This window comes from Antechinus flavipes, chromosome X (assembly GCF_016432865.1).
Source record: "Antechinus flavipes isolate AdamAnt ecotype Samford, QLD, Australia chromosome X, AdamAnt_v2, whole genome shotgun sequence".
In the NCBI taxonomy this organism is placed as follows: domain Eukaryota; kingdom Metazoa; phylum Chordata; class Mammalia; order Dasyuromorphia; family Dasyuridae; genus Antechinus; species Antechinus flavipes.
This window is the reverse complement of record NC_067404.1, coordinates 80,652,957-80,900,611: the sequence shown is the minus strand read 5'-3', so window position 1 is coordinate 80,900,611 and position 247,655 is coordinate 80,652,957. Positions and strand designations below refer to the sequence as shown.

The 247,655-nt window shown below is 42.3% G+C and overlaps 1 protein-coding gene and 5 long non-coding RNA genes across 108 annotated transcripts; 3 read left to right on the top strand and 3 right to left on the bottom strand.

Annotated features, from left to right (window-relative positions):
* Nucleotides 1-19,960: 19,960 nt before the first annotated feature.
* LOC127542875 (uncharacterized) lies at nt 19,961-28,573 on the bottom strand. The gene is made up of 3 exons (XR_007948907.1): nt 25,575-28,573; nt 24,231-24,371; nt 19,961-23,382 (listed from the first exon to the last, which is right to left on the bottom strand). It is a non-coding gene; the product is annotated as an uncharacterized LOC127542875 (long non-coding RNA).
* Nucleotides 28,574-29,050: 477 nt separating this feature from the next.
* Nucleotides 29,051-40,913, top strand: LOC127542865 (uncharacterized). 31 transcript variants are annotated; one of them, XM_051968746.1, is made up of 3 exons: nt 29,051-33,118; nt 35,364-35,674; nt 37,609-37,690. In XM_051968746.1, exon 1 carries the CDS (start codon nt 29,579-29,581, stop codon nt 30,683-30,685), a length of 1,107 nt encoding a protein of 368 aa, XP_051824706.1. In that variant the 5' UTR covers nt 29,051-29,578; the 3' UTR covers nt 30,686-33,118; nt 35,364-35,674; nt 37,609-37,690. The 31 variants fall into 31 exon arrangements, with proteins under 31 accessions (XP_051824706.1, XP_051824712.1, XP_051824710.1 ...); XM_051968752.1 differs by lacking the exons at nt 35,364-35,674; nt 37,609-37,690 and adding exons at nt 35,675-36,017; nt 36,348-37,434 and having other exon boundaries at nt 29,051-31,836; XM_051968750.1 differs by lacking the exon at nt 37,609-37,690 and adding an exon at nt 36,348-37,434 and having other exon boundaries at nt 29,051-31,836; nt 35,364-36,017.
* Nucleotides 40,914-49,286: 8,373 nt separating this feature from the next.
* LOC127542871 (uncharacterized) lies at nt 49,287-72,301 on the bottom strand. Of its 3 annotated transcripts, XR_007948882.1 has the most exons (4): nt 69,290-72,301; nt 63,742-67,437; nt 59,128-60,050; nt 54,748-55,423 (listed from the first exon to the last, which is right to left on the bottom strand). It is a non-coding gene; the product is annotated as an uncharacterized LOC127542871 (long non-coding RNA). The 3 variants fall into 3 exon arrangements; XR_007948881.1 differs by lacking the exons at nt 54,748-55,423; nt 59,128-60,050 and adding an exon at nt 49,287-54,624 and having other exon boundaries at nt 62,018-67,437; XR_007948880.1 differs by lacking the exon at nt 59,128-60,050 and having other exon boundaries at nt 54,748-56,291; nt 61,837-67,437.
* On the top strand, nt 59,285-98,529 carry LOC127542872 (uncharacterized). The gene is made up of 3 exons (XR_007948883.1): nt 59,285-59,385; nt 61,230-66,762; nt 75,992-98,529. It is a non-coding gene; the product is annotated as an uncharacterized LOC127542872 (long non-coding RNA).
* A 1,436-nt stretch (nt 98,530-99,965) lies between these two features.
* Nucleotides 99,966-167,310, bottom strand: LOC127542868 (uncharacterized). 50 transcript variants are annotated; one of them, XR_007948836.1, is made up of 22 exons: nt 165,507-165,604; nt 161,471-161,604; nt 158,684-158,963; nt 155,730-155,897; nt 153,613-153,836; nt 152,329-152,496; nt 148,427-149,707; nt 146,458-146,921; nt 144,416-144,840; nt 143,188-144,079; nt 136,050-136,329; nt 134,292-134,769; nt 131,090-133,399; nt 130,515-130,809; nt 126,068-129,286; nt 123,214-125,007; nt 111,355-112,408; nt 109,459-109,576; nt 107,078-107,174; nt 106,483-106,728; nt 104,913-105,682; nt 99,966-104,618 (listed from the first exon to the last, which is right to left on the bottom strand). It is a non-coding gene; the product is annotated as an uncharacterized LOC127542868 (long non-coding RNA). The 50 variants fall into 50 exon arrangements; XR_007948840.1 differs by lacking the exons at nt 161,471-161,604; nt 165,507-165,604 and adding an exon at nt 162,251-162,342; XR_007948855.1 differs by lacking the exons at nt 136,050-136,329; nt 155,730-155,897; nt 158,684-158,963; nt 161,471-161,604; nt 165,507-165,604 and adding exons at nt 138,671-138,782; nt 140,179-140,234; nt 141,180-141,291; nt 159,098-159,195 and having other exon boundaries at nt 153,613-154,079.
* Nucleotides 136,393-168,846, top strand: LOC127542873 (uncharacterized). Of its 22 annotated transcripts, XR_007948890.1 has the most exons (7): nt 136,393-136,484; nt 148,194-149,843; nt 158,652-158,739; nt 162,195-163,502; nt 165,061-165,148; nt 166,545-166,792; nt 167,409-168,846. It is a non-coding gene; the product is annotated as an uncharacterized LOC127542873 (long non-coding RNA). The 22 variants fall into 22 exon arrangements; XR_007948894.1 differs by lacking the exon at nt 165,061-165,148 and having other exon boundaries at nt 162,195-163,558; nt 166,513-166,792; XR_007948891.1 differs by lacking the exons at nt 166,545-166,792; nt 167,409-168,846 and adding an exon at nt 167,105-167,218.
* The last annotated feature ends 78,809 nt before the right edge of the window (nt 168,847-247,655 follow it).

The following is a 247,655-nucleotide window of genomic DNA, read 5'->3' as shown; positions in this document are numbered from 1 at the left end:
TTGGGGCCAGGGTAAGAAGGGCCTGAAAAGCCAAACTGAGGAGTTCATATTATGCCTGGAGGCAATAGAAATCCTCTATTAGTTGGTGAGTTATCTTTCTAGGCAAGGCCTGTCTTTTACCTATTTTTTTTAATGTTCAGCACGATGGCTGGCAAATAGGAGGTGTTTATTGACTGATCTAGAATTGATGGATTAGGGGATCACAAGATTATATCTGCCTGTGGATAATCAAGCGGTAAATTAGTTTTTAAAAAATCAGAACAAATGAACTCTAATCTTAATAATGCAATAGACCTGATACCATAAATTACTTGGGGGCAAGATACCCCTATTTTCTTCTGAAAACAGTTTTATCAAAATTAATTTTCAAATACCTTAGACCACATATCATAATAAGCTCAAAATAAATATATAGATCTGGATATTAAAAGTCACAATTTTTTTTAAAGGAGAGAACCACATCAGGTATCTATTTTTCACAGCAAGGTGGAAAATTCTTAAGTAAGAAAGGAGGAAGGGAAGCCCCAAAGATGCAGTACATCATTTTGATCACATCACATTGAAAAACTTTCATGATCACACTGTAGCAAGATTAATAATGGAAACATTAGGGGAAATTTTTTTGCATCAAATCTCTTAGTTGGTACTTATGGTAACTAAGAACCATCCCATAATGATTAAGTATTGTCAAGAGATCTAAACATTAAGTTCTCAGGAGAATTGTAAACTATTAACTACATTAAAGACTATTTCAAATTACTAGTAATATGAGAACTACAAACCAAAGCAACTTTCAGGTTTTCCTTCCACCCCCACCCCCCTCCCCTACTGTTACAGGAACTGCTGAAGCAAGCATACTGGGTTACTGTTGGCAGGGCTCTGGAATGGTCTGACTTTTCTGTAAAACAAGAAAAAAATTTTCCTTTAAGAAAAGTGACTGAAGTTTTTGTCTCCTTTGACTCAAGGATTTCATTACTGGGCATGTACCCTAAGGTGGTCAGTGACAGGTCTTTAAAGGAAGATATAACCTTGCTCAGGGATCTGTGATATGTTTCTTTTTTTCCCCTTTTTTTAATTAAAGCTTTTTATTTACAAAGCATATGCATGGGTAGTTTTTCCAACATTGACCCTTGCAAAACCTTTTGTTCCAAATTTTTCCCTCTTTCTCCCCACCCCCTCCCCTAGCTGGCAGGTAGTCCAATACAGATTAAATATGTTGAAATACATGTTAGATCCAATATGTGTATACATATTTATACAGTTAGCTTGTTGCATAAGAAAAATCAGATCAAAAAGGAAGAAAAAAAACTGAGAAAAAATGCAAGCAAATAACAGAGAGAGTGAGAATGCTATGTTGTGGTTCCCACTCAGTCTGTGATATGTTTATGAAAGGTAGCAGGAAGGATCTTCACAGCTTGTCCAGATTACATTACATAGTATCCATAGAAACGTTTTCCCCCCACAAAGAACAGAGAACAAAGTGTGCACCCTTGGACTAAAGAAAATCTAAACAAATCAAGATTTGTGAATGCCAGAACAACAGATATTTCCTTATTTGCTTCTCAATTTGTCTATGTGAGGGATGTAGAAGACTCTTACCCAAAATGGCTACTCAGAGATCACTCAGTAGAAAGCAGAAAAGTTATTTATTAATAAATTCTCATGAGAATGAGCAATTCCACTGCGAGGAGGGAAAAAGAGAAAGCTCACAGTAGAAGGGCTAAAGATTTAGGAAAGATGTACAGTTTTTATAGGTTTGGTTACAAAGGATTACATCATAGGTTGGGGAGCATTGAGAAATAGATGCCTTCTCCCCTAATTGAACGTTAAACATTGGTGCCAAAGGCAGATTATAACGGAATGGTTTGTTTTCCTGATTCTGAGAGGAATCATCAGTCAGACCTTCAAACTTGAGATTACTGAGCTGACGGCATTTAATAATCTAAATAATGATAACATTGAACAAGGATAAATGTCATCATTTCTGGTTAAGTAAATTTATCTAGTTTTAAGTAAATATCATCTTGCATACAACGTACTTATGCAGGTCACAGAGTCATAGAAATAATAAAAAATACAGAAAAAGAATTTAAACACTCCTGTAAGTTCTTCACTTTATCTCTCCATTCCACACAACTATGATATAATCTTTTATACCTAACTGATGTATTTATTTGGAATTTATCTTCATCTGTGGGATGAAATAATGATTTAAACTTAATTTTTGCCAGACTGATATCTAGTTTTCCAAACAGTTAAATTTTTTTTTTCAAATGAAGTTGTACCTTCTCTTTCTCACTGCCTCCACCCACTTTGAGGAATCAAGAAAAACAAAATTCCCAGTTAAAAATAGTCAAGCAAAACAAATTCTTACATTGGGCATGTCCAAAAAAAAATATGGCTCAATCTTTACTTTTAAGTCCATTACCTTTCTTTCAAGAGATTGATAGCCTGTTTCATCATGAGTCCCCTGAAATCATGGTTGGTCATTGTATTGATTTGAGTTTCTAAATCTTTTAACATTCATTTTAAAATTTATTGTAAGTTTTTTGAAGTTTTTCTTTACAATATTATTATTATTTTAGAAATTGTTCTCATTCTGCTTCCTTCTGCTCCCTAATCATGTTATACAAGTCTCCCTAGGTTCATTCTTTCTTTTTCTTTTTCCTTGGTTTTTTTTTTTTTTTTTTTTTTTTGCTGAGGCATTTGGGGTTAAGTGACTTGCCCAGGGTCACACACAGCTAGGAAGTGTTAAGTGTCTGAGGCCAGATTGGAACTCAGGTCCTCCTGATTTCAGGGCTGGTGCTTTATACACTGTACCACCTAGCTTCCCCAAAGTTCATTTTTTCTTCTAGCAATAGCCACATATATATACCATAATTTGTTTAACCATTCCCCAATTGATGGCCCTGCCTCAGTTTCCAATTCTTCAATACGACAATCAAAGCTACCATACTATTTTTGTACATATTGATCCTTTTCCTCTTTCTCTGATCTCTTTGGGATCTAGACGTAGTAGTGGTATCAATGGGGTCAAAGGGATGCACAGTTTAATAGTTGTTTGGACACAGTTTCAAATTGCTTTCCAGAATGGTTGGACCACTTCACAGCTCTACGATACACTTTTTTTCTCATAGCCCCTCCAATATTTGTTAGTTCACCCCCTTTTTTGAGATACAATCTTATGGTTATTTTAATTTGCATTTCCCTATTAGTTATTTAGAAAATTTTTTCAATATAATAATCATTTTTCAGTATAATCAATAAGTGACTTTTTAAATTGTTTTATTTAATTTCCAGTTCCACATTCTTTCTCTTCCTCTTTCCATTCTCCTATTCATCAATGAGGCAAAAAAGAAAACCCAAACAAAATCTTTTTAAAATATGTAGTTATGTAAAACAAATCCCTGTATTAGCGATGTATAGAAAGGAAGAAAACAAAATATACTTGAATATGCATTCTGAATCCATCCAGATGAATTTTGTCATTTTTTTCTAGCCCTATAAAATAATGTTTTGGCAGTTTGATTGGTATGGCACTGAACAAGTAGACCAATTTAGGCAGAATTGTCATTTTTATTATATCAGCCCAGCTTAGCCATGAACAATTTATATTTTTCCAATTGTTTAGATCTGATTTTATTTATGCGGGAAGTATTTTATAATTGTGTTCATATGGTTCTTGGGTTTTTCTTGGCAGGTAGACCTCCAAGTATTTTATTTTGTCTTAATTTTAAATGGAATTTCCCTTTCTATCTCTCGCTGATGGGCTATGTCAGTAATATATAGAAATGCTGATGATTTGTGTGGGTTTGTTTTATATCCTGCAACTTTGCTAAAGCTGAGAATTGTTTTCAGTAGATTTTTGGATGATTTTCTAGGGTACTCTTAAGTATATCATCATATCATCCGCAAAGAGTGGTAGTTTTATTTCCTCATTGCCTATTATAATTCCTTGAATTTCTTTTTCTTTTCTTATTACTAAAGCCAGAATTTTTAGTACAATGTTGAATAAAAGTGGTGATAATGGGCATCCTTGTTTCACCCCTGATCATACTGAGAATGCATCCAGCTACTCTACATTACAAATAATGCTTGCTGTAGGTTTTAGATAGATATTGCTTATTATTTTAAGGGAAGCTTCCTTTATTCCTATGTAGTGTTTTTAATAGGAATGGGTGCTGTATTTTATCAAAAGCTTTTTCTGCATCTATTGAGATTATCATAAGATTTCTGTTGGTTTTGTTATTGATATGGTCAAGTATGGTAATAGTTTTCCTGATATTGAACCAGCCCTGCGTTCCTGGTATAAATCCCTCTTGGTCATAGTGTATTATCCTGATAAGCTGCTGTAATCTCTTTGCTAATATTTTATTTAAAATTTAGTTAAAATTTTTGCATCATCCATTACGTGTCTAAAAGGAGTTGGATAGCATGTTTCATCACAAATCCTTTAGAGTCATATTTGATAATTATGTTGATCAGGGTTCCTTTTCCCAAGTCTTTCAAAGTTATTTGTTTTCACAATATTGTAGTTACTTCATAAATTATTCTCCTTATTCTGCTCACTTCACTTTGTATCAGTTAATATAATCCTTCCCAGATTTCTCTGAAACCATCCTCTTCATCATTTCTAAGAGTACAACAATGTTTCATTACATTCATATACCATAATTTGTTCAGCCATTCCCCAGTTGTTGGGTACCCACTTCATTTCCAGTTCTTTCTACAAAAAAAGCTGCTATGCATATTTTTGTACATATAGGTCTTTTTTCTCTTTCTTTGATCTCTTGGGGTTATGAGCCCAACAGTACAATTGCTGGATATACAGAGGATATGCACAATGTAATAGCTTTTAGGGTATATTTTCAAATTGTTTTCTAGAACATTGGGATCACTTCACAGCTCTATGAACAGTATATTAATTTACCTGTTTCCTCACGGTCCCTTCAGTACTTATCATTTTCCCCTTTTTTGGGGTCAGTATTGCTAATCTGTTGGGTGAGAGGTAGAACCTCAAATAATAGAACCTTAACTGTTTATTAGTGATTAAAAGGATTTTTATGTGGTGGTTTATAGCTTAGATTTTTTTCCTTTGAAAACTGGCTATTCATATCCTTTGACTAACACCCAACTGAAAGATTACTCTTATTCTTATAAATTTGAATCAATTCTCTACATATCTTAAAACATAAGGTTTTTATCAGACAAACTTTCTGCAAAGATTTTTTTCCCACATGCTTGCTTCTTTTCCAATTTTAGCTGCATTGCTTTTGTTTTGCAAACCCTTTTTCATTTTATGTAATTAAAATTGTCCATTTTTACCTTTTGTGATTCTCATTCTGTCTCTCTGTCTGTCTGTCTCTCTTTCTTTCTTTCATAATTTTTGCCCTGCTTCTGAAATTTTTTGTATCACCCTTTGTGTCTAAGTTATGAACACACTTGGAGTTTATCTAAATATGTGACATAAAATATTGGTCTATACTTAGTTTCTACCAGACTGCTTTCCAGTTCCCAACAATTTATGTCAAATAGTTCTTGCACTAATAGCTGAGATCATTGAGTTCATCAAAATCTAGACTATTGTACTCATTTGCTTCTGTATGTTGTGTATCTAACCTGTTCCATTGATCATCACCTCTATTTCTTAACTGTCACCACGTTGTTTTCAATGATTACTGTTTTGTAGTATAGTGTAAGGTCTGGTACTGCTAGACTCCCTTTTATCCAACTCCATTAATACCCTTGAGATTCTTTACCTTTTGTTCCTTCAGATGAATTTTATTATATTTTCCAGATCTATAAAGAAATTCTTTGGTAGTTTCATTGGTATGAAACCGAATATAGAAATTAATTCAGTTAGTATTTTCATATTTTTTAGATTGGTTCAGCCTACCCAACAGCCATTAGTATTTCTCCAATTATTTAGATGTCTTTATTTGTACAAGGAACATTTTGTAAGTGTCTTCATGAGGTTGTAGTATCTGTTTTGGAAGGTAGAATCCCATTTATGTTTTCTGTAGTTATTTTCAACTGAATTTCTTATTCTATCTCTTGCTGCTGGATTTTGTTGGTAATAACTATAAATGTTGATGATATACGTAGGTTTATTTTATATCATGCAACTTGGCTGAAGTTGTTAATTGTTTTAGTTTTCTTAATTCTCTAGAATTTTCTAAGTAAACCATTATATCATCTGCAAAAGTTATCATTTTGTTTAGTATTTTGCCTGTTTATTTCTCCAATTTTTTCTTGTGTTATTATTATAGCTAGCATTTCTGGCCTTATATAAAATAGATAATAGGTAATATACATCTATGCTTTGTTCCTGATTTTATTGGATAGACTCCTAGTTTATATCCATTACATATAATGTTGGCTTTTGAGTTTATATAGATACTACTAATTTTAAAGAAAGGTCCATTTATTCCTATGCTTTTTAGTGTTTTTAACAGAAGTGAGTGTTCTTAGTAATTCTTGAAGAGAGTAGGGAAGGAACCAGTAGATAGGGATTTGAAGATTAGAGAGGGAGCAGACTATTGAGGAAACAGTCTTTTGGAGAAGAAATGAGGGATGTGATCAAAGGTATACGTAGAGGAGTTGACATTTTGCAGAGTGCATCATGCAAAGTAGATTTGTGAATCATTAGCATAGAGATATGATCATTGAATCTATGGGAGGTGATGAGATCAACAATGAAATATAGAGGGAGAGAAGAGGTCACAGGACAGAGGCCTAGAAGCTTACCTGCAGTTGGCAGGTGTGACCTGGATGAAGATCCAGCAAGGAAAATAAGTTGACAGGTAGAAGAAGAACCAGGTAAGAGTCATGTTGCAAAAATTAGGTAATATTCTCTCATTTTTAATAGCTAACATTTACATATTGCTTATTGTATGCCAGGCACTATTTATAATTTTTATATCCTTTGATTCCCATGACAACTCGGGAAAGTAGGTGCTATTATGCTTCCCATTTTATAGAGGAGGAAATTGAAATGAGAAAGAGATCCAGTGACTTGTTCAGGATCACACAGGTAATAAGTATCTGTGGGCTGGATTTGAAATCAAGTCTTCCTGATTCTAGGCCCAGTGCTCCAAGCCCTACATCATTTAGCTGCATCTAGAGAATAAGCTATTAAGAAGAGTGTGATTGGCAGTGTCATAGAATGAAGAGAAGCCAGTAACGATGAGAACTGAGAAAAGGCCAGCTGAAGTCTACACTGTCACTGATCATACCTTGCTAAACTTAACCTCATTACTATTGTCATGTTTCTTCATCAAATCTTGTTGGGTCCACAAGAAATTTATTCTAGCCGAGTTCAACTGGGCCCTACTATTGGTCCTTATCCTACTCACTACAGCAATTGTTCCAAAACTTTTCTTTTTAACCTTTCCATACTACTAGCTTACCCCACCCTCTCTGGTGAGGACCTTGTCTAACATTCAGGCTCCCCTTCTCCTTTCCTCATTTACATCTGACATTTTGGTGTGCCCCCCCCCACTCCACTCCATCTCTCATTTACAGTCTCTTATGATGAACTTTCCCTTCTTCAGGTGCCATGATTCTAGCTCTTCCTATCTATTCCAACAGAGTGCTCCCTCTAGCATACCTACTACTCTCTTTCCTAATCTTCAGTGTCTTCTCACTTACTAGCTGCTTCCCTGTCGCCTACAAACTCATTCATGTCGTCCGAATTCTTAAAATAAAACCTCTCTAGATCCTACTATCCCTGCTAGGTAATTTCCCGGGTCATTCCTCCCTTTCTCAGCTGAACTCCTTGAGAACTTTGTAGTCAGTGCCTCCCCTTCCTTTCCCTAATCCTTTCTGCCATCTGGCTTCTAATTTTATCATTCAACGGACACTAGTTATCAGTGATCTCTAGAGGGTTTTATTTTGTATTTTGCTGAAACTCTAGTCTTAACTAGTCTTTGTTGATTCTCTAGGATTCTCTTATGCAAACCATCAAGTCATAAGCAAAGAAGGGATGGTTTTCTCTCTTCCCTCAAACGAGTCTAGTGAAATACTTCCTTTCTCAGAATACCTTTTGTGGTAGATCTTTCTTCAGTACTTTCCTAGATTTACTTCTGGCTTTGCAGATTTTGACCCTATGCTCCCCTGGGACACTTCCCCCTCTCCTATTTTCAGCTTCTTAATTTGAGTGGAAGCTCTTAGAGGACTGAAAAATTTCCTTTTGCTTATATTTGTATCCTCAGTGCTCACATAGTAAACGTTTGATCAATGTTTGTTGCTTTGCCTGTATTGGTAGTCATTGCTCTTTAACAGTTTTTATAGAATTCTCTTTTTCTTTCAAGGGAAAGAACACTACAAAAGTTGTTCCTTTATAGCTAGTTTTTTTTCTGAGATTGAATTTTTAAGCTTGCTCTTTGGTCTTCTGTGATTTCAGGCATTTTGTATTTTTGAAGGCATTTCTCTCTTTGGTCTTCTCAGTTTTGTTAACATGTACACAAAGTTCTCACTTAAAAATTGTGCTTTTGGTTTTGTTATGATTTCACCTTGTTTATTTGCTATTTTGTAGATTTGACTTTGTGTTCTATTATTATTTTGGTGAGGCAATTGGGGTTAAGTGAATTGTCCGGGGTGACATGGCGAGTTTCAAATGTCTGAGGCCAGTTTTGAACTGATTGTTTTTGAATAGATTCTCCTGACTCTAGGGCCACTGTTCTATCCATTGCACCACCCAGCTATCCCCTCTGTCCTCTCATTTTTAAATGGATTGGCTAAAGTTTATTAATTGTATTAGTCTTTTCAAAGAACTGGATTTTATTTTTATCATTTTTCCCCTGGATTTCAGTTAATCTGTTTCTCTTCTCATTTTTAATATCCCCTCTTTTGTATTTATCTTAGTGGACTTTACATTTAAAAAATGCATATCCAGTTCATTAACCCTCTCATTCTCTGTTTTGTTAATGTATGGTGCCAACCTGTGAATGGAGAGAAGGGATAGCTATACTAGTGTAGGTGTAATCAATAAGACTTTCCATCTGGTTGGTTATTGTGGTGGAGAGAGAAGAGGATTCCAAAGTTGTCAACCTGGATGATTAAAAGATAGGTAATACTTTCAAAATAAATGGGAAGTTTGGAAGAGGGGTGGAGTTAGATCAGGGGAAGATAGTTGAGTTTTGTTTTAAACATGTTAAATTTGAGATGCCAGTGGGACATCCAGGTAGTGATACACAAGTGAATGGTGATAGGGGACTGGATATGTAGATGTAGATCTAAGATAATTCAGATATCTCCATATGTGAACAGAGATAGTAATTTGAGCCATTAAAAGAGACTGCAGGAAGAGAACCAAGATACGGCAGTGTCATAAAAGACTCAGGGAGAAGAGAGAATTTAGAGGGAGGGATTCACTAGCAGTTTCAGAATACTATAGAGTGAGCCAGTGGTTGAGAATAAACTGTCAGATTTAATAATTAAGAGATCATTAGTTCAAAAAATAGAAAGATCCCATACACATTAAAATATTTTTAACAGCTTTTTAACATTAACAGTGGTAAAGACCTGGATATTATATAGATACTCATCAGTTGAGAAACAGCTAATTAATTGTGGTATATGAATGTAATAAGATGTTATTTCACTATAAGAAATGATAAAAATGAAGAATACAGAAGGATGGGGTGACTTACATGATCGATACAAAGTGAGATAAGCCAAATCAGGAATACAGTATATAAAATGAGTACCCAATTTAAGTGGGAATAACAGCAACAAAAAACCTGAAACAGAACACATAAAATGATCAAGCTGAGAAAGGAAAAATCTTCCTTCTCCTTTTATATTATTTATTATTATATATTATATATTTATTCTATTAAAAGGAAATGAGGAACCATCATAGAAATTAGCTTATCAAAAATTGCTCATAGGTAACCTTGGATAGAGCAGTTCAGTTACGTAGTGAAATCCGAAACTAGGCTGCAAGGGTTGAGAGGTGAGAAGGAAATAGTGTGCAGGAAAACAACATTGAAAAACTTCAGCACTGTGATAAATCTGCTGTTCATTTGTAACTTTGAAGGGTTAATCATGAAGCACACTGTCTCTCAAGAGAGGTGTTAGACTAGTGGTATGAAGAGAAGTATACATTTTCAGACAGTTTCGGAGTGTTGATTTGTTTTATTTGATTGTCTTTATTTGTTTGAGAGTTGTATTGGAAAGTAACAGTGATGTGGAAAAAAGGGAAAAGATTGTCAACAAACTGTTAAAAAAGAAAAAAAAATGATTTGGAAGAGAAAAAGGGAAAACAATGAATATAATTTCTTTTGTTTCTTCATTTTTTGCTAATTTACCTTTTTCATTATTGATACCAGTATTTTTTTTTCTTTTTTTTTAATCAAATTATTTAAGGGTTTGTATATTTTAGATTCTTTCCTTCCCTTCATTTAACTGGAGCTCTGATAGTCATATCCCGGAGTACTAGAGTGACATTAGTTCTCTGTCCAGCAGCTCTGGACCACTCTCCTGGTAGAGTATTTTCCACTGACTTTTAAAAATATATTTTTCATTTATTTCATTAAATATTACTGAGTTACATACAAACAATTTTTAAACACTCATTTAAATTTTTTTGAGTTCCAAACATTTAAGAACAACTGTTAAAAATTTTAACACTTTTTTTTTTAACATTTTAACAATTTTAACATTAAAAAATATAACTGGAACAAGTAAAATATTAAATTTTAAATAAGTAAATAAATATGCCTTTTTGAAACTTTACCTGTTTAAAACTGAAATTGAAAGTACTACCTATTTGTGAATTTTGTGAACATTGAATAGTTATTGACAAAATAATTAATATTATTGGTTGGACACCAAAATATCATTTTCTTCCAATGTTTCAATTTCTAATGAAAATACTATAAAATAATCATAAGGTATTATTTGAAAATAAATGCAGAAAAAATTTGAGTTCCAAATTTTCTCCCTTCCTCTACCTTTTGCAAGCATTATGATATTATTATACATGTGAAGTCATGCAAAACATCTTTTCTTTTCTTTTTTTTTCTTTCTTTTTTTTTTTGCTGAGGCAATTGGGGTTAAGTGACTTCCTCAGGGTCACACAGCTAGAAGTGTTAAGTGTCTGAGGTCAAATTTGAACTCCGGTCCTCCTGATTTCAGGGCTAGTGCTCTATCCGTTGCGTCACCTAGCTGCCCCAATATATTTTCATATTATCTATGTTGCAAAAGAAAACACACACACAAAAAAAACAAAACAAAAAGGAAGTAAAAAATTATGCTTCAATATGCACTCAGGATTCAACAGTTTTTCTTTGGAGATGGATAGTAATTTTCATCCTGAGTCATTTAGAATTTTGATTGACTCTTTTTAAAAAAAGTAATATTTTCTTTTTCTTTTTTTTGGTTAACAAACATTGTTTCTCCTGCCATTTAAATAAGATAAAAAGAAAATCATTGTAACAAGCATATACAATCAAGCAAAACAAATTCCTACATTAGCCATAGGCATGTTTTATTGTATATTCTGAGTCCATTGTCTCTCTGTCAGGAGGGTGATAGCACGCTCCATCTTTGATTCTCAAAATTGTTTGCCTTTGCAGCATGGGTCTAATTGTAAAAATTGTACTCTTTCTGCATATTTTCACTTTATATCAGTCCAAACAGGTCTTAGTGGGTTTCTCTGAAATTGTCCCTTTAGTCATTTCTTATGGCACCCCAGTATTCTATTACATTCACACATCATGATGTGTTCTGTTACTCAGGTCAGGTCTTACCAAGTTACTCCCCCTATTCACTAAAATCCGGTGACTCCTTATTGACTCCGGAGTCAAATCCTCTATTTGGTTTTTAAAATTCTTCACAGCCTGGCTCGGTCCTACCTTTCCAATCTCTTTACACTTTGTCTCTCCCACATGCTGTATATTTATACAGTGACACTGCCTACTGGCTATTCCTTGAATAAAACTCTCCAGTTCTTAACTCCATAGCTTTTTTTGCTGAGTGTCTCCTATGTCTGGGATTCTTTCCATCCTCATCTCAGCCGCCTGGCTTCCTTCAAATCTCAGCTAAAATCTCACCTTGTACAAGTAATCTTTCCAGATCCTCCTTTATGTTAGGGCTTTCCTTTTGAGTTTACCTCCAGTTTACTCTGGATATTGTTTGTGCTTAGTTTTTGGCATGTTATCTCCCTCATTAAAGTGTTAGCTCCTTGGGGGCAGGGACTTCTTTTGCCTTTCTTGGAATCCCCAATACTTGGCACATAGTAGGCGCTTAATAAATTCTTGTTGACTTGACTTGATGGGCAGCCCTTTAGTTTCTAATTCTTTGCCACCACAGATAATTGTTAGCCATATTTTTGTACATATGCATTTTACTTGGTCTTTTGGGGGTATAGACTCAATAGTGTTATCACTGGGTCAAAGGTTATATCTAAACAATATCGTGACTTTTCATTCCCCCCCCCCTTTCCAGGGCATGGCCCATCATGAAGACTGTTAGATGGTTGATTTGGAGTACAGGTGGTTGTTTAAGGTCCAGCTGTGCCATAGTTGTGAGCCCCACAGATCTAGGATCCCAGGTAGGCTGAATCCATGTTAGGGGAAATCACTTGAGACATTTTCCTCCAGCATGAGAGAGTGCCTTCTGGGAATAGGAAACTGGAACAAAGTGCTGAGAAAGAGACTGTGGTGCTGCTCTGTCTTGGTTTACATTCCTGGGGCTTTAAATGTAGTTGCTCCAGAGCCTGGAGTAACATCCACCTTCAAGAGTCTGATCATGCACAAAGAGCAGCAAAAGAGAGAGAATCAATCCTTCCTTATGTATTGGCCCCTTCCCTTTCCCTGTAAATACATTCATCTCTCTCTAATCCTTAAAAACCTTCACTTGGTCCAGCCATCTCTACTAGTTACCATTCCATCTCTTTCCTCTCCTTTGGATGTAAACTACTTGAGAAAGCAGTCTCTGTGCTTCTACTTGCTCTTTCCTCAGTCTTTTCTAAATCCTCTGCAATCTGCCATCCATTTTTAATTCAAATGAAACTGTTCTTTCCAGAGTTGCCAATGATCTCTTAATGGCCAGATGAAATGGCCTTTTCTTTATCCTTCTGGACCTCTCCACTTTTTTTTAAATGTAATTTTTATTAACAATTATCTATTATGTCTCCCTTCCACTCCTCTCCCTGCCACTTAACACAACAACAACAAAAAGAAAGAATAAGAAAGTTCTCATTACAGATAGGTATAGTTAAGCAAAGCCAATTCCTGCATTGGCCATTGTTAGAGTCCAGCTCCAGTAGTGAAATAAGGGTGTGTAGCCGGGAGCCAGGCAGAGAGAAGTTCGATATGAACTGCTCAAATTTTATCAATCAGAAAGACAAATATATATGCCTCCAATGCTTATAGACTTGATACAAAATACACTCTTTGATATTCCTATATATTTTCTAACAAGCACAATCTACTGAGATGCAGATGAGTAAGTCTGAATCTTGGCTGCTTCAACAGAGATGTAAATAGTTGAGATACACATAAGAGCAAAATTATAATACCAATGTTCTCAAGTACCTTTCTCCCAAATGCCTTTAGTCTCCATTGTGGGATGCTTTTCCTGTCCTAAATTCAAAGTTATGTCTTTGATCCATTATTTAGCCGAGTTTGCATTTTGCTTCAGTCGCCATGTTTCTTATCAATATATTAATAAGCATGTTTCTGCTATTGTATATAGAAAAGGGAAGTTGGTGAGCCAAGGTATTGTAAGTATCAGAACCTGAAGTGGATTCTTAACCTCCTGGCCCTCTACAAGCCATGTCCCAAATGCTCTCTCATTCTGCATCTGGGGATGCATGAGGTTTACTCTAATTTGTCATATTTGATGATGTTGGATTCATTATGATTTCTCATTACATTGCTGTAGACCCAGGGAAGACAAGAGAAGGTGGAAGGGGCAACAGGGTGTGTGGAGATGTGGGGCAAAGATGTTCAGGGCAATGTGGGGGGAAAGATCAGGAGATCACAAGAAAGGGAAGAGAAATGTGAAAGGAAGAAAAGTTGGCAAGACCCTTCCATGGTGATGTGGGCCCTATGAAAATCTGGGGGTTACCCCCCTGGAGACCATAGACAGACCCTTCATACATCAAAGGAGGTGGACACTAGCACTTGAATTCGTATATTATGGGGGTGGGGAAGCCATTGAGCCATCTAATCTAAAAGGTTACTTTTTTTCCCATCAAATTATAAGTACTAATTACATGAAAAAGCAAATAAGAAATTTGACATCCCTTCATGGAGATAAGCGTCAGAGACCCCCATGAAAATCAGGGAAAGGCCCTCAGTGGAGATCAGAGACAGAACCCCCCATAGAGATCATGGTCAGAGAAGTCCCATGGAGATCTGGGACAAAGATCTCTGGTGGTAGAGACCCCTCCCCCCCCCAATGGAGATCAAAGGGACACCATGTAGATCAGAGTCCTTGAGACCTACCAAGGAGATCAAGGCACCCCTTGATCTTCTATGGAGATCAGGGTCAGAAATCCCCAATGGAGATCATGGGAAGACCTGACATGGAGACCAGAGGTAGTGACCCCCAGTTGAGATTATAAGCAGAGACACCCCATGACATCAGGGTCAAAGATCCATAAGGGTAGGGACCCCCCTCCCATGGAGTTCAGGGTCAAAGCCCATCAAAGAGGTCCAGATCAGAGATCTTCCATAGACATCAGGGGCAAAGACCTTCCCTGGAGATCAGAGATAGACACCCCCCCTTGAAGATAACAGGCAGACCCCCTATGGAGATCAGAGTCAGAGATCCTCTATGTAGATCAGGAAGAGACCCATCGTGAAGTGCAGTGTCAGAGATGCCCTATTGAGATCAGGGGCAGAGACTCCCCATAAATATCAGGGGGAGATGCCCCCTAGAAATCAAAGTTAGAGACCCCTCATGGAGAACAGAGTTAGACACCCCCCCCCTCTGTGGAGATCCAGGTCAATGACTTCCCCATGAAAATTAGAGAAGACCCCGCAATGGGGATCAGGGTCAGAGGCTACCAAGGAGATCAGAAGCAGACCCCCCCATAGAGACCAGAGTCAGAGACATTCCCTGGATATTAGAGGCAGACCCCCCCATGGAAATGATGGGATGAGATTGGGGAACAATGAGGCATAGAAAGTGGTAGACCCAAGACAAGAAAAGATGGAAGGGGGCAGCAGGATATGTGGAGATGTGAGGCAAAGATGTTCAGGGAAATGTGGGGGGAGATATCAGGAGGTCTGAGGAAGGGAAGAGAAATGTGAAAGGAAGAAAAGCTGGCAAAGGTATTTGGGCAGAGATCCCTCCATGGAGATGAGGGGCATAGACCCCCATGGAGATCAGTTATCTCCATGGGGGTCTGTCCCTGGAAATCAGAATTGGAGACCCCTCATAGAAATTAGTGAGAGTTCCTGCATGGAGATCAGGAAGACCCTTATGGAGATCAGTGGGAGACCTCCCCATGGAAATCAGTGATAGGCCCTCCCATGGAGATCACTGGAAGTCCATCCATGAAGATTGAGGTGAAAGACTCCTCCATGGAGATCAGAGACAGAGACTCCCCATGGATATCAGGAGCACAGACTCCCCATGGAGATCTGGGTTAAAGACCCCCCCAGGGACATCAGAGGAAACCCCCATGGAGTTTCCCCTCCAGGGGGGAGGCAGACCCCAACTCTGGAAATCAAGTTTAGAGACCTATAGAGATCCAGATTAGAAACCCCACAGGGAGATCAGGGGGAGACCCTCCATGGAGATCAGGGTCAGAGCTACCTGAAGGAGATAAGAGGCAGACAGTCCCATGGAAATCAGGGGAAGACCTTCTAGAAATCAGGGTCAGAGACTTCTCATGGAGATCACTAGCAGTCCCCCCCCATGGAGACAGGGATGAGAAACCCCCCATTAAGATTCAGGTCAAAGACCCTGCCATGGACATCAGGATCAGCACAGGCAGACACCCCATGAAGATCAATGTTAGGGACCCTCTGTAGAGATCAGGGACAGACCCCCATGGAGATAAGAGAAAGACCCCCCATAGAGAACAGAAGTAGGCCACCCATCGAGATCCCAGTCAAAGATCCCTCATGGACATCAGGGTCAGAAGTACCCCCCCATGGAGATCAAAGACAGTCTCCCCCCCTCACTCCATCGAGATCACAGGCAGACACCACCCCCATGGACATAAGAGCAACCCCCGCTCAAAGTGAACACATACAGAATCTTCTTTGGATATCAGAGTCAGAGATAAGCCATGAAGATCAGGGCAGCCCCCTCCCATGGAGATCAAAGATAGATTCCACCATGGAAATCAAGTTTAGAGAACTCCATTTAAAACAGGGTCAGAAACTCCCCCATGGAATCAGGGGAAGACCCCCATGGAGGTAAGAGTCAGACCCCACATGGAGATCATGGGATGAGATCAGGGAACATATGAGGAATAGAGAGCTGTAGACCCAGGGAAGACAAGAGAAGGTAGAAGAGGGCAGCAGTGTGAGTGGAGATGTGGAGCAAAGATGTTCAGGGAAATGTGAGGGGAAAAATCAGAAGGTCACCAGGAAGGGAAGAGAAATGTGAAAGGAAGAAGTTGGCAAGGTTATTTGAAGAGAGGCACTTCCATGGAAATGAGGGGCAAAGACCCCCCCCCCCAGGGAGATGGGTGGTAGAGACCCCCCATGGACATGAGGGGTAGAGACTCCCCATGGAGATTGAGGTTAGAGATCCCCCCATGGACATCAGAGGTAGACTCCCATGGAGATTGGGGGCAGACTCCCCCATGAAGATCAGGGTCAAAGAAATGACACGCATAAGAGGCAGATCTCTACATGGAGATCAGGATCAGAGACCCCTCATGGAAATTAGTGGGAGTTTCTCCATGGAAATTAGGAAGACCCCTATGGAGATCAGTGGAAGATGCCCCATGGAGATCACTGGCAGTCCACCCATGAAATTTAGGGTGAGAGACCCCTCCACAGAGATCAGGGGCAGAGACACTCCATGGAGATCCTGGTCAAAGACCTTCCATGGACATCAAGGGAAACCCCCTTGGGGATCACAGGCAGTTCCCCACCTCGGCAAGTCAAGTTTGGAGATCTCCTATAGAGATCTGGGACAGAAACTCCACAGGGAGATCAGGAGGATACTCTCCATGAACATAAGAGGTAGATCTCTCCATGGAGTTCAGGGTCAGAGACCGCTCATGGAGATCACTGGTAGTGCCCCCATGGAGATAGGGATGAGAGACCCCCATTGAGATCAGGGAAGAATCCCATGAAGATCAGCGACAGGTGTCACATAAAGATGAGAGGTAGACATCCCCCATTGAGATCTAGGGCAAAGACCCTTCATGGAGATTAGGGGAGAAACCTCCAATGAAGATCAGAGACAGACCCCTGTGAAGATCAAAGCAGAACTCCCATGGAGACCTGGTCAAATGTCCCAAGGGCTAGAGTCTCTCAGTAATGGTGACGAAGATCCCCTAAGTACATCAGGGTCCAAGTCAACCCAAGAAAAGGCACTCTTTATGTAGATTGCAGAGATTCCCCCCATGTATCCCACTCCCATGCTGGGGATCCATGGGGATCAGGGACAGAGACCCCACTGTGGAGATTTGAATCAAATATCCCTAGGTTGAGGAAGAGACTCCCCATGGAGATCAGTCAGAGAAGTCCATGGAGATAGGCAAATACCCCACCCCATGCAAATCAAAGGGGGATCTCCCATGGAGGTCAGAGGTTGACCCATGGAAATCAAGTTTAGAGACCCCTTATGGAGATCAGGGGGAGCCCCTCCATGGACATCATAGGTAGACCCCTCTTTGGAGATTGAGGGAGACCAGCATGGGGATTAGGGTCAGAGAAACCCAATGGAGATAAGAGGCAGACACTCCCGTGGAGATCAGGGAAGAACCCCATGGATATCAGAGACAAATACCTCATGGATATGAGAGGGAGACCCCCCACATAGAGATCCAGGTCAAAGACCCCCCATGGAGATTAGGGTCAAAGATCCATAGGAATGGGACCCCCCCCCACCATGGAAGTCAGGGTCAAAGACCATCATGGAGGTTAAGATAAGAGATTCCCTCATAGAAATCAGGGGAAAGACCTTTCTTGGAGATCACAAGCAGAAAAGAAGCAGACCCCTTCCATGGAGGTCAGAGGGAGACCCCCCTTGGAAATTGGGGTTAGAGACCCCTCATGGAGAACAGAATTAGACCCCCTACCATGGAGATGATGGGATGAGATTGAGGAACACATGAGGGATAGAGTAGTGTAGAACCAGGGAAGACAACAGATGGTGAAATGGGGCAGCAGCGTGTGTGGAGATATGGGGAAAAGATATTCAGGGAAATATGGGGGAAAGATCAGGAAGTGTGAGAAAGGGAAGAGAAATGTGTAAGAAAGAAAAGTTGGCAAGGATATTTAGGCAGAGACCCTACATCAGTCCCCCCATGGAGATCAGGGGCAGAGATGCCCAGTGGAGAGCCAGGTAAAGAATGTCCATTGAGATCACAAGAAAGACCCCCATGGAGATCACAGGCTGACCCACCTCCATGGAAATCAAGTTTGGAGATCAGGGTGAGACCCTTCATGGATATCATAGCTAAACCCCTCCATGGTGATCGAGGGAGGCCCCTATGGAGATGAGGGTCAGAGACCCCTCATGGAGATCATTGGGAGACCATTGAAATCAGGGAAAAACCCCATGGATATCAGAGACAGCTACCCCATGGAGATGAGAGGGAGACCTCCCATAGAGATCTGGGTCAAATATGCCAAGGGGAGAGTTCCTCAATGAAGATTGGGGCAGAGAATCCCCATGGAGATAAAGGTCAGAGACCCCTCACGGAGATAAGAGTCCAAGACACCACAGAGACAGAGACTTTATGTAGACTGGAGAAGAGATCCCCTATGTAGAACAGTGTGGGAGATACCCCATGGAGATCAGGGGCAAATGGACCAAATGTCCCTAAGGTTAGAGACCCTCAATGAAGGTTGGGGAAGAGACTTCCTGTGGAGATCAAGGTCAAAGAATTCCATAGAGATCAGAGACACATACCTCATGGAGATGGGAGGTAGACCCTCCATAGAGATCTGGTCCAAAGACCCCCTGGAGATCAAGGGCAGAGACCCTACCATGGAGATCCGGGTCAAATTTCCATAGAAGTAGAGACACTCAATGAAGGTTGAAGAAGAGACTCCCGATGGAGATCAGGGGCAGAGACCTCCATGGAGATAAGGGGCAAATACCCCATCATGCAAATCAAAGGTGGACCCCCATGGAGACCAGGGTCACAGAGCCCCCCCCCCAGTGAACATCAGGGCAAAGACCCCCCCCCCCCATGGAGATCAGGAGCAGACCCTTCCTGTGGAGATCATGGGATGAGTGATAGACAGTAGAGCCAGGGAAGAGAAGGTGCTAACTCGGTCATCACAGGCAGGGATCATGTTTGTACCTTTTCTGTACTCCTGACATTTAAATCATTGTGTGGGAACATAGGATGCACCTAAATGCTTGTTACTGTGGGAAGCAACAGTTAGGAAGAACTATAAATCCTAGGGTTTTTGGCTAACCTATGCATTTCCAGAGCAGGTTCAGGGTTCTGAGAGCTTTTGTTTGTTCGTTTATCCATTCCTTCATTCATTTGCTTATTCATTTGTTTATTATCATTTATAGTCTATTAAAAATGATGTTTTCACATCTAGTATTCACCCCCAGAGGGTCCCTGGAGTAGCTGCTGAGCTCTTTGAGACTTTCAGAACAACTGGCTGTATTCACCCTTTCAGTGCCACTTCTTTGTTGGGAGTGTTGATGTCCTTTTTTTGACTCTAGAGAGAATCTGCAGCATCTAATCGAGTCTCTTGGCTTGATGGGATCCCCCCCTGTTCATGTCCCACCCTCCCCTACCCCTAATGCCCCTTACCCGCTGTTTTTCATTTAACACAGTACACAGACATACTTGATAAAAGTTTTAATCAGAAGAATGGAAATCGACCACAGGCTGTTGGGGTGCTTTAGGTATTTCCAAGAAACAAGCTCCTCCTTCCCAGACACAGTCATTTATTTTCTTAGTCCCACTAGGAGTAGAGAATTCAACATGGGGAATGAGCTTGGAGTTGTATTTCAATGCAGGATATCTCTGGAAAAGGAGCAGAAGCAGGGGTTGGGCTTCCAGAGCACCCCGCTCCCCATTTCCTATTTTCTTTATGTCAGATAGCCACTCTCCCTGCCTGAGCAACACCTTGTGCTTAAACTCCCTTGCTTCAAATGCTTGTATTTAATTTTGTTTCATTTCATTCCATTTCTATCTTTTTAATACTATGCAAGTCTGAGAGAGTGTCCCTTCCACAAGGGACATAAATCACCTGACCATCACAGGCCTGTAAAAAGGCAACACATGAACACATGATCTTTTCTGAGCGGGGTGCCATTTTAGTTAGCTCTCTGCTTGGGGTCAAACTTGGGCCCCTCTTTAGTTCCCATTCTTTAGGTGTCTACATTGGGTGGGGATATGTCTACTGCCAGAGCTCTCTGAGAGGAGCATTAAAGTTGAGACCCACAGGGTTATAGACGGTGAGAGCTGACAGGAACCTCAGCTTTCATGTGATTCAAGCTATACATGCAAGGAATCATCCTGGTAATGCCCTTTACTGATCCTGAGCACTGGGCTGCGGGAGCTGGATTCCATTTAGCACTAATCTTTTTCTTGCACAAGCTTTTTTTGTTCCAAACTGTTCTCTTTTTACAAAATGGGAAAGTTTTAAAGTAAATTAAGCTAAATTATAACTTCATACAAAGATTACTTGTTCTGCTTGGAGGAAAAAAGAGACATAGTCATTCTCTCCTTTTTGCTGGCTGATGGTAACTAAGTAGAGGGAAAGGCACAGAGCCTGGCAACACAGGGTACAATGCTGGGAGGGATGAAAGAATGGGGGGCATATACACGTGGATTGGGAGCATAGTTCTCCCTCCCTTCCCTATTTGCGGGACTGTGAGAAGGCACCCAAAGCTTACTTGCTGATCCCTCCCACTATCCCCTTATCCTTCAGACAGTCCTCACTAACCATCCCAATACTTTCCACTTCCTCGAGGAATCCATAGACATGTCTCATGTCATAGGGCACAGATGCTACCTCTCATTATTCCTTAGTTCCAATCAACAGCAACAACGGGATTTGATGAAGGATTTATTTCATTTGTGTCTAATTTGTGGTGGAAGAGCTATATCTCCACTCCAAACCCATAGCAAGACACCTGGAATTATTGTCCCCCCAAAATTTCCCAGTGTCAGCTCTGATGACTGGGTGTTCATTCTTTGCAGTTGATGAGAATGAGAAGAGGGAAGGGAGCTGACAGTTGTGGGTTGGTGCTCTCTCCTTTATAGCAGTGGAGGGAGTGTCTTGAGGACTGCGGCTTGCTCCCTTTTTCCTGCTGGTAGGGGAAGGATGGGGTGGGATTCACTATCATCCTGGATGTACATATAGTGAAGATACTTCCTGGGTTCAGGAAAAGGATCCAACATGAATATACACTTGTGATGAGGTTCTACCCCACCAGTGGGAGCTGTTTTGTCCCATCCTTATCCTCTCCCATCTTCCTCAACCCCTGAGGCACACTGATGAAATGGACAACAGTCTTAGTTTCTGTGCTTCCAATTCTAAAGCTGCTTGACACTCTCAATTTGATTCTTTCAGGATGTGAAGAATTTTCTTTTACATTTTGTAAGCAAATCCTAGAGTTCCAGGATTAGATTACTCAGTTAATAAAATTCTTTCTCCACTGTGTTAATGTTTTCAGAGAGAAAATATGATTTTGGGGACTGCTTTTACCGACTCCTCTAAATTTTGGTAAGTTTCTCCTAATCATCCTAGCATTCTAGGATTAGATTACTCAGTCAGTACTATTCTTTTTCCATCATGTTAATGTTTTCAGAGAGAAAATATGATTTTGGGGACTGCTTTTACCGACTCCTCTAAATTTTGGTAAGTTTCTCCTAATCATCCTAGCATTCTAGGATTAGATTACTTAGTACTATTCTTTTTCCATCATGTTAATGTTTTCAGAGAGAAAATATGATTTGGGGGACTGTTTTCACCAACTACCCTAAATTTTTGGAAAATTGTCTTGTGATCATCATCATTTCTCTGTGACAATGGCAAAGGCTGCATGAAATACTTGGAATTGAACTTGGTCCACACAGTTCCTGTGCCACTATGCTGAAGCCCCACTAGGTAGGTATGATAGTAATCATCCAAAGAGAGAGGGAAGCATATGAATTGTTGACTACGTGACATTATTGCAGCCATTACCCTAGAGGCACCATTAGACTTGCCCTGGTACCTCCGCCAAATAGCCTTTCTCAAATGTTTTAGCATCTCCATTGGCTACAAGAGGGGACTCAGTCTGAACAAACTCAGACTAGTTCCCTTCCCATGGAGGCTTGTGGTCCTGGCCTGCTCCTTAATTTAAGTTAAAGGTGCAATACATATATCTCAGTAATAAGAAAAATAAAATCTACGGCCATACTCTGCCCCAATTCTGGAATTTCCTTATTCTGGATAACTCATTCATAAAATGCAATCAATATAAAGTGGTCATGTTTAAAAAAAAAACAACAGCACAAACACAAGGTGAAAAATTTCAGAGCTCCTAGATGTGATACTTGGCCCTTAATCATATTTAGACTACTCCTCCTGCTTTTCCTCCCAGGCTTCCTTTCTGGGGTGCTGGAGGGACAGTCCTCAAGCATTTCATGTCTTTCCCTCCCTTTCCTCCCCAAAAATCCTAAGAAACAGTAAGGAGAGAAACTGAATATGCAGGCCATGCTCTGCAGCTTTGAGTTTCTGGGGTCAGCTCCTTCATCTCACCTCAGGGTTCTCAGACTGTCTCTGAAAGATTGGAAATATTTTGTTCTAATGCTTTTGGCCTGAGCCTTTAACAATGTTTTTTATTCAGTATCAGTTGCCAGTGCTTGTGGGTAGATTATTGCCTCCTTTTAACCAATTGACATCAATTTCCTGATACAAAGATCTATTCACTGGGAAGACACAGTAACAACAGAAGGATATTCTCCCCCCAAAGTCCAGGGCATATATTCCCCCAAACCACTTTAGTTCTTGAGGAAAGTGAGATCAAACTTAAAGCTTTTCCTCCAATGCATTTGTGTGCCATGTTAAATTCTGAACGTGGTACAATCAATGGACAGAGTTGCTTTCTTGCTTGTAGGACCTGGTGTCTTGGCTGTCCCTTGGGGCCGTGCTGGCAGACTAGGCTTGGCAGATTACCAAGTTTGTCTTGGACTCAAGCTCGCGAACCTCCAGTAGCTTTTCTGAACTTTCCAATGTCACAAGGTCCATTCCAGTCCCGATATAAGTTCATCTAATGGAGGTAAGAAACAACAAACCATTAGTGGGATAAGTAGGCTATTGGTACTAGTGCTCTCTCCCTATGTGGAAACTTAAGAGTACTCCTCAGCTAAACACAGCCAGGCAGGACTGAAGAAGAAAGAGCTTCCCTTTTACTTGTATTATATTTTGAATGTACACCTAGTTGTGCTCAGCAGCCAAACGTCTTACTTCACTGGGTGGCAAGTTGAAAAGTTATAGGATACCTGCACATGTTTCAAAGGCAGGGAACAAGATCTGCCCAGAAGCAGATTTACTCTGTCTCCACATAGAGCAGCCAGAACAAGGTACATGATTGAAATGGGGAAATCCCAAAGGTTCCCCCATCTAGATTCTTTCTTACCTTTCTCCCAGTTATTCCTCCTTCCCTGTCCTTTCTATTAATTATCCCACCCTCCTTTCTTCTCTCTCTCCTTTTTTGGTCTACCTCCCTCCCTTTCACATCTTGCCTCCCTTCTATTCTGCTTTTTCCCTCCTCTCTTCATCTTTCCAGTCTTACTTCCCTCTTGGCTTCCCAGTCTACCTCCTTTTCTCCCTTGTGTTCTTTATTTTCTTCCCTCTATTTTTCTCTTTTGCTTCCTTTTATAACTCTTTTTTCCTTCCCCCCTCTGTCTCTCCTTTTTATCATTTTCTCAAATTGTAAATTTTTCTTGGTATCATTTGTCTTTATATTATCAATGCCCCTCTTAAAAAGAAAGGTTAGACACTCTAAAATTCTCTAAGGAGAGCTCTGTAGAATACTGGATTTCCCCTGGATTTCTCAAGCTCTTTCTTTCCATCCCCCTCCCGAGCTGCTCATCTGCCTGCCAGTAATCAACTTACTCCTCCAAAAAAAGGTCCAGTTGCAAGAAAACAGTTCCTTCTCGCCGGACAACTCTTATTCGAAGTCTCTGGATCTCCTGGATTCGTGAGGTAGCCACCAAAGCTGTAAATGTTCACCTCTCAGGATTGCTGTTTGCTGACCTGTGGCCAGGGAAATAGATACAAACCCAGAGGTTTGTGTCAGGCTTACTGGGCAGGCCCATACTTTTGTAGATACCACAGATGCTGATGGAAAAATAGAAGACAGGGCATTCCCCTCCCAACTCTCTTCTCTCCCTCAGGGCTAAGTCTGATGGAGAACTGGGAAAATCAAAGTAAGGGCCTTTCCCTCCCCAACTATGTTTCTGTAGCTTTCACTAGTATCATTTCCTTTCTTCCTTCCTTCATCCCTCCCTTCTTCCTTCCTATCTCTCTTTCTCTCTGTCTTTCTATTTGTCTCTGCCTGTCTCTATCTCCCTTCAATTCATTCTCACTGTCTTCTTCCCATAGTCTTACTGTCTCTGTCTCTATTTTATAGTCTTTCGAGCTCCATGTCCCTTCATCCTTCAATGGTTTTGTCTCCTCTACTAGGTGTCTTTTCCCTTCATTTTTACACACCATCATCTTGTCTCTAAATTCATGTTCTCTAATTTTCTCTTGTTATGTTTCCTTTACCTAGTTCACTTTTCTCGCTGGCTTCATATCTGGTTCTTTTCTTGCTTTGACTCGTTACCTCAATACCTAGCTCTCCCATTACTGTCTTTTTGTTTTTGTAGCACTTCACTAAGGGAGGACTTTTTGTCCCCTTTACCTTTCTATTCTTTCTCATGTTATCTTCTTCTCTGTGTGGTGGTGAACATTACTAGGATCATGAATGAGGATGAGCCTGAGTCCTTTTAGTGGACCCCATTGCCCTGACTCCTTGCTAAAGAACACACACACACACAATCAGTGGCTCCTCATATGTCCCCCTTGATTGGGATCAATACCAAAAAAGGACTGGTCACTGATCCAAGGAAAGCTGTTCACTAAAAGGCAAAGAAAGGCCAAACCTTCATCCTCTCTTTCTCTTATTCTCTTTGAGGAGGCCTGGGACTTTCCCTTTGATTTCCCAAAATCAGGAAGAAAAGAATTTGGATTTTTTTTCCTTCTCCTTTTTCCAGCTTCAATTTCTTATTCTCTTGGAAATGTCTACCATCTCCCAGAAGGGTGTGGTTAGAAAAAAAAATCTCCTTTTGGACAACTAGTGCCTGATTCAAAGCCACTGGACCTTGGCTCCCCTCCTGCAGGTTCATCTTCCCCCTCTGTCACTGCATCTATTCCTTGATCCCTCAGTCCCTCCCTCTGGACCACCATGATTATTACCTGTATTCCTTCATCATAGATCCAATTCAGCTGTTCCTTGATCCGTTGCATCTTCTCCATGGAATCCAGCGCTGTGATCCGTCCGTCGTGTAGCTCCATTTGGGTCTCTCGTGGTCACTCCTAACCCTCCTTCTGTTCTTTTATCTTTCTTTCCCTCCTAGAATTCTTTATTATTCCCACCCTCATTCTACCCTATCCCTTGCATCTGTATTGCTGGTATAAACACCTAACTCCCCCCTCTTTCCACTCTGTCTCTCCCTTTCTGTTTGTCTATCTCTCTCCCCACTCCTGTCTCTGTCTCTTCCCTCCTGCCTGTCTGTCTCTCTGAGTACCTCCCTGCTGGTATACACACCTAACTCCCACCTGTCCCTGCAAATAATGCATTCGTCCCTGTCTAAGCCTCTCCATTAATCCATATCTCCCCAGCCAATTCCAGTATGTTTTTCTAAGCAGGTAATTCTGACTTGGGACTTGACTTTACACTTCCATTTCTCACTTGGGTTGTTTTTCCAAGTATCTAAACCTTACTTTTTAGATTTGCACTTTCACCTGAATCTCAATGTCAGGATCTCAGCAAATATTCCATATCTAATTCTCAATATAGTCGTTTGCTTTTCATTTTCCAGCTCTTTGTAATCACAATATTCTTGCTACTTTTGCCTCAATATTCATTCATCTGTTACTATCTAGGCCTTGCCATCCATTCACGTCTCCTTTCTTCAGCTAATCTAAAGATCCTTTCATCCATGGCTCTGTCTAACCATTTCATTTCAGTCTTGCCAATTGTTCTCACTTCATCTTGCATTGTAGAACTCTTGTCATTCCTTCCTTCCTTCTAATTTTGATTTTGACTATTAATCGCCTTTCATATTCCAAAGCTCACTTTGTGGATTTCTCCATTAGCCTGTCTTTCACTAGCCTGTCACAATCACTGTCTGGATTGCTATAAACATCCCTATATTCTTCCCTAGACCTCTCCTTGCACACTTTCCTCTCTATTCGTGTTTTCACTGATTTCAATGCTTCATGGTTAAGGCTTCTCCTTTCACTCATACATGCATCTTCAGCCAAGAATCTCTCATTTAGTGTAACTCTTTCCATGTATTTTTATCTCTCTTACCATTTTTTCTTTGTGATTCCAATTTCTCCACAAATTCATTTCTTGATGTCTTACACTCTCTTCCATTTTTCTTGGGTTTTTAATATTAGCATTCACTATAACATGTTTCTCTTGGGCTATTCAGCCATGGGTTTTGCAATGCTGAATTCTCTCTAACTTTTTATTACTTTATCTCTAAGTGTTTAGCCTAAGAGATCCGTTTCTGTCTCATTCTCTATAACAAGATTCATTTTGTTCATTTATCTCTTCCCTGCTTTGTCAGTCATCTTACATTTCATACTGTTCATCCACTTTCTGCTAGTTAGATCTCTCTGTCACCTTACCTACAGCCCGAATTTCTCCATTCACACGTTCAGTGCCTGTGTATCAATCATTGTCACCCTCTCTATCTATCTTTCTCCATCAGTTTTTCTCTCCCTGTATCTTTGTTTTTGACCATTCACCTACCATTTCCTGGTTAATTTTCTCTAATTATGTAATGTTCCCTTGCTATTTCAGTATACCCATCCATCTCTCACTCAAGTGGTCACTCTGTTGATTTGTCTTTTCCTCCATCCTCCTCCTTCCCCCCTCTTCCTCTCTTCCCTCTCTCCCTCGGGTATCTCTCTCTCTCCCCTCACTATTTCTTTCTCTCCCCCCTCTATCTCTCTTACTCTGTTTCTGTCTCTTCCTTTCTGTCTGTCTGTCTGCCTCTTTCCCCCTCTTGTCTTTTGTCTCTCTCTCCCCTTTCTATCTATGTCTCTGTCTTTCCCCTCCTCTTATCTCGTTCACTGTCTCTCCCTTTCTGTCTCTCTCCCCACCTCCTTTGTCTATCTCTCTCTCACCTTCTCTTTCACTCTCTCTCACTTTCCCCCTCCAGTCTGTCTTTCTGTCTCAGTCTCTCTCCCCCCTCCTCTCTTTCCCCACTCCTATCTTTCTCTCTCTTCCCCTCCTATCTCTATCTCTCTCCCCTTCTCTATCTCTGTCACTGTCTCTCTCCCCCCTCCTATCAATGACTCTTCTCCCCTATATCTCTTTCACTCTGTCTCTCCCTTTCTGTTTGTCTGTCTCTCCCCACTCCTGTCTCTGTCTCTTTCCTCCTGTCTGTCTGTCTCTCTCCCCCTCCTGTCTCTGTCTCTCTCTCACCTTCTCTTTTGATCTCTCTCGACCTCCCCTTCCTGTCTCTATCTCTCACCTCCTGTCTTTCTGTCTGTGTGTCTCCCTCTGTCTCTTCCCCCCTCCTGTCTTTCTTTCTGCCTCTCCCCCCTCCTCTCTCTGTCTCTCTCCCCTCCTTGATCTCTGTCACTCTGTCTCTCTCTCCTCACTCTCTCTGTCTCTCCCCTCCTGTTTATCTTTCTCTGTCCCCCTCCTGTCTCTGTCTCTCTCTCACCTTCTCTTTCACTCTCTCTCTGCCTTCTGTCTCTGTCTCTCCCTTCCTGTTTGTCTTTCTGTTTGTCTGTCTCTCTTCCCCCCTTTTGTCTATCTGTCTCTTTCTCCCTCCTATCTGTCTCTCTCTCTCCCCACCCCTATCTGTCACTCTCTGTCTCTCCCTTTCTCTCTCTCTCTCCCCTCCTTTCTATTTTTCTGATTATCTCTCTCCCCCCTCCTATCTATGTCTCTGTCTTTCCCCTCCTCTTATCTCTTTCACTGTCTTTCCCTTTCTGTTTCTCTCCCCTCCTCCTTTCTCTATCTCTCTCTCACCCTCTCTTTCACTCTCTCTTGCTCTCCCTCCTCCTGTCTATCTTTCTTTCTGTCTCAGTCTCTCTCCCCCTCCTGTCTCTCTTTCCCCACCTATATTTCTGTCTCTCTCCCCTCCTCGATCTCTGTCACTCTGTATCTCCCTTTGTCTGTGTCTGTGTCTGTCTCTGTCTCTGTCTCTGTCTCTCTCTCTCTCTCTCTCTCTCTCTCTCTCTCTCTCCCCTCACTCCTATCTGTCTCTCCCCTCCTGTTTATCTTTCTCTGTCCCCCTCCTGTCTCTGTCTCTCTCTCACCTTCTCTTTCACTCTCTCTCTGCCTTCTGTCTCTGTCTCTCCCTTCCTGTTTGTCTTTCTGTTTGTCTGTCTCTCTTCCCCCTTTTGTCTATCTGTCTCTTTCTCCCTCCTATCTGTCTCTCTCTCTCCCCACCCCTATCTGTCACTCTCTGTCTCTCCCCTTTCTCTCTCTCTCTCCCCTCCTTTCTATTTTTCTGATTATCTCTCTCCCCTCCTATCTATGTCTCTGTCTTTCCCCTCCTCTTATCTCTTTCACTGTCTTTCCCTTTCTGTTTCTCTCCCCTCCTCCTTTCTCTATCTCTCTCTCACCCTCTCTTTCACTCTCTCTTGCTCTCCCCTCCTCCTGTCTATCTTTCTTTCTGTCTCAGTCTCTCTCCCCCTCCTGTCTCTCTTCCCCACCTATATTTCTGTCTCTCTCCCCTCCTCGATCTCTGTCACTCTGTATCTCCCTTTGTCTGTGTCTGTGTCTGTCTCTGTCTCTGTCTCTGTCTCTCTCTCTCTCTCTCTCTCTCTCTCTCTCTCTCTCTCCCCTCACTCCTATCTGTCTCTCCTCTCCTGTTTATCTTTCTCTGTCCCCCTCCTGTCTCTATCTCTCTCTCACCTTCTCTTTCACTCTCTCTCCCCCCTCTTGTCTATCTGTCTCCCTCTGTCTTTCTCTCCCTGCTCCTGTCGATCTGTCTCTTTCTCCCTCCTAGCTCTGTCTCTCTCTCCCCTCCTCTATCTCTCCCTTTTTCTCTCTCCCCTCCTTTCTATTTTTCTGATTATCTCTCTCCCGCCTCCTGTCTGTTGCTCTCTTGCCCTTTCTATCACTCTCACTTGCTCTCTCCCCCTCCTGTTTCTTTCTCCCTTCCTGTCTGTTTCTCCCTGTCTCCCCTCCTGTGTCTCTCTTCCTGTCTCCCCCCACTTTCTTCCCCATGTCTGTCGCTCTCTCTCTCTTCCCTTTCCTTTCTGTCTGTCCCTTTTCCTGTCTCTGTCTCTCTCCCTCTCTCCCCTCCTCTGTTTCTCTCCCCCTATCTCTCTCCCTCCCCCTTCTGCCTTTCTTGCTATCTCTCTTTCCCTCTGTCTCTCTGTCCCACTCCCCCATCTCTTGTCTCCCCTCTCCTGTCTCTGTTTGTCTCCCTCTGTCTCTGCCCCCCTCCTGTCTCTGTCTCTCATCCTCTTTTATTCTCTTGCTTTCTCCCCTTCTGTCTGTCTCTCCGTTTCCCCTCCTGTGTCTGTCTCTTTCCCTCCTCTCTGTTTCTCTCCCCCCCACTTCTGCTTGTCTTTCTTCCTATCTCTCTTTCCCTCTGTCTCTGTCTCTCTCCCACTCCCCTATCTTTCTTGTCTCTCTCCCCCTCCTGTCCCTGTATCCCTCTGTCTCTCACCCCTCTCCTATCTCGTTCTCTGTCCCCCCTCTTGTCTGTCTCTCTCATCCTCTTTTCTTCTCTTGCTCTCCCCTTTCTGTCTGTCTCTCCCTTCCTGTTTGTCTTTCTATGTCCCTTCTCTATCTCTGTCACTCTCTGTCTCTCTCTCTCTCCAGACTACTGTCTGTCTCTCTCCCATCTGTCTTTCTCTTTCCCCTCCTATCTCTGTCTCTCCCCTCCTCTATCTCTGTAACTGTCTCTTCCTTTCTCTCTCTTCTCCTTTCTGATTATCTCTCTCAACCTTTATTTCACTCTCTCTTGCTCTCTCCCTCCATCATGTTTGTTTCTCGCTGTCTCTCCCCTTTCTTGCCTCTTTCTTCTTTCTTGTCCGTTTTTCTCTCTCTCCCCTCCTGTGTTTTTCTTCTCTCTCCCTCTCCTGTGTCTCTTTCTTCCCTCTGTCTCTGTCTATCTCTCTCCCCTCCTATCTCTTCCCCCTGTCTTTCTCTCTCCCTTCCTGTCTGTTCCTCCTCCTGTCTCTCTCTCTCCCTCTCTTCCCCCTCTCTTTGTTTCTCTCCCCCATTGTCTCTCTTTCTCCCTCCTCTTGTCTCTCCCCCTTTTGTCTCTGTCTCTCCCCTCCTCTCTGTCTCTGTCTCTTTCCCTTCCTTTCTATCTTTCTGATTATCTCTCTCCCCCATCCTGTCTCTGTCACTCTTTCCCTCTTTTACTCTCTCTCACTCTCTCCCCCTTCCTGTTTGTTTTCTCTGTCTCTCTCCTCCCTTTCTGTCTCTTTCCCTCCCTCTCTGTCTGTCTCTCTCTTTCTCCCTTCCTGTTTGTCCCTCCTCTGATCTCTGTCTCTCTCTTCCCCCTTTTTCCCCTCCTCTCTCTGTTTCTCTCCCCCATTGTCTCTCTCCTTGTCTGTCTCTCTCTCCCCCCTCCTATCTCTCCCTCTTTTGTCTCTCTCTTTCCCCTCCTGTCTGTCTCTGTCCCTCTCTCTGTGTCTCTTTCTCCCCTCCTGTCTCTGTCTTGATCTCCCCCTCCTCTGTCTCTTTCTCCTTTCCTATCTGTCTCTCCCTCTCTCCTCCTGAGCCTCTCTGTCTGTCTCTCTTCCCCATTTCTGTCTCTTTCTCTCTCTTCCTGTCTCTCTCTCTCTTTTCCTCCCTCCCCACCTTTTTTATGAAATTGTTCTATAATCCCTCTGCTCCTTTATCTTAGTAGCTGCTAAATCTTATGGGATCTTGACTATGGCTGCAAAGTATTGAAATTTTTTTCTTTCTGGATGCTTTAAATAGTTTCTCCTCAAGTAAAAAGCTCTATAATTTGCCTCTTATTCCTGGGAGTTTTCATTTTGGTTTTGCTTTCAGGATGTGACTATAAATTCTTTCATTTTCTATTTCACTTTCTGGTTCTAAAAAGCACGGGCAGTTTTCATTTATAATATAATATTTTGAAATATGATGTCTAGGCTTTCTTAATATTTCTTAATTGATCATTTCTTGATCTCTTTACCAGGTAACTTGTTTTTCTGAAAAGATATTTCACATTTTTTCTATTTTTCATTATTTTGACATGTTTTCTTGTTTCTTGATCACTCATAGTTGTCATTAGCTTTCTACTTGACCAATTCTAAGTTTTCAAGAATTATTTTCTTTAGTGATACTCTGTACTTATTTTTCCCCTTGGCCAATTCTGCTTTACATGTAGTTATTTTTTCAGTATTTTTGTATCTCTTTTTCTAAGCCATCAATTCTCTTTGCATATTTTTTTTTTGCATTGCTCTCACTTTTTCCATGTTTCCTCTAGTGTTCTTCTTTGAGTTTAAGAAATTCCAGGTAACTTGTTTTTCTGAAAAGATATTTCACATTTTTTTTATTTTTTCATTATTTTGATATGTTTTCTTGTTTCTTGATCACTCATAGTTGTCATTAGCTTTCTATTTGACCAATTCTAACTTTTCAAGAATTATTTTCTTTAGTGATACTCTTTACTTCTTTTCCCCCCTTGGCCAATTCTGCTTTATATGTGATTATTTTTTCAGTATTTTTGTATCTCTTTTTCTAAGCCATCAATTCTCTTTGTATATTTTTTTTTGCATTGCTCTCACTTTTTCCACATGTTTCCTCTAGTGTTCTTCTTTGAGTTTAAGAAATTCCAGGTAACTTGTTTTTTTCTGAAAAGATATTTCATATTTTTTCTATTTTTTCATTATTTTGACATGTTTTCTTGATCACTCATAGTTGTCATTAGCTTTCTACTTGACCAATTCCAACTATTCAAGAATTATTTTCTTTAGTGATACTTTGTACCTCTTTTTCCCCTTGGCCAATTCTGCTTTATATGTAGTTATTTTTTCAGTATTTTTGTATCTCTTTTTCTAAGCCATCAATTCTCTTTGCATATTTTTCTTGCATTGCTCTCATTTTTTCCACATATTTCCTCTAGTGTTCTTCTTTGAGTTTAAGAAATTCCAGGTAACTTGTTTTTCTGAAAAGATATCTCACATTTTTTCTATTTTTTTCATTATTTTGATGTTTTCTTGTTTTTTGATCACTCATAGTTGTCATTAGCTTTCTACTTGACCAACTCTAACTTTTCAAGAATTATTTTCTTTAGTGATATTCTGTACCTCTTTTTTTCCCTTGGCCAATTCTGCTTTTTATGTTGTTATTTTTTCAGTATTTTTTGTATCTCTTTTTCTAAGCCATCAATTCTCTTTGCATATTTTTTGTGCATTGCTCTCACTTTTTCCACATGTTTCCTCTAGTGATCTTCTTTGAGTTTAAGAAATTCCAGGTAACTTGTTTTTTCTGAAAAGATATTTCACATTTTTTCTATTTTTTCATTATTTTGACATGTTTTCTCAATCACTCATAGTTGTCATTAGCTTTCTACTTGACCAATTCTAACTTTTCAAGAATTATTTTTTTTAGTGATATTCTGTACCTCTTTTTTTCCCTTGGCCAATTCTGCTTTTTATGTTGTTATTTTTTCAGTATTTTTTTGTATCTTTTTTTCCAAGCCATCAATTCTCTTTGCATATTTTTTTTTTTGCATTGCTCTCACTTTTTCCACATGTTTCCTCTAGTGATCTTCTTTGAGTTTAAGAAATTCCAGGTAACTTGGTTTTTTCTGAAAAGATATTTCACATTTTTTCTATTTTTTCATTATTTTGACTTGTTTTCTCAATCACTCATAGTTGTCATTAGCTTTCTACTTGACCAATTCTAACTTTTCAAGAATTATTTTTTTTAGTAATATTCTGTACCTCTTTTTTCCTCTTGGCCAAATCTGCTTTTTATGTTGTTATTTTTTCAGTATTTTTTGTATCTCTTTTTCTAAGCCATCAATTCTCTTTGCATATATATATTTTTTTGCATTGCTCTCACTTTTTCCACATGTTTCCTCCAGTGATTTTTGAGTTTAAGAAATTCCAGGTAACTTGTTTTTTCTGAAAAGATATTTCACATTTTTTCTATTTTTTCATTATTTTGACATGTTTTCTTGATCACTCATAGTTGTCATTATTAGCTTTCTACTTGACCAATTCTAACTTTAAAAGAATTATTTTTTTTAGTGATATTCTGTACCTCTTTTTTTCCCTTGGCCAATTCTGCTTTTTATGTTGTTATTTTTTCAGTATTTTTTGTATCTCTTTTTCTAAGCCATCAATTCTCTTTGCATATTTTTTGTGCATTGCTCTCACTTTTTCCACATGTTTCCTCTAGTGTTCTTCTTTAAGAAATTCCAGGTAACTTGTTTTTTCTGAAAAGATATTTCACATTTTTTTCTATTTTTTCATTATTTTGACATGTTTTCTTGATCACTCATAGTTGTCATTAGCTTTCTACTTGACCAATTCTAACTTTTCAAGAATTATTTTCTTTAGTGATACTCTGTACATCTTTTTCCCCTTGGCCAATTCTGCTTTTTATGTTATTATTTTTTCAGTATTTTTTGTATCTCTTTTTCTAAGCCATCAATTCTCTTTGCATATTTTTTTTTGCATTGCTCTCACTTTTTCCACATATTTCCTCTAGTGTTCTTCTTTGAATTTAAGAAATTCCAGGTAACTTGTTTTTTTTTTTTTTTCTGAAAAGGTATTTCACATTTTTTTCTATTTTTTCATTATTTTGATGTTTTCTTGTTTTTTGATCACTCATAGTTGTCATTAGCTTTCTACTTGACCAATTCTAACTTTTCAAGAATTATTTTTTTTAGTGATACTCTGTACCTCTTTTTCCCCTTGGCCAATTCTGCTTTTTATGTTGTTATTTTTTCAGTATTTTTTGTATCTCTTTTTCTAAGCCATCAATTCTTTTTGCATATTTTTTTTCCATTGCTCTCACTTTTTCTACATGTTTCCTCTAGTGATCTTCTTTGAGTTTAAGAAATTCCAGGTAACTTGTTTTTTCTGAAAAGATATTTCACATTTTTCTATTTTTTCATTATTTTGACATGTTTTCTCGATCACTCATAGTTGTCATTAGCTTTCTACTTGACCAATTCTATCTTTTCAAGAATTATTTTTTTTTAGAGATATTCTGTACCTCTTTTTTCCTTGGCCAATTCTGCTTTTTATGTTGTTATTTTTTCAGTATTTTTTGTATCTCTTTTTCTAAGCCATCAATTCTCTTTGCATATTTTTTGTGCATTGCTCTCACTTTTTCCACATGTTTCCTCTAGTGTTCTTCTTTGAGTTTAAGAAATTCCAGGTAACTTGTTTTTTCTGAAAAGATATTTCACATTTTTTCTATTTTTTCATTATTTTGACATGTTTTCTTGATCACTCATAGTTGTCATTAGCTTTCTACTTGACCAATTCTAACTTTTCAAGAATTATTTTCTTTAGTGATACTCTGTACCTCTTTTTCCCGTTGGCCAATTCTGCTTTTTATGTTATTATTTTTTCAGTATTTTTTGTATCTCTTTTTCTAAGCCATCAATTCTCTTTGCATATTTTTTTTTGCATTGCTCTCACTTTTTCCACATTATTTCCTCTAGTGTTCTTCTTTGAATTTAAGAAATTCCAGGTAACTTGTTTTTTTTTTTTTCTGAAAAGGTATTTCACATTTTTTCTATTTTTTCATTATTTTGATGTTTTCTTGTTTTTTGATCACTCATAGTTGTCATTAGCTTTCTACTTGACCAATTCTAACTTTTCAAGAATTATTTTTTTTAGTGATACTCTGTACCTCTTTTTCCCCTTGGCCAATTCTGCTTTTTATGTTGTTATTTTTTCAGTATTTTTTGTATCTCTTTTTCTAAGCCATCAATTCTTTTTGCATATTTTTTTTTGCATTGCTCTCACTTTTTCTACATGTTTCCTCTAGTGATCTTCTTTGAGTTTAAGAAATTCCAGGTAACTTGTTTTTTCTGAAAAGATATTTCACATTTTTTCTATTTTTTCATTATTTTGACATGTTTTCTCGATCACTCATAGTTGTCATTAGCTTTCTACTTGACCAATTCTATCTTTTCAAGAATTATTTTTTTTAGAGATATTCTGTACCTCTTTTTTTCCCTTGGCCAATTCTGCTTTATATGTTGTTATTTTTTCAGTATTTTTTGTATCTCTTTTTCTAAGCCATCAATTCTCTTTGCATATTTTTTGTGCATTGCTCTCACTTTTTCCACATGTTTCCTCTAGTGTTCTTCTTTAAGAAATTCCAGGTAACTTGTTTTTTCTGAAAAGATATTTCACATTTTTTCTATTTTTTCATTATTTTGACATGTTTTCTTGATCACTCATAGTTGTCATTAGCTTTCTACTTGACCAATTCTAACTTTTCAAGAATTATTTTCTTTAGTGATACTCTGTACCTCTTTTTCCCCTTGGCCAATTCTGCTTTTTATGTTATTATTTTTTCAGTATTTTTTGTATCTCTTTTTCTAAGCCATCAATTCTCTTTGCATATTTTTTTTTGCATTGCTCTCACTTTTTCCACATATTTCCTCTAGTGTTCTTCTTTGAATTTAAGAAATTCCAGGTAACTTGTTTTTTTTTTCTGAAAAGGTATTTCACATTTTTTCTATTTTTTCATTATTTTGATGTTTTCTTGTTTTTTGATCACTCATAGTTGTCATTAGCTTTCTACTTGACCAATTCTAACTTTTCAAGAATTATTTTCTTTAGTGATACTCTGTACCTCTTTTTCCCGTTGGCCAATTCTGCTTTTTATGTTATTATTTTTTCAGTATTTTTTGTATCTCTTTTTCTAAGCCATCAATTCTCTTTGCATATTTTTTTTGCATTGCTCTCACTTTTTTCCACATTATTTCCTCTAGTGTTCTTCTTTGAATTTAAGAAATTCCAGGTAACTTGTTTTTTTTTTTTTCTGAAAAGGTATTTCACATTTTTTTCTATTTTTTCATTATTTTGATGTTTTCTTGTTTTTTGATCACTCATAGTTGTCATTAGCTTTCTACTTGACCAATTCTAACTTTTCAAGAATTATTTTTTTTAGTGATACTCTGTACCTCTTTTTCCCCTTGGCCAATTCTGCTTTTTATGTTGTTATTTTTTCAGTATTTTTTGTATCTCTTTTTTCTAAGCCATCAATTCTTTTTGCATATTTTTTTTGCATTGCTCTCACTTTTTCTACATGTTTCCTCTAGTGATCTTCTTTGAGTTTAAGAAATTCCAGGTAACTTGTTTTTTCTGAAAAGATATTTCACATTTTTCTATTTTTTCATTATTTTGACATGTTTTCTCGATCACTCATAGTTGTCATTAGCTTTCTACTTGACCAATTCTATCTTTTCAAGAATTATTTTTTTTAGAGATATTCTGTACCTCTTTTTTTCCCCTTGGCCAATTCTGCTTTATATGTTGTTATTTTTTCAGTATTTTTTGTATCTCTTTTTCTAAGCCATCAATTCTCTTTGCATATTTTTTGTGCATTGCTCTCACTTTTTCCACATGTTTCCTCTAGTGTTCTTCTTTAAGAAATTCCAGGTAACTTGTTTTTTCTGAAAAGATATTTCACATTTTTTCTATTTTTTCATTATTTTGACATGTTTTCTTGATCACTCATAGTTGTCATTAGCTTTCTACTTGACCAATTCTAACTTTTCAAGAATTATTTTCTTTAGTGATACTCTGTACCTCTTTTTCCCCTTGGCCAATTCTGCTTTTTATGTTATTATTTTTTCAGTATTTTTTGTATCTCTTTTTCTAAGCCATCAATTCTCTTTGCATATTTTTTTTTGCATTGCTCTCACTTTTTTCCACATATTTCCTCTAGTGTTCTTCTTTGAATTTAAGAAATTCCAGGTAACTTGTTTTTTTTTTCTGAAAAGGTATTTCACATTTTTTTCTATTTTTTCATTATTTTGATGTTTTCTTGTTTTTTGATCACTCATAGTTGTCATTAGCTTTCTACTTGACCAATTCTAACTTTTCAAGAATTATTTTTTTTAGTGATACTCTGTACCTCTTTTTCCCCTTGGCCAATTCTGCTTTTTATGTTGTTATTTTTTCAGTATTTTTTTGTATCTCTTTTTCTAAGCCATCAATTCTCTTTGCATATTTTTTTTTTTGCATTATTCTCACTTTTTTCCACATGTTTCCTCTAGTGTTCTTCTTTGAGTTTAAGAAATTCCAGGTAACTTGTTTTTTTCTGAAAAGCTATTTCACATTTTTTCTATTTTTTCATTATTTTGACATGTTTTCTTGATCACTCATAGTTGTCATTAGCTTTCTACTTGACCAATTCTAACTTTTCAAGAATTATTTTAGTTAGTGATACTCTGTATCTTTTTCCCGTTGACCAATTCTGCTTTATATGTAGTTATTTTTTCAGTATTTTTGTATCTCTTTTTCTAAGCCATCAATTCTCTTTGCATATTTTTCTTGCATTGCTCTCATTTTTTCCACATGTTTCCTCTAGTGTTCTTTGAGTTTAAGAAATTATTTTTGCCTCATTTTTCATCTTTCTCTTTTGTTCTACTTTAGCTCCACTTTGCATTTTTCTTTTCAAATTTTGCTTGTACATGGTTTTCAGATTATTGTGGTCATCTGAGTTTGTGTCTTGAGGTTCCTTGTCAATAGGCACCTTTTAATGGTTTGCCCATTTGCCAAGTCAACATCTTGATTTTTTACCTTTATGTTAGACTTGGGCTCTGCTAAGCTCTTAGAATAAGGTGGGGGAAATGTGTGTCATTGTCCCAAATTTCAGAATTATTCTCCCTGCTGTTTTCATAGCTAGTTCTGGGGGGGGGTCTGTAACTTCTCAATGTTTTAAAGGTGGTGAGATGTGGGGAGAGATGTGGTTACTGTTCTCTCATTTCCCACTTTCTCTTTTCAGTCTTCTCTCACTATCTGGGTCTCAACATTGATTCCTTCTTCCCTCCCTCAAGCACCCAAGCTAACTTTTCTTCATTGCTATGGCTCCACATCCTTTCTTCTCTTCCTTTTATTCATCATTTCAGCTGTCTCACATCCTGACTTCATCCTGTAATGTCACTCATTTCTCAGTTTGGGTCTGTCCTTTCATTCTGTGGGTTCTACATTGCTATCACGCATCTTTACTTTTTCACTCTCTCATTTTCCCTCTCCACTCCCTATTTCTCTTTCTCCATTCAACTGTGACACCTCAAAAGATCCACTCACCACTTGTTCCCTTTCATCTGTCTGGGCCTTCTGTCTCCCTCACGGACTTTTCCTATGGCACAGTCAATTCTCATACTGCTCTTGATTCAGCTTCCTCTCCCTGAGGATATCCCTCACACTATTGCCTATTTAAACCTCGGCATCTTGATCTTCTTACAGCCTCAACTATCTCTATTTTCTCCTATATCCTTCCTTTACTTGTTGGGCTTCCCACCTACCCTACTGTCTCAATGTCTACAGCCATAAATCGTTCACTGAGCACAGCTCCCTTTCCATACACCTCTTCCTCTCTCTTTGCCTCTTTTTACATCCATTGCTAATATTCCTCTTTCTCCGTTCATGCATCTCCTTTCTGTCTTCAGTCCTTACCACTAATTCCTACTCTTTTCATTCCTGGATATCAGCAGGATCTCCCTCCTTTAATTGAAGTATTCACTGGACTCTCCTACTGAAATCACCTTTTGTACACCTTTGACTTGTGTTCATATTCATTTCCCTTTCTATTAGTGTCCTCCAAATGCTTCTCTTTTCAGTCTCACCACTCATTCTTCCTTTTCTTGCTCCTCCCCAATTCAATGTTCTTACATTGCATGTCTCCTACCACTCATCCTTTTACCTCTTTGTCTCTATACACCACACTCATTCCGTGCATCAGTTCTCTCATCCTTCACTCCTTCAGGTAGATTTTCTAAACAGCCAATCATTACTTTCACTCTTCTCCATTTTCATGCATGTCCCACAATGGCTCTTTAGCAGTGTAGAATACTTGGCTCTCACCCTCTCGCTTTTCCTCCTTTCAAAGTTTTGATTTTTTTTTCAGGAATTCATCCTTCAGGGCTAAGGCTTCTGCTTTTACACACATTCTGCAAAGTACAATAATGTACAACCAAGCACTTCTTACTTATGCCCAGCTCTCTTTTCTTACATCACTCATTCTCTTAATCTCTATTTCTGTTTCTCATTTCTCACTGTCTCCATTTGGATCCCTCTCACAATCTAGGTCTCTCTTCACTTTGTTCTCTCTGAGTTCTAGACATTCATGGTACTCATTATATACATACATATACATATACATATATACTTCATCATCCATGCCTCTCACAACACTCATTCTACATTCATGCATTTGCTACAGTCTAGTTCTCCACATCAGGCACTCTGGCTAACTCTTTCTCTTTGGATTTAGCTCCTCAGTTTTACTTCTCCCAGTGTTCCTCAATTCAGCCATCTCACATCACATACACTATGCCATTCATGCATTCCTTCTCATCAAGATTTCACAGTCATTCAGATATCAGAGTTTGGGTCTGTCCATCCATTCTTTTGGTTCTGCCATTCGATCGATCATCCTCATCCTCTTACTCTCTTATTTACTCACTCCGTTCTCCTCTCCCTACTACTCTTCATCCATTCAACTTTGAAACCTTATGATATCTATTCCTCCCTTTCTTTCTCTATGCTTACATGTTCCACTTGTTCCCTTCCATCACTCTGAGACTTCTTGCCCCTCAGAGACTTTTCCTAGAACACAGTTATCTCTCATACTTCTCTTAATTCAGCTGATTCTGCCTAAGTTTCTCTCCCCTATTGCTTATTAAATGCTCAACATCTTGACATTGTTATAGCCTTGGCTATCTCTGTTTTCTCAACTATCCTTCCTTTACTTGTTAGGCTTTCCAACTTACCTTACTGTGTCTCATGATCTCCATTCACAAATCGTTAACCCTGTAACCTCCATTTCCATATACCTCTCACTTGCTCTCAATCTTGTTCCCCCCATTATTCATTTTTTCTCCATTCATCCATCTCTTTCAATCTCAAGAACTCTTCCACTGGATCTTGGCCTTTGCCAAGCAGGCGTTATATCAATTATTCTTTGCATCCATTGGGGCTCCCCCAGTGAAATGTATCTTTTCGTAGACTTTTTCCTCTGTAGTCCTCAGTTGGCATTCATTTCTTCTTTTCTCATCCAAATGTTTCTCTTTCATTCATTCTCACTTCCTTTCTCTCATGCAACCCAATTCAGTCATCTCACAATGCATTCCTCACTCCATTCATACTTATTTATTATTGGAATTTGACTGTTCCCTTAGATATCAGAGGTTGGGTCTCTCCTTTCACTCCTCTCTTTGCGGTCTCTATGTCTCACATTCTTAGCTTCGCCCTCTCAGCATTTCTCACTCCACTCTCCTCTCTCTTTCTCTTCAGCCACTCATCTCTCATATTCTGCATATGTCCCATTATCCATCACTCAAAATTGTCCTTGCTCCACACATCCAAGTCCCATTCAACATCTTATTTCAAACAAATGTCTGACATTCAAGTAGTATTTTTAGCAGCAAGATTTCACAAGGCCCTATCAACATGTACCTGTCTCTACCTCAGTAGTTCCTTAGAGCCACTCTATCTCTCCTTGTCCTCTGAGATCATGGCTTTCTTCCTTTGATCTGCTGCTCATCCTTTATTACTTCCCATTTTGCTTTCTCACTTGGTTAAATTAACAGAAATCTCTGCCCAGGCATCTCTCACTCCAGAACATTTCCATCCTCACATTTCTCACTCTCTTGACCTTTCGTACCAGCACTCTCACATTTTCTCACTTATTTTGTTTTTTTTCACAGTGTCCCGGCCTCTTCTGTATTCATTCATGCTCTATTAATACTAGACCTCAACTCTTATCTCCTCCCCTCCCTCCCCCCCGAAGCTCCATGACCCACTGACCACACAAACATGGAGTTTCTCCTTTCATACATTGGTCACACTCGAGCTCACAAGATTTAGCCGCATAGCCCGCAGGGAGCAGCATTGTTTCTCCACATCATGCCCATTCAGTCCATCACTTCTCTCATTCTTCACTCCTTCACTTCCTAGAAAATCTGGGTAGATTTTGCAAACAGCCAATCATCACTTTCACTCTACACCATTTTGTTGCATGTTCTCCAATGGCTCTTTAGCAGCATAGTATACTTCATTCTCACACTCCCACCCCTCATCCTTTCATGATTTTGATGTTTTTCATCTATTCATCCTTCAAGGCTGTGGTTTCTGTTTTCACATTCACACTGCAAAGTACAGTTATTTCCAGCCAAATGTCTCTTAATTGCATACAGGTCTCTTTCAATGCATTATGTACACACTCTCTCTCTCTTCTTCCATACATTATTCAATGTCTTGCTCACTCTTTCCACATACTGCTCACTCTTTTGGGGTCTCTCTCCATCCATCTCTTATTTCTCACTCTCTCCAGTTAGATCTCTCGCACTGTCTAGGTCTCTCTTGTCTTTGTTTTCTGTCTCTGAGTTCTGGACATTCAGGTTCCTCAGCTCCTTATACCACTTAACCCATTCCTTTCACATCACTCAAGTGTCTATTTCATCCATTTCCCCCAACCAAGTCTCAACACATATTCTTTTCTCCATCAGGCATGCTAGTAATTATTTCTCTTTGGATATAGCTCCATAGTTTTGCTTCTTCTCCTTGTGCATATCAGTTCATCCATCTCACACCACATACTCCTTGCAGTTCATGTGTTCCTTCTCATTGAGACTTGACAGTCATTCATGTATCAGAGTTTGGGTCTCTCCATTCATTCTTTTGTGTGCCATTCGGTCACCCATCCTCAATCGTTCTTTTCTCAATCGTTCCTTATTTTTTTCACAGTGGCCCGGCCTCTTCTGTAATCATTCATACTCTATTAATACTAGACCTAAACTCTTGTCTACCCCCCTAAAGCTCGATGATCCCTTGACCACACAAACCTGGAGTTTCTCCTTTCATACTTCAGTCACAATCTAGCTCGCTAGATTTAGCCGCATTGACCCCAGGGATAAGCTTTTTCTCTCCACACTAAACCCATTCAGCACATCACTTCTCCCATCCTTCACTCAATCATCACTTCACCATTTACTTGCATGTTTTCCAGTGGCTCTTCAGCAGCATAGCATATTTCACTCTCACCTTGCATCCTTTCACGGTTTTGCTGTTTTTCAGCTATTCATCCTTCATGGCTATGGCTTCTGCTTACACACACACACACACACATACACACACACACACACATGCATATATACACACCCATACACACGCACATACACACATGTGTGCGCACACATACACAGGCACACGCACACATGCACATACACACGTGCGCACACATGCACATACACGTGCGCGCACACACACGTGCGTACATGCGCGCGCGCGCACACACACACACACACACACACACACACTGCAAAACACACTTATTTCCAGCCAAATATCTTTTCTGTGCGTGACAGGGCTATTTCCATACATCACACACACTCTTTTGCTCTCTTGTTCCATACATTACTCACTCTTTTGGTGTCTCACTATCTCTTATTTCTCACTCTCTCCAGTTGGATCTCTCTCACTGTCTAGGTCTCTCTTGCCTTTATTTTCTCTCTGAGTTCTAAACATTCTGATTTCTCAGCTCCTTAAACCCTTTATTAATTCCTTTCACATCACTCGAGAGTCTATTTCATTCATTTCCCACATTCTGTGTCTCAACATAGATTCCTTTCTGCCTCTCTCACTCACTGTGGCTAACTCTTTCTCTTTGCATGTGGCTGCTCAGTTTTGCTTCTCCTCCTTGTGCTGTTCAATTCAGCCATCTCACACTGCATCCTTCCTGCCATTCATGCATTTCTTCTCACTGAGATTTGACAGTCATCCATCTATCAGAGTTTGGGTCTCTCCATTCATTCTTTGGTCCTACCATTTGGTCACCCATCCTCATCATCTCACTCTTTTATTTTCTCACTCGTTCTTTTTTCACAGTGGCCCGGCCTCTTCTGTATGCATTCATGCTCTATTAGTACTAGACCTAAATCACTGTCTGCCCTTCTGCAGCTCGATGATCCCTTGACCACACAAACCTGGAGTTTCTCCTTTCATACATCAGTCACAATCTAGCTAGCTAGATTTAGCTGCCTTGGCCCCAGGGATAAACTTTATTACTCCATACTGCTCCCATTCAGTCCATCACTTCTCTCATCCCACTCCTTCATGCAGATTTTCTGAACAGCCAATCATCACTTTCATTCTTCACCCTTTTCTTGCGTGTTCTCCAATGGCTCTTTAACATTGTAGCATTCACCCCTCATCCTTTCATGTTTTGACATTTTTCAGCTATTCATCCTGCATGGCTTAGGTTTCTGCTTTCTCACACACACACACACACACACACACACACACACACACTCACACACACACTGCAAAGCACAGTTATTTCCATCCAAGAATCTCTTACTTGTGCACAAGTCTCTTTCAATCCATTACGTACTCTCTTGCTCTTTCCTTCCATATATCATTCAATCTTTTGCTCTCTCTTTCCATACATTACTCACACTCTTGCCATCTCTTTCCATACAATGCTCACACTTTTTGTGCCTCACTCCATCCATCTCTCATTTTTCACTCTCTCCAGTGAAATCCCTCTCACTGTCTAAGTCTCTCTTGCTTTTGTTTTCTTTCTCTTACTTTTAGACATTCAGGTTTCTCAGCTCCTTATACCTCTTTCCCCATTACGTTCACATCACTCAAGTGTCTAAATTCATCAGTTCCCCACAGTTTAGGCCTCAGCATGGATTCCTTTCTCCTCTCTGTCCACTGTAGCTATTTCTCTTTGCATGTGTCTCCTCAGTTTTGCTTCTCTTCCTTGTGTATCTCAGTTCATCCATCTCACACTGCATCCTTCCTGCCATTCATGCATTCCCTCTCATTGAGATTTGACAGTCATTCATGTATCAGAGTTTGGGTCTCTCCATTCATTCTTTTACTCTGCCATTCGGTCACCCATCCTCATCTTCTCACTCTCTTATTTTCTCAATCGTTTTTTTTTTCACAGTGGCCCGGTCTCTTCTGTATTCATTCATTCTCTATTACTACTAGACCTAAACTTTTCTCTGCCCCCCTATAGCTCAATGATCCCTTGACCACACAAACCTGAAGTTTTTGCTTTCATACATTGGTCACAATCGAGCTCATTAGATTTAGCCTCACAGCCCCCAAAGGAAAGCTTTGTCTCTCCACACCATGCTCATTCAGTCCATCACTTCTCTCATCCTTCACTCCTTCAGGTAGATTTTCTAAACAGCCAATCATCACTTTCATCTTCACTGTTTTCTTGCAAGTTTTCCAATGGCTCTTTAGCAGTGTAATAAACTTGACTCTCACCCTCTCACCTTTCATCCTTTTCCTGTTTTTCAACTGTTAATCCTTCATGGCTATGGCTTCTGCTTCCACACACACACACACACACACACACACACACACACACTGCAAAGCACACGTATTTCCAGCCAAATATCTTTTCTGTGCGTGACAGGGCTATTTCCATAAATCACAGACTCTCTTGCTCTCTTTTTCCATACATTGCTCACTCTTTTGGTGTCTCTCTCCATCCATCTCTTATTTCTCATTCTCTCCAGTCAGATCTCTCTCACTATCTAGATCTCTTTTCCCTTTGTTTTGTGTCTCTGACTTTTAGACATTCAGGTTTCTCAGCTCCTTATATCTCTTTACCCATTTCTTTAAAATCCCTCAAGTGTCTATTTCATCCATTTCCCCCAGTCCAGGTCTCCACATATACTTCTTTCTCCCTCTCTCAGGCATCCTAGTAATTCTTTCTCTTTGGATGTGGCTGCTCAGTTTTGCTTCTCCTCCCTGTGCTCCTCAGTTCATCCATCTCACACTGCATCCTTCCTGCCATTCATGCATTTCTTCTCATTGAGATTTAACAGTTATTCATGTATCAGAGTTTGGGTCTCTCCATTCATTTTTTTTCTGCCCTTCAGTCACCCATCCTCATCCTCTCACTCTCTCATGTTCTCACTCCACTCTCCTCTCCCAACTTCTCTTCACCCATTCAATGTCGACACCCCAGGATATCCATTTATCTCTCAATATCTGTACACATACATTTCCCACTTGTCTGGGCCTTCTCTCTCCCTCAGGGATTTTTCCTAGGACACAATCTCTCCTACTGCTTTTGGCTCAGCTTCCTTGTCCAAAGCCTTCTGCTCCTAGTATTGTCTGTTGAATCTTCAGCATCTAGAACTTCTCAGAGCCTCTGTTATCTCTATTTTCTCCACCTTCCCCACTTTATTTTTTGGGCTTTCCAACTCACCTCACTGTCTCATGATCTGGAGCTACAAATCTTACATTCAATACATCTCCATTTCTCACTTACTTTCCATTCATTGTTAACTTCCCCTCTTTCCCCGTTCATCCAACTCTTTCAGTCTTGGGTTCTCTTCTATTAATATTTTGACTTTTATTACCTGAACATCACCACAATCTACCTCCTTTATTCTGTGTATCCATTGAACTCTTATATATATTAGATATATCTCCTTTTCTACACCTTTTACTCTGTTGACTTGTGTTCCAATTCATTTCCCCTTCTCTAAATATTGTTCTCCAAATATTTCTCTTTCATTCAATCTCACCAGTCACTCTTCCTTTCTTTGGTGCTCTCAAATTCAGTCATTTCGCCTTACATGCCTCTTACCATTCACTCTTTTTTCTTATTTAAATTTGACTATTCCTTCAAGTATCAGAGGTTGGGTCTCTCCTTTCACACCTGTCTTTTGTGGCCTCTCTAGCTCACATTCTCACCTTCACCCCATCTGGATTTCTCACTCATTCTTCACTGTCTTTCTCTTTAGCTACTCAGTTCTCATTATCCATCACTCAGAGTCGTCCTTGCTGTACACATCCAAATCCCATTCAACATCTTATTTCACACAAATGTCTGACACTCAGGTGGTATTTGTAGCAATGAGATTTTACTAGGCCCTATAAACATGTACCTTTTCTCTACCTCAATGATTCCCCAGAGCCACTCTTATTTCCTTGTCCTCTGTAATCTTGGCTTTCTCCCTTTGCTCAGCAGCCCATCTTTTATTGTTTCCCAATCTGCTTTCTCACTTTGTTGAATTGACAGATATCGTCACACAGGCACCTCTCACTCCAGAGCATTCCCATCCTTACATGTCTCATGCTCTTAAACTTTCATACCAGCAATCTCACATTTTCTCACTCTCTTTTTTTTTTCACAGTGGCCCGGCCTCTTCTGTATTCATTCATGCTCTATTAGTACTAGACCTAAACTCTTCTCTGCCCCCCTGTAGCTCCATTCATGACCCAATGACCACACAAATCTGGAGTTTCTCCTTTCACACATCCGTCACAATCCAGCTCACTAGATTTAGCCACACAGCCCCCAGGGGTAAGCTTTGTTTGTCCACACCACATTCATTCAATACCTCACTTCTCTCATCCTTTACTCCTTCAGGTAGGTTTTCTAAACATCCAGTCATCACTTTCACTATCATTTTCTTGCATTTTCTCCAATGGCTCTTTTGCAGCATGCCAGATTGGACTCTCACCCTCTCACCTTTCATCTTTTCATGGTTTTGATATTTTTCAACTATTCATTTTTATGCTTTCATACACACACTGCAAATACAAATATTTCCAGCCAAGTATGTCTAATGTACTTCCTCTCTTTCCTTACATTGCTCACTCTTTTGGTGTCTCTCTCCATCCATCTCTTATGTATTACTGTCTTCATTCAAATGCCACTCACTGTCTAGGCTCATCTGCCCTTTTGTTTCTGTCTCTGAGTTTTAGAAATGCATGGTTCTCTGCGCTTTCTATCTCTTTACCCATTCCTTTCATGCCCCTCAAATGTCTAATGTCATCCATTTCCCACAGCTTAGGCCTCAACATATATTCCTTTCTCCCTCTCTCAGGTACCCTAGTAACTCTTTCTCTTTTTGGATATGGCTCCTCGGTTTTGCTTCTCCTCCTTGTGTATCTCAGTTCATCCATCTCACGTTGCATCCTTCCTGCCATTCATGCATTCCTTCTCATTGAGGTTTGACAGTCATTCATGTATCAGAGTTTGGGTCTCTCCATTCATTCTTTTATTCTGCCATTCAGTCACCCATCCTCATCCTCTCACTCTCATTTTCTCACTCCACTCTCCTCTCCCAACTTTTCTTTATTCAATTTTCTCCTAGCACAATATTCATTTATGCCTCAATTCCTGCATGCATACATGTCCCACTTGTTCCCTTCATCTGTCTGGGCCTTCTCTCTCCCTCAGGGACTTTTCCTAGGACACAGTCATCTCTCATACTACTCTTGATTCAGCTTCCTCTCCCTGTGCCATTGCTCCTAGTAATGTTTATTGAATCTTCAACATGTTGACCTTCTCACAGCCTCACTTATCTCTATTTTCTCCACCTTCTCCACTTTACTTCTTGAGCTTTCCAATTCACTTCACTTTCTCATGATCTACACCTACAAATCTTACATTTAATAAATCTCCATTTCTTTATATCTCTTATTAACTTTCCATTCATTGTTAACTTTCCCTCTTTCTCCATTCTTCCAACTCTTTCAGTCTTGAATCCTCTTCTAATATCTTGAAATTTACTTCCTGAATATCACCAAAATCTACCTCCTTTATTCTAAGTATCCATTGGGTTTCCCTGCAGAAATATCTCCTTTTCAACACTTTTCACTCGGTTGACTTTTGTTCCCATTCATTTCCCATTCTGTCAGTGTTCTCTTTCATTCAATTTCACTATTCATTCTTCCTTTTATTGCTGCTCCCCAATTCAGTCATCTCTTACCATTCACCCTTTTTTCCTTATTGAAATTTGACTATTCCTTCAAGTATCAGAGCTTGGGTCTCAACTTTTACTCCTGTCTTTATGGTCTCTATCACATCCTTACCTCCATGCCATCTCAATTTCTCAGTCCATTCTTCTCTCTCTTTCTCTTTAGCCATTCGTCTCTCATTATCCATCACTCAGAGATGCCCTTGCTCTACACAAACAAGTCCCATTCAAGATCTCATTTCACACAAATGTCTTGACACACAGGTGGTATTTCTAGCAGCCAGATCTCACTAGTCCCTATCCACATGTACCTGTGTCTATCTCAGTGGTTCCCTGAAGCCACTCTATCTCCTTGTCCTCTGAAATCTTGGCTTTCTCCCTTTGCTCAGCAGCCCATCCTTGATTGCTTCCCATTCTGTTTTCTCACTTTTCTGTTTTGGCAGGAAGTTTTGCACAGCTAGATCTCACTCCAGAGCATTTCCATCTTCACATGTCTCACACTCGTGATCTTTCATACCAGCAATCTGACATTTTTTCATTTTTTTTTCACAGTGTCCCGGCCTCTTCTTTATTCATTCATGCTCTATTAGTACTAGACCTAAAGCCTTTTCTACTCCCCTATAGCTTGATGATCCCTTGACCACACAAACCTGGAGTTTCTCCTTTCATACATCAGTCACACTCTAGCTCACTAGATTTAGCCGCATAGCCCACAGGGAGCAGTGTTGTTTCTCCACATCACGCCCATTCAGTCCATGATTTCTCTCATCCTTCACTCCTTCAGGTAGATTTTGCAAACAGGCAATCATCACTTTTGTTCTTCACCATTTACTTTCATGTTCTCCAATGGCTCTTTTGCAGCGTAGCATACTTGACTCTCACCATCTTACCATTCAGCCTTTCATGCTTTTGATATTTTTCAGCAATTCATCCTTCATAGCTAAGGCTCCTGCTTATAAACACACACACTGCCAATTATACTTATTTCCAGTCAAGTATCTCATCTTGCATACAGGTCTCTTTCAATACATTACACGCTCTCTTGTTATTTCTTTCCATACATTATGTACTCTATTCTCTCTTTGCACACATTGCTCATTCTTTTTTGTGTCTCTTTCCATCCGCGTCTTATTTCTCACTTTCTCCAGTCAGATCCCTCTCATTGTCTAGGTCTCTCGAGCCTTTGTTTTCTGTCTCTGACTTTTAGACCTTCAGGGTTCTCAACTCCTTCTACCTCTTTCCCCATTCCTTTCCCATCCCTCATGTATCTAAATTCATCTATTTCCCACGGTCTAGGTTTCAACATGGATTCCTTTCTCTCTCTGTCAGTCACTGTGGCTAACTCTCTTTGGATGTGATGCCTCAGTTTTGCATCTCTCCTTGTGTTCCTCAACTCAGCCATCTCACACCACATACTCCTTGCCATTCATACATTTCTTCTCATTGAGATTTGACAGTCACTCATGTATCAGAGTTTGGGTCTCTACATTCTTTCATTAATTCTGCCATTCAGTCACCCATCCTCATCTTCTCACTCTCTTATTTTCTCACTCCACTCTCCTCTCCCAACTGTTCTTCATTCAATTTTGACTCAGCTGATTATCCATTTATGCCTCAATATCTGTTTGCATACATGCCCCACTTATTCCCTTCTGTCTCCCTCAAGGATTATTCCTAGGACATAATCATCTCTCATAGAGTTTTGATTCAGCTTCCTCTCCTTGAGTTTATCCCTCTCAATATTATTAATTCTTCAGCAGTTTGACCTTGTAACAGTCTCAGCTATCTCTGTTTCTCCACTTTTCCCACATTACTTTTTGGGGTTTCCAACTCACCTCACTGTCTCATGATCTGCAGCTACAAATCTCCCATTCAATACATCTCCATTTCTAGATATCTCTTACTCACTTTCCATCCAGTGTTAACTTTGCTTCTTTCCCAGTTCATCTAACTCTTTTATTCTGAGGTTCTCTTCTAATTGTATCTTGGCTTTTACTACCTGTATATCACTGTGATCTACCTTCTTTATTTAAGTATCCATTGGGTTCCCTGGCAAGTATATCTCCTTTTCTACACATTTCACTCTGTTGCCTTTTATTCCCATTAATTTCTCCTTCTCTCACTGTTCTTCTCTCAATGTTTTTCTTTCATTCAATCTCACAGATCATTCTTTCTTTCATGCTCCCCCATTCAGTCATCTCACATTGCATTCCTCGTTCCATTCATCCTTCTTTCTTATTGGAACTTGACTGTCCCCTCAAGTATCAGAGATTGGGTCTCTCATTTCACTCTTGTCTTTTGGCCTCCGAGTCTCACATTCTCACCTTCAGTCCATTTGGATTTCTCAGTCCACTCTCCTCTCTCTTTCTCTTTAGCCACTCATCTCTCATCTTCTGCATATGGCCAACTGTCCATCACTCAGAGTCGCCCTTGCTGTACACATCCAAGTCCCATTCAACATCTTACTTCACACAAATGTCTGACACTCAGGTGGTATTTGTAGCAGCTACATCCCACTAGGCCCTATCAACATGTACCTGTGTCTACCTCAATGTTTCCCTAGAGCCACTCGGTCTCCTTGTCCTCTCAAATCTTTTCTTTTTCCTTTTCATCTGCAACCCATCCTGTATTGCTTCCCATTCTGCTTTCACACTTCATTGACTTGGCAGGACTCTTGACACAGGCACCTCTCACTCCAGAACATTTCCATCCTCTCACATCTCACACTCTTGACCTTTCATACCAGCAGTCTCACATTTTCTCACTCTCTATTTTCACAGTGGCCCGGCCTCTTCGGTATTCATTCATACTCTATTAGTACTAGACATAAACTCTTCTTTGCCCCTCTACAGCTCAATCATCCCTTGACCACACACACACAAGAAGTTTCTCCTTTGATACATCGGACACAATCGAGCTTACTGGATTTTGCCGCACAGACCCCAGGGGCAAGCTTTGTCTTTCCACACCACACTTATTCAATACCTCACTTCTCTCATCTTGCACTCCTTCAGGTAGATTTTCTAAATGGCCAATCAGTACTTTCACTCTTCATTATATTCTTGCATGTTCTCCAAGCATACTTGATTCTCACTCTCTCACCTTTCATGGTTTTGCTGTTTTTCAGCTGTTCATCCTTTAGGGTTTAGGCTTCTGCTTTCACACGCACAGCAAAGTACAGTTTTTTCCAGCCAAGTATCTTTTTCTTGCATATGATTCTCTTTCAGTACATGACACACTCTCTTGGTCTCTCTTCCCATACATTGCTCACACTTCTGGTGTCTCTCTCCATCCATCTCTTATTTCTTACTGTCTCCATTCAGACCTTTCTCACTGTCTAGGTTCATCTTTCCTTTATTTCCTGTCTCTGGGTTCTCAGCTCCTTATACTTCTTTCCCCATTCCTTTCCCATCCCTTAAGTGTCTAAATTCATCTATTCCCCACAGTCTAGTTCTCAACATGGATCATTCCTTTCTCCCTCTCTCTGTCACTGTGGCTAACTATTTCTCTTTGGATTTGTCTCCTCAGTTTTGCTTTTCCTCCTTGTACTCCTCAGTTCAGTCATCCCACACCACAAACTTCTTGACATTCATGCGTTCCTTCTCAACGAGATTTGACAGTCATTCATGTATCAGAGTTTGGGTCTCTCCATTCATTCTTTGCTTCTGCCATTCAGTCACTCATCCTCATCTTCTTGCTCTCTCATTTTCTCACTCCACTCTCCTCTCCCAATTTTTCTGCATCTACTTACTTTTGCCACTCCAGGATGTCCATTCATCCCTCAATATCTGTATGCCTACATGTCCCATTTGTTCCCTTCCATGAGTCTGGGCCTTCTCTCTCTCTCTCTCTCTCTCTCTCTCTCTCTCTCTCTCTCTCTCTCTCTCGGATTTTTTCTATGACATCATCTCTCATACTGCTTATTAAATCTTCAGCCTCTTGACCTTCTCATAGCTTTGGCTATCGCTCTTTTCTCCACCTTTCCTATTTAATTCTTTTAAACTCCTATTTAATTCTTATTAAATCCTATTTAATTCCAGCCCACCTTCCTGTCCCATGAGCTTCAGGAACAACTCTTTCATTCAATACATCTCCATATCTACAAAGGTCTCTCACTTTCCCCCTCTCTCCATCCATTGTTTTCCCTTTTCCCATTCTTCTAACTATTTCAGTCTTGGGTCAACTTCAGATAGTATCTTGCCTTTTCCTACCTTAATATCAGCACAATCTACCTTCTTTAGCCTATGTATACATTTGGGCTCCCCTGCAGGTGTATCTCCTTTGCTATACCTTTCACTCTTTTGCCTTTTATTCACATTAATTTCCCCTTCTCTTACTGTTCTTCTCCCAATGTTTTTCTTTCATTTAATCTCACCAACCATTCTTCTTTTTCTGTTGCTCCCCATTCAGTCATCTCACATTGCCTTCTCTTTTCATTCATGCTTTTTTCTTATTAAAATTTGACTGTCCCTTCAAGTATCAGAGGTTGGGTCTCTCCTTTCACTCCTTTCTTTGTGGGCTCTGCGTCTCACATTCTCACATTCATGCCATGTGGATTTATCAGTCCACTCTCCTCTCTTTCTCATTAGCCACCCATCTTTCATCTTGTCCGTATGACCAATTATTCATCACACACAGTTGCCCTTGCTCCATACATACAAGTCCCATTCAACATATTATTTTCCAGAAATGTGTGACTCCCTAATGATATGTGTAGCAGTCACACCTCACTAGTCCCTATCAACATACACCTGTCTTTACCTCAGTGGTCCCCTAGAGCTACTCTATTTCCTTGTCCTCTCAAATCTTGGCTTTCTTCCTTTGCTCAGCAGCCCATCCTTGAGTGCTCCCCATTCTGCTTTCTTGTTTTTGTGTAGTGATACATATCTTTACACAGGCATTCTCACTCCAGAGCATTTCCACTTTCACACGTCTCACACTCTTGATCTTTTGTAACAGGAATCTTACATTTTCTCACTCATTCTTTTTTCACAGTGGCCCGGCCTCTTCTGTATTCATTCATGCTGTATTAGTACTAGATCTAAACACTTCTCTGCCCCCCAATAACTCAATGATACTTTAACCACACAAGCCTGGAGTTTCTCCTTTCATACATCGGACACAATCGAGCTTATTAGATTTAGCCACACAGTCTCCAGGGGACAGCTTTGTCTCTCCGCAACACGCTCATTCAGTACATCGCTTCTCTCATCCTTCACTCAATCATCACTTCACCATTTACTTGCATGTTCTCCAATGGCTCTTAAACAGCATAACATATTTCACTTTCATCTTTCATCCTTTTATGGTTTTGATACTTCGCAGTTAATCATCCTTAATGGCTTTGGTTCCTACTTTCACATACACACTGGCACTTATTTTCAACCAAGTATCTCTTGTGTACAGATTTCTTTCAATTATTACACACTCACTTGCTCTCTCTTTCCATACATTTCTCATTCTTTTTCTGTCTCTCTCCATCCATGTCTTATTTCTCACTGTCTCCATTCAGACCTCTCTAAATTTCTAGGATCATCTTCCTTTTCCTCTCTGAGTTTTAGACATGCATGGTTCACTGCTCTTTATATCTCTTTCCCCATTTCTTTCCCATCCTTCAAGTGTCTAAGTTCATCTATTTCCCCCAGTCTAGGCGTTAACATGGATTCCTTTCTCCCTCTCTCACACACTCTGGCTAACTCTCTTTGCATGTGGCTCCTCAGTTTTGCTTCTCTTCCATGTGCTCCTCCATTCAGCCATCTCACACCACATACTTCTTGCCATTCATTGTTCCTTCTTATTGAGACTTGACAGTCACTCATGTATCAGAGTTTGGGTCTCTCCATTCATTCCTTTCTGTCTGCCATTTGGTCACTCATCATCATCCTCTCATTTTCCTACTCCATGCTCCTCTCTGTACTTCTTTTCATCCATTCAATTCTGATCCCCCACTATATACCCACCAGCATATACAATTTCTCTATATATACTTGTTGCACTTGTTCCCTTCCATCTCTCTGGGATTTCTCTCATACTCAGGGTTCCTAGGATACAATCATGTCTCATACTTCTCTTGATTTAGCCTCTGCTTCCTGAGCTTATCCCTCCTAGTATTGTTTATTAAATCATCAGCATCTTCATCTTCTCACAGGCTCAGCTATCTCTATGTTTCCACCTTCTCTACTTTACTTTTTGGGCTTTCCAACTCACTTCATTGTATCCTGATCTGCAGCTATAAACCTTTCATTCAGTACATCTCCATTTCCATATAACTTTCATTCCCTTTGCCTCTTTCCCCATTTATCCAACCCTTTCAGCCTTGGGTCCTCTTCTACCAGTAGCTTGGTTTTTCCTACCTGAGTATCAAAGCAGTCTATCTCGTTCAGTCTTCAGATCCATTATGTTCCCCTGCTGATCTCGTTTTCTAAAACTTAGATCACTCTGTTGACTTTTCCTCTCATTCATTTCTCCTTCCCTCACTGTCCCTCTCCAAATATTTCTCTTTCATTCAATCTCACCAGTCATTCTTCTGTTCTTTTGTGCTCTCAAATTCAGTCATTTCTCCTTACACACCTCTTACCATTCACGCCTTTTTCTTATTGAATTTGACTATTCCTTCAAGTATCAGAGGTTGGGTCTCTTCTTTCACTCCTGTCTTTCTGGTCTCTGTGTGTCACATTCTCACATTCACCCCATCAGGATTTCTCATTCCACTCTTTTCTCTTTAGTCACTCAACTCTCATTATCTTAAACTTTCAAACAAGCAATCTCCCATTTTCTCACACATTTTCTTTTTTCACAGTGGCCCGGCCTCTTCTGTATTCATTCATGCTCTATTAGTACTAGACCTAAACTCTTCTCTGCCCCTCTACAACTCGATGATCCCTTGACCACACAAACGTGTAATTTCTCCTTTCATACACTGGTCACACTCTAGCTCACTAGATTTAGCCGCATAGCCCACAGGGAGCAGCCTTGCTTCTCCACATCATGCACATTCAGTCCATCACTTCTCTCATCCTTCACTCCTTCAGGTAGATTTTGCAAACAGGCAATCATCACTTTCACTCTTCCCCATTTTCTTGCATGTCCCACAATGGCTCTTTTGCAGCATAGCATATTTGACTCTCACCATCTCACCATTCAGCCGTTCATCTACATATCCTTCATAGCTAAGGCTCGTGCTTTTAAACCCACACACTGCACACTTGTTTCCAGCCAAATATCTCTGTTGTGCGTACAGGGCTATTTCCACACATCACCCACTCTCTTGCTCTCTCTTTCCATACCCTGCTCACTCTTTTTGTGTCTCTCTCCATCCATGTCTTATTTCTCACTTTCTCCTGTCAGATCCCTCTCATTGTCTAGGTCTCTTGTGCCTTTGTTTTCTGTCTCTGACTTTTAGACCTTCAGGTTTCTCAGTGAATTTTATATCTCCTTACCCATTCCTTTCCCATCCTTCAAGTATCTAAATTCATCCATTTTCCCCAGTCAAGTCTCAACACATATACTTATCTCCCTCTCTCACTCACTGTGGCTAACTCTTTCTCTTTGCATGTGGCTCCTCACTTTTGCTTCTCCTCCCTGTGCTCCTCCCTTCAGCCATCTCACACCACATACTTCTTGCCATTCATGTGTTCCTTCTCAATGATATTTGACAGTCACTCAATGTATCAGAGTTTGGGTCTCTCCATTCATTCCTTTCTGTCTGCCATTTGGTCACTCATCATCATCCTCTCATTTTCCTACTCCATGCTCCTCTCTGTACTTCTTTTCATCCATTCAATTCTGATCCCCCACTATATACCCACCAGCATATACAATTTCTCTATATATACTTGTTGCACTTGTTCCCTTCCATCTCTCTGGGATTTCTCTCATACTCAGGGTTCCTAGGATACAATCATGTCTCATACTTCTCTTGATTTAGCCTCTGCTTCCTGAGCTTATCCCTCCTAGTATTGTTTATTAAATCTTCAGCATCTTCATCTTCTCACAGGCTCAGCTACCTCTATGTTTCCACCTTCTCTACTTTACTTTTTGGGCTTTCCAACTCACTTCATTGTATCCTGATCTGCAGCTATAAATCTTTCATTCAGTACATCTCCATTTCCATATAACTCTCATTCCCTTTGCCTCTTTCCCCATTTATCCAACCCTTTCAGCCTTGGGTCCTCTTCTACCAGTAGCTTGGTTTTTCCTACCTGAGTATCAATGCAGTCTATCTCGTTCAGTCTTCAGATCCATTATGTTCCCCTGCTGATCTCGTTTTCTAAAACTTAGATCACTCTGTTGACTTTTCCTCTCATTCATTTCTCCTTCCCTCACTGTCCCTCTCCAAATATTTCTCTTTCATTCAATCTCACCAGTCATTCTTCCATTCTTTTGTGCTCAAATTCAGTCATTTCTCCTTACACACCTCTTACCATTCACTCCTTTTTCTTATTGAATTTGACTATTCCTTCAAGTATCAGAGGTTGGGTCTCTTCTTTCACTCCTGTCTTTCTGGTCTCTGTGTGTCACATTCTCACATTCACCCCATCAGGATTTCTCACTCCACTGTTTTCTCTTTCTCTTTAGTCACTCAACTCTCATTGTCTTAAACTTTCATACAAGCAATCTCCCATTTTCTCACACATTTTCTTTTTTCACAGTGGCCCGGCCTCTTCTGTATTCATTCATGCTCTATTAGTACTAGACCTAAACTCTTCTCTGCCCCTCTACAACTCGATGATCCCTTGACCACACAAACGTGTAATTTCTCCTTTCATACACTGGTCACACTCTAGCTCACTAGATTTAGCCGCATAGCCCACAGGGAGCAGCCTTGCTTCTCCACATCATGCACATTCAGTCCATCACTTCTCTCATCCTTCACTCCTTCAGGTAGATTTTGTAAACAGGCAATCATCACTTTCACTCTTCCCCATTTTCTTGCATGTCCCACAATGGCTCTTTTGCAGCATAGCATATTTGACTCTCACCATCTCACCATTCAGCCGTTCACCTACATATCCTTCATAGCTAAGGCTCGTGCTTTTAAACACACACACTGCACACTTGTTTCCAGCCAAATATCTCTGTTGTACGTACAGGGCTATTTCCACACATCACCCACTCTCTTGCTCTCTCTTTCCATACCCTGCTCACTCTTTTTGTGTCTCTCTCCATCCATGTCTTATTTCTCACTTTCTCCTGTCAGATCCCTCTCATTGTCTAGGTCTCTTGTGCCTTTGTTTTCTGTCTCTGACTTTTAGACCTTCAGGTTTCTCAGTGAATTTTATATCTCCTTACCCATTCCTTTCCCATCCTTCAAGTATCTAAATTCATCCATTTTCCCCAGTCAAGTCTCAACACATATACTTATCTCCCTCTCTCACTCACTGTGGCTAACTCTTTCTCTTTGCATGTGGCTCCTCACTTTTGCTTCTCCTCCCTGTGCTCCTCCCTTCAGCCATCTCACACCACATACTTCTTGCCATTCATGTGTTCCTTCTCAATGATATTTGACAGTCACTCAATGTATCAGAGTTTGGGTCTCTCCATTCATTCCTTTCTGTCTGCCATTTGGTCACTCATCATCATCCTCTCATTTTCCTACTCCATGCTCCTCTCTGTACTTCTTTTCATCCATTCAATTCTGATCCCCCACTATATACCCACCAGCATATACAATTTCTCTATATATACTTGTTGCACTTGTTCCCTTCCATCTCTCTGGGATTTCTCTCATACTCAGGGTTCCTAGGATACAATCATGTCTCATACTTCTCTTGATTTAGCCTCTGCTTCCTGAGCTTATCCCTCCTAGTATTGTTTATTAAATCTTCAGCATCTTCATCTTCTCACAGGCTCAGCTACCTCTATGTTTCCACCTTCTCTACTTTACTTTTTGGGCTTTCCAACTCACTTCATTGTATCCTGATCTGCAGCTATAAACCTTTCATTCAGTACATCTCCATTTCCATATAACTCTCATTCCCTTTGCCTCTTTCCCCATTTATCCAACCCTTTCAGCCTTGGGTCCTCTTCTACCAGTAGCTTGGTTTTTCCTACCTGAGTATCAATGCAGTCTATCTCGTTCAGTCTTCAGATCCATTATGTTCCCCTGCTGATCTCGTTTTCTAAAACTTAGATCACTCTGTTGACTTTTCCTCTCATTCATTTCTCCTTCCCTCACTGTCCCTCTCCAAATATTTCTCTTTCATTCAATCTCACCAGTCATTCTTCCATTCTTTTGTGCTCAAATTCAGTCATTTCTCCTTACACACCTCTTACCATTCACTCCTTTTTCTTATTGAATTTGACTATTCCTTCAAGTATCAGAGGTTGGGTCTCTTCTTTCACTCCTGTCTTTCTGGTCTCTGTGTGTCACATTCTCACATTCACCCCATCAGGATTTCTCACTCCACTGTTTTCTCTTTCTCTTTAGTCACTCAACTCTCATTGTCTTAAACGTTCATACAAGCAATCTCCCATTTTCTCACACATTTTCTTTTTTCACAGTGGCCCGGCCTCTTCTGTATTCATTCATGCTCTATTAGTACTAGACCTAAACTCTTCTCTGCCCCTCTACAACTCGATGATCCCTTGACCACACAAACGTGTAATTTCTCCTTTCATACACTGGTCACACTCTAGCTCACTAGATTTAGCCGCATAGCCCACAGGGAGCAGCCTTGCTTCTCCACATCATGCACATTCAGTCCATCACTTCTCTCATCCTTCACTCCTTCAGGTAGATTTTGCAAATAGGCAATCATCACTTTCACTCTTCCCCATTTTCTTGCATGTCCCACAATGGCTCTTTTGCAGCATAGCATATTTGACTCTCACCATCTCACCATTCAGCCGTTCACCTACATATCCTTCATAGCTAAGGCTCGTGCTTTTAAACACACACACTGCACACTTATTTCCAGCCAAATATCTCTGTTGTACGTACAGGGCTATTTCCACACATCACCCACTCTCTTGCTCTCTCTTTCCATACCCTGCTCACTCTTTTTGTGTCTCTCTCCATCCATGTCTTATTTCTCACTTTCTCCTGTCAGATCCCTCTCATTGTCTAGGTCTCTTGTGCCTTTGTTTTCTGTCTCTGACTTTTAGACCTTCAGGTTTCTCAGTGAATTTTATATCTCCTTACCCATTCCTTTCCCATCCTTCAAGTATCTAAATTCATCCATTTTCCCCAGTCAAGTCTCAACACATATACTTATCTCCCTCTCTCACTCACTGTGGCTAACTCTTTCTCTTTGCATGTGGCTCCTCACTTTTGCTTCTCCTCCCTGTGCTCCTCCCTTCAGCCATCTCACACCACATACTTCTTGCCATTCATGTGTTCCTTCTCAATGACATTTGACAGTCACTCATGTATCAGAGTTTGGGTCTCTCCATTCATTCCTTTCTGTCTGCCATTTGGTCACTCATCATCATCCTCTCATTTTCCTACTCCACGCTCCTCTTTGTATTTCTTTTCATCCATTCAATTCTGATCCCCCACTATATACCCACCAGCATATACAATTTCTCTATATGCACTTGTTCCCTTCCATCTCTCTGGGATTTCTCTCATACTCAGGGTTCCTAGGATACAATCATGTCTCATACTTCTCTTGATTTAGCCTCTGCTTCCTGAGCTTATCCCTCCTAGTATTGTTTATTAAATCTTCAGCATCTTCATCTTCTCACAGGCTCAGCTATCTCTATGTTTCCACCTTCTCTACTTTACTTTTTGGGCTTTCCAACTCACTTCATTGTATCCTGATCTGCAGCTATAAACCTTTCATTCAGTACATCTCCATTTCCATATAACTCTTCACTCCCTTTGCCTCTTTCCTCATTTATCCAACCCTTTCAGCCTTGGGTCCTCTTCTACCAGTAGCTTGGTTTTTCCTACCTGAGTATCAATGCAGTCTATCTCGTTCAGTCTTCAGATCCATTATGTTCCCCTGCTGATCTCGTTTTCTAAAACTTAGATCACTCTGTTGACTTTTCCTCTCATTCATTTCTCCTTCCCTCACTGTCCCTCTCCAAATATTTCTCTTTCATTCAATCTCACCAGTCATTCTTCTGTTCTTCTGTGCTCAAATTCAGTCATTTCTCCTTACACACCTCTTACCATTCACTCCTTTTTCTTATTGAAATTTGACTATTCCTTCAAGTATCAGAGGTTGGGTCTCTTCTTTCACTCCTGTCTTTCTGGTCTCTTTGTGTCACATTCTCACATTCACCCCATCAGGATTTCTCACTCCACTCTTTTCTCTTTCTCTTTAGTCACTCAACTCTCATTGTCTTAAACTTTCATACAAGCAATCTCCCATTTTCTCACACATTTTCTTTTTTCACAGTGGCCCGGCCTCTTCTGTATTCATTCATGCTCTATTAGTACTAGACCTAAACTCTTCTCTGCCCCTCTACAACTCGATGATCCCTTGACCACACAAACGTGTAATTTCTCCTTTCATACACTGGTCACACTCTAGCTCACTAGATTAAGCCGCATAGCCCACAGGGAGCAGCCTTGCTTCTCCACATCATGCACATTCAGTCCATCACTTCTCTCATCCTACACTCCTTCAGGTAGATTTTGCAAACAGGCAATCATCACTTTCACTCTTCCCCATTTTCTTGCATGTCCCACAATGGCTCTTTTGCAGCATAGCATATTTGACTCTCACCATCTCACCATTCAGCCGTTCATCTACATATCCTTCATAGCTAAGGCTCGTGCTTTTAAACACACACACTGCACACTTGTTTCCAGCCAAATATCTCTGTTGTGCGTACAGGGCTATTTCCACACATCACCCACTCTCTTGCTCTCTCTTTCCATACCCTGCTCACTCTTTTTGTGTCTCTATCCATCCATGTCTTATTTCTCACTTTCTCCAGTCAGATTCCTCTCATTGTCTAGGTCTCTTGTGCCTTTGTTTTCTGGCTCTGACTTTTAGACCTTCAGGTTTCTCAGTGAGTTTTAGATCTCTTTACCCATTCCTTTCCCATCCTTCAAGTATCTAAATTCATCCATTTTCCCCAGTCAAGTCTGAACACATATACTTATCTCCCTCTCTCACTCACTGTGGCTAACTCTTTCTCTTTGCATGTGGCTCCTCACTTTTGCTTCTCCTCCCTGTGCTCCTCCCTTCAGCCATCTCACACCACATACTTCTTGCCATTCATGTGTTCCTTCTCAATGACATTTGACAGTCACTCAATGTATCAGAGTTTGGGTCTCTCCATTCATTCCTTTCTGTCTGCCATTTCACTCATCATCATCCTCTCATTTTCCTACTCCACGCTCCTCTCTGTACTTCTTTTCATCCATTCAATTCTGATCCCCCACTATATACCCACCAGCATATACAATTTCTCTATATATACTTGTTGCACTTGTTCCCTTCCATCTCTCTGGGATTTCTCTCATACTCAGGGTTCCTAGGATACAATCATGTCTCATACTTCTCTTGATTTAGCCTCTGCTTCCTGAGCTTATCCCTCCTAGTATTGTTTATTAAATCTTCAGCATCTTCATCTTCTCACAGGCTCAGCTATCTCTATGTTTCCACCTTCTCTACTTTACTTTTTGGGCTTTCCAACTCACTTCATTGTATCCTGATCTGCAGCTATAAACCTTTCATTCAGTACATCTCCATTTCCATATAACTCTCATTCCCTTTGCCTCTTTCCTCATTTATCCAACTCTTTCAGCCTTGGGTCCTCTTCTACCAGTAGCTTGGTTTTTCCTACCTGAGTATCAATGCAGTCTATCTCGTTCAGTCTTCAGATCCATTATGTTCCCCTGCTGATCTCGTTTTCTAAAACTTAGATCACTCTGTTGAATTTTCCTCTCATTCATTTCTCCTTCCCTCACTGTCCCTCTCCAAATATTTCTCTTTCATTCAATCTCACCAGTCATTCTTCCATTCTTTTGTGCTCAAATTCAGTCATTTCTCCTTACACACCTCTTACCATTCACTCCTTTTTCTTATTGAATTTGACTATTCCTTCAAGTATCAGAGGTTGGGTCTCTTCTTTCACTCCTGTCTTTCTGGTCTCTGTGTGTCACATTCTCACATTCACCCCATCAGGATTTCTCATTCCACTCTTTTTCTCTTTAGTCTCTCAACTCTCATTGTCTTAAACGTTCATACAAGCAATCTCCCATTTTCTCACACATTTTCTTTTTTCACAGTGGCCGGCCTCTTCTGTATTCATTCATGCTCTATTAGTACTAGACCTAAACTCTTCTCTGCCCCTCTACAACTCGATGATCCCTTGACCACACAAACGTGTAATTTCTCCTTTCATACACTGGTCACACTCTAGCTCACTAGATTTAGCCGCATAGCCCACAGGGAGCAGCCTTGCTTCTCCACATCATGCACATTCAGTCCATCACTTCTCTCATCCTTCACTCCTTCAGGTAGATTTTGCAAACAGGCAATCATCACTTTCACTCTTCCCCATTTTCTTGCATGTCCCACAATGGCTCTTTTGCAGCATAGCATATTTGACTCTCACCATCTCACCATTCAGCCGTTCATCTACATATCCTTCATAGCTAAGGCTCGTGCTTTTAAACCCACACACTGCACACTTGTTTCCAGCCAAATATCTCTGTTGTGCGTACAGGGCTATTTCCACACATCACCCACTCTCTTGCTCTCTCTTTCCATACCCTGCTCACTCTTTTTGTGTCTCTCTCCATCCATGTCTTATTTCTCACTTTCTCCTGTCAGATCCCTCTCATTGTCTAGGTCTCTTGTGCCTTTGTTTTCTGTCTCTGACTTTTAGACCTTCAGGTTTCTCAGTGAGTTTTAGATCTATTTACCCATTCCTTTCTCATCCTTCAAGTATCTAAATTCATCCATTTCCCCCAGTCCAGGTCTCAACATGTATACCTATCTCCCTCTCTGAGGTACCCTCATAACTATTTCTTTTTTGATGTGTCTCCTCAGTATTACTTCTCCCTGTGCTCCTCCATTCAGTCATCTTACACCACATACTTCTTGCCATTCATGTGTTCCTTCTCAATGACATTTGACAGTCACTCAATGTATCAGAGTTTGGGTCTCTCCATTCATTCCTTTCTGTCTGCCATTTCACTCATCATCATCCTCTCATTTTCCTACTCCACGCTCCTCTCTGTACTTCTTTTCATCCATTCAATTCTGATCCCCCACTATATACCCACCAGCATATACAATTTCTCTATATATACTTGTTGCACTTGTTCCCTTCCATCTCTCTGGGATTTCTCTCATACTCAGGGTTCCTAGGATACAATCATGACTCATACTTCTCTTGATTTAGCCTCTGCTTCCTGAGCTTATCCCTCCTAGTATTGTTTATTAAATCTTCAGCATCTTCATCTTCTCACAGGCTCAGCTATCTCTATGTTTCCACCTTCTCTACTTTACTTTTTGGGCTTTCCAACTCACTTCATTGTATCCTGATTTGCAGCTATAAACCTTTCATTCAGTACATCTCCATTTCCATATAACTCTCATTCCCTTTGCTTCTTTCCTCATTTATCCAACTCTTTTAGCCTTGGGTCCTCTTCTACCAGTAGCTTGGTTTTTCCTACCTGAGTATCAATGCAGTCTATCTCGTTCAGTCTTCAGATCCATTGTGTTCCCCTGCTGATCTCGTTTTCTAAAACTTAGATCACTCTGTTGACTTTTCCTCTCATTCATTTCTCCTTCCCTCACTGTCCCTCTCCAAATATTTCTCTTTCATTCAATCTCACCAGTCATTCTTCCATTCTTTTGTGCTCAAATTCAGTCATTTCTCCTTACACACCTCTTACCATTCACTCCTTTTTCTTATTGAATTTGACTATTCCTTCAAGTATCAGAGGTTGGGTCTCTTCTTTCACTCCTGTCTTTCTGGTCTCTGTGTGTCACATTCTCACATTCACCCCATCAGGATTTCTCATTCCACTCTTTTTCTCTTTAGTCTCTCAACTCTCATTGTCTTAAACGTTCATACAAGCAATCTCCCATTTTCTCACACATTTTCTTTTTTCACAGTGGCCCGGCCTCTTCTGTATTCATTCATGCTCTATTAGTACTAGACCTAAACTCTTCTCTGCCCCTCTACAACTCGATGATCCCTTGACCACACAAACGTGTAATTTCTCCTTTCATACACTGGTCACACTCTAGCTCACTAGATTTAGCCGCATAGCCCACAGGGAGCAGCCTTGCTTCTCCACATCATGCACATTCAGTCCATCACTTCTCTCATCCTTCACTCCTTCAGGTAGATTTTGCAAACAGGCAATCATCACTTTCACTCTTCCCCATTTTCTTGCATGTCCCACAATGGCTCTTTTGCAGCATAGCATATTTGACTCTCACCATCTCACCATTCAGCCGTTCATCTACATATCCTTCATAGCTAAGGCTCGTGCTTTTAAACACACACACTGCACACTTGTTTCCAGCCAAATATCTCTGTTGTGCGTACAGGGCTATTTCCACACCATCACCCACTCTCTTGCTCTCTCTTTCCATACCCTGCTCACTCTTTTTGTGTCTCTCTCCATCCATGTCTTATTTCTCACTTTCTCCTGTCAGATCCCTCTCATTGTCTAGGTCTCTTGTGCCTTTGTTTTCTGTCTCTGACTTTTAGACCTTCAGGTTTCTCAGTGAATTTTATATCTCCTTACCCATTCCTTTCCCATCCTTCAAGTATCTAAATTCATCCATTTTCCCCAGTCAAGTCTCAACACATATACTTATCTCCCTCTCTCACTCACTGTGGCTAACTCTTTCTCTTTGCATGTGGCTCCTCACTTTTGCTTCTCCTCCCTGTGCTCCTCCCTTCAGCCATCTCACACCACATACTTCTTGCCATTCATGTGTTCCTTCTCAATGATATTTGACAGTCACTAAATGTATCAGAGTTTGGGTCTCTCCATTCATTCCTTTCTGTCTGCCATTTGGTCACTCATCATCATCCTCTCATTTTCCTACTCCATGCTCCTCTCTGTACTTCTTTTCATCCATTCAATTCTGATCCCCCACTATATACCCACCAGCATATACAATTTCTCTATATATACTTGTTGCACTTGTTCCCTTCCATCTCTCTGGGATTTCTCTCATACTCAGGGTTCCTAGGATACAATCATGTCTCATACTTCTCTTGATTTAGCCTCTGCTTCCTGAGCTTATCCCTCCTAGTATTGTTTATTAAATCTTCAGCATCTTCATCTTCTCACAGGCTCAGCTATCTCTATGTTTCCACCTTCTCTACTTTACTTTTTGGGCTTTCCAACTCACTTCATTGTATCCTGATTTGCAGCTATAAACCTTTCATTCAGTACATCTCCATTTCCATATAACTCTCATTCCCTTTGCCTCTTTCCTCATTTATCCAACTCTTTCAGCCTTGGGTCCTCTTCTACCAGTAGCTTGGTTTTTCCTACCTGAGTATCAATGCAGTCTATCTCGTTCAGTCTTCAGATCCATAATGTTCCCCTGCTGATCTCGTTTTCTAAAACTTAGATCACTCTGTTGACTTTTCCTCTCATTCATTTCTCCTTCCCTCACTGTCCCTCTCCAAATATTTCTCTTTCATTCAATCTCACCAGTCATTCTTCCATTCTTTTGTGCTCAAATTCAGTCATTTCTCCTTACACACCTCTTACCATTCACGCCTTTTTCTTATTGAATTTGACTATTCCTTCAAGTATCAGAGGTTGGGTCTCTTCTTTCACTCCTGTCTTTCTGGTCTCTGTGTGTCACATTCTCACATTCACCCCATCAGGATTTCTCATTCCACTCTTTTTCTCTTTAGTCACTCAACTCTCATTGTCTTAAACGTTCATACAAGCAATCTCCCATTTTCTCACACATTTTCTTTTTTCACAGTGGCCCGGCCTCTTCTGTATTCATTCATGCTCTATTAGTACTAGACCTAAACTCTTCTCTGCCCCTCTACAACTCGATGATCCCTTGACCACACAAACGTGTAATTTCTCCTTTCATACACTGGTCACACTCTAGCTCACTAGATTTAGCCGCATAGCCCACAGGGAGCAGCCTTGCTTCTCCACATCATGCACATTCAGTCCATCACTTCTCTCATCCTTCACTCCTTCAGGTAGATTTTGCAAACAGGCAATCATCACTTTCACTCTTCCCCATTTTCTTGCATGTCCCACAATGGCTCTTTTGCAGCATAGCATATTTGACTCTCACCATCTCACCATTCAGCCGTTCACCTACATATCCTTCATAGCTAAGGCTCGTGCTTTTAAACACACACACTGCACACTTGTTTCCAGCCAAATATCTCTGTTGTGCGTACAGGGCTATTTCCACACCATCACCCACTCTCTTGCTCTCTCTTTCCATACCCTGCTCACTCTTTTTGTGTCTCTCTCCATCCATGTCTTATTTCTCACTTTCTCCTGTCAGATCCCTCTCATTGTCTAGGTCTCTTGTGCCTTTGTTTTCTGTCTCTGACTTTTAGACCTTCAGGTTTCTCAGTGAATTTTATATCTCCTTACCCATTCCTTTCCCATCCTTCAAGTATCTAAATTCATCCATTTTCCCCAGTCAAGTCTCAACACATATACTTATCTCCCTCTCTCACTCACTGTGGCTAACTCTTTCTCTTTCCATGTGGCTCCTTACTTTTGCTTCTCCTCCCTGTGCTCCTCCCTTCAGCCATCTCACACCACATACTTCTTGCCATTCATGTGTTCCTTCTCAATGACATTTGACAGTCACTCAATGTATCAGAGTTTGGGTCTCTCCATTCATTCCTTTCTGTCTGCCATTTGGTCACTCATCATCATCCTCTCATTTTCCTACTCCACGCTCCTCTCTGTACTTCTTTTCATCCATTCAATTCTGATCCCCCACTATATACCCACCAGCATATACAATTTCTCTATATATACTTGTTGCACTTGTTCCCTTCCATCTCTCTGGGATTTCTCTCATACTCAGGGTTCCTAGGATACAATCATGTCTCATACTTCTCTTGATTTAGCCTCTGCTTCCTGAGCTTATCCCTCCTAGTATTGTTTATTAAATCTTCAGCATCTTCATCTTCTCACAGGCTCAGCTATCTCTATGTTTCCACCTTCTCTACTTTACTTTTTGGGCTTTCCAACTCACTTCATTGTATCCTGATCTGCAGCTATAAACCTTTCATTCAGTACATCTCCATTTCCATATAACTCTTCACTTCCTTTGCCTCTTTCCTCATTTATCCAACTCTTTCAGCCTTGGGTCCTCTTCTACCAGTAGCTTGGTTTTTCCTACCTGAGTATCAATGCAGTCTATCTCGTTCAGTCTTCAGATCCATTATGTTCCCCTGCTGATCTCGTTTTCTAAAACTTAGATCACTCTGTTGACTTTTCCTCTCATTCATTTCTCCTTCCCTCACTGTCCCTCTCCAAATATTTCTCTTTCATTCAATCTCACCAGTCATTCTTCCGTTCTTTTGTGCTCTCAAATTCAGTCATTTCTCCTTACACACCTCTTACCATTCACTCCTTTTTCTTATTGAAATTTGACTATTCCTTCAAGTATCAGAGGTTGGGTCTCTTCTTTCACTCCTGTCTTTCTGGTCTCTGTGTGTCACATTCTCACATTCACCCCATCAGGATTTCTCACTCCACTCTTTTCTCTTTCTCTTTAGTCACTCAACTCTCATTGTCTTAAACTTTCATACAAGCAATCTCCCATTTTCTCACACATTTTCTTTTTTCACAGTGGCCCGGCCTCTTCTGTATTCATTCATGCTCTATTAGTACTAGACCTAAACTCTTCTCTGCCCCTCTACAACTCGATGATCCCTTGACCACACAAACGTGTAATTTCTCCTTTCATACACTGGTCACACTCTAGCTCACTAGATTTAGCCGCATAGCCCACAGGGAGCAGCCTTGCTTCTCCACATCATGCACATTCAGTCCATCACTTCTCTCATCCTTCACTCCTTCAGGTAGATTTTGCAAACAGGCAATCATCACTTTCACTCTTCCCCATTTTCTTGCATGTCCCACAATGGCTCTTTTGCCGCATAGCATATTTGACTCTCACCATCTCATCATTCAGCCGTTCACCTACGTATCCTTCATAGCTAAGGCTCATGCTTTTAAACACACACACTGCACACTTGTTTCCAGCCAAATATCTCTGTTGTGCGTACAGGGCTATTTCCACACATCACCCACTCTCTTGCTCTCTCTTTCCATACCCTGCTCACTCTTTTTGTGTCTCTCTCCATCCATGTCTTATTTCTCACTTTCTCCTGTCAGATCCCTCTCATTGTCTAGGTCTCTTGTGCCTTTGTTTTCTGTCTCTGACTTTTAGACCTTCAGGTTTCTCAGTGAGTTTTAGATCTCTTTACCCATTCCTTTCTCATCCTTCAAGTATCTAAATTCATCCATTTCCCCCAGTCCAGGTCTCAACATGTATACCTATCTCCCTCTCTGAGGTACCCTCATAACTATTTCTTTTTTAATGTGTCTCCTCAGTATTACTTCTCCCTGTGCTCCTCCATTCAGTCATCTTACACCACATACTTCTTGCCATTCATGTGTTCCTTCTCAATGACATTTGACAGTCACTCATGTATCAGAGTTTGGGTCTCTCCATTCATTCCTTTCTGTCTGCCATTTGGTCACTCATCATCATCCTCTCATTTTCCTACTCCATGCTCCTCTCTGTACTTCTTTTCATCCATTCAATTCTGATCCCCCACTATATACCCACCAGCATATACAATTTCTCTATATATACTTGTTGCACTTGTTCCCTTCCATCTCTCTGGGATTTCTCTCATACTCAGTGTTCCTAGGATACAATCATGTCTCATACTTCTCTTGATTTAGCCTCTGCTTCCTGAGCTTATCCCTCCTAGTATTGTTTATTAAATCTTCAGCATCTTCATCTTCTCACAGGCTCAGCTATCTCTATATTTCCACCTTCTCTACTTTACTTTTTGGGCTTTCCAACTCACTTCATTGTATCCTGATTTGCAGCTATAAACCTTTCATTCAGTACATCTCCATTTCCATATAACTCTCATTCCCTTTGCTTCTTTCCTCATTTATCCAACTCTTTCAGCCTTGGGTCCTCTTCTACCAGTAGCTTGGTTTTTCCTACCTGAGTATCAATGCAGTCTATCTCGTTCAGTCTTCAGATCCATTATGTTCTCGTTTTCTAAAACTTAGATCACTCTGTTGACTTTTCCTCTCATTCATTTCTCCTTCCCTCACTGTCCCTCTCCAAATATTTCTCTTTCATTCAATCTCACCAGTCATTCTTCCGTTCTTTTGTGCTCTCAAATTCAGTCATTTCTCCTTACACACCTCTTACCATTCACTCCTTTTTCTTATTGAATTTGACTATTCCTTCAAGTATCAGAGGTTGGGTCTCTTCTTTCACTCCTGTCTTTCTGGTCTCTGTGTGTCACATTCTCACATTCACCCCATCAGGATTTCTCATTCCACTCTTTTTCTCTTTAGTCTCTCAACTCTCATTGTCTTAAACGTTCATACAAGCAATCTCCCATTTTCTCACACATTTTCTTTTTTCACAGTGGCCCGGCCTCTTCTGTATTCATTCATGCTCTATTAGTACTAGACCTAAACTCTTCTCTGCCCCTCTACAACTCGATGATCCCTTGACCACACAAACGTGTAATTTCTCCTTTCATACACTGGTCACACTCTAGCTCACTAGATTTAGCCGCATAGCCCACAGGGAGCAGCCTTGCTTCTCCACATCATGCACATTCAGTCCATCACTTCTCTCATCCTTCACTCCTTCAGGTAGATTTTGCAAACAGGCAATCATCACTTTCACTCTTCCCCATTTTCTTGCATGTCCCACAATGGCTCTTTTGCAGCATAGCATATTTGACTCTCACCATCTCACCATTCAGCCGTTCATCTACATATCCTTCATAGCTAAGGCTCGTGCTTTTAAACACACACACTGCACACTTGTTTCCAGCCAAATATCTCTGTTGTGCGTACAGGGCTATTTCCACACCATCACCCACTCTCTTGCTCTCTCTTTCCATACCCTGCTCACTCTTTTTGTGTCTCTCTCCATCCATGTCTTATTTCTCACTTTCTCCTGTCAGATCCCTCTCATTGTCTAGGTCTCTTGTGCCTTTGTTTTCTGTCTCTGACTTTTAGACCTTCAGGTTTCTCAGTGAATTTTATATCTCCTTACCCATTCCTTTCCCATCCTTCAAGTATCTAAATTCATCCATTTTCCCCAGTCAAGTCTCAACACATATACTTATCTCCCTCTCTCACTCACTGTGGCTAACTCTTTCTCTTTGCATGTGGCTCCTCACTTTTGCTTCTCCTCCCTGTGCTCCTCCCTTCAGCCATCTCACACCACATACTTCTTGCCATTCATGTGTTCCTTCTCAATGATATTTGACAGTCACTAAATGTATCAGAGTTTGGGTCTCTCCATTCATTCCTTTCTGTCTGCCATTTGGTCACTCATCATCATCCTCTCATTTTCCTACTCCATGCTCCTCTCTGTACTTCTTTTCATCCATTCAATTCTGATCCCCCACTATATACCCACCAGCATATACAATTTCTCTATATATACTTGTTGCACTTGTTCCCTTCCATCTCTCTGGGATTTCTCTCATACTCAGGGTTCCTAGGATACAATCATGTCTCATACTTCTCTTGATTTAGCCTCTGCTTCCTGAGCTTATCCCTCCTAGTATTGTTTATTAAATCTTCAGCATCTTCATCTTCTCACAGGCTCAGCTATCTCTATGTTTCCACCTTCTCTACTTTACTTTTTGGGCTTTCCAACTCACTTCATTGTATCCTGATTTGCAGCTATAAACCTTTCATTCAGTACATCTCCATTTCCATATAACTCTCATTCCCTTTGCCTCTTTCCTCATTTATCCAACTCTTTCAGCCTTGGGTCCTCTTCTACCAGTAGCTTGGTTTTTCCTACCTGAGTATCAATGCAGTCTATCTCGTTCAGTCTTCAGATCCATAATGTTCCCCTGCTGATCTCGTTTTCTAAAACTTAGATCACTCTGTTGACTTTTCCTCTCATTCATTTCTCCTTCCCTCACTGTCCCTCTCCAAATATTTCTCTTTCATTCAATCTCACCAGTCATTCTTCCATTCTTTTGTGCTCAAATTCAGTCATTTCTCCTTACACACCTCTTACCATTCACGCCTTTTTCTTATTGAATTTGACTATTCCTTCAAGTATCAGAGGTTGGGTCTCTTCTTTCACTCCTGTCTTTCTGGTCTCTGTGTGTCACATTCTCACATTCACCCCATCAGGATTTCTCATTCCACTCTTTTTCTCTTTAGTCACTCAACTCTCATTGTCTTAAACGTTCATACAAGCAATCTCCCATTTTCTCACACATTTTCTTTTTTCACAGTGGCCCGGCCTCTTCTGTATTCATTCATGCTCTATTAGTACTAGACCTAAACTCTTCTCTGCCCCTCTACAACTCGATGATCCCTTGACCACACAAACGTGTAATTTCTCCTTTCATACACTGGTCACACTCTAGCTCACTAGATTTAGCCGCATAGCCCACAGGGAGCAGCCTTGCTTCTCCACATCATGCACATTCAGTCCATCACTTCTCTCATCCTTCACTCCTTCAGGTAGATTTTGCAAACAGGCAATCATCACTTTCACTCTTCCCCATTTTCTTGCATGTCCCACAATGGCTCTTTTGCAGCATAGCATATTTGACTCTCACCATCTCACCATTCAGCCGTTCACCTACATATCCTTCATAGCTAAGGCTCGTGCTTTTAAACACACACACTGCACACTTGTTTCCAGCCAAATATCTCTGTTGTGCGTACAGGGCTATTTCCACACCATCACCCACTCTCTTGCTCTCTCTTTCCATACCCTGCTCACTCTTTTTGTGTCTCTCTCCATCCATGTCTTATTTCTCACTTTCTCCTGTCAGATCCCTCTCATTGTCTAGGTCTCTTGTGCCTTTGTTTTCTGTCTCTGACTTTTAGACCTTCAGGTTTCTCAGTGGATTTTATATCTCCTTACCCATTCCTTTCCCATCCTTCAAGTATCTAAATTCATCCATTTTCCCCAGTCAAGTCTCAACACATATACTTATCTCCCTCTCTCACTCACTGTGGCTAACTCTTTCTCTTTCCATGTGGCTCCTTACTTTTGCTTCTCCTCCCTGTGCTCCTCCCTTCAGCCATCTCACACCACATACTTCTTGCCATTCATGTGTTCCTTCTCAATGACATTTGACAGTCACTCAATGTATCAGAGTTTGGGTCTCTCCATTCATTCCTTTCTGTCTGCCATTTGGTCACTCATCATCATCCTCTCATTTTCCTACTCCACGCTCCTCTCTGTACTTCTTTTCATCCATTCAATTCTGATCCCCCACTATATACCCACCAGCATATACAATTTCTCTATATATACTTGTTGCACTTGTTCCCTTCCATCTCTCTGGGATTTCTCTCATACTCAGGGTTCCTAGGATACAATCATGTCTCATACTTCTCTTGATTTAGCCTCTGCTTCCTGAGCTTATCCCTCCTAGTATTGTTTATTAAATCTTCAGCATCTTCATCTTCTCACAGGCTCAGCTATCTCTATGTTTCCACCTTCTCTACTTTACTTTTTGGGCTTTCCAACTCACTTCATTGTATCCTGATCTGCAGCTATAAACCTTTCATTCAGTACATCTCCATTTCCATATAACTCTTCACTTCCTTTGCCTCTTTCCTCATTTATCCAACTCTTTCAGCCTTGGGTCCTCTTCTACCAGTAGCTTGGTTTTTCCTACCTGAGTATCAATGCAGTCTATCTCGTTCAGTCTTCAGATCCATTATGTTCCCCTGCTGATCTCGTTTTCTAAAACTTAGATCACTCTGTTGACTTTTCCTCTCATTCATTTCTCCTTCCCTCACTGTCCCTCTCCAAATATTTCTCTTTCATTCAATCTCACCAGTCATTCTTCCGTTCTTTTGTGCTCTCAAATTCAGTCATTTCTCCTTACACACCTCTTACCATTCACTCCTTTTTCTTATTGAAATTTGACTATTCCTTCAAGTATCAGAGGTTGGGTCTCTTCTTTCACTCCTGTCTTTCTGGTCTCTGTGTGTCACATTCTCACATTCACCCCATCAGGATTTCTCACTCCACTCTTTTCTCTTTCTCTTTAGTCACTCAACTCTCATTGTCTTAAACTTTCATACAAGCAATCTCCCATTTTCTCACACATTTTCTTTTTTCACAGTGGCCCGGCCTCTTCTGTATTCATTCATGCTCTATTAGTACTAGACCTAAACTCTTCTCTGCCCCTCTACAACTCGATGATCCCTTGACCACACAAACGTGTAATTTCTCCTTTCATACACTGGTCACACTCTAGCTCACTAGATTTAGCCGCATAGCCCACAGGGAGCAGCCTTGCTTCTCCACATCATGCACATTCAGTCCATCACTTCTCTCATCCTTCACTCCTTCAGGTAGATTTTGCAAACAGGCAATCATCACTTTCACTCTTCCCCATTTTCTTGCATGTCCCACAATGGCTCTTTTGCCGCATAGCATATTTGACTCTCACCATCTCATCATTCAGCCGTTCACCTACGTATCCTTCATAGCTAAGGCTCATGCTTTTAAACACACACACTGCACACTTGTTTCCAGCCAAATATCTCTGTTGTGCGTACAGGGCTATTTCCACACATCACCCACTCTCTTGCTCTCTCTTTCCATACCCTGCTCACTCTTTTTGTGTCTCTCTCCATCCATGTCTTATTTCTCACTTTCTCCTGTCAGATCCCTCTCATTGTCTAGGTCTCTTGTGCCTTTGTTTTCTGTCTCTGACTTTTAGACCTTCAGGTTTCTCAGTGAGTTTTAGATCTCTTTACCCATTCCTTTCTCATCCTTCAAGTATCTAAATTCATCCATTTCCCCCAGTCCAGGTCTCAACATGTATACCTATCTCCCTCTCTGAGGTACCCTCATAACTATTTCTTTTTTAATGTGTCTCCTCAGTATTACTTCTCCCTGTGCTCCTCCATTCAGTCATCTTACACCACATACTTCTTGCCATTCATGTGTTCCTTCTCAATGACATTTGACAGTCACTCATGTATCAGAGTTTGGGTCTCTCCATTCATTCCTTTCTGTCTGCCATTTGGTCACTCATCATCATCCTCTCATTTTCCTACTCCATGCTCCTCTCTGTACTTCTTTTCATCCATTCAATTCTGATCCCCCACTATATACCCACCAGCATATACAATTTCTCTATATATACTTGTTGCACTTGTTCCCTTCCATCTCTCTGGGATTTCTCTCATACTCAGTGTTCCTAGGATACAATCATGTCTCATACTTCTCTTGATTTAGCCTCTGCTTCCTGAGCTTATCCCTCCTAGTATTGTTTATTAAATCTTCAGCATCTTCATCTTCTCACAGGCTCAGCTATCTCTATATTTCCACCTTCTCTACTTTACTTTTTGGGCTTTCCAACTCACTTCATTGTATCCTGATCTGCAGCTATAAACCTTTCATTCAGTACATCTCCATTTCCATATAACTCTCATTCCCTTTGCTTCTTTCCTCATTTATCCAACTCTTTCAGCCTTGGGTCCTCTTCTACCAGTAGCTTGGTTTTTCCTACCTGAGTATCAATGCAGTCTATCTCGTTCAGTCTTCAGATCCATTATGTTCTCGTTTTCTAAAACTTAGATCACTCTGTTGACTTTTCCTCTCATTCATTTCTCCTTCCCTCACTGTCCCTCTCCAAATATTTCTCTTTCATTCAATCTCACCAGTCATTCTTCCGTTCTTTTGTGCTCTCAAATTCAGTCATTTCTCCTTACACACCTCTTACCATTCACTCCTTTTTCTTATTGAATTTGACTATTCCTTCAAGTATCAGAGGTTGGGTCTCTTCTTTCACTCCTGTCTTTCTGGTCTCTGTGTGTCACATTCTCACATTCACCCCATCAGGATTTCTCATTCCACTCTTTTTCTCTTTAGTCACTCAACTCTCATTGTCTTAAACGTTCATACAAGCAATCTCCCATTTTCTCACACATTTTCTTTTTTCACAGTGGCCCGGCCTCTTCTGTATTCATTCATGCTCTATTAGTACTAGACCTAAACTCTTCTCTGCCCCTCTACAACTCGATGATCCCTTGACCACACAAACGTGTAATTTCTCCTTTCATGCACTGGTCACACTCTAGCTCACTAGATTTAGCCGCATAGCCCACAGGGAGCAGCCTTGCTTCTCCACATCATGCACATTCAGTCCATCACTTCTCTCATCCTTCACTCCTTCAGGTAGATTTTGCAAACAGGCAATCATCACTTTCACTCTTCCCCATTTTCTTGCATGTCCCACAATGGCTCTTTTGCAGCATAGCATATTTGACTCTCACCATCTCACCATTCAGCCGTTCACCTACGTATCCTTCATAGCTAAGGCTTGTGCTTTTAAACACACACACTGCACACTTATTTCCAGCCAAATATCTCTCTTGTGCGTACAGGGCTATTTCCACACATCACCCACTCTCTTGCTCTCTCTTTCCATACACTGCTCACTCTTTTTGTGTCTCTCTCCATCCATGTCTTATTTCTCACTTTCTCCTGTCAGATCCCTCTCGTTGTCTAGGTCTCTTGTGCCTTTGTTTTCTGTCTCAGACTTTTAGACCTTCAGGTTTCTCAGTGAGTTTTAGATCTCTTTACCCATTCCTTTCTCATCCTTCAAGTATCTAAATTCATCCATTTCCCCCAGTCCAGGTCTCAACATGTATACCTATCTCCCTCTCTGAGGTACCCTCATAACTATTTCTTTTTTAATTTGTCTCCTCAGTATTACTTCTCCCTGTGCTCCTCCATTCAGTCATCTTACACCACATACTTCTTGCCATTCATGCATTCCTTCTCAAAAAGATTTGACAGTCACTCATGTATCAGAGTTTGGGTCTCTCCATTCATTCCTTTCTGTCTGCCATTTGGTCACCCATCATCTTCCTCTCATTTTTCTATTCCACGCTCCTCTCCGTACTTCTTTTCATCCATTCAATTCTGACCTCAATTATTATACCTGCCCAATATATACAATTTCTGCATGTATACTTATCCTACTTGTTCCCTTCTATCTCTCTTGGCTTTCTCTTATACTCATTGATTTTTCCTAGGACACAATCATGTCTTATACTGCTCTACATTCACCTTCCTCTCCTTGAGGTTATCCCTCCTAATTCTGTTTGTTTAATCTTCAGCAGCAGCATCTTCTCACTGGCTTAGCTATCTCTATGTCTCCATCTTCTCTACTTTCCTTTTTGGGCTTTCCAACCTACTTCATTGTGTCATGATCTGCAGCTACAAATCTTCCATTCAATACATCTCTATTTTCATATATCTCTCACTTTTCTGCTCTTTCTATGCATTGTTAAATTTCCCTCTTTCCCCTTCATCGTATTATTTCAGTTCTGGCTATTCTCCTAACATCTTGCCTTTTCCTACTTGAATATCCTTTATTCTAAGTATTCATTGGCCTCCCCTGCAGGTATATCTCATTTTCTACACCTTTGACTCTGTTAACTTGTCTTCCCACTTATTTCCCCTTCTCTCTGTTGTTCTCCCAGTGTTTCTCTTTCATTCAATCTGACCAGTCATTCTTCCTTTCTTTCATGCTCCCCCATTCAGTCATCTCACATTGCATTCCTTACTCCATTCATCCTTGTGTCTTATTGGAACTTGACTGTCCCCTCAAGTATCAGAGGTTGGGTCTCTCCTTTCACTCCTCTCTTTGTGGTCTCTGGGTCTCACATTCTCACCTTCGCCCCATCTGGATTTCTCAATCCATTCTCCTCTCTCTTTCTCTTTAGCCACTCATCTCTCATCTTCTGTATATAGCCAGTTATCCATCACAAACAGTTAACCTTCCTCCACACATAAAAGTCCCATTCATCATCTTATTTCACATAAGTTTGTCACTCTCTAGTTTTATTTCTAGCAGCCAGATCTCACTAGTCCCTATCCACATGCACCTGTCTCTACCTCAGTGCTTCCCTAGAGCCACTCTATGTCCTTGTCCTCTGAAATCTTGGCTTTAGCCCTTTGGTTAGCAGCTCATCCTTTATTACTTCCCATTTTGCTTTCTCCCTTTGTTAAATTGACAGAAATCTCTGCCCAGGCATCTCTCACTCCAGAGCATTTCCATCCTCACATTTCTCACTTGCTTGACCTTTCATACCAACAATCTCACATTTTCTCACACATTTAATTTTTTTCACAGTGGCCCGGCCTCTTCTGTATTCATTCATGCTCTATTAGTACTAGACCTAAATCACTGTCTGCCCTTTTGCAGCTCGATGATCCCTTGATCACACAAACCTGGAGTTTCTCCTTTCATACATCGGTCACACGCTAGCTCACTAGATGTAGCCACATAGCCCACAGGGAGCAGTGTTGTTTCTCCACATCATGCCCATTCAGTCCATCACTTCTCTCATCCTTCACTTCTTCAGGTAGATTTTGCAAACAGCCAATCATCACTTTCACTCTGTACTATTTTCTTGCATGTTCTCCAGTGGTTCTTTAGCAGCATAGAATACTTGACTCTTGCTACCTTTCTTTTCCTCCTTTCAAGGTTTTGATATTTTTTCAGGAATTCATCCTTCATGGCTATGGCTTTTGCTTTCACACAAAGTTAATGCAAAATAGATATTTCCAAACAAGTGTCTCTTATATATGTCTCTCAGTACATCACTCACTCTGTGCTCTCTCTTTTGATACAGTGCTCATTCGTTTTGTGTCTCCATCCATCCATCTAATTTTTCACTGTCTCCATTCAGAACCTTCTCCCTCACTGTCTTGATCTCTTTCATTTGTGTTCTGTCTCAAGTGTCTAAATTCATTCATTTCCCACAGCCTAGTTCTCAGCATGGACTCCTTTTTCCCTCTCTCAGGCACCCTAGTAACTATTTCTCTTTTTGGATGTGGCTGCTCAGTTTTGCTTCTCATCCTTGTGCTCCACAGTTCAGCCATCTCACACTGCATCCTTCTTGCCATTCATGCATTCCTTCTCATTGACATTTAACAGTCATTCATATCAGAGTTTGGGTCTCTCCATTCATTCTTTTATTCTGCCATTCAGTCACCCATCCTCATCCTCTCACTCTCTCATGTTCTCACTCCACTCTCCTCTCCCAGCTTCTCTTCATCCATTCAGTGTTGACATCCCAAAGTGTCCATTCATCTCTCAATATCTGTATGCATTCATATCCCACTTGTTCCCTTCCATCATTCTGGGCCTTCTCTTTTGCTCTCTCTCAAGAGTTTTTCCTAGGATACAATCATTTCTCATATGACTCTTTATTCAGACTCTTCTCTCTGAGCTTTCCCTCCTTTTTTTAAAATTGGATCTTGACTTCTCGTAGCCTTGGCTATCTATTTTATCCACTTTCCATATTTTAGTTCTTCGGCTTTCTGGCCCACCTTCCTGTCTCACAATCTTCAGGTACAAATCTTTCATTCAGTACATCTCCATTTCCATATAACTATTCTCACTCCCTTTGCTCTTTCCCCATTTATCCAACTCTTTCAGTCTTGGGTCCTCTTCTACTAGTAGCTTGCGTTTCCCTACCTGAATAACAACAAAATCTACCTGATTCAGTCTTCAGATCCATTATGTTCCCCTGCTGATGTATCTTTTTCTAAACCTTTCACTCTGCTGCCTTGTCATCCCATTCATTTCTCCTTCCCTCACTGTCCCTTTCCAAATCTTTTTCATTCAATCTCACCAGTCATTCTTCCTTTCTTTGGTGCTTTCAAATTCAATCATTTCTCCTTGCACGCCTCTTATCATTCATTCCTTTTTCTTATTGAATTTGACTATTCCTTCAAGTATCAGAGGTTGGGTCTCTCCTTTCATTCCTGTCTTTCTAGTCTCTGTGTGTCACATTCTCACATTCACTGCATCTGGATTTCTCACTCTACTTTTCTCTCTCTTTCTCTTTAGTCACTCAACTCTCATTGTCTTAAACTTTCATACCAACAATCTCACATTTTCTCACTCATTTTCTTGTTTTCACAGTGTAAAAAAACGTTCATCCATCTCACACCACATACTCCTTGCCATTCATCCATTCCTTCTAATTGAGATTTGACAGTCACTCATGATCAGAGTTTGGGTCTCTCCATTCATTCTTTTATTCTGCCATTCAGTCACCCAACATCATCATCTCACTCTCTTATTTTCTCACTCATTTTTTTTTCACAATGGCCCGGCCTCTTCTGTATTCATACATACTCTATTAGTACTAGACCTAAACTCTTCTCTGCCCTTCTACAGCTCAATGACCCCTTGACCACACAAACATGAAGTTTCTCTTTTCATACACTGGACACAACTGAGCTTGCTAGATTTAGCCACACAGCCTCCAGGGGACAGCTTTGTCTCTTCACACCATGTTCATTCAGTACATCCCTTCTCTCATCCTTCACTCCTCCTTCACTCCTTCAAGCAGATTTTGCAAACAGCCAATTATCACTTCCACTCTTCACCATTTACATACATGTTCTCCAATGGCTCTTTAGCAGCGAGGTAAACTTGACTCTCACCCCTCTCACCTTTCATCCTTTCATGGTTTTGAAATTTTGCAGCTGATCATCCTTCATGGCTTTGGTTCCTGCTTTCACATACACACTACCACATACAGATATTTCCACCCAAGTATCTCTTACTTGCGTACAAGTCTCTTTCAATACATTACACTCATTTGCTCTCTCTTTTCATACACTGCTCATTCTTTTTGTGTCTCTCTCCATCCATCTCTTTTTTCTCACTGTCTCCATTCAGACCCCTTTAAATTTCTAGGTTTATCTTCCTTTTTCCTTTCTCTCTGAGTTTTAGACATGCATGGTTCGCTGTTCTTTATATCTCTTTTCCTATTCTTTGCATATCTCTCAAGTGTCTAAATTCATCCATTTCCCATAGTCTAGGCATCAACCTGCATTCCTGTCTCCCTCTCTCACTCACTGTGCCTAACTCTCTTTGGATGTGACTCCTCAGTTTTGCTTCTCCTTCCTGTGCTCCTCAATTCAGCCATCCCTCACTGCATACACTGCCATTCATGCATTCCTTCTCACTGAGATTTGACAATCACTCGTGTATCAGAGTTTGGGTCTCTCCAATCATTCTTGGTTCTGCCATTCAATCACCCATACTCATCCTTTCACTCTCATTTGCTCACTGCACTCTCCTCTCCCAACTTCTCCATCCATTCAATTTTGACCTCCCAGTATATCCATTCATCCCCAAATTTTTCACTCTTTTTGTTTTCACAGTGGCCCGGCCTCTTCTGTATTCATTCATGCTCTGTTAGTACTAGACATAAACTCTTCTCTGCCCCCCTGTAACTCCATGACCCCATTGACCACACAAACATGGAGTTTCTCCTTTCATACATTGGTCACACGCTAGCTCACTAGATTTAGCCACATAGCCCACAGGGAGCAGTGTTGTTTTTCCACATCATGCCCATTCAGTCCATCACCTCTCTCATCCTTCACTCCTTCAGGTAGAGTTGGAAACATCCAATCATCACTTTTATTCTTCACCATTTCCTTGTAAGTTCTTCAATGGCTTTTTAGCAGTGTGGTAAACTTGACTCTCACCCTCTCACCTTGCATCGTTTTCATTGTTTTCCTGTTTTTCAGCTATTCATCCTTCATAGTTATGGCTTCTGCTTCCACACACACACACTGAAAAGCACACTTATTTCCAGCCAAATATCTTTTCTGTGCGTGACAGGGCTATTTCCATACATCACACACTCTCTTGCTGTCTCTTTCCACATATTGCTCACTCTTTTGGTGTCTCTCTCCATCCATGTTTTATTTCTCACTCTCTCCATTTGGATCTCTCTCACTGTCTAGGTCTCTCATGCCTTTGTTTTCTGTCTCTGAGTTCTAGACATTCTGGTTTCTCAGCTGCTTATAACTCTTTATTCATTCCTATCACATCATTTGAGTGTCTATTTCATCCATTTCCCCCAGTCTAGGTCTCAATATGGATTCCTTTCTCCCTCTCTCAGTCACTGTGGCTATTACTCTTTGCATGTGTCTCCTCAGTTCTGCTTCTCCTCCCTGTGCTCCTCAATTCAGCCATCTCTCACCACAAATTTCTTGCCATTCATGCATTCCTTCTCAATAAGATTTAACAGTCATTCATGTATCAGAGTTTGGGTCTCTCCATCCATTCTTTTATGTCTGACATTCGGTCACCCATCTTCATCCTCTCACTCTCATTTTCCCTCTCCTTTTCTTACTCTCCTCTCCTCTTCCTAATTCTCTTCATCCATTCAATTCTCTCCTCCCAGTATATCCATTCATCCCTCAATTTCTGTATAATACTTGTCCTACTTGTTCCCTTAATCTGTCTAGACCTTCTCTCTCCCTCAGGGATTTTCCCTAGGACAAGGTCAGTTCTCATACTGTATTGATTCAGCTTCCTCTCCCTGAGCTTATCCGTGCTAGTATTGTTTATTAAATCTTCACCATTTTCATTTTCTCATAGGCTCAGTTATCTCTATTTTTCCACATTCTCTACTTCTTTGGCTTTCCAAACCACTTAACTGTGTCATGATCTGCAACAACAAATCTTTCATTGAGTACATCTCTATTATCATCTATCTCTTGCTCACTTTCCAGCTCTGTCCATCTAGTGTTATCTTTCCCTCTTTCCACCTTCATTGTATTCTTTGAGTTCTGGCTCCTCTTTTCCTACTATCTTGCCTTTTACTTCCTGAATATTGGAATCATCTATCTCTTTTATTCTAAGTATTCATTGGGCTCCTGTGCAGAAATATCTCCTTTTCTATACTTTTGACTTTGTTAACTTGTTTATCCATTTATTTCCCCTTCTCTGTGTTCTTCTCCAAATGTTTCTCTTTCATCCAATCTCACTAATCATACTTTTTCTTTGCTGCTCCCCCATTCAGTCACCTCACATTGCCTTCTCTTTCCACTCACCCTTTTTCTTATTGGAATTTGACTGTCTCCTCAAGTATCAGAGGTTGGGTCTCTCCTTTCACTCCTCTCTTTATGGTCTCTGGGTCTCACATTCTCACCTTTACCCCATCTGGATTTCTCAATCCATTCTCCTCTCTCTCTCTCTTTAGCCACTTATCTCTCATCTTCTGTATATAGCCAGTTATTTATCACATACAGTTAACCGTGCTCTACACATACAAAGGCCAACATCTTATTTCATACAAGTGTCTCACTCTCCAGTGTTATTTCTAGCAGCCAGATCTCACCAGTCCCTATCCACATGCATCTGTCTCTACCTCGGTGGTTCCTTAGAGCCACTCTATCTCCTTGTCCTCTGAAATCTTGGCTTTAGCCCTTTGCTTAGCAGCTCATCCTTTATTACTTCCCATTTTGCTTTCTCCCTTTGTTAAATTGACAGAAATCTCTGCCCAGGCATCTCTCACTCCAGAGCATTTCCATCCTCACATTTCTCACTTCCTTGACCTTTTGTACCAACAATCTCACATTTTCTCATACATTTTATTTTTTTTTCACAGTGGCCCGGCCTCTTCTGTATTCATTCATGCTCTATTAGTACTAGACTTAAATCACTGTCTGCCCTTCTGCAGCTCAATGATCCCTTGACCACACAAACCTGGAGTTTCTCCTTTCATACATCGGTCACATGCTAGCTCACTAGATGTAGCCGCATAGCCCACAGGGAGCAGTGTTGTTTCTCCACATCATGCCCATTCAGTCCATCACTTCTCTCATCCTTCAATCCTTCAGGCAGAGTTTGCAAACAAGCAATCATCACTTTCACTTTTTACCATTTACTTGCACATTCTCCAATGGCTCTTTTGCAGCGAAGCATATTTGACACTCACCCTCTCATCTTTCATCCTTTCACGGTTTAGATATTTTTTTCAGGAATCCATCCTTCATTACTATGGCTTCTGCTTTCACACACACTCAATGCAAAATAGATATTTCCAAACAAGTGTCTCATATAAATATATATATATATCTTTCAGTACATCATTCACTCTGTGCTCTCTCTTTTGATACAGTGCTCATTCTTTCTGTGTCTCCATCGATCCATCTCTCATTTTTCACTGTCTCCATTCAGAACCCTCTCCCTCACTGTCTTAATCTCTTTCCTTTGTTTTCTGTCTCATGTGTCTAAATTCATCCATTTTCCACAGTATACATCTCATCACGTATTCCTTTCTCTCTGTCTCAGGAACCCTAGTAACTGTTTCTCCTTGGATTTGGCTCCTCAGTTTTACTTCTCCTCCTTGTGCTCCTCACTTCAAACATCCCACACTACATCCTTCCTGCTATCCATGCGTTCTTTCTCATTGAGATTTGACAGTCATTCATTTATCAGAGTTTGGGTCTCTCCATTCATTCTTTGGTCCTACCATTCAGTCACCCATCCTCTTCTTCTCACTCTCTCATGTTCTCACTCCACTCTCCTCTCCCAACTTCTCTTCATCCATTGAATTTCAACACCCCAGGATATCCATTCATCCCTCAATATCTATATGCATACATGTCCCACTTGTTCCCTTCTATCAGTCAGGGCCTTCTTTCTCTCTCTCTCTCTCTCTCTCTCTCTCTCTCTAGGGTTTTCCCTTAGGATACAATCATTTCTCATATGGCTGTTGATTCAGGTTCTTCTCTCTGAGCTTTCCCTGCTCCTTTTTTTTGTAACATCTTGACCTTTTTGCAGCCTCAGCTATCTCTATTTTCTCCACCTTCCATTCTTTATTTCATAGGCTTTCCAGCGCACCTTTCTGTCTCACAATTGTCACCTATAAACCTTTCAGTATATCCCCTTTTTCATATAACTCTCACTCCCTTTGTCTCTTTTCCCATTTATCCAACTCTTTCAGTCTTGGGTCCTCTTCTAGTAGCTTGCATTTCCCTACCTGAATAACAACAAAATCTACCTGGTTCAGTCTTCAAATCCATTATGTTCCCCTGCTGATGTATCTTTTGCTAAATTTTTCACTCTATTGATTTGTCTTCCCATTCATTTCTCCTTCTCTGTGTTCTCCCAATGTTTCTCTTTCATTCAATTTCACCAGTCATTGTTCCTTTCTTTCGTGCTCCCCCATTCAGTCACCTCACATTGCCTTCTCTTTCCACTCACCCTTTTTCTTATTGGAACTTGACTGTCCCCTCAAGTATCAGAGGTTGGGTCTCTCCTTTCACTCCTCTCTTTATGGTCTCTGGGTCTCACATTTTCACCTTCGCCCATCTGGATTTCTCAGTCCATTCTCCTCTCTCTCTCTTTAGCCACTCACCTTTCATCGTCTGTATATAGCCAGTTATCCATCACACACAGTTAACCTTACTCTACACATACAAGGCCCAACATCTTATTGAATACAGGTTTTTGACTCTCCAGTGATATTTGTAGCAGCCAGATGTCACTAGTCCCTATCCACATGTTCTTGTCTCTACCTCAGTGGTTCCCTAGAGCCACTCTATCTGCTTGTCTTCTAAATTCTTTGCTTTCTCCCTTTGCTCAGCAGCCCATCCTTGATTGTTAACCATTCTGCTTTCTCATTTTGGTGTATTGACCAATATCTTTATACAGGCACCTCTCACTCCAGAACATTTCCACCTTCACACATCTCACTTTTGACCTTTTGTACCAGCACCTTCACATTTTCTCACTCTTTGTTTTTCACAGTGGCCCGGCCTCTTCTGTATTCATTCATGCTCTATTAGTATTAGACCTAAACTCTTCTCTGCTTCCCCTGTAGCCCAATGATCCCTTGACCACACAAACCTGAATTTTTCCTTTCCTACATTGGTCACAGTCAAGCTCACTAGATTTAGCCGCGCATCCCCCAGGGGAAAGCTTTTTTTCTCTTCACACCATGCTCATTCAGTCCATCACTTCTCTCATCCTTTACTCCTTCATGCAGATTTTCTGAACAGCCAATCATCGCTTTCACTCTACACCATTTATTGCATGGTCTCCAATGGTTCTTTTGCAGCAGAGCATTTTTGGCTCTCACCCTCTCACCTTTCATCCTTTCATAATTTTTTTGTTTGTCAGCTATTCATCCTGCATGTTTTGGGCTTCTGCTTTCACATACACACTGCAAAGTACAGGTATTTCCAACCAGAATTTCTTACTTGCATACAGATCTCTTTCAATCCATTACATACTCTCTTTCTCCATTAATACATTATTCAATCCCTTGCTCTCTGTTTCCACATACTGCTCACTCTTTTGGTTTCTCTCTCCATCCATCTCTTAATTCATACTTTCTCCACTTGGAAACCCTACAAAGTCTAGGTCTCTGTTTCCTTTATTTTCTGCCTCTGACTTTTAGCCATTCAGGTTTCTCAGCTCCTTATACCTCTTTTCCCATTCATTTCACATCACTCAAGTATCTAAATTCCTCCATTTTCCACAGTCTAGGTCTCAACACATGTTCCTTTCTACTTCTTTCAGGGACCCTAAAACTCTTTCTTTTTGGATGTGGCTGCTCAGTTTTGCTTCTCCTCCCTGTGCTCCTCAGTTCAGCCATTTTACACTGCATCCTTCCTGCCATTCATGCATTCCTTCTCATTGAGATTTAACAGTCACTCATTATCAGAGTTTGGGTCTCTGCATTCATTCTTTCATTCTGCCCTTCAGTCACCCATCCTCATCCTCTCACTCTCTCATTTTCTCACTCCACCCTCCGCTCCCAACTTCTCTTCATCCATTCAATGTTGACATCCCAAAGTATCCATTCATCTCTCAATATCTGTACACATACATGTCCCACTTGTTCCCTTCCATCAGTCTAGGCCTTGTCTCTGCCTCAGGGACTTTTCCTAGGGCACAGTCATCTCTCATCCTGCTCTTCATTCAGCTTCCTATCCCTGAGCCTTTCCTTCTTAGTTTTGATTGTTGAATGTTCAGCATCTAGACCTTTTCACAGTCCCTGTAATCTCTATTTTCTCCACCTTCCCCAGTTGAATTCTTGGGCTTTCCTACTCATCTCACTGTCTCATGATCTGCAGCTACAAATCTTACATTCAATATTTCTCCATTTCTAGATATCTCTTACTCACTTGCTATCTAGTGTTAACTTTCCATCTTTCTCTATTCATTTAACTCTTGGGTTTTCTTCTAATAGTGTCTTGACTTTTACTTCCTATATATCACTACAATCTACCTCCTCTATTCTAATTATCCATTGGGCTCCCCTGCAGGTATATCTCCTTTTCTACACCTTTCACACTGTCAACTTCTCTTCCCATTCAATTCCCCTTCTCTGTGTTCTTCTCCCCATGTTTCTCTTTCATTCAATCTCACAGATCATTCTACTTTCTTTCATGCTCCCCCATTCAGTCATCTCACATTGCATTCCTCGTTCCATTCATCTTTCTTTCTTATTGGAACTTGACTGTTCCCTCAAGTATCAGAAGTTGGGTCTCTCCTCTCACCCTTTTCTTTTGGCCTTTGTGTCTTACATTCTCACTTTTAGCCCATCTGGATTTCTTACTCTACTTTCCCCTCTCATTCTCTTTAGCCGCTCATCTCTCATGTTCTTCATATGGCCAATTATCCAACACTCAGAGTTGCCCTTGCTCTACACATTCAAGTCCCTTATTTCACAAAGGTGTCTGACTCTCCAGTGATATTTGTACCAGCCACATCTCGCTAGTCTTTATCAATATGTCCCTGTGTCTACCTTGTTGGTTCCCTAGAGCCACTCTATCTTCTTGTCTTCTGAAATCTTGGCTTTTTCCCTTTGTTCAGCAGCCCGTCCTTGATTGTTTCCCATTCTGTTTTCTCACTTCGGTGTTTTGACAGATATCTTATCCAGGCACCTCTCACTCCAGAGCATTTCCACCTTTACACATCTCACACTCTTAACCTTTCATACCAGCAATATTACATTTTCTCACTCTAATTTTTCACAGTGGCCCGGCCTCTTCTGTATTCATTCATGCTCTATTATGACTAGACCTAAACTCTTCTCTGCCCCCTATAGCTCAATGATCCCTTAATCACACCAACCTGGAATTTCTCACTTCATTAATACATACATATATACATACATACATACATACATACATATAATTGAGCTTCCTAGATTTAGCCGTAGAACCCCCAGGAGACAGCTTTGTCTCTCCACACCATGCTCATTCAGTCCATCACTTCTCTCATCCTTCAGGTAGATTTTGCAAACAGCCAATCATCACTTTCGGTTTTCATCATTTACTTGCACATTCTCCAATGGCTCTTTTGCAGTGAAGCATATTCGACACTCACCCTCTCATCTTTCATCCTTTCATGGTTTTGTTGTTTGTCAACTATTCATCCTGCATGGCTTAGGCTTCTGTTTTCACACACATACTACAAAGCAGGGCAGTTATTTCCATCCAAGAATCTCTTACTTGTGTAGAGGTCTCTTTCACTTTATTACACACTCTCTTGCTCTCTCCATCCATACATTATTCAATCTCTTGCTCTCTCTTTCTATTCATGGCTCATTCTCTTGGTGTCTCCCTCCATCCATTTCTTATTTCTCCAGTCAGATCCCTCTCACTATGTAAGTCTCTCTTGCCTTTGTTTTCTCTCTCTGACTTAGACATTCAGGTTTCTCACTTCTTATATGTCTTTATTCATTCCTTTCATATCACTCAAGTGTCTAAATACATCCATATCCCATAGTCTAGCCTTCAACATGTATTCCTTTCTCCATCTCTCAAGTAATAGTTACTAAACTATTTCCCTTTGCATGTGGCTCCTCAGTTTTACTTCTCCTCCCTGTGCTTCTCAATTCAGCCACCTCACACCACATACTTCTTGTCATTCATGCATTGCTTCTCATTGAGACTTGACAATCATTCATGTATCAGAGTTTGGGTCTCTCCATTCATTCTTTCATCCTGCCATTCAGACACCCATCCTCATCCTCTCACTCTCATTTTCTCACTCCATTCTCCTTTCCCAATTTCTCTTCATCCATTCAATGTCGACACCCCAGGATACTCTCATCTCTCATTATCTGTATACATACATGTCCCACTTGTTCTCTTTATCTGTCTTGGCCTTTTCTCTCCCTCAGGGATTTTTCCTATGACTCAGTTATCTCTCATACATCTCTTGACATTTCCTCTCCCTAAGCCTTATAATCTCTGTTTTCTCCACCTTCCTCACATCCCTTCTTCGTCTTTTGAATACTCCTCACTACCTCACGATCTGCAGCTACAAATCTTAGATTCAATACATCTCCATTTCTAGATCTCTTACTCACTTGCTAGCCAGTGTTAACTTTGCCTCTTTCTCCATTCATTTAACTCTTGGGTTCTCTTCTAATAATATCTTGACATTTACAACCTGTATATCACCACAATATATCTCCTTTACTCTAAATATCCATTGGGTTCTCCTTTTCTAGACCTATGAATCTGATGTGTTCCCAATTATTTCCCCTTCTTTCAGTGTTCATTTCCAAACATTTCTCCTACATTAAATCCCATCAATCATTCTTTCTTCCTCTCCTGCTCCCCAATTCAGTCAAGTCACAATGCCTTCTCTTACTATTCACCCTGTTCCCTTATTGGCATTTGACTATCCCTTCAAGTATCAGAGGTTGGGTCTCTCCTTTCACTCCTGTCTTGATGGTATCTCTGTGTCACATTCTCACCTTCACCCAATCTGGATTTCTCAGTCCACTCTCTCTCTTTGGCCACTCATCTCACATGTTCTGGATATGGCCAATTATCCATCGCTCAGAGTCACCCTTGCTCTATGCACGCAAATCCCATTCAACATTTTATTTCACACAAGTGTCTGACTCTCCAGTGATTTATAGCAGTCATATCTCATAACTCCCTATCAACATTTACCTATCTCTACCTCGGTGTTTCCCTAGAGCCACTCTATCCCCTTTTCTTCTGAAATCTTGGCTTTCTCCTTTTCCTCAGCAGACTATGCTTGATTGTTTCCCATTCTGCTTTCTCATTTTGGTGTATTGACAGATATCTTTACACAGGCACCTCTCACTCCAGAACATTTACACCTTCACACGTCTCACACTCTTGACCTTTTGTACTGGGAATCTCACATTTTCTCATTCCTTGTTTTTCACAGTGGCCCGGCCTCTTCTGTATTCATTCATGCTGTTAGTACTAGACATAAACTCTTCTCTGCCCCCCTATAGCTCAATGATCCCTTGACCACACAAATCTGGAGTTTCTCCTTTCATATATCTGTCACAATCGAGCTCTGAAGTTTTAGCCACACAGCCCCCAGGGGAAAGCTTTTTTTCTCTCCACACCAAGCTCATTCAGCACATCACTGCTCTCATCCTTCACTCCTTCAGGCAGATTTTGTAAACAGCCAATCATCACTTTACTCTTCACCATTTACTTGCATGTTCTCCAATGGCTCTTTGCAGCATAGCATATTTGACTCATTCTCTCACCTTATATCCTTTCATGGTTTTACTATTTTTAAGCTATTCATCCTGCATGGCTTAAGCTTCTGCTTTCACACTCACTGCAAAGCACTGTTATTTCCATCCAAGAATATTTAACTTGTACATGGGTCTTGTTCAGTAGATTAAACATGCTCATAATCTCTCCATCCGTACATTACCCACTTTCTTGCTCTCACTTTCCATACATTATGGACTCTCTTGCTCTTTCTTTCCATACATTGCTCACTCTTTTGGTATCTCTCTCCATCCATCTCTTTTTTCACACTCTCCAGTTGGATCCCTCTCGCTTTTTAGGTCTCTCTTCCTTTTGTTTTCGATATCTGACTTTTAGCCATTCATGGTTCCCAGCTTCTTATACTCCTTTATTCATTCCTTTCACATTACTCAAGTGTCTAAACTACTCTATTTTCCACAATCTAGCTCTCAACATGAATTCCTTGCTCCCTCTCTCAGGCATCCTAGTAACTATATCTCTTTGAATGTGCTCCTCAGTTTTGCTTCTCCTCCCTGTGCTTCTCACTCTCATCTCATACTGCATCCTTTTTGCCATTCATACATTGCTTTTCATAGAGATTTGACAGTCACTCATTATCAGAGTTTGGGTCTCTCCATTCATTCTTTCATTCTGCCCTTCAGTCACCCATCCTCATCCTCTCACTCTCTCATTTTCTCACTCCACTCTTCTCCCAATTTTTCTTCATCTATTCAATGGATTCAACACCCCAAAATATCCATTCATCTCTCAATATCTGTACACATACATGTTCTACTTGTTCCCTTCATCTGTCTGGGCCTTCTCTCTCCCTCAGGGACTTTTCCTAGGACACAGTCAGCTCTCATACTGCTCTTCATTCAGCTTTCTATCACTGAACCTTTCTTTCCTAGTTTTGATTGTTGAATGTTGAGCATCTAGACCTTTTCACTGTCCCTGTAATCTCTATTTTCTCCACCTTCCCCACTTGATTTCTTGGGTTTTCCTACTCACCTCACTGTCTCACGATCTGCAGCTACAAATCTTACATTCAATATGTCTCCATTTCTAGATATCTCTTACTTGCTATCCAGTATTAACTTTGCCTCTTTCTCCATTCATTTAACTCTTGGGTTCTCTTCTAATACTGTCTTGCTTTTACTACCTGTATATCACCACAATCTACTTTCTTTACTCTAAGTATCCATTGGGTTCCCCTGTAGGTATATCTCCTTTTCTAGACCTTTCACACTGTCAACTTCTCTTCCCATTCATTTCCCCTTCTCTCTGTTCTTCTCTAAATGTTTCTCTTTCATCCAATCTCACTGATCATTCTTTCTTCCTTTGCTGATCCTCAATTCTGTCATTTCACATTGCATGACTTTTACCATTCACCCTGTTCCCTTATTGTAATTTGATTTTTTTCTTCAATTATCAGAGGTTGGGTCTCTCCTTTTACTCTTGTGTTTTGGCCTTTGTGTCTCACATTCTCACCTTCACCCCATCTGGATTTCTCAGTTCATTCTCCTCTCTCTCTTCAGCCACTCATCTCTCATCTTTAATCTTACTCATAAGGCCAATTATCCATCTCTCAGAGTTGCCCTTGCTCTACACATTCAAGTCCCATTCAAGATCTCATTTCACACAAATGTCTGACACTCAGGTGGTATTTGTAGCAGCCAGGTCTCACTAGTCCCTATCCACATGTATCTGTGTCTACCTCAGTGGTTCCCTGGAGCCACTCTATCTCCTTGTCTTCTGAAATCTTTGCTTTCTACCTTTGCTCAGCAGCCCATCCTTTATTATTTCCCATTCTGTTTTCTCACTTTGGTGTATTGACAGCTATCTTTACACAGGCACCTCTCACTCCAGAACATTTCCACCTTCACATGTCTCACACTTTTGATCTTTTGTACCAGCAATCTTATATTTTCTCACTCATTCTTTTTTCACAGTAGCCCGGCCTCTTCTGTATTCATTCATGTTCTATGAGTACTAGACTAAACTCTTATCTGCCCCCACCCCCCACCCCATAGCCCACTGATCCCTTGACCACACCTGGAGTTTCTCCTTTCATACATTGGTCACAGTCGAGCTCGCTAGATTTATCCGCGCAGTCCCCAGGGGAAAGCTTTATTTTTCCACACCACACTCATTCCATACATCACTTCTCTCATCCTTCACTACTTCAGGTAGATTTTCTAAACAGGCAATCATCACTTTCACTCTTCACCATTTTCTTGCATGTTCTCCAATGGCTCTTTTGCAGCGTAGCATATTCGGTTCTCACCCTCTCACCTTTCATCCTTTCACAGGTTTGATATTTTTAAGCTATTCATGCTTCATGCTTAGGCTTCTGCTTTCACACACACAGCAAAGTACAATTTTTTTTTCCCAGCGAAGTATCTCTTTCTTGCATATGGGGCTCATTCAATACATGACATACTCTCTTGGTCTCTCTTCCCATACATTGCTCATACTTCTGGTCTCTCTCCAACCATCTCTTATTTCTCACCATCTCCATTTAGACCTTTCTCACTGGCTAGGTTCATCTTTCCTTTATTTCCTGTCTCTGGGTTCTCAGCTCCTTAAACCCCTTTCCCCATTCCTTTCCCATCCCTCAGGTATCTAAATTCATTTATTCCCCACAGTCTAGTTCTCAACATGGATCATTCCTTTCTCCCTCTCTCTGTCACTGTGGCTAACTATTTCTCTTTGGGTTTGTCTTTTCAGTTTTGCTTTTCCTCCTTGTACTCCTCAGTTCAGTCATCCCACACCACAAACTTCTTGACATTCATGCGTTCCTTCTCAACGAGATTTGACAGTCATTCATGTATCAGAGTTTGGGTCTCTCCATTCATTCTTTGCTTCTGCCATTCAGTCACTCATCCTCATCTTCTCGCTCTCTCATTTTCTCACTCCACTCTCCTCTCCCAATTTTTCTGCATCTACTTACTTTTGCCACTCCAGGATATCCATTCATCCCTCAATATCTGTATGCCTACATGTCCCATTTGTTCCCTTCCATGAGTCTGGGCCCTCTCTCTCTCTCTCTCTCTCTCTCTCTCTCTCTCTCTCTTTCTCTCTCTCTCTCTCACACACACACACACACGGATTTTTTCTGTGACATCATCTCTCATACTGCTTATTAAATCTTCAGCCTCTTGACCTTCTCATAGCTTTGGCTATCACTCTTTTCTCCACCTTTCCTATTTAATTCTTTTAAACTCCTATTTAATTCTTATTAAATCCTATTTAATTCCAGCCCACCTTCCTGTCCCATGAGCTTCAGGAACAACTCTTTCATTCAATACACCTCCATATCTACAAAGGTCTCTCACTTTCCCCCTCTCTCCATCCATTGTTTCCCTCTTTCTCTATTCATTTAAGTCTTGGGTTCTCTTCAATTAGTGTCTTGACTTTTACTACCTGTATATGACAACCACAATCTACTTCCTTTATTCTAAGTACCCATTGGGATCCCCTGCAGATATATCTCCTTTTCTATACCTGTGAATCTATTAACATGTATTCCCATTCATTTCCCCTTCTCTCACTGTTCTTCTCCCAATGTTTTTCTTTCATTCAATCTCACAGATCATCCTACTTTCTTTTGTGCTCCCCCATTCAGTCATCTCACACTGCATTTCTCGCTCTATTCATCCTTCTTTCTTATTGGAACTTGACTGTTCCCTCAAGTATCAGAGGTTGGGTCTCTCCTTTCACTCCTCTCTTTGTGGGCTCTGCATCTCACATTCTCACATTCATGCCATGTGGATTTGTCAGTCCACTCTCCTCTCTTTCTCATTAGCCACTCATCTTTCATCTTCTCCCTATGAAGAATTATCCATCACACACAGTTGCCCTTGCTTCACACATTCAAGTCCCATCAACATCTTATTTCCCACAGATGTCTCACACATAGGTGGTATCTGTAGCAGCCACATCTCACTAGGCCCTATCAACATGTACCTGTGTCTACCTCAGTGATTCCTTGGAGCCACTCTATCTCCTTGTCTTCTGAAATCTTGGCTTTCTCTTTTTCATCTGCAGACCATTCTGATGCTTCCCATTCTGCTTTCATACTTTATTGACTTGGCAGGAATGTTGACACAGGCATCTTGCACTCCATAGCATTTCCATCCTCATGTGTCTCATTCTCTTCACCTTTCACACCAGAATCTCACATTTTCTCTATTTTTCACAGTGGCCCGGCCTCTTCTGTATTCATTCATACTCTCTTACTACTACACCTAAGCCCCCCTGTAGCTCCATCACCCATTGATCACACGAACATGAAGTTTCTCCTTTTCATACATCAGTTACAAGTGAGCTCACTAGATTTAGCTTCTCCGCACCACACCTATTCATTTTATTGCTTCTCTCATTGTTCACTCCTTTGGGTAGATTTTTTAAACAGCCAGTAATCACTTTCTCTCTTCACCATTTTCTTACAAGTTTCCAATGGCCCTTTACCAGCATAGTATACTCTCACCCTGTCAACTTTCATCCTTTCATGGTTTTACTGTTTTTCAGCTATTCATCCTTCAGGGCTTAAGGCTTCTACTTTCACACACACACACTGCAAAGCACATTTAGTTTCATCTGAGAATCTCTTACTTTATGTACAGTCCCTTTTGTTCGATCACACTGTCTCTTGCTCTCTTTATCTGAACATTATTCAGTCTCTTGCTCTCTCTTTCCATATATTACTCATGCTTTTGGTGTCTCCATTCATCTCTTATTTCTTACTATTTCTAGTTGGATTTCTCTCAGTGTCCAGATCTCTTTTATTTTTTTTCTGTCTCTGATATTCATGGTTCCCAGCTCATTATACCTCTTTATTCATTCCTTTCAAATCACTCAAGTGTCTAAATTCGTGCATTTCCCACAGTTTAGGCCTCAACATGAGATTCCTTTCTCCCTCTCTCATTCACTGTGGCTAACAACTCTCTTTGGATGTGAGTCCTCAGTTTTGCTTCTCTTCCCTGTGCTCCTCAATTCAGCCATCTCTCCCTGCATACACTATGCCATTCATGCATTCTTTCTCAGTGAGATTTGACAGTCACTCGTGTATCAGAGTTTGGGTCTCTCCAATCATTCTTGGTTCTGCCATTCAGTCACCCATACTCATACTCTCACTCTCATTTGCTCACTCCACTCTCCTCTCCCAACTTCTCCATCCATTCGATTCTGACCTCCCAGTATATCCATTCATCCCCAAATTTTTCACCCTTTTTGTTTTCACAGTGGCCCGGCCTCTTCTGTATTCATTCATGCTCTGTTAGTACTAGACATAAACTCTTCTCTGCCCCCCTGTAGCTCCATGACCCCACTGACCACACAAACATGGAGTTTCTCCTTTCATACACTGGTCACAATCGAGCTTGCTAGATTTAGTTGCGCAGCCCCCAGGGGACAGCTTAGTCTCTCCACACCACACCCATTCAGTACATCACTTCTCCCATCCTTCACTCAATCATCACTTCACCATTTACTTGCATGTTCTCCAGTGGCTCTTCAGCAGCATAGCATATTTCATTCTCATCTTGCATCTTTTCATGGTTTTGCTGTTTTTCAGCTATTCATCCTTCATGGCTATGGCTTCTGCTTACACACACACACACACACACACACACACACACACACACACACATGCATATATACACACCCATACACACGCACATACACACATGTGTGCGCACACATACACAGGCACACGCACACATGCACATACACACGTGCGCACACATGCACATACACGTGCGCGCACACACACGTGCGTCCATGCGCGCGCACACACACACACACACACACACACACACACACACACTGCAAAACATACTTATTTCCAGCCAAATATCTTTTTTGTGCGTGACAGGGCTATTAACACACATCACTCACTCTCTTGCTCTCTCTTTCCATACATTGCTCATGCTTTTGATGTCTCTCTCCTATTTCTCCCTATCTCTAGTTGGATTTCTCTCAGTGTCCACATCTCTTTTCCTTTTGTTTTCTCTCTCTGAGTTCTAGACATTCAGGTTTCTTAGCTCCTCATACCTCTTTACCCATTCTTTTCACATCACTCAAATATCTATTTCATCCATTTCCCTCAATCTATGCCTTAACATGAATTCCTGTCTCCTTCTCTCAGGCACCCTGTCTGTTTCTCTTTGCATGTGTCTCCTCAGTTTTATCTCTCCCTGTGCTCCTCCATTCAGCCATCTCACACTGCATGTTCCATGTCATTCATGTGTTCCTTCTCAATGAGATTTGACAGTCATTCATGTATCAGAGTTTGGGTCTCTCCATTCATTCTTTTGTGTCTGACATTCAGTCACCCATCTTTATCCTCTCACTCTCTCCTTTTCTTACTCTCTCCTCTTCCTACTTCTCTTTATCCATTCAATTCTCTCCTCCCAGTATATCAATTCATCCCTCAGTGTCTGTTTGTATACTTATCCCACTTGTTCCCTTCCATCAGTCTGGGCCTGCTCTCTCCATCAGGGATTTTTCCTAGGACACATTCATTTCTCAAACTGCTCTTGATTCACCTTCCTCTCCCTGAGTCTTTCCCTCCTAGTTCAGCATCTAGACCTTTTCACAGTCACTGAAATCACTAGTCCTATTACCCATTTAACTTCTTGGACTTTCTTACTCACCTCACTGTCTCACAATCTGCAGCTACAAATCTTACATTTCAATACGTCTCCATTTCTAGATCTCTCTTACTCATTTGCTATCCAGTGTTAACTTTCCCTCGTTCTCCATTCATTTAACTCTTGGGTTCTCTTCAATTAGTGTCTTGACTTTTACTACCTGTATATGACCACAATCTACTTCCTTTATTCTAAGTACCCATTGGGATCCCCTGCAGATATATCTCCTTTTCTATACCTGTGAATCTGTTAACGTGTATTCCCATTCATTTCCCCTTCTCTCACTGTTCTTCTCCCAATGTTTTTCTTTCATTCAATCTCACAGATCATTCTACTTTCTTTCATGCTCCCCCATTCAGTCATCTCACATTGCATTCCTCGTTCCATTCATCTTTCTTTCTTATTGGAACTTGACTGTTCCCTCAAGTATCAGAGATTGGGTCTTTCACTCCTGTCTTTTGGCCTCTGGGTCTCACATTCTCACCTTCACCCCATTCTCCAATAGCTCTTTTGCAGCGAAGCATATCTGACAACTCACCTGAGTGTCTGACACTCAGGTGATATTTATAGCAGCCAAATCTCACTAGTCCTATCAATATGTCCCTGTCTCTACCTCGGTGGTTCTCTGGAGCCAATGTATATCCTTGTCTTCTAAAATCTTTGCTTTTTCCCTTTGCTCAGCAGCCCATCTTTGATTGTTGCCCATTCTGCTTTCTCCTTTTGGTGTATTGACAGATATCTTTCCACAGGCACCTCTCACTCCAGAACATTTCCACCTTCACACGTCTCACACTTTTGACCTTTCGTACCAGCAATCTCACATTTTCTCATTCTTTTTTTTTTTTTCACAGTGGCCCGGCCTCTTCTGTATTCATTCATGCTCTATTAGTACTAGACCTAAACTCTTCTCTGTCCCCCTATAACTCGATGATCCCTTGACCACACAAACCTGGAGTTTCTCCTTTCATACACTGATCACACTCTAGCTCACTAGATTTAGCCGCATAGCCCACAGGGAGCAGCCTTATCTCTCCACACCATGCTCATTCAGTCCATCACTTCTCTCATCATTCATGTAGATTTTCTAAACACCTAATCATCACTTTCACTCTTCACCATTTACTTGCACATTCTCCAATGGCTCTTTTGCAGCAAAGCATATTTGACTCTTACCCTCTCATCTTTCATCCTTTCATGGTTTTGTTGCTTGTCAGCTATTCATCCTGCATGGCTTAGGCTTCTGCTTTCACATACACACACAGACACACAGACACATATACACACACACATACTACAAAGCACAATTATTTCCATCCAAAAATCTCTTACTTGTGTACAGGTCTCTTTCAATACGTTGCACACTCTTTTTCTCTCTCCATCCAAACATCATTCAGTCTTTTGGTCTCTCTTTCCATACACTGCTCTCTCTTTTGGTGTCTCCCTCCATCCATCTCTTATTTCTCACTCTCTCCAGTTAGATCTCTCTCTCTCTCTCTCTGTCTAGGTCTGTCTTCCCTCTGTTTTAAGTCTCTGACTTCTGGATGGTCAAATTTCTCAGCTCCTTATACCTCTTTACCCATTCCTTTCAAATCACTCAAGTGTCTAAATTCATCCATTTACCACAGTCATTCATGTATCAGAGTTTGGGTCTGTCCATTCATTCTTTGGTTCTGCCATATGTTCTTCCATCCTCACCCTGTCATACATTTTCTCACTTCACTCTCCTCTCCCAACTTCTCTTCATCCATTTAATTTTGACCCCTAGGTTATCCAATCTTCCCTCAATATCTGTATGCACCCACATTACACTTGTTCCCTTCTATTTCTTTGGGCCTTCTCTTTCTCTCAGGGATTTTTCCTAGGACACAATCTCCTCTTATACTGCTTTTGACTGAGCTTCCTGTCCTTGAGCCTTTTCCTGCTTGTATTGGTTTTTTTTTTTTAATCTTCAGCATCTTGACCTTCTCACAGATTCAGCTATCTCTTTTTTCTCTACCTTCCCCACTTTATTTCTTGGGCTTTCCAACTCATCTCACTCTCTCATGATCAGAGGCTACCTATCTCTCATTGAATACAACTTCATTTCCATAGAGCTCTCACTCTCTATTCTTTTGTTTCCTTCCATTGTTGACTTTCTCTCTTTCCCCGTTCATCAAACTCTTTTAGTCTTGGGTCCTCTTCTACTAGTATCTTGCCTTTTCCTAGGGAATATCAGCACGGTCTACCTCCTTTCATCTAAGTATTCATTGGGTTTCCCTGTAGATATATCTCTTTTTCTACACCTTTCACTCTGTTGACTTGTGTTTACATTTATTTTCCTTCTCTCAGTATTTCTCTCCAAACATTTCTCTTTCATTCAATCTCACCAGTCATTGTTCCCTTCTTTCGTGCTTCCCCATTCAGTAATCTCACATTGCATTCCTCTTTCCATTCACCTTTCTTTCTTATTGGAATTTGGCTGTTCCCTTAAGTATCAGAGGTTGGGTCTCTCCTTTCACTCCTCTCTTTGTGGTCTCTGGGTCTCACATTCTTAGCTTCACTCTCAGCATTTCTCACTCCACTCTCCTCTTTCTCTCTCTTCAGCCATTCATCTCTCATATTATGCATATGGCCAATTATCCATCTCTCAGAGTTGCCCTTGCTCTACACATTCAAGATCTCATTTCACACAAATGTCTGACACTCAGACGGTATTTGTAGCAGCCAGATCTCACTAGTCCCTATCCACATGTATCTGTGTCTACCTCAGTGGTTCCCTGGAGCTACTCTATCTCCTTGTCTTCTGAAATCATAGCTTTCTCCCTTTGCTCAGCAGCCCATCCTTTAATGTTTCCCATTCTGTCTTCTCATTTTGGTGTATTGACAGATATCTTTACACAGACACCTCTCACTCCAGAGCATTTCCACTTTCACACATCTCACTCTCTTGACCTTTCATGCCAGGAATCTCACATTTTCTCACTTTTTTCACAGTGGCCCGGCCTCTTCTGTATGCATTCATGCTCTATTAGTACTAGACATAAACTCTTCTCTGCCCCCCTGTAGCTCAGAGATCCATTTACCTAAAAAATCTGGAGTTTCTCCTTTTATACATCAGTCACACTCTAGCTCACTAGACTTAGTCGCATAGCCCCACAGGGGACCGCTTTGTCTCTCCACACCACGCTCATTCAGTCCATCACTTCTCTCATCCTTCAAGTAGATTTTGCAAACAGCCAATCATCACTTTCACTTTTCACCATTTACTTGCACATTCTCCAATGGCTCTTTTGCAGCGAAGCATATTTGACACTCACCCTCTCATCTTTCGTTTCACGGTTCTGCTCTTTTTCAGTTATTCATCCTTCATGGCCAAGAGTTCTACTTTCACACACACACACACACACACACACACACACACACACACACACACACACATACACACTGAAAAGTAGTTATTTCCACCCAAGAAACTTACATGTGGCTCTCTTCCCTATATTATTCACTCACTTGCTCTCTCCTTCAATGCATTACTCATTCTCTTGTTCTCTCTTTCCATACATTACTCACTCTTTCTCTCTTTCCATACATACATTTCTCACTGGCTTGCTCTCTTTCCCTAGATTGCTCATTCTTTTTTTGTCTTCATCCGTCCCTCATTTCTCATGGTCTCCATTCAAATGCCTGTCACTGCCTAGGTCTCTCTTCCCTTTATTTTCTGTCTTTGGTTTCTAGACATTCATGGTTCTCTGTTTCTTTTATTTCTTTACCCTTTTATAGCACTCGTGTCTAAATTCATCCATTTCCCAAAGTCTGGGTCTCAAATGGGATTCCCTTCTACTTCTCTTGGGCCTCTTAGCCAACTCTTTCTCTTTGGCTGTGTCCCTGGTTTTCCTTTTCATCCTTGTTCTCAGGTCAGCTGTGTTAAACCATGTATTTCACACAAATTCACACATTTCTTGCATATTTTGACAATCATTCATATATCAGAGTTTGGGTCAGTCTGTCCTTTCATCCTGCCATTCTCACCCTCTCATTTTCTCACTCCACTCTTCTCTCTCTACTTCTCTTCATTCAATCACCTTTGACCCTTTGTATAGCCATTCAGCCTCCATTTTCTGTATACATATATATGCCACTTTTTTCATTTAGTCTGTTGGGACTCTTCTCTCACTCAGGGGTTTTTTTCCTTAGCAGAGAAACATTCTTCCTAAATGGATTCTACTCCCTCTCCGAGACCGCTTTTTTCCCAATATTCCTTATCTAATCCTCACCATCTCAACTTTCTTATAAACATGGCTATCTCTGTTTTTTCACCTATCTCTCCTTCAACTCTCATGCTTTCCAACATACCTCACTATCTCAATATCTACAGTTGCCAACCTTTCTCCAGGTGAAGCTACTTTTCCATATCCCTCTAACTGTCTTGGCTTCTCTTTCCATCCATCACTCATACCCCCTTTTTACACTCATCCAGCTTTCTGGCTAGTTTCCTCTTTTGCTGCTTTTCAGGCTTATTTGTTGGCTTCAACTTCACATATAGTTCAATTCTCCTCCTTGACTTCAAGACATACTATTCCAAACTTCAGGTCTCATGCTGTTTTTCTCTACATAGTTCCAGGTATCTCTAAACTTTCACTTCTTAGAAGATGAAATCATCCAAGAATATGTCTGGTCACTAATCTCCTGCAACATGAGTGATGGTCAGCACTGGTTTTTGCCTTGTAATTGTAACCAGACTCCTGTCCCTGTGACCTAGAACTGTGCATGCCAACAGATTCCTAATCCCCATTCCAGCAAAGGGTCCCCTGCAGTCTCTATCTGACTGGTTGTCTAAAGCCCCTTTTGTATGGGCTGAAAACTCCAGAAAGCGCCACTGGTGAGTCCATCATTCCAGGAGCCTATTGTTTGCTTCTTGTCACGGTCACAGCCTCTGCTGCACTCCCCAATTAAACTCTGTGTTGAACAGTCCTCTCACCCCATTCTTTTGTCTGCTCTGCCACTCCAGAATTCATTCTGAGATGTTATTTTAATATAGTTTGGATGTGAATTTGGGAGAAATCAAGAAAATCCCTCCCTTTTATCTACCATCTTTGTTCCTCTGTCCTCCGCTGCTGAAATGTCTATATTTATACACATACAATTTGCATCCATTTTTCCTTCTATGAAAGAGGCGATAAGAATATTTGTTCCTCTCTCACTAGTCATTCTTTATTTCCTTGCTGCTCCTGAATTCAATCATTTTCCAGTGGCTGTGTCTTTCCATTCAACCTTTCCCCCATTGATGTTTGACTGCCATTTCAAGTCTCAGAGTTTGCATCTCTCCTTTCCCTCCTGTCCTTGGGGCCTGTGTGTCTCCCATGCTCACCTTCACCATCTCTGGCTTTCTCCATCCACTCCCTGCCTCGAACTTTCTCTTCAGCCTCTCATCTATTATATGTAATTCATATAAAGTTCATTATATGCCTTTTTGATCTGAACCTGTATTATTCTCCACCTCCACAGATTTAGTTTTCCAGGTTAGTTAATGTGTCTAAATGACAGGCTGATGATGTAGGAACCATGAAAAATATTTCACTTTTTCTTTTACAGCTGAAAAATGAAAGAAAAAGCCTCCACAAATATTTGTCAGAAAAAATGTTTTTGCACATGGTGTATGACATAAAGTTGAGAACTCGGGGACAAAAAAACTCACTCCATTATTTGTCACCCATCTCTGCAAAACATTCCCATGTCCAATCCTGACGCTCTCTCTTTTGAAATGTCAAATTGGGTTTTGCCAAGAGTCAATCTGGACTTCCTGTTTTTCTTGATAAATACTCAGAAGGCTCAGTTGGTGATTAGAGTCCTGTCCAATGGTAGGGAAAAGGAGACTCTGTCTTCTTTCCTTGCACCTTGTTTTCTCCTTTTCTCCTCATCCTTCCAGGATATCACCCCAAGCTCCTAAGTTTTCCCAGCCTCTGCCACCACTGCCAACTTGGTCTCTCCTACTACATCCTAGGCCAGCAAAGTCTGCGTACCTCCACCACTATAATGGCCCCTTTGGCCTCCAAAGCCACCATCCTCAGCCTACTTTCTTTGTTTCCATCAGCCTCCCTGTCCTCCATGGACTCTTTTTGCAGCTTTACCTTTTCCTTTTGAGTAAAAGGTCACAAACTGTACATTGTGGCTGATCCTGTCCCCCTCCTTGTGACTATCCTGGCACCCACAGGGTGAAATTAATCTTGCATTGTTTCTTCTTTTATGTCTTCATCTAGACCTTTGAAGAACTTTGTAGAACTCTGTCCTTGGTGCTGACTTCTAGTCTTTGAGCTCCCACTGGATGGCTGTGCCATCAGTTTGTGTGTTATTACAAGAATTCAGAGATTCTTTTGCATCTTCCACAGAGGTCAATTCAGCAAACGGGTCCCCTTTTGGTCAGCCTTGGATATTCTGGGGAAGGCTGAACATTGCCTTCTCACACACTTGAACTCTCCTCACCAGCTCTCGGCCATATTATCCGGCACCAGTGTCTCTGAAGCTCCCAGCTTGCTTTTCTTCAAATTTCAGGGATCCTTCTCCCCACTTCTTTTGTTCTCTTGTCCTTTATTTTTCTTCACTGTGTAGTCTAGAATGAGCACTTTACTATCAATAGTGATTCCTTGTTTCTCTTCCAAGATCTTGTCCACATCTGCTTCCATCTAAAACAGGCAATTTTGCTGGGTGTCCCATCCTTGGCACACATCATTGTGATACCAGTAGCATCTTCCCACACTTCCTGGACTTCCTTCCCTAGCGAAGAGCATCCTCCCATCTCAATTTTCCTGCTGGCTTTTGCTTTTTTCCAGCTTCCTTTCACAGCCAAGCTGTGAACCACTAAGCTCTGGAGCCTTTCTGTGTCTTCAGTGGCTCTGAGTTCCACGTAGCCACATTTCTTGGTGTCATCGATGTTGACATCCACGATGGTGAGGGCTTTTTGGGGAAGCCATCCACGATGCCAGTTTGAGTTCTGAAGAGTTCAACTTCGAGTTCAGGTTACCAGCAGAGAGATTGAAGTTTGTAGACACTTCTTTAAATGTCTTCCACTCTTGATTTGGAGAGCTTTCTGCTTGCCCATTTCCTTTTTCGTTGTTCCTGGTGCTTCTTTGACATGCATTTTCTCCTCTTCATAATATTCTTCCTTCTCCTCTCCTCTTTTTCCTCTTCTTTTTTTCTTCTTCCTCCTCTTCTTATTCTTCCTCCTGCTCCTCCTCTTCTTGTTCTTCTTCTTCCTCTTCTTCCTCCTCTCTTCCTCTTCATCTTCTTCCTCCTCTTCTTCTTTTTTTAATTCTTCTTCTTCCTCCTCCATTTCTTCCTTCCCATCCTCCAACTCCTCCTCCTTCATTTCTTCCTCCTCTTCCTCCATTTCTTCTTCTTCCTCCTCCATTTCATCTTCCTTCATTTTTTCTTCCCCACCCTCCTCCTCCTCTTCCTCCTCCATTTCTTCCTCTTCTTCCATTTCTTCTTCTTCACCATCCTCCTCCTCATCCTCCATTTCTTCCTCCTTCATTTCTTCTTCCCCACCCTCCTATTCCTTTTCCTCTTCTTCTTCCTTCTCTTCTTCTTCTTTCTCCTCCTCTTCTTCCTTTTCCATTTTTTCTCCTCCTCCTCTTCCTTTTCCATTATTTTCTCTTCCTCCTCTTCCTTTTCCATTTCTTCCTCCTCTTCCATTTCTTCTTTCCCTCCTTCTCTTCCTCCATTTCTTCTTCCTTCATTTCTTCTTCCCCACCCTCCTCCATTTATTCTCTCTTCTTCCTCCTCCTCCTCCACTTTTTCCTTCTTCATTTTTTCTTCCTCACCCTCCTCCTCCTCTTTCTCTTCCTCCATTTCTTCTCCCCGACCTTCTTCATCCTCCATTTGTTCCTCCTCCTTCATTTTTTCTTCCCCACCCTCCTCCTCCTCTTTCTCTTCCTCCATTTCTTCTTCCTTCATTTCTTCTTCCCCACCCTCCTCCTCCTCCGCCGCCGCCATTTCTTCTTCCCCACCCTCCTCCTCCTCCGCCGCCGCCATTTCTTCTTCCTTCATTTCTTCTTCCCCACCCTCCTCCTCCACCGCCGCCACCATTTCTTCTTCCCCACCCTCCTCCTCCTCCGCCGCCGCCATTTCTTCTTCCCCACCCTCCTCCTCCTCCACCGCCGCCATTTCTTCTTCCTTCATTTCTTCTTCCCCACCCTCCTCCTCCTCCGCCGCCGCCATTTCTTCTTTCTTCATTTCTTCTTCCCCACCCTCCTCCTCCTCCGCCGCCTCCATTTCTTCTTCCCCACCCTCCTCCTCCTCCTCCGCCACCATTTCTTCTTTCTTCATTTCTTCTTCCCCACCCTCCTCCTCCTCCACCGCCACCATTTCTTCCTTCATTTCTTCTTCCCCACCCTCCTCCTCCTCCTCCACCGCCGCCATTTCTTCTTCCTTCATTTCTTCTTCCCCACCCTCCTCCTCCTCCGCCGCCGCCATTTCTTCTTTCTTCATTTCTTCTTCCCCACCCTCCTCCTCCTCCACCACCGCCATTTCTTCTTCCTTCATTTCTTCTTCCCCACCCTCCTCCTCCTCTTCCTCCTTCATTTCTTCTTCCTCCTCCTCCACAACTACCATTGAAGTGTATTTGGCTAGAGCTGCTCCCACTTTTCTGGCTCTGGGTGGCCCAGGTTCTCTCTTCTTCTCATATTCACTGTCTTCTTCAGAGTCACCATCTTCTTTCTTAACTTACTTCCTGGGGGCCCCTTTGCTCACGGGTAGATGGCTTGGGGGGGCTCCTGCTTCTGCTAGGATGACATCAGCTTTGGCTGGAGGGCTTTCTTAGAAAATGTCCCAGGCACTTCGTTGAAGGAGTGGTGGCTTTTGTGGCCACTGGGACCTTTGCTGGGGTAGCCACAGCGTTTTCCTATTCTTCTGAGGGACTGTAGACTCTCTTGCTCTGGTTTCTTCTTCATCTTCTGACGTGGTCCCACCCTCAGGGTCTCCTTTTGACTTCAGGGGAGAAGTCATTTTCTTGGGCTCCCCTCGATTTTTTGCAGCTTTTCTGAGCTTTTCCATAGTGGTGGCACATGATTAGGGGGAAGAGGGTCCAGATCTGTTGGCAGAGAGCATGAGGAAGAGCCTGCATATGAACCATTCTTAAATTTCAATTGCCATTAGTGTCTTGATGCTGAAGTTTCTACTTTAATTCATCTCTCTCTGTCTAGGTAGATCTTCTTCTCTACCATTTTCTCTCTGCATACAACTCTCACTCTTTACATCAGCTCCTCCATTTGTCCCTCATACCGGCGGTCTTTCTAAACAGCCAAACATCAATCAGTCTCTCAATTCACTGCTATCTCATACACAGGAGCTCTAGAAGTGTCACAGAATTAATTCTCTCCCATCATTCTGCTCTTCCTTGCCCACGTCTCAGTTTGGCAATTTCATATCACATTCTCTCCCCCATAAGAGTTTGGTTCTGTCCTTTTTCAGCTTCTTCTCTTTCTTATGAATCACCCTCTTTCACCCCTTTCTACCTTTCAGAACACATTCTCCTCTTCTGCCTTTTCTCCATTCATTCTCCCATCATCCAGGTATACTCATTCATCCACCACTCTGCTGATAGCTTTCATAATGCAACCGACTCCCACTTTGTACAACAATGAACCCACCAATCGCTCACTCAGGTGTTCTTTCCTTGCATCCAAACATCACATATACACAGGTCTACTCATCTGTCTCTTACTGAGTGGTTCATTCTGAACGCTGCACAGCTAAATCACAGTGTCTCCACTTTCATACTCTCCCAGCTATCTCAGTTTTCCAAGCTTTTCATGCTTCACCTTTCAAACCTGCCTCAGTGTGCAAGAATTGATAGGTAGAAATCGAACTCGAAACCCATCCATCTTTCTCACATCTTCACACTCACCCCATCCATCCTTCTGTCACTCTGTTGTTCATCCTCTGTTAGTTCCTTCCATTTTTGTTTAGGACATTCATTATTCCCTGCCTCTTCAAATCTGTGCCATCATTGGTTTCCTTAGCTATGTGACAACTAACAGTCTGCTCTGCCTCAGTTTCCTCTTTTTGAAGTGAGAATAATAGGAGCACTTACCTCATAGCTAATAAGATAATATTAGTAAAGTGCTTATCACAGTGCCTGACACATAGTAGGTTCTTAATAAATGCTTATTTCCTTTGCCTCCTCTTCCCTTTTTGTCCTCTTTCCTTTCCTTTCCTTCCGTCCTTTTTGGCCCTGTTATATTCTATGCACATTTGTAGAGTTGACCCTGCCATCGTAGAAGAAGGTAAAACAGGTTCCTCCATATGATGTCAGTGTTTCTTGTGGGAAGTTCTGTATCTGATTCACAAACATATCAAATTATGTTCCCACTCACTAATTATGAAATACAAATGAAAACACCTCTTCGATTTCACAAATTGGTAAACACGAAAACAAGAGAAAAATGTTAAATTCCTGTCCAATTGGGTGTGAAAATCTTGTCAGTGAGGAGAGCTGTGAGGGGCTCTTGGGATTTGGGGAAACATTTTGCAATCAGCATATAAGTCATTAAACCTACATTTATACTCAATATGTCAACATTAGTCATATGAACACACGATCTACAGATCTACTTTCCAGTTGGACACTCACATGCATGTATGTTCACATATCCTACACATATGAAAGAGAGAGAAAAAGAAAGTACCCATCCTTGTGGTAGCAAAGCAGGGGAAGGAGAGCCACATGGTCTTGAGAATGGCCGGACAGATTGTGGTGGGCAGATGTCATGGATTCTCATTGTTCTGTGAACCAAAACAGAGACAAATATTAAGTATTCAGAAAAAATTAAGAAGCTTTGGATAAGGTAGTGCAAATCAAAGTAAGTGGAAAGTAGGAGAGAAATTTACATGAAGGCCACTAGAATATTCAATAAAATAACATGGGAAAGTTCCGAGTTCTACTCACTGCAGGAACTTGCTCATGACAGGTCACGTGTGGTTCCTTCCTTCTTCAGAGAGATAGGGCACAAATAAGGCCTACATTGGTAGTCAAGGACAATAGAGTGCTTTGTTTTTCTGAATTGTAATGGAACGCCATTGAAACATAGGACAACGTCAAAAGGAGGATTTCAGAGAATCTTGGGAAAATTCTCCCTTGACCCTACCATCCACACTAGGTATCATCATCTCCATCTCTCTGTCTCTTCCTCTTTGGTACAGATCTCCTTGATAAAGCCAGCTACAGCTGCTGCCTCCATTTTATTCACTATTCCAAACCCTCTGTCCTCTGGCTTCCAACCCCATCCTTCCACTATTTCCCCTAATGATCCCCTACTTGCTAAACCCAATGGCCTTTTCTCAGTCCTCATCCTTCTTGGCTTGTACATTGCATTCAGTGCTTTTGAAGAGCCCCCTTTTCCTGGATAGTCTCAATGTTTCTGGTTTTTGTAAACTTTGTTCTTTCTTGCTTCTTCTCCTGTCCATCTCATCATTCATTCTCCATCTCCTTTGCTGGATCTTCATCTAGAATCTAGGGGTCCTCAAACTACGGCCCGCAGGCCAGATTCGGCAGCTGAGGACGTTTATCCCCCTCACCCAGGGCTATGAAGTTTCTTTATTTAAAAGCCCACAAAACAAAGTTTTTGTTTTTATTAACAAAGTTCGAGTTACCTCGAACACTCTGAGAGACAGTGAACTGGCCCCCTATTTAAAAAGTTTGAGGACCCCTGATCTAGATTATGCCTACTAAATCTGTGCCCCCAAAGCTTCTGGCTTGAGCCATCTTCTCTTTTCTTTTTTCTACTCATCATTTGGTGACTGTATCAGTTCCCATGAGTTTATTGATCATATCTATATAAATGATTTGGAGATATCTATATTCAGCCCTCGTTTCTCTCCTGAGATCTAGGATTACAAATTACCTATTTCACAACTGGATGCCTTCTAGGTATATCAGATTCAACATGTGCAAAACAGAGCACATTTTCTTGCTCTATCCATATGCTCTGTGTCCCTGATCTGTATGTCCTGCTTTTCTGGCCACATGTATCTCCTGGTTTGTCCAGTTACTAATTTTTCTCTATCTTTCACACATCTTCATGTATCATCTATGTGTGTCCCTCTGGCTAGCCATGAGGCTCTCTGAATATCCACAGATTGTCCCATCTCTTTCCCAAAATTTGTACATCTACCCAGCTTATCCTTTTATGTGTCCCTCTCTTTACATTTACTTTTGTCTGCAAGTGCCCATCTGTCTGTCCTTCCCTTTGCTTTTGTATGCTCTTTGTCCATGTGAATTCATATGTTACCATGTTCACTCTATCTTCAGCTACATTCCCCCCCCCCAGCCCTATTGAAGAGGCCCTCAGGCAATCCACATGTTCCCCAGCTGTGTATATCCCTCCCTATATCTGGGCGTCTTTCCCCCATTTGAATTGTCTTGGGGAGATTCTAAAAATACTTGGCAAGATAAGGTACCAGATGCTGAGGTCCTCTCTCGACTTGCTTTGAGCACCAAGAACAACAACCAATACATCTGTATTCCCCCTCGGGTGTGCAACCCTCCATTTACTCCTCTACTCTGCTATGTCCCCCATCTGTATCCTTACATCTGTCTCTAGGTCCCAGTGTTCACTTTTGTCTGTGACCCTGTCTTTTCCCACTTGCTTATGTGTCTGCGTCCATGTGTCTACATGCTTCCTTGGTCACCATTCCTGTATGTTCCCTTGTGCTGCTATATCCTGTCCCCCTTGCTCATTTCCCCCATTTGTGTTTCTCCCAGCTGTCGCTGCCCCATGTCTAAGTATCCCTATTTGATCCATATATAAATGTTTCTTTTAGAGCTGTCATTTATTTGACATGTCTCCCATCTGTCTCTTGGTATCCCACTATCAGTGTGTGTTTCTCATCTGTCATTTCTCTCCATTTGTGTTTTGTTCTATCTCTGTTGCCCCTTTGTGTGTCTATCTGACTCTCCTTCTGCCCATAGGTCCTCAACAGTGTGTCTCTGTATTTACCCTCCCTGCTTCTGCATACACTCTGTTGATGTGTGTACCTTCTATTTCTGTGTCCACCCGAGCCTCCTCACCTGGGATATTCCTTGTCTTTGGGTCTTCTTTGTTCCCGTCCATTGTATACATCCTCATCTGAGTCCTGCTTCCTTCATGTATCCCTGTCTTGGTATCCCATGTCTGTTTGTCCTGCTTCTGTTTTTTAAATAATAACTCTATTTATCAAAATACATGCAAAGAGAGCTTTCAACATTCACCAAAAACCCTTGGGTGCCAAATTTATCCTCCTCCCTTCCTCTCCACCTCCCCCTTCCCCTAGATGGCAAGCAATCCAATATATATAAATCATGTATAATTCTTGTAAACGTCTTTTCATAATTACCATGCTGCACAAGAAAAATCAGATCAAATGGGGAAAAATGAGAAAGAAAAAACCAAGCAAGCAAATAACAGTACAAAAGGAGAAAATACTTTGATGTGCTCCCCATTCAGTTGCATAGTTCTCTCTGGATGCAGATGGCTCTCTCCATCACAGGTCTATAGGAATTGGCCTGAATCGTCTCATTGTTGAAGAGTTATATCTTGCTTCTCTTTGCACATGTCTCTATGCCCCATTCTACATATCACATCTGTCTGTTCCCAATCTGTTTGTTTCCAAATTCCCCCATTTAAGCACCTGGTCTACCTCTGTCAACCCTTCTTCCTGTCTGTGTGTCCTCCTCTGTAAGGATGTTTTTGTATTCTCTCCTCTCCCCTCTGGTCTGTAGGAATCACTTTTGTCGGTCTGGTTCTCTGTCCATCTGTCCACATCACCCTCCATGTGAGTTCCCTCTGCCCACCTGTGCATGTCCTGTATTGGGCTCTGTGTCGGTTTTGTCCCACTCCACCCTCCTCTCTGTCCTATGTCTGTGTGTCCCAACTATACCTTCCCTTATGTGGATCTCATCTGGGTCTCCTTCTCGTGTACATGAATGGGCATGGCCCCATCTGTATGCATCCCCTTGTCTGGACTCTCTCCCTGCATCTGCCCCTGTTCTTGTCTGTCTCTCCCCCATTCATATCTATGACCTCCTGTCTTTCTGGGCATCCTGGCATCCCCACGTCTGCCTGTGCTGCACACTGCATTTCATGCCAATGTATGTCTGTCTCTTGGGGTCCTTCTGCTATTCTTAACGAAGCCACTTACTAATATACCAGCCTGGGTGGCTTCCACACTCCACCCACGGCCCATGTGGATATTGCAGGTCACAAAAGACCCCAGATCATTTTCATCCCTCTCTCTCCAACTTTCTCGTGACCCTCTTCAGTTGGTTGTCTATTACTTTGATTCCCATCTTTCTTCACAGCCACCCTTATCCCAACATTCTCCTGCCTCCCATCATCTGTCTTTAATGTCTCTGCTTATCTCTGTGTCCCATGTACCTCCCTTTCTATAGACCTATCCGAGGGGCTCCCTGTCTACAAGAGCCCTTCTCTCACCTTGAACAAAGTGGTTGGCAAACCTTAAATATTAATATAAGTTTGAGATATTATTATTACTATTATCAGCACTCCTTGGATATTTCACTAAACACTTATAAGTTGATATCAGCCCATTCATGACCCCCATTTTGCCCTGGTCTTCCAAGCACTTGTGAACGCACCTAATGATACCATTACCTAGTAGCCATCACTCCATCTGTTTCCAGAACATCTGCCATGTTCCTACAAGGATTGCTTCTCTGCTCTGCCCTTTCACCTTCCACTTTTACCATTAATAGAATAATTTACTGTCAATAGAATTATCCACCTGATGGCTTTTCTCACAAACCCGGGGGGCTCTCTGGACCAACACTTCCTTCCCTTGTCAAAACCATCATATGTATCAGAGCAACGTGAGATACTCGGTCAAAGAAAAATACATGGCGAAAATCTAGCTAAATTGTAAATTACATCCCCAGATTATACAATCCAGTAACCCTTTTCTCTCTTACCTGATTCACTTTATGGGTGCCGGTATTTTGAATGTTGAAGATTTGTGACCCCAGAGACCTTAGCATACCAGGCCCTTCTGTCTGCTATCTTCCAAAGTCTGTCCAAGCTCATGTTTGCTCCTTCCATGACACTCTCCCATTTTTGTCATCTCCTGCCATCCTCTTCTCCTTTTGCCTTCAATCTTTTCCAACATCTGGTCTCTGACAATCAGTCCTGTGTTCCCATCATGTCCCTCTACAGAAGGACACTATAGAAAGAAACAGAATTGTTTCAGAGATGTGACAGGGTAGAGGCGAGATTCATTGCTTTCTCTTGTTTTTTGGGAACTCTTTGGTACCATGAGTGTCAGGGCTAGATCAGAGGCCCTGACTTTGAAGGCATCTTCCAGAGACAGCTGCTTTAGAGTCTGAATCGCCTGCTTAGTGACCAGTTGATATTCTCAAGTTCCAGCGAAGCTCTAGCCTTGTATTTCAGACTTCCAGGAGCTGATTCTAAATGGCACACAACGAGAGAGCACCTCCACATTTAAAAGTTTGGAGGAACTTTGTTCCCTTGGACTACAGCTGTCCTGAAAATCTGTCTCCACTTTAAAAACCAGTGAAAAGGGAAGGCCTGGCTGAGGGGAGGAATCCCATTGAATTCTAGTATTACACAGTCAACAATAACCAAGACTCACTTCAGCTGCCAGGAGTAACCTTCCACGCCTAGCCTCCTAACAGCTGTTCTCATTTGAGCTCCCCTCCTGAGCTTAGTGGTTTCTAGTTCTGTGTGTCAAAGCTGTTACTAACAAGTGTCCAATGGGTCATGGCAGCAATCGGGGAGACAGGCTAACTATACTAAGAGGCGCTTAAAACTTTCCACCTTTAGGAGGGAGGAATCATGTTACTTTCACATGTGAAAATGACAATTGGTGTCTGTATGAATTGAATCAAAAGCAGTTCAAAGTGAACTCCAAAGGCGATGTTGAGATCCATAGAAAAAAACTTGGATACAGCAGGTTCAAACCATCGATTTGGACAGCAGTTTCTTTCCATGTTTACCCGATGAATATCACTAATAATAAGAAAAAGACAAATGAACACAGTTATAAAGACTGACCTCACATCCATGAGATAAGCAAAGAGAACAAAATGTAGAAAACAATAAATTACTAGACAGGCACAATAATACACTGCTCTTACTGAGAAGGCATCTAATTTATCCCTATTACACACAATACTTCTTCTTGGTTTTAGAAAGAGACTATAATTTTTTTGAAAAACTCTATTTATTCCTGTGCTTTCTGGTGGGGGTTTTTTCCTAGAAATAAGTGTATTTTCACAAGTTTTTTTTTTGTATCTATTGAGATAATCACATGATTTTTGTTGTTTTTGTTATTAATATGATCATTTATGCTAAAAGTTTTCCTAATATTGAATCAGCCTTACATTCTTGATATAAATTCAACCTGATAATATATGAAGTTTCTGAAATATTGCTATAATCTCCTCACTAGTATTTTATTTAAAATTTTTGCATCAATACTCAGTAAGAAGGTCTGAGCAACATATTTCTGTAGTAAAATGAAATTTGGTAACATAACTTCTTTGCCTATTTTTCCAAAGAGTTTACATAGTATTAGAATTAATTCTTTTTTTAAATGATTGGTAGAATTCACATATGAATCAAATTGTTCCTGAGGACTTTTTATCTGCCCATTAATGGCATGTTAAAATTTCTTTGTCTAACATAGAGTTAAGTATTCCATTTCCCATTCTGCTAATTTGGGCAATTTTATATTTATTGGTTCAATTTTTAACTTTTAATTTCATCAATCCTTTGGTTTTTTAGGATTTCTATAACAGCATTTAATAAAAAGTTTTTTTAAATGTTCTTTTTCTGTTTTCTTTTTAATTGTAAGCCCAGTTCATTGATCTGCTCTTTTCTCTTTCTTATTATAAGCATTTAGAGATATAATTATTTTTCCTAAGTGAAATTGGCTACATTCCAGAAATTTTGGTACGTTGTCTCATTGTTATTACTATCCTTTAATGAATTTATTGGTTCTATGGTCCACCCAATTTTTAGGACTGGATTATTGCATTTCCAATTGATGTTTAACCTATGCTTCCTAGGATCTTTATTGAACAAAATGTTTACTGTTTTATGATTCCAAAGAGTACATTTGCCATTTCTGATTTTCTGTAGTTTTGTGAGGTTTTTATGCCTTCTATGGTAAGTTTTTTGAAGATAACCATATGCAGCTTCTATATTCTTCTATATTCCCAATCAGTTTTCTCCAGAGGTCTATGAAATCTAACTTTTCTAATATTCTATTCATCTCCTTAACTGGTTTCTCATTTATTTTATGGCTAGATGTATTTAGTTCTGAGGGGTAAATTGAGGTCCCCCACTAGTATAGTTTTAATATTTCCTCTGTAACTAATTGTCCCTTGAGGATCTAGAATCTATTCAATTTAATACTTACGTTTTTAGTATTGGTATTACATCATTATCTATGATACCTTTTAACGAAATGTAGTTTCCCTGGCTATCTCATTTAGTTAGGTCTATTTTTGTTTTTGCTTCATTTGAGATCCTCATTCTTATGCCTATCCTATTAAGCTCATCAGAAGCAAAATATATTGTGCTTTAGCACCTTATTTTAACTCTTATGTGTTTTTCTGTTCTATGTATGTTTCTTGTAAACAACGTATTTGTTGGATTCTCATATCTTAATTTATTATGTTATCTGCTTCCATTTTATGGCTGAGTTCATCCCATTTCCAGTTATGATCAATAACTATTTCCCTACATCCTATTTTTTATCACACTCTTTTAAAAATTATATCCCTCTTCAAAAATCTATTATGCTTCTTAGCATTACCTCCTTTAATCTGCCCTCCCTCTTATCATTCCCTCCCCTTTCTCTTAGTTCCTTTTCTACTTTCCTTTTGGGTAAAATAGATTTCTATACCTAATGGAGTGTGTATAAAAACATTCTTCCCTCTTTCGAATGAGTTAAGATGAAAGTGAAATTCAAGCATTACCTAGCTCACCCCGTTTTTGCCCCCAACTTGTAAATAATCTTTTTTTGCATATGCCTTTAATGTGAATAATTATCCCCATTATTCCTCTCATTTTGGCCTTCTCCCAGTCTATCCCTCTTCCTCACCCTTCCATTCTTTATTCTAAAATCATCCCACCAATCAACTCACACCAGTGCCCTCTGTTAATGGAGATTCTAAATAATGATAAAGTTCTTAGGAGTTACATATCTCATCTTTCCATATGAGAATACAGAAGTTTAAGATTGACAAGTTTTTTATCATCTCTTTCATGTTTACCTTTTGATGCTTCTCTTGAGTCCTGTGATTGAATGTCAGATGATCTAGTCAGCTCTGGCCTTTTGTAAATGCTAGAAAGTCTCTTATTTCATTAAAAATTCATTTTCCCCTGGAAAATAATTATACTCAGTTTTGTTGAGTAGGTTATTTTTTTGACATAATCCTCTTTTGCCAATTTTACTTTTTAAGGAGGCTTTTTTCCAGTGGATTTTGTGTGCCTCTTTTTCCATTTGACCACATGTGCTTTCTAAAGACAGTCTTCTCGTTGACCTTTTCTATCTCTTTTACTATCTGGTCTAGTTTGTTTTTTAAGGTGGTATTTTCTTCAATATTTTGGGGTTGCCTTTGCCAAACCGTTGACTTGTTTTTCATGATTTTCTTGCATCACTCTCATTTCTCTTCTCATTTTTTCCACTTTCTCTCTTTATTTGAATTACAAAATCTTTTTTGAATTCTTTCATGGCCTGAGCCAATTCATATTTTTCTTGGAAGCTTTGGGTGTAGGAGCTTTGCCTTTGTTATCTTCAGAGTGTGTGTTTTGATTTTTTTTGTCTTGGTAGGAACTTGCTTTGGTCAGATTTTTTTCCTATTATTTGCTCATTTTCCCAGTCTATTTCTTGACTTTTAACTCTTTGTTAATGTAGGGCTCTGCTTCCAGGGTAGAGAATGCATTGTCCCAACCTTCAGGGCATTTGTGCAGCTGTTTTCAGAGACATTTCTAAGGACTTGATGTTTTCAGTTCTTCTAAAGTGGCATGATCTAAAGAGAACTCTCTTAACTGCTCCTCTGGCCTGTGCTTTGGTCTGAGTGACTACAAGTCCTCTTTTCCGCCCTGGAATTGTGACAAGGGGCACCACTCCACTGGGACTGCAAGCTCTGGTATGCAAGTGTTTGAACTAGCCCTAGGACTGCCTTGCCATCAGGGACTGCGACCCAGATCTCAGTATGGGCAAAGCAATAGAATCCTGCCTCAGTGAAAGCAGAGATCTATGTAATCTACTGATCAATTGTTTCACTCGTTTATCATCTGTGGCTCAGGAAGCAGCTGTTCCTACTGGCTGACTAAGTGTCTCCCAAAGCTTGTTCCTGGTTTGCTGGGGCTGGGTCTGTGCTGGTGCAATCTCTGCTGGTGCAGCCTGTGCTGGATTCCCTCCACTCTCACCCAAATGTGATAATAGACCTTTCCTGCAACCTTCTAACTTAGGTTTGGCTGGAAAATTATTTTACACAGACCATTGTGGATTCTTCTGCTCTAAGAATCATTTCATGGCATTATTTAAAGGTATTTGGAAGAGTTTTACGGGAGGATTCATGGAAGTCACTGTCTTTTCTCTACGATCATGGCTCTGCCTCATCTTGGTTATAATCCCTACTCCTTTGCCTTCAGAAATATCAGATTCTAAGTCCTCTGATTTTTTATAATGGTACAGTTAAATCTTGGTGCAATCTTAACTGTGGCTCTATGGTACATGAATAATTTATTTCTGGCCCCTTCTACTTTTTTGTCCTGGATCTTGGAGTGCTTAAATTTAACTATAATATGCCAGGGAGTTGTGATTTTGGTATCTCTTTTTAGGTGGTGATTGGTGGAAACTTTCATTTTCTATTTGGCCATTTATTTCTAAAATATATGAGCACTTTTCCTTCATAAATTCTTGAAATATGATGTCTGTATTATCTCTTTGTTTATGGATTTCAAATAATTCAATAATCATTGGATTCTCTCTCATCAGTCTTTTTTGAGGTAATTTGGTTTTCTGATGAGAGTTCACATTTTCTGCTAATTTTTATACTTTTGACTTTGTTGCACCATTCCTTGAGAGCTCATGTGACTCTTAGCTTCCACGTGAACCAATTCTAATATAGAAGGAATTTTTTCTACAATAAACTTTAATATCTCTTTTTACATTTGGCCACTGCTACTTTTTAAGGAGTTATTTTCTGCAATATTTATTTTGTACCTCTTTTTACCAAGCTATTAATTCTCTTTTCATAAGTCTCTTGCATTCTTCTCATTTCTTTTCCCAATTTTCTTTTGGTTGCTCTTATTTGATTTTTGAAATCATTTCCCCGTTCATTTTCATCTCTTTCTTTAGCTCTTCACATCATTTTTTTCTTTTGAGTTGTGACTGGATTTTCATTGCCACCATCTAAGTTTTTTATGCTCAGGTTCTTTTTTGGTTGTTTGCTTGTTTCTCTAGTCTATTTCTTGATTTATGACTTTATACTAAACTTGGGTTCAGAATGGAGGTAACAGAGCCTCAGGCTTTAGACTTTTCCATCCTGCTATTTTGAAGGGGTTTGTAAGCTTTCAATTCTTCAAAGGTAGTGTGATGTAAGTAAAGGGGTGATCACTGTTCTCCTGGTCTACATTCTAGTCCTAAATCAGGAAAATCTCCTGCTCCCTTGCAATGGCAAATGTTAGTGCTCCTCTTTGATACTGAAAATGTTATAACAAACTAGGGCTCTTGCAGTCTCCTTTTACCCTGGACTGGGACTTCCACTTCCCTGTGATGGCAAGAACTCTTCTCCACAATAAAACTGCACCTGGGACCTCTACTTTATGGGTGATGGCAAAGGACTCTCTCCATCCCAAAACTCCAGCAGGGACATCTGCTTTTTTGTGATGGCAAAGGACTGTGTACTCTGGAGCTACAGGTGGGACTTCAGTATCCTTGTGATGGGAAGTACTCTCTTCTTGCACGGAGCTTCAGCTGGGACCTGTGCTTTATTTGGGATGGAAAAAGCCTCTACCCACCCTGGAGGTACACCTGGGATTTTTGCTTTCTTGTGATTGCACGTGCTCTTCTTCAACCTGGAGCTGCAGCTGGGACATCAGCTTTTTTGGGATGGCAAGTGCTCTTCTTCACGCTAGAGCAGCAGCAGGGACTTCTGGTTACTTGTGATGGCAACTTCTTTTCGTCACGCTGGAGCTGCAGCTGAGAACTCTGCTTGGTGGTGATGGCAAAGGCTTCTCTACACCCTGGAGCTGCAGCTGGGACTTCTGGTTACTTGTGATGGCAAGTGATCTTCTTCACCCTGGAGCAGCAGCAGAGACTTCTAGTGACATATGATGGCAAGTGATCTTCTTCACCCTGGAGCTGCAGCAGGGACTTCTGGTTACTCATAATGACAAGTGATTTTCTTCACCCTGGAGCTGCAGCAGGGACTTCTGGTTCCTTGTGATAGCAAGTGCTGGACTTCACCCTGGAGCAGCAGCAGGGACTTCTGGTTATTTGTGATGGCAAGTGACGTTCTTCACCCTGGAGCTGCAGCAGAGACTTCTGGTGACATATGATGGCAAGTAATCTTCTTCACCCTGGAGCTGCAGCAGGGACTTCTGGTTACTCATAATGACAAGTGATTTTCTTCACCCTGGAGCTGCAGCAGGGACTTCTGGTTCCTTGTGATAGCAAGTGCTGGACTTCACCATGGAGCAGGAGCAGGGACTTCTGGTTATTTGTGATGGCAAGTGACGTTCTTCACCCTGGAGCCGCAGCAGAGACTTCTGGTGACATATGATGGCAAGTGATCTTCTTCACCCTGGAGCTGCAGCAGGGACTTCTGTTTTCTTGTGATGGCAAATGCTGGTCTTCATCCCTGGAGCAGCAGCAGGGACTTCTGGTTATTTGTGATGGCAAGTGGCAAGTGACGTTCTTCACCCTGGAGCAGCAAAAGGGACTTTTGGATACTTGTGATGACAAGTGTTCTTTTACAAACTGGAGCTGTAGCTAGGACCTCTGCTTTGTTTTGATGGCAAAGGCCTCTCTCCACTCCGGAGCTGCAGCAGGGACTTCTGGTTACGTGTGATGGCAAGTGATCTTCTTCACCCTGGAGCTGCAGCAGGGATTTCTGGTTACTTGTGATTGCAAGTGATGTTCTTCACCCTGGAGTAGCAGGAGGGACTTCTAGATCCTTATGAAGGCAAGTATTGGTCTTCAAACTGGAGCTGCACTTGGGACCTCTGCTTTGTTATGATGGCAAAGGCCTCTCTCCACCCCAGAGCTGCAGCTGGGACTTCTGGTTACTTGTGATGATGGCAAGTGCTCATCTTCACCCTGGATCAGCAGCAGGGACTTCTGGTTACAGCAGCATCCACATTAAAAGATTGAAGGGCCTGGAATATGGTATTCGGAAAGGCTAAGGAACTCGGTATGCAACCAAAAATAATTTACCCAGCCAAAATGAGCATCTTTTTCCAGGGTAGAAGAAGGTCATTCAATGAAATAAGCTAATTTCATCTATTTTTGATTAAAAAAACCCAGAACTTAACAAAAAGTTTTATCTTCAAATGTGGAACTCAAGAGAAACCTAAAAAGGTAAAAAGAAATCTCGGGAACTATATTTTTGCTATAGAGATGTATAAAGAATACATGTATACCTTGTTCTAGAAACTAGAGGTGAAAAGGACATTGTACCAGTAAAAGGATAAATTGGGGGTACTATATCTCAGGAAGAGGCAAAGGAAATCTATTATATCTGAGAGAAAGAATGGAGGGGGATGAATATAGTGAGTATTTTACTGCCATCAGAATTGGCTTTAAGAGAAAATTTTAGACATATTCAATTTATGGTGAAACTTCTCCCACCTCATTGAAAAGTGAGAAAGGAAAAATGAAAAGGGAAAGAATAAGCTAAGCGGAAGGGAATACGGAAATTGTGAGGGAAAGAGGTAAGATAGGGGGAGGAACTCTAAGGCGAGGGAGGGATACTAAAAAGGGAGGGGTGTGAGAAGAAAGTGGTGGGAGAGGGTTAAAGGGGAAGGAAAGGAGAAAAGCATAAGCAGGGGTTAACAAGATGGCAAGTAATACAGAATTGGTAATTTTAACCATAAATGTGAACAGGGTAAACTCCCCCATAAAAAGGAAGCGGTTAACAGAATGGATTAAAAGCCAGAATCCTACAATATATTGTTTACAGGAAACACACCTGAAGCGGGGAGATACATGCAAAGTAAAGGTAAAAGATTGGAGCAAAATCTACTATGCTTCAGGTGAAGTCAAAAAAGCAGGGGTAGCCATCCTGATCTCAGATCAACCAAAAGCAAAAATTGATCTAATTAAAAGAGATAAGAAAGGGCACTATATCTTGATAAAGGGTAGCATGGATAATGAAGCACTATCAATATTAAACCTATATGCACCAAGTGGGGTAGCATCTAAATTCTTAAAAGAGAAACTAAGAGAGCTGCAAGAAGAAATAGACAGTAAAACTATAATAGTGGGAGATCTCAACCTTGCACTCTCGGAATTAGATAAATCAAACCACAAAATAAATAAGAAAGAAGTCAAAGAGGTAAATAGAATACTACAAAAGTTAGATATGATAGATCTCTGGAGAAAACGAAATGGAGACAGAAAGGAGTACACTTTCTTTTCAGCAGTTCATGGAACCTATACAAAAATTGACCATATATTAGGACATAAAAACCTCAAACTCAAATGCAGTAAGGCAGAAATAGTAAATGCATCCTTTTCAGACCATGATGCAATGAAAATTACATTTAAAAAAAACCAGGGGAAAGTAGACCAAAAAATAATTGAAAACTAAATAGTCTCATACTAAAGAATGATTGGGTGAAACAGCAAATCATAGACATAATTAATAACTTCACCCAAGAAAACGACAATAATGACACATCATACCAAAATGTATGGGATGCAGCCAAAGTGGTAATAAGGGGAAATTTCATATCTCTAGAAGCCTACTTGCATAAAATAGAGAAAGAGAAGGTCAATGAATTGGGCTTACAACTAAAAATGCTAGAAAAGGAACAAATTAAAAACCCCAGTCAAACACTAAACTTGAAATTCTAAAAATAAAAGGAGAGATCAATAAAATTGAAAGTAAAAAACTATTGAATTAATTAATAAAACTAAGAGTTAGTTCTATGAAAAAACCAACAAAATAGACAAACCCTTAGTAAATCTGATTAAAAAAAGGAAGGAGAAAATCAAATTGTTAGTCTTAAAAATGAAAAGGGAGAACTCGCCAATAACGAAGAGGAAATTAGAGCAATAATTAGAAGTTACTTTGCCCAACTTTATGCCAATAAATTCAACAACTTAAATGAAATGGAAGAATACCTTCAAAAATATAGCTTGCCCAAACTAACAGAGGAAGAAGTAACTATCCTAAACAATCCCATCTCAGAAAAAGAAATAGAACAAGCTATTAACCACCTCCCTAAGAAAAAATCCCCAGGACCAGATGGATTTACATGTGAATTCTACTAAACATTTAAAGAACAATTAACTCCAATGCTATATAAACTATTTGAAAAAATAGGGTTTGAAGGAGTCCTACCAAACTGCTTTTACTACACAGACATGGTACTGATACCTAAACTACGTAGGTTGAAAACAGAGAAAGAAAATTATACACCAATCTCCCTAATGAATATTGATGCTAAAATCTTAAAAATATTAGCAAAAAGATTACAGAAAATCATCCCCAGGATAATACACTATGACCAAGTAGGATTTATACCAGGAATGCACAGCTGGTTCAATGTTAGGAAAACTAGTAACATAATTGACTATATTAATAACCAAATAAACAAAAACCATATGATCATCTCAATAGATGCATTAAAAAGTATTTGATAAAATCCAACATCCATTCCTAATAAAAAACACTTGAGAGTATAGGAATAAATGGACTTTTCCATAAAATAGTCAGGAGCATCTATTTAAAACCGTCAGTAAATATCGTATGCAATGGGGAAAAACTGGACCTTTCCCAGTAAGATCTAGAGTGAAGCAAAGTTGCCCACTATAACCATTATTATTCAATATTGTATTAGAAACACTAACCTCTGCAATAAGAGTCGAGAAAGAGATTAAAGGAATTAGAGTAGGCAATAAGGAAACCAAATTATCGTTCTTTGCAGATGATATGATGGTATACTTAAAGAACCCCAGAGATTCTACTAAAAAGCTATTAGAAATAATTCATAATTTTAGCAAATTAGCAGGATACAAAATAAATCCTCATAAATCCTCAGCATTTTTATACATCACCAACAAAATCCAACAGCAAGAGATACAAAGAGAAATTCTATTCAAAATAACTGTCAACAGCATAAAATATTTGGGAATCTATCTATCAAAGTAAAGTCAGGAATTATATGACCAAAATTATAAAAAACTTTCCACACAAATAAAGTCAGACTTAAATAACTGGAAAAATATTAAGTGCTCTTGGATAGGCCGAGCGAACATAATGAAGATGGCAATACTCCCTAAACTAATCTATTTATTTGATGCTATACCAATCAGACTTCCAAGAAAATATTTTAATGATCTAGAAAAAATAACAATAAAATTCATATGGAACAATAAAAGGCTAAGAATCTCAAGGGAATTAGTGAAAAAAAAATCAAATGACAGTGGCCTAGCTGTACCCGATCTAAAATTATATTATGAAGCAGCAGTCACCAAAAGCATTTGGTATTGGCTAAGAAATAGATTCGTTGATCAGTGGAATAGGTTAGGTTCACAAGACAGAATAATCAACTACAGCAATCTAGTATTTGACAAACCCAAAGGTCCTAACTTTTGGGATAAGAATTCATGATTAGATAAAAACTGCTGGGATAACTGGAAATTAGTATGGCAGAAATTAGGCATGGACCCACACATACCACCGTATACCAAGGTAAGATCAAAATGGGTCCATGATTTAGGCATAAAGAATGAGATTATAAATAAATTAGAGGAGCATAAGTTTATCTCTCAGACTTGTGGAGGAGAAAGAAATTTGTGACCAAAGATGAACTAGAGACCATTACTGATCACAAAATAGAAAATTTTGATTATATCAAATTAAAAAGCCTTTGTACAAACAAAACTAATGCAGAGAAGATTAAAAGGGAAGTAATACACTGGGAAAACATTTTTACAGTTAAAGGTTCTGATAAAGGCCTCATTTCAAAATATCTAGAGAATTGACTCTAATTTATAGGAAATCAAGCCATTCTCCAATTGATAAATGGTCAAAGGATATGAACAGACAATTTTCAGATGATGAAATAAACTATTACATCTCATATGAAAGAGTGTTCCAAATCACTATTGATCAGAGAATTGCAAATAAAGGTAACTATGAGATATCACTACATACCTGTCAGATTGGCTAAGATAACAAGAAAAAATAATGATGAATGTTGGAGGGGATCAGGGAAAACTGGGACACTAATGCATTGTTGGTGGAGTTGTGAACGAATCCAACCATTCTGGAGAGCAATCTGGAATTATATCCAAAAAGTAATCAAACTGTGCATATCCTTTGATCCAGCAGTGCTACTTCTGGGCTTATATCCCAAAGAAATACTAAAGAAGGGAAAGGGACCTGTATGTGCCAAAATGTATGTCGCAGCCCTGTTTGTAGTGGCTAGAAACTGGAAATTGAATAGATGCCCACTGATTGGAGAATGGTTGGGTAAATTATGGTATATGAATGTTATGGAATGTTATTGTTCTGTAAAAAATGACCAGCAGCATGAATACAGAGAGGCTTAGAGAGACTTACATGAACAGTAGGAGGGACTTCTGGGAACTTCAGATGGGAAATGATGTTCTTCACTGTGGAGCCGCAGCAGGGATTTCTGCTTCCTGTTGATGGCAAGGCTCTTCTTCAAACTGGAGCAGCAGGAGGGACTTCTGGTTACTTGTGATAGCAAGTGTACTTCTTCAAACTGGAGCTGCACTTGGGAATCTGCTTTGGTGTAATGACAAAGGCCTCTCTCCACCGCGGAACTGCAGCGGGGATATCTGCTTACTTATGATGGCAAGTGTCCTTCTTAAACTGGAGATCCAGCTGAGACCTCTGCTTGGTTGTGATGGCAAAGGCCTCTCTCCAACCCGGAGCTGCGGCTTAGACCTCTGCTTTGTTATGATGGCAAAGGACTCTCTCCACTCTAGAGCTGCAGGATGGACCTCTGCCTTGTTGTGATGGCAAAGGCGTCTCTCCACCCTGGAGCTGCAGCTGGGACTGCTGGTTACTTGTAATGGCAAGTGTTGTTCTTCCAACTGGAGCTACAGTGGGACCTCTACTTTAAGATGAAAAAGGCCTCTCTCCACCCTGGACCTGCAGCTGGGACCTCTGCTTTTTGTGATGGCAAAGGCCTCTCTCCGCCCTGGAGCAGCAGCAGGGATTTCTGGTTACTTGTGATGGCAAGTGCTGGTCTTCACCCTGGAGCTACAGCAGGGACTTCTACTTTGTTGTGATGGCAACTGCTGATCTTCACCCTGGAGCAGCAACAGGGACTTCTTATTACTTGTGATGGCAAGTGCTGGTCTTCACCCTGGAGCTGCAGCAGGGACTTCTGGTTACTTGTGATGGCAAGTGCTGGTCTTCACCCTGGAGCTACAGCAGGGACTTCTGCTTTGTTGTGATGGCAACTGCTGATAGTCACCCTGGAGGAGCAGCAGGGACTTCTGCTTCCATGTGATGGCAAGAGCTGGTCTTCACCCTGGAGCAGCAGCAGGGACTTCTGGTTATTTGTGATGGCAAGTGCTGGTCTTCACCCTGGAGCTGCAGCAGGGACTTCTGCTACGTTGTGATGGCAAGTGCTGGTCTTCACCCTGGAGCTGCAGCAGGGACTTCTGATTCTTTGTGATGGCAAGTGCTGGTCTTCAAACTGGAGCTACAGAGGAACATCTACTTTAAGATGACAAAGGCCTCTCTCGAACCCGGAGCTGCAGCCGGGGCTTCTGCTTTGTTATGATGGCCTAGGCCTCTCTCCACCCTGGAGCTGCAGCTGGGACCTCTGCTTGGTTGCGATCACAAAGGACTTTCTCCACCCCGGAGGGTCACCAGGGACTTGTGGTTACTTGGGATATCAAGTGTTGTGCATTGAATGGCAGCTGCAGCAGAGACCTCAGCCTGATTGTGATGGCAAAGGTCTCTCTCCACCCTAGAACTCCAGCAGGGACCTTTACTTTGTTGTGATGGCAAAGGCCTCTCTCCACCGGACAACTATAGCAGGGACTTGTGGTTACTTGGGATGGCTAGTGTTGTCCTTCGAATGGCAGCTGCAGCTGGGACCTCAACCTGGTTGTGATAGGAAAGGTCTCTCTCCACCCAAGAGCTGCTGCTGGGACTACTGGTTACTTGTGAGATCAAGTCCTGGTCTTCACCCTGTAGCTGCCGCAGGGACTTCTGGTTACTTGTGATGGCAAGTGCTGGTCTTCACCCTGGAGCAGCAGCAGGGACTTCTGATTACTTGTGATGGCAAGTGCTGGTCTTCAAACTGCAGCTACAGAGGCACGTCTACTTTAAGATGACAAAGGCCTCTCTCGAACCCGGAGCTGCAGCTGGGACCTCTGCTTGGTTGTGATCACAAAGGCCTTTCTCCACCCCGGAACTTCACCAGGGATTTATGGTTACTTGGGGTATTAAGTGTTGTGCTTTGAATGGTAGCTGCAGCAGAGACCTCTGCCTAGTTGTGATGGCAAAGGCCTCTCTCCACCCTACAGCTGCAGCAGAGAGGTCTGGTTACTTGGGATTGCACGTGTTGTTCTTCAGACTGGAACTGCATGTCAGACCTCTGCTTTCTTGTGATGGCAATGGCCTCTCTCTACCCTGGAGCTGCAGCTGGGACCTCTGCTTTTTTCTTGTGGCAAAGGCCTCTCTCCACCCGAGAAGTATATCAGGGATTTCTGGTTACTTGGGATGGCTAGTGTTGTTCTTTGAAAGGCAGCTACAGCTGGGACCTCTACTTTATTGTGATGGCAAAGAACTCTCTCCACCCCAGAGCTGCAGCTGGGTTTACTGGTTATTTGTGATGGCAATTTGTCTTCTTCACGCTGGAGCTGCAGCAGGGACTTCTGCTTTTTTGTGATGGGACCTGCTGATCTTCACCCTGGAGCAGCAGCAGGGACTTCTGCTTCCTTGTGATAGCAAGTGCTGGTCTTCACCCTGGAGCAGCAGCAGGGACTTCTGCTTCCTTGTGATGGCAAGTGCTGGTCTTCACCCTGGAGCTGCAGCAGGGACTTCTGCTTCCTTGTGATGGCAAGTGCTGGTCTTCACCCTGGAGCTGCAGCAGGGACTTCTGGTTACTAGTGATGGCAAGTGCTGGTCTTCACTCTGGAGCTGCAGCAGGGACTTCTGGTTACTTGTGATGGCAAGTGCTGGTCTTCACCCTGGAGCTGCAGCAGGGACTTCTGATTCATTGTGATGGCAAGTGCTGGTCTTCACCCTGGAGCTGCAGCAGGGACTTCTGCTTACTTGTGATGGCAAGTGCTGGTCTTCAAACTGGAGCTACAGCGGCACATCTACTTTAAGAAGACCAAGGCCTCTCTCCAACCCGGAGCTCTAGCCGAGACCTCTGCTTTGTTATGATGGCAAAGGCCTCTCTCCACCCTGGAGCTGCAGCTGGGACCTCTGCTTGGTTGTGATCGCAAAGGCCTTTCTCCACCCCTGAGCTTCACCAGGGATTTATGGTTACTTGGGGTGTTAAGTGTTGTGCTTTGAATGGTAGCTGCAGCAGAGACCTCTGCCTGGTTGTGGTAGCAAAGGTCTCTCTCCACCCTAGAGCTGCAGCAGGGACCTCTGCTTTTTTCTTGTGGCAAAGGCCTCTCTCCACCCGAGAAGTATATCAGGGATTTCTGGTTACTTGGGATGGCTAGTGTTGTTCTTCGAATGGCAGCTGCAGCTGGGACCTCTGCTTTATTGTGATGGAAAAGGACTCTCTCCACCCCGGAGCTGCAGCTGGGAATACTGGTTATTTGTGATGGCAATTGGTCTTCTTCATGCTGGAGCTGCAGCAGGGACTTCTGCTTTCTTGTGATGACACCTGCTGATCTTCACCCTGGAGCAGCAGCAGGGACTTCTGATTACTTGTGATGGCAAGTGCTGGTCTTCACCCTGGAGCTGCAGCAGGGACTTCTGCATCCTTGTGATGGCAAGTGCTGGTCTTCACCCTGGAGCTGCAGCAGGGACTTCTGCTTCCTTGTGTTGGCAAGTGCTGGTCTTCACCCTGGAGCTGCAGCAAGGACTTCTGGTTACTTGGATAGCAAGTGCTGGTCTTCACCCTGGAGCTGCAGCAGGGACTTCTGCTTCGTTGTGATAGCAAGTGCTGGTGTTCACCGTGTAGCTACAGCAGGGACTTATGGTTACTTGTGATTGCAAGTGCTGGTCTTCACCCTGGAGCTGCAGCAGGGACTTCTGGTTACTTGTGATGGCAAGTGCTGGTCTTCACCCTGGAGCTGCAGCAGGGACTTCTGATTACTTGTGATGGCAAGTGCTGGTCTTCACCCTGGAGCTGCAGCAGGGACTTCTGCTTGGTTGGGATGGCAAGTGCTGGTCTTCACCCTGGAGCAGCAGAAGGGACTTCTGATTACTTGTGATGGCAAGTGCTGGTCTTCACCCTGGAGCTGCAGCAGGGACTTCTGGTTACTTGTGGTGGCAAGTGCTGGTCTTCAAACTGGAGCTACAGAGGCACGTCTACTTTAAGATGACAAAGGCCTCTCTCGAACCCGGAGCTGCAGCCGGGGCTTCTGCTTCGTTATGATGGCAAAGGCCTCTCTCCACCTTGGAGCTGCAGCTGGGACCTCTGCTTGGTTGTGATCGCAAAGGCCTTTCTCCACCCTGGAGCTTCACCAGGGATTTATGGTTACTTGGGGTGTTAACTGTTGTGCTTTGAATGGTAGCTGCAGCAGAGACCTCTGTCTGGTTGTGGTGGCAAAGGTCTCTCTCCACCCTAGAGCTGCAGCAGGGACCTTTGCTTTGGTGTGATGGCAAAGGCCTCTCTCCACCCTACAGCTGCAGGAGAGAGGTCTGGTTACTTGGGATTGCACGTGTTGTTCTTCAGACTGGAACTGCATGTCAGACCTCTGCTTTGTTGTGATGGCAATGGCCTCTCTCCACCCTGGAGCTGCAGCTGGGACCTCTGCTTTTTTCTTGTGGCAAAGGCCTCTCTCCACCCGAGAAGTATATCAGGGATTTCTGGTTACTTGGGATGGCTAGTGTTGTTCTTTGAAAGGCAGCTACAGCTGGGACCTCTACTTTATTGTGATGGCAAAGAACTCTCTCCACCCCAGAGCTGCAGCTGGGTTTACTGGTTATTTGTGATGGCAATTTGTCTTCTTCACGCTGGAGCTGCAGCAGGGACTTCTGCTTTTTTGTGATGGCACCTGCTGATCTTCACCCTGGAGCAGCAGCAGGGACTTCTGCTTCCTTGTGATAGCAAGTGCTGGTCTTCACCCTGGAGCAGCAGCAGGGACTTCTGCTTCCTTGTGATGGCAAGTGCTGGTCTTCACCCTGGAGCTGCAGCAGGGACTTCTGCTTCCTTGTGATGGCAAGTGCTGGTCTTCACCCTGGAGCTGCAGCAGGGACTTCTGGTTACTAGTGATGGCAAGTGCTGGTCTTCACTCTGGAGCTGCAGCAGGGACTTCTGGTTACTTGTGATGGCAAGTGCTGGTCTTCACCCTGGAGCTGCAGCAGGGACTTCTGATTCATTGTGATGGCAAGTGCTGGTCTTCACCCTGGAGCTGCAGCAGGGACTTCTGCTTACTTGTGATGGCAAGTGCTGGTCTTCAAACTGGAGCTACAGCGGCACATCTACTTTAAGAAGACCAAGGCCTCTCTCCAACCCGGAGCTCTAGCCGAGACCTCTGCTTTGTTATGATGGCAAAGGCCTCTCTCCACCCTGGAGCTGCAGCTGGGACCTCTGCTTGGTTGTGATCGCAAAGGCCTTTCTCCACCCCTGAGCTTCACCAGGGATTTATGGTTACTTGGGGTGTTAAGTGTTGTGCTTTGAATGGTAGCTGCAGCAGAGACCTCTGCCTGGTTGTGGTAGCAAAGGTCTCTCTCCACCCTAGAGCTGCAGCAGGGACCTCTGCTTTTTTCTTGTGGCAAAGGCCTCTCTCCACCCGAGAAGTATATCAGGGATTTCTGGTTACTTGGGATGGCTAGTGTTGTTCTTCGAATGGCAGCTGCAGCTGGGACCTCTGCTTTATTGTGATGGAAAAGGACTCTCTCCACCCCGGAGCTGCAGCTGGGAATACTGGTTATTTGTGATGGCAATTGGTCTTCTTCATGCTGGAGCTGCAGCAGGGACTTCTGCTTTCTTGTGATGACACCTGCTGATCTTCACCCTGGAGCAGCAGCAGGGACTTCTGATTACTTGTGATGGCAAGTGCTGGTCTTCACCCTGGAGCTGCAGCAGGGACTTCTGCATCCTTGTGATGGCAAGTGCTGGTCTTCACCCTGGAGCTGCAGCAGGGACTTCTGCTTCCTTGTGTTGGCAAGTGCTGGTCTTCACCCTGGAGCTGCAGCAAGGACTTCTGGTTACTTGGATAGCAAGTGCTGGTCTTCACCCTGGAGCTGCAGCAGGGACTTCTGCTTCGTTGTGATAGCAAGTGCTGGTGTTCACCGTGTAGCTACAGCAGGGACTTATGGTTACTTGTGATTGCAAGTGCTGGTCTTCACCCTGGAGCTGCAGCAGGGACTTCTGGTTACTTGTGATGGCAAGTGCTGGTCTTCACCCTGGAGCTGCAGCAGGGACTTCTGATTACTTGTGATGGCAAGTGCTGGTCTTCACCCTGGAGCTGCAGCAGGGACTTCTGCTTGGTTGGGATGGCAAGTGCTGGTCTTCACCCTGGAGCAGCAGAAGGGACTTCTGATTACTTGTGATGGCAAGTGCTGGTCTTCACCCTGGAGCTGCAGCAGGGACTTCTGGTTACTTGTGGTGGCAAGTGCTGGTCTTCAAACTGGAGCTACAGAGGCACGTCTACTTTAAGATGACAAAGGCCTCTCTCGAACCCGGAGCTGCAGCCGGGGCTTCTGCTTCGTTATGATGGCAAAGGCCTCTCTCCACCTTGGAGCTGCAGCTGGGACCTCTGCTTGGTTGTGATCGCAAAGGTCTTTCTCCACCCTGGAGCTTCACCAGGGATTTATGGTTACTTGGGGTGTTAACTGTTGTGCTTTGAATGGTAGCTGCAGCAGAGACCTCTGTCTGGTTGTGGTGGCAAAGGTCTCTCTCCACCCTAGAGCTGCAGCAGGGACCTTTGCTTTGGTGTGATGGCAAAGGCCTCTCTCCACCCTACAGCTGCAGGAGAGAGGTCTGGTTACTTGGGATTGCACGTGTTGTTCTTCAGACTGGAACTGCATGTCAGACCTCTGCTTTGTTGTGATGGCAATGGCCTCTCTCCACCCTGGAGCTGCAGCTGGGACCTCTGCTTTTTTCTTGTGGCAAAGGCCTCTCTCCACCCGAGAAGTATATCAGGGATTTCTGGTTACTTGGGAGGGCTAGTGTTGTTCTTCGAATGGCAGCTGCAGCTGGGACCTCTGCTTTATTGTGATGGCAAAGGACTCTCTCCACCCCGGAGCTGCAGCAGGGACTTCTGGTTACTTGTGATGGCAAGTGCTGGTCTTCACCCTGGAGCTGCAGCAGGGACTTCTGATTCATTGTGATGGCAAGTGCTGGTCTTCACCCTGGAGCTGCAGCAAGGACTTCTGCTTCCTTGTGTTGGCAAGTGCTGGTCTTCACCCTGGAGCTGCAGCAGGGACTTCTGCTTCGTTGTGATTGCAAGTGCTGGTCTTCACCCTGGAGCTGCAGCAGGGACTTCTGGTTACTTGTGATGGCAAGTGCTGATCTTCACCCTGGAGCTGCAGCAGGGACTTCTGCTTCCTTGTGATGGCAAGTGCTGGTCTTCACCCTGGAGCTGCAGCAGGGACATCTGGTTACTTCTGATGGCAAGTGCTGTTCTTCACCTTGGAGCTACAGCAGGGACTTCTGCTTGGTTGTGATGGCAAGTGCTGATCTTCACCCTGGAGCAGCAGCAGGGACTTCTGATTACTTGTGATGGCAAATGCTGGTCTTCAACCTGGAGCAGCAGCAGGGACTTCTGGTTACTTGTGATGGCAAGTGCTGGTCTTCACCCTGGAGCTGCAGCAGGGACTTCTGATTACTTGTGATGGCAAGTGCTGGTCTTCACCCTGGAGCTGCAGCAGGGACTTCTGGTTACTTGTGGTGGCAAGTGCTGGTCTTCAAACTGGAGCTACAGAGGCACGTCTACTTTAAGATGACAAAGGCCTCTCTCGAACCCGGAGCTGCAGCCGGGGCTTCTGCTTTGTTATGATGGCAAAGGCCTCTCTCCACCCTGGAGCTGCAGCTGGGACCTCTGCTTGGTTGTGATCGCAAAGGCCTTTCTCCACCCCGGAACTTCACCAGGGATTTATGGTTACTTGGGGTATTAAGTGTTGTGCTTTGAATGGTAGCTGCAGCAGAGACCTCTGCCTAGTTGTGATGGCAAAGGCCTCTCTCCACCCTACAGCTGCAGAGGAGAGATCTGGTTACTTGGGATTGCACGTGTTGTTGTTCAGACTGGAACTGCATGTCACACCTCTGCTTTCTTGTGATGGCAATGGCCTCTTTCTACCCTGGAGCTGCAGCTGGGACCTCTGCTTTTTTCTTGTGGCAAAGGCCTCTCTCCACCCGAGAAGTATATCAGGGATTTCTGGTTACTTGGGATGGCTAGTGTTGTTCTTTGAAAGGCAGCTACAGCTGGGACCTCTACTTTATTGTGATGGCAAAGAACTCTCTCCACCCCAGAGCTGCAGCTGGGTTTACTGGTTATTTGTGATGGCAATTTGTCTTCTTCACGCTGGAGCTGCAGCAGGGACTTCTGCTTTTTTGTGATGGCACCTGCTGATCTTCACCCTGGAGCAGCAGCAGGGACTTCTGCTTCCTTGTGATAGCAAGTGCTGGTCTTCACCCTGGAGCAGCAGCAGGGACTTCTGGTTACTTGTGATGGCAAGTGCTGGTCTTCACCCTGGAGCTGCAGCAGGGACTTCTGCTTCCTTGTGATGGCAAGTGCTGGTCTTCACCCTGGAGCTGCAGCAGGGACTTCTGGTTACTAGTGATGGCAAGTGCTGGTCTTCACCCTGGAGCTGCAGCCGGGACTTCTGCTTGGTTGTGATGGCAAGTGCTGGTCTTCACCCTGGAGCTGCAGCAGGGACTTCTGATTACTTGTGATGGCAAGTGCTGGTCTTCACCCTGGAGCTGCAGAGGCACGTCTACTTTAAGATGACAAAGGCCTCTCTCGAACCCGGAGCTGCAGCCGGGGCTTCTGCTTCGTTATGATGGCAAAGGCCTCTCTCCACCTTGGAGCTGCAGCTGGGACCTCTGCTTGGTTGTGATCGCAAAGGCCTTTCTCCACCCTGGAGCTTCACCAGGGATTTATGGTTACTTGGGGTGTTAAGTGTTGTGCTTTGAATGGTAGCTGCAGCAGAGACCTCTGTCTGGTTGTGGTGGCAAAGGTCTCTCTCCACCCTAGAGCTGCAGCAGGGACCTTTGCTTTGGTGTGATGGCAAAGGCCTCTCTCCACCCTACAGCTGCAGGAGAGAGGTCTGGTTACTTGGGATTGCACGTGTTGTTCTTCAGACTGGAACTGCATGTCAGACCTCTGCTTTGTTGTGATGGCAATGGCCTCTCTCCACCCTGGAGCTGCAGCTGGGACCTCTGCTTTTTTCTTGTGGCAAAGGCCTCTCTCCACCCGAGAAGTATATCAGGGATTTCTGGTTACTTGGGAGGGCTAGTGTTGTTCTTCGAATGGCAGCTGCAGCTGGGACCTCTGCTTTATTGTGATGGCAAAGGACTCTCTCCACCCCGGAGCTGCAGCTGGGAATACTGGTTATTTGTGATGGCAATTTGTCTTCTTCACGCTGCAGCTGCAGCAGGGACTTCTACTTTTTTGTGATGGCACCTGCTGATCTTCACCCTGGAGCAGCAGCAGGGACTTCTGCTTGGTTGTGATGGCAAGTGCTGGTCTTCACCCTGGAGCTGCAGCAGGGACTTCTGCTTCGTTGTGATGGCAAGTGGTGGTCTTCACCCTGGAGCTGCAGCAGGGACTTCTGGTTACTTGTGATGGCAAGTGCTGGTCTTCACCCTGGAGCTGCAGCAGGGACATCTGATTCTTTGTGATGGCAAGTGCTGGTCTTCACCCTGGAGCTGCAGCAGGGACTTCTGGTTACTTGTGATGGCAAGTGCTGGTCTTCACCCTGGAGCTGCAGCAGGGACTTCTGATTCTTTGTGATGGAAAGTGCTGGTCTTCACCCTGGAGCTGCAGCAGGGACTTCTGGTTACTTGTGATGGCAAGTGCTGGTCTTCAAACTGGAGCTACAGCGGCACATCTACTTTAAGATGACCAAGGCCTCTCTCCAACCCGGAGCTCTAGCCGAGACCTCTGCTTTGTTATGATGGCAAAGGCCTCTCTCCACCCTGGAGCTGCAGCTGGGACCTCTGCTTGGTTGTGATCGCAAAGGCCTTTCTCCACCCCGGAGCTTCACCAGGGATTTATGGTTACTTGGGGTGTTAAGTGTTGTGCTTTGAATGGTAGCTGCAGCAGAGACCTCTGCCTGGTTGTGGTAGCAAAGGTCTCTCTCCACCCTAGAGCTGCAGCAGGGACCTCTGCTTTGTTGTGATGGCAATGGCCTCTCTCCACCCTGGAGCTGCAGCTGGGACCTCTGCTTTTTTCTTGTGGCAAAGGCCTCTCTCCACCCGAGAAGTATATCAGGGATTTCTGGTTACTTGGGAGGGCTAGTGTTGTTCTTCGAATGGCAGCTGCAGCTGGGACCTCTGCTTTATTGTGATGGAAAAGGACTCTCTCCACCCCGGAGCTGCAGCTGGGAATACTGGTTATTTGTGATGGCAATTGGTCTTCTTCACGCTGGAGCTGCAACAGGGACTTCTGCTTTCTTGTGATGACACCTGCTGATCTTCACCCTGGAGCAGCAGCAGGGACTTCTGGTTACTTGTGATGGCAAGTGCTGGACTTCACCCTGGAGCTGCAGCAGGGACTTCTGGTTACTTGTGATGGCAAGTGCTGGTCTTCACCCTGGAGCTGCAGCAGGGACTTCTGGTTCCTTGTGTTGGCAAGTGCTGGTCTTCACCCTGGAGCTGCAGCAGGGACTTCTGATTACTTGTGATGGCAAGTGCTGGTCTTCACCCTGGAGCTGCAGCAGGGACTTCTGGTTACTTGTGATGGCAAGTGTTGTTCTTCAAACTGGAGCTTCAGAGGGACCTCTACTTTAAGGTGATAAAGGCCTCTCTCCAACTCGGAGCTCTAGCCGAGACCTCTGCTTTGTTATGTTGACAAAGGCCTCTCTCCACCCTGGAGCTGCAGCTGGGACCTCTGCTTGGTTGTGATCGCAAAGGCCTTTCTCCACCCCGGAGCTTCACCAGGGATTTTTGGTTACTTGGGGTGTTAAGTGTTGTGCTTTGAATGGTAGCTGCAGCAGAGACCTCTGCCTGGTTGTGTTGGCAAAGGTCTCTCTCCACCCTAGAGCTGCAGCAGGGACCTTTGCTTTGGTGTGATGGCAAAGGCCTCTCTCCACCCTGGAGCTGCAGCTGGGACCTCTGCTTTTTTCTTGTGGCAAAGGCCTCTCTCCACCCGAGAAGTATATCAGGGATTTCTGGTTACTTGGGATGGCTAGTGTTGTTCTTTGAAAGGCAGCTACAGCTGGGACCTCTACTTTATTGTGATGGCAAAGAACTCTCTCCACCCCAGAGCTGCAGCTGGGAATACTGGTTATTTGTGATGGCAATTTGTCTTCTTCACGCTGGAGCTGCAGCAGGGACTTCTGCTTTTTTGAGATGGCACCTGCTGATCTTCACCCTGGAGCAGCAGCAGGGACTTCTGGTTACTTGTGATGGCAAGTGCTGGTCTTCACCCTGGAGCTGCAGCAGGGACTTCTGCTTCGTTGTGATGGCAAGTACTGTTCTTCACCCTGGAGCTGCAGCAGGGACTTCTGCCTCTTTGTGATGGCAAGTGGTGGTCTTCACCCTGGAGCTGCAGTAGGGACTTCTGGTTACTTGTGATGGCAAGTGTTGTTCTTCAAACTGGAGCTTCAGAGGGACCTCTACTTTAAGGTGACAAAGGCCTCTCTCCAACCCGGAGCTGCAGCCGGGGCTTCTGCTTTGTTATGATGGCAAAGGCCTCTCTCCACCCTGGCGCTGCAGCTGGGACCTCTGCTTGGTTGTGATCGCAAAGGCCTTTCTCCACCCCTGAGCTTCACCAGGGATTTATGGTTACTTGGGGTGTTAAGTGTTGTGCTTTGAATGGTAGCTGCAGCAGAGACCTCTGCCTGGTTGTGATGGCAAAAGTCTCTCTCCACCCTAGAGCTGCAGCAGGGACCTTTGCTTTGGTGTGATGGCAAAGGCCTCTCTCCACCCTACTGCTGCAGCAGAGAGGTCTGGTTACTTGGGATTGCACGTGTTGTTCTTCAGACTGGAACTGCATGTCAGACCTCTGCTGTGTTTTGATGGCAATGGCCTCTCTCCACCCTGGAGCTGCAGCTGGGATCTCTGCTTTTTTCTTGTGGGAAAGGCCTCTCTCCACCGAGAAGTATATCAGGGATTTCTGGTTACTTGGGATGGCTAGTGTTCTTCGAATGGCAGCTGCAGCTTGGACGTCTGCTTTATTGTGACGGAAAAGGACTCTCTCCACCCCGGAGCTGCAGCTGGGAATACTGGTTATTTGTGATGGCAATTGTTCTTCTTCACGCTGGAGCTGCAGCAGGGACTTCTGGTTACTTGTGATGGCAAGTGCTGGTCTTAACCCTGGAGCTGCAGCAGGGACTTCTGCTTACTTGTGATGGCAAGTGCTGGTCTTCACCCTGGAGCTGCAGCAGGGACTTCTGCTTCCTTGTGATGGCAATTGCTGGTCTTCACCCTGGAGCTGCAGCAGGGACTTCTGCTTGGTTGTGATGGCAAGTGCTGGTCTTCACCCTGGAGCTGCAGCAGGGACTTCTGGTTACTTGTGATGGCAAGTGCTGGTCTTCACCCTGGAGCTGCAGCAGGGACTTCTGCTTCGTTGTGATGGCAAGTGCTGATCTTCACCCTGGAGCAGGAGCAGGGACATCTGATTACTTGTGATGGCAAGTGCTGGTCTTCAACCTGGAGCAGCAGGAGAGACTTCTGAATACTTGTGATGGCAAGTGCTGGTTTTCACCCTGGAGCTGCAGCAGGGACTTCTGCTTCGTTGTGATGGCAAGTACTGTTCTTCACCCTGGAGCTGCAGCAGGGACTTCTGCCTCTTTGTGATGGCAAGTGGTGGTCTTCACCCTGGAGCTGCAGTAGGGACTTCTGGTTACTTGTGATGGCAAGTGTTGTTCTTCAAACTGGAGCTTCAGAGGGACCTCTACTTTAAGGTGACAAAGGCCTCTCTCCAACCCGGAGCTGCAGCCGGGGCTTCTGCTTTGTTATGATGGCAAAGGCCTCTCTCCACCCTACAGCTACAGCTGGGACCTCTGCTTGGTTGTGATAGCAATGGCCTTTCTCCACCCCGGAGCTTCACCATGGATTTATGGTTACTTGGGGTGTTAAGTGTTGGGCTTTGAATGGTAGCTGCAGCAGAGACCTCTGCCTAGTTGTGATGGCAAAGGCCTCTCTCCACCCTACAGCTGCAGCAGAGAGGTCTGGTTACTTGGGATTGCACGTGTTGTTCTTCAGACTGGAACTGCATGTCAGACCTCTGCTTTGTTGTGATGGCAATGGCCTCTCTCCACCCTGGAGCTGCAGCTGGGACCTCTGCTTTTTTCTTGTGGCAAAGGCCTCTCTCCACCCGAGAAGTATATCAGGGATTTCTGGTTACTTGGGATGGCTAGTGTTGTTCTTCGAATGGCAGCTGCAGCTGGGACCTCTGCTTTATTGTGATGGAAAAGGACTCTCTCCGCCCCGGAGCTGCAACTGGGAATACTGGTTATTTGTGATGGCAATTGTTCTTCTTCACGCTGGAGCTGCAGCAGGGACTTCTGGTTACTTGTGATGGCAAGTGCTGGTCTTAACCCTGGAGGTGCAGCAGGGACTTCTGGTTACTTGTGATGGCAAGTGCTGGTCTTCACCCTGGAGCTGCAGCAGGGACTTCTGCTTCATTGTAATAGCAAGTGCTGGCCTTCACCCTGGAGCTGCAGCAGGGACTTCTGATTACTTGTGATGGCAAGTGCTGGTCTTCACCCTGGAGCTGGAGCAGGGACTTCTGATTACTTGTGATAGCAAATGCTGGTCTTCACCCTGGAGCTGCAGCAGGGACTTCTGGTTACTTGTGATGGCAAGTGCTGGTCTTCACCCTGGAGCTGCAGCAGGGACTTCTGGTTACTTGTGATGGCAAGTGCTGGTCTTCACCCTGGAGCTGCAGCAGGGACTTCTGATTCATTGTGATGGCAAGTGTTGTTCTTCAAACTGGAGCTACAGAGGCACGTCTACTTTAAGATGACAGAGGCCTCTGTCGAACCCGGAGCTGCAGCCGGGGCTTCTGCTTTGTTATGATGGCAAAGGCCTCTCTCCACCCTGGCGCTGCAGCTGGGACCTCTGCTTGGTTGTGATCGCAAAGGCCTTTCTCCACCCCTGAGCTTCACCAGGGATTTATGGTTACTTGGGGTGTTAAGTGTTGTGCTTTGAATGGTAGCTGCAGCAGAGACCTCTGCCTGGTTGTGATGGCAAAAGTCTCTCTCCACCCTAGAGCTGCAGCAGGGACCTTTGCTTTGGTGTGATGGCAAAGGCCTCTCTCCACCCTACTGCTGCAGCAGAGAGGTCTGGTTACTTGGGATTGCACGTGTTGTTCTTCAGACTGGAACTGCATGTCAGACCTCTGCTGTGTTTTGATGGCAATGGCCTCTCTCCACCCTGGAGCTGCAGCTGGGATCTCTGCTTTTTTCTTGTGGGAAAGGCCTCTCTCCACCCGAGAAGTATATCAGGGATTTCTGGTTACTTGGGATGGCTAGTGTTCTTCGAATGGCAGCTGCAGCTTGGATGTCTGCTTTATTGTGACGGAAAAGGACTCTCTCCACCCCGGAGCTGCAGCTGGGAATACTGGTTATTTGTGATGGCAATTGTTCTTCTTCACGCTGGAGCTGCAGCAGGGACTTCTGGTTACTTGTGATGGCAAGTGCTGGTCTTAACCCTGGAGCTGCAGCAGGGACTTCTGCTTACTTGTGATGGCAAGTGCTGGTCTTCACCCTGGAGCTGGAGCAGGGACTTCTGATTACTTGTGATAGCAAATGCTGGTCTTCACCCTGGAGCTGCAGCAGGGACTTCTGGTTACTTGTGATGGCAAGTGCTGGTCTTCACCCTGGAGCTGCAGCAGGGACTTCTGGTTACTTGTGATGGCAAGTGCTGGTCTTCACCCTGGAGCTGCAGCAGGGACTTCTTCTTCGTTGTGATGGCAAGTGCTGGTCTTCACCCTGGAGCTGCAGCAAGGACTTCTGGTTACTTGTGATGGCAAGTGCTGGTCTTAACCCTGGAGCTGCAGCAGGGACTTCTGCTTACTTGTGATGGCAAGTGCTGGTCTTCACCCTGGAGCTGCAGCAGGGACTTCTGCTTGGTTGTGATGGCAAGTGCTGGTCTTCACCCTGGAGCTGCAGCAGGGACTTCTGGTTACTTGTGATGGCAAGTGCTGGTCTTCACCCTGGAGCTGCAGCAGGGACTTCTGCTTCGTTGTGATGGCAAGTGCTGATCTTCACCCTGGAGCAGGAGCAGGGACATCTGATTACTTGTGATGGCAAGTGCTGGTCTTCAACCTGGAGCAGCAGGAGAGACTTCTGAATACTTGTGATGGCAAGTGCTGGTTTTCACCCTGGAGCTGCAGCAGGGACTTCTGCTTCGTTGTGATGGCAAGTACTGTTCTTCACCCTGGAGCTGCAGCAGGGACTTCTGCCTCTTTGTGATGGCAAGTGGTGGTCTTCACCCTGGAGCTGCAGTAGGGACTTCTGGTTACTTGTGATGGCAAGTGTTGTTCTTCAAACTGGAGCTTCAGAGGGACCTCTACTTTAAGGTGACAAAGGCCTCTCTCCAACCCGGAGCTGCAGCCGGGGCTTCTGCTTTGTTATGATGGCAAAGGCCTCTCTCCACCCTACAGCTGCAGCTGGGACCTCTGCTTGGTTGTGATAGCAATGGCCTTTCTCCACCCCGGAGCTTCACCATGGATTTATGGTTACTTGGGGTGTTAAGTGTTGGGCTTTGAATGGTAGCTGCAGCAGAGACCTCTGCCTAGTTGTGATGGCAAAGGCCTCTCTCCACCCTACAGCTGCAGCAGAGAGGTCTGGTTACTTGGGATTGCACGTGTTGTTCTTCAGACTGGAACTGCATGTCAGACCTCTGCTTTGTTGTGATGGCAATGGCCTCTCTCCACCCTGGAGCTGCAGCTGGGACCTCTGCTTTTTTCTTGTGGCAAAGGCCTCTCTCCACCCGAGAAGTATATCAGGGATTTCTGGTTACTTGGGATGGCTAGTGTTGTTCTTCGAATGGCAGCTGCAGCTGGGACCTCTGCTTTATTGTGATGGAAAAGGACTCTCTCCGCCCCGGAGCTGCAACTGGGAATACTGGTTATTTGTGATGGCAATTGTTCTTCTTCACGCTGGAGCTGCAGCAGGGACTTCTGGTTACTTGTGATGGCAAGTGCTGGTCTTAACCCTGGAGGTGCAGCAGGGACTTCTGGTTACTTGTGATGGCAAGTGCTGGTCTTCACCCTGGAGCTGCAGCAGGGACTTCTGCTTCATTGTAATAGCAAGTGCTGGTCTTCACCCTGGAGCTGCAGCAGGGTCTTCTGGTTACTTGTGATGGCAAGTGCTGGTCTTCACCCTGGAGCTGCAGCAGGGACTTCTGGTTACTTGTGATTGCAAATGCTGGTCTTCACCCTGGAGCTGCAGCAGGGACTTCTCCGTACGTGTGATGGCAAGTGCTGGTCTTCACCCTGGCGCTGCAGCAGGGACTTCTGGTTATTTCTGATGGCAAGTGCTGTTCTTCACCTTGGAGCTGCAGCAGGGACTTCTGCTTGGTTGTGATGGCAAGTGCTGATCTTCACCCTGGAGCAGCAGCAGGGACTTCTGATTACTTGTGATAGCAAATGCTGGTCTTCACCCTGGAGCTGCAGCAGGGACTTCTGGTTACTTGTGATGGCAAGTGCTGGTCTTCACCCTGGAGCTGCAGCAGGGACTTCTGGTTACTTGTGATGGCAAGTGCTGGTCTTCACCCTGGAGCTGCAGCAGGGACTTCTTCTTCGTTGTGATGGCAAGTGCTGGTCTTCACCCTGGAGCTGCAGCAAGGACTTCTGGTTACTTGTGATGGCAAGTGTTGTTCTTCAAACTGGAGCTACAGAGGCACGTCTACTTTAAGATGACAGAGGCCTCTGTCGAACCCGGAGCTGCAGCCGGGGCTTCTGCTTTGTTATGATGGCAAAGGCCTCTCTCCACCCTGGCGCTGCAGCTGGGACCTCTGCTTGGTTGTGATCGCAAAGGCCTTTCTCCACCCCTGAGCTTCACCAGGGATTTATGGTTACTTGGGGTGTTAAGTGTTGTGCTTTGAATGGTAGCTGCAGCAGAGACCTCTGCCTGGTTGTGATGGCAAAAGTCTCTCTCCACCCTAGAGCTGCAGCAGGGACCTTTGCTTTGGTGTGATGGCAAAGGCCTCTCTCCACCCTACTGCTGCAGCAGAGAGGTCTGGTTACTTGGGATTGCACGTGTTGTTCTTCAGACTGGAACTGCATGTCAGACCTCTGCTGTGTTTTGATGGCAATGGCCTCTCTCCACCCTGGAACTGCAGCTGGGACCTCTGCTTTTTTCTTGTGGGAAAGGCCTCTCTCCACCCGAGAAGTATATCAGGGATTTCTGGTTACTTGGGATGGCTAGTGTTCTTCGAATGGCAGCTGCAGCTTGGACGTCTGCTTTATTGTGACGGAAAAGGACTCTCTCCACCCCGGAGCTGCAGCTGGGAATACTGGTTGTTTGTGATGGCAATTGATCTTCTTCACGCTGGAGCTGCAGCAGGGACTTCTGCTTACTTGTGATGGCAAGTGCTGGTCTTCACCCTGGAGCTGCAGCAGGGACTTCTGCTTCGTTGTGATGGCAAGTGCTGGTCTTCACCCTGGAGCTGCAGCAGGGACTTCTGCTTCCTTGTGATGGCAATTGCTGGTCTTCACCCTGGAGCTGCAGCAGGGACTTCTGCTTGGTTGTGATGGCAAGTGCTGGTCTTCACCCTGGAGCTGCAGCAGGGACTTCTGGTTACTTGTGATGGCAAGTGCTGGTCTTCACCCTGGAGCTGCAGCAGGGACTTCTTCTTCGTTGTGATGGCAAGTGCTGGTCTTCACCCTGGAGCTGCAGCAAGGACTTCTGGTTACTTGTGATGGCAAGTGTTGTTCTTCAAACTGGAGCTACAGAGGCACGTCTACTTTAAGATGCCAGAGGCCTCTGTCGCACCCGGAGCTGCAGCCGGGGCTTCTGCTTTGTTATGATGGCAAAGGCCTCTCTCCACCCTGGCGCTGCAGCTGGGACCTCTGCTTGGTTGTGATCGCAAAGGCCTTTCTCCACCCCTGAGCTTCACCAGGGATTTATGGTTACTTGGGGTGTTAAGTGTTGTGCTTTGAATGGTAGCTGCAGCAGAGACCTCTGCCTGTTTGTGATGGCAAAAGTCTCTCTCCACCCTAGAGCTGCAGCAGGGACCTTTGCTTTGGTGTGATGGCAAAGGCCTCTCTCCACCCTGGAGCTGCAGCTGGGACCTCTGCTTTTTTCTTGTGGCAAAGGCCTCTCTCCACCCGAGAAGTATATCAGGGATTTCTGGTTACTTGGGATGGCTAGTGTTGTTCTTCGAATGGCAGCTGCAGCTGGGACCTCTGCTTTATTGTGATGGCAAAGGACTCTCTCCACCCCGGAGCTGCAGCTGGGAATACTGGTTATTTGTGATGGAAATTGTTCTTCTTCACGCTGGAGCTGCAGCAGGGACTTCTGGTTACTTGTGATGGCAAGTGCTGGTCTTAACCCTGGAGCTGCAGCAGGGACTTCTGCTTCGTTGTGATGGCAAGTGCTGGTCTTCACCCTGGAGCTGCAGCAGGGACTTCTGCTTCCTTGTGATGACAATTGCTGGTCTTCACCCTGGAGCTGCAGCAGGGACTTCTGCTTGGTTGTGATGGCAAGTGCTGGTCTTCACCCTGGAGCTGCAGCAGGGACTTCTGGTTACTTGTGATGGCAAGTGCTGGTCTTCACCCTGGAGCTGCAGCAGGGACTTCTGCTTCCTTGTGATGGCAAGTGCTGGTCTTCACCCTGGAGCTGCAACCGGGACTTCTGCTTGGTCGGGATGGCAATTGCTGGTCTTCACCCTGGAGCTGCAGCAGGGACTTCTGGTTACTTGTGATGGCAAGTGCTGGTCTTCAAACTGGAGCTACAGAGGCACATCTACTTTAAGATGACAAAGGCCTCTCTCGAACCCGGAGCTGCAGCCGGGGCTTCTGCTTTGTTATGATGGCATAGGCCTCTCTCCACCCTGGAGCTGCAGCTGGGACCTCTGCTTGGTTGTGATCGCAAAGGCCTTTCTCCACCCCTGAGCTTCACCAGGGATTTATGGTTACTTGGGGTGTTAAGTGTTGTGCTTTGAATGGTAGCTGCAGCAGAGACCTCTGCCTGGTTGTGATGGCAAAAGTCTCTCTCCACCCTAGAGCTGCAGCAAGGACCTTTGCTTTGGTGTGATGGCAAAGGCCTCTCTCCACCCTACAGCTGCAGCAGAGAGGTCTGGTTACTTAGGATTGTACGTGTTGTTCTTCAGACTGGAACTGCATGTCAGACCTCTGCTTTGTTGTGATGCCAATGGCCTCTCTCCACCCTGGAGCTGCAGCTGGGACCTCTGTTTTTTTCTTGTGGCAAAGGCCTCTCTCCACCCGAGAAGTATATCAGGGATTTCTGGTTACTTGGGATGGCTAGTGTTGTTCTTCGAATGGCAGCTGCAGCTTGGACGTCTGCTTTATTGTGACGGAAAAGGACTCTCTCCACCCCGGAGCTGCAGCTGGGAATACTGGTTGTTTGTGATGGCAATTGGTCTTCTTCACGCTGGAGCTGCAGCAGGGACTTCTGCTTCGTTGTGATGGCAAGTGCTGGTCTTCACCCTGGAGCTGCAGCAGGGACTTCTGGTTACTTGTGATGGCAAGTGATGGTCTTCAAACTAGAGCTACAGAGGGACATCTACTTTAAGATGACAAAGGCCTCTCTCGAACCCGGAGCTGCAGCCGGGGCTTCTGCTTTGTTATGATGGCATAGGCCTCTCTCCTCCCTGGAGCTGCAGCTGGGACCTCTGCTTGGTTGTGATCGCAATGGCCTTTCTCCACCCCGGAACTTCACCAGGGATTTATGGTTACTTGGGGTATTAAGTGTTGTGCTTTGAATAGTAGCTGCAGCAGAGACCTCTACCTGGTTGTGATGGCAAAGGTCTCTCTCCACCCTAGAGCTGCAGCAGGGACCTTTGCTTTGGTGTGATGGCAAAGGCCTCTCTCCACCCTACAGCTGCAGCAGAGAGGTCTGGTTACTTGGGATTGCACGTGTTGTTTTTCAGACTGGAACTGCATGTCAGACCTCTGCTTTGTTGTGATGGCAATGGCCTCTCTCCACCCTGGAGTTGCAGCTGGGACCTCTGCTTTTTTCTTGTGGCAAAGGCCTCTCTCCACCCGAGAAGTATATCAGGGATTTCTGGTTACTTGGGATGGCTAGTGTTGTTCTTCGAATGGCAGCTGCAGCTTGGACCTCTGCTTTATTGTGATGGAAAAGGACTCTCTCCACCCCGGAGCTGCAGCTGGGAATACTGGTTATTTGTGATGGCAATTGGTCTTCTTCACGCTGAAGCTGCAGCAGTGACTTCTGGTTACTTGTGATGGCAAGTGCTGGTCTTCACCCTGGAGCTGCAGCAGGGACTTCTGCTTCATTGTAATAGCAAGTGCTGGTCTTCACCCTGGAGCTGCAGCAGGGACTTCTGGTTACTTGTGATGGCAAGTGCTGGTCTTCACCCTGGAGCTGCAGCAGGGACATCTGATTCTTTGTGATGGCAAGTGCTGGTCTTCACCCTGGAGCTGCAGCAGTGACTTCTGGTTACTTGTGATTGCAAATGCTGGTCTTCACCCTGGAGCTGCAGCAGGGACTTCTCCGTACGTGTGATGGCAAGTGCTGCTCTTCACCCTGGCGCTGCAGCAGGGACTTCTGGTTACTTCTGATGGCAAGTGCTGTTCTTCACCTTGGAGCTGCAGCAGGGACTTCTGCTTGGTTGTGATGGCAAGTGCTGATCTTCACCCTGGAGCAGCAGCAGGGACTTCTGATTACTTGTGATAGCAAATGCTGGTCTTCACCCTGGAGCTGCAGCAGGGACTTCTGGTTACTTGTGATGGCAAGTGCTGGTCTTCACCCTGCAGCTGCAGCAGGGACTTCTTCTTCGTTGTGATGGCAAGTGCTGGTCTTCACCCTGGAGCTGCAGTAGGGACTACTGGTTACTTGTGATGGCAAGTGCTGGTCTTCAAACTGGAGCTACAGAGGCACGTCTACTTTAAGATGACAGAGGCCTCTGTCGAACCCGGAGCTGCAGCCGGGGCTTCTGCTTTGTTATGATGGCAAAGGCCTCTCTCCACCCTGGAGCTGCAGCTGGGACCTCTGCTTGGTTGTGATTGCAAAGGCCTTTCTCCACCCCTGAGCTTCACCAGGGATTTATGGTTACTTGGGGTGTTAAGTGTTGTGCTTTGAATGGTAGCTGCAGCAGAGACCTCTGCCTGGTTGTGATGGCAAAAGTCTCTCTCCACCGTAGAGCTGCAGCAGGGACCTTTGCTTTGGTGTGATGGCAAAGGCCTCTCTCCACCCTACTGCTGCAGCAGAGAGGTCTGGTTACTTGGGATTGCACGTGTTGTTCTTCAGACTGGAACTGCATGTCAGACCTCTGCTTTGTTTTGATGGCAATGGCCTCTCTCAACCCTGGAGCTGCAGCTGGGACCTCTGCTTTTTTCTTGTGGCAAAGGCCTCTCTCCACCCGAGAAGTATATCAGGGATTTCTGGTTACTTGGGATGGCTAGTGTTCTTCGAATGGCAGCTGCAGCTTGGACGTCTGCTTTATTGTGACGGAAAAGGACTCTCTCCACCCCGGAGCTGCAGCTGGGAATACTGGTTATTTGTGATGGCCATTGGTCTTCTTCAAGCTGGAGATGCAGCAGGGACTTCTGCTTTCGTGTGATGACACCTGCTGATCTTCACCCTAGAGCAGCAGCAGGGACTTCTGATTACTTGTGATGGCAAGTGCTGGTCTTCACCCTGGAGCTGCAGTAGGGACTTCTCCGTACGTGTGATGGCAAGTGCTGGTCTTCACCCTGGCGCTGCAGCAGGGACTTCTGGTTACTTCTGATGGCAAGTGCTGTTCTTCACCTTGGAGCTGCAGCAGGGACTTCTGCTTGGTTGTGATGGCAAGTGCTGGTCTTCACCCTGGAGCTGCAGCAGGGACTTCTGCTTCCTTGTGATGGCAAGTGCTGGTCTTCACCCTGGAGCTGCAGCAGGGACTTCTGGTTACTTGTGATGGCAAGTGCTGGTCTTCACCCTGGAGCTGCAGCAGGGACTTCTGGTTACTTGTGATGGCAAGTGCTGGTCTTCACCCTGGAGCTGCAGCAGGGTCTTCTGGTTACTTGTGATGGCAAGTGCTGGTCTTCACCCTGGAGTTGCAGAAGGGACTTCTGCTTGGTTGTGATGGCAAGTGCTGTTCTTCACCCTGGAGCAGCAGCAGGGACTTCTGATTACTTGTGATGGCAAGTGCTGGTCTTCACCCTGGAGCTGCAGCAGGGACTTCTGGTTACTTGTGATGGCAAGTGCTGGTCTTCACCCTGGAGCTGCAGCAGGGACTTCTGGTTACTTGTGATGGCAAGTGCTGGTCTTCACCCTGGAGCTGCAGCAGGGACTTCTGGTTACTTGTGATGGCAAGTGCTGGTCTTCACCCTGGAGCTGCAGTAGGGACTACTGGTTACTTGTGATGGCAAGTGCTGGTCTTCAAACTGGAGCTACAGAGGCACGTCTACTTTAAGATGACAGAGGCCTCTGTCGAACCCGGAGCTGCAGCCGGGGCTTCTGCTTTGTTATGATGGCAAAGGCCTCTCTCCGCCCTGGAGCTGCAGCTGGGACCTCTGCTTGGTTGTGATCGCAAAGGCCTTTCTCCACCCCTGAGCTTCACCAGGGATTTATGGTTACTTGGGGTGTTAAGTGTTGTGCTTTGAATAGTAGCTGCAGCAGAGACCTCTACCTGGTTGTGATGGCAAAAGTCTCTCTCCACCCTAGAGCTGCAGCAGGGACCTTTGCTTTGGTGTGATGGCAAAGGCCTCTCTCCACCCTACAGCTGCAGCAGAGAGGTCTGGTTACTTGGGATTGCACGTGTTGTTCTTCAGACTGGAACTGCATGTCAGACCTCTGCTTTGTTGTGATGGCAATGGCCTCTCTCCACCCTGGAGCTGCAGCTGGGACCTCTGCTTTTTTCTTGTGGCAAAGGCCTCTCTCCACCCGAGAAGTATATCAGGGATTTCTGGTTACTTGGGATGGCTAGTGTTCTTCGAATGGCAGCTGCAGCTTGGACGTCTGCTTTATTGTGACGGAAAAGGATTCTCTCCACCCCGGAGCTGCAGCTGGGAATACTGGTTATTTGTGATGGCAATTGGTCTTCTTCACGCTGAAGCTGCAGCAGTGACTTCTGGTTACTTGTGATGGCAAGTGCTGGTCTTCACCCTGGAGCTGCAGCAGGGACTTCTGCTTCATTGTAATAGCAAGTGCTGGTCTTCACCCTGGAGCTGCAGCAGGGACTTCTGGTTACTTGTGATGGCAAGTGCTGGTCTTCACCCTGGAGCTGCAGCAGGGACATCTGATTCTTTGTGATGGCAAGTGCTGGTCTTCACCCTGGAGCTGCAGCAGTGACTTCTGGTTACTTGTGATTGCAAATGCTGGTCTTCACCCTGGAGCTGCAGCAGGGACTTCTCCGTACGTGTGATGGCAAGTGCTGCTCTTCACCCTGGCGCTGCAGCAGGGACTTCTGGTTACTTCTGATGGCAAGTGCTGTTCTTCACCTTGGAGCTGCAGCAGGGACTTCTGCTTGGTTGTGATGGCAAGTGCTGATCTTCACCCTGGAGCAGCAGCAGGGACTTCTGATTACTTGTGATAGCAAATGCTGGTCTTCACCCTGGAGCTGCAGCAGGGACTTCTGGTTACTTGTGATGGCAAGTGCTGGTCTTCACCCTGCAGCTGCAGCAGGGACTTCTTCTTCGTTGTGATGGCAAGTGCTGGTCTTCACCCTGGAGCTGCAGTAGGGACTACTGGTTACTTGTGATGGCAAGTGCTGGTCTTCAAACTGGAGCTACAGAGGCACGTCTACTTTAAGATGACAGAGGCCTCTGTCGAACCCGGAGCTGCAGCCGGGGCTTCTGCTTTGTTATGATGGCAAAGGCCTCTCTCCACCCTGGAGCTGCAGCTGGGACCTCTGCTTGGTTGTGATTGCAAAGGCCTTTCTCCACCCCTGAGCTTCACCAGGGATTTATGGTTACTTGGGGTGTTAAGTGTTGTGCTTTGAATGGTAGCTGCAGCAGAGACCTCTGCCTGGTTGTGATGGCAAAAGTCTCTCTCCACCGTAGAGCTGCAGCAGGGACCTTTGCTTTGGTGTGATGGCAAAGGCCTCTCTCCACCCTACTGCTGCAGCAGAGAGGTCTGGTTACTTGGGATTGCACGTGTTGTTCTTCAGACTGGAACTGCATGTCAGACCTCTGCTTTGTTTTGATGGCAATGGCCTCTCTCCACCCTGGAGCTGCAGCTGGGACCTCTGCTTTTTTCTTGTGGCAAAGGCCTCTCTCCACCCGAGAAGTATATCAGGGATTTCTGGTTACTTGGGATGGCTAGTGTTCTTCGAATGGCAGCTGCAGCTTGGACGTCTGCTTTATTGTGACGGAAAAGGACTCTCTCCACCCCGGAGCTGCAGCTGGGAATACTGGTTATTTGTGATGGCCATTGGTCTTCTTCAAGCTGGAGATGCAGCAGGGACTTCTGCTTTCGTGTGATGACACCTGCTGATCTTCACCCTAGAGCAGCAGCAGGGACTTCTGATTACTTGTGATGGCAAGTGCTGGTCTTCACCCTGGAGCTGCAGTAGGGACTTCTCCGTACGTGTGATGGCAAGTGCTGGTCTTCACCCTGGCGCTGCAGCAGGGACTTCTGGTTACTTCTGATGGCAAGTGCTGTTCTTCACCTTGGAGCTGCAGCAGGGACTTCTGCTTGGTTGTGATGGCAAGTGCTGGTCTTCACCCTGGAGCTGCAGCAGGGACTTCTGCTTCCTTGTGATGGCAAGTGCTGGTCTTCACCCTGGAGCTGCAGCAGGGACTTCTGGTTACTTGTGATGGCAAGTGCTGGTCTTCACCCTGGAGCTGCAGCAGGAACTTCTGGTTACTTGTGATGGCAAGTGCTGGTCTTCACCCTGGAGCTGCAGCAGGGTCTTCTGGTTACTTGTGATGGCAAGTGCTGGTCTTCACCCTGGAGTTGCAGAAGGGACTTCTGCTTGGTTGTGATGGCAAGTGCTGTTCTTCACCCTGGAGCAGCAGCAGGGACTTCTGATTACTTGTGATGGCAAATGCTGGTCTTCACCCTGGAGCTGCAGCAGGGACTTCTGGTTACTTGTGATGGCAAGTGCTTGTCTTCACCCTGGAGCTGCAGCAGGGACTTCTGGTTACTTGTGATGGCAAGTGCTGGTCTTCACCCTGGAGCTGCAGCAGGGACTTCTGGTTACTTGTGATGGCAAGTGCTGGTCTTCACCCTGGAGCTGCAGTAGGGACTACTGGTTACTTGTGATGGCAAGTGCTGGTCTTCAAACTGGAGCTACAGAGGCACGTCTACTTTAAGATGACAGAGGCCTCTGTCGAACCCGGAGCTGCAGCCGGGGCTTCTGCTTTGTTATGATGGCAAAGGCCTCTCTCCGCCCTGGAGCTGCAGCTGGGACCTCTGCTTGGTTGTGATCGCAAAGGCCTTTCTCCACCCCTGAGCTTCACCAGGGATTTATGGTTACTTGGGGTGTTAAGTGTTGTGCTTTGAATAGTAGCTGCAGCAGAGACCTCTACCTGGTTGTGATGGCAAAGGTCTCTCTCCACCCTAGAGCTGCAGCAGGGACCTTTGCTTTGGTGTGATGGCAAAGGCCTCTCTCCACCCTACAGCTGCAGCAGAGAGGTCTGGTTACTTGGGATTGCACGTGTTGTTCTTCAGACTGGAACTGCATGTCAGACCTCTGCTTTGTTGTGATGGCAATGGCCTCTCTCCACCCTGGAGCTGCAGCTGGGACCTCTGCTTTTTTCTTGTGGCAAAGGCCTCTCTCCACCCGAGAAGTATATCAGGGATTTCTGGTTACTTGGGATGGCTAGTGTTCTTCGAATGGCAGCTGCAGCTTGGACGTCTGCTTTATTGTGACGGAAAAGGATTCTCTCCACCCCGGAGCTGCAGCTGGGAATACTGGTTATTTGTGATGGCAATTGGTCTTCTTCACGCTGAAGCTGCAGCAGTGACTTCTGGTTACTTGTGATGGCAAGTGCTGGTCTTCACCCTGGAGCTGCAGCAGGGACTTCTGCTTCATTGTAATAGCAAGTGCTGGTCTTCACCCTGGAGCTGCAGCAGGGACTTCTGGTTACTTGTGATGGCAAGTGCTGGTCTTCACCCTGGAGCTGCAGCAGGGACATCTGATTCTTTGTGATGGCAAGTGCTGGTCTTCACCCTGGAGCTGCAGCAGTGACTTCTGGTTACTTGTGATTGCAAATGCTGGTCTTCACCCTGGAGCTGCAGCAGGGACTTCTCCGTACGTGTGATGGCAAGTGCTGCTCTTCACCCTGGCGCTGCAGCAGGGACTTCTGGTTACTTCTGATGGCAAGTGCTGTTCTTCACCTTGGAGCTGCAGCAGGGACTTCTGCTTGGTTGTGATGGCAAGTGCTGATCTTCACCCTGGAGCAGCAGCAGGGACTTCTGGTTACTTGTGATGGCAAGTGCTGGTCTTCACCCTGCAGCTGCAGCAGGGACTTCTTCTTCGTTGTGATGGCAAGTGCTGGTCTTCACCCTGGAGCTGCAGTAGGGACTACTGGTTACTTGTGATGGCAAGTGCTGGTCTTCAAACTGGAGCTACAGAGGCACGTCTACTTTAAGATGACAGAGGCCTCTGTCGAACCCGGAGCTGCAGCCGGGGCTTCTGCTTTGTTATGATGGCAAAGGCCTCTCTCCACCCTGGAGCTGCAGCTGGGACCTCTGCTTGGTTGTGATTGCAAAGGCCTTTCTCCACCCCTGAGCTTCACCAGGGATTTATGGTTACTTGGGGTGTTAAGTGTTGTGCTTTGAATGGTAGCTGCAGCAGAGACCTCTGCCTGGTTGTGATGGCAAAAGTCTCTCTCCACCGTAGAGCTGCAGCAGGGACCTTTGCTTTGGTGTGATGGCAAAGGCCTCTCTCCACCCTACTGCTGCAGCAGAGAGGTCTGGTTACTTGGGATTGCACGTGTTGTTCTTCAGACTGGAACTGCATGTCAGACCTCTGCTTTGTTTTGATGGCAATGGCCTCTCTCCACCCTGGAGCTGCAGCTGGGACCTCTGCTTTTTTCTTGTGGCAAAGGCCTCTCTCCACCCGAGAAGTATATCAGGGATTTCTGGTTACTTGGGATGGCTAGTGTTCTTCGAATGGCAGCTGCAGCTTGGACGTCTGCTTTATTGTGACGGAAAAGGACTCTCTCCACCCCGGAGCTTCAGCTGGGAATACTGGTTATTTGTGATGGCCATTGGTCTTCTTCAAGCTGGAGATGCAGCAGGGACTTCTGCTTTCGTGTGATGACACCTGCTGATCTTCACCCTAGAGCAGCAGCAGGGACTTCTGATTACTTGTGATGGCAAGTGCTGGTCTTCACCCTGGAGCTGCAGTAGGGACTTCTCCGTACGTGTGATGGCAAGTGCTGGTCTTCACCCTGGCGCTGCAGCAGGGACTTCTGGTTACTTCTGATGGCAAGTGCTGTTCTTCACCTTGGAGCTGCAGCAGGGACTTCTGCTTGGTTGTGATGGCAAGTGCTGGTCTTCACCCTGGAGCTGCAGCAGGGACTTCTGCTTCCTTGTGATGGCAAGTGCTGGTCTTCACCCTGGAGCTGCAGCAGGGACTTCTGGTTACTTGTGATGGCAAGTGCTGGTCTTCACCCTGGAGCTGCAGCAGGGACTTCTGGTTACTTGTGATGGCAAGTGCTGGTCTTCACCCTGGAGCTGCAGCAGGGTCTTCTGGTTACTTGTGATGGCAAGTGCTGGTCTTCACCCTGGAGTTGCAGAAGGGACTTCTGCTTGGTTGTGATGGCAAGTGCTGTTCTTCACCCTGGAGCAGCAGCAGGGACTTCTGATTACTTGTGATGGCAAATGCTGGTCTTCACCCTGGAGCTGCAGCAGGGACTTCTGGTTACTTGTGATGGCAAGTGCTGGTCTTCACCCTGGAGCTGCAGCAGGGACTTCTGGTTACTTGTGATGGCAAGTGCTGGTCTTCACCCTGGAGCTGCAGCCGGGACTTCTGCTTGGTTGTGATGGCAAGTGCTGGTCTTCACCCTGGAGCTGGAGCAGGGACTTCTGGTTACTTGTGATGGCAAGTGCTGGTCTTCAAACTGGAGCTACAGAGGGACATCTACTTTAAGATGACAAAGACCTCTCTCGAACCCGGAGCTGCAGCCGGGGCTTCTGCTTTGTTATGATGGCATAGGCCTCTCTCCACCCTGGAGCTGCAGCTGGGACATCTGCTTGATTGTGATCGCAATGGCCTTTCTCCACCCCGGAACTTCACCAGGGATTTATGGTTACTTGGGGTGTTAAGTGTTGTGCTTTGAATAGTAGCTGCAGCAGAGACCTCTACCTGGTTGTGATGGCAAAGATCTCTCTCCACCCTAGAGCTGCAGCAGGGACCTTTGCTTTGGTGTGATGGCAAAGGCCTCTCACCACCCTACAGCTGCAGCAGAGAGGTCTGGTTACTTGGGATTGCACGTGTTGTTCTTCAGACTGGAACTGCATGTCAGACCTCTGCTTTGTTGTGATGGCAATGGCCTCTCTCCACCCTGGAGCTGCAGCTGGGACCTCTGCTTTTTTCTTGTGGCAAAGGCCTCTCTCCACCCGAGAAGTATATCAGGGATTTCTGGTTACTTGGGATGGCTAGTGTTGTTCTTCGAATGGCAGCTGCAGCTGGGACCTCTGCTTTATTGTGATGGAAAAGGACGCTCTCCACCCCGGAGCTGCAGCTGGGAATACTGGTTATTTGTGATGGCAATTGGTCTTCTTCACGCTGGAGCTGCGGCAGGGACTTCTGGTTACTTGTGATGGCAAGTGCTGGTCTTCACCCTGGAGCTGCAGCAGGGACTTCTGCTTCGTTGTGATGGCAAGTGCTAGTCTTCACCCTGGAGCTGCAGCAGGGACTTCTGCTTCCTTGTGATGGCAAGTACTGTTCTTCACCCTGGAGCTGCAGCAGGGACTTCTGCCTCTTTGTGATGGCAAGTGCTGGTCTTCACCCTGGAGCTGCAGCAGGGACTTCTGGTTACTTGTGATGGCAAGTGCTGGTCTTCACCCTGGAGCTGCAGCAGGGACTTCTGCTTCCTTGTGATGGCAAGTGCTGGTCTTCACCCTGGAGCTGCAGCCGGGACTTCTGCTTGGTCGGGATGGCAATTGCTGGTCTTCACCCTGGAGCTGCAGCAGGGACTTCTGGTTACTTGTGATGGCAAGTGCTGGTCTTCAAACTGGAGCTACAGAGGCACGTCTACTTTAAGATGACAAAGGCCTCTCTCGAACCCGGAGCTGCAGCCGGGGCTTCTGCTTTGTTATGATGGCATAGGCCTCTCTCCACCCTGGAGCTGCAGCTGGGACCTCTGCTTGGTTGTGATCGCAATGGCCTTTCTCCACCCCGGAACTTCACCAGGGATTTATGGTTACTTGGGGTGTTAAGTGTTGTGCTTTGAATAGTAGCTGCAGCAGAGACCTCTACCTGGTTGTGATGGCAAAGGTCTCTCTCCACCCTAGAGCTGCAGCAGGGACCTTTGCTTTGGTGTGATGGCAAAGGCCTCTCTCCACCCTACAGCTGCAGCAGAGAGGTCTGGTTACTTAGGATTATACGTGTTGTTCTTCAGACTGGAACTGCATGTCAGACCTCTGCTTTGTTGTGATGCCAATGGCCTCTCTCCACCCTGGAGCTGCAGCTGGGACCTCTGCTTTTTTCTTGTGGCAAAGGCCTCTCTCCACCCGAGAAGTATATCAGGGATTTCTGGTTACTTGGGATGGCTAGTGTTGTTCTTCGAATGGCAGCTGCAGCTGGGACCTCTGCTTTATTGTGATGGCAAAGGACTCTCTCCACCCCGGAGCTGCAGCTGGGAATACTGGTTATTTGTGATGGCAATTGTTCTTCTTCACGCTGGAGCTGCAGCAGGGACTTCTGGTTACTTGTGATGGCAAGTGCTGGTCTTCACCCTGGAGCTGCAGTAGGGACTTCTGCTTCATTGTAATAGCAAGTGCTGGTCTTCACCCTGGAGTTGCAGCAGGGACTTCTGGTTACTTCTGATGGCAAGTGCTGTTCTTCACCTTGGAGCTGCAGCAGGGACTTCTGCTTGGTTGTGATGGCAAGTGCTGATCTTCACCCTGGAGCAGCAGCAGGGACTTCTGGTTACTAGTGATGGCAAGTGCTGGTCTTCACTCTGGAGCTGCAGCAGGGACTTCTGGTTACTTGTGATGGCAAGTGCTGGTCTTCACCCTGGAGCTGCAGCAGGGACTTCTGGTTACTTGTGATGGCAAGTGCTGGTCTTCACCCTGGAGCTGCAGCAGGGTCTTCTTCTTCGTTGTGATGGCAAGTGCTGGTCTTCACACTGGAGGTGCAGTAGGGACTACTGGTTACTTGTGATGGCAAGTGCTGGTCTTCAAACTGGAGCTACAGAGGCACGTCTACTTTAAGATGACAAAGGCCTCTCTCGAACCCGGAGCTGCAGCCGGGGCTTCTGCTTTGTTATGATGGCAAAGGCCTCTCTCCGCCCTGGAGCTGCAGCTGGGACCTCTGCTTGGTTGTGATCGCAAAGGCCTTTCTCCACCCCTGAGATTCACCAGGGATTTATGGTTACTTGGGGTGTTAAGTGTTGTGCTTTGAATAGTAGCTGCAGCAGAGACCTCTACCTGGTTGTGATGGCAAAGGTCTCTCTCCACCCTAGAGCTGCAGCAGGGACCTTTGCTTTGGTGTGATGGCAAAGGCCTCTCTCCACCCTACAGCTGCAGCAGAGAGGTCTGGTTACTTGGGATTGCACGTGTTGTTCTTCAGACTGGAACTGCATGTCAGACCTCTGCTTTGTTGTGATGGCAATGGCCTCTCTCCACCCTGGAGCTGCAGCTGGGACCTCTGCTTTTTTCTTGTGGCAAAGGCCTCTCTCCACCCGAGAAGTATATCAGGGATTTCTGGTTACTTGGGATGGCTAGTGTTCTTCGAATGGCAGCTGCAGCTTGGACGTCTGCTTTATTGTGACGGAAAAGGACTCTCTCCACCCCGGAGCTGCAGCTGGGAATACTGGTTATTTGTGATGGCAATTGGTCTTCTTCAAGCTGGAGATGCAGCAGGGACTCCTGCTTTCTTGTGATGACACCTGCTGATCTTCACCCTAGAGCAGCAGCAGGGATTTCTGATTACTTGTGATGGCAAGTGCTGGTCTTCACCCTGGAGCTGCAGCAGGGACTTCTGCTTCCTTGTGATGGCAAGTGTTGGTCTTCACCCTGGAGCTGCAGCAGGGACTTCTGCTTCGTTGTGATGGCAAGTGCTGGTCTTCCCCCTGGAGCTGCAGCAGGGACTTCTGCTTCCTTGTGATGGCAAGTGCTGGTCTTCACCCTGGAGCTGCAGCAGGGACTTCTGCTTCGTTGTGATGGCAAGTGCTGGTCTTCCCCCTGGAGCTGCAGCAGGGACTTCTGCTTCCTTGTGATGGCAAGTGCTGGTCTTCACCCTGGAGCTGCAGCAGGGACTTCTGGTTACTTGTGATGGCAAGTGCTGGTCTTCACCCTGGAGCTGCAGCAGGGACTTCTGATTACTTGTGATGGCAAGTGCTGGTCTTCAAACTGGAGCTACAGTGGCACGTCTACTTTAAGATGACAAAGGCCTCTCTCGAACCCGGAGCTGCAGCCGGGGCTTCTGCTTTGTTATGATGGCAAAGGCCTCTCTCCACCCTGGAGCTGCAGCTGGGACCTCTGCTTGGTTGTGATCGCAATGGCCTTTCTCCACCCCGGAACTTCACCAGGGATTTATGGTTACTTGGGGTGTTAAGTGTTGTGCTTTGAATAGTAGCTGCAGCAGAGACCTCTACCTGGTTGTGATGGCAAAGGTCTCTCTCCACCCTAGAGCTGCAGCAGGGACCTTTGCTTTGGTGTGATGGCAAAGGCCTCTCTCCACCCTACAGCTGCAGCAGAGAGGTCTGGTTACTTAGGATTGTACGTGTTGTTCTTCAGACTGGAACTGCATGTCAGACCTCTGCTTTGTTGTGATGCCAATGGCCTCTCTCCACCCTGGAGCTGCAGCTGGGACCTCTGCTTTTTTCTTGTGGCAAAGGCCTCTCTCCACCCGAGAAGTATATCAGGGATTTCTGGTTACTTGGGATGGCTAGTGTTGTTCTTCGAATGGCAGCTGCAGCTGGGACCTCTGCTTTATTGTGATGGCAAAGGACTCTCTCCACCCCGGAGCTGCAGCTGGGAATACTGGTTATTTGTGATGGCAATTGGTCTTCTTCACGCTGGAGCTGCAGCAGGGACTTCTGGTTACTTGTGATGGCAAGTGCTGGTCTTCACCCTGGAGCTGCAGCAGGGACTTCTGCTTCATTGTAATAGCAAGTGCTGGTCTTCACCGAGGAGCTGCAGCAGGGACATCTGGTTACTTGTGATTGCAAGTGCTGGTCTTCACCCTGGAGCTGCAGCAGGGACTTCTGCTTCCTTGTCATGGCAAATGCTGGTCTTCACCCTGGAGCTGCAGCAGGGACTTCTGCTTGGTTGTGATGGCAAGTGCTGGTCTTCACCCTGGAGCTGCAGCAGGGACTTCTGCTTCATTGTGATGGCAAGTGGTGGTCTTCACCCTGGAGCTGCAGTAGGGACTTCTGGTTACTTGTGGTGGCAAGTGCTGGTCTTCAAACTGGAGCTACAGAGGCACATCTACTTTAAGATGACAAAGGCCTCTCTCGAACCCGGAGCTGCAGCCGGGGCTTCTGCTTTGTTATGATGGCATAGGCCTCTCTCCTCCCTGGAGCTGCAGCTGGGACCTCTGCTTGGTTGTGATCGCAAAGGCCTTTCTCCACCCCGGAGCTTCACCAGGGATTTATGGTTACTTGGGGTGTTAAGTGTTGTGCTTTGAATGGTAGCTGCAGCAGAGAAAACTGCCTGGTTGTGATGGCAAAGGTCTCTCTCCACCCTAGAGCTGCAGCAGGGACCTTTGCTTTGGTGTGATGGCAAAGGACTCTCTCCACCCCGGAGCTGCAGCTGGGAATACTGGTTATTTGTGATGGCAATTGGTCTTCTTCACACTGGAGCTGCAGCAGGGACTTCTGCTTTCTTGTGATGACACCTGCTGATCTTCACCCTGGAGCAGCAGCAGGGACTTCTGGTTACTTGTGGTGGCAAGTGTTGGTCTTCAAACTGGAGCTGCAGCAGGGACTTCTGCTTCCTTGTGATGGCAAGTGCTGGTCTTCACCCTGGAGCTGCAGCAGGGACTTCTGCTTCGTTGTGATGGCAAGTGCTGGTCTTCCCCCTGGAGCTGCAGCAGGGACTTCTGCTTCCTTGTGATGGCAAGTGCTGGTCTTCACCCTGGAGCTGCAGCAGGGACTTCTGGTTACTTGTGGTGGCAAGTGTTGGTCTTCAAACTGGAGCTGCAGCAGGGACTTCTGCTTCCTTGTGATGGCAAGTGCTGGTCTTCACCCTGGAGCTGCAGCAGGGACTTCTGCTTCCTTGTGATGGCAAGTGCTGGTCTTCACCCTGGAGCTGCAGCAGGGACTTCTGGTTACTTGTGGTGGCAAGTGCTGGTCTTCACCCTGGAGCAGCAGCAGGGACTTCTGGTTACTTGTGATGGCAAGTGCTGATCTTCACCCTGGAGCTGCAGCAGGGACTTCTGCATCCTTGTGATGGCAAGTACTGATCTTCACCCTGGAGCTGCAGCAGGACTTCTGGTTACTTGTGATGGCAAGTGCTGGTCTTCACCCTAGAACTGCAGCAGGGACTTCTGATTACTTGTGATGGCAAGTGCTGGTCTTCACCCTGGAGTTGCAGCAGGGACTTCTGGTTACTTGTGATGGCAAGTGCTGGTCTTCACCCTGGAGCTGCAGCAGGGACTTCTGCTTTATTGTGATGGCAAGTGCTGATCTTCACCCTGGAGCAGGAGCAGGGACATCTGATTACTTGTGATGGCAAGTGCTGGTCTTCACCTGGAGCAGCAGGAGGGACTTCTGATTACTTGTGATGGGGAGTGCTGGTCTTCACCCTGGAGCTGCAGCAGGGACTTCTGGTTTCTTATGATGGCAAGTGTTGTTCTTCAAACTGGAGCTTCAGAGGGACCTCTTATTTAAGGTGACAAAGGCCTCTCTCCAAACCGGAACTCTAGCCGAGACCTCTGCTTTGTTATGATGGCAAAGGCCTCTCTCCACCCTGGAGCTGCAGCTGGGACCTCTGCTTGGTTGTGATCACAAAGGCCTTTCTCCACCCCGGAGCTTCACCAGGGATTTATGGTTACTTGGGGTGTTAAGTGTTGTGCTTTGAATGGTAGCTGCAGCAGAGACCTCTGCCTGGTTGTGATGGCAAAGGTCTCTGTCCACCCTAGAGCTGCAGCAGGGACCTTTGCTTTGGTGTGATGGCAAAGGCTTCTCTCCACCCTACAGCTGCAGCAGAGAGGTCTGGTTACTTGGGATTGCACGTGTTGTTCTTCAGACTGGAACTGCATGTCAGACCTCTGCTTTTTTGTGATGGCAATGGCCTCTCTCTAACCTGGAGCTGCAGCTGGGACCTCTGCTTGGTTGCGATCGCAAAGGACTTTCTCCACCCCGGAGCGTCACCAGGGACTTGTGGTTACTTGGGATATCAAGCGTTGTGCTTTGAATGGTAGCTGCAGCAGAGACCTCAGCCTGGTTGTGATGGCAAAGGTCTCTCTCCACCCTAGAACTCCAGCAGGGATCTTTACTTAGTTGTGATGGCAAAGGCCTCTCTCCACCCTACAGCTGCAGCTGGGCCCTTTGCTTTTTTGTGATGCCAAAGGCTTCTCTCCACCGGAAAACTATAGCAGGGACTTGTGGTTACTTGGGATGGCTAGTGTTGTCCCATCGCAGCTGCAGCTGGGACCTCAACCTGGTTGTGATAGGAAAGGTCTCTCTCCACCCAAGAGCTGCTGCTGGGACTACTGGTTACTTGTGATGGCAAGTGCTGGTCTTCACCCTGTAGCTGCAGCAGGGACTTCTGGTTACTAGTGATGGCATGTGCTGGTCTTCACCCTGGAGCTGCAGCAGGGACTTCTGATTAATTGTGATCGCAAGTGCTGGTCTTCACCCTAGAGCTGCAGCAGGGACTTCTGGTTACTTGTGATGGCAAGTGCTGATCTTCACCCTGGAGCTGCAGCAGGGACTTCTGCTTCGTTGTGATGGCAAGTGCTGGTCTTCACCCTGGAGCTGCAGCAGGGACTTCTGCTTCCTTGTGATGGCAAGTGCTGGTCTTCACCCTGGAGCTGCAGCAGGGACTTCTGCTTCGTTGTGATGGCAAGTGCTGGTCTTCACCCTGGAGCTGCAGCAGGGACTTCTGCTTCCTTGTGATGACACCTGCTGATCTTCACCCTGGAGCTGCAGCAGGGACTTCTGCTTGGTTGTGATGGCAAGTGCTGGTCTTCACCCTGGAGCTGCAGCAGGCACTTCTGGTTACTTGTGATGGCAAGTGTTGTTCTTCAAACTGGAGCTTCAGAGGGACCTCTACTTTAAGGTGACAAAGGCCTCTCTCCAACCTGGAGCTCTAGCCGAGACCTCTGCTTTGTTATGATGGCAAAGGCCTCTCTCCACCCTGGAGGTGCAGCTGGGACCTCTGCTTGGTTGTGATCGCAAAGGCCTTTCTTCACCCCGGAGCTTCACCAGGGATTTATGGTTACTTGGGGTGTTGAGTGTTGTGCTTTGAATGGTAGCTGCAGCAGAGACCTCTGCCTGGTTGTGATGGCAAAGGTCTCTCTCCACCCTAGAGCTGCAGCAGGGACCTTTGCTTTGGTGTGATGGCAAAGGCCTCTCTCCACCCTACAGCTGCAGCAGAGAGGTCTGGTTACTTGGGATTGCACGTGTTGTTCTTCAGACAGGAACTGCATGTCAGACCTCTACCTTGTTGTGATGGCAATGGCCTCTCTCCACCCTGGAGCTGCAGCTGGGACCTCTGCTTTTTTCTTGTGGCAAAGGCCTCTCTCCACCCGAGAAGTATATCAGGGATTTCTGGTTACTTGGGATGGCTAGTGTTGTTCTTCGAATGGCAGCTGCAGCTGGGACCTGTGCTTTATTGTGATGGAAAAGGACTCTCTCCACCCCGGAGCTCCAGCTGGGAATACTGGTTATTTGTGATGGCAATTGGTCTTCTTCACACTGGAGCTGCAGCAGGGACTTCTGCTTTCTTGTGATGACACCTGCTGATCTTCACCCTGGAGCAGCAGCAGGGACTTCTGCTTCCTTGTGATGGCAAGTGCTGGTCTTCACCCTGGAGCTGCAGCAGGGACTTCTGGTTACTTGTGGTGGCAAGTGTTGGTCTTCAAACTGGAGCTGCAGCAGGGACTTCTGCTTCCTTGTGATGGCAAGTGCTGGTCTTCACCCTGGAGCAGCAGCAGGGACTTCTGGTTACTTGTGATGGCAAGTGCTGATCTTCACCCTGGAGCTGCAGCAGGGACTTCTGCATCCTTGTGATGGCAAGTACTGATCTTCACCCTGGAGCTGCAGCAGGGACTTCTGGTTACTTGTGATGGCAAGTGCTGGTCTTCACCCTAGAACTGCAGCAGGGACTTCTGATTACTTGTGATGGCAAGTGCTGGTCTTCACCCTGGAGTTGCAGCAGGGACTTCTGCTTTATTGTGATGGCAAGTGCTGATCTTCACCCTGGAGCAGGAGCAGGGACATCTGATTACTTGTGATGGCAAGTGCTGGTCTTCACCCTGGAGCAGCAGGAGGGACTTCTGATTACTTGTGATGGGGAGTGCTGGTCTTCACCCTGGAGCTGCAGCAGGGACTTCTGGTTTCTTATGATGGCAAGTGTTGTTCTTCAAACTGGAGCTTCAGAGGGACCTCTTATTTAAGGTGACAAAGGCCTCTCTCCAAACCGGAACTCTAGCCGAGACCTCTGCTTTGTTATGATGGCAAAGGCCTCTCTCCACCCTGGAGCTGCAGCTGGGACCTCTGCTTGGTTGTGATCACAAAGGCCTTTCTCCACCCCGGAGCTTCACCAGGGATTTATGGTTACTTGGGGTGTTAAGTGTTGTGCTTTGAATGGTAGCTGCAGCAGAGACCTCTGCCTGGTTGTGATGGCAAAGGTCTCTGTCCACCCTAGAGCTGCAGCAGGGACCTTTGCTTTGGTGTGATGGCAAAGGCTTCTCTCCACCCTACAGCTGCAGCAGAGAGGTCTGGTTACTTGGATTGCACGTGTTGTTCTTCAGACTGGAACTGCATGTCAGACCTCTGCTTTTTTGTGATGGCAATGGCCTCTCTCTAACCTGGAGCTGCAGCTGGGACCTCTGCTTGGTTGCGATCGCAAAGGACTTTCTCCACCCCGGAGCGTCACCAGGGACTTGTGGTTACTTGGGATATCAAGCGTTGTGCTTTGAATGGTAGCTGCAGCAGAGACCTCAGCCTGGTTGTGATGGCAAAGGTCTCTCTCCACCCTAGAACTCCAGCAGGGATCTTTACTTAGTTGTGATGGCAAAGGCCTCTCTCCACCCTACAGCTGCAGCTGGGCCCTTTGCTTTTTTGTGATGCCAAAGGCTTCTCTCCACCGGAAAACTATAGCAGGGACTTGTGGTTACTTGGGATGGCTAGTGTTGTCCCATCGCAGCTGCAGCTGGGACCTCAACCTGGTTGTGATAGGAAAGGTCTCTCTCCACCCAAGAGCTGCTGCTGGGACTACTGGTTACTTGTGATGGCAAGTGCTGGTCTTCACCCTGTAGCTGCAGCAGGGACTTCTGCTTCTTTGTGATTGCAAGTGCTGGTCTTCACCCTGGAGCTGCAGCAGGGACTTCTGCTTCGCTGTGATGGCAAGTGCCGGTCTTCACCCTGGAGCTGCAGCAGGGACTTCTGGTTTCTTGTGATGGCAAGTGCTGGTCTTCACCCTGGAGCTGCAGCAGGGACTTCTGCTTCGTTGTGATGGCAAGTGCTGATCTTCACCCTGGAGCAGGAGCAGGGACATCTGATTACTTGTGATGGCAAGTGCTGGTCTTCACCCTGGAGCAGCAGGAGGGACTTCTGAATACTTGTGATGGCAAGTGCTGGTCTTCACCCTGGAGCTGCAGCAGGGACTTCTGCTTCGTTTCGATGGCAAGTAATGTTCTTCACCCTGGAGCTGCAGCAGGGACTTCTGCCTCTTTGTGATGGCAAGTGGTGGTCTTCACCCTGGAGCTGCAGTAGGGACTTCTGGTTACTTGTGATGGCAAGTGTTGTTCTTCAAACTGGAACTACAGAGGCACGTCTAATTTAAGATGACAAAGGCCTCTCTCGATCCCGGAGCTGCAGCCGGGGCTTCTGCTTTGTTATGATGGCAAAGGCCTCTCTCCACCCTGGATCTGCAGCTGGGACCTCTGCTTGTTTGTGATCGTAAAGGCCTTTCTCCATCCCGGAGCTTCACCAGGGATTTATGGTTACTTGGGGTGTTAAGTGTTGTGCTTTGAATGGTAGCTGCAGCAGAGACCTCTGTCTGGTTGTGGTGGCAAAGGCCTCTCTCCACCCGAGAAGTATATCAGGGATTTCTGGTTACTTGGGATGGGTAGTGTTGTTCTTCGAATGGCAGCTGCAGCTGGGACCTCTGCTTTATTGTGATGGCAAAGGACTCTCTCCACCCCGGAGCTGCAGCTGGGAATACTGGTTACTTGTGATGGCAATTGGTCTTCTTCACGCTGCAGCTGCAGCAGGGACTTCTGCTTTTTTGTGATGGCACCTGCTGATCTTCACCCTGGAGCAGCAGCAGGGACTTCTGCTTGGTTGTGATGGCAAGTGCTGGTCTTCACCCTGGAGCTGCAGCAGGGACTTCTGCTTGGTTGTGATGGCAAGTGCTGGTCTTCACCCTGGAGCTGCAGCAGGGACTTCTGCTTCATTGTGATGGCAAGTGGTGGTCTTCACCCTGGAGCTGCAGTAGGGACTTCTGGTTACTTGTGGTGGCAAGTGCTGGTCTTCAAACTGGAGCTACAGAGGCACATCTACTTTAAGATGACAAAGGCCTCTCTCGAACCCGGAGCTGCAGCCGGGGCTTCTGCTTTGTTATGATGGCATAGGCCTCTCTCCTCCCTGGAGCTGCAGCTGGGACCTCTGCTTGGTTGTGATCGCAAAGGCCTTTCTCCACCCCGGAGCTTCACCAGGGATTTATGGTTACTTGGGGTGTTAAGTGTTGTGCTTTGAATGGTAGCTGCAGCAGAGAAAACTGCCTGGTTGTGATGGCAAAGGTCTCTCTCCACCCTAGAGCTGCAGCAGGGACCTTTGCTTTGGTGTGATGGCAAAGGCCTCTCTCCACCCTACAGCTGCAGGAGAGAGGTCTGGTTACTTGGGATTGCACGTGTTGTTCTTCAGACTGGAACTGCATGTCAGACCTCTGCTTTGTTGTGATGGCAAAGGACTCTCTCCACCCCGGAGCTGCAGCTGGGAATACTGGTTATTTGTGATGGCAATTGGTCTTCTTCACACTGGAGCTGCAGCAGGGACTTCTGCTTTCTTGTGATGACACCTGCTGATCTTCACCCTGGAGCAGCAGCAGGGACTTCTGGTTACTTGTGGTGGCAAGTGTTGGTCTTCAAACTGGAGCTGCAGCAGGGACTTCTGCTTCCTTGTGATGGCAAGTGCTGGTCTTCACCCTGGAGCTGCAGCAGGGACTTCTGCTTCGTTGTGATGGCAAGTGCTGGTCTTCCCCCTGGAGCTGCAGCAGGGACTTCTGCTTCCTTGTGATGGCAAGTGCTGGTCTTCACCCTGGAGCTGCAGCAGGGACTTCTGGTTACTTGTGGTGGCAAGTGTTGGTCTTCAAACTGGAGCTGCAGCAGGGACTTCTGCTTCCTTGTGATGGCAAGTGCTGGTCTTCACCCTGGAGCTGCAGCAGGGACTTCTGCTTCCTTGTGATGGCAAGTGCTGGTCTTCACCCTGGAGCTGCAGCAGGGACTTCTGGTTACTTGTGGTGGCAAGTGCTGGTCTTCACCCTGGAGCAGCAGCAGGGACTTCTGGTTACTTGTGATGGCAAGTGCTGGTCTTCACCCTAGAACTGCAGCAGGGACTTCTGATTACTTGTGATGGCAAGTGCTGGTCTTCACCCTGGAGTTGCAGCAGGGACTTCTGGTTACTTGTGATGGCAAGTGCTGGTCTTCACCCTGGAGCTGCAGCAGGGACTTCTGCTTTATTGTGATGGCAAGTGCTGATCTTCACCCTGGAGCAGGAGCAGGGACATCTGATTACTTGTGATGGCAAGTGCTGGTCTTCACCCTGGAGCAGCAGGAGGGACTTCTGATTACTTGTGATGGGGAGTGCTGGTCTTCACCCTGGAGCTGCAGCAGGGACTTCTGGTTTCTTATGATGGCAAGTGTTGTTCTTCAAACTGGAGCTTCAGAGGGACCTCTTATTTAAGGTGACAAAGGCCTCTCTCCAAACCGGAACTCTAGCCGAGACCTCTGCTTTGTTATGATGGCAAAGGCCTCTCTCCACCCTGGAGCTGCAGCTGGGACCTCTGCTTGGTTGTGATCACAAAGGCCTTTCTCCACCCCGGAGCTTCACCAGGGATTTATGGTTACTTGGGGTGTTAAGTGTTGTGCTTTGAATGGTAGCTGCAGCAGAGACCTCTGCCTGGTTGTGATGGCAAAGGTCTCTGTCCACCCTAGAGCTGCAGCAGGGACCTTTGCTTTGGTGTGATGGCAAAGGTCTCTCTCCACCCTACAGCTGCAGCAGAGAGGTCTGGTTACTTGGGATTGCACGTGTTGTTCTTCAGACTGGAACTGCATGTCAGACCTCTGCTTTTTTGTGATGGCAATGGCCTCTCTCTAACCTGGAGCTGCAGCTGGGACCTCTGCTTGGTTGCGATCGCAAAGGACTTTCTCCACCCCGGAGCGTCACCAGGGACTTGTGGTTACTTGGGATATCAAGCGTTGTGCTTTGAATGGTAGCTGCAGCAGAGACCTCAGCCTGGTTGTGATGGCAAAGGTCTCTCTCCACCCTAGAACTCCAGCAGGGATCTTTACTTAGTTGTGATGGCAAAGGCCTCTCTCCACCCTACAGCTGCAGCTGGGCCCTTTGCTTTTTTGTGATGCCAAAGGCTTCTCTCCACCGGAAAACTATAGCAGGGACTTGTGGTTACTTGGGATGGCTAGTGTTGTCCCATCGCAGCTGCAGCTGGGACCTCAACCTGGTTGTGATAGGAAAGGTCTCTCTCCACCCAAGAGCTGCTGCTGGGACTACTGGTTACTTGTGATGGCAAGTGCTGGTCTTCACCCTGTAGCTGCAGCAGGGACTTCTGGTTACTAGTGATGGCATGTGCTGGTCTTCACCCTGGAGCTGCAGCAGGGACTTCTGATTAATTGTGATCGCAAGTGCTGGTCTTCACCCTAGAGCTGCAGCAGGGACTTCTGGTTACTTGTGATGGCAAGTGCTGATCTTCACCCTGGAGCTGCAGCAGGGACTTCTGCTTCGTTGTGATGGCAAGTGCTGGTCTTCACCCTGGAGCTGCAGCAGAGACTTCTGCTTCGTTGTGATGGCAAGTGCTGATCTTCACCCTGGAGCTGCAGCAGGGACTTCTGCTTCGTTGTGATGGCAAGTGCTGGTCTTCACCCTGGAGCTGCAGCAGGGACTTCTGCTTCCTTGTGATGGCAAGTGCTGGTCTTCACCCTGGAGCTGCAGCAGGGACTTCTGCTTCGTTGTGATGGCAAGTGCTGGTCTTCACCCTGGAGCTGCAGCAGGGACTTCTGCTTCCTTGTGATGACACCTGCTGATCTTCACCCTGGAGCTGCAGCAGGGACTTCTGCTTGGTTGTGATGGCAAGTGCTGGTCTTCACCCTGGAGCTGCAGCAGGGACTTCTGCCTCTTTGTGATGGCAAGTGCTGGTCTTCACCCTGGAGCTGCAGCAGGCACTTCTGGTTACTTGTGATGGCAAGTGTTGTTCTTCAAACTGGAGCTTCAGAGGGACCTCTACTTTAAGGTGACAAAGGCCTCTCTCCAACCTGGAGCTCTAGCCGAGACCTCTGCTTTGTTATGATGGCAAAGGCCTCTCTCCACCCTGGAGCTGCAGCTGGGACCTTGCTTGGTTGTGATCGCAAAGGCCTTTCTTCACCCGGAGCTTCACCAGGGATTTATGGTTACTTGGGGTGTTGAGTGTTGTGCTTTGAATGGTAGCTGCAGCAGAGACCTCTGCCTGGTTGTGATGGCAAAGGTCTCTCTCCACCCTAGAGCTGCAGCAGGGACCTTTGCTTTGGTGTGATGGCAAAGGCCTCTCTCCACCCTACAGCTGCAGCAGAGAGGTCTGGTTACTTGGGATTGCACGTGTTGTTCTTCAGACAGGAACTGCATGTCAGACCTCTACCTTGTTGTGATGGCAATGGCCTCTCTCCACCCTGGAGCTGCAGCTGGGACCTCTGCTTTTTTCTTGTGGCAAAGGCCTCTCTCCACCCGAGAAGTATATCAGGGATTTCTGGTTACTTGGGATGGCTAGTGTTGTTCTTCGAATGGCAGCTGCAGCTGGGACCTGTGCTTTATTGTGATGGAAAAGGACTCTCTCCACCCCGGAGCTGCAGCTGGGAATACTGGTTATTTGTGATGGCAATTGGTCTTCTTCACACTGGAGCTGCAGCAGGGACTTCTGCTTTCTTGTGATGACACCTGCTGATCTTCACCCTGGAGCAGCAGCAGGGACTTCTGCTTCCTTGTGATGGCAAGTGCTGGTCTTCACCCTGGAGCTGCAGCAGGGACTTCTGGTTACTTGTGGTGGCAAGTGTTGGTCTTCAAACTGGAGCTGCAGCAGGGACTTCTGCTTCCTTGTGATGGCAAGTGCTGGTCTTCACCCTGGAGCAGCAGCAGGGACTTCTGGTTACTTGTGATGGCAAGTGCTGATCTTCACCCTGGAGCTGCAGCAGGGACTTCTGCATCCTTGTGATGGCAAGTACTGATCTTCACCCTGGAGCTGCAGCAGGGACTTCTGGTTACTTGTGATGGCAAGTGCTGGTCTTCACCCTAGAACTGCAGCAGGGACTTCTGATTACTTGTGATGGCAAGTGCTGGTCTTCACCCTGGAGTTGCAGCAGGGACTTCTGGTTACTTGTGATGGCAAGTGCTGGTCTTCACCCTGGAGCTGCAGCAGGGACTTCTGCTTTATTGTGATGGCAAGTGCTGATCTTCACCCTGGAGCAGGAGCAGGGACATCTGATTACTTGTGATGGCAAGTGCTGGTCTTCACCCTGGAGCAGCAGGAGGGACTTCTGATTACTTGTGATGGGGAGTGCTGGTCTTCACCCTGGAGCTGCAGCAGGGACTTCTGGTTTCTTATGATGGCAAGTGTTGTTCTTCAAACTGGAGCTTCAGAGGGACCTCTTATTTAAGGTGACAAAGGCCTCTCTCCAAACCGGAACTCTAGCCGAGACCTCTGCTTTGTTATGATGGCAAAGGCCTCTCTCCACCCTGGAGCTGCAGCTGGGACCTCTGCTTGGTTGTGATCACAAAGGCCTTTCTCCACCCCGGAGCTTCACCAGGGATTTATGGTTACTTGGGGTGTTAAGTGTTGTGCTTTGAATGGTAGCTGCAGCAGAGACCTCTGCCTGGTTGTGATGGCAAAGGTCTCTCTCCACCCTAGAGCTGCAGCAGGGACCTTTGCTTTGGTGTGATGGCAAAGGCTTCTCTCCACCCTACAGCTGCAGCAGAGAGGTCTGGTTACTTGGGATTGCACGTGTTGTTCTTCAGACTGGAACTGCATGTCAGACCTCTGCTTTTTTGTGATGGCAATGGCCTCTCTCTAACCTGGAGCTGCAGCTGGGACCTCTGCTTGGTTGCGATCGCAAAGGACTTTCTCCACCCCGGAGCGTCACCAGGGACTTGTGGTTACTTGGGATATCAAGCGTTGTGCTTTGAATGGTAGCTGCAGCAGAGACCTCAGCCTGGTTGTGATGGCAAAGGTCTCTCTCCACCCTAGAACTCTAGCCGAGACCTCTGCTTTGTTATGATGGCAAAGGCCTCTCTCCACCCTGGAGCTGCAGCTGGGACCTCTGCTTGGTTGTGATCACAAAGGCCTTTCTCCACCCCGGAGCTTCACCAGGGATTTATGGTTACTTGGGGTGTTAAGTGTTGTGCTTTGAATGGTAGCTGCAGCAGAGACCTCTGCCTGGTTGTGATGGCAAAGGTCTCTCTCCACCCTAGAGCTGCAGCAGGGACCTTTGCTTTGGTGTGATGGCAAAGGCTTCTCTCCACCCTACAGCTGCAGCAGAGAGGTCTGGTTACTTGGGATTGCACGTGTTGTTCTTCAGACTGGAACTGCATGTCAGACCTCTGCTTTTTTGTGATGGCAATGGCCTCTCTCTAACCTGGAGCTGCAGCTGGGACCTCTGCTTGGTTGCGATCGCAAAGGACTTTCTCCACCCCGGAGCGTCACCAGGGACTTGTGGTTACTTGGGATATCAAGCGTTGTGCTTTGAATGGTAGCTGCAGCAGAGACCTCAGCCTGGTTGTGATGGCAAAGGTCTCTCTCCACCCTAGAACTCCAGCAGGGATCTTTACTTAGTTGTGATGGCAAAGGCCTCTCTCCACCCTACAGCTGCAGCTGGGCCCTTTGCTTTTTTGTGATGCCAAAGGCTTCTCTCCACCGGAAAACTATAGCAGGGACTTGTGGTTACTTGGGATGGCTAGTGTTGTCCCATCGCAGCTGCAGCTGGGACCTCAACCTGGTTGTGATAGGAAAGGTCTCTCTCCACCCAAGAGCTGCTGCTGGGACTACTGGTTACTTGTGATGGCAAGTGCTGGTCTTCACCCTGTAGCTGCAGCAGGGACTTCTGCTTCTTTGTGATTGCAAGTGCTGGTCTTCACCCTGGAGCTGCAGCAGGGACTTCTGCTTCGCTGTGATGGCAAGTGCCGGTCTTCACCATGGAGCTGCTGCAGGGACTTCTGGTTACTTGTGATGGCAAGTGCTGGTCTTCACCCTGGAGCTGCAGCAGGGACTTCTGCTTTCTTGTGATGGCACCTGCTGATCTTCACCCTGGAGCAGCAGTAGGGACTTCTGATTACTTGTGATGGCAAGTCTTATTCTTCACCCTGGAGCTGGCGCTGGGATCTCTGCTTTTTCGCGATGGCAATGGCCTCTCTCCATTCGAGAAGTATATCAGGGACTTCTGGTTACTTGGGATGGCTAGTGTTGTTCTTTGAACGGAAGCTGCAGCTGAGACCTCTGCTTGGTTGTGATGGCAAAGGCCTCTCTCCACCCCGGAACTGCAGCTGGGACTATTGGTTACTTGTGATGACAAGTGGTCTTCTTCATCATGGAGCTGCAGCAGGGACTCCTGCTTAGTTGTGATCATAAATGTTGTTCTTCACCCTGGAGCGGCAGCAGGGACTTCTGGTTACTTGTGATTGCAATTGCTGTTCTCTACCCTGGACCTGCTGCAGGGCCTTCTGGGTATTTCTGATTGCAATTTCTTTCTTCACCCTACAGCTGGCCCTAGTCCCTCTGCTTCCTTGTGATGGTAAGTGTTCTTCTTCACCCTGGAGCTACAGCTGGTATGTCTGTTTTTGTGATGGTGTAGGCCTCTCTCCACCCTTATATGAAACTGGTAATGTCCAATGTCATTGCCAAGTAATGCCCAATCCTTGCCTAGTGCCTGCACTGAAGTGCCCTCTCATTCTTTCTGACCAGTTGTCTAATACTCGGTTTGTCGGTAGTGAAAACTTTAGGAAGCGTGGCGGCTATTACTGCAGCCGCCAACCTCCCAATTCCATAGCATGTTCCCCTCTCGTTGCCCTCTGGGCCAGTGTCCCAAAGTTCTCTTCACCTCAATTTTTTTTAGGATGGATAAACTGTTTCTTTGTATGGCACTTCAGAATTTGATTATTTGATATTTTCAAGTTGTTTGGAGAGGAACGTTGGTAGAGTTCAACTGGAATGTTCCCTCTACTCCACCATCTTGGGGTGTTTTAGATCGGGGCAAGAATATGCTCCAGAAGCAAATTAAAACAGTTCCCCTGCAAAATAAGCATGAGTGAAGATGATGAAGAAGCTGTGATCCACATCCCCAAATTCACCTGAGTATCTTTGTCAATTACACTTGAAGGATATGTGTGAGCTGGACAGCCGTGATCATCATTTAGTAATGTTTCTTTCAAGAAATTGTTAACATAGTTGAACACTGGGTGCAAAAGCTAGAAATGCTTGGTTCTATTCTTGAATCTTGTTCTTAGCTTTCTGTCAATGTTTTCCGAGATATAAGGCTTCACTTTAGGGAACATGGAAACCCAGAACAACTGGATTCAGTCTCTAGGGAGTTCATAGACTGGAAAATGAAAGAGAACCTGCCCAAGTCCATGAGGCAATCTCAAGTAATTTAGAATTCTAATGGCACTGGCAGTGTTGAGCAGCACCAGCCATGTCCCTTTGTGACCATGGGCCATGCTATCTCTGTAGATTTGACTATTGGATCACTTGATTTCAGAATGAGGACTTAGAAAAACAGAAACACAATCCATACATTTATAAATCTACAAACCAACATAGCCATTCATTTCAAAATTCAAAAAATAGATCATTTTTGAACATGTAGAAAGAGAAACAGTGACCTCTACAAGCTCGCATGCATGTATTCACTAAGAACAAGTTATATATCAACGGATTTTGAAGTAAAGTGAAGCTTAAAATGGTCTACTCCACCCTTTTCCTTTTTGACTTGCTTTTTAATTCTGAGCTCAATGAACAAAAACATTAACATTTCCATAAATGAAGAAGAAAAGAGAACGTTGCATATGAAACCACAGATGTTTCACATTTCTGAATATATCCCTCCCAGCCCAAACCTTTCCCTTGTAATGAATATATATAAAAAAGGAAGAGCCAAACACCATCTCTATCTGACTCTAGATGCAGTATTCCACACTGATATAATCCCTTATTTGTAATTAAGATGGAGGAAGGTATGTTTTTCTAAATTTTTCTCTTCACAACCCCTTTGTTTTCATGCCATACTGATTTGCTTTCCTTCTTTTTCCCCCAGTGCGGGGATCTAGAGTATCTCTCTAAGGCCATAGCTAGCAAGACATGCAACAGGGGTTCTTGGGGCAACCCTGTGGAAAAGCGACAGATGTGTGTTAGAAAGTTCAGCCAGACAGCTTGATAGCTGTTTGAGTGTCTGGGGCTGATCACTAGATTAATTGCTAGCTCTGAGTCTTGTGCTCCAGGGCTCCAGAGACCTGTCCCCAGCCCTTCTCTGGTTTTAAAATGGACATTTTTGTACATGCAGGAAGGCCAGAAAGATATACGATCAGCTTGCCCCATGGGGGGGCATCTCCTAGCTCATATACTCATTGAACATTTGCCGATTTCCTTTCTATGCCCGAGTCTGGCCACTAAAGGACCCGTCTTGTTAAGGAGGACCAACTAGCCCAGTGGGTGGAGGCCATCTCTCAAGCAACAGCTGAATTTACCGCTAAGGATCTCCCGAAAGACAATGTGCCTCACGTCAATCCACCGGCATGCACCTTCTGACAAGGACGAACATCTTTTTGACTTCCGCCCGGGGCTACTCCTGCCTGTAGTGCTTCCTAAATTTCCTAGGCCCAAAGCACAGGCCAAGCTGAACACATGAACGACCAGCCTGATGTTGTAGTTTGCGGCTTGGAAACCCCCAGATTGGCTTATTCTGCCAGCACATAGACCAAGGTGAGAATTACACCTATCTCCTTTGGAAATGCTTCCTCCCATGCACCTTACTACCTGGTCCCTGCTTTCCTCCTTTGTCTCGGTTATTGCCCAATCCCTTCCACTTCTCCTTTCTTGTCCAGTGATCCTGCCACCCAGTCATGATTGCCCACTGCCATCCTTTCTCTCTTTAGCTCACAACCCAATTCTCTGTACTCATCTTTTGCCTTCACTCCCCAGTGGTCTCCTTTATGGCTTCTCCCCTTTTCTTCTCATGTAGCTCTCTCCTCTCCTCCTCTGCCCTTCCTAGCACTCCCTCTCTCCTCTCTCTCACTTTGCTATTATAAGACCCAACCATGCTATTCCTCTAACCTCGGGCCTTATGTACTACCCATAGCCTTATTTGTCTCAAGAGTCTCACAGCTGGGCCATCTGGGGAGCAAACAAGGTCACTGTGGGTTAATGGCAGAGAATGAAGCCTTTTGCTGTGGACACTGGGCTCTGGCTTGCTTCCCTTTCTTCCAGTAGACCATCCTAACTCTTGATATTGTTCCTTCTCACTGGGTAGACCCCTCCCTGGGTTCTTCCTCTCTTTTCAGGTCCCGCTCATGCTCAGAAGAAGCAGGCAGCCCTGGAAAGGCAACCTGAATCTGCTGCACTCTTCTTCCATGGCATATCTGTCCTGCCCCATACTTCTTTACTCTCTGTTTGCTCCCATATTTCATAAGGGCGTGCAGTCCCAGCCCCTCAGCTAGGCTGTTAGCCTCCAGAAAGGAGGGACCACCAATTTTCTGCTGAGTCACCTGCTAAAATCAAGCTAAAGGCTATGTAAGTAGCAATTGTCGAATGTCTCCTTACCAAAGAAAGATCACTCTGGTCCGGACAACATGACGGCAGTGATGACGAGGACAACGAGGACGAAGATGACGACGATGATGATGACAATGGCGACCACAGGCCCACGTAGCTACAAAAGGCATTTTCTGGGACTGATGTTCTCATGCTGGTGACCATTCCCTGGCTGCAGATCCTGAAGCTCTGAGATCAAATGCCACCAAAGGCCAAGGTAAGACACAAATACACACCGGTCAGTCAGTGGCATTATTGGGAACCTTTCATGAGTTGATACCATGCCAAACACTGGGGATAAAAAGAAGGGTAAAAAACACAGTTCCTAACCCCTCCAGAAGCTGCCAATCTAAAGGGCGGGTGAACCACATGCACAAAGTGATGTCTGAGCACATTTGTAGATTGAGGTGAAGAACCAAAGAGCAAAGAATCGGGGGTGCTTATGGAGGACCCAATATTCTTCTGAATTTTAATCCTTTTGAAGTTGGGTAAGAAGGGAGACTCTTCTTAAACTTGATTTCGATATAACCAGATATACTAGAGGAGCCAATAAAATAACCCTACCTTCTGTAGATTGAAGAAACCAGGTTTCCATATTTGATAATTTTTCCAGTCTTGGTAAATTCTGTTGTGATAAGAAAATACAAAGCATTTGTCCAAGTGTGACTGACTTCATAGAAGCTTTTTGTTATGGTCTTCCTTTTTTAGCAATGATTTATTTTACTGATTAATGGTTTATATTTGTTATGGTCTTTCTTTTTTAGCAGTGGTTTCTTTTATTGATTTGTGGTCTATGGCAATGTCATATCCCAATAGCTGGTCTATGTGCCCCCCTCCCCAAGAAGCCTCCCAATACAAAGGAGAACTGGGACAAAGCAAGTATAGCAGAAGTTGCCCTTCCATACCTGAAGTTTCCATTTCTGCTTTGAGATGTCCTGGGTTCCATCCTCTGGTGCCGGATCTCCTTCACGTTCTAATGTCCTTTAGTGCTGACTTTTATTGACATTATTGTAATCATCGTATACGTTCTGCTGTTCAACTTTCTTCACTTCATCTCAGTTCCAACAAGTCTTCCCATGTTTGGCAATTTACAAACCATCTTCAGCATTTTCTCATTTCCGGGAGGTCACCACCCAGGGTCTCCATGCTAGGAGTCATCCTTGGCCCTTCACTCAGTTCACTCACTCCTCATATCCAATTACTTTAAATTTCATCAATGTCACCCCCACCACCAACGCTTCCCCCTCCATGCACACCACAGACACCCTAGTTCAAGCTTTCAACTATCCCATGCTGATTTCTTAAATGTAGAAGGGGTCAGGCAACTATGAGGCAGGGATCTGGATTAGTAAGGACAGGACTAATCCCCGTCAGGAAATCCTGGTGGATGCCATCACCTCTGGGATAAATTGCAAAATTGCCAGGAACACTACAAACTGACTGTATATTACTCCTCCCACAGCATTCTCCACTACAACCAAGCTGATTTACTGGACCCTCTCCCTTCCACCTTCGTTCTTCTGTACAGTGAAAGTCACCCCGTGTCTGGAATCACCTCTAATTATTGGGACCTTTCCTACCCTTTAAGGTTCAGGTCAAATGCCTTCTCTTTCAAGAGATCTCTTCCCTTCTGATTTCCCCAGTCCTGAGTCCTGGATTGATTTTGAGTCTAGATTGTAATGGTGAATGTGTACAGTTCCTCAACAAAATCCAGGTAACTTGGAGGTAAGAACTGTCTCATCTGCTTTTGTATCCCCAGCACACATTAATGTGCCCTGGATTGCATTGCTTGGAATTCCTCCTACTTCTTATTTTGGGGCCATAATTAATACCTCTCCCGTTTACCTGCCGCAACTTAGATGGCGATTTGTCACCTACCACTGGGCATCGACTTCATTTCTAGTTTTTTGTCCTACCAGAAGTGCTATTGGGAATATAGAGAGTATATATAAGACAATATATATATATATATTCAGAGATATACAGAGCTTTTCTTTTTAGGCTTTGACCTTCTTGGGCCACAGGTAGCTGGTGTGTATATTGGCCACAGTCACCACCATCTATTCCCTGGTGATAACCCATACTCCATGTTCCTTCTCCCTCTCTGACCATTCCTTTCTTGTTCTGGCTCTTTATTCTCCTTCTATTATCAAACTAGAGATATGCAGCAAGGTTCTCTCCGGGACTTTCCTCTTAAATCTTCCTCCATTCTCTCCCTCAGGCAACTACTTTTCTCATCTTTTCAGTGTAAGTACTAGCACTCAAATCCACATATCCCTCCGTGACCTTTCCCCAGAGCTCCTTACTGCCAACATCACAAATTGAACCTCTTCTCCCCTTTCCCCAAACCTGTGCTTTCCCATAAGGCTTTAATTTCTATTCATAGCACTACCACCATCTTCACAGTCACCCGGGTTTGTAAGCTCAGAAGTTGGACTCTTCCCCATTCCTGATAAGCCCTGCCCCATATCCAATTAACTACCAAGCCCTCAGCTTTGAAAAGATCTCTCCCACTTTTCCCTCCAGTGCTGATATAACCACCCTCCTTCAGGTCCTTCTTTCTTTTGGCAGACGCTACTGCACCAATCTCCAAACTGGTTGTCTTCCTTTGAATCTTTCCCCTAACCAATCCATCTTCCCTACTGTTTCCTTTTTTAAAAATCAAGTTTAGTTCTTTTTCAGTTAAATAAATCTATTTTCTCTCTTCCCCACTTTACTCCTTCCCCATCCTATTTGGGGGGGAAAAAAGCAAAATTCTTGCAATAAATACTTATACCCGAGCAAAACAAAATTTGAGGTATCACCTTCTCTGTCATAAAGTGGACAGAATGTTTCATCATAGTTCTGCTGGTATCATAATTCACTGTAATGATCAAATTTCTTAAGACTTTCAAATTTGTCTTTCCAAAATTGTTATTACTGTATAAATGGTTCTACTGGTTTTGCTCACTTCACTCTGCATCAGTTCATACACATCTTCCCTATGTATCTATCCCCTTTGTCATCTCTTCTTGCACAGTAATATTCCACTATGTTCATATAAGGCAGCTTAGATTGTGCAATGGATAGAGTGCCAGGACTGGAGTCAAGTAGACCTGAGGTCAAACCCAGCCTCAGACACTAATTGTGTGAGCCTGGGCAATCACTTCACCCTGTTTGCCTCAGTTTCCTCATCCATAAAATGAGCTGGAGAAGGAAATGGCCAATCAGTATCTTTGCCAAGAAAAGCCCAAACTGGGTCACAGAGAATCCGACATGACAGAAAAATGGCTGAATAACAGCATATTCAAATAGCATTATTTGTTTACCCATTCTCCAAATCATTGCCACCTTGTTTTGCATCCGTGTTCATTAGGGATACTGATCCATAGTTTTCTGTTTTTACTTTTCTTGGTTTAGGTTAACAACACCATGTTTATATTATAGAAGAAATAAAGTTGGACTCTTTTTTTCTGAATACTTAATAGAATTTACTTATAAAGTCTAAGACCCTCTCTGCCTTTTGAGAGGTCATTTATGGCTTGTTTCATTTCTTTTTATGAACTGTTATTTCAGCCTTTTACTTCTTGTTCTGTGAATCTGGGCATTTTCTATTTTGGTAACTATTCAAACTTTTTAGAATTGTGAGGATAAAGTGAGATCACATTTACAAAGAATTCTGTAAACTTTAAAGTACTATTGAAATTACAGTTACTATCATTAATATTCCCAAGGCTCATACAAGTCTGCCCAAGTTTCTGAATTTTACAATCATTGTTTTTTTACGGTAAATAATATCGTACTACATTCATATCACACTTTGTTTATCCATTTCCTAAGAGACAAGGACTAATTTTATTTTGAGAATTTTTTGTTAGGGAAAAAAATTAGGAATATTTTGGTATATATGGAACCTTTACTCTTAATTTTTGGTGCTATGACCTTTTATATTACTGTCATAGATCCATTTCAGGCTTATGATGATTATGTGGTAGTCAATGTGATTTCCCAAGAACTCTTGGGAAAGGGCTATCTACCATATCCATGATATTGATATCTTTGGGTTTATAAAACACTGAACAACTGTATCCTTTGCTCCTAAGTCCCATTTCTCTAGTCCTTTTCTTAAACCATATAAACCACTCAAATAGATGATTACTGCTTTATACTATCATCTGAGATTTGATAATGCTAAGCTCCCTTCATTATTATTTTTCCCACTGTTTCCCTTGAAATTAATGAACTTTCATTATGACTTATCTGGTCCTATACAGGAACACCCTGGTCATATATTGCTTGAAAAAAACTCAAATTTATGAATTAATTTAAATATCACAATTTTTAAAAACATTTTGACATGCTCCAACCATGAGTAATGAATCTCTCTCCAATGTACTTTACTCATAAAACATTCAGCAGTGCTTTATGGCAGAGTTTAGATCACTCTCAACCGTGTTTCAGTCTCTTAAATCCAGTTTTTAATGCATCACAGAGGATTTAGTAGAGGTTTTCTGTCCATCTCTTCCCTTGGATTGTAAGTGACACAAACAAAAGGTGACAACTTGTAATTTCATTTTATATCTTGCTACTTTACTGGGGCTGTCATTTTGATGAGTGTTTTTTCTGAAACCCCAGAATTCTTAAAGTAAGCATCATATTATCTGCCAATAGAAGCGATATTTTTCTCCCTTGATGGATTTCTTCTCCCTGAGCTACTTTTCATTGTCAGTGCTATGGGAGCATTTCTAGAAAGGTATTCAAATGATAATGGAGACAGTGAGGAATCTTGTATTATCTTATTGTGAAAGACTATTGGTGTTATTCTGTTACAAATAAAAACTAGTTCTTGATTTTACAGATATTAAAAAAAACATAATCTCACTGGATTATCAGAAATAAAAGTGTATTTTCCCAGAGGCTTTTTTCCCCTCCAAATTGAAATGATTATGTGATTTTATTTATTAATATGATGTGTTATAAATGTGTAGTTTTTCAAATATATGGCATTTCTGAACCAACCTTGTACTTCTGGTATAAATCTAAGTTGATTATAGTGAATAATTTTTAATATATTATACCTGCTTGGTTAACTAAATAATTAGTGATATTGGTGTGTGTTTTTCTTTATTGCCTTTATCCCTAATTTAGTTTGTCAGGACCATATTTTTCTCATAGAAGGTGACATCTTGCTCTATTATTTTGTGAACAGCTTACATAGCAGAATGATTAACTGTTCTTCAAATGTTTGATATAATTCATAATTAAACTAGGAATTTTTCTTTGTATTTTATTTATGATTTACTCAGATTCTCTGAGATAAGATTGTTTATAGTTGTTATTTCCTATATTTTATACTTTTATAAATATTCACCCATTTTATTTTATCTTGTTTTGTTGGCATAAAAATAAGAGAATTTCTAATTGTTTTTCACCTCCATTTATTGAGAGTTTTGCTTCATTTCCAATTTTGGTTTTGCCACTCATGCTTTCTGCTTCTTTTTCTTCCTCTCTCCTTTTTTCCTCTGTATTCCACTCATAGAATTTCTTTCTCTTTCACCAACATCTCTTTTTCCCTGGCTCATTCTCACTCTTGTTCTTTCTGCTACTCTTTTTCCCTCTTTCTGCCACACATTGACTCATGCCTTTCTTTTCCCCTTTCTCTCTTCTATCTCTTTTCTCTTTATCTTTTTTTCCTTTTCCTCACTCTCTGCCCTTATTTCTTTATTTTATTCTCACCATTTTCTTCACTTTTTCTGTCTCTTTTGTTCCCCTTCCCTGTCTCCAGCGCTTTGTCTATTTTTCTTCTTTCTCTCTTCTCCTTGTCTGCCTTTCTCACTTTCCCTAGCTCTGTCTCCCGCTCTTTTTTACTTTGCTTTTCTTTCTCACTCTTTTTTCTCTTATTTTTGCCTCACTGTCCCATTCTCTCACATACACCTTTTTTTATTTCATTATCTCTCCCTCCCTTATTTTGTTCCTCACTTTCATACTCTCTTCCAATATCATTTACTTTTCTCAATTTTTCTATTTCACTCTTTATTTTTCTCTCTTTCTCATATTTTTCATTTAGATGGTTAGATTTGTTGATATAATTGGGCAAAATAGCTCCTAATAATTACTTTAATTTCATCTTCATTGGTGGTGAATTCACCCTTTTCATTTTTGATACTGGTAATTTGGTTTTCTTCTTTTTAAAATTCAAATTAACCAATGTTTTCTCTATTTTGTTGGTTTTTTTCCCATGAATACATCTCTTAGCTTTATTAGTTAAGTGCTTTTATTGGTTTCAATTTTTACTAATCTTTCCTTTGATTTTCAGGATTTTTAATTTTTTCTAGTTTTAGTTGCATATGCAATTCATCTATCTCTTTCTCTATTTTATTGATGTAAGCATTTAGAAACATAAATTTTCCATTTGGCACTATTCTGGCTGTTTCACATAAATTTTGGTACATTGTCTCATTCCAAATATTTTTCTCCTTCCCTTTTATCCTCCCCTTTTATCCTCCCCAGGACAGCAAGCAATCTGACATAATTTATACATGTATAATCATTTTAAACATAGTAGTCATGTTGTGAAAGAAAAATCAGAATGAAAGGGGAAAACCATGAGAAATAAAAAAGAAAAAGATGAAAATAGTATGCTTCTATCTGCATTCAGTCTCCATAATTCTCTCTGTATTCAGAATTGTCTTGGATCAGTGCATTGCTTAGAAGAGCTAAGTCAATCATAGTTGATCATCACATAATCTTGTTGCTGTGTACAATGTTGTCCTGGTTCAGCTCACTTCACTCAGCATCAGTTCAGGTAAGTCTCTCCGAAATCATCCTCCTCATCATTTTTTATAGAACAATAATATTCCATTACAATCATATATCATCACTTATTCAGCCATTCTCCAACCAATGGGCATCCCCTCAATTTCCATTTCCTTGCAGCACAAAAAAAGATGCTGTTTTTGCACATGTGGGTCCTATCCCCTTTTATGATTTCTTTGGGATACAAATCTAGTAGTGACTCTGCTGGATCAAAGGGTATGAACAGTTTGATAGCCCTTTGGGCAAAGTTCTCAATTGTTTTCAAGAATGGCTGGATCAGTTCACATATGTTGGCTCATTGTTGTCATTATCTTTAATGAAATTATCGATCGCAAGATTTGCTCCTTGACTCACTCATTTGTTAGGATTGGATTATTAGCTTACAATTTCTCACTATCACACACTCTCTATCCCATTCTTTCCCCTTTTCCCTCCCTCTATTGCATGCTCTTTCTATCTCACTCTCATTCTTTTTTCTCTCTCTTTGACTGTGTCTCAGTCTTTCTTTTTCTCCCTGTTTCTATTTATTTCTCTTATTCTATCTCCCTTTTTTCTCTCTTCTACTCTTTCTTTACCTTTGTCTTTTATCTCCTTCTTTATCACTGTCACTCCCTTTCTCTCTGTGTCTCTAATTTTCTTCCCATTTCCCACTCTCTATCACTCTCATTCTCTATTTCTGTTTTGGGCTTTCTGTCTCCTCCTTTTTCCTCTCCTGTTATTTCTATGGCTCGCTTACATTCTATCCTTTTTTAAAAATCACTCTTTTCATCTTTCTCTTTTCCTGTGTCTTTCACTCTCTAGTTTTCTTTCTTTTTTCTTTTCTCTTTCTCTTTGTCTCTTTCATTCTTTTTCTCATTCCCTATCTCCTTTCACATTCTCTCCATCTCTTTTCCTCTCCCTGTAAACCTTTTATCTTTTTTCTGTCTTGTCCTCCCATTCTCCCTCTTTTTCTCACTACTTCTTACTCTTTCTCCCCCCCACCGCTTTTGTTTCTCTATACACACATACACTTTCCTTCATTCTTTCTCTACTTGTCTTTTACTTTGTCTCTTCTATAGTCCATCTCATTTTCTCTCTATTCCATTGTTTCTCTTTCCCCTGCATTTCTCAATTTCTTTTACTCTCTCACACTGTATCTATCCTTTTCTTTACCTCACTCTCTTTCTCAAACTCCTATCTGCTCTCCCAGTTTTTTACTTTCTGTTGCCAATGATATTTTTAGTTAAGTTTCAGGAATTTGAACTGAATTCTCATCTAGTCTCGCTGCATTCTTTCATTCTTTCTCCCATTCATTCTCTATCTCTTATTCCTTTCTTTCTCACTCACTCTCACTTTTTCCTTAACAGTATTTTATTTTTCCAATTACATGTTAAGATAGTTTTCAGCATTCACTTTTGTAAGATTTTGAGTTACAAAAACTTTTTTCCCTCTCCAAGACAGCAAGCAATCTAACACAGGTTATACATGTACGATTCTAAACATATTTCCATGTTAGTCATGTTGTGAAAGAAAAATCAAAAGGGAAACCATGAGAAAAAACATTGACATAGTATGCTTCGATCTAAATTCAGTCTCCAAGGTGGCATTTTGCATCCCAAGTAAACTGGAATTGTCTTGGATCACCACACAGCTGAGAAGAGCTAAGTCGGTCAAGGTTGATTGTCACACAGTCTTGCTGTTACCGTGTACGATGTTCTCCTGGTTCTGCTCACTTCACTCAGCATCAATTCATGTAAGTCTCTCCAGGCTTTTCTGAAGTCAGCCTGCCCATCATTTCATATAGAACAATAGTAATCCATTACATTCATATACCACCACTTATTCAGCAATTCCCCAATTGATGCACAGCCTTTCAATTTGTAATTCCTTGCCACCACAAAAAGAGCTACTACAAACATTTTTCTACCTGTGGGTCCTTTTCCCTCCTCTATGATCTCTTTGGGATACAGACACACTGTTGGATCAAAGGATATGCACAGTTTGTTAGCCCTTTGGGCACACTTCCAATTGCTCTTCAGAATGGCTGAATCAGTTCACAACTCCACCAATAACACATTAGTGTCCCAGTTTTCCCACATCCTCTACACCATTGTATTTTCCTGTCATTTTAGTCAATCTGAGAGGTGGTACCTCAGAGTTGTGTTAATTTGCATTTCTCTAATCAATAGTGGTTTAGAGCATTTTTCCTATATAACTAGGCTTTAATTTCTTCATCTGAAAATTATCTGTTTATATCCTTTGATCATTTATCAATTGGGGAATGGCTTGTATTCTTACAAGTTTGACTCAGTTCTTTATATATTTTAGAAATATGCCTTTACCAGAAACACCGTCTGTTAAAATGTTTCCTCAATTTTCTGCTTTCCTTTTAATCTTGGCTACCTAAGTTTTGTTTATGAAAAACCTTTTTAATTTAATGTCATCAAATAATCCATCGTGTATTTCATAATGTTCTCTATTTCTTGTTTGATTATAGAGTTCTCTCTTCTCCAAAGATCTAACCAGTAAATTATCCCTTACTGATTGCTTCTAATATCACCTTTTATGTCTAGATCATGAACCCATTTTGACCTATCATTTGACCTAGAGTGTGAGATGTTGTCTTTGCCTAGTTTCTGCCATAGTATTTTCAAATTTTCCCAGAAATTTTTGTCAAATAGTGAGTTCTTATCTTGGAAGCTGGAATCTGTGGATTTATCAAATACTAGATTGCTATTGTCATTGACTGTTGTGTCATGTGTACCTAATCTATTCCACTGACCCACCCTCTATTTCTTAGCCAGTACCATATGGTTTTGAGGACCGGCACTTTATACTTTTAGGTCTGATATGGCTAGGCCACCTTTCTGTGCATTTTTTTCATTAATTTCTCTTTTGTGTCCTCCATTCTATTTCTGTATACCACTCTAATATCTCTATTATTCTCGCAATCCTTTGCTCTGTCTCTCTTACATTCTCCTTCTTTCTGTTTATCCCACTCATCCCTCTTACTTTTTCACACTCTCTCTTGATGTCTCCCTTTCTTTTTCCTCCATTTCTCATGTGCTCTCTCTCCAACTCTTCCTTTCTTTCTCATTCTGTTTCTCTTTTATCTTTTGCTCTCTTGCACTCCCTTTTTTTTTTTGTCTTTGTGTTAACCCGTTTTTCTTCTCTCCTTCCTTCTCCAGGACTCTTTTGTTTTACTCTCTCACTTTGTCTCATTCTTTTTCTTTATTATTTTTCTTGCTCTGTTTAGTTCTGTCTCACTTGTTTTAAATAGCATTTCATTTTTTCATAATTACATGAAAAGATAAATTTAACATTCACTTTTTAGATTTTCTCATACTCTTATCTTCCTTACCCCTCTCTAAGATGGTACAGAATTGTATACAGGTTATTTACCTGTAATCATGTAAAACATATTTCTATGCTAGTCATGTTGTCAAAAAACAAAAATTGAGAAGTGAAAAATAGGAAGCTTTGCTCTGCATTAATATGCCATTGGTTCTTTCTCTAGATGCGGACAGCATTTTTCATCATGAGTCCTATGGGAATATCTTGGATCATGGAACTGGTGAGACGACCCCTAAGACTTTCACTGTCTTTCATCATTCTATATCATTCTCTCCCTCTCTCATTTTCCCACTTCCTCCTTTTCCCCCTCTGTCTCAATCTCTTGTTCTGTCTTTCTCAGGCTTTTTTTTCCCTCTCCCTCTTGCTTCTTCTTTCATTTGCTTTTTTCTTTATCTTCTATTCTTTCTCGTCTCTTTCTCTCTCTCTCCATCTCTTATTTTGTCTCAGTCTCATTCTTTTTCTCTTCTCTACTTGCTTTCTCTATCTCATTACCTTTTCTCTCCCATTTTATCATTGTTTTTATCTCCCTCCACTCACTCTCACTTTGTCTTTCTCAGAATTCTCTGAGTCTCACTCTTATTACTGTTTTCTTTGTCTCCTATTTTCGCACTCTGGATCTTTCTTTCCCCTTTCTCTCAATCTCTCTCCCCATCTCTCATTTCTCACTCACTCTTTTTTCTATTTTTATCTTTGTCTTCCACTCTTTCTTTCTCCTTTTTTCTTCAGTTGCTCCTGTTTTTTTTTAAATCCCTCATCCATTCTATTTCTTGCTTTCTCATTCTCTTTTTCTGATCATTCTCAGGCTTCTCTCTGTATCTATCTTACTCTCATTACTTTCTCTCGCCTTGTCTCATTTTTGCTTTTTCTTTCTTCATCTTTATTAAGCTGTCTCTCTCACTCTTTATTTCTCTTTCTATTTGTATCCTTCCCTCTTTCTTTTCTTTTATTTTTGTCTTCCTCCATTTCTTTGTACTAATCTTTCTCACTTTCCTTTTTCTTTATTAATCGTTCTCTTTATTTCATTCACTGTTTCTACCTGTCTGTATCCTACCCTTATTGCTTCTTCTCTCAAGTTCTCTTTCTGTTTCAGTCTGTCCCACTCTCATACTCTCTCACTCATTCCCTTGCTATGTCGTTGTTCTAATCTTTGCTACTTTGGGGCTCCCCTTTTGTCTTGCTTTCTCACATCTTCTCTCAATATTACTCTGAATCTCTCTCCATCTTTATTAATCTTTCTTTTTTGTTCACTGTTTCTGCCTGTCTTTATCTCTTATTTCTCTTTCCCTCCTCTTCTATTCTTTCTTTTTCTCATTATTTTCCTTTCTGTTTTGCTTTCAGTCCCACTCTTTCATTCTCTTTTTCTTTCTTTTCTTTGTTCTGCCTCTCCCCTCTCCATTTGATTCTGTTTTATAATCACTTTCTTGCTCACTGTTTTTTCTCTCACCCTCTACTTTTCTCTTTTTCTCTATACCATTCGTATTTTTCTTTCACTGTTTCCCTTCCATTCTCCTCTATTTTGCAATATTTTTCTCTTTGGCTACTCTTTTCATCTTTATTAATCTCTCTCACTAATTTTTTTTCTTTTTCTATCTGTATTCTACTCTTCTTTCTGTCACTGTTTGTCTCCCAATCTCTCATATCTTGCTTTCTCTCTCATTCAACTTTTCTTTTTGTTCTATTCTTTCTTACCTTCCCTTTAGCTCTATCTCTTTATTTCTCTCTCCCTTTCTTTTCCTTACTCTTTACTTCTTTCACTCTATTTCTGTCTGTACCTTGCATTCTTTTTCCAATCCCCCACTCTTGCTCTGAGTACTTTTTCTCTCTGTGTTTCTGTCTCCCATTTCCTTCTGTCTTCCAATTTCTCTTCCATGTTTTTCTATTTCATGCTTTATTTTTCTCATTCTCTTTCTTCTGTCTTTCTCCATTTCTTTGTCCTGATATTTCTTACAATTTCTCTCTCCCTATTAATCTTTTTCTTTATGCCTCTCATCTTCTGTTTTCTTTCTCTCGCATTTTTTTTTCTGTTTCACTCTCTTATTTGCTTTCAATTCCACTCTTTCATACTTTCTCTCACTTACTTTTTTCATTCACTGTCTCTTTCTTCCTCATTCTTTTATTCTATTTCTGTCTTTGTGTCTCACATTCTTTTTTCTCTATCTTGTCTGGCCCTCACATTTTGTTTCTTTTTTCTGTCTATATTCCATTCATTTCTCTCTCCTTTTTCTTTCAATTTGGTTTCTCTTTTTTGTCTTCTATTCTCTCATTTTTTCTCTCCCCATCATTATTAATCTCTCTTAATCTCATTCACATATGCTATCTCACTAAACTTCTTTCTCTGTCTTTAATTCTTTCTTTCTGTTTCACTCTCATTCTCTTCTCCTTTCCAGTCTTTCACTCCATCTCTCTCCCTCATTTTTTCTCCCCTTTACTTCTCTATTTCTTAGTGTCTTACATTTCTTTTTCTCTCTTCATTTCACTCTAATTACTTTTCTGTGTTTGTCTCTCATTTTCTTCCAGTTTCTCTTGACTACTTGCTCTCTTTTCATTTCTTGTTTTCTCCCTTTCCTATTTCTCATTCCCATTCTTTCATACATTCTCTTCCACTCTTTCTTCATCTCTTTGCCCTAATCTTTCTCAAGCTTCTTTTTCTCTTTCCATCACACTTCTTTCTCTCACTGTTTCCCTTTCTGTTTCACTATTTCATACTTTCTCCATCTTCGTTTCTCACTTTTTTCTCTCACATTTTTCTCTGTTTCTCACTTTTTTTCCTTTTATATCTGTATCTATTGTTATTTCTCAATTCTTTTTTTTCTTCTTTTCCCTTAGTCCCACTCTTTCATACTTTATCTCTGTCTTACTGTCCATTTCTCTCTTCTCCTCCTCTCCCTTACACTCTTTCACCCTGTCTATCTTTTTATTTCTCTCTATCCTTTTCTCTTTCTATTTCTGTATTTCTCATTCTCATTCTTTTTTCTGTCTCCCACTCTTTTTCCTTTTTTGCCCAATCTTTCATGTTTTCTTATCCCTCCTCCACTCCATTCTTGCTTTTTCTCTCTCCATCTTTATTTATCTTTATCTTTACTTTGTTCACTGTTTCTGTCTGTATTCCACTATTTCATACTTTCACTCCCTCTTTCTTTTACCTTCTCCGGCTCGCTCCCCTCTGCTTTCTCTTTTTTTCTCTCAGCCTTCTCTCTCTCCATTTTTATTAATCTCTTTGTTTCTATTTCTGTCTCAATTCCACTCTTATTTCTCACTCCCGCTCTCCTTCACCTCACTCTCATTACTTTCTAACATTTATTTCTCTTTGTTCTCTCTGCCCCATTTCTTGCTGTTCTTCCCCTTTCTATCTCTATCAACTTCTTTCTTTCTTACTTTCACTCTCTTTGGGCTTTTCATTCTTTTTTCTCTCTGTGTTTCTGTCTCCCATTTTCTTCTCACTTCCAATTTCTCTTGATGACTTTCTGTTCTTTCTTACTTTCTCTCTCTCCCCTAAACTCTTTGTCTCTCTTTCTTCTGTTTCACTCTATCGTATTTGCTCAGTGCCATCGTTCATATTCTCTTCACTGCCTTACTCTCAATTTCAAACCCTATCTCTCTCATTCTCTCACTTTCTTCTCTTTCACTCTGTATTTGTATTTCTGCTTTGTGTTTTATTCTTTGTTATCTCCCTTGTCCTTTAACTCATTTCTTGCTGTTTCTCCACCTTCTCTCTCCATCATTAATCTTTCTTTTAAATTAGTTCACACACACACTCTTCACTTCACTTACTTTGTCTTCTAATCTTTCTTACTTTCTCTCTTCCATTGTTTTCTCTGTTTTCTCCCATTTTCTTTTCTCTTCCTTTCTTACTTTCTCTCCTGTTTGTACCTTGCTCTTATTTCTCTCTTCTTTGCCTTCTGTTTTTTCACTCTGTCCCCTCTGTCTCACATTTTTTCTCTCCATCTTTATTAACTTCTCTCTCAACTTCTCTTACTGTGTTTCCCTTTCTGTTTTCTTCTTTAATTCTTTCACTCTATTTCTGTCTTTGAATCTCAGATTCTTTTTTCTCTTTCTCCCCCTTTCCTCCACTGTCTTTCTCCATGTTGCCATCTCTCATTTTTTATTGCTTCTCTACTTTCTCTCTCCATCATGATTAATCTCTGTGTTCTATTTTCTTTCTTTGTTTCACTCTAATTCTCTTCATCTCCCTTCCAGTCTTTTGCCCTATCTCTTTATTTTCTACCTTGTTCTTTTTCCTCATTCTTTTCCTTCCTTCTCCATTTTCTCCTCTCTTTCTTTAAATTTATCTTGACTACTTGCTTGCTTTCTAGTCTTTCATTCTCATTCACATTTTTTTTGCTGACTGTTTTTCTTTCACCCTCTTTTTATTTCTCTCTCTCATTCTATTTACGTCTCCCTTCTACTCTCTCACATTTTTCTATCCCTCCTCCACTTTCTTTATTCATCTATTTGTCCTAATCCTTCTCAGGCTTCTTTTTTCTCTCTGTATTTTCCCTTCATTCTCTTTCTTTCCCTCAGTCCTACTCTTTTATATTTTCTCTTCCTTTCTCTTTATTTCTCTCTTTCTATTTCTTTTTTATCTCTTTACTTCTATTTCTCTTGTTCTCCTTTTATCTTGCTCTGTATCTGTCCCTTATTCTTTCTTTCTTTGTTTCTTTTTCTGTCTGTATCCCAGTCTTATTTTTCTTTACCTTCTGTTCTTTATCTATCACTCTATATTACTCTCTCTCTCTATTCCTCTCTTCTACTCTGTTGTACTTTCACACTCATTCCCTTTCTCTCTTTTTCTGTTTTACTATTATTTTCTATCTCTTTCACCATCTCTATTTCTCTTTCATTCTATTTACTCCTTTTTTCCATCTCTTCTACTCTATCATGTTTTTCTACCCCTCTTCTACTTTCTTTCTCCCTCTTGCTTCTTCTCAACTTCTTTCTTTCACTGTTTTCCTTTTTGTTTTCCTCTCATTCTCTTTCTGTCTGTATCCAACTCTTATTTCTCTCTCCTTTACCTTCTCTTCTTTATCTATCACTCTGTATTACTCTCTCACTCTACTTACTCTTCTCTTCTACTCTATTATAATTTCACTCACTTTTTTTCTGTCTTACTTTCTCTATTGTTCTCCTTTTGTTTGTATCCCACTCTTCCTTCTGCCTTCTGTTCTTTCACTCTCATTCCCTGTCTTTTTCTCTGTTTTATTCTTATTTTCTATCTCTCTCATTCTATTAACTCTTTTCTTTTTTCTACTCTCTCATGTTTTTCTATCCCTCAATCTTTTGATTTTCTTTTTGTCCATATTCCACTATTATTTATCTCTCCCTTTTGCTTTTTCTCTCACTGTGATTCCCTTTCTGTTTTCCTCTCACCTTTTCTGTTTCTGTCTTTGTGTCTCTCTTTCATGGTCTCACTCTCATTACATTTTCTCTCTCTCCTTTCTTTTCTTTGACTTCTATTCTCTCATTCTCTTCCTTTCCCTCAGTCCCATTCTTTCTTACGTTCTCTGTTACTACCCTTTTGTTTTGTTCTCTCTGTTTAGTTTGTATCCCACATACTTCTCACTCACTGTTTTTCTCTTTCACTATCTCTCTTTTGCTTCTTATTTCTTTGTATCTCACTTTATCTTTTTCATTCTTTTTTTATCTTCTCTTGTTCTGTTTTTCTCCATCTCTTTATCCTGATCTTCCTTAGACTGCTTTCACTCTTATTTTGTCTTCCTGCGCCTCTGTCTCCGTCCCTCATGCCTTCACTCTTTGTTTCTTGTTCTCTCTGTATCCTACTCATATTTCTCCTTCCCTCTCATTCTCTTTTTCTCTCTTTTCCTTGTTCTGTATTTTTCCATCTCTTTGTCCTCTCAGGCTCTCAGGCTCTCATTACTTTTTCTCTCTCTGCATCTTTAACCTCTCTGTTTCTTTCTCACCATATCTATGTGTCTGTCTTTATCTCTATCTTTATTTCATTCATTGTTTCTACCTCTCTATCTATATGCAACTCTCATTACTTCTCCTTCTTGCTTCTTCTCTTTCTCTTTTTTCTTTATCTTCCCTTCTTTCTTTGGCTCATTGTTTCACTCTCATTCTCTTATTTGTTCGAATTACCACTTTTTCATACTTTTTCTTTATCTTTTTTCCTCATTCTTTCCCTTGCTCTGTCTGTCTGAGGCTTCTCTTTCTCTCCATCTCTCTCATCTTTTCCCACTTTCACTGTCTTTTTTTTCCTATTTGTCTTTCTGTGTACCTTTCTTGTTTCTGTCTCATTCTTTTTCTCCATCTCACTCTCATTACTTCTCTCCCTGTTTCTTTTCTCCCATTTTTCTCTCAGCTATCTTTCGTAGTTTCACTTTTACCTTATCTCTATCTCTTTATTTCTCTCTCCCTCTTTAGTTTTTTCACTCTATTTTTGTCTTTGGGCATTGCATTCTTTTTTCTCTTCCACACTCATTATTTTTCTCTGTGTTTCTATCTCCCTTTTATTTCTCTTCCAATTTCTCTTGAGTACTTTATGTTCTTTCTTTCTTAATCCCACTCTTTCATACTTTCTCTTCCACTTTATTTTTTACTCTTTTCACCCTCATTCTTTTACCTCTTTCCCTTTCTTTTTTTGATGGTATCCCACTCTTACTTTGCTTTTCTTTCTTTTCTTCTTTCACTCTCTTTCCCCCCACAATCTGTCTCCATTTTTATTTCACTTTCATTCCTTTTCTCAGTCCCACTCTTTTGTACTTTCTCTTTCACTTTCCTGCTCACTCTGTCTTTCACCGGCTCTCATATTTTTCTATCCCTCCTCCAATCTCTCTTCATCTCTTTGTCAAAATGTCTCTTTATTCTTTCCTGCTTTTTCTCTCTCCATCTTTATTAATCTATCTCTCATTGCTTTCTCATTGTTTCTGTCTCCCATTTTCTTCTCTTACTGTTTTATTCTTTCTTACCTTCACTCTTTCACCTTACCTTTATCTCTTTATTTCTCTCTTTGTCCCTCTCTATTTCAGTCTTTGTGCCTTGCAGTCTTTTTTCTCTCGACTACTTCTATTCATTCTTACTTTCTTTTTTTCTGGTTTCCACTCTTGTTTCTCTCTCACACATTTTTTTCTCTACCTCCTCCACTCGATTTCTCACTCTTTATTTCTCTTTATGTCTCTATCTCACTCTTTTACTGATTCCCTTTCAAGCGCTCTCTCTTTCTCCCCCTCCATTTACTCCTCTTTTTCTGTTTCTTTTGCTCTATTTCTGCTTTGTATCTTACATTCTCTTTTCTCTCTTTTGCCTTCTATTGTCTCATTTTCACTATATCATTATTAATCTTTCTCTTAATCTCATTCACATAAAAACTGTTTTACTTTGTCACTTCTAGTCTTTCACCTTCTCTCTCATTTCTTTGTGTCTTGCATTCTTTTATCTCTCTGTTTTCTCCCATTCTTTCATTTTCTCTTGAATACTTATTTCTTCATCTCTTTATTTCTCTTTCTTGGTCACATTCATCTCTTTCAACCTCTCAAGTTTTTCTATCCTGCCTCTATTCTTTCATCATCTCTCTTTTCCTTCTCTTCAGTTATTTTGATCTATTTCTGTTTGTGTCTCAATCATTTTCTCTCTCTCACTTTTTCATTCTGTTTTTTTCCATCTTTAAGTCTCTATTTATATCTGAATCCACTCTTATTTCTCATTGCTTCTCTTCTCCAGCTTAATCTCGTTACTTTCTCTCATATTCTCTTTTACTTTATCACTATCTCCTTATTTCTCTCTACCTCTTTTGTTCCTTTATACTTCTGTAACTCTATTTCTGTCTCTGTGCCTTGCAGTCTTTTTTCTGTGTTTCTGTCTCCCATTTTCTTCTCTCTTCCAATTTCTCATTTTCTCTGATTCTCTTTTTTCTGATCTTTCTTACTTTCTCTCTATTGCTCTTCCTGTTTCTCTTTATGTCTATATCTCACTCTTGTTCTTTGTTTCATTTCTTGCTGCCTCACCACCTTCTCTCTCCATCATTATGAATCTCCTAATCTCATTCAACCATACACTCTGTGTGTATATCTTATCTTTCTTACTTTATTTCTTTTTCTTCCTCAATTTCTTTCTCTCTTTCTTCTAATTTCTCTTGATATTTCTTCATTTCTTTATTTCTCTTTCTTGGTCACCTTTTTCTCTAATACCCTCTCAGGTTTTTCTATGCTCTATTCTTTAATCATCTCTTTGTCCCAGTCTTTCTCAGGCCTCTCTCTCTGACATTGTCTCTCTTTTCCTTCTCTTCAGTTATTTTGATCTCTTTCTGTTTGTGTCTCAATATTTTTTTCTCTCTCATTTTTTCATTCTGTCTTTTAGCATCTTTTAGTCTATTTTTAGATTTGAATCCACTCTTATTTCTCATTGCTTCTCTTCTCAAGCTTAGTCTCATTACTTTCTCTTACAGTGTATCTTTGTTTCTCTCTCCTTGCTTTTTCCTCTCTACCACATTTCTTCCTTTGTACTTCCTTAACTCTATTTCTGTCTTTGTGCCTTGCAGTGTTTTTTCTCTCTGTGTTTCTGCCTCCCATTTTGTTCTCTCTTCCAATTTCTAATTTTCTGTTTCTCTTTTTTCTGATCTTTCTTACTTTCTCTCTATTGCTCTCTTTATGTCTCATTATATCTCACTCTTGTTCTTTGTCTCATTTCTTACTCTCTCTCTCCACCTTCTCTCTCCATCATTATTAATCTCTTAATCTCATTCACACATACACTCTGTGTGTATGTCTTATCTTTCTAACGTTATTCCTTTTTCTTCCTCTATTTCTTTATTTCTCTTTCTTAGTCACCTTTATCTCTTACACCCTCTCAGGTTTTTCTCTCCTACCTCTATTCTTTCATCATCTCTTTGTCCCAGTCATTCTCAAGCCTCTCTCTCTGACATTGTCTCTCTTTTCCTTCTCTTCAGTTGTTTTGATCTCTTTCTGTTGGTATCTCAATCTTTTTTTCTCTCTCACTTTTTCATTCTATCTTTTTTAATCTTTTGGTCTCTTTTTATATTTGAATCCACTCTTATTTCTCATTGCTTCTCTTCTCCAGCTTAGTCGGATTACTTTCTCTTATATTCTCTTTTACTTTATATAAAACTCAATCTCTTTATGTATCTCTCCTTACTTTTACCTCTCTACCTCTTTTCTTCCTTTATACTTCTTTAACTCTATTTCTGTCTTTGTTTGTTGCAGTCTTTTTGCTTTCTGTGTTTCTGTGTCTCATTTACTTCTCTCTTCCAATTTCTCTTGAATACTTTCTGATCTTTCTTACTTTCCCTCTATTGCTCTCTTTATGTCTCTTTATATCTCACTCTTATTCTTTGTCTCATTTCTTACTGTCTCTCCACCTTCTATCTGCATCATTATTAATCTCATTCACACATAAACTCTGTGTGTATGTCTTATCTTTCTTACTTTATCCTTTTCTCTTCCTCTATTTCTTTCTCTCTCTCTTCTAATTTCTTTTGATATTTCTTTATTTCGCTTTCGTGGTCAACTTTTTTTTTATTACACCCTCTCAGGTTTTTCTCTCCTACCTCTATTCTTTCATCATCTCTTTGTCCCAGTCTTTCGCAGGTGCTCTCTCTGACATTGTCTCTCTTTTCCTTCTCTTCAGTTATTTTGATCTCTTTCTGTTTGTGTCTCAATCTTTTTTTCTCTCTCACTTTTTCATTCTGCCTTTTTCCATCTTTTAGTCTCTTTTTATATTTGAATCCACTCTTATTTCTCATTCCTTCTCTTCTCCAGCTTAGTCTCATTACTTTCTTTTATATTCTCTTTTACTTTATATAAACTCTATCTCTTTATTTCTCTTTCCTTCTTTATCCTCTCTACCTCTTTTCTTCCTTTATACTTCTTTAACTCTATTTTTTCTTTTTGTGTTTCTGTCTCCCATTTTCTGCTCTCTCCAATTTCTCTTGAATACTTTCTGATCTTTCTTACTTTCTCTCTATTGCTCTCTGTATGTCTCTTTATATCTCACTCTTATTCTTTGTCTCATTTCTTGCTGTCTCTCCACCTTCACTCTCCATCATTATTAATCTCTTAATCTCATTCACACATACACTCTGTGCGTATGTCTTATCTTTCTTACTTTATTCTTTTTTCTTCCTCTATTTCTTTATTTCTCTTTCTTGGTCACCTCTTTCTCTTATACCCTCTAAGGTTTTTCTCTCCTACCTCTATTCTTTCATCATCTCTTTGTCCCAGTCTTTCGCAGGCCTCTCTCTCTGACATTGTCTCTCTTTTCCTTCTCCAGACATTTTGATCTCTTTATGTTTGTGTCTCAATCTTTTTTTCTCTCTCACTTTTTCATTCTGTCTTTTTCCATCTTTTAGTCTCTTTTTATATTTCAATCCATTCTTACATCTCATTGCTTCTCTTCTCCAGTTTAGTCTCGTTACTTTCTCTTATATTCTCTTTTACTTTATATAAACTCTATCTCTTTCTTTCTCTCTCCTTCTTACTTTTTCTTCTCTCTTCCAGTTTCTCTTGAATACTTTCTGATCTTTCTTACTTTTTCTCTATTTCTCTCTTTATGTCTCTTTATATCTCACTCTTGTTCTTTGTCTCATTTCTTGCTGTCTCTCCACCTTCTCTTTCTATCATTATTAATCTCTTAATCCCATTCACACATACACTCTGTGTGTATGGCTTATCTTTCTTACTTTATCCCTTTTTCTTCCTCTATTGCTTTCTCTCTTCTAATTTCTCTTGATATTTCTTAATTTCTTCATCTCTCTTTCTTGGTCACCTTTTTCTCTTACACCTTCGCAGGTTTTTCTCTCCTACCTCTATTCTTTCATCAACTCTTTGTCCCAGTCTTTCTCAGGCCTCTCTCTCTGACATTGTCTCTCTTTTTCTTCTGTTCAGTAATTTTGATCTCTTTCTGTTTGTGTCTCAATTTTTTTTTCTCTCTCACTTTTTCATTCTATCTTTTTGAATCTTTTAGTCTCTTTTTGTATTTGGATCCACTCTTATTTCTCATTGCTTCTCTTCTCCAGCTTAATCTCATTACTTTCTCTTATATTCTCTTTTACTTTATATAAACTCTATCTCTTTATTTCTCTTTTCCTTCTTACTTTATCCTCTCTACCTCTTTTCTTCCTTTATACTTCTTTAACTCTATTTTGTCTTTTTGTGTTTCTGTCTCCCATTTTCTGCTCTCTCCAATTTCTCTTGAATATTTTCTGATCTTTCTTACTTTCTCTCTATTGCTCTCTTGTATGTCTCTTTATATCTCACTCTTTTTCTTTGTCTCATTTCTTGCTGTCTCTCCACCTTCACTCTCCATCATTATTAATCTCTGAATCTCATTCACACATACACTCTGTGCGTATGTCTTATCTTTCTTACTTTATTCTTTTTCCTTCCTCTATTTCTTTATTTCTCTTTCTTGGTCACCTTTTTCTCTTACACCTTCGGAGGTTTTTCTCTCCTACCTCTATTCTTTCATCATCTCTTTGTCCCAGTCTTTCTCAGGCCTCTCTCTCTGACATTGCCTCTCTTTTTCTTCTGTTCAGTAATTTTGATCTCTTTCTGTTGTGTCTCAATCTTTTTTTTCTCTCTCACTTTTTCATTCTATCTTTTTGAATCTTTTAGTCTCTTTTTATATTTGAACCCACTCTTATTTCTCAATGCTTCTCTTCTCCAGCTTAGTCTCATTACTTTCTCTTATATTCTCTTAACTTTATATAAACTCTATCTCTTTATTTCTCTCTCCTTCTTACTTTTTTCTCTATCTCTTGTCTTCCTTTATACTTCTTTAACTCTATTTTTTCTTTCTGTGTTTCTGTCTCTCCACATTCTCTCTCCATTATTAATCTCTAAATCTCATTCACATATAAACTCTGTGTGTATGTCTTATCTTTCTTACTTTATCCTTTTCTCTTCCTCTATTTCTTTCTCTCTATCTTCTAATTTCTATTAATATTCCTTCATTTCTTTATCTCTCTTTCTTAGTCACCGTTTTCTCTTACACAGTCTCAGGTTTTTCTCTCCTACCTCTATTGTCTCATCATCTCTTTGTTCCAGTCTTTCTCAGGCTCTCTCTCTGACATTGTCTCTCTTTACCTTCTCTTCAGTTATTTTGATCTATTTCTGTTTGCATCTCAATCTTTTTTCTCTCTCACTTTTTCATTCTTTTTCCATCTTTTAGTCTCTTTTTATATTTGAATCCACTCTTATTTCACATTGCTTCTCTTCTCCAGCTTAGTCTCATTACTTTCTCTTATATTCTCTTAACTTTATATAAACTCTATCTCTTTATTTCTCTCTCCTTCTTACTTTTTTCTCTATCTCTTGTCTTCCTTTATACTTCTTTAACTCTATTTTTTCTTTCTGTGTTTCTGTCTCTCCACATTCTCTCTCCATTATTAATCTCTAAATCTCATTCACATATAAACTCTGTGTGTATGTCTTATCTTTCTTACTTTATCCTTTTCTCTTCCTCTATTTCTTTCTCTCTATCTTCTAATTTCTATTAATATTTCTTCATTTCTTTATCTCTCTTTCTTAGTCACCGTTTTCTCTTACACAGTCTCAGGTTTTTCTCTCCTACCTCTATTGTCTCATCATCTCTTTGTTCCAGTCTTTCTCAGGCCTCTCTCTCTGACATTGTCTCTCTTTACCTTCTCTTCAGTTATTTTGATCTATTTCTGTTTGCATCTCAATCTTTTTTCTCTCTCACTTTTTCATTCTTTTTCCATCTTTTAGTCTCTTTTTATATTTGAATCCACTCTTATTTCACATTGCTTCTCTTCTCCAGCTTAGTCTCATTACTTTCTCTTATATTCTCTTAACTTTATATAAACTCTATCTCTTTATTTCTCTCTCCTTCTTACTTTTTTCTCTATCTCTTGTCTTCCTTTATACTTCTTTAACTCTATTTTTTCTTTCTGTGTTTCTGTCTCTCCACATTCTCTCTCCATTATTAATCTCTAAATCTCATTCACATATAAACTCTGTGTGTATGTCTTATCTTTCTTACTTTATCCTTTTCTCTTCCTCTATTTCTTTCTCTCTATCTTCTAATTTCTATTAATATTTCTTCATTTCTTTATCTCTCTTTCTTAGTCACCGTTTTCTCTTACACAGTCTCAGGTTTTTCTCTCTACCTCTATTGTCTCATCATCTCTTTGTTCCAGTCTTTCTCAGGCCTCTCTCTCTGACATTGTCTCTCTTTACCTTCTCTTCAGTTATTTTGATCTATTTCTGTTTGCATCTCAATCTTTTTTCTCTCTCACTTTTTCATTCTTTTTCCATCTTTTAGTCTCTTTTTATATTTGAATCCACTCTTATTTCACATTGCTTCTCTTCTCCAGCTTAGTCTCATTACTTTCTCTTATATTCTCTTAACTTTATATAAACTCTATCTCTTTATTTCTCTCTCCTTCTTACTTTTTTCTCTATCTCTTGTCTTCCTTTATACTTCTTTAACTCTATTTTTTCTTTCTGTGTTTCTGTCTCTCCACATTCTCTCTCCATTATTAATCTCTAAATCTCATTCACATATAAACTCTGTGTGTATGTCTTATCTTTCTTACTTTATCCTTTTCTCTTCCTCTATTCTTTCTCTCTATCTTCTAATTTCTATTAATATTTCTTCATTTCTTTATCTCTCTTTCTTAGTCACCGTTTTCTCTTACACAGTCTCAGGTTTTTCTCTCCTACCTCTATTGTCTCATCATCTCTTTGTTCCAGTCTTTCTCAGGCCTCTCTCTCTGACATTGTCTCTCTTTACCTTCTCTTCAGTTATTTTGATCTATTTCTGTTTGCATCTCAATCTTTTTTCTCTCTCACTTTTTCATTCTTTTTCCATCTTTTAGTCTCTTTTTATATTTGAATCCACTCTTATTTCACATTGCTTCTCTTCTCCAGCTTAATCTCATTACTTTCTCTTATATTCTCTTTTACTTTTTATAAACTCTATCTCTATTTCTCTCTCCTTCTTACTTTTTCATCTCTACCTTTTTTCTTCCTTTATACTTAACTCTATTTCTGTCTTTTTCTTGCAGTCTTTATTCTTTCTCTGTTTCTGTCTCCAATTTTCTTGTCTCTTCCAATTTCTCATTTTCTCTTTCTCTTTTTTCTGATCTTTCTCACTTTCTCTCTATTGCTCTGTTTGTCTCTTTATATCTCACTCTTGTGCTTTGTCTCATTTCTTGCTGTCTCTCCACCTTCTCTGTCCATCATTATTAATCTCTTAACTTCATTCACACATATACACTGTGTATGTGTCTTATCTTTCTTACTTTATCCTTTTCTCTTCCTCTCTGTCTTTCTATCTTCTAATTTCTATTAATATTTCTTCATTTCTTTATCTCTTTCTTGGTCACCGTTTTCCCTTACACAGTCTCAGGTTTTTCTCGCCTACCTCTATTCTTTCATTATCTCTTTGTCCCAGTCTTTCTCAGGCCTCTCTCTCTGACATTGTCTCTCTTTTCCTTCTCTTCAGTTATTTTGATCTATTTCTGTTTGCATCTCAATATTTTTTCTCTCACTTTTTCATTCTTTTCCCATCTTTTAGGCTCTTTTTATATGTGAATCCACTCTTATTTCTCATTGCTTCTCTTCTCCAGCTTAATCTCATTACTTTCTCTTATATTCCCTTTTACTTTATATAAACTCTATCCCTTTATTTCTCTCTCCTTCTTACTTTTTCCTCTCTACCTCTTTTCTTCCTTTCTACTTCTTTAGCTCTATTTCTGTCTTTGTGCCTTGCAGTCTTTTTGCTTTCTGTGTTTCTGCCTCCCATTTTCTTTTCTCTTCCAGTTTCTCTCAAATACTTTCTGAACTTTCTTACTTTCTCTCTATTGCTCTCTTTATATCTCACTCTTGTTCTTTGTCTCATTTCTTGCTGTCTCTCCACCTTCTCTTTCTATCATTATTAATCTCTTAATCCCATTCACATATAAACTCTGTGTGTATGTCTTATCTTTCTTACTTTATCCCTTTTTCTTCCTCTATTGCTTTCTCTCTTTCTTCTAATTTCTCTAGATATTTCTTCATTTCTTTATTTCTCTTTCTTGGTCAACTTTTTCTATTACACCCTCTCAGGATTTTCTCTCCTACCTCTATTCTTTCATCATCTCTTTGTCCCAGTCTTTCTCAGCCTCTCTCTCTGCCATTTTCTCTCTTTTCCTTCTCTTCAGTTATAGTGATCTCTTTCTGTTTGTGTCTCAATCTTTTTTTCCTCTCTCACTTTTTCATTCTTTTTCCATCTTTTAGTCTCTTTTTATATTTGGATCCACTCTTATTTCTCATTGCTTCTCTTCTCCAGCTTAATCTCATTACTTTCTCTTATATTCTCTTTAACTTTATATAAACTCTTATCTCTTTATTTCTCTCTCCTACTTACTTTTTCCTCTCTACCTCTTTTCTTCCTTTCTACTTCTTTAACTCTATTTTTTCTTTCTGTGTTTCTGTCTCCCATTTTCTTTTCTCTTCCAGTTTCTCTTGAATACTTTCTGATCTTTTTTACTTTCTCTCTATTGCTCTCTTTATGTCTCTTTATATCTCTTGTTCTTAGTCTTATTTATTGCTGTCTCTGCACATTCTCTCTCCATCATTATTAATCTCTTAATCTCATTCACACATACACTTTGTGTGTATGTCTTATCTTTCTTACTTTATCCTCTTCTCTTCCTCTATTTCTTTCTCTCTTTCTTCTAATTTCTCTAGATATTTCTTCATTTCTTTATTTCTCTTTCTTGGTCAACTTTTTCTATTATACCCTCTCAGGTTTTTCTCTCCTACCTCTATTCTTTCATCATCTCTTTGTCCCAGTCTTTCTCAGGCCTCTCTCTCTGACATTGTCTCTCTTTTTCTTGTCTTCAGTAATTTTGATCTCTTTCTGTTTGTGTCTCAATCTTTTTTTCTCTCTCACTTTTTCATTCTATTTTTTCCATCTTTTAGTCTCTTTATATATTTGAATCCACGCTTATTTCACATTGCTTCTCTTCTACACCATATTCTCATTACTTTCGCTTATGTTCTCTTTTACTTTATATAAACTCTATCTCTTTATTTCTCTCTCCTTCTTACTTTTTCCTCTCTACTTCTTTTCTTCCTTTATACTTCTTTAACTGTATTTCTGTCTTTGTGCCTTGCAGTCTTTTTTCTTTCTGTGTTTCTATCTCCCATTTTCTTCTCTCTTCCAATTTCTCATTTTCTCTGTTTCTCTTTTTTCTGATCTTTCTTACTTTCTCTCTATTGCTCCGTTTATGTCTCTTTATATCTCACTCTTGTGCTTTGTCTCATTTCTTGCTGTCTCTCCACTTTCTCTGTCCATCATTAATCTCTTAACTTCATTCACACATATACTCTGTGTATGTGTCTTATCTTTCTTACTTTATCCTTTTCTCTTCCTCTCCTTCTATCTTCTAATTTCTATTAATATTTCTTCATTTCTTTATCTCTCTTTCTTAGTCACCGTTTTCTCTTACACAGTCTCAGGTTTTTCTCTCCTACCTCTATTGTCTCATCATCTCTTTGTTCCAGTCTTTCTCAGGCCTCTCTCTCTGACATTGTCTCTCTTTACCTTCTCTTCAGTTATTTTGATCTATTTCTGTTTGCATCTCAATCTTTTTTTCTCTCTCACTTTTTCAATCTTTTTCCATCTTTTAGTCTCTTTTTATATTTGAATCCACTCTTATTTCACATTGCTTCTCTTCTCCAGCTTAATCTCATTACTTTCTCTTATATTCTCTTTTATTTTATATAAACTCTATCCCTTTATTTCTCTCTCCTTCTTACTTTTTCCTCTCTACCTCTTTTCTTCCTTTCTACTTCTTTAACTCTATTTCTGTCTTTGTACCTTGCAGTCTTTTTTCTTTCTGTGTTTCTGAATCCCATTTTCTTCTGTCTTCCTGTTTCTCTTGAATATTTTCTGATCTTTCTTACATTTTCTCTATTGCTCTCTTTGTCTCTTTACATCTCACTCTTGTTCTTTGTCTCATTTCTTGCTGTCTCTCCACCTTCTCTTTCTATCATTATTAATCTCTTAATCCCATTCACACATACACTTTGTGTGTATGTCTTATCTTTCTTACTTTATCCCTTTTTCTTCCTCTATTGCTATCTCTCTTTCTTCTAATTTCTCTTGATATTTCTTCATTTCTTTATTTCTCTTTCTTGGTCAACTTTTTCTCTTACACCCTCTCAGGTTTTTCTCTCCTACCTCTATTCTTTCATCATCTCTTTGTCCCAGTCTTTCTCAGGCCTCTCTCTGACATTCTCTCTCTTTTCCTTCTCTTCAGTTATTTTGATCTCTTTCTGTTTGTGTCTCAATCTTTTTTTCTCTATCACTTTTTCATTCTGCTTTTTTCCATCTTTTAGTCTCTTTTATATTTGGATCCACTCTTATTTCTCATTGCTTCCTTTCTCCAGCTTAGTCTCATTACTTTCTCTTATATTCTCTTTTACTTTATATAAACTCTATCTCTTTATTTCTCTCTCCTTCTTACTTTTTCCTCTCTACCTCTTTTCTTCCTTTACAGTTCTTTAACTCTTATTTTTTCTTTCTGTGTTTCTGTCTCCCATTTTCTTCTCTCTTCCAGTTTCTCTCAAATACTTTCTGAACTTTCTTACTTTCTAACTATTGCTCTCTTTATATCTCACTCTTGTTCTTTGTCTCATTTCTTGCTGTCTCTCCACATTCCCACTCCATCATTATTAATCTCTTAATCCCATTCACACATACACTTTGTGTGTATGTCTTATCTTTCTTACTTTATCCCTTTTTCTTTCTCTATTGCTTTCTCTCTTTCTTCTAATTTCTCTTGATATTTCTTCATTTCTTTATTTCTCTTTCTTGGTCAACTTTTTCTATTACACCATCTCAGGTTTTTCTCTCCTACCTCTATTCTTTCATCATCTCTTTGTCCCAGTCTTTCTCAGGTCTCTCTCTCTGACATTGTCTCTCTTTCCCTTCTGTTCAGTTATTTTGATCTCTTTCTGTTTGTGTCTCAATCTTTTTTTCTCTCTCACTTTTTCATTCTGCCTTTTTCCATCTTTTAGTCTCTTTTATATTTGGATCCACTCTTATTTCTCATTGCTTTTCTTCTCCAGCTTAGTGTCATTACTTTCTCTTATATTCTCTTTTACTTTATATAAACTCTATCTCTTTATTTCTCTCTCCTTACTTTTTCCTCTCTACCTCTTTTCTTCCTTTATACTTCTTTACCTCTATTTTTTCTTTCTGTGTTTCTGTCTCCCATTTTCTTTTCTCTTCCAATTTCTCTTGAATATTTTCTGATCTTTCTTACTTTCTCTCTATTGCTCTCTTTATGTCTCTTTATATCGCACTCTTGTTCTTTGTCTCATTTCTTGCTGTCTCTCCACATTCTCTCTCCATCATTATTAATCTCTTAATTTCATTCACATATAAATTCTGTGTGTATGTCTTATCTTTCTTACTTTATTCTTTTTTCTTCCTCTATTTCTTTATTTCTTTTTCTTGGTCAACTTTTTCTCTTACACCCTCTCAGTTTTTTCTCTCCTACCTCTATTCTTTCATCATCTCTTTGTCCCAGTCTTTCTCAGGCTTCTCTCTCTGACATTGTCTCTCTTTTCCTTCTCTTTAGTTATTTTGATCTCTTTCTGTTTGTGTCTCAATCTTTTTTTCTCTCTCACTTTTTCATTCTGTCTTTTTCCATCTTTTAGTCTCTTTTATATTTGGATCCACTCTTATTTCTCATTACTTCTCTTCTCCAACTTAGTCTCATTACTTCTCTTTTATTCTCTTTTACTTTATATAAACTCTATCCCTTTATTTCTCTCTCCTTCTTACTTTTTCCTCTCTACCTCTTTTCTTCCTTTCTACTTCTTTAACTCTATTTCTGTCTTTGTACCTTGCAGTCTTTTTTCTTTCTGTGTTTCTGAATCCCATTTTCTTCTGTCTTCCTGTTTCTCTTGAATACTTTCTGATCTTTCTTACATTTTCTCTATTGCTCTCTTTGTCTCTTTACATCTCACTCTTGTTCTTTGTCTCATTTCTTGCTGTCTCTCCACATTCCCACTCCATCATTATTAATCTCTTAATCTCATTCACACATATACTCTGTGTGTATGTCTTATCTTTCGTACATTATCCTTTTCTCCTCCTCTATTTCTTTCTCTCTTTCTTCTAATTTCTATTAATATTTCTTCATTTCTTTATCTCTTTTCTTGGTCACCTTTTTCTCTTACACCCCCTCAGGTTTTTCTCTCCTACCTCTATTCTTTCATCATCTCTTTGTCCCAGTCTTTCTCAGGCCTCTCTCTCTAACTTTGTCTCTCTTTTCCTTCTCTTCAGTTATATTGATCTCTTTCTGTTTGTGTCTCAATCTTTTTTTCCTCTCTCACTTTTTCATTCTGTCTTTTTGCATCTTTTTTGGATCCACTCTTATTTCTCATTACTTCTCTTCTCCAACTTAGTCTCATTACTTTCTCTTTTATTCTCTTTTACTTTATATAAACTCTATCCCTTTATTTCTCTCTCCTTCTTACTTTTTCCTCTCTACCTCTTTTCTTCCTTTCTACTTCTTTAACTCTATTTCTGTCTTTGTACCTTGCAGTCTTTTTTCTTTCTGTGTTTCTGAATCCCATTTTCTTCTGTCTTCCTGTTTCTCTTGAATACTTTCTGATCTTTCTTACATTTTCTCTATTGCTCTCTTTGTCTCTTTACATCTCACTCTTGTTCTTTGTCTCATTTCTTGCTGTCTCTCCACATTCCCACTCCATCATTATTAATCTCTTAATCTCATTCACACATATACTCTGTGTGTATGTCTTATCTTTCGTACATTATCCTTTTCTCCTCCTCTATTTCTTTCTCTGTTTCTTCTAATTTCTATTAATATTTCTTCATTTCTTTATCTCTCTTTCTTGGTCACCTTTTTCTCTTACACCTTCGCAGGTTTTTCTCCCCTACTTCTATTCTTTCATCATCTCTTTGTCCCAGTCTTTCTCAGGTTTCTCTCTCTGACATTGTCTCTCTTTACCTTCTGTTCAGTTATTTTGATCTCTTTCTGTTTGTGTCTCATTCTTTTTTTCTCTCTCACTTTTTCATTCTATCTTTTTGCAACTTTTAGTCTCTTTTTATATTTCAATCTACTCTTATTTCTTAATGCTTCTCTTCTCCAGCTTAGTCTCATTACTTTCTCTTATATTCTCTTTTATTTTATATAAACTCTATCCCTTTATTTCTCTCTCCATCTTACTTTTTTCTCTCTACCTCTTTTCTTCCTTTCTATTTCTTCAACTCTATTTCTGTCTTTGTGCCTTGCAGTCTTTTTTCTTTCTGTGTTTCTGAATCCCATTTTCTTCTCTCTTCCAGTTTCTCTTGAATGCTTTCTGAACTTTCTTACTTTTTCTCTATTTCTCTCTTTATGTCTCTTTATATCTCACTCTTGTTCTTTGTCTCATTTCTTGCTGTCTCTCCACCTTGTCTTTCTATCACTATTAATCTCTTAATCCCATTCACAATACACTTTGTGTGTATATCTTATCTTTGTTACTTTATCCCTTTTCTCGTCCTCTATTTCTTTCTCTCTTTCTTCTAATTTCCTCTTGATATTTCTTCATTTTTTATTTCTCTTTCTTGGTAAACTTTTTCTATTACACCATCTCAGGTTTTTCTCTCCTACCTCTATTCTTTCATCATCTCTTTGTCCCAGTCTTTCTCAGGCCTCTCTCTCTGACATTCTCTCTCTTTTCCTTCTCTTCAGTTATTTTGATCTCTTTCTGTTTGTGTCTCAATCTTTTTTTCTCTATCACTTTTTCATTCTGTCTTTTTCCATCTTTTAGTCTCTTTTATATTTGGATCCACTCTTATTTCTCATTGCTTCCTTTCTCCAGCTTAGTCTCATTACTTTCTCTTATATTCTCTTTTACTTTATATAAACTCTATCTCTTTATTTCTCTCTCCTTCTTACTTTTTCCTCTCTACCTCTTTTCTTCCTTTATACTTCTTTACCTCTATTTTTTCTTTCTGTGTTTCTGTCTCCCATTTTCTTCTCTCTTACATTTTCTCTCAAATACTTTCTGAACTTTCTTACTTTCTCTCTATTGCTCTCTTTGTCTCTTTACATCTCACTCTTGTTCTTTGTCTCATTTCTTGCTGTCTCTCCACATTCCCACTCCATCATTATTAATCTCTTAATCTCATTCACACATATACTCTGTGTGTATGTCTTATCTTTCGTACATTATCCTTTTGTCCTCCTCTATTTCTTTCTCTCTTTCTTCTAATTTCTATTAATATTTCTTCATTTCTTTATCTCTCTTTCTTGGTCACCTTTTTCTCTTACACCTTCGGAGGTTTTTCTCTCCTACCTCTATTCTTTCATCATCTCTTTGTCCCAGTCTTTCTCAGGTTTCTCTCTCTGACATTGTCTCTCTTTACCTTCTGTTCAGTTATTTTGATCTCTTTCTGTTTGTGTCTCAATTTTTTTTTCTTTCTCACTTTTTCATTCTATCTTTTTGCATCTTTTAGTTTCTTTTTATATTTGAATCTACTCTAATTTCTTAATGCTTTTCTTTTCCAGCTTAGTCTCATTACTTTCTCTTATATTCTCTTTTACTTTATATAAACTCTATTCCTTTATTTCTCTCTCCTTCTTACTTTTTTCTCTCTACCTCTTTTCTTCCTTTCTATTTCTTCAACTCTTTTTCTGTCTTTGTGCCTTGCAGTCTTTTTTCTTTCTGTGTTTCTGAATCCCATTTTCTTCTCTCTTCCAGTTTCTCTTGAATACTTTCTGATCTTTGTTACTTTTTCTCTATTTCTCTCTTTATGTCTCTTTATATCTCACTCTTGTTCTTTGTCTCATTTCTTGCTGTCTCTCCACCTTCTCTTTCTATCATAATTAATCTCTTAATCCCATTCACACATAACACTCTGTGTGTATGTCTTATCTTTCTTACTTTATCCCTTTTTCTTCCTCTATTGCTTTCTCTCTTTCTTCTAATTTCTCTAGATATTTCTTCATTTCTTTATTTCTCTTTCTTGGTCAACTTTTTCTATTATACCCTCTCAGGTTTTTCTCTCCTACTTCTATTCTTTCATCATCTCTTTGTCCCAGTCTTTCTCAGGTCTCTCTCTCTGACATTGTCTCTCTTTACCTTCTGTTCAGTTATTTTGATCTCTTTCTGTTTGTGTCTCAATCTTTTTTTCTCTCTCACTTTTTCATTCTGCCTTTTTCCATCTTTTAGTCTCTTTTATATTTGGATCCACTCTTATTTCTCATTGCTTTTCTTCTCCAGCTTAGTCTCATTACTTTCTCTTATATTCTCTTTTACTTTATATAAACTCTATCTCTTTATTTCTCTCTCCTTCTTACTTTTTCCTCTCTACCTCTTTTCTTCCTTTATACTTCTTTACCTCTATTTTTTCTTTCTGTGTTTCTATCTCCCATTTTCTTCTCTCTTCCAGTTTCTCTCAAATACTTTCTAAGCTTTCTTACTTTCTCTCTATTGCTCTCTTTATATCTCACTCTTGTTCTTTGTCTCATTTCTTGCTGTCTCTCCACATTCCCACTCCATCATTATTAATCTCTTAATCTCATTCACACATATACTCTGTGTGTATGTCTTATCTTTCGTACATTATCCTTTTCTCCTCCTCTATTTCTTTCTCTCTTTCTTCTAATTTCTATTAATATTTCTTCATTTCTTTATCTCTCTTTCTTGGTCACCTTTTTCTCTTACACCTTCGGAGGTTTTTCTCTCCTACCTCTATTCTTTCATCATCTCTTTGTCCCAGTCTTTCTCAGGTTTCTCTCTCTAACATTGTCTCTCTTTACCTTCTGTTCAGTTATTTTGATCTCTTTCTGTTTGTGTCTCAATCTTTTTTTCTCTCTCACTTTTTCATTCTATCTTTTTGCATCTTTTAGTCTCTTTTTATATTTGAATCTACTCTTATTTCTTAATGCTTCTCTTCTCCAGCTTAGTCTCATTACTTTCTCTTATATTCTTTTACTTTATATAAACTCTATCCCTTTATTTCTCTCTCCTTCTTACTTTTTTCTCTCTACCTCTTTTCTTCCTTTCTATTTCTTTAACTTTATTTCTGTCTTTGTGCCTTGCAGTCTTTTTTCTTTCTGTGTTTCTGAATCCCATTTTCTTCTCTCTTCCAGTTTCTCTTGAATACTTTCTGATCTTTGTTACTTTTTCTCTATTTCTCTCTTTATGTCTCTTTATATCTCACTCTTGTTCTTTGTCTCATTTCTTGCTGTCTCTCCACCTTGTCTTTCTATCATTATTAATCTCTTAATCCCATTCACACATACACTTTGTGTGTATGTCTTATCTTTCTTACTTTATCCCTTTTTCTTCCTCTATTGCTTTCTCTCTTTCTTCTAATTTCTCTTGATATTTCTTCATTTCTTTATTTCTCTTTCTTGGTCAACTTTTTCTATTACACCCTCTCAGGTTTTTCTCTCCTACCTCTATTCTTTCATCATCTCTTTGTCCCAGTCTTTCTCAGGTCTCTCTCTCTGACATTGTCTCTCTTTCCCTTCTGTTCAGTTATTTTGATCTCTTTCTGTTTGTGTCTCAATCTTTTTTTCTCTCTCACTTTTTCATTCTGCCTTTTTCCATCTTTAAGTCTCTATTTATATCTGAATCCACTCTTATTTCTCATTGCTTTTCTTCTCCAGCTTAGTCTCATAACTTTCTCTTATATCCTTTTTTACTTTATATAAACTCTATCTCTTTATTTCTCTCTCCTTCTTGCTTTTTCCTCTCTACCTCTTTTCTTTCTTTATACTTCTTTAACTCTATTTCTGTCTTTGTGCCTTGCAGTCTTTTTTTCTCCGTGTTTCTGTCTCCAATTTTCTTCTCCCTTCCAATTTCTCTTGAATACTTTCTGATCTTTCTTAGTTTCTCTCTATTGCTCTCTTTATGTCTCTTTATATCTCACTCTTGTTCTTTGTCTTATTTTTTGCTGTCTCTCCACCTTCTCTCTCCATCATTATTATTCTCTTCATCATTCACACATACATTCTGTGTGTGTTTGTCTTATCTTTCTTACTTTATCCGTTTTTCTTCCTCTTTATTTCTTTCTCTCTTTCTTGGTCACCTTTTTCTCTTCCACCCTCTCATGTTTTTCTATCCTACCTCTGTTCTTTCTCCATCTCTTTGTCCTAATCTTTCTCAGGATTATTTCTTTTCTTTCTCTTCATTTGTTTTGTTCCATTTCTCTTTGTGTCTCAATCTTTTTATATCTATATCCACTCTTATTTCTCATTGCTTCTCTTCTCCATCTTAGTCTCATTACTTTCTCTTATATTCTCTTTTACTTTATATAAGCTTTATCTCTTTATTTCTCTCTCCTTCTTACTTTTTCCTCTCTACCTCTTTTCTTTCTTTATACTTCTTTAACTCTATTTTTTCTTTCTGTGTTTCTGTCTCCCATTTTCTTCTCTCTTCCAGTTTCTCTTGAATACTTTCTGATCTTTCTTACTTTCTCTCTATTGCTCTCTTTATGTCTCCTTATATCTCACTCTTGTTCTTTGTCTCATTTTTTGCTGTCTCTCCACCTTCTCAATCTTTTCATCACATTCACACATACATTCTGTGTGTGTGTGTCTTATCTTTCTTACTTTATCCTTTTTCTTCCTCTTTATTTCTTTTTCTCTTTCTTGGTCACCTTTTTCTCTGCATTTACTCTTCTCTCTCTTTTTTCTTTCTCTATTTCTGTCTTTGAACCTCCTACTTTCTGTCTCTTCTCTCATTTCTTTTTCTCTCAACTTCTCTTTTTTCTTGTTCTCCTCACTTTCTCTCCCCCTCTCTCCTTCTCTTTGCCTTGCTCGCAATTTCACACCCCATCTCTCATTCTCACTCACTTTTTTCTCTTTCAATCTGTCTTTTTTCTTCCACTCACACTCTTTTTCTTTTTCTGTCTGTATCCCATTCTTTTCTCTCTCCTCCACTGTCATTCTCCATCTCACATTTTCTTCTCTCTTTTCCTTTGTCTCTTGCCTCCCATTTCTGTCTTCCCATCTCTCATTCTATTTACGCCTTTTTTTCTACTTACTCACTCTTTTTTCTCTGTCTCATTTTCTCATGTTTTTCTATCCCTCCTCCACTCTATTTCTTGCTTTCACTGTCATTCTCTTTTTACGTCTTTCACACTTATTGTTTTCCTCCCATTCTCTTCCTTTCCCTCAATCCCACCCTTTCATACTTTTTCTATCTTTCATTCTCCTTCTCTTTTTTGTTTCTTTCTTTCCTTCTCCTATTCTTAAACCCATCTTTCATACTTTCTCTACCTTATTCGTTTTCTCTCTTTCATTTTCTCTGCCTTACTCTCAATGTGGCAACCCATTTTCTTTTCATTGTCTCACATTCTTTTTTCTCTCTCCCCTCTCTGTCCCTGCCTCTCCTCCCTTTCAGTTCCTTGTCTTTTTTCTTTGGTTTCTATTCTCTTTCTTCTATTCTTTCTTATGCTTTCACGCCCTCAATCTGTCTTCCTTTTTGTTTCACTCTAATTCTCTTCTTCTCCCTTCCAGTCTTTCACCCTATCTCTTTCTCTCCTCATTCTTTTTCTTCTCTTTTTCTTCATTCTCCATTTCACCCTAATTACTTTTCTCTGTATTTTCTCCTCTCTTTCTTCCAATTTCACTTGATTACTCTCTTCATTTTTTACTATTTTCCATTCTTATTTATCTCTTCTTTGCATTCTGTTCTTTCATTCCCATTCCTTATCTCTTTCTCAATCTTCATTAACATCTCTGTCTCTCCCTCACTCTATTTCTCTATTTGTCTGTATTCTAATCATTTCTCTTTCCCTCTCGCTTCTTCTCTTAACTTCTTTCTCTCCCTCTTACTCTATTTACTCCTCTCTATTTCTGTCTTTGTATCTTTCTTTCTTGGTCTCATTCTCATTACGTTTTGTCCTACTCTTTCATACTTTTTTTTCTCGTCCTCTCTCTTAAACTTCTTCCACTCAGTCTTTCCCCCTCAATCTGTTTTCCTTTGTTTCTCTCATTCCCTCTCTTTTTCTTCCTATTTCTTTTGTTCTATTTCTGTCTCCCATTTTCTTTTCACTTTCAATTTCTCTTAACTACTTTTTCTCTGTTCTTTCTTACTTTCTCTCTCTCTTGCTATGTCTCTATTCTTCACCTTCTATCCTTTCTCTTTATCTCTCTATTACTCTCAATCTCTCACTCTATTTTACTCATTTCTTCTGCACTCTCATACTTTCACTCACTTTCTACTTCCTCCTCTTTTTTCTTTTTGTCTCCCCTTTTTTGTTCTGTCTCCGTCTCTCATGGTTTTCTATATCCCTCTATTCTTTCTTCCTCTCTCTCACTTTTTTCTTCCGTTCTATTTCTGTCTCTGTCCCTTACTTTTTGTTTCTTTTTCTATCTATATTCCACTCTTATTTTTCTCTCCTTTTCTTAGTTTCTCCATTTTGTTCACTGGTTCAGCCTCTCTGATTCCCACTCTTATTATTCTCGCCCTCTTGATTCTTGTCTCATTTTTCTCTCTCACCTTTTCCCTTTCAGTTTCACTCTTTGCATCCTTTTCTCTCCCTCTCAGGCTTCTCTCTGCCACTCTTACTTCTCACTCCTCTCTTTCTTTGACTTCTATTCTCAGTCCCATTCTTTCACACTTTATCTCTCTCTTTTTCATTCACTTTTTGTCCCCTTGATCTGCCTTCCTTTTTGTTTCTCTCTCATTCTCTCTCTACATCTTTACTTCTATTTCTGTCTCCCATTTTCTTCTCTTCCATTTTTCTTGACTATTTTTTCCCTGTCCTTTCTTACTTTCTTTCTATTCCTCTCTATCCCTCACTCTCAATCTCTCTCCTTCGTCCTCTTTTTTCTATTTTTGTCTTTGTGTCTCCCACTATCATGTTTTTCTCTCCTCCTATTTTTCTTGCTGTCTTTCCCTCTCATTTTTCTCTCTTTCATTGTCTCACCTTCCCAGACTTCTCTTTCTCTCTCATTCTCTTCCTTTCCCTTAGCCCCACTCTTTCATACTATCTTCTTTTCTTCCCTTTCTCTATTAACTCCCCTCTCTTTCTTTCTCCTGATCTTTCTCACGTATGTCTGTCTGTCTTATTTTCATTCTCTTATTTGATCTCAGAACCACTCTTTCATACTTTCTCTCCATCTTCCTTTCACTTGCATTCTTTTCTCTCTCCTCTCTTTCTTCTATTCTTTATTACTTATACTCTTTCACCCTGTCTTTTTTTTCTTTTTTTGTCTTGCCCTCTTGTTTCTCTCAGTTTCACTCTCATTACTTTTTCTGTTTCTGTTTCCCATTTTATTCTCTCTATATATTGCTGTCTCTTCATCTCTTCATTTCCAGCTCTCTCTCTCTCTCTCTCTCACTATTTGTTCCTCTTTTTGTCTGTATCCTATCCTTATTTCTCTTTACCTCTCACATTCCCTTTTCTCCTATTCTTTCATTCTCTTTCACAATCTTTTCTTTTTTAAAATTTCTGTCTTTGTGTGTCCCTTTCTTTTCCTGTCTCAGTCTCTCATTCTTTTTCTCTTCTCCACTCTCTCACTATTTTTCTCACTCTCAAATGCTCACTCTTTTTTTGCTCTCCTTTACTCTGTTTCTTTTTCTGTCTATATCCCATTCTTATTTCCCTCCCTATATCTCTTTATGTCTCCCTCTTTCTCTGTCACTCTCTAATTCTCTCACTCTTTTTTCTATATCCCACTCACTCTCTTTCACCATTTTTCCCTTTTTCTGTCTTTCTCCATCTCTTCTCCCTGATCTTTCTCAGGCTCCTCTTTCTTTCTCACTCTCTCGACATTCTTTTTTCTGTCGATATCGTACTCATTTATCTCTTCCTCTCTCTTCTTCTCTTTTTGTTTCAATTCTGTCTTCAATTCTATCTCTCCTCCACTTTCTTTCTTCATCTCAAATTTTCTTCTTTATTGTCCTTTGTCTATCTTCTATTCTTTATTTTTCCTCTTCTTCTCCCTTCCAATGTTTCACTATCTCTATCTCTTTCCCTTTCTTTTTTTTTCCTCTTTACTTCTTTCTCTCTTATTTCTTTATCTCGGTGGATCCCACTCTTACTTTGCTTTCCTTTCTTCTTTGCCTTTTGTTTTGCCCCCAATTTGTCTCCATTTTTGTTTCCCTTTCTCAGTCCCACTCTCTTGTACTTTCTCTTCCACTTTCTTGCTCGTGCTTTTTGTCTCACACTCTCTCGTGTTTTTCTGTTCCTCCTCCACTCTTTCTTCATCTCTTTGTCAAAATCTCTCTCCATTCTTTCCTGCTTTTTCTGTCTCATTGCTTTCTCACTGTTTCTGTCTCCTATTTTCTTCTCTTACTGTTTTATTCTTTCTTACTTTCACTCTTTCGCCTCCTCTCTCTCTTCCTTCCTCTATACTTCTTTCACTCTATTTCTTTCTTTTCTTTCTTTCGCTGTTTCTTTATGTCTGTATTGCACTCTTGTTTCTTTCACTCACTTTATTTCTGTTTCAGTCTCAAGTTTTTCTATCCCTCCTCCAACTCTTATTTTTTGCTTTCCCATCTCTCTTTTTCTCCCCCTCCCTCTCTCTGTCTCTGTCACTCTATTTACTCCTCTTTTTCTATTTCTCAGTCTCACTCTCATTACTTTTTCTTTCTCTCAGTGTTTCCCTTTGTGTTTTATTCTATTTTATTCGCTCTCAATCCTACTCTTTCATGTTTTGCCTCTTCTCCATTGTTTTTTCCTTTTCTTTCACTCTATCTTGGTTAGTCTTCCTCTATTTCTTTTGCTCTATTTCTGCTTTGTGTCTCACATTCTTCTCTTTTCTCTCTTTTGCCTTCTCTTCTCTCATTTTCTCTCTCTTGTCCTTTGTCTCATTTCTTGCTTTCTCCCTACCTTTTCTCTCCATCGTTATTAATCTTTCTCTTAATCTCATTCATACATACATTCTGTTTCTCTCTGTCTTGTCTTTTTCACTTATTCTCTTCTAGTCTTTCCTTCCTCTATCCCTTTTTCTTCTTCTAAATTTCTGTCTTTGTTTCCTCCCATTCTTTCAATTTCTCTTGACTTCTTGATATTTATTTCTTTTTCTTGGTCACTTTTTTTCTCTTCCCCCCTCTCATGTTTTTCTATTCCGCTTCCTTCTTCATCATTTTGTCCTAATCTTTCTCAGGATTATCTCTCACATTATCTCTCTTTTCCTTTTCTTCATTTGTTTTGATCTATTTCTGTATGTCTCAATCTTTTTTTCACTCTCTTTTTTTCTTTGTCTTTTTCCATCTCTTAGTCTCTTTTTAATATCTAAATCCACTTTTATTTCTCACTCCTTCCTTCTCCATCTCACTCTCATTACTTTCTCTCATGCATTCCCTTTTAATTTATTTCTCTTTCTCCCTCTTAGGTTTTCATCTCTATCTTTTCTTTCCTTCCTCTATACTTCTTTCACTGTTTCTGTCTCCCATTTTCTTCTCTCTTCCAATTTCTCTGAATATTTTCTGATCTTTCTTATTTTCTCTCAGTTTCTCTTTTTCCTGATCTTTCTTACTTTCTCACTCTTTTACTGTTTCCCTTTCTGTTTCTTTCACTGTATTTACTCCTCTCTCTTTTTTCTCTTTTTCTTTTTCTATTTCTGTCTTTGTGCCTCCCACTCTTTCTCAGTCTCTTTACATCTTTATTAATCTTTTTCTTTATGCCTCTCTGTTTGTATCCCCCTCTTATTTTTTCTCTCATTTCTTTTCTCTCAAGTTCTCTTTTTTTCTTGGTCTCCTTACTTTCTAGCTCACTGTTTCCCTTTCTGTTTCACTCTATCGTATTCACTGTTGGTCTCTCTCTGCCTTACTCTCAGTTTCACACCCTATCTCTCATTCTCACTCACTTTTTTTCTTTCACTCCATCTCTCTTTTTCTTTCTCTTTATTTGTTTTGCTCTATTTTTGTCTTTCTAAGTCTCACACTTTGTTTCTTTTTCTGTGTCCCATTCATTTCTTTCTCTCTCAATCTCAATCTCTCCCCATCTCTCACTCTATTTACTCCTTTCTTTTTTGTTTTTCCTTCACTCCCTTATTCCTTCTTAATCCCATTCTTTCATACCTTCTCTCATTCTGTCTGCCTTACTCTGAATTTCATACCCCATCTCTCTAATTCTCTCACTCACTGTTTTCTCTTTCACTGTTTCTTTTTGCTCTCTTTTTCTTCACTCTCCATTCCACTATAATTACTTTTCTCTGTGTTTTCTCCCATTTTCTTCTCTCTTTCCTCCAATTTCACTTGACTAGTTCTCTTTCTCAGTCCCACTCTTTAGTACTTTCTCTTCATCTTTTATTTCTCTCTCCCTCTTGCTTCTTCTCTTAACTTGTTTCTCTCATTGTTTCCCTTTCTCTCAGTCCTACACCTTCATACTTTTTCTCCCTTTTACTCTATTTACTCCTCTCTCTCTTCTTCTATTTCTGTCTTCTGCTTGGTCTTATTCTCATTACTTTTTCTCCCTTTCTCTCCATCTCTGTATCTTTTTATGTCTCTATTCCACTCTTATTTTTCACTCCTCTCTTTTCTTTGATTTCTATTCTCTCATTCTCTTCCTTTTCCCTTTCATACTTTATCTTTCTTTCTCTCATTCTCTCTCTTCTCAACTTCTTTCATGCAGTCTTTTGCCCTCAATATATCTTCCTTTTTCTTTCTTTCTCACCCTCTTTTTCTCTTACTCTATTTCCTCCTGTCTCTCCATTTTGTTCACTGGTTCAGCCTCTCTGTATCTCACTCTTATTTTCTCCCTCTTTATTCTTCTCTCATTTTTTTCTCTCACCTTTTCCCTTTCTGTTTTACTTTCAGTCTCACTCTTGCATCCTTTTCTCTCCCTCTCAGGCTTCTCTCTGCCACTCACTTTTCCCCTTTGATCTATCTTCCTTTTTGTTTTTCTCTCACTCTTTGCCTTCATCTTTACTTCTGTTTCTCTTGCTCTATTTCTGTCTCCCATTTTCTTCTCTCTTCCATTGTTCTTGACTACATTTTCTCTGTTCTTTCTTAGTTTGTTTCTTTTCCTGTCTTTTTGTCTTGCTCTATATCTCTTACTCTCAATCTCTCTCAGTCCTCCTCTTTTTTGTCTTTCTGTCTCCCCTCTCATGTTTTTCTATCCTCTTTCACTTTCTCTCTTTTACTCTATTTCTGTCATTGTGTCTGTCTTAAGCTTTTCTATCTCCCCCTCACTCTCATTACTTTTTTGTTTTTCCGTTCTTTATTTCTCCCTCTTGCTTGTTCTGTTGACTTCTTTTTCTCTCGTTCTCTTCCTTTCCCTCCCTTTCTGTCTCTCTTTTTCTCTTTCTGTCCTTTTGTCTCCCTTTCTTTCTCCATCTCTTGCTTAGGCTTCTCTTTCTCACCCAGGTCTGTCTGTCTTTTTTATCCCACTCTGATTCTCTTATTTGCTTTAAGAACCACTCTTTCATCCTCTCTCCCTCTGTATCTCTCTCTCTAGCTCCTCTTGTGTCTCTCATTAACTTCCTTTCCCTCACTTTGTCTCTGTCTTACTCTCCCATCCTTTTTCTCCTCCACTTTCTCTTGCTTTTCTCCATCCCACTTCTCATTACTTTCTCATCCCATGTCTCTCCCCCTTTCTCTTTCTTCTGTTCTTTATTATTTACACTCTTTCACCCTGCCTCTTTATTTCTCTCAGTATCACTCTCATTGCTTTTTCTCTGTTTCTGGCCCCCCTTTTTTCTCTTTTAATTTCTCTTAACTACTTCCCCCTCTCTGTTCTTTTACTTTCTTTCTGCTGCTCACCTTTTGTCTTGCTCTGTCTCTTCTTTCTTTTTTTCACTCTCATTCCCTCTTTCTCTTTGTCCTGACCTTTCTCAGGCTTCCTCTCATTACTTTTCCTTTCTCTGTTTCTGTCTCCTCATCTCTTCATTTCCAGCTCTCTCTCTCTCTATTTGTTCCTCTTTCTGTCTGTATCCCATCCTTATTTCTCTTTGCCTCTCACATTCCCTTGTCTCCTATTCTTTCATTCTCTTTCACAATCTTTTCTTTTTTTAAATTTCTGTCTTTGTGTGTCCCTTTCTTTTTCTGTCTACATCCCATTCTTATTTTCCTCTTCTCTCATTTCTTTGCCTTCTGTTCTTTCTTACTTTCAATATTTCCCTCCCTGTATCTCTTTATTTCTCCCTCTTTCTCTGTTACTCTCTAATTCTCTCACTCTTTTTTCTCTCTTTCTTGGTCTCATTCTCCCCCTCACTCTTTTTTTTCTATATCCCACTCTCTCTCTTCTACTCTCTTTCACCGTTTTTCCCTTTTTCTGTATTTCTCCATCTCTTCTTCCTGCTCTTTTGCAGGCTCCTCTTTCTTTTCTCACATCTTTTACTTTCTGTATCCCACTCTAATTTCTCTCCTCTCATTTCTTTGCCTTCTGTTCTTTCTTACTTTCTATCTCTTTCTCCCTTAGTCCCACTCTTTCATACTTTCTCTTCCATTTTCTTGCTCACTCTCACCCTATCTCTACCTCGTAATTTTTCTTACACTATTTACTCCTCATTTGTTTTTCTGTTTCTGTCTTTATCTCTTCCTTTCTTTTTCTTTTTCCCTCTGTCTCAGTCTTTCATCCTTTTCTCTCTCAATCTTAATTTAATCTGTCCCTTACTTTTTTCTCCTCTCTTATCCTTTGTCTTCTTTTGTGTTTCTCTCTCATTTTTTTCTTCCTTCCAGTCTTTCACACTATCTATATCTTTATTTTCTCTCTCCATTTCACTTTAATTACTTTTCTCTGTGTCTTCCATTTTTTTCTCTGAAAATCTCATTTTCTATCTCTGTTTCAGGCCTACTCTTTCATACTTTCTCTTCCACTTTCCTTCTCATTGTATTTACTCCTCTCTTTTTCTGTTTCTGTCTTTCTATCTCCCACTGTCTCTCAGTCTCATTCATTACTTTTTCTCTCTCTGCCTTTTCCCCTCTTTTCCTTTCTCTTTATTTCTGCTTTGTGTTTCACATTCGTTTTTGTCTATATTTCTCTCTCCCTCTCTTCTTCTCTTTTTCTTTCAATTCTCTATGTCTTTTATTCTATTCATTTTCTCTCTTCCACTTTCTCCATCTCAAATTTTCTTCTCTCTTGTTCTTTGTCTCTCTCATTTTCTTTCCGTCTTCTATTCTTTCTTACTTTTCCTCTTCTCCCTTCTAGTGTTTCTCTTTCTTATTTCTTTTGCTGGCTGAATCCCACTCTTAATTTGCTTTCCTTTCTTCTTTGCCTTCTGTTCTTTCACTCTCTGTCCCACGCTTTCATACTTTCTCTTCCACTTTCTTCCTCATGCTTTTTGTTTTTCACCCTCTCTCATGTTTTTCTATCCTTCCTCTATTCTTTCTTCATCTCTTTGTCAAAATCTCTCTCTCCTTTCCTGCTTTTTCTCTTTCCTTCTTTATAAATCTGCCTCCCATTTTCTTTTCTCACTATTTTATTCTTTCTTACGTTCACTCTTTCACCTCATCTCTATATCTTTCTTTTGCTCTATTTCTGTGTGCCTTGCAGTCTTTTTTCTGGACTACTTTCTATTCATTCTTATTTTCTTTCACTGTTTTTATCCATATACCACGCTTGTTTCTCTATCATTCACTTTTTTTCTGTTTCAGTAACTCAAGTTTTTCTATCCCTCCTCCACTCTATTTCTTCCTTTCTCTTTCTCTCTTGCTCTCCTTTTGTCTTGTTGTCTCTCTCTATGTCTCTTTCTCATTTTACTGTTTCCCTTTCAATCTCTTTCTCTTTTTCTCCCCCTCCTTCTCTCTGTTCTCTGTGTCATTGTATTTACTCCTGTTTTTTCCCTTTCCCTGTTTCTTTTTCTGTTTCTCTCTTTCTGTCTCCCAGTCTCACTCTCATTACTTTTTCTCTCAACTTCTTTTTTCTGTCTTTCTCTCACTGTTTCCCTTTCTGGTTCATTCTATTTTATTTGTTCTCAGTCCTACTCTTTCATATTTTGCCCTTTCTCTTGTTCTTTGTTTCATTTCTTGCTGTTTCTCCACCTTCTCTCTCCATCATTATTAATCTCTTAATCTCATTCACCCATTCACTCTCTCTGTGTGTGTCATATCTTTCTTACTTTATCCCTTTTTCTTCCTCTTTATTTCTTTCTTCTAATTTTTCTTGCTATTTCTTCAATTCTTTATTTCTCTCTTTTGGTCACTTTTTTCTCTTTCACCCTCTCGTGTTTTTCTATCCTCCCTCTATTCTTTCTTTATCTCTTTGTCCTAATCTTTCTCAGAACGATCTCTCTCTCATTGTCTCTTTTCCTTCTCTTCATTCGTTTTGTTCTATTTCTGTTTGTGTCTCAATTTTTTTTCTCTCTCACTTTTTCATTCTCTGTCTTTTTCCATCTTTTAGTCTCTTTTTATATCTGAATCCACTCTTATTTCTCATTGCTTCTCTTCTCCAGCTCAGTTTCATTACATTCTCTCATATTCCCTTTTACTTTATCTCTATCTCTTTATTTCTCTCTCCTTCTTACTTTTTCCTATCTCTTTTCCTTCCTTTCTACTTCTTTAACTCTATTTCTGTCTTTGAGCCTTGCAGTCTTTTTTTCCTTCTGTGTTTCTGTCTCCTATTTTCTTCTTTCTGATCTTTCTTACTCTCTATTGCTCTCCTTGTTTCTCTTTATGTCTGTATCTCACTCTTACTGTTTCCATTTTTATTTTCCTCTCATTCTCTTTCCATCTTTATTAATCTTTTTCTTTATACCTCTCTGTGTCCCCCTCTTGTTCCTTATCTCTTTTTTTCCTCTCAACTTGTCTTTTTTCTTGGTCTCCTTACTTTTTCTCACTGTTTCTCTTTCTGTTTCACGCTATTGTATTCCCCCTGGGTCTCATTCTTTCATACTTTCTCTCAATTTCACACCTCATCTCTCATTCTTACTTTTTGCTCTTTCACTCCATTTTCTCTTTTTCTTCCTTGTTATTTCTTTTGTCCCATTTCTGTCTTTGTAGCTCACATTCTCATGCTTGGTTTCTTTTTCTGTCTGCATTCATTTCTTGCTCTCTTGCACTGTCTTTCTTTCTCCATCTCACACTTTTACTCCTTCCTTTTTTTCCTCTCTTAATATTCCTACTCACTCTTTTTTCTTTATCTCATTCTCTCATGTTTTTCTAGCCCTTCTCCACTCTATTTCTTGCTTTCACGTTCTTATTCTCTTTTTCAGTCTTTCTCCATCTCTTTGTCCTGATCCTCTTTGCTTTCGATTGCTCTCTCTCTCCTTGTCTCTCTGAAAGTCTGTTTCTCACACTTACTGTTTTCCTCTTATTCCTTCTTAATCCTATGCTTTCATACTTTCTCTCCCTTGTTATTTTTCTTTTCTCTTTCATTCTCTGTCTTACTCTATTTCATATCCCATCTCTCATTCTTTCACTTACTTTTTTCTCTCACTCTGTTTCTTTTTCTTTCTACTCTTTCACTCCCTCAATCTGTCTTCCTTTTTGTTTTGCTCTAATTCTTTTCTTCAGTCTCCATTTCACTATCATTCCTTTTCTCGGTGTTGCCTCCCAATTTCACTTGACTATTCTTTCTCTTCAGTTTTTCCTCTCTCCCTCTGTTTCTGTCTGTATCTCATTTTTTCTTTCTCTCTTCTTTTACTCTCATTCCATATCTCTTTCTCCAATCCCCTCTTTAATACTTTCTCTTCCATTTTCTCTTGATTTCTCTTTTTGTTTGTATCCCAGGCATTTCTCTCTCCCTATTGCTTCTTCTCTTCTTTCTCTGTTTCCCTTTCTCTCAGTCCACTTTCATACTTCCTCTCCTTCTTACTCTATGTACTTCTCTCTCTTTTTCTATTTCTATCTTTATGTCTCTCTTGGTCCCACTTTGATTACTTTTTGTCCTTCTCTCTCCATCTCTATCTTTTTATGTCTCTATTCCACTTATTTCTCATTCCTCTCTTTTGTTTGACTTCAATCCTCTCATTCTCTCTCCTCAACTTCTTTTATTCACTCACTTTTTCCCCCCTCAGTCTGTCTTCCATTCTCTTCTACTCTTTCACCCTCTTTATTTCTCTCTCTCCTGATCTATTTCTGTGAACCATTTTCTTCTCACAATTTCTCTTGACTACTTTTTCTCTGTTCTTTCTTACTTTCTCTCTCTCTTGCTATGTCTCTATCCTTCATTCTTTGTTTCTTTTTCTGTTTTCCACTCTTATTTCCTTATCCTTCACCTTCTGTTCTTTCTCTTTATCTCTCTATTACTCTCAATCTATCACTCTCTTTACTTCTTTCTTCTGCTCTCTCACACTTTCACTCACTTTCTTTTTCCTCCTCTTTTTTCTATCTATCTTTCACTCTTATTTCTCTCTCCTTGCTTCTTCTCTATTACTCTATTTCCTCTTCTCGTTTTTTTTCTATTTCTGTCTTTGTGTCTCTCTCACCTTTTCTTGCTGTCTCTCCAATTTGTTCACTGGTTCAGCCTCTCTGTATCTCACTCTTATTATTCTCTCATTTTTTTCTTACCTCTTCCCTTTCTGTCTCACTCTTGTATCCTTTTCCCTCTCAGGCTTCTCTCTGCCACTCTTATTTCTCACTCTTCTCTTTCTTTGATTTCTATTTTCAATTCAATTCTTTCATACTTTGTCTTTTTGTTTCTCTCTCATTCTCTCTCCTACTTTCCTTTCATCTTTACTTCTATTTCTGTCTCGCACTTTCTTTTCTCTTCCACTTTTCTTGATTATTTTTCTGTTCTTTCTTACTTTCTTTCTTTCTAATTCCTCTCAATCTCTCTCCTTCCTCCTCTTTTTCATTTTTGTCTTTGTGTCTCCATCTCTTATGTTTTTCTAACACTCTTTTCTGTCTTACTTATCTCCTCTCTCACCTTTTTCTCTTTCACTTTCTCTCTGTTGTTCTATTTCTGTCATCGTGTCTTACTTTCTCAGGCTTGTCTTTCTATCCTCCCCTCCCTCTCATTCTCTTCCTTTCCCTCATCCCACTCTTTGATACTATCTTTCTTTTTGATCTTTCTCTGTCTCTATTTACTCCTCTCTTTTGTGTTTCACGCTGTCTCTCTTTTTTCTATTTCTGTCCTTGTGTCTCCCTAGGTTTCTCCATTTCTTTGTCCTGATCTTTTTTAGGTTTCTCTTTCTCACCCATGTCTGTCTGTCTTATTCTCATTCTCTTATTGGCGCTCAGAACCACTCTTTCACAATTTTTCTCCATCTTCCTTTCCTTCACTTTGTCTCTTCCTTTCTCCATCTCACTTCTCATTACTTTCTCTGTGTCTCACCCCATGTCTCTCCCCCTGTCTCTCTTCTCTTCTTTTTTACTTCCACTCTTTCACCCTGTCTCTTTATTTCTCTCTTCCTTTCTTTTTCTTCATCTTTACTTCTCTCTATTTCTGTCTTTGGGTCTTGCATTCTTGATTCTAAGTATCACTCTTGTTACTTTTTCTATTTCTGTCTCCCATTTTCTTCTTTCTCTCTTTCTGGTTCTCCTTTTGTCTTGCTCTCTCTCTCTTCTTTCTTTCACTCTCACTCCCTTTTTCTTTGTCCTGATCTGTCTCTTCATCTCCTCATTTCCAGCTATCTCTCACTTTGTTCCTCTTTTGGCCAGCATCCCATCCTTATTTCTCTTTAGCTTTTACTTACTTCAATCTTTGCCACCCCCTTTCTTTATTTCTCCCTCTCTGTCTGTTAAGACCTTTCTCTTTACTCTCTAATTCTCTGACTTACTCCTTTTTCTCGATTTTCCCTTGCTCTTTCTCTCTTTCCCTCTCTGTATCTCGCTCTCATTTTTTTGCCTTCTGTTCTTTCTTACTTTCTATCTTTCTCTCTTAGTTCCCATTATGTCATACTTTCTCTTCCATTTTCTTGCTCATTCTCACCCTATCTCGACCTCTTTATTTCTCTCTCCTTCTTTGTTTCTGCCTTTATCTCTCCCTTTCTTTTTCCCTTTTCCCTCTGTCTCAGTCTCTCATTCTTTTCTCTCTCCATCTTTGTTTAATCTCTGTCCTTCACTTTTTGTTTCTTTTTCTGTCTGAATCCCACTTTGGTTTCTCTCATTCTCTTCCTTTACCTCCGCCCCACTCTTCCATCCTTTCTATCATTCTCTCACCTTCTTTTTCAGTTTCCCTCTCATTCTCTTCCCTCCATTCTTGTGATCTCTCTATTGCACTTCTTTGCTCTTGCTCTCTATCTGTATCCTCCTCTTATTACTTTTTCCCTTTCACTCTTTTCCCCCCTCAATCTGTCTTCCTTTCTCTTTCACTCTCTCACATTCATGGCTCAACTTTCTTTCTTTTTCTGTCTTACTCTAAATCTCTCTCTCTCTCTCACCTTTTTCCTCTGCCTTCTATTCTTTTTTACTATCTTTATATTTCATACTCATTCCCTGCTTCTCCCTCTTACTCTCTTATTCTCCATCTCTCTCCCACTCTCTTTTCTCCTTCCTCTTTATTTCTTTCTACCTTTCATACTAACTCACTAATTCTCTAGTTCTTTCTGTCTTATTCTCATTCTTACTCTCTACAGCTGGGTGTCTATTTCTATCTCTCTGTCTTTATCTCACTCTTCTCACCCTATCCTTCCCTCTCCCTCCCTTTTTGTTGTCTCCTTTGCTATCTCTGCCTCATTCTCTCACTCTTTTTGTCAGTCTCTCTTTCCCCTTTCTTTCACTGTCTTTTTCTCTCTGCTTCTTGCACTCGGTCTCTCTCCCGGCTCCTTCTTTCTCATTTTTTTGTTTTTCTACTTTTCGCTCTCCTAGTTTCTCTCCTGCTCTATTTGTGACCCTCTCTCCCTCCAACCTGTCCCCCAGCTTACCTTTCCAACTGCTGCCAAGTGACCTTGCTCCACGCTCTGTCTGATCCACCCGGGGCCAACCTCCCTTGGTGTTCCTCTCGAAGCTACGCCATTCTCAGATGCCATTTTCTGTGACTGTCAACCTGGCTTAGTCTTGGACACCGATGTCAGCGTCCCAGCTTACCTGGCTTGTTTCCAGTCCTAGCTCCAATGTCACCATCTGCCTCTCAAGATTATCTTCCATTTACCCTGGAGATACACTGAGTGATCAGAGTTGCCGGCACATTGCCTGCCACTTAGAAACTCTCAATAAAGTTTTCTTGAAATGAGCAGAACCAGGAGATCATTCTATACTTCAACAACAACACTATATGATGATCGGTTCTGATGGACGTGGCCCTGTTCAACAATGAGATGAAAAAAATTAGCTCCGCTAGAACAGTAATGAATAGAACCAGCTACACCCAGCGAAAGAACTCTGGGAGATGACTAGGAACCACTACCTAGAATTCCCAATCCTTCTATTTTTGTCCGCCTGCGCTTTTGAGCTCCTTCACGGGCTAATTGGACACTACTTCAAAAGTCTGACTCTCTTTGTACAGCAAAATATCTGTATGGACATGTATACATATATTGTATTTAACATATACTTTAACATAATGAACACGTATTGGTCAACCTGCCATCTGGGGGAGGGGGCGGGGGGAAGGAGGGGGAAAATGGCAACAAAAGGATTTGTAACTGTCAATGTGGAAAAATTACCCATGCACCTAGCTTGTAAATAAAAACCTATAATAATAAAAAATAAAAAAGGAAAAAAAGTTTTCTTGCCTCGACTTCATGCGTTCCTTATTACCATTCAGGGCACCGGCCACCTACAAGAAAACTTCCTTCCTTAAGCACATCTCTCAGAGACGTCCCCTTGTCTCCACTCAAGCTGTCCCCACCACCTTGCAGTGAGATGCAAGCCCTCATTACCTCACTTCCCGGACAGCAGCAAAGGCCTTCTGCTTCTTTGCTCTCCCTCACATCACTTCCTGGCCCGGTCCATCTTCCACTCCCTATCAAAGCAATCTGTCTAAAGCTCGTATCTGACCTTAGCAATCCCCTCTGTAAATAACGGCACCTCCCTCCAAGATCCAATGGATAAAGCTCTCTTTAGCGCTTAATGATCCTCTCAAACTGTCTCCTTCAGGATTTCGCATTCAGGAACTCCTTCACAAAGAACATCCCAGCTTTCCTTGATAAGTCCCAGCATGCAGAAACAGCCTCCTTTCCCTTTCCCCTGTATCTATGCTGAGTCCAGCTGCTCCCATGGCGTCCCCTCCAATTACGATATGAGTCCTTCAAAGGCTCTTCTATCCCTTCTTTCTCGCCACACTCCCACCACCCTGCCTGACCCTTAGAGAAGCCAGAAATACTTATTTGATAAATACCGTTATCCTGGTCAACCTGCCATCTGGGGGAGAGGGTGGGGGGAAGGAGGGGGAAAATTGGAACAGAAGGCTTTGCAACTGTCAATGCTGACAAATTACCCATACTATACCTTGCAAATAAAAAGCTACATTAAAAAAAAGAAAGTAAAACTTCTAGCCCAAAAGTATAGTTTAGGGATTTTTGAACTTCTAGTAGAACTGGAATTTGGTCTCCAATCCAATATTCCAAGGGAAATATAAAGTCTGATAAGTATACTAGTATGCTAGAAAGAGAAACGTTCTACAATTACAGAAACTGACAAAGGAAACAGAATGTTGCAATACGATCTTGTACCAAAAGCTCCAGGGAATGAAAAGTTAAGATATATATCGGAGGGATTGAAATGAATATGTTTCAATGGTCAAAAAAAAGGATCAATACTATTACCCATCATCCTCCCAAGCTCACCATCATCTCCAACTCCTTGTTCAGTCTAACTCTGCATAGACCACCTCTGACCATATACTAGCTTCCCAACACATACTGGTTCTCCCTTCGCACACCACGTCTCAGACATAGCCCATTCTCCCTTCGCTCCGCCGCCTAATATTCCTAAAGTTCACATTCATCCCATTAACCTTTCCTTCCACCTCCCAACCCTCAGCGCCCCTCGGGAACTACGCTGGAAAAGCTGTTGTCTCTGCGTTATTTCCCAGATTAAATATAAAACCCTGCTTTGGCTTTTCGTGCCCTTTCCTGCTTGTGTAGTGTACCCATCCCTTCCAGGGGTACTTCCAACTACAACTCTGGTGCAGATGCTCCTCACCACGGCCTTCTCTAGGCGTCAAGGTACTCCCAGGATGCCAGTCCATCTTCCGCTCGCCTCCCCTAAGGATCTTCCTATAGCCCCTGTTCTGTAAATGTTCCGTGCCTCCCTATTTCATACACGCTGAAATAAAAGTCTTCCGTTTCTCTCTTAATCTGTTCCCTTTCGAACTTTCTTGTCTTCTCATACTTTGCTCAACGGACCCTCTGATCCAACACACTGGGCTCCTTGCTGCTCCTCCCAAAGGACAAGCCCTCTCTGCTTTATCCATTTTCTGGAGCTTTCCTCTCATGATTACCTATGGACTGTTTGCTGTCCCTTGTCCCTTTCAGGTCTTATCCCATTGTCTGTCACATGGTGCAAACGTCCCTACTCTTTTTTTTTTACTTTTTTTATCATAGCTTTTTATTGACAAAACATATACATGGGTAATTTTTCAGCATCGACCCTTGCAAAACCTTCTGTTCCAACTTTTCCCTCTCCTTCTCCCCACCCCTTCCCCTAGCTGGCAGGCAGTCCCATCCATGTTAAATATGTTAAAGTATAAGACATCCCTATTCTTGTTGGAGGGGATGTGGGAAAACTGGGACACTGATGCACTGTTGGTGGAGTTGGGAATGAATCCAACCGTTCTGGAATTATGCCTAAAAAGTTATCAAACTGTGCATACCCTTTGATCCAGCAGTGCTGCTACTGGGCTTCTGTCCCAAAGAGAAACTAAAGAAGGGAAAGGGACCTGGATGTGCCAAAATGTTTGTGGCGGCCCTGTTTGTAGTGGCTAGAAGCTGGAAAATGAATGGATGCCCATCCATTGGAGAACGGCTGGGTAAATTGTGGTATAGGAATGTTATGGAATATGATTGTTCTGTAAGGAATGACCAGCGGGATGAATACAGAGAGGACTGGCGAGACTTACAGGAACTGATGCTGAGTGAAATGAGCAGGACCAGGAGATCATTATATACCTCAACAACGATACTGTATGAGGATGTATTCTGATGGAAGTGGATCTCTTCGACAAAGAGAAGATCTAACTAGTTCCAATTGATCAGTGATGGACAGAATCAGCTACTCCCAAAGAAAGAACACTGGGAAATGAGTGTGAACTGTTTGCATTTCTCTTTTTCTTCCCGGGTTATTTTTACCTTCTGAATCCAATTCTCCCTGCGCAACAAGAGAATCGTTCGGTTCTGCACACATAGATTGTATCTAGGATATACTGTAACCTATTTAACACGTATAGGACTGCTTGCCATCTGGGGAGGGGGTGGAGGGAGGGAAGGGAAAAGTCGGAACAGAAGTGAGTGCAAAGGATAAGGTTGTAAAAAATTACCCTGGCATGGGTTCTGTCAATAAAAAGTTATTTAATAATAATAATAATAATAATAAAAAGACATCCCTATTCTTGTAGAGTGGGCCATCATCTTCCTAAGGATCCAAGCTTTCCTATTAACCTCAAAGTTGTCCGCTCGTCCCCTCACGTACTCAACTACTACCCCAAGTTGTCCTTTCTACGTTCACGGCATCTCCTATTTTTTCCTTCCCAACAGTCTCCTGTTGACTGTTTTTTCTCTCCACTCCTGCAGTCACTCTCCTGATGCAGCCCAGCATCCCCTCTGCTTTGAACTCTGGTCAATTAGCCTTCTCCTCTTCCTTCCCCCTCAAGGCTTTCCCTGATCTAGTCCATTCTCTACTAAAATGCTGAATGTTTGGATATGCTTCATCCCCCGGCCACTTCCTACTTTAATAGTCTTCTCCTACTTGCCCTGCTCAATGCACTCTGGAACACCAGCTTCCTTGCCCTTCCTTCCACACACTTAGACTCGGTGTTTTGACAGAAGGCCCCCAGTTTGAAACTACAAGGCTCCCCCTTCTCATTCCTACCTCCTGGTTCTTTGAACGTATTCTTCCCTTCAAAATGTGACCTTCCCGAGATCAGGAACCAGTGCTGCCTTTCTTTGTATTCCCATTGCTTAGCACACGGCCTGGCCCAGAGGAAGCTCTAACTAAAGGCTGGTTGGCTGGACTGGTTTCTTTCCCTCCCCAAGGCTCCAAAAGCTTGATGATTTTACCTTCCCGACATCTCTCTTCCCAAATGCTTCATTCACTCATTCATTCGTTCGTTCATTCGTTTGCGCACACATGCTCTTCCGTCCGTGTACAGCAGCCCCCTGGCTCGTCTTCCCTGCTGACCAGCCCACCCGGGAGCTCTTTTCCTCTATTTGCAGGGATTTCTCCTGGTCCCCTTGCAGGCTTTGTCATTTCTCCCTAGACTTGTCCCGTGTGCTCACTGCCTGGCTCCCAGACTGTACCACTGAGCACTTCTCTGACAGCTACCTGCGGCTTCCACTTAACGGCTCTGTCTTCTGCATTCAGGCGTTCACCTCCATTTGATTTTACTATTTCTTCCGCGATCGCGTTTGGGTTTGTTGACTCGTCCCGTCCTTCAGAGGCAACTAGAATCGCCAAGTTGTCTCTACAGACGCTCCACGTTCCAGAGCAGTGTTTTACCTCTTTGGGCGAGTGCCCGGACTTCCCTCACTCTGGGACATCGGTCCTTCTCACTTGACACCTGCTCATCTTGGTACCTCGCTCTACCACGCTGACCCCTTTCAGCCATCGGTGAACTCTCTTGAGGTCCCTATTTGGAAAAGGGGCCCAGGCTGTGTAACCTCCGTTCACCTTCTGCCTCTATTTCTGACTTCCCAGCTTATTATCTCACCCTCCAACTTTCCCCTTCCCCCTTGACCTTCAATGGCGGGGGCCTCCTCACGCTGGAACGTCCATCGACTCTGTGGCCTTCTCACCCTGGATCATCAGTCCACCATGCTGGCCTCCTTCTGCCTCTTCTGAGATCCTCCAAAGTTCTCCACTTCAGGGACGGTCCCAGGTCACATAATGTTGATTCTACTTCCAGCACCGTTTCTGAACTGGATGTCGGTCCAGTACTTCAACTGTAGTCTCACCTCTGTACCTCTTCCAGTGGCTGGGGCCTCCTCGTGTGGGACATTCATCAGCTCAGGTGGTCTTCTCACATCCCTGGTCTACACTGGCCTCCTTCTGCCATTTCTGAGGTCCCCTCTGCGTCGCTGCTTCAGGGATGGGCCCAAGTCACATCACCTCGATTCCAATTCCAGCAGCGTTTTTGAATTTGCCTCACACGCAGTCTCATCCTTGAACCTCTTCTAGTCACTGGACCTCCTCGTGATGGAACATCCATCCACTTTGTGGCCTTCTCACCCCAGATCATCAGTCCACCATGGTGGCTTCCTGCCGCTCTTACCGAGGTCCTCCAAAGTTCTCCATTTTAGGGATGAGTCTAGATCATAAAACCTCGATTCCAATTCCAGCAGGGTTTCTGAATTTCCATATTTCAGTCCAATGCCTCAGCTTTGGTCTCACCCTTGAACCTCTTCCAGTCACTGGGACTCTCTCATCCTGGAACACCCATCCACTTTGTGGCCTTCTCATCCTGAAACATCCCTCCACCGTGGTGATCTCCTATCATTCCTGAGGTCCTCCAAGGGTCTCCATTCAAAGAGGTCCATTCATTCAAGGGTCCAGGTCACATCACCTTGATCCCAATTCCAGCAGGGTTTCTGAATTTCCATATGTCACTCCAATGCCCCAGATGTAGTCTCTTGAAACCCTTCCATTGCCTGGGAAATCCTCACCCTGGTATCCCCCTCTAACTTGCCAGCCTCCTTCTGCCATTTCCAAAGTTTTCCATGAGTCTCCCTTTCAGAGACTGGCCCAGGTGAAGGGATCTTGCTTCTACTGCCAAGAGTGTATCTGAATTTCCAGGCTTCAAGAAAATTCCTCATCTTTAGTGTCACCCTCGAACTTCTTCCAATAATCGTGACCTCCTCATGCTAGAACATCTACTCACTTTGGTGACTTCTTCACTCCAGAATATCCCTGCCCCGATGGGCTCCCTTGCTCCGATGGGCTCCTCAGCCCGCAATGTCGCTGCCCCAATGGGCTCCTCTGCTCCAATGGGCTTCTCAGCCTGGAATATCCCTGCCCCGATGGGCTCCTCAGCCCGGAACATCCCTGCCCCGATGGGCTCTCCTCAGCCCAGAACGTCGCTGCCCCGATGGGCTCCTCAGCCCGGAACATCCCTGCCCTTATGGGCTCTCCTCAGCCTGGAACATCACTGCCCCGATGGGCTCCCCTGCTCCAATGGGCTTCTCAGCCTGGAATGTCCCTGCCCCGATGGGCTCCTCAGCCCGGAACGTCGCTGCCCCGATGGGCTCCTCAGCCTGGAACATCACTGCCCCGATGGGCTCCTCAGCCCGGAACATCCCTGCCCTGATGGGCTCTCCTCAGCCTGGAACGTCACTGCCCTGATGGGCTCCCCTGCTCCAATGGGCTTCTCAGCCTGGAATGTCCCTGCCCCGATGGGCTCCTCAGCCCGGAACATCGCTGCCCCGATGGGTTGGTCAGCCCATAACGTCGGTGCCCCAATGGGCTCCTCAGCCCAGAACATCGCTGCCCTGATGGGCTCCCCTGTCCAGATGGGCTCCCCTGCCCCGATGGGCCCCTCAGCCCTCAACGTCGCTGCCCCGATGGGCCCCTCAGCCCTCAACGTCGCTGCCCCGATGGGCCCCTCAGCCCGCAAGGTCGCTGCCCCGATGGGCCCCTCAGCCCGCAAGGTCGCTGCCCCGATGGGCCCCTCAGCCCTCAACGTCGCTGCCCCGATGGGCCCCTCAGCCCTCAACGTCGCTGCCCCGATGGGCCCCTCAGCCCGCAACGTCGCTGCCCCGATGGGCCCCTCAGCCCGCAACGTCGCTGCCCCGATGGGCCCCTCAGCCCGCAACGTCACTGCCCCGATGGGCTCCCTGGCCCCGATAGGCTCCTCGGCCCCGATGGGCTCCTCAGCCCGCAACGTCGCTGCCCCGATGGGCTCCTCAGCCCACAATGTCCCTGCCCCAATTGGCTCTTCAGCCTGCAACATCACTGCCCTGATGGGCTCCCCAGCCCCGATGGGCTCCCCGGGTCCTGATGGGCTCCTCAGCCCACAACGTCGCTGCCCCGATGGGCTCCTCAGTCCACAATGTCCCTGCCCCGATGGGCTCCTCAGCCTGCAACATCCCTGCCCCGATGGGCTCTTCAGCCCACAACATTGCTGCCCTGATGGGCTCCCCAGCCCCGATGGGCTCCTCGGCCCTGATGGGCTCCTCGGCCCACAACATTGCTGCCCCGATGGGCTCCTCAGCCCGCAACGTCCCTGCCCCGATGGGCCCCTCAGCCCGCAACGTCGCTGCCCCGATGGGCTCCTCAGCCCGCAACGTCCCTGTCCCGATGGGCCCCTCAGCCCGCAACGTCGCTACCCCGATGGGCTCCCCGGCCCCGATGGGCTCCTCGGCCCCGATGGGCTCCTCAGCCCGCAATGTCGCTGCCCCGATGGGCTCCTCAGCCCGCAATGTCCCTGCCCCGATGGGCTCTTCAGCCTGCAACATCACTGCCCTGATGGGCTCCCCAGCCCCGATGGGCTCCCCGGGTCCTGATGGCCTCCTCGGCCCTGATGGGCTCCTCGGCCCTGATGGGCTCCTCAGCCCACAACGTCGCTGCCCCGATGGGCTCCTCAGCCCACAATGTCCCTGCCCCGATGGGCTCCTTAGCCTGCAACATCCCTGCCCCGATGGGCTCCTCAGCCCGCAACTTCGCTGCCCTGATGGGCTCCCCAGCCCCGATAGGCTCCCCAGGCCCCGATGGGCTCCTCAGCCCGCAACGTCACTGCCCCGATGGGCTCCTCAGCCCGCAAAACATTGCTGCCCCGATGGACTCCTCAGCCCACAAAGTCCCTGCCCCGATGGGCTCCTCAGCCCGCAACGTCGCGGCCACAATGGGCTCCTCAGCCTGCAATGTCCCTGCCCTGATGGGCTTCTTCTGCCATTCATGAGGTCTTCTGGGGATCTTCATTTTCAAGGATGGGCCCAGGTAAGCACTGAGTTCTGTTTCACTTGTAACTACGCAGTCTAACTTTACAAATCCATCCATTACCAAATTTTCTCTTCTTCCTCTTCCCAATTTGCATAAATTTACATTATACAAATTCTCCTTCAGAGAGTTCTGAAGAAATTCCAGTTCCAAGGAAAGGCCTCTGTTTACCTGCCTTGCTCTCCCTTTCCATTCCTACTCCTCAGTTCGGGTGTTCTGTGGCCAACCACAAAACCACCTAAAAAGCCCATCCAACGACAAGTAGAAGAACAAACGCATCTGGCACCAATGCTGCCGGCTGGGGGATTGGTTTGAGAACTGTAGCACCTAGAGTAGATTTTGTCCCACGCCGCTCAACCGCCGGGAGTCCAGCCCTGAGTCTATGCCGTTTGGCAGAGTTGGGGTGCCCCACGGTCCGGTCCATCTGTGTCGGCCACCCCCGTTCATCTTCTCGGGACAGAAAGATCTGCCCATGGCTAGCCCAAGCCCCAGCCTGCTCCTCCTCCTGCTCTCTGTTTCCTGTCCCTAGCCCACAAGTGTCCTCAAATTGTGTGCTATCCCCTCCCTTAATGCTTGGACAGCCATAGTCCTCTCTGGTTCTCTTCCTCCCTCCCTTCTCCACATCCACGGCGCGTCACGTAAACAAGCCGCAGAAACTTCCACTTACCTGAAGCAAGAACTCTATGTACGGCGCTTCTTTCATGACAAAGCTCTCAGACACAACTCAATCTCTCTCCTCACGTGGATGCCCCCCTAGGAAGCAAGAGCCTCCTGCTTGTTCTCCCTAACTCAGATCACAACCGATCCTTTTCCGAGTCACCTACCAAAGAGATCTGTCTGAGTTATTCTATAAATAAAAGTGGATCCGTTAGCCAAAATCTCAAATACAAAAGAGTATATTAATGTTCTCTCCCGCCTGAGCCTTCCAACATCCTTAGACTTTCCGCTACTCTATGGTCTCTTGGATCCAGCACGGATAGCCTCCCTCGGTCTTCCTATCAAAGGTCATTCCACGTCCTTATTATCCACGAATTTCTCCATCCCTGACACGTGGACTGCTCTCTATCTGGGTCACTGTCCCAGCATTCCTAGAGCTTGCTGACAGTCTCCATGAAAATATCACCTGCTGGTAACAGCCTTTCCCTGTCTTCCTCAAAGAGTAACGCGATTCCTTCTCAGATTATCTCCATTTACCCTCTACATATGTTGACTAACTCCCTAGCTGCTTGCGTGTTGTCACGTTTCAAAGGCAATGTGATCTCCTAAAGAGTAAGGACTCTTTTGGCCCTTCTTTATTTCCATGCTACTTAGCACATTTCCTTTCACCTGACAAGTACCTTGGGCAGCTAGATGACGCAGTAGAGTGCCAGATCAGAAATCAGGAAGACTCCTCTTCGTGAGTTCAAATCTGACCTCAGACACGTCCTAGCTGTGTGACCCTGGGCAAATCACTTAACCTTATTTCCCTCAGTTTCCTCATCTGTAAAATGAGCTGAAAAATGAAGTAGCAAACCACCATACCATCTTTTCCAAGAAAACCTTAATGAAGTCAGAAAGAGCCGGACGCAACAAAGTACTCAACAACAAAAACGTACTTTAGGACAGCCAGAAGACGCAGCAGAGAGATCGCCGCAACTAGAGTCAGGAAAACTACTCTTAGCGACTTAAAATCTGCAATCAATCTCGGTTTCCTCATCTGTAAAACGAGCTGAAGAATGAAACAGCAAACCACTAAGAAAACTTTAACGAAGTCCGAAAGAGCTGGACGCAACTGAAACTATTCAACAACAACAAACAAGTACTTTAGGACAGCCAGATGACGCAGCCGAGAGAGATTGCCAGAACTAGTCAGGAAAAAATACTCTTCGCATCTTAAAATCTGACCTCAGATACTTCCTAGCTGTATGCCTCTGGGCAAGTCACTTAACCCTATTTACCTCAGTTACTTCATCTGTAAAATGAGCAGAAGAATAAAGTAGCAAACCACTCTAGCATCTTTGCCAAGAAAACCTTAATGTTAAGTCAGAAAGAGCTAGATGCAACTGAAACTACTCAACAACAAAAAATAAGTACTTTAGGAAAGCTAGATGATGCAGTGCACAGAGTGCCAGATCTGGAATCAAGAAGACTCCTCTTCATGAGTACAAATCTGACCTCAGACACATCCTAGCTGTATGACCCCAGACAAATTACTTAACCCTATTTCCCTCAGTTTCCTCATCTGTAAAATGAGATGAAGAATGAAATAGCAAGCTACTCTAGCATCTTTGCCAAGAAAACCTTAATAAAGACAGAGTGGGATATAACCGAAACTACTCAAGAACAACAAACAAGTACTTTAGGAAAGTAGATGACGCAGTGGAGAGAGTGCCAGATCTGGAATCAAGAAGACTCCTCTTCATGACTTCAAAACTGACCTCGGATACTTCCTAGCTGTGTGATCCTGAGCAAGTTACTTAATCCTATTTGCCTCAGTTTCCTCACCTGTAAAATGAGCTGAAGAATGAAATATGAAGTCAGGAAGAGCTAGACACAACTCAAACTACTCAACCATAAAAATATAAGTACTTTAGGAAAGCTAGATGATGCAGTGCACAGAGTGCCAGATGTGGAATCAAGAAGACTTCTCTTCATGAGTTCAAATCTGACCTCAGACACTTCCTAGCTGTATGACCCTGGGCAAGTCACTTAGTCCTATTTGCCTCAGTTTCCTCGTCTGTAAAACGAGGTGAAGAATGAAAAAGCAACCTGCTCTACCATCTTTGCCAAGAAAACCTTAATGAAGTCAGAAAGAGCTGGACACAACTGAAACTACTCAACAACAACACAAAAGTACTTTAGGACAGCCAGAAGACGCAGCAGAGAGATCGCCGGAACTAGTCAGGAAACCTACTCTGAGCGACTTAAAATCTGCAATCAATCTCAGTTTCCTCATCTGTAAAATGAGCTAAAAAATTAACCGGCAAACCACTAAGAGAACTTTAATGAAGTCAGAAAGAGCTGGACGCAACAAACTATTCAACAACAACAAACAAGTACTTTAGGACAGCCAGATGACGCAGCCGAGAGAGATTGCCAGAACTAGTCAGGAAAAAATACTCTTTGCATCTTAAAATCTGACCTCAGATACTTCCTAGCTGTATGACCCTGGGCAAGTCACTTAACCCTATTTGCCTCAGTTTCCTCATCTGTAAAATGAGCAGAAGAATGAAATAGCAAACCACTCTAGCATCTTTGCCAAGAAAACCTTAATGTTAAGTCAGAAAGAGCTGGCGCAACTGAAACTACTCAACAACCAAAAAAATAGCTTTAGGAAAGCTAGATGATGCAGTGCACAGAGTGCCAGATCTGGAATCAAGAAGACTCCTCTTCATGAGCTCAAATCTGACCTCAGACACTTCCTAGCTGTATGATCCCGGGCAAATCACTTAATCCTATTTGCCTCAGTTTCCTCATCTGTAAACTGAACTAAAGAATGAAATAGCAAACTACTCTAGCATCTTTGCCAAGAAAACCTTAGTGAAGTCTGAAAGAGCTGGACGCAACTGAAACTACTCGACAACAACAAAAAAGTACTTTAGGAAAGCCAGATGATGCAGTGGAGAGATCATCAGAACTAGAGTCAGGAAAGCTATTCTTCTCGACTTAAAATCTGGAATCAATCTCAGTTTCCTCATCTGTAAAATGAGCTGAAGAATGAAACAGCAAACCACTAAGAAAACCTTAATGAAGTCAGAAAGAGCTGGACGCAACGGAAACTATTCAACAACAAACAAGTACTTCAGGACAGCCAGAAGATGCAGCAGAGAGATCGCCGGAACTAGTCAGGAAAACTACTCGTCGCAACTTAAAATTTAGAATCAATCTCAGTTTCCTCATCTGTAAAACGAGCTGAAGAATGAAACAACAAACCACTAAGAAAACTAATGAAGTCAGACCTGGACGCAATAAACTATTCAACAACAACAAACAAGTACTTTAGGACAGCCAGATGACGCAGCAGAGAGATCGCCGGAACTAGTCAGGAAAACTACTCTTCACAACTTAAAATCTGGAATCAATCTCAGTTTGTTAATCTGTAAAACGAGCTGAAGAAACAGCAGACCACTAAGAAAACTAATGAAGTCAGAGCTGGACGCAACAAACTATTCAACAACAACAAACAAGTACTTTAGGACAGCCAGATGACGCAGCAGAGAGATCGCCGGAACTAGTCAGGAAAACTACTCGTCGCAACTTAAAATTTAGAATCAATCTCAGTTTCCTCATCTGTAAAATGAGCTGAAAAATGAAACAGCAACCCACTAAGAAAACCTTAATGAAGTCAGAAAGAGCTGGACGCAACTGAAACTATTCAACAACAACAAAGTACTTTAGGAAAGCCAGATGATGCAGCAGAGATCGCAGGAACTAGAGTCAGGAAAACTACTCTTCACAACTTAAAATGTGACCTCAGACACTTCTCAGCTGTGTGACCATGGGCAAGTCAATCAGCCCTCTTTGCCTCCATTGCTCCATCCATAAAATGATCTGAAGAAGGAACTGGCCAACTCACTCCTGGATCATTGCTAAGAAAACTACAAATGGGGTCACTGAGAGTCAGACATGTTGGAAAAACAAATCGACCGCATCAAAATAAGTACTTATTGAATCAATAGTTGTTGTTTTAATTGTTGATTTCCCTGTTATTCTCTGAGGCAACTTGGTCAACCATGAGATCAGTGTTCATATCATTTGGAGATGAACTATCAAGCTACCTCTTATAGTATCTACTGTCACATTTTATCCTTTCCTTCCAATACATCCTATTTCTTCCTTGAGACTCTCTCGCACTCACATCCGCTTCTTTTCATTCACACAGACATCAGCCAGGTACAAGTCCCCCCCGTCCTCCCCCCCCCACCTCTATTCCGGACAGCAACAGAGGCCTTCTGCTTTTGTTATTCCAACTCAAAATCACTCCCCACTCCAATCCTTTACCTACTAAGTTTTTATTAATAAATATTCCTTGACTCCTCCTGTTGATTGCCCTACTCTTTCCTGGGGTCCCTTCATCCTTCCAGATAACCCGGGAGACAAGTCCATACTAGCTGCACATCTTTGCTCAGTTTATATATAGCACTGACTGCTACATTTTATCCTATCTTCCTAATTTATCTCATTTCTTCCTTGATCACCTTCCTCAGACCCATTCACTTCTCTCCATTCACTGAGACACTATATCCCTGCATAATTCATCATCTCATCCCTAGACAAGAACTAGAATGTTTTGATGATTTTCCTTCCCTCAAATAACTCCCCATTCCAGTCCATTTTCCATCATTTGACAAAGGCTTCTTCCTGAAGCTCACATCTGACAACTTACCCTAAACTCACCCATGGCTCCCTAGTACCTACAAAATATAAAAACTTCCTTTTGACTATTAATGATCTCTCTAATCTTACCTTCCCAATATTAGTTATCATACTATATTTATACTATGCTTTCTCTGCTCCAACTAGGATAGCCTTCCTTAGTGTTCTTCCCAATGGACAATCTATCTCCAGAGTTTCCATTTTATGTGACTTTCCCTGTAACCTCGTCTTGGCCTGCTCTGTCCGGCCCAGTCCCAGCTTTCCTCCCTTGCTTCAAATCTCAGATAAAACATCACAATCTAGAAGCAGCTTTGCCCTATCCTCAAGCCCAATGTCTTTCCCTTTTAGATTACCTTCCACTTACTCTGTATATGTGATAACAGAGTCCGCTTGCTTAGTATTCCCCTCCAAATACTACGTGGGACATCAAGTGTTGAGACTCTTTTGGCCCTTCTTTATTCCACACTATTTAGTACATTTCATCTCATCTAATAAATATTTATTGAATAATTGATTTGACTTTTTTTCCTGTTATTCTGAGAGAGAACATCACCTTCCTAGTCATCATCAGGACAGATTACATATCACCGGAGAGCTTTATTCGATCTGACTCTACATATAGCATCTGTTGCCACAATTTATCCTTTCTATTTTTCCAATGGATCTTATTTCTTCCTTAATCATCTCTCTCAGATAGCTCCCCTTCTCTTCCCGAGATCAGGAACCAGTGCTGCCTTTCTTTGTATTCCCATTGCTTAGCACATGGCCTGGCCCAGAGGAAGCTCTAACTAAAGGCTGGTTGGCTGGACTGGTTTCTTTCCCTCCCCAAGGCTCCAAAAGCTTGATGATTTTACCTTCCCGACATCTCTCTTCCCAAATGCTTCATTCACTCATTCATTCGTTCGTTCATTCGTTTGCGCACACGTGCTCTTCCATCCGTGTACAGCAGCCCCCTGGCTCGTCTTCCCTGCTGACCAGCCCACCCGGGAGCTCTTTTCCTCTATTTGCAGGGATTTCTCCTGGTCCCCTTGCAGGCTTTGTCATTTCTCCCTAGACTTGTCCCGTGTGCTCACTGCCTGGCTCCCAGACTGTACCACTGAGCACTTCTCTGACAGCTACCTGCGGCTTCCACTTAATGGCTCTGTCTTCTGCATTCAGGCGTTCACCTCCATTTGATTTTACTATTTCTTCCGCGATCGCGTTTGGGTTTGTTGACTCGTCCCGTCCTTCAGAGGCAACTAGAATCGCCAAGTTGTCTCTACAGACGCTCCACGTTCCAGAGCAGTGTTTTACCTCTTTGGGCGAGTGCCCGGACTTCCCTCACTCTGGGACATCGGTCCTTCTCACTTGACACCTGCTCATCTTGGTACCTCGCTCTACCACGCTGACCCCTTTCAGCCATCGGTGAACTCTCTTGAGGTCCCTATTTGGAAAAGGGGCCCAGGCTGTGTAACCTCCATTCACCTTCTGCCTCTATTTCTGACTTCCCGGATTACTATCTCACCCTCCAACTTTCCCCTTCCCCCTTGACCTTCAATGGCGGGGGCCTCCTCACGCTGGAACGTCCATCGACTCTGTGGCCTTCTCACCCTGGATCATCAGTCCACCATGCTGGCCTCCTTCTGCCTCTTCTGAGATCCTCCAAAGTTCTCCACTTCAGGGACGGTCCCAGGTCACATAATGTTGATTCTACTTCCAGCACCGTTTCTGAACTGGATGTCGGTCCAATACCTCAACTGTAGTCTCAGCCATGAACCTTTTTCAGTACATAAGGATTCTCCATGCTGGAACATCCACCTTCTCTGGTAGCCTTCTCATCCTGGAACATCATTCCATCATGCTAGCCTCCTTCTGCCACTTCTGTGATCCTCCAGGTCTCCATTTCAAGCATGGGCCCAGCTCCCATCACCTTGATTCCAATTTCTGCACTGTTCCTGAATTTCCAGACGTTGATCCAATGCCTCAGCCACAGTCTCACCCTCGATCCTCTTCCAATTGTCGGGATCCCCTCATGTTGGTTCATCCATCCAATTTGTGGTGTTCTCACCCTGGAACATCACTCCATTGTGCTGGCCTCCTGCTCCAAAGTTCTCCATTTTAGGGATGGGCCAACTTCCATCACCTTGATTCCAATTCTGGCAGGTTTCTGAATTTCCAAATAGCAATTCAATGCCTCCACTTTAGTCTCATCCAAGAATCTTTTTCAGTGTATCAGGATTCTACACACTGGAACATCCATCGACTTCAGTGGCCTTCTCTCACTGTGGAACATCACTCTACCGTGCTAGCCTTTTTCTGCCACTTCTACGGTCCTCCAGAGGTCTCCATTTCAAGTATGGGCCCAGCTCCCATCACCTTGATTCCAATTCCAGCAGGGTTTCTGAATTTCCAGACGGCGATCCAGTGCCTCAGCTGTAGTCCCACCCTTGATCCTCTTCCAGTTGTTGGGATCTCCTCATGCTGGATCATCCATCCACTAGGCTGGCCTTTTGCCATTTCTGAGGTCCTCCAGAGGTCTCCATTTCAAGTATGGGCCCAGCTCCCATCACCTTGATTCCAATGCCAGCAGGGTTTCTGAATTTCCAGATGTCGATCCAGTGCCTCAGCTGTAGTCCCACCCTTGATCCTCTTCCAGTTGTTGGGATCTCCTTATGCTGGATCATCCATCCACCAGGCTGGCCTCCTTTTGCCATTTCTGAGGTCCTCCAGAGGTCTCCATTTGAAGCATGGGCCAAGTCCCATTACCTTGATTCCGATTTCTAGATGGCAGTCCAACGCCTCAGCTGTAGTCTTACCCATGAACCATTTTCAGTATGTCAGGATTCTACATGTTGGAACATCCATCCACTTCAGTGGCCTTCTCACCTTGGAACATCACTTCATCATGCTAACCTTCTTCTGCTACTTCTGTGATCCTCCAGGTCTCCATTTCAAGCATGGGCCCAGCTCCCATCATCTTGATTCCAACTTCAGCACTGATCCTCAGTTTCTAGACATCAACCCAATACTTTAGCTCTGTGTTGTCTCAACCTTGATCCTCTTCCAGTTGTTGGGATCTCCTCATGCTGGATCATCCATCCACCAGGCTGGCCTCCTTTTGTGATTTCTGAGGTCCTCTGGGGGTCTCCATATCAAGCATGGGCCAGATCCCATCACCTCGATACTGAACCTCCAGATGTGAATTCATTGCCTCAGCTTCCTTCTGACACTTTTGAGATCTTCCAGGGATTTCCATGTTAGGCATAGATCCAGATCTCATTATGGAATATAATTACTACACTGTAATCTTTTTATTTTCCCAATAAAAGTTCTCACTTTAGATAAATTTGCATTATACAAATCAAAACATAAATTTGCATTATACAAATTACCTAAAGAATTTTGAAGAAATCTGCACTCCAAAAAACTAGCCTTGTTAACTTTGCTGGACAACACTTTACTGAAGCAGACACGTCATCCCAGGCCATCATTGGCCACCTTGATTTTTTTTTTAGCCCCTGAACTTCAATGACTCTGGAAGAAAGAATGAGCCTGACAACTATGCAATTCTGGGACATTTAAATCCAATTCACAACCAAGGAAAGACCTCACCCTGGGATGCTATTGGTCCTCTTCCAAAAGGAAGGTCCAACAACAGTACTGTTTCTGCCGCACCATGTTTTTCCCCCCCATTTTGGCCGGGCCTCCACACATCCTGCCTCCCTCTTCCTTTCCCCACATCACCAGACAAATTCACAGAGACTCCATATGCTAGTACGAGCACTCATTATCTCTCATCTGGACGACGCCAACAGCCTTCTGCTTGTTTTTCCTGCCTCAAATCACTCTCCACTAAATCTTTTCTCCATTATCCTACCAAAGGAATATTCCTAATGTCACATCTGACCACACTGCTCTATAAATGCAAATGGCTCCCTAATTAACCTCTCATATCCAATATAAAACATCCGTTGTCTATAATGCTCTCTCCAATTTCTCCTCTACTTTATATTTGCAACACTCAGACCTTCATTACTTCCTGTTTTCTCTGATCCCCCAACATTAGCCTTGCTCCCAAAGGACATCCCATCGGCGGACTCTACATCTTCCATGGCCTTCTCATCACCTTGCCTTGGATTGTTCTTTTACAAGTCACCTTTCTGGCTTTCCTGCCTCTCACCAAGTCTCAGCTAAAATATCACCTTCTAGAAGCAGCCTGATCCCTGTCTTCGCTCGTCCCCTTTAGACAACCAAGTGTCCAGAGTTGTTAAATGGTGACCTCCAATTACAACATGAGCATCTCAAAGCAGGGATTGTATTGGCCCCCTTTCCCCTAGAACACTGCCTGAGACCTAAGAAATATTTACTAACTAAACATTGGTTGATTTGATTTATTGATTTCACTGCCGCAACATCATCCTCCCAATGAACCTAGATGACAACTTCCCTAACTTTTGCAACTGTTCACTCAATCTAGGGCAGCTAGGTGATGCAGTGGACAGAATACCTAGTCTTCTAAGTTCAAATACAGCCTCACACCCTTACTAGCTATATGACCATAGGCAACTCATTTAACCACGTGTGCCTGCCTCAGTTTCCTCATCTGTAAAACGAGAGGGAGGAAGAAATGCCAAACCCCTCTGGCATCTTTGCCCCCCCAAAAAAAAACCCAAAAGGGGTTAGATGAGATAGAAATGAAGGAACAACAAAATGTTGTATAGTCATTTTGGGCAAGTTGATGGCGCAGTGGATTGAGTGCCAGATCTGGCATCAAGAAGACTACTCTTCATGAGTTCAAATCTGGCCTCAGTCACTTCCTAGCTGTGTGACCCTAGGCAAGTCACTTAGCCCTATTTGCCTCAGTTTCCTCATCTATAAAACAAGATGGAGGAAGAAATGCCAAACCCCTCTGGCATCTTTGCCCCCCCCCAAAAAAAACCCCAAAAGGGGTTAGATAGATGAGATAGAAATGAAGGAACAACAAAATGTTGTATATTCATTTTGGGCAAGTTGATGGTGCAGTGGATTGAGTGCCAGATCTGGAATCAAGAAGACTACTCTTCATGAGTTCAAATCTGGCCTCAGTCACTTCCTAGTTGTGTGACCCTGGGCAAGTCACTTAGCCCTATTTGCCTCAGTTTCCTCATCTATAAAACAAGATGGAGGAAGAAATGCCAAACCCCTCTGGCATCTTTGCCCCCCCCAAAAAAAAACCCAAAAGGGGTTAGATGAGATAGAAATGAAGGAACAACAAAATGTTGTATAGTCATTTGGGGCAAGTTGATGGCGCAGTGGATTGAGTGCCAGATCTGGAATCAAGAAGACTACTCTTCATGAGTTCAAATCTGGCCTCAGTCACTTCCTAGTTGTGTGATTCTAGGCAAGTCACTTAACCATGTATGCCTCAGTTTCCTCATCTGTAAAACAAGATGGAGGAAGAAATGCCAAAACCCTCTGGCATCTTTGCCAAGAAAACCCCAAAAGGAGCCAGGAAGAACCGGACGCAAGTGAAACGACGGAACCACAATAACAATAAAGTGTTCTAGATGCTTTCGGAGCAGATCAGTGGCGCAGTGGATAGAGCACTGGGCTCGGAATTAGGAAGACAACTGTGTATGAGTTCAAATGCAGCCGTGGTCACTTCCTAGCTATGTGATCCTGGGCAAGTCACTTCATCCAATTTACCTCAGTTTCTTCATCTGTAAAATGATCTAGAGAAGGAAATGGCCAACCACGCCAAGATTCTTGCCAAGAAAACATCAAATGGGCTCACGAAAAGTCAGATGACCAAAATGACGGCACAACAACAATTTGGTCTAAGTACGCATTTTGTCGCATTGTATCCTTTCTATCTCCCCAATATATTCTCATTCTTTCTTGAATGCATCTCCCAGACTCATCCACTTTCTTTTCATTCACATAGACACCGCCCGGATCCAAGCCCTCACTACCTCTCTTTTGGAAAAATAGCAACAGCCTTCTACTTCTCCCTACCTCCAATCACTTCCCACTCTTAGCCTTTTTTCCCATTCATCTGGCAAAGCAATCTAGCTACCTAACTCTCATGAAGGACCGTGTTACTCTACAAATACAAGCACCACGCTATTACTTACAAAATTCAATGCAAAATACTCTTATGATGAATGCTCTCAGGTCCCTTTCCTCATTTTACCATCCCAATATTCCTAACCCTTACACTGCTTCACGGTCTAAGAAATCTAGCCTCCCTTAGTGTTCCACTATCATATCAGACACTATCTTTCCCATGGATTTTCTGTCAGCTAGTCTTTTCCTGATCACTTTCCTAGATTTCTAGGCTTAATTCAACTCTCAGCTAAAACATCACCTTCAAGAAGCAGCTCCCCCTGTATCCCCTCCAATCCTAAAGCCATTTCCTCTCATCTTATTATGGTGTATGGAATGTCCACAGTTGTTCACATCTCGTTTCCTCCAATTCCAATATTAGTTCCTCAAGGTCCAGATTCTTTTGGCCATTTTTTGTTTCCATACTAAATAGCGTACTGCCTGTGACCTAGAATTTCTTGATTGCGTTGTTAGTATCTGAGGCATCTTTTTTCCTCCTGATAAACTTAGGGGCTGGCTAACTTCTAGAACATTTGCAACTGTTTTCTCAGTCTAACTATTCACATAGAAAGAATAAAATGTGGCAAGAGATACCATTTTCCCAGTTGTATCCCACTTCTTCCTTAAGCACATCTCTCAGAGACATCCCCTTCTCTCCACTCAAGCAGGTCCCAGCCAGAGGCAAGCCCTCATTACCTCACTTCCCGGACAGCAGCAAAGGCTTTCTGCTTCTTTGCTCTCCCTCACCTCACTTCCTGGCCCAGTCCATTTTCCATTCCCTACCAAAGCAATCTGTCCAAAGCTCATATCTGACCTTAGTAGTCTCCTGCGCTGTAAATAACGGCATCTCCCTGCAAGATCCAATAGACAAACCTCTTTGACTCTGAATGTCACCCCGGCTTTTCTGCCTTTTTTTCATTCTGCTGACAACTTACATTGACGTACGGAGTCTTTGGACAAACCACATTGCCCTGCTTGATTCTCTTCCCGACAGTCGCTGCTTCTCCAGTTGGTACATATGTCTTTGGCCCTGATCTAATCCTGGTCTGGTCTCTCTCTCCCTTGTCTGTGTCCTGACTTGCAACAAACCACAACTAAGATCAACATCTGGAAGCAGCCTCCTTTTACTCCCCTATCCTGGTGCCTTTCCCTCTGACATTACTTGTCATCTACCCTGGAGATGTGCTGTCTGAGGGGCTTGCTTGGTGTCTACCTCTAATGACAAAGTAAATTCTTCTCATCTTCCCTTCTGTTATTATCTCCCTTATTTGTTTATAGGTTTCTACTCAGAGTAAGTTTTCTTCCTCCTGAGATCTTCACTAACTTCAGGCTCTTTTCCCTCTTCTCTAATCTCTCTGATGGCAGTTTCCCAAGGTGCTGGACCTTAGAGCCGTCTCAGCCTTCCCCTATCCTGGGAAATTAAATCTTCAGCCTCGGTGTCCGGCATCACCTGGAAGCCGATCCCTTGACTTCAGGCCTGGTGCAGCCCTACACGGGTGCTAGTGTTCACTTCTGACTTTCCCCAAGTTACCTAGCTAAGCCCTGCAAAAGGAGCTGGCACTATTAAACTACCAGCCTAAGGAGATCAAACTTCTCACTTTCCTCCAAGACACAAAATAGAACCAGGGGCACGGCTGGCCCTGCCAGAGCTTGGTGAAGGAAAAGGGACTAAATGGATAAGGTGGAGATTAAGAAGTATCATTATTCTTGACTTTGCCATTCTCAGCAGTACAATGATCCATGACTACTCTGAAGGATTTATGATGAAAAATCCTATCCAAACCCAGAAAGGGATCTGATTGTGTCTGAATACAGACTGAAGAATTCTCTCTCTCTTTTTTAAACTTTATTTTTCTTGAGGGCTTTTATTTTCATTAGATTTTTATTAATCTAATTAATCTAAAATTAAACATTCATTAATTCATTATATTTCATTAGAATTTTTCTAATGAAAAATTGTTCTTTCACAACATGACTTTTATAGAAATGTTTTACCTAACTTCATATGTGGTTTCTTTATTGTAGATAGGGGCAAGGGAGAGAAAGAACCTAGAACTCACAAATTTTAAAACAAATGTAAAAAAATTGTTTTAAATGTAATTGGGGGAAAATATTAAGGAAACAAAATACAGAATTAGCATCCTCCTCTGCTAGCTCATTCTGCTTTTTGAATCTTCAAGGTCGTTGCTGTCTTAGATTATGGAGATGGCTGAAATTGCTCAATTGATCAGGTATAATTTCTCTTTAGAGGTTTGGAAAGTCATGAGACACAGAGTTAGAGTAATATATTCTGAAATAAGTGTTCCTGGTTCCTCTGAAGCCTAGTACCTTCCTTCTGAGATTGCAACTCCCATTTGCCCGCATACATATTATATGGACACAGGTGTTCACATGCTATTGTCCCCAATAGAATATGAACACAGCTAGAAGACAAGGACAGTTTTTGCTTTCCTTTGTATTCCCAGCCCTTAGCACATTAACTGGTATATAGTAGGCTCTAAAGAAAATGCTTGTTGAACCTTTAAAGACTTGATAACTCTGATAAACACAATAAGCAGCCACACTTACAGAGGACTCATGATGAAACTCCCTGCCTGCCTGCCAGGAGACCTTTGATGGACTTGGAGTACAGATAGAGAAAATCATCGTGGACATGGCCAATACAGGAAATGGGTTTTGTATGATTATTTGAAACAGACGTTTTGTTTTTCTTGCTCTCCCAATGGGGAAGGGGAAAGAAGAAAAGGCAGATTTTTGTTGGAAAATAAAATAAAATTTAATTTCAGGAAAAGTGTGTTGATTTGACTTATTGAATCCCTCACATTCTCACACCACAAGTCTAATCTATTGTCAGTTCTCATTTCTACCTTCACAACATCTCTCCTTCATATGTGTGCCTATATGAATAGATCTGTACATATATATGTAAATATGCACATAAATCTCCACTCACATAGCCACCACACTGGTGAAATTTTGCATCATCTCTCCCTTGCACTATTCTACTCAGACTCTCCTTCAAGCACTTATTAAACAGAAAAACAATAATTTGCAAGTATTCCAATGGGCCCCCTATACTTCTAGACAAATCTAATGAAAAGAAAAGCAAGAGTTAAGCATATGAACATCATGTTCGAACATTTAGATATGATGGGTCTTTAATGATTACTGAATAGAATCACGAGGAGTATGCATATTTCGGTCCTTTCCCTGGCACCTTATCCAAAAAAATCCCCATATTCTAAACAGCAGGGAGCCCAGAAATAAGGCAGAAAAGCAGTAATATTAAAGACTTCTCTTACAGATCACAATGTAAACAATTACAATCAATAAAGGAAATTTCAATAAAAGAATTTACAGTTAAATTGAGACTAAATAATGGCATTCTAAAGAAGGTTCGAATATAAGAATAAATCACAGACATAGTATATACATAACCTTATCAACAAAAGGAAAACCCTGTCATAACACATTCAAACTTCTAAGGGGCAGTCAAAGCAATTCTTTCCATCTCTAAGAATATTCATCAACAAGAGAGAGAAAGAGGGGAATAATTCATTGAGCACATGACCATAAAACAAAAACATCGTTATAAACACACATTTCTAAATTCATCCTGAAAAATCAAAGCAAAACAACTCCATTTTGCAAGATTAATTATATATACAAACTGTTATTAGGTAATTGGGTCAAAAAAGAGGAAAAACAAATGATCAATATAGAAAATCAAAAAACAACATTCATGGTAGATGAAAAAAAGACTATCAGAAACGATTATGCTCAATTAATAAATGCCAACAAAACTGAATGGATAATTCAAAAAAATGTAAAGCCCCTACATTAAGAGAATAAGAACTAGCAAATTTAACTTAACCACAGAAAATAGTATGTAAACTATAAACAATCAATCCAAGATGGCCTCATAATTTAATCATATCAAACATTCAAATAAAATTGATTTGACTTATTAACATCAAGTTTGACTTATAACATCAAGTTATAAACACAAATTTCTAAATTCATCCTGAAAAATCAAAGCACAAAAACCCCATTTTGCAAAATTAATTATATATACAAACCATTATTAGGTAATTGGGTCAAAAAAGAGGAAAAACAAATTGTCAATATAGAAAATCAAAAAACAACATTCATGGTAGATGAAAAAAAGACTATCAGAAACTATTATGCTCAATTAATAAATGCCAACAAAACTGAATGGATAATTCAAAAAAATGTAAAGCCCCTACATTAAGAGAATAAGAACTAGCAAATTTAACTTAACCACAGAAAATAGTATGTAAACTATAAACAATCAATCCAAGATAGCCAAATAATTTAATCATATCAAACATTCCAATAACAGTCAACTCCCTTATTAAATGATTTTTGTAAAAATCAAGCTATAAGGCTCTTTGCCATAATCCCATGAGACAAATATGATCCCAACACCCAAAGAAAAGAGAAAGCAAATTAAAGCCCAATATCACTAATAAACACCGAGGCAAAAAATATTGACTAAAATCTTAACAAAGAGACTACCACAAGATATTGAAAATATCATTAACAATGACCACATTGAATTTATAACAGGAATATAGGAAGGTTCAGTATGAGGCAAAGTACAACATAAAAGGCAATGTAAATAACAAGAACATTTTAAAATCACACAATTCTATCAGAAGATAGAGAAAGCCTTTGACAAAATACAGAACGCTATTTAGTTAACCCTAAAAACCATAGATATAAATGAAACTTTTATACATATTACCGCTATCAAAAATGAAGAACTAGCATTATTTATAATGAAGAAATACTAGTCATCTTTGCAGTAAGACTGGGTCATGGATGTCAGTTATCAATGATAAAATTTCTTATACCTCTAGAAATTATAGCTATAGCAATAAGACAAGAAAAGGAAATTGAAGGTATATGCATAAACAAAGAAGCAAAATTACCTATTTGCAGATGACATGATGGCTTACTTAATCAGCATCAAAGTAGAATATGAAATGAATCCACAAAAATCATCCACCTTTTGTATATTACTAACAGTTAAACCTAGCAAGACATAGAAAAAGAAATGCCACTTAAAATAATTATAAAATGTATTAAATATCTTGGAGTTAACTTATCAAGCCAGAGTTCATAGGTTGCATAAATGCAGATACAAAACATTCTTACCAAAAATAAAAGAAACTTAAATCATTGGAGACACGGTCATTATTCATGGTTGGGCTATATCAATGTAAAATGATACTATCTAAACTTAGAGATTTAGTGCCATACCAATCAAAGCACCAAGGAGTTCCTTTATAGAACAAGATAAAATGATAATAAAGTTCATGTAAAAGAGCTAAAAGTCAAGAATCTTAAGGAAAATAATGATCTGTGAATTGGTTCGACTTCTGAACTTTTACACTAAAAAAAAAACACTCACTCAACTACACATACACTTTAAAAATATACCAATAAGGAGATCAAAAGGACAGATCCCATATATACAAAAATATCGATAGCAGAACTTTTGGTAATAGCTGAGACTTGGAATTAAAACTTGGAATTCAAATTCAAAGCTGAAAAGAGCACAGTGCATGAATGTAATAGAATATTATTATATGGTAAGAAATGACAAATACGAAAAATTCAGAGAAACTTGGGAAATCTTACATAAACTGATGAAGAGCAAAGGAAGCAGGACCCATAGAACACATACAAAATGATAATAATGTTGGCATTCAGGTGGTCCGCTTAAAGTGCTAGACCTGAATTAGAAAGACTAGTTGTATAGCCTTAGACAATTCATTTAACCACTGTCTGCCTTGACTTGCTCTTCTGTAAAACAGTGGTCACGATAGCATACTACCCCCTTGCTGAAAGGACCAAAGGATGTCATATTTGTAAAGCTCTTTGCAAACTTTAAAGCACAATCTAAATACTAGCAATATGAAGGAAAACAACACCAAAAGACATCAATGCAGTGACCAATCACAGCTTCAGATGAGTAATGGTGAAACATGCTTCCACTCCCTTGGCAGAAAGACACTGGACCAGGGATTCAGGATGAGGTATACATCCTCAGACACAGCCAGTGTATTGCTCTACTTAACTTTAACTGTACCTCTTTATGACAAGGGAGGGTTTTCATGGAGTGAGAGGGTCACTGAAAAGTGATTGGCAGCTAGATGATACAATGGATAAAGCACTGCTGGAGTGAAAAAGACCCAAGTTCAAATTTGGCCTTCTTAGCTATGTGATCACCAACAAGTCACTTAGCACAGTGTTAACCACATAGTAAACACTTGATAAATGCTAACTATAATAATTGTTATCATTATAAAGTGGCAGTTATGTTCTTAATAAGCATCAATATAACTATTTTAAAAGTTTTTTAATAACCTTGAACTCCTCCCTGAAACAAAGGCCCAACTTTTTAATAACAGTTTTCTACCTTCTTTTAACATGGCTGCAAGTCATGGAACACTAAAGTCTCTTCAGATTTGAAAATGGGAAGGCTGAAAAGCAATTTGCCAGAAACTGGTGTAGAACACCCCGCCCAATAAATCAAGATAAAATCCAAATGAGTACATGATTTAGACATAAAGGGAATATCATAAACAAGTCATGGGAGCAAAGGAAAAATCACATGATTTATACATAAGAGCAGAGTTTATGAAAAATCAAGGCTCATAGGTGGTAAAATAGATAATTTTGGTTACATGAAATTAAAAAGCTTTTCCTCAAACAAAATCAATGCAGCCAAAATTAGAAGGAAAGCAGAAAACTAGGGTGGGGGGGATTTTGTAGCCCCAAAAAAACAATCGGAGAACTGAGCTAAATTTATAAAAATAACATTCCCAAATTGTAAAATTATATATCTATAAAAACATTCCCCACTTAACAAATGGTCCAAAGATATGAACAGGCAGTTTTCAAAAGAAATGAAAACTACCAAAAATCAAATGAAAACAATGCTCTACATCACTACTGATCAGAGAAATGCAAATTGAAAAAACTTTGAACCTTTTGTCTAGCATCTTAGCTAGTGGCATCATAGGTCACCTGCAGTTCTACTAAAGCCACCCTTTCAAATTCAGCCAACTTTCTCAAGCATGACATTTCTGTTCCCAACAGCAAGGCCTGATCCATGGGTACAGCTTGAACTTATACTGCCAATTCTTCTACCAGCATGCTAAGGGCATCGGTTACATCAATTTGGATTAAATTATCTTTATGAACTTGGCTTTGGTGATTAGTCATCATTTTACTGGACTTTAGACAACTATTTGACAAGCCTACCTAAAGATAGACTGTTATGCATACTATGCTAATTTGTTTTAAAAAATGTTAAAGGTCACCTTGAGTTATGAATAAAATTTTACTGTGAATTTATAAAAACAATGCCTATACCTGTAAGAGTGGCTAATATGATAGAAAAGGAAAATGACAAATGTTGGAGGGAATGTGGGGAAATTGGGACACTAATGCATTGTTGGTGGAGTTGTGAAATGGTCTAACAATTCTGGAGAGCAATTTGGGCTCTGGAGAGCCCAAAGGGCTATAAAACTATACCTACCCTTAAAACCCAGTAATACTCCTACTAGGTCTGTATAAAAATATATGATAATAAGTTAAAAATAACTATTATCTTGGTACATATAAATAGGAGGAATAAGCATTTATTAAGCATCTATGAAGTGCCAGGCACTGTGCTAAGTGCTTTTTTTAAAATAACAAATATTATCACATTTGATCCTCACAACCCTGGGAAGTAAGTATTGTTATGAACCCCATTTTACAGTTGAGGAAATTGACTAAGTGGCCTGCCTAGGATCATACAGCTACTGCCTGAGGCTATATTTGAATTCAGGTCTTCCTCACTCCTTGCCCAAAGCCTGGTGAACTGTCCTTCAACCAACTGCCTCTCAATAG

What these genes read in the sequence shown, in the direction of transcription:
- LOC127542865 (XM_051968757.1), top strand. Translation starts at nt 29,579, where the DNA reads ATGTCTGTCGCTCTCTCTCTCTTCCCTTTCCTTTCTGTCTGTCCCTTT.